We start from the raw sequence: 288,358 nt of genomic DNA, 5'->3' as shown, positions 1-288,358 counted from the left end.
TAAACTTAAATCAATCTCGCCATAATGTGTGAATTTCTAATCTATTTATCTACATTACTTAAAGGTACTTATACACTTCGAAAATGACGAAATTTTGTATTTTTAAGGTGAAATGGGCAGCACAACAAACATCATTGCATCGAGTGCAGAGATCGGAAGTGAAGCGCTTCTACCATAATGATATTCATAAAAAACATTTAACTGCCAGAGATAAAAGTCCCATTTTGAAGTTTTTAAAGACACTCAGAAGAAAGCCTCTAATCTTCAATGATCCTCTTTTTGAAGAACAGTGGTACTTGGTAAAAAAATACTTTTTCTATTGCGTTTTATTTTGTAAAAAAAATGTACTACTTTCAAATTATTCATATCTTAGTTTGAGATAATGGCACATGTTGAAAAATATATTTATGTCAGTATATCTTTATTGTTATTTTTTTCCATTGAAGCAGTTTGAGAGACATTAGGTTATTTCGACGCAGGAAACATGAAAAATGAGCAATGTCCTCGCCGGGACTCGAACCACGGACTTCTCGAAACGAGCCGAGCGTGCTGACCATAGCACCACGAAGGCATGCTAAGAAGGCGGGAGAAATACATTATACATTGTTATTTTGTGCGAAATAGAATGAAAAACAGTAAATAACCATTCAAAGTTTTCAAAAATAAATTTTTTTCTTGACTTTACTGAATAGTAAACGATCGATTTTGCTAGCATTTAAACTCTTAAATCTCGATCTAAAATTTTATTATTTAAATGTATTCTTTTTATATATGGGTCTTAATATAATGATATGAGTAAGCAGTAAACCTTTCTTAACACGAGCTCTCTTAACAAACATTCAATTAGCATGCACAAAATTTCGGTTGCGGCAGCGATATTTATAATCTTACAGGAAGTTTTTTCGGTTAGCACGAATTACGAACTGTTTTCTGGTCTGTTGCGTCATTAGATTTTATCATTTAAAACGAACTCTCAAAATTTTGCTAATTTTTCTCTGTTTTTCTCTGCTAGAGCTGCGTTTAAAAATGTTCTATCCCGTTTAATTCAAAAACATCACAGAATAAACTGTATTCTTCAAAACACAGCCAGCATGAGTAGCAATGCCCAACAATCACTATCATCCCGTCAATAATGAGCTTCAATCAACAAATACAATTCTCTGGTCAGATGTGCTTTTTATTTTTAAAAAGTTCGCTAGTACGACTAAAGTTAAAGCTTGAATTATTTTGAATTAATCAGGTTGCAGAGACATTAGGAATTTTTTGGAAGCAGGAGAGATGAAAAATGAGCAACGCCCTTGCCGGGAATCGACCCGCGGACCTCTCGAATACGCGCCGAGCGTGCTGACCACTACACTACGGAAGATGCTAAGAAGGCGGGAGAAATATATAATCCCCCTTTTAAAGGGACCCAATCGCCAAATTCTTGTGGTGAAGCATCATCATTCACCACTCTTTTAGTTCGAGCGCCACTGTAGAGGCATTAAGTTATTTAAGCAAGAGACATGAAAAATGAGCAATGCCCTCGCCGGGACTCGAACCACGGACCTCTCGAATACGCGCCCAGCATGCTGGCCACTACACCACGAGGGTATGCTAAGAAAGAGGGAGAAATACCTTGTATACTCCCCCTTTTAAAAAGGGCGACTGGCGTTTAGGCGATCCAATCGCTAAGTCCTGGTGGTGAAGAATCATCATTCACCACATTTTAGTTCGGGCGCCACTGTAGAGGCATTAGGTTATTTCGAAGCAGGAGACATGAAAAATGAGCAATGCCCTCGCCGGGCCTCGAACCATGGACCTCTCGAATACGGGTCGAATGTGCCGACCACTACACCACGAAAACATGCTAAGAAGGCGGGAGAAGAGCCTTATAAGGCAAAACTACTTACTAATCTTCTTCTTCGAATGGTCACTAGGGCGAGTTACTATCTTCTCTTCTTTCTAAAACTCGGACACAGCATACTATATGAATAATTCTAGTTAAAACTTAAATGAACTGCATTTACAATAAAATATTCACATAGACATACTGGACTGCAGTTTAATTACATATGAATTTTCAGAGAGCGCCATTATGTCTTTATTCTCCGAAAGTTCTGGTGGCACTGTTCGATGAACCTATAGATGGCATTCTGATAGCTTTCAGGGAGCGAGAACTAACGTTAAATTACAATCAGTAAAACAGAACGATTCATGACCAACAGGAAGAAGACAGATATAGATATGAAAACAAAGCTTAATGTCTCAGAGAAGGTAGACGGTGTACAATTACCGAAAAGTATGGAATTGTCAAATTTACCTTAATCACAAATCGTGAAAAAATTCTTAATAGCACCAGCTTACGAGAACGACTTCACAGTGCCAAGTACAGCAAAGTCGAAACTTTACTTCTAGAACGGTTAAATCATATGCGTGCTTCCTATGTACCTTTAGTGAACCTGTAATTCAGTCAAAAGCAAACATGGTTGCAAACAAATTAGACATTCTTTGGCTTCGTCGGTTTAGTAATTGAATAATGGCTCAGAATAAGCACTTTTTTATGACATTGGGCAGTTGTACAGACCATAATATATATGATTTGATTTTAACCAAGGTTCACTTTTTCCCCAAATGCAACAAGCCGTCTTCAAGCTTTTGGATCAAGGCCTTATTGAAGTCATGAAGAGGTCTTGTCGCAAGCGATTTATAAAAGCTGCAATTGAAGCTGCTGAAAAGGTCGCAAAATCGCCAACTTGGAGTGTGCTTGATACAATAAAAGCTATCGCCGAACCCTGGATATCTATGTCATCACAACACATATAGAATTGTTTCAATAGACCTTGGTAACATAAGACGCTAATCGTGTTAACGAGTTAGATGGTGACAACGCTATCACTTCACCTGACAAATGGAATAGTCTCGAACCCCGGTGTCAGTTTCGAGCAGCTCGTTAGTGCAAACGACGTTATGTGCTGCAGTGGTATCTGTTGTACAAGCAGGTACGTCTGAGGTGCAACAAATGTCATCAGAAGAAAGTGAAACGGACAATATTGTTCTGCTCATCCGCCAGAAAAGCTTACATGCTTTGGACACTGTGAACTTTTGCTGCATCATCCACGTTTACTGCTAGTTTTTCTGAAGCTGTGAGTACAGCTGATCGTGAAGTTACCAGGCATTTTCGGTCTCGTCTGCGACAGTGAACGGGAATTTTTCACCAAAAATTATCTGCGAGATCTTTCTTCAAGCTGCAATTAATCTAGTATTGTAGTGGTTCCTGCGACGATATCTGCTGTAGTAAGTGCTGCAGTACTTACGTAACTATAAATGGTTAATGTGTACAAAAAAGGATTCCAAAAATAAAATTTGGGTCACCACTTAACATGGATTTTTTAACACGATTTCTTGATTTTTCTTTCGTTTGAGATTCGTGTTAAAGAGGGTTTACTGTATTATAAATAAGAGCAAACATACCATCTACTTGTTGCTGTCAGCAAATGAACAGACAGCTGTCATTGGAAACTTATTTCCATGAAGAAAACCATTTGCTCTCATATCATTTTTTATCTTTACTAATATGAAATTTGGCCAATTTTCATTGCATTTACATTATAAACAGCAACACACAAAGTAATTTACTGGCTACCTATGGCGACTATTAAGTGAAATCCAAACTAGGAGAAAACATATTTATGATGCAAAAAATACATGTCAGAACGTTCTTTCAAATAACTTTGATTAAAAAAAACCTCGATGATATTAGCAACGAATTCTTAATTTAATTTTCAGACTTCTCTTCCTTATCATCGATTTTAAAAAATAAATTTAAAATACAAATTTTAGAAAAAAAGTATGTAAACATATGGAGGATTCATACGGTTTTTTTACAAAGTAATTTAAAGAATATAGAATTTGTAGAGACATTAGGTTATTTCGAAACAGGAGCCACGGAAAAGGAGCCTTGCCCTCGACGGGACTCGAACCTTGGACCTCTCGAATATGCGCCGAGTGTGTTGGCTATTAAACCACGAAGGCATGCTAAGAGGGTGGAATAAATACCTCATATACTCCCCCTTTTAAAGGGCGACTGGGGATTAGGGAAGCCAATCGCCAAATCCTGGTGGGGGAGAATCATCGTCCAACATCTTTTTTAATTCGGGCGCCACTGTGGAGTAACTTTGAATTTTTTAATATCATGAAACTGAAGAAATGAGCAATGCCCTCGCCGGGACTCGAACCTCGGACCTCTCGAATACGCTCAGAGTGTGCTGGCCATTATTTAAGGCATGCTAAGAAGGCGAGAGAAATACCTTATAAATTTTTCAAATATCTACAGATATGTACAGGTTGAAACGCTTATTTGATAACTAATTAGATGATATTTCCAATCATATAAGGCATTTCGCAATATCTTTCAATTAGTTATTGACAGGTGACGTCCGGACACCCGGGTGGGTTACATAGACTAATCGAATTAGTTATCTGTTGGTGTTTCTTAATATTTTTTTGAAAACATGTTTTGCATTACTTTTAGAAATAACGACAGAATCTTATTATTTAAAGCAAATGATTTCCATTAATAAGCTTAAAGTATAAGAAAGTTAAGTGAAAATGTTTGAAACTGCCTACAAAATTAGAAAGGATGGATTAACTCAAGCATTCGTAACTTTCGGGATTAAGAACGGAACGCAAACCGCGTACGAAAATGACAAAGTAAGCTGTTTTGGATTCAACAGAAATATCGCATATGTTTTGATTATTTGTTGAAAATTTAAATCTCTCACATGCATCTCAATTAGTCTTTAAGAAGTTCAAATTCTCCAAATTCATGAGCATAAAACTATTCACAAACCTTTTATAATCTCATCCCAATACCACATATAGAAATAACAGACTTATAGAAAAAGACTACTAAATCTGTGGCTGTGCTAACAAACAGAAAGAGAGCACACGCAATAGCGCCATCACGGCAGTAAGCATTACGTCCCATGCTATTCTGCTCCATACGATAAGGTTCAGTTTTTTTTTTTTTTTTTTTTTTTGAGATCCAAGCACGTTATTTCTTACTTTTCAAGGCAAATCACAATTTTTATTGTGTGTGTGTGTGAGTAGGAAATAACGTATTGATTCTAATGACTGAATATGACATTCTTTTGTATGTTTCTGAAGGGTATATACAACATTTGACTGTTTTTCAGCCCCTTGTATGCCCAACGTTTCTTAATGAAGAAATTTACATGGATCTTCTCTTCCTATAATACTATAATGTATTCTTCCGTTCTTCCCCACTCTTTCATAACCCTACAAAAATCTGAAAGGAAGGTATTATTGCAGTTATTGGAAAGAAACGTGTTTCCGTAGAAGTAACTAATCATTTGGACTATTTGTAGAAACAGATTTAAGAACTACGTGATTCACTTCATTTAAATTTTTAGGCTGTTCATTTTAAAATATAGCATATGTTTAGTATTTAAAAAAATTATTGGGAGGCTCTGTCATTTGCATGAATCTATTAAACCGCTTCTGGTTGTTTGCTATTTGTTGCTTATACTCACTTGTCTGACATAGTCAGCCAGTGCCTCCTAGATATAAAGCCGTCGGACTGGTCTGTGACGTCACGAGCACTAGGCCGTAGAATATGAAACGGCGGAACTTCCGATAGCGATTTCTCCGTGCATACGAGTATGAATTTGCGTTAAATAATGAACTCTCAGAATAATCCAGAAACTATATTTCCGCAATAAAAAATTTATTTTACTATCGGAATATCTTTGAACATTACAATGCAAGAGCAATAAAACTCATTAAAGATACATTAAAATTTCATATGTAATGTAATAAGATTTGATACTTAGTCCAGCAAAACTTGATCTTGAATATCGAATTTGGCTTTATAAAATGATTAGTAGAAGCTGAATTTTCAAATCATTCAATTAAAAATTATTTCTGAGAACCAAAACTCCTCAATATCTTAAAAATTTCTGATATGTTGTTTTTATCTCATCTATAGACATAATACCATGTTTTCATAAAATCATATTCCTTGAAAATCAGAATTTAAAATTTCAGCAAGAAAAATTTACATTTATTAGTCTTAAATATACTCTCAAATGTGTGGAAATTATAACATATATATATATATATATATATATATATATGATATAATTAAATACTATGACTATGTTAAGAAATGATTGGTGGACAGACTTCTTGATTTTCAAGTAGAGGACCATAAGGCAATTTTCCATACATTAAATAAGATTGCGGGAATTTTGCAACATAATGAGGTGTATTATTATATTCTTCAGTAACTTGAGGTAACAATTTTGTCCATGCAATATTAGCCTGATAAGAATTTAATTTACAGTTTAATTATATTTGTTTGAGTAACTCGTTCAACTTTACCATTAGTTTGAGGCCCGTTAGTAGTTAATAATTGTTTTACATTATGATTTCTTAAAAAGTGCTTAAATTTGGAAGAAGCAGCCTTTCTATCACTTAAAATTTTCTTTGGTACTTGAATTTGAAAAATTTGTCTTAAACTATTTATGTAACTATCTGTAGTTACACTTTTAGAAGCAAAAAATTCATATTTAATGAGTAGAATGATCAATAATTAAGTGAATATACATTTTAATATAATTATAATAGTTTAAACCACCAACAGTATCAATAGATAATAATTCAAAAGGTTCGCATTAAACCAAATCTCTTTTGTTTACTTTTCTTATTAAACTGACATACTTCGCAATGTTTACAAAAACTTTTAGCATCTTGGACAGACAATTCCTGACCAATAATATTGATAAGATTAATATGAGCCTTTTAAAGTAATTTAGTACAAAGAGAGATTGCTATTATGAATTTGTATAATCCTTGCTTTCTAATAGTTAACACATCATTAATTTATTTATACTTAGGATTATATACATTATCTAAATTTTGATGCGTGGGCTTGGGCTGACTCAGTGCCTCCCACGAAATTCCTCGTACGTAGCAATGAGCGTTAGATTACGCCTGCCGTTGGCAACAGTCTTGAGCACCATTCAGGTGACAGTGCGATTTAGCTCAGTCCACCCCCCCTCCAAATTTGATGGAGAGTTCCTCGGAGGAACGCATATAAGTATTCTGTACCGCACCACGCACAGAGGGGAAAATCCCTCCTTGTGATTGGATATGGCTTCCGATGGCATCATTTCCTCTTCGCTTAAGAACATCTTGATTTTGCTTGGGCTAGAGGATATACCTTCATACCCTTTGTTTTACATTTTGGTAACAGCACCGAAAAGATTATTACGTGCGTTGTATTTTTGTTGCTATGAGATTTTACTTCTTACACAGCACTGTAGTGTGGTGAATGTGATATAAAAAATTTAGTGATTTTTTTTTCCTAGAGAGGAAAAGTATCATTTCTTCTTGTGCTAAATCCGTAAATGTGTATTAATATGAAAAGCAGAGATTTTTCAATAAATATATTCTTAATTAAAAACCTTTCATATTATAGGTGTTGTGATTATTAATTAATTATTTCATGTTCATTATATATTTATTGTCTGCTATAATAGGTAGCATTTTTAATTTCTTTCTAATGATTTAACTATTATATAGTTAATTTGTATTTTCTCTTACGTCTTATCATCATTATCACAGAACACCAACCGTCCAGATGGTATAGTAGCTAGGAAAGCCGATTGCGGTACAAAAGGGCTCGGGTTCGGATCGGATTGGAAATTCTAAAGATATGATTATTTTATAATTCTATTGCTGTTGAATTGAATTTTATGGTTTAAGTGCGAAGAACATGATATTTAATAAATAAAGGTAACAAAGAAAACGTTTAAAAAACGCCCCTTTGGGCGTAATGTAAACTCTGAAAGCTTTCAGATTAATTTTTTTTATTTCGAATATGCTATATGGAATGCTTATTTTAAAAGCTATATAATTATAATTTTATACAATATTTGATTTATTTGTTAAAAATTTTTTGTTTCTTATTTCTCTGATGCTATAATACAATACTGCATCCATTTCGTAAGAAGCTAATAAATTAATTTAAATGAGTATACGATCGGAAAAGTAATTATAAACTGTAAATAACGTTACTGATTTTTGTTTATTGAGATACTGCTTAAATATTACAAGCGTTCCTTTCCTAAAAATAGTAGGCTGGAACTTATGTTAACTTCCTCTCTACCCATGCAAGTAACTTTTACCTTATTCTACATGGGTTTACATTATAGTTTGTTTTATGAAAATGCAAATATTTTATTTTCTAATAAGACAAGATAGCAGAAAAATTAAATCATCTGTCTTGCATTAGAGTCAGTACGTATTTGAGCTACAGGTAGCCAGACTGGCTGCAGTTTAGTTAGTCCGGAAATTAGAAATTCTACTACATATTAGAAAAATTTTGAAATAACAACAGAAGATTCTGTACCTAAAATTTGGATTATGCTACTCATTATATAAGCATTCTGCATAATTATCATAAGTTTTTGCTAAATTTTATTTTTCAGAATCAGATACCGAGTAACGTCAATAATTATTTAATTATTATACTTTATATATGTTAAGACCTTCCTTGGTTTCTTCTCTATTTTTTTTTAATAAGATTATTTTAGAATATCAGAATATTTCATTTCAGTTTTCCTGCAGTATAGGTCAACTTCCGCCTCAGAAGATAAAACGCGACAACGCTTGATCCACTTTCGCCACGACTAATTCATGAAAAGTGAAATTTCCTTTTCTTTCAGCACAACAGGGGCCAGACCGGGGCGCCGCCGGAAAATGATATCAATGTGCTTCCGGTGTGGAAGTCGGGCATAACCGGCCGTGGTGTTCGGATCTCTGTGTTGGATGATGGAATTCACAGGCAAAGTGCCGAGGTGGCTGACAACTACGTGAGTGCTTTTTAGGAGTGATGGATGTTCACCATTTCCCTCCTATTTTTGTTATCCTTGCTTGCTCCTTGTTTATTACTCTTCTCCGACACTGTGTATGTTGTCCTTGACATATCCATATTGCTTCATATCCATATTGTGTATCTAAACGGGAATTCGTTGCGAGAATTCTGATAAAGGAGTGCTTTAGCAGCAAATGCAAAAAAGAGAGATTAAGCATTAAAATACGAGAATCCAGAACTGTATGAAAAGTGATTCAAAAATTCATTTAACGCTGATTTTTATTGTTTGACTTCTAAACTAATACTTGTTCGGCGTGTTATTCTATCTTAAACATAAGGAAATTAAAGCAATATTTTTTTTTTTTTTTTTTTTTTTTTTTTGTGATTTGAGATTAAAACCAAACACTAATTCCACTCATCACTACTGATTGGTATTAACATTTTTTTACTTGAAAGTTAAAGCAGATTTTTTTTTATTTTCTTTGTTTTTATTTCTCATGTTCTACTGATAAACGCAATTGATTTTCATAGGGTAATATTTGCATGCCTTTACTCGGTTTGCGAATGTGGTTGCTGCATTGCGACCAATTCTAAATTGGGAACAAAAGTGTTCAACAACATTTTTTTCCCTTCGCGTTAAAATATCATCTACTCAATCAAAGTTTCAAATGAAAACAAAACGACATATTAGCAAATAGCATGTTTATGGCCTACTTGCACCTATATAATGAAAAGAAACTCTGAAGCAAAAGTATGTCATTCAAAGATTTAAAAAAATATATTCTGTATCAGGAGCACTGGAAATATCTTTTATTAAAGAAAATGCTTCAAATGTTAATCAAAATAACACTAGAAATATCTATATAACAATGGAAACAGTTTTTATTAAAAATAATGTCGCAAATGTTTATCAAAATAGCTATCAACTGGATGTATTGTAAATTATACGTATTTAAATTATATCATTTAGATATATTAATCACACAAAATTAAATCACAGGTAACCATCAAGAATGCTGATGACAAGTCAGCTACAGGTTGATAGCTACTTATACGTAATCCACATATAGGTCAGCAGTGTGAGGTGGTGCACATGAATTAGAATTTTTTAAAATAAAATTAAACACAAGGATACTTCTGTTTAGTAAATTTGTCGGCCGTTGGTGTTCTACAGGTCCATTATCACTTGCGATCAACTAGCAAGTCATTAATATACGGAACGGCAATAAGTTTACAGAAGTTTCAAAATTAAAATTAAATCAAAGAACACCAATCCCCGTAAAGGCTGTCACCTGACCCGCAGATTGCCGGTCGCCGGTCATTGTGTCTTTTCAATATCTTTGAACACTGGTAGTTCGGTCCGAGATTCGAATCCCACGAACGGGCTGGCTGCATGGGCGTTTTCGTGGTTTTCCCCATGTCTAACGTGTATACGAGCCAGTTTCCCTTAGAAAGTCCTCCACGAAGGCATCCCTCCCTTATCTTAGGCATCATCTTAGGCAGATAGCCCTCCAGGCTTTGCCATAATCACACACACTAAACACTAAAACAATATCTTTGAAATAATTTATTTCGACGGAGGAAGTAGCAGCAAGCAACAATCGAGTTAAGAGCACAGAAGCGAGAGAGAGAATGCGACATTTCTAAGATGAGAGGGTCGAAACGAATTGATTTTGTTTCACATGTAATCCTAATTTAGTACGGAAAATTTCAGATCCCAAAGTGAAATCATTATTGGCTAAAGTCTTCATGTAAATGCCTGCGTCACTAGCGTCATACAAGAATCAGACGGCATGGATTAATTTTGAATTGATGCAATTCAGAGAGATTTATTCTAAGCAATTACTATTTTCAAGGCAGAAAGGGGAAATATTTAAGTTAAAATAGAGAGTTAAGGGACTATTACAAATGAAAGGAGTTAACAGTCTAACGAGAAATACACACATCAAAGCCGTCCAACCTGTCGGGGTGCCTTCTGCGGTACCCAGTTTGAATCCCGGAGAAGGCATGCATGTTTGTAAATGTCTAGTGCCTATGCGGCATTCTAAATATGCGACGCGTCCAAAGTCCTCTCGAGAGATTAGTGGTAAGGGAAGAGGGGAGGGTGGGATACTTTCAGATCTGTTACCTGCTGTCCTAATAATTACACCGAGAGATTCGTCAAATCCTGTGGTCGGTGGTCATTTTGGTAGTGTTTCCGGGGGGGGGGCGTACTCTTCCTCAAAATTGGGGGTGGAACTGAGCGAAGTCGTACAGTCACCTGTATGGTTCTCACGGGTTTGCCGACGACAGGTCCAATCTTGCGCTCCTTGGCCCGATGAATTTCGTGGGTTTGTTATGATGTTACTGTCAAACAAATGAGAAAAGTAACAACACTACAACAACACACATCAAAACTGGGAAAAAAAAATCTGAAATGTTTCAGATTTTAAATTACGTCCAAAGGGGCGTTTTTTAACATTTTGTGTGTTACCTTTCTTTATTAAATAGCATGTTCTTCGCACTTAAACCATAAGATCCAGTGCAACAGCAATATCGCAAAATAGTTTTAAAAGGAGCATATCTTTAGAATTTCCGATACAGAGACTCACGCGCTGGAGATAAAAATGTTTTTTCTGCACAACGTTGCCATTGCTCGCTTTGAAATCCTTGAGTTTGTTAATCAAAAATTCGTCAAAGTTTTAAAAAATAGGAAACCGATCATAAAACAAATTTCAAATTTTAAATTTGGTCTTCCACATGCTCATATTCGTTGGAGGATTACGTTATTCAAAATTCGATGACTCTATGTACCGTTATTTTATGACAATGTGAGAAATATACATACATTTACGCAGATTTTCATTATTTAATTTCTTCAAATATAATGCAGGACTCTAACATTTTATGGCAACAGTTTGAAAAGTGAACCGACATTTATCCGTCCGACGCAAAATGCCAAAACGAAACTAATAGTCCTTCGGGATTCAAATCTCTTTGGACTAAAAAAAAAGAATAAACATTATAATAGAAACTAAACCAAACGTCGTTACTACCGAAACTTGGCCCCTTTTTCACATTTATGTTGTTGCTATGATATCATTATTTTTGAAAAGCTAAATTAAAGGTTATGGTCTTATTTAGACACTTAATCCTTTCCGGCACGCAACCTTTTAAAATCAGAGTTTTTATTTAAAAAAAAAAAAAAAAAAAAGTAGGCAGTCTAATTAGGCCTAGAAGAGTACACAAGTAAAATTTTGTGAAGATAGCACTCATCGTTTTAATTCTGGGGGTGTGCCCAATGTGGTACTTTGATTGAATAGAGCTTCGAAAAGAGTGCTAAAACGAGCATTGTTGTTAATGAACAGAACGATGAGTTGCAGAAACAAAGAATACAGACTCTCAGTTGTCCTAGATTATCGGTGAGCCCGGTCTGGGCACACCTAGGGTCCACCGTTTTATTTATTTTAGGGAAGATTTCAAGGTAAAAATTTAAAACTGATATAGAATAAGGAAATTAGCATACAGCCAAAAAAATAACATAGAAATTTCTTTTCAAACAATTCCTTTTATACCCTAAAAAAAATCTGGAAGATTTCTTTGAAAAATGAGGGTCCTAAAAATGGCTAAAATATATGGACTGGTTTGTGCTGAGCTGCCATCTACTTTAAATAAAGAAGGTTCAGAGTAACCTATAGTAACCTATAAATTCTTTTTCATTCAATTTTTCTGTGCGTACAGAAGGAAATTTTTAGGTGTGTCCAGACCGGACACACTGTGCCGCAAAGGGTTAAATGAAAAAGCGTCTACACAAATTCCTGATCTTAATTTTTCCTTGCTTTTATGCTGCACTGTTTCATTTTATTTTCTATAACGTTTCTATAAGTTTATATATTTTCTATAACGGTGGAAATGCTGCGTTTACGCTTTCCTGGTTTCTTTTTACTTGCAATTTCTAGATTTTCCATAACATTGGAAATGTTGCATTTACGCTGCATTGGTTTCTTTTTATTCGCAGTTTCTTAATTATCAAATTGTCGACATTCGGCATGAATATCATTTGGGTTAACCTCGATAATTATGTAGTTTTTTGAAGTTTTAGATTTTTAAAGGGACGTAAAAATGCAAGCAATAAGTTTAAACAGCTATTTTTAATTCTTAAACAATATAAATGCTCCTTCACTCTACCTCAGCGATATCATTTCATCTATTATAAATAGGCTTTTATTGTTCACTTTCGGCAAAGTTGATTAGCATCTGAGCGTACGCAAACCGACGATCGGTACAACGCCATCTATTGGTGACGTTGTCAAATGCTCTTTATGAGTATTCTTTGGTTGAACCTCGATAATAATGCAGTTTTTTGAAGTTTTACGTTTTTTCCTTTGTATATGCCTAATGATCTACCTTGATGCAAGATTTCAAGTATCTAAGTCTATTAAGTATTAAGTATTTCAAGTATAAGTGGTCTAGGCTTTTAATAATTAATTCAGTCAGTGAATGATGAAAATAGCCCTTTTCATACCTTAATAATTCCGCAATTATAAGAGATAGGTTAATGAAATTTCGCATTTTAGGTGTTCAAGGGAGCTCTATTATACATACAAAATTGCAGGTTTGTAGGTCCAATAGTTTTTGAGTAATGGGGAGGGAGAGGTCGAAATTAGCTCGAAATGGTTCGTGCAAGATATACATCTCGCTGTTTTCTTTTCCAGCTGTTCTGAACTTGGCTGACACACTGCCGTGTATCTAAATGACTTTAGTTAATCTGCATGCAATAGCTGTAGAATTGTCAACAATCCAAAAGTTACTTAAGTGCTACTGAGCCTAATGAAACCGCAATTTGTTTATATTTGAAATTCCTTAGTACAATAGTAAATTAACTTAGTTTCTGCACCAGCTTCAGTGTCTTTTTGCCGAGTGAGACCAAACGTTAAGTTTCAATTTTGGTGCACAGAAAAATCTGCTTTCTTATCCTTTAGCCGAATTGCTTATTTTTGCGTAGGAACTCTAATTTTAAAAATAAAAAAATTTTTTTTTAAAAATTTTTTGACTGTATTTGATATTTTATGTTTTTCTGTATAGAATTTTAATAAAGATATTTTGAGCTTTTACGTATTTTTGCCTTGCTGCAATGTGGCAACTGAATTAAGTGAATGAGAAGTACATCTCTAATGAAATTCAAGGAAATAAGTTTAAATGAAATGCAGCAAAAAATGGGCATAATTTAATAGGCCGTATAAGGAAGCCATCTGGTGTTCACATCAGAATTTTAATCAAAAGATTGTATCTGTCGTCTGAAACAAAGCACTGTAATAAATGCTGGCATTACAAATAAAAAAATTGATTTTTAACCAAATAAAAATGCAAATAATCAAGGTATAATTTTTGACTCAAGTAATAACACAGTTATAAAGTGGATGAACTGCAGTTGAAAATATTATTTTATCCGTTTTCTAATATCATGGTCACAGTTTTCAAAAAATATCATTTAAAATCGTTTCTGCCTAACTTAAACGTTTATAGTTCCGTATTTCTTAACATTTTGAAGGAATTGTTTTACGGTTTTGGACTTGTTCTAGAAGGAATAGAAAGAAAAAAGTTTAAAAATAAAAAAAATATAAATAGATATCTCCTAATTTATATTTAAATTGAGATAATGCAATTGTGTGTTTCCCGTAACTGTAATTCTACTCGTTTGCTTTCCAGAAACCTTGAGAAAATAAAAATTACCAGAATGTTCTTATGCACTATTAAAAAGCTTTACAAAAGCCGGAGAAAAACATCTGAGTTCAGTTGTTTTTGTGAGCTTTTGTTGTTTACTTACCTGCAGTAAATTCTGAGATCAGATTAGCTTTCTCTGTGTTTTGAATTGTGTTCTACTTAACGTTCTAGTAGTTTAAAATATAACTACTGTATAATATTGTGATATTGTACGAATACCTGTGAAAAAAAATTTCAGCATTTTGTTTTATTTCTTGTGATGAGAATAAATTTTATTAACTTTTCATCAGACTTGTGCATTCAGTCCACCACAAACCCGTACGCACGCAGCAATACAGAGCTCTAATATTTGGTGGCATGTATCTCGCGAAATACAACAGAAAGAATTTCCTTTTCTCTCTCTCTCTCTTTATTAGCTAATGGCAAAGAGGTTTGTATATTTTGAATTATGACATCAACAAAGCACAATTTTGATTGGTTATTGCTTTCTGATGATAGTTTCATTCTTTTAGAAATGTGATTTTAGCAACAGTTTTTCATTCATTGCTTTGGATACTGGATTGCTGACTGTTTTCTCTTGAAAATATGAGATTTATTGCTTATTTCATTATAATTTTTTTATATTATGTTTTAATTATATATAATTTTAATTACATAAAAAAGTTTTACATGATTTTTTTAGGAAACAAAGTTCTTGACTTCCTTTCTACCATTTGAATTCTTTGAGGCTTCCTTTATACCATAAGATTTTGCAACGGGAAGTTGGTTAATTTATTTATTAGGATAATTAATATTTATATTAAGGGATATTGTTTATTTCATTGTAATTTTGTTATATGTAATACATTTTTTTGATAAAGTTGTTTTGCAAAATAAGATTCTGTGCAGTTTTTAAATTTAATGTTTGGTGTTCCTTTAAGCATTTTTCCCGTACATTTAAAATCCAGACGAAGGCTGACCGCGTAGATGCTAGCAATAAATAAAATATGAAAGCCTTAAACACGACTTCTTATGAATGTCATGATTCACTGGAGATCGTAAAAATTAAGTAATTATTTCCAGATTTATTTCATCCTTCGCGTTCAGAGCTAATAGTTCCTTCGCAAACGTCACTTGCACACAGAAAGAAGGAAAAACCCAAGACAGAAAGATGAAAGAGGATATCTATAAAACTCCTAGTCTGTCAATCCTTGAAGGCGAAATAGGTCAAGTATTACGAGTTAAAACAGCATAAATAAAATCTGCTACGGTTGCTTGTATTAAATCTTAACGTTAACCGAGAAAGTATACAGGGTTACTTTTCTTATTTTCTATTAAGCTACTTTAAAAAACACTTTCTGAGTGTTGTGAACCCTTCGCATTATTAATAAAGCGCCAAGCACAAATTTATTTATTTTGCTTTTAAGGCATTTTCACTCTACTTTCGCCATGCCTTCGTGGTGTAATTGGTAGCACAGCATACTCGACATGTAGTTTAGAGGTCCAAAGTTCAAGTCCTGGCGAAGGCATTGCGCATTTCGTCCGTTTCCTGACCACGAAAAAACTGTAAGAATTCAACAGTGGCGCCCGAACTAAAAGGTGATGGACCATCAGGATTTGGCGACTGGGTCTCGCAATCCCAAATAGCCCTTTGAAAGGGGGGAGTATATAAAATACTTTCTCCCTTCTTTCCCAGTGCCTTCGTGGTGTAATTGGAAGCATACTCGTTACGTATTCGAACTATATTATTATTAGTCCAAAGGAGCAATTAGCCCTGAAGGACTATTAATTTCGTTTTGGCATTTTGCGTTGATTCACTATAAGTGTTGTTTCAGTTTTCACATTTTTGATACCAAATATTATCGCCCTGTATTATATTTAAAGAAATTAAATAATGAAGAATCTGCATAAATGTACGTATGTTTCTCTCATTGTGATATAACAACGGTACCTATAGCTATCCAATTTTGAGTAACGTAATCCTCCTGCGAATATGGGCATCTGGAAGCCCAAAGTTGAAATTTGGAATTTGTTTTATTATCGTTTTCATATTTTGTAAAACTTTAACGAATTTTTGATTAAGAAACTCAAGGATTTCAAAGCAATCAATGGCAACGTTGTACAGAAAAAACATTTTTATCTACACAGCACGAGACTGTGCATCGAAAATTCGAAAGATATGCTCATTTTAAAATTATTTTGCGATATTGCTCTTGAACTGAATTTTATGGTTTAAGTGCGAAGAACATGATATTTAATAAATAAAGGTGACACATAAAATGTTAAATAAACTCCCCTTTGGACGTAATTTAAAATCTGAAACCTTTCAGGGTTTTTATTTATTTTTTTATTTTTAATGGCGAAGCACTTTAGGGTTATTTGCGTAAGAAGAGATGTCATTTTGGTAAGCTTTTTAAGGGAAAATGGCCCATATTCACGTCACACATGATGAAAGCTCCATGGTCTTATCTATTAGGTGTCTGATATGCTATGCCTAACTTTAATACACAACAGATGCATTAGGAATTTCGAAGAATGGCAGGCAAATGATTTAACATGTTGCTTCAATAGTAATAATAGTTCTAAAATGCCGCCAGAACTTTATTTTTGTGTTTATTTGCTAAAGAATCAATTCACCTTTTGAATTCTGTAATTAGATAGTAAATTAACGTCAGTGTAATTTTTAACTGCAGTAGTATGCGACTTAAATGATCTAAAAATTGACTAGCACAGGATTTGTCATCGGTGTTTATTTTGGTCCTGATAGAACATTTTCCTTAGTAATGTTAATAATTTAATTTGAAAAAATGCATTTTTTTTTTTTTTTTTTTTTTTTTGAGCTCCCTCTAACTTAACATCGAACTGGCTTATGTATCGTATATCAAAGCAGAACGTTTTTCATAATATTTTTACTAATTTATTTCAAAAGACTACTACGCTGTTGTTTGAGCTTCTTCAAATAAGAAATGCATCTGAATGCAGTTCATACGAAGAAATAAGAAATGATTTTTTCTAAAGATACAACCAGTACTGCATTCGAAAAGAACGCAACCTTCGAACGCCGGCTGTTTCAGAATTTATATTCTTCGAACAAGGAAAAAGGACGACATGAATTTATTCTAATATCGTTCCAGTGACTGCATCAGCTAGCTTTCAATATGAATGAAATTCAGGAATAACCTTTTTCTGTTTTTGATAACTTCGCTCTGAGGTTGAAGGTTATCAACTGGATGTATTGTCTGAAATCGCATTTGCATGCTGCTTCGTATCTGCTGCATATTTCATTATAGAATAAGTTACGAGAAGTTATGTGCTGTTTCATAACTATGATGTAGAAGTGAAATTTAATTATGCAAATGTTTTCAGTGCGTATTATGTAGAATATTTCCTTAATTATTATCAAGAAAAATTTTTATTGAAACTCTGTAGAATAGTGAATTAATTCGGTTTCTGCATCTTTAATGTCTTTTTGCCGAGTGGGACCAAAAGTAAACTTTCAGTTTTATGCTCCGAAAAGTCTGCTCCTCCTTTTATTCTTACCTCCATGGTAAGGCCAACCCCGCAATACGACAGAAGCAGTGCTCCCAAGCTTTGGTCTTCAGATGGGGCGTCTTTTTGTTTACATAGGGAGCATTCTTGACAGCGCGGTGATAGTATTTTCACACACGATAGTTCCACACAACTCGAACTTCCTCATAAAAGAAACATTCTTTGTTGAATGGATAATAGTAATTTGTATAGTTTAGTGGAATTTAACGCAAAAATCACATCTTGGTTATTTTTCGATAACTCAGAGTAGCGATTTTGATTATGCATTTGTTTTATAAAATTGTAAACTACTGGAATACAAAATATATATTTTAGCAAAATTATTATGTGTAAATAATGAAAAATATATTACTGTATCTTTAAAATTGTATAGGTCTTTCAATACCCTTGATAGAATGTTCCTACTTTTATTTTATATTCCAAATATCAAGACTTTTTAAATAAAGGACATTTTTGCCATCCACATAATACTGTAACGTGTACTTTTTAAAATTTTTTAGGGGAGAGGATTAATAGTTGCTTTTTTAAATTAATCATTTCATTTTTAAGAAAATGAAAAATATTAAATATATATGGGTATTTATGCATAACTTTGTAAAAGGCATGTGTAAGTATTTATTAAATTATTTATAAATGTATTTGGAAATGAAGGTTTTATTCATTCATAAAACTTCTATGAATTTTAGTGTGAAGAAATCTGTTATTAAATATGTCTAAATTTATAATGATTATAAATATTATCTAAATATATAATAATATTATAAAGTACTTCCTCACCTCCTTCCAGCATGCCTTCGTGGTGTAACGGTAGTACCCTCAGCGCGTATTCGAGAGACCTAGGTTCGAATCCCGGCGAGGAAATTGTTCATTTTTCATGGCATCTCCTGCTTCAAAATAACCTAATAATTCTAGAAACTTAACATTCAATTGTAAACATAAATTAAAGTTCTGTTGGCAAATTTGTTTATAAAACTATTTAAGCCCGAAAGTTTCGTACTGGAAAGCAATCTGTTAAAAGGTGTTGTAAAGTGAAGTATATGAGATGCGTAGGAAGTAGTAAAGAAGAATTTTTAGAATATATATTGTTGAAATTAAGGGTAAAAAAACTGTGATAAATATTAAAAGAATTATTTCTTCACATTTTATAATAATCCAGTTATGAGTTTTAAATAATATTAAAAACAAAAGCATTTTCCCCCTTTCATAAATATTCATAGAAAGTTAAGTACATGTAAATCAGCAGCAATATTTAATGTGTTTCACTATTAAAATAAAAGGTGCTCTAATCTGAAATGAACCGAACAGATCACTAATTAGGCTCTAATTTTTACTTCCTTGTACGAAGTAAAAAGGAAGTATTGTAATCGCGAAAAGTTTCAGGCAGCATATTTCAACGAAAATATCCATTTTGACCGCTACCGAATGCAATTTAACGATGTTTTTGCGTGATATCTGTACGTAAGAACAGAATAAAAGACTCGTTTCCTCCAAAAAAATGATAAAACTGCTTTAAAATTAATTTTGAAGAGAATTTTTCGTGGCGTCTGTACGAACGTATGTACGTAGTGCGTACGAACGTACGTACGTGCGTGCGTACGTACGTATCTCGCATAACTCAAAAACGAATAGCCTCAGAACGTTGAAATTTTGTATATAGGACTGCTATAACATGTAGATGTCCACCTCGTATTTTGGTTGCAATCGACCGCGCCAAACGTATATAAATACTATATTTATACACATATCCACTTTGTTACTCGGCACAGTGACCTCAGTTTCTTTACTCTTATATGTTTGTAAATTGTACATTTTTTGCTTTAAAAATGATTGAATTATGTTGTTCTTATCTCCCGGTTAAGGGTTTTATGCCTTTCGTAATTCTGGAAGCGATATTTGTACAATTATCAACAATTTAAAAGCTGTTTAAGTGCGGTTAAGTTTTAAATAACATGACGGACATATTTGTTTACATTTGAAACAGCAGAATTGTAGATTTTTGCCAATCTAGAGAGACTAAGCTTCGCAACAACAAAAATAACGCCTTCATTTATTATTGCGAATTAAATCATGCTTAATCCTTTCTGGAATTTTTTAGAGGAAATAAGTGTTTAAGATTTACTTAATTTTTAATAATTAGTAATTTTAATACAGATATTTTGAGCTTTTATGTATTTTTGTCTTGTCGCGAAGTGAAAACTGAATTAATTGAATGAGAAATACTCAATCGTCTGTGAAAAACTGTTTCTTTTTTGTTTTGTTTGCTTAATTTCTTTTTTATATCGTTCTAGCTTTATTATAGTATTTGAAAAGAACATGTGGCAACGATTAGATAATTCTTTAAATGATATACATTTTGTGCATTCTGAGTTATAATATGAATGAAATACACTCATGTCCATAAATTAAGGATAATTCGGAGTCACGCGGAAATCGAACTCTAAAATAAATATATCACCTGTAAAATCACTACACACATCTTCAAGAATCATATGCAAATTTCAGGAAGTAACCAGATGACACCTATAGTACGTCCCAATGACGAGAGTGTAAGAGAGTGATATATAAGGATTACAGGCAAAGAAGTAAAATTGTTTTCAGGCGCTTTATAAGCATTTCAGTGCAATAACCGAATAGTTATGACACAAAGGACGCATTTGGATGATTTTTTACGTGGTAGAATTATCGGCCGTCTGGAATGTGGGCATACCCAACTGGAAGTATCAGGCGAACTTGGAATTGCACAGAGTGTCATGTCCAAGCTTTGGCAACGATTCCAAGATGATGGTAATGTGAGTAGACGTTACAGTAAAGGTAGCCCCAGAGATACAACGCCGAATGAGGACCGGTATTTGGCAGTTACTGCCAAAAGAAACAGGCGGATCACAGCCTCAGACCTGTCTCGTCAGCTCTCTTCAGCCACTAGTACAACAATTTCAAGGCAGACCGTGTACAGACTCTTAGAACACATTGGTCTATATTCTCGTAGACCTGTCAGATGCGTTCAACTTACTGCAACTCACTGTCGTCTGCGGTTAGCCTGGAGTAGAGAGCATGCATTGTGGACACCGCAACAGTGGGCTTGTGTGATGTTTTCCGACGAGTCCAGGTTTAGCTTGCAGTCTGATTCTCACCGGACTTTCATATGGAGAGCTCCAGGTACCCGTTACCACCAAGAAATCATCATTGAACGACACCGTTACGGTGGTGCAGGATTTCCCGTTTGGGGTGGAATTATTCTGGGTTCCAGAACTGACCTGCATGTTCAAATTGGAACCATGACAAGACAAATCTATCGGGACGTCATTCTGGAACAACATGTACGTTTGTTTCGGGGCGCCATGGGCACACAATTTGTGTTTATGGATGACAACGCCCGTCCTCACCGTGCAAACATCGTAAGCGAATGCCTTCAATCCTAGGATATCACCCGTATGGACTGGCCAGCATTCTCACCGGACTTGAATCCAGTAGAGCACGTGTGGGACATACTTGGCCGACGAGATGCAGCCCGTCAACCTCCTCCTACATGTCTACCGGAACTTCATAGAGCATTGCTTTTTGAGTGGTGTAATATCCCCCAAGATCAGATCGATAAAGTGATACTCAGCATGCCTAGGCGTTGTGCGGACTGTATTGCATCTTCTGGGAGACATACAATGTATTAACAATCATACCAACTATGTAATATTGGTTTTTGTAATTTTTTTTTTTTTTTTTTTTTTTTTTTTTTTTGTAATTTGCTCCAGGGACAAAAAATCGCTAATTTTTGAAATAATATCAAACATATAGCATCTTTTTTTGCTCTTTACCTTCTGTTTAGTAAATAAGCTTTACAAATAAGTCAAATTTGTTTTGCTTCTAACTCTTCCTTTGCCTGATTTTGCATTATCCTTAATTTATGGACATGAGTGTATAATACTGTTAAGTGAACCTAGTGTCAGAGTGTCGCTATGTTAAACAAACAGAGTGAATGGCAAATCGCAAAGGAATCGTGATCCACCGCCATAATGTGAGGTCTCAGACATCTTTAGCAACACGTACGAAATTACTAGAGCTGGTTTAGGAAGTGATGTCACATTCCCCGTATAGCAGCGACTTTTCATCATCGGATTATCATTTATTTCGAAGTTTGCAAAAATTCTTAAATCTTAAAAATTTTACTAATAATGATGACGTCAAATCGCACTTGGTTCAGTTTTTTGTCGATAAAAGGCGGAAGTTCCATGAGCGCGGAAAAGAAAGATGACAAAAGGACACCGAAGGAAATGGAAGATATTTGATTGATTAAAGGTTCATTTTTCATATAAAAAAATTCGGTGTTATTTCACATTTAAGAAACCGAAATTACTTTCTTGCCAACCTGATTATATATACATATATGTTCATACTTTTATTTCCTGGTTGAAATTCAGTGTATTTAATGGGTATGTGTTTAAACGCTATCTATTCCCTACTCGTATGAGCAATTTTGACTTGATCCGTCAGTTACCGTTTGTGTGAATGAGAACAAATACATCTACAATATTTCAATTTTATATACTAATTAGTTGAAATAACGAATCCTTTATAGACAGTATTAAATAATTTTTAAAGCCTAACTTTTGTTACCCTTTTTGCTCTTTAATAAATTAAAGTATTGAACTTTAATATTGATTAATATTTTAATCACTACATAAATTTATCGATAATTCATTAGATGAACACAATAAATTTAGGGTTTTCTCCTCTTTCGAAATGTTTCATTGAATACCTAAATATATTAAGGGCATTTTCGCTTTATCATATATCTTCTGATGAGACATTTATGTGTAGAATTACTTCGCTTTGCCTTTTTGTATTAATTAAGTTCAGTGTTTCATTAAAATTTTTTGTTTATTTCATTTACTAGTAGATTCAAATTAAAGTCTGATTTGTATGCTTACTTGTATTTTAAAGGATTCCGTTTCGAGTGAAGAATTTTCGTACATAAATCTTGAGTATACTCCAGTCCCAGAAAACAGGTAAAAAACTCCTATGATCTTAAGAATATTTAAAAAAAAAACGTAACAGATTTTGTTGTCTCTAATATAAATTTGCATGCTTTTATATTTTCTTTCTCAAAATTTATCATTCCTGCTCTTATTATTTATCCCTAAATAAATTATATAAAATAATATTGACATTAAAAACCTTTTTAAAGAACTCTTTCCTAAATTGTTGGAGAGTTACTTAAGGTACCGTATACGCATCAACCACTCATCTAGATAGATGATGCCACTGTGCGACATGCTTAATTTATTTTATACATAGCCTTTTTCTTACCCACTTCTCAGAGCGGGCTAAACATCAGATGCATAATTTATCTTCAGATTTAATCAATCCCCTGTTACCTTACGAGCTCAGCAATTTTTAAAGTAAGAAGCGAACTTCTTAATTGTTTGTGTGCTCAGGACGGATTTATGTAAATTAAATAAATTACAAATTTATCTAATTTACATAAATAGGATTTCATTTAATCTTTAACAGATTCAATCAAAAATTTATGAATATTTGCAACATTATTGTAATAAATGAAGAATGTTTCTAATGCCAACATTACATTCCTCTCAGAGGAAGCTTTAATATTTTTATGAATATTGTACTATTTTTATCCAGTAAAATAAAGCCTAATTCAGTTGAATTTGACCATAAAAGGAATTACATTATTTCTATAAGGAAGTATGATATAAAACAAATTATGACTCTGATACTTTTAATTGTAATGGAAACGATTTCATTCTGAATCAGTTTATACATGTTACCATGAAAAACCGAAACTGGAAAATGTCGACATTCTCCGGTGAATGTCGACATATCTCAAATACGTCGGTGAAAGACCGAATATTTGGTTATATTCTTCTTATACAATCGTACCATGGCCGATGTATGCCGATAATCACAGATATTCTCTGGTACAGGTCGAAAGGCGAAGCCGAGAAGACAGAGAGGCGTTATAAAAGCAAGGGACTCTTCTGCAATTTAAAGTGTTTATAGCAGTTTAAGTTGTTCAATAAATAATATTGTATAACGTCAATCACATAATTAAGTAAGTTATTATTGGTGTTATTTTCTTTCCTCATTTAAAATCTACTGTTCATTTTAAGCCCAACAGATTATTTATAAGCATGTGTTGTTACTTAAGCTTTCTCCTGTTTTGATATACAAAGTCTGTCTAGAAAGTAATGAGACCAATTCCATAAAATTCATTTATTTCAAGATAATTTTGCAGATATTATTGAATATTTTACAAAACAGCCTCCTCCTGCATTAATATACCATTGCCAATGATTGTGCCACCCACTGGTGCGCGCCTGAAAGTCTTCAGCTGGAATGCAGATCATAATAGGCGTCCCTTTTTTTTTTGCAAGTTCTCCAGACTGTCAAAGGTATAACCTTCTGAGCTGGATTTTAACTGGGGGAATACAGAAATGTTCGAAAGTGACTGAGATCGTGGCTGTACGGTGGCAGGAGCAGCATTACGACACGTTGTGTTTTGCTAGGAACTGAGTCACTAAGAAGGATGTGTGGAGCGGTGCGCTATCGTGGTGCAGAATTCAATTGTCTGTGTGCTCCGAGCGGACACGCGAGGTTCGATTCCTCATTTTTTGAAGCACTTCCTTGTAAAAATCTGCATTAACTGTCATTTCGGGTAGCATGATTTTTTTCGTGCACTATTCCCTTGGTGTCAAAGAAGGCAATGAGCATGGATTTCAGTTTTGATTCGTTCACTCCAGCCTTTCTTTGTCGAGGAGATTGGGGCGCGTGCCACTCTGCACTCTGTCTCTTTGTTTCAGGATCATACTGGAAGACCCATGTTTCGTCACCGGTAATCACTCACTTCAAAAACTTAGGGTCACTTGTTACACATTCCAGTAATTCATGCGAAATCGACTCAGAGTTTTCTTTCTGTCCGTTGGTCAAAAACCTTGGAACCAGCTTGTTACAATTTTTCTGCATTTGAAGCTTTTCCCTGATGATTTCATGCACAATCGATTGTGACAGTCTCAGCATCTCCGCAATCATTCGGACAAACGTCCGACGATTATTCAAAAGTGCTTTAATTTTAGCCACATTGCCTGAAGCTTTAGAACTTAATGAATTTCCCAGAGCGTTGTTCAGCATCGACTTCCTCTCTTCCGTCTTTGAAGGTTTGGTGCCACCAAACCACTTGTGCCTTGTCAAAGAATCCTTTCCTAAGTTTTTGTGTTAATATGGCAAACTTCTTAGTAGTCGATTTGTTTAGTTTTACACAAAACTATATCTCTGTTGAACCCTCCATTGCGTTCCGAAAACCGAATCTCACTTTCAAACGCGTGTCTCCTTTATGAGAGATCAGGGCGCTGAAAGAGATCAAAGACAACTGACTTTCTCCAAGACTGTGAAACAAGACAGCAACCACCACCTGTACTGCTCAGAAACTCCGCTCCTTTGGCCTTCTGCTTGGGGTGAAAAATTCAGTCTCATTACTTTCTGGACAGGAGTTATATACCATTATATGTTTTAATAATAAAATATCATTTAAAAAAAAAGGAACAAAAATATTTTTATTCACCATCAGTGCATGGTCAACATCGACATTTACCGGTGTAAGTGAGAAATAAGAATATTTAGCAAATATATCGGATGTACACCAAGAGATTACGTGAACGCTGACATTTACCGGGGAATGTCGATATTCTTCAGATTTCGGTTTTTAACGGTAATATACACGTATGCTTTTAAAGATCAAAACAGTATCAGGAACTGATTTCGCGTTTAATGTTGTGACATTTATGATTCAATTTCACTAACAGTTAACTTTATGTTAATATATTCCCTTATGCTTTGTTTTGTCACGTACTCGCCGTGACTAACGGTTTATGCAAATTGTACGATAAGCGGCGTAAGTTAAAACTAAAATGAAATCTTTAACATGTATTCTGAGTAGAAATTTCGCCGCTGTGCTATTGATTGCATGAAAACAATGCACATCACACAGAAAGTTTGAAAGCCGGATGTTAGCCACGCTCTTTAGATGAAGAAGTAAGTTCGTTATGTATTCCGTTCGACTCGACAGTTCTCCACGTAAGGTTGTGTTGCAATTGTATCTAATCAATATACTGTAGGTTAGTACCATGTTACTGTCGATGAGAAGTCGAAATATTTATTAGGCCAAAGGGGCGTTAGCCCAGAAGAGCTATTACTGAAACGGCAGTTTGCATCGAATCACTTTCCAAATTGCTGCCACCAAATGTTATCGCCTTTTGTTGTATATAAAGAAATTAAATAATGAAGAACCTTCAAGAATGTATGTATGTTCATCGCACTGTGAAAAAAAACGAGAGCCATTAAATCTTGAATAACGTAGTCCTCCACCCGAATATGGGCACCTGAACGCCCGGATTTTGAATTTGTTTTATTGACTCTTTCATATTTTGTAAAACTTTAAATAATTGTTCATTAAAAACTCAATGATTTTAAAGCGAGCAGTGGCAACACTGTACAGAACGAAACATTTTTATTTCTAGGGGGCAAGGCTGCCTATCAGAAATTCTAAAATTATTCTGTTTTTTAATATTTTTAGCCTTCAGGAAAGTTAGTCGAAATGCTATGGAAACGTGTATATGTGTATACATGAAAAAATTCCCCTTTGGGCGTAATATAAAATCTGAAATCTTTCAGATTTTTTGTTACTATTTTTAGCTGTACTACCACAAATCGTAAAGAATAAAATTTGTTATTAGCTTTACCTTTTGAGTGGTATCTTGTGTCCATATTAGGCATTAAGAAAAGGCCCAACGATTAGAGTTAACTCGTCGAGGTTAATCATTAGGCACGTAGCAAGAAGGTTTAGTTAAGCTGGCATCTTCACATGTTATTATGCTAAAAAATGTTTGCGTTTCGGGCAAATTTAAAGGAAGCATGTGGAAAACACTTTTAAGAAAGTCGTAATTTCGTGATATTGAGGTAATATACCACAGTGTATTCAGAGGTATTAAAACTGCAAAGAACTCAATTAGTAAAAAATTTCATAACATCCTTCTCGAAAACAATTCTTCAACCTCTCATTTAAGCTGTTGCATCTCTAAAAGGAATTAAGCTGAAGAGTTTGATTACAGTCATTAAACAGGATTGTGCGCAAGAAATTAATATGCATGAAGCATGTGCGTAAATTTCCCAATCATCTGCTCAGAAGAATTGCTATCCTTCTGTAACTTCGTATTTGGTTTTTAGAGCTTTCCCATGATAAAAGCACCTTCGGTAGGAAGAATAAAAGAATTAAAAACTACACAGCATTGGTACGTTTATTAATCTAACAACAGTTATTAATGTTGTCAAGCATAAAAGAGCAATGTTGCTGAACTGTGTAATGGGATAGAGTGGTTGCCATAGAAACGCCACCTTACCTATTTGCTTCACAGAATTCTTTCGTAACTTAAATCTCGCGGTCGAGTTCCTCCTCTCTTTGATGTCGAAAAGTGAAGAAGATATTACATGCTTCTCCTGTTTAGAATAAATCCGATCATTCTTCTCACCTAACTGCTTTAACGTTTCTATGACAACGAAAGTAGATTTTTTTCACGTCACTAATATAGCAATGACTATGCGGCTGTTGAAAGAATACCTTTTCTAATCTAGTAACTTCAAATTTTACAACACTTGTAAAAACACCTGAAACAAAAAGGTCATTAAAGCTCTTAAAAGATTATCTAATGATATTAGAATCAAGAAATGCAAAAGCATTAAATTTAATTTTAATTTCATGCTTTGGCGCACAGTGTTATATCTCAATTCCTTTTTACTTCCTTGTGCCAAATAAAGTACATATTGTATCGCGAAACATTTTAGTTATCAGATTTCAACGGAAATATCCATTTTGACGATTCAAGATTTTTTGTTTTGTTTTGTGTGTGTGTGTGTGTGTGGTTCGAGTATCGATACTCGAACCACACACACACACAAAACATTTTTTATGACTCCTGCTTCAAAAAATCTTAAGGGGACGGTGGACTTTAAAATATCTAAAAATCAACAAAAATATTGAATTTGTTTTTTTACTCTCGTAATATTCTATATATAAAACTACATCGTATGCAAAAAAAACCGACTTCAAATATTCTAATTTTTAAAGAAGTTACAAGCATTTCAAATGTGTGAACAACGTAAACTTTGCCCTTTAAATTTTGGAGAAAATGTAAAAAATTTTATTTCAACAGTTATTTATTAATGTAATAATTTATATATTTGCTCAAAAGAAGTGTTTGTTTCTCAAAAAAACTAGAAATGTCAGTATTGACAACTATTAATGAATTTAATTTTGCTTGTGTAAATGCTATTCGCGTGAACAGGAGGAAAGAAACTCGTTTTCCCTACTCGTTGCAAAAAAGCGTGATCAACGTCGCTTGAATCAAAGCAAAAGGAGGATTTTACCTGCTTGGAAAAAACAGAAATATTAGAAAATATTGTAAGGCATTAAAAGATAATGTAAATGTAACAAATGAAGTGTAAATATATGATGCGAGTGAATTTAAAAAGTTTCATTGGATATAATGCATAAATTGTTCCTACCTCTAACTTCGAATCACATACCAATTTGCGATATGTTTATTTTTCTCATATCTAATATTATGAGATTAAAAATAGTTAAATGATACAAAAATTTTATCTAGTGTCTATATAGTCATATTTAAAGTTAATTTGCGGTTTCCATGCATTAAAGGGGAGTTTGAACAACAATTTTAAATTCGGTTTTCTCAAAACAAAATTTTTCGCTGTTCGTATTTCTTGAAAATGCTCCATGCGTCTCATTTTTAGTTAAAAATGAATGATATTTGGAACAAACTATGTTGTTATATGTTACAGTAGATCTAAGTATGCATTTTTGCATATGATGTTATTAAAAAGTTTAAATTTGTGATAATGTTTAACAAAAGGTGACGTTTTTCCGAAAACTGTGTGTAAGTTCACAAAAATACTTTTTAAAATTTTCTGATTCGTCATCTTCAATAACAGATACACAAAAGATTTTGTCAAGTCTTTATAACTAACTTAAAGGAAAAATTAAGAAAAACATATAGAAAATTAGCGCGCAAGGAGCATTTTAAATCTTTAATTAAAATAATTAATTATTTGCTTTAAAAATTTTTAATTTAAAATAAATTGAAATTTTTATCATATATTTTATAAGCTAATATTATAATACGTATATGTATAAAATTTCTTGTAGAAAACACCAAAACTTAAAATTTAATTTTTAAAGTCCACCGTCCCCTTAATGTCTCTACGGTGACGCTCAAATTAAAAAAAAGTGGTGGATGAAGATTTTCCATAACCAAAATTTGGCGATTAAGTCCCATAATTTCCAGTCGCCCTTTAAAATGATGTGTATGTAAGGTGTTTCTCTCGCCTTCTTAGCATACCTTCGTAGTGTAGTGGTCAGCATGCTCGGCTCGTATTCGAGAGGTTCGAGTCCCAGCGAGGGCATTGCTCATTTTTCACGTCTCTCAATATCAAAAATCCTAATGTCTCCACATGATTTCTAAAATATTCTTTCATCATGAATTAAATTTGAATGATTTAGTGGTTCTGTGAATTTGTGACTTTTCCCTTCCTTTTGCACATGTTATATAATGGGTGGGATGGACCTATAAGCGGTAAATAAAAAAAATATTTTATATTTTTTTTCCTGGAAAAATATTCGGTCTTCTTTTTCTCTAAAAATGAATCAACTGCTTGCAATTAAAAAAATGAAAAGAACAAAATATTTTTGCATAATTATCTGCACACTGATAGTTACAATTCTAATTCGGCGCCTCGAAAATGGACGGTGAGAGGTAGGTTTTGCTTGCTCACAGTGTCGAGTCATTAGGTTATTTTGAAGTGAAAAATATGCAACGCCTTCGCCGGGGCTCCAACCTGGATCTCTCAAACACGCGTCTACTGTGCACCACGAAGGCATGCTGGAAGTAGGGAGAAAATACCTTATAACCGACGTAACATCAGTATGAAACCTTTTCATAGAGAAGTTTATATGAACGCATTGAATGAACACATGAAATAAAGAATATAATGCGAAATTCACAATAATGCTCCCATGTGATTGAAACTCAGCATAAAAGAGAAAACAGCAAGATGTGGCGAAATTAAAAATTGTAATGCATTTAAAATATTTTTGCACGTGTTTGTTTATTTTAATACGTATAAACCCAGTTTTCAATAAGGGGGACTACAAACTTCATTTTCTCAAATATTGACCATAAAACGTAAAATAACTAGATATGGAGAAACTGAAAAATTATATTAGTTTTTTTCAAATCATTTTGTTTGTGCATATGTATCCCAGCTTTTGATTATTTTTAACGCTAAGAAGTGTATAACTGTACATATATACATGGTGTTCAATTAAAATACCTATACTTTCTTCTTCCTTAAATAATGATCCTGGACAAGTAGCTCAAATTACAAAATCTCTCAAATTAGATGGGAAAATTTATGAAAACTGTATCAGTGCCTGTGAGTGGGAAGGTTTCGTAAATGCAAAATCTAATATGTTATCTGACCCTTTATTGCAAAATTTTTAATTTATAAAATATTTCTTATTCTTTAATAAAATAAATACAGAATGTTAACACTTCCGAGAGCAAAAGTTGTAGACGAGTGCGTGAACTAATGAGCGAATCGTAGATTTTATAAATGATTGCTATTTTTCTTCACATGTAATCACATGTATTGAGAGACTGAGCTTTTTATTTTCAGTTGCTCCTTATATTTGGTGGGCCCACCAGCGACCGAGCGGTAAAGTCGCTGAACACTGGTAGTTCGGTCCGAATCTTGCGAACTGGCTGGCTGCATGAGAGTTTTCGTGGTTTCCCCCATGTATAACGTGTATACGAGCCAGTTTCCCTTAGAAAGTCCTCCACGAAGGCATCCCTCCCCTTAGGCAGATAGCCCTCGAGGCTTTGCCATAATCACACACACACACACACTTTCTTATATTTGGTAGCGAGTTTGGATCGGAAATAGACATTAAAAGAGTAGCTGAATCAACCAATTTGCTGTCGAATTTTACCGGAAAATTTTATTTTTGAGCCTGAATATGTGGAACATTCTGTCTTTGTCTTAACAAAGTAAAATACATACTTTACAAACTGGAATTTTTGTTTAAAGCAAATTATTTAATTTTTTTATTTTGAAAAGCCGTTAGTTCAGAAAGGCTATTAGTCTCGAAACGGCATTTTGATTCTAATCCCTAAAAGCGTTGAATCACTTTTCAAACTGTTGCCACCAAATTATTATCGCTCTGTATTATATTTAAAAAAATTAAAGAAAGAAGAATCTGCATGAATCCATGTATGTTTTTCGCATTGTGAAAAGACAACGGTACCTAGAATTATTAACTGTGCCATCAAATTTTGAACCTGGAAGCTCGAATTTTAAATTTGTTTTATTGTCTTTTGCACATTTTGTAAAACTTTTAACGAGTTTTGGTTAAAATACTCAATAGTTTCAAAGCGAGCAGTGGCAACACAGTAGCAGTGGAATAAAACATTTTTATCTCCAGAGCGCGAGACTGTCTATCAGAAACGCTAAAGATAGGTTGTTTTTAAATATTTTTAGACCAAAGGGTCGTTTACCTAGATACTTTCGAAACGTGTATGTGTGTGTAAATAAAAAAAAACCTCACATTTGGGCGTAATTATTATTATTTTTTTTCCCCCATCTAGTGAAGCATTTTCATAAAATTCGCAGTCTTATCTTGAGGAACTTCATAATCGAAAGTACATGTATGTCTCAATCAGTGTGTCCAAGGAAATAAAGACGGTTGCTATATTTTTCGAATTCCATGCGCGTAAAGTCATTTCTAAAACTGCAGAGAACTTCATTTCTTAAACTGCATCTGATATTATAAGAGCATAAATACTTCCGGTTACAATAAAATTTATATTCTTACAAACTTTTATTTGCATACAAAGGATTTTTTTGATAAAAATATAAACCGGCAATAAATAAAATACAGATTGGAAAAATGGCAGGTTATAAATTCACAGAGACTGCTGTCTTAACTTATTTAATTATCAGCTTTCCCGTTCTCTTCACTAAACGTCTCCAGAATGCCCTTGCAATCTTCGTCGAACGTTGTTTAAATAGAGGCCATCGACCTCGTTTTTATACGGTTTTCGTTCACACATAGTTCTTTGTTTATATTTCATTTCAGCCTAAAACATAATATGAATCATTTTATTTTTTAACTTCCCTCTCCAGAGATCCTTGAGAACCTGTGTAGTACAGAATGAATGGAAACCAAAATGTCAAGCGAAGAGAAAATCATTACATGAAAATGCGTCAAAACATTTTTTCCGCATTGAATAAATTCAAAAGGCATCACTCTTTGCGAAATGCTCAGACAAGGTGAGGGAATGAAAGAGCTTTTCTTTCTCATCTCACCCCTTATCTTTATATTTTTCAGCTTCTGCATGGTTCTTTAAAATCAGTTATTTTAATGTAAACTGCCATATGGAAAAACAATTACGTGGATATATTATTGAACAAAGACAATATCATTTCGCATCCAAACAAGGAAAATTCAGTTTCACTTAACTTGAGGAAATTTATAAATTACAGGTATCTCTATTCAATGTTAGCATTTTATTTGATATTTGAATCAGAGACGTAATGCTAACAATCTGATAATTCCATATCGTAAAACCTTTCAAATTGTTTTATTTTAAAGCGCAAATGGAATTTGGCAGCTGAGGATGATGGTTCGGGAAAACCATCGATCTAGACCTGTGAAAATTTGCAAATTAGTACTTGTTTGGTGTGTTATTTTATCTTAACTGTTTCATCTTCAAAAATTTCTACACTGGTTTTTGAGTAGAAAGTCTGCTTTGTTACAAACAGCAATATTGGAAAACATATTATTTGGAATTATACCATAAGAAAAATAACACAAGAGCTAAATTAAACCATTTACTCAAATTTAAAAATTTGTAAGAGAATAAGGTCGTGAAATGTTATTTGTAAGCAATCAAGAAAGTAGCTTTACCGGTTAAGATTTAATCTGTCTTACTAAACCTCTTACCGAATTCTGTTTCCTTTTATGTCTTAGTAAATATGACTGATCAAAATTACCTGTTCCACCGTTATGCATTTAACAGGGATTAGTAGAGCTGTAAACGGGGCATTAAATACTAAAACGGGACAATCTAGGCCCACAAACAGCAGAACAGCCTACATACTATTTTAAAGTAATTAAAAAAAAAGGTGAACTACTACAGATTTAAACTTCTCTAAAGATTGATGAGATCTATTAGCCACTCCGACAAATAACACTTAATTACAAACTTTTTAATATAAAATAAAACACATGTTACTTACATGTACAAAACGCGTGTTACTTACATGTACAAAATTATAAATTAACAATATAAATATAAACATTTTAGTTTTAAGTAAAATAGACAGAATATCCTGAACACATTCAATATACAATTCCATTTCGTTTACAAAATCATATTTTACGAAATCTGACGATCTTAATTTAGATACTACATTTTTACATAAATTAACAATAATCTAGATCCTTTCATAATAAGATGGAAAATGTCCATGATGAGTCAAGGCTTGATTAAGATACTTGTTGCCTATAGACCCTCTCTCACTTACTGTTGGAATTAAATTGTACGTGAACCTTCCTTTGGAATCCTTAGTAAATATTAAAGACATTTTATTATAGTCCCTGAGAAATTTTCACAAATAAAAATTCTTTTGAAAGGAATTTATTATTAATTTTTAATGCAATACATTTCATGAGACGTTGTTGCAAGAAATTGCGTAAATGTATAAGGAGTGAATAAATCAATAATTGCAAGAATTATCACCTCTGACAACAAACTCTGATCACACTGATGGAGGTATTCACATGCCATCAACGGTTATTGCTAAAAAAAAACTGAAAAGGATATTCAGAAATGAATAAATAACAGGTATTGTGATTTGAGATGCAGCAATAACATTACATTAATATAAGCCTGTTACTAAGTAAAAAAAAAAAAAAAACATTAATCATCATTCAGCATCTAAAAATGAAGCATGGAAAAGCATATGTATAAAGCATAATATGTAATTAATGGTACTTTATAAAAAATTATGGACTGTAAATTTAAATGTTGCGTAAATTAACATCTCATTAAGGAAATTGATGAAGGACAGTAATGACGATGAAGAATATGCCAAAACGCAGTTGCTGATTTCAGTAGGTATTAACATCTAGGTATGTATTAACATCACTAACATCACTAGGTATTAACATCTAGGTCCAGACATACTTTGTTAAAAATAAAATGATCATGTGATCAAATGGCGTGATTAACGTTCGTCTGAATTCTTTTCCCAGCTGGCCTCGCGGCAAATGTTTATGAAAAAATAGATTTTAGAATTTTGGGTGTAACATATTTCTTGCTTACTAGCTAGTTTAATTTCTTGTTCTCGGATTAATTACGCTTTATAGCTAATCTCGGATTAATTACTGTTCTCGGATTAATTACGCTTGGATTTTTCAGTCAATATGCTTTTTTTGTGTGTGATGTGAATAAAAATAAGAAAAAACTAGACAACATGGTCTTCATTTAAGAATCTCATTTAATTTTCTACTCGTAGTAATGATATTGTGAATTTTTTCGCACTTAGCATGTCTTGCAATTGAAAAATATAATATATTCTTTGATTTCCCAAGGTAAGAATGCAAGAGTAATGAGTAACATTACCTTTTATATTACGAATATCTCAATAATGAATCAGTCAGTCATAAGTGGAGTACTTTTTGTCCTTATATACGCAATATACAAACGTGTTTTAGATGTATTATGTCTAATGAGAGTAGGAATAATCTTTAGTAGAGCAAGGAGCAGCAACGAGGAGTAATATTGACGGTAAATAGATTCATAACTACCGAATCTGAATACAGCTAAATTCTATATAAAATGCTCGGTCCATCACACAGATCTTTCGATGATGTGTGTTTAACAATTTCACATTTCCCCGAGATAGACTCCTCGATTTGAAAATTGTCGTCAGGCGTGGGTCACTCACACACGTTTTAGGGTTAAATGTCGTCCTGATCGTTATCTCCGAGAAACATTCGTTGTTCGTTGCTTCATGTTTTTCAACCCCCCTGAATTCAGCGAAAATGGAAAGAGGTTATTAATGGGTTAATTGATTACATTCTCTCCATAGTGAATTGTATTAGGGCCACTCAAATGGAAGTTGCCTTAAGAGATTATCACACATGGCTACAGTTCCTGCTAGACGGGACTTTTCTGAGAAACAAGATTCTTATAGCAATGGTTTAAACGGAAGGATTCCTAGAGAGCAGAGCCTCGCCTGAAGAGAAGTCCCAAATAGCTACGGAAACAATGTTGCGGCTACACGGGATTTTTTCAAACCTCACCGAAAATGTCTCGGGTCCCGGGTAGAGACAACCAATCAGACGAAAGTTCTGCTTCTGAATCCTCACGTGATCCCAATGTGAGCGATAATCGATTAGTGTTTGGCGTTCAAGTCTTTGTAGTAAGTGAAAATGATAACCTAGCTACGCTGGTTTCCTGGAATTGTGCTGGTTCTGAGAATTGTCACTTTCGACGTCAAGTCCCGCGTAGCCGAAACATAATGTGATTGGAACTTTACCAATACAAGAAATAGGAATTCAGCTGGTATTGCAATAGAAATACTGCTCATTTGAAAGCGTGTTTTTAGGAGATCGTTTCTAAATTTTCACATAAGAGAGGAAGAAATTTTCCTTCTAGGTAAAGAGGTGAGTAGAAGGCGGTTTTCTAAATAGATCTTAGCACCTGGTGAAAGGGGGCAGAAACATTTCTAAGGCCAGTTTCAGACGCAAAAGGTTTATCTTTGGAGTTAAAAAAGGAAACAAATATTTGAGTTTTGTAGGGAAGTGAAGTGGTTAATACTTATTTCCCTGTTTTCAAATCTGATATCACTTACATGTATAATTCAGTTCATAAATTGGTTTAGCCAGAAATTTGATGATTAAAAATAAAATACACAATTATTTTGTGTTAAAAATTTATTTCTGTTCCCTTTTTTATTGGCAGTATTAGTTAATTATTGGAAATGATGAGAAAATAAAGGTTTTTATAGCATCACATCAAAAACATACGTATTCGATAAGTCATTATTATGTAATTATGCTTTTCTGTATTATTTAATTGTATAAAATAATAATTAGGATTTCCTAATATTTTTTCTATGTTTCATTTTAGCCATGGTACATACTGCGCTGCCATAGCTGCAGGCGTTGCCAACAACAAGGTATGTGGTGTTGGAGTAGCATACGAGGCAAAAGTAGGAGGTAAGAAATTTAGTATCTGTTTAGCAACAGGTCTAACTATGAATTTCAACATTCTTCAGAAAATTCCAATAAAGCAGAATAATAACATATACCTGGTATTAAAAATAGAGGATTCGCGCCGTTTTTATTGAAAGTGTTTTGCAACACATAAATTAGAAATATTTACGTATTGAAGATTTCGCTATACACATCCTCTTGCGGTTCGCAGGCTCATATAGTCAATACACTTGATTGTTTAGTAAATCTTTGAGTCATGAATAGCAAATGGGAAATATCTTACATTTCCGGTTTACAAGATTTAAAAAAAAATTCATGATTAGATTAGGATATATCTTTCGTGCCATAAATTTAATGAAACATTTGCTCGTATACTGCAAAGATATATACAATAATAATACAGGAGTGCCGAAAAATCAGTTGATCTGAAATTTATAACGTGATTTACCAATAACTAGAATAAAAGAATGAAATTCCTATTCGCCGTAAAAAATGCACTCTTTCTAGGTTGGTAGCATTACTCTTACTTAACAGGATTAGTGTATTATATATAATTATATATATTTATTTTTATTATTTATGTACAGTACAAAAGAAGTTGATTAATTTGCTTTGAACTGCCTTATTATCTCTTTCTTGTGTTATCGTTCTTCGGAGAAGATTCATGTCCCGAAAAATATCGTCATTCGCAATACCTTATATACTCCCCCTTTTAAAGGGCGACTGGGGACTGAGGGACCCGGTCGCTAAATCCTGGTGGTGTAGAACCATCATCCAACATAGTTTTTAATTCGGGCACCACTGTAGAGACATTAGAGTTCTTTTAGCAAGAGAGATGAGAAAAATGAACAATGCCCTCGTCGAGACTCGAAACACGGACCTCTCGAATATGCGCCGAGTGTGCTGACCACTACACCACGAAGGCATGCTAAAACGTCGGGAGAAAAACCTCATATGATATAGAATTTCAAATTCTTCTCTATTCATTTTCAAATTTTCTAAGACGTCTACTTCTTCTTCTTCCTCAGTGATTTGCCCCTCTTGCGAAATGTCCAATACAGCCTTACAGAAGCAACTGGTAATGCATCGTTCCTTTAATGTATCGCTTCGAGTACTTTTACGTTAGCATTTGGGTTTGTTCGTATTTTTTCTCTTCTATCGAGATGCATCAAAATCAAGCGCTGACGAAAGTTTGATTTAAAATTTCTGGTGATCCTTTATTACATAGGCTGGATGGATATCACTTGTAAAATTCGGTGAAAACAGTTCAACCCTGGATCACTCCCCAAGACAAAAAAAGCCCGCCGTCACGTGTTAGCAGAATTTGTGACTCTTTACTAACTTTCGGTTTTCTTCGGAATGTTAACGAAATTTTTGCAAGAAAGGATTAGCTGAGTTGAAGAGGTGGAAGTCAAAAGAAATTTTATAAATCAAAAACATATTGTTTGCTATAACCGGGGTTTGCTTGCTAAAAGCGAGTTATACTCCCATAGACTTAGCGTTGTACTAACCAAGTATTTTCGATTTCCTGGTTAAATCCGGTTTCCCGTTAAATCAGGGTTTGTTATAAGCGAGTTTAACTGAAATTGATAAACATTTATTTCATTAATCTAATTAATAAAAGACGTAGCTAAGCCTTATGTACGTCGGCTGAGTCGTACATAAGGTTTAAATACGCCTGCTTTAGAATTTACAAATGCATTTGATAAATTCTAACAGGAGACGTATTTGCTGTTAGAATTTACAAATGCATTGGTAAACTCAGAATAAACAAAAATATATTATTTGTTTTCAAACATTCTTTTGCGTCTTGTCAAATATTAATCGTACAAAGTAGAATAGCAGTACTTATCAAATTTAGATAAGCTTTGGAAAATATGAAGTAAAATATATTTTTCAAAAACGTCAGTTCTGATAACAAATGAATTCAGCGATAACGAAATAATGAACAAACAAGCAAATATGGTTTCACCTTTAATTTGTCTTATTATAAATTCAGTTCAACAAAAGTAATTTTCTTATCACAACTGTTAAGTAAATCTTTTATCTCTGATGAGGAAGGACGAGAATGGAGTACTTTGCATCTCTCTTTCGGCTGTCGGGATTATGACCCAGACCCGTGTAAATGAAAGTTTACTTAGTAGCCTTTATAAGTGTCCTGTATGTAGGAAGCATATGCGTCTAGTCGAGCGTAAAAACCGTTTAGATGGATTTGAATGGGTTTGTAGGAAGAAAGGTTCAGATGTGGCGATGCCGATATACGGATTCGAGTTCAGATAATTTTAAGAAGTTTTTGGACGCTGTTAAGGAATTTTGTGTGCCACAGACTAAAGACGAAGGAACTTCTAAATAGGGTAAGTGAATATTTGCTTTTGTAATGCTTAAATGTATAACATATTTTTTCTTTTTTATGTTATTTTATTGTTTGGTTTAAAATGTAGTTTAGTGAGATTATGTATTTTTTGTTTGCCTGTAATGTAGAATTGGGTGCTTCTTTGACTTTTTAAGTGAAAATATATCGAAGTGTACATGGGCAAAGTGAAGGGAGTGTGCAATGTATGTTTGTGCAATTCTTCGATTTTTTTAAGTGAAAATAGGTCGATGTGTACATGGATACCGAGTTTGTGCAGTTCTTTGTCTTTTTATTTTGGCTTTGTGTAGCGGCTTTACGTCAAAAATCGCCGTTATGCAAGCCAAAAATTAAGTCAAAGAATTGCACAAACTCAGTATCCATGTACCGCCAAAAAATCGCCAAGTTTCGCCAAAGGCTACCCTAAAATATACTTTTGCAGAAAGGTGTATAAGACCCTTTTATTTTAACACAAAGAATGACCCAACTTGAGTTTACACAAGCCAACACTTCCGGCTTAACTTAAATAGGTAGTATTGAACTAAATCAAATGTAATATATTAGCCTAACGGCTCACAGGATAAAGTAACGCCAGGATAGGCTCTCGTTTGTAGGAAACCGACGAGACCAGTCTAATGGCTAGAAGCACTCAACGCCACAGAATCAAATACTAATAAACCACAGTACAACGTAGCCTCAAGTAGGCAGAATACGCTCTAAAATTTATTTGCAAAACCTTCCCTTAAATCGCAATTATTTCTCCCTCAATCTGAATAAACAACCGCTATCTCATTTACATTCTGGCATGAAAACTGTGGGTGAAAAGAGAGTGACAGAAAAGTGATTAATTTAAAATTAACTGTGTGTAATCGGTCATCGTAAAGGTCATCTTTGTGTCGCCACACTGCAAAGCATAAGATATTTCTGTTTCAAATTCGATCACACGGCGGTATAAAAGAAGTGCGTTGTCACTCGTAGTATATTCATCTTTTGAATTTAATGAACAAACTCAGCGATTTAAAAGAAATGTGTTGCTCCTGTCCGAATTAAAATATTTGCACCTCTTATGCGACAATGGCATTCAGAAAAAGGCGTAAGATATTTAATTTCAAATTTATTCTATTATTAATTAATGAACTATGTGATTTAAAAGCAATAAACGCAGATTCATTTCAATTATTATTTGAACCCGTAAAATTACACTAAGCTGGTCATTTATAAAACCATTTATTTTTTTTCACAAAAATCTACAACTTTATTCGATCATAATGAAATTGTCTACGGTTGACCTTCGAAACAAAAGGAATGTTACTGTCTGCTAGCATTTCCAAAGGCAGCGTACGGATTCCATACCGAGAGCGTTTGTATTAAAACCTTGCACCCAAGTCGTCCATCTTAAATTCACGTCGCCGTTGTTGCTTTCCTGCTATCAGAACTTATAAAAATTGTTTAATGACATCATTTGTGTTACTCTTTAGATCAGTCTGGAACTTTACAGAACAGTTTAAGTACTCTTTCTATGAGTTTTTCACGCATGTTAAAAACGGTCAAGAAATTACTCAGAGTGGTTGCTCATTTTCCGTTAGCTCAATTCCAAAAACGTCATACCTGGTAACAAAGTGGTAACATATGTAAACTGGTAACATAACTGGTGCCGTTTTAGTCCTACGCTGTTCTACAGTTTTATTGGGGCTTGGTAACATTTTGCCCATTCAACTTAAACTAAAATAAAAAGAAAACCACTGCCTGATTTCGAAAAAATAAACCCGACTGCCCTAAATAAGGCCTCTTCACTGTGCGTTGTAGGGTTTATATTTATTTTAACTAACATTTATTTTAAGTTTAAACTATCTTTCCTGTCAAGCCTTACTTTCCCCTGGAACTGCCAATGCCAGAATATGTAAATTTGAGTAGAACGCGCAAGGATTCAAATTATCTGCGGAAGTATTATGATTTAAATAGAAAGGAAACAAGTTCGGTGTGTGATATTCTTACTTCACGAGCGCGGAGGTAGTTAGCGAGAAATTGAAGAACCCAGCGTTTCGGCCTATGTGCTTGGCGGGAAGTAGTGTTAATCGTTCAAGTGAGCTTCAAGTCTGCTGAATTAGCAGCGGTGTTGTAAAACGCGGTGAGTTAGTTATTTTAGAGAGCCTCGTAGTTAGAGTCTTGTCTTTAGTTTCTTTTCAGGTTATTATTTTTATTTGACCGCCGAGTTGGCGCCGTCTGTAAGCGTCAAGAGCACGCAATTGTAATTTATTACGTTGAATAAAAAGGGACTTAAACCCTTTACAAGACTCTGTGTTTTATCCTGTTTTCACAGTCACTTCTTGGTTGCGTGCAAGTTGGAGGCACGCAACGTTATATTGGCGCCCGAACACTTATCGAACTGAAATGGCCGAAAATTGGATGGAAGCCGCTGGACAACACCAAGAAATGACAACTCAGTTGGAAGGATTTGGATACCTGGTCCAGACTTTGAGAGCGTCAATCAAGCCAAACGTCCATTTCGACGGAAAAAATTCGGTGGCGGTATTTCTAGAAGGTCTAGAAAACCACTTTCAGCTATACCCTGTTCCCGAAAGACAAAAAGTTGCCATCGCCACATCAGCACTAAGAGGACAGGCCGCGCTATGGTGGAAAAACATAGGCAAATTTTTACTAGGGGAATTTGGAAGCCAGACATATACATTTGAAAATTTCAAAAAATCGTTAGTAAAGGCCTTCCCCATAGTGAAAGATCGCGCACGGCTGGAAGCCGAACTACAGGGTGATTATAATTAAAGTTTAAGTTTCAAAACGCTATAAAAAAAGAACCACTCATGAAAATGACGTCAAATTTGAAAGGAATGTTATTGAAGAAGGCGGAAAGCGTATGGCAGAAGAAAAAATTTAGTTTCAAAAGTTAGCAACAGATGGCGCTGCAAGCGGAAGAAGACAAATTAAAATGTTAGTTAAATTTCAGTCTTATAAAGCTGCCAGGTACCAGGCTGTTCCTCATTTCGCGTCTCAGACGTTCGCCATAAGTGTTTCATTGCAGGACCGCGCTCTGCTGGTAAAACTGTATTACAAGAATGACGATTGTGCAAGAGTAGCTCTGCAAAAATTCAGGATACTGAAGGGTATAAAGAAGGCGTTGGTCCAATGAGTGTCGTATGTCTAAAGAAAATGATGCAAAAATTCGAAACGACAGGTTCGTTTGAAGTGCAATCTGGTAGAGGGAGAAAACGAGTGCATTCGACGGTAGTTGAAGAAGTGGCCACAGCATTACAGGAGGGGTCGGCCGGTGGTGTGCAACCGTGCAGTGCACGAGGAATTGCCCGAACATTGGACAGGCCTACCAGCACGGTGCTGAAAATTGTACGAAACATCCTGCAATGCTATCCGTACAAAATTGGCCATGTGCAAGAGTTGCTTCCGTCTGACTTGACAGCTAGGGAGATGTTTGCGTTAGAATTCCTGGCTCGCATGGAAGTGGATAATGAATGGCCGTGGAAGATTTTGTGGACAGATGAAGCCCATTTCCATCTGACAGGATACGTGAATACCCAGAATTGTCGAATATGGGCAACAGAAAATCCACTGGCAACGCACCCCGTACCACTTCATCCTAAAAAGGTCACGGTATGGTGTGGCTTTACGGCATCATTCATCCTACAACCATATTTTTTCGAGCAGACGGGTGCTTCCGGTCCTGTTACCGCAACCGTCACTGGTCAGAGGTATGCGTCTCATTTGCGCAACCACGTGATTCCAGCTCTGCAACAGCGTGGATGTGTGGATGAAATCATTTTTAAGCAAGATGAGCTCCTCCGCACATTGCACATCCCGTGAAGCAGCTGCAGAGGCGCCATTTTGGAAATGCTCGAATTATCAGCCGTCATTTCCCTACAGACTGGCCATCCCGATCGCCTGATCTTACTCCGTGTGATTTCTGGCTGTGGGAATATCTGAAGGATGTTGTGTTCCATGCTCCAATTGCAAATTTAGCGGAATTAAAGGCACGCATTTCGCAACGCATTCTGAACATCACCCCGGAGACACTGCGATTCGTTGTGGAACATGCTGTTTGTCGCTTTCAACTAGTTGCACACAACGGTGGACACCATAATGAACATGTTTGCGCCAGTTCCAAACATCTTTGATGAATGGTTCTTATGCGGTATGTCGCCGCAAAACTCTTGAAACCGATTTGTCCCTTTCGATGTGATATGTACAGTCATGCAAATAAAATTATTCAACAATTCTAATTTGTCAATGCGTTTTAATGTGTAACTTCCACCTTAGCCGTTGTTTTACGAATCATTTCTCGTCGTGATTCTGCCGCTTACAGCGCCATATGTTGCTAACTTTTGAAACTAAATTTTTTCTTCTGCCATACGCTTTCCGCTTTCTTCAATAACATTCCTTTCAAATTTCACATCATTTTCATCAGTGGTTATTTTTTTATAGCGTTTTGAAACTTAAACTTTAATTATAATCACCCTGTATATAGTTTCTATCAACGGGATACAGCAGAATTGACGGACTTTATTCTACGAAAAATTAAGCTAACGGATATGCTGTATGGGAAGAAACCCGATGCGGAGATAATCGAAATAATATTACCAAGATTGTTACCCGCTGTTCAATACTACTTTGAAATTAGAAACCCAAGCACATTGCAGGAACTCTTCGAATTGGCGGTGAAGTTTCAAAATCGCAGAATAGCGGAAAAAGCGAGAGGGGAAACATATTCTCAAAGTACCCGAAGGAAATCTTCAAAGGAGGAAACCAGAAATGGAAATCGCTCTTATGGGGGAAAGAACTATCAAGCTAACGCATCGAAACTCGAAGGTCAAGGCCCAAAAAGAAAATTTGAAAATAAACATCCGCGTACCCAGAAGACACAGATTGAAAGGAAAGCTTTAAACGACTAGAGGGGCCTGTGAAAGGGAGGGTCCAGACCCCGGAAGTTTTAAAAAAACCCTCAAATAGACATTTAAATACGGTCATCGTAAAAAACTCACACCAATTATACAAGTCCTGGTTGGCGATGTACCAGTAGAAGCCCTCATCGATACAGGAGCAGAAGGAAATTTTATGAGTGAAAATTTCTTCAAAAAGAATTTTTATAGGGTACGATTATTTAAAACCAAAAATACGGAAATTATAGCGGCGCAAGGAAAAACATGTCACTGCATCGGGAAATTATCATTAAACTTACAGGTAAAAGAGGAAAGTCTCAAAGTATTAATTTTTGTGGTGAAAGATCTGCAACATTCTCTTATTTTAGGTATGGACTTTTTAAGGGCCGCGAGGGCCAAATTAAATTTTCAAGATAGTTCCGTGGTGATGGAGATGGACCAGAGGGTGGTGGAACCTGTGGAGACACCGCAGTTGGACCTTAGCCATCTGAATGACCATGAAAGTAAAGCAATACAGCAAGTGGTGAGTAATTTTTCTCATTTGTTTTCAGAAAAACCAGGAAACTGCCAAATAGTAACGCATAAGATTCAATTAAATGCCGAAAAAAACCTTGTAGGACTAAACCTTACCGCTATGACAAACCAAAAGACGTAATCATCGAAGAACATATTCAGGAGATGTTAAAGAATAAAATAATAACGCCCATAAATAGTGAGTACGCGAGTCCAGTCGTACTATGTAGGAAAAAGAACGAGTTTCCTCCTTCGGATAAAAGGGCTTGGAGGTTTGCTATTGATTACAGAAAACTAAATAGTATTACCAAATTTCCAGTTTACCCTTTGCCGGTTATAGACGAGATCATTAGACAGATCAAATCGACAAGATATATGTCTACTTTGGACTTAACGTCTGGCTACTATCAAATAGCTATGAGACCCGAAGATATACAAAAAACCGCGTTTATAACAAAATCGGGCACTTATGCATTTTTACGCATGCCCTTTGGGTTGTGTGGGGCCCCATCAACATTCCAGAGAACTATGGACATTGTTCTAAAGCCTGTCCTAGGAAAATCAACTTTAATTTATCTAGATGATATAATTATAACGAGTAGTACGTTGGAACAACATATTAATGATTTAGAACAAGTTTTTAAATTATTAAAAGAGGCCGGTCTTACAATTAACGCCTCAAAATGCAAGTTCGCAACTAAGGAACTTAAATATCTCGGTTATAAAATTTCGCAAAAGGGTATAGAAACGCAAGATTCAAAAATAAAAGCTATTAAGAATTCCCACCGCCCAACACCGCCAAGAAACTTTCTTCCTTCCTTGGGTTATGTTCTTACTATCGATCTTTCATAAAAGATTTCGCTAATATTGTTGAACCACTCTTAGTAATCAAAAGAAAAAAGGGTAAGTTTACGTGGACAGCGGAAGCTAACACAGCTTTTGAAAGATTAAAAGAAGCGCTTATTAATGCCCCTGTTTTAAAATTCCCGGAGGGGGACGAAAACCTGGAAAATTGCAGCAGATGCGTCAGACTATGCGGTGGGCGCGGTTCTTATGCAAAACAACCATCCGCTGGCATTTTTTAGTAAAACGTTGAATCAGACACAAAGGAATTATATAGCTACAGAAAGAGAAACATTAGCCGTATTAATGGCTGTACACAAATTTCGAGTTTATTTCGGCAAATCGCCAGTAACAGTCTTTTCGGATCATGCGGCTGTTGGTAGACTTTACTCGGGGAAAAACCTAACGCCCAGGTTAATAAGATGGGCTTTAAAACTCCAAGAATATAATATCACAATAAAATATAAACCGGGTAAGGAAAACAATGTAGCTGACGCACTTTCTCCTATAAAACTGGACGATGAAGGAAATGAACTTAAATGCGCTGTGTTGACTTAAAAAATTTTAGATTCTAGAGATACGGTTATTACTGAACTGAAAGCTGATCCTGAATTTGGAAATATCTATGCTTATTTGAAAGACACCGAAAGCTTTGAGCATACAGATATCGATGCGATAAGAAATAGAGCAAAAAACTATGAAATAATAGATAATTTATTATTTTATACGAAAACAACAAACGAAAATCTTGAGTACAAACCAGTCATCCCATCCTCGCTTCGATTAAGCATTTTGAAGGAGTTGCACGAAGCAAAAACAGCGGGCCACCTAGGGGTCAGAAAGACTTTAAAAAGGGTACGCGAGGCGGTATATTTCCCGCAATTATACAAAATAGTAACGGCGTATGTCAGGTCCTGCAATCAATGTCAGTTAATAAATGATATTAATTACAGCCCGGCCGGGTACTTAAATAGCATTCGCGCTACATTTCCGAATGAAATTTTAGGCATAGATCTTCTTGGTCCCTTTCCCCAGAGCGAGTTAAATAAAAATCGTTTTCTTTTAGTAATAGTAGATCATTTTTCAAAATGGACAGAAATTGTTCCACTTAAACGCGCGTCAGCCAAAACAGTCGCAGATTCATTCTTACACAGATACATTTTAAAATACGGTGCACCGATAAAAGTCATTAGCGATAACGGAAAACAATTCATTAGTCAAGTATTTGAAAACATATGCAATGGACTTGGCATACGCCATATCAAAATGGTTCCGTATAGACCACAGGCTAACATAGCAGAAAGAGTTAATAAAAATATAGTAAAAATAATTCGCAGTTACGTGAGCACACATCACAAGCGCTGGGATGGCTACATAAATGAATTAGCTTATGCTTTAAGAACGGCACATCATGATACTACGGGAAAAACTCCAGCAGAATTATTCTTAGGCCGAAAATTAATTACGCCTTTAGATAAATTATTCTTTGTGCAACAAAGAGAGCAGGAGTTTAAACAAAAAGATGTGCAAAAGTTGATTGATCAGGCGCTTAAAACCTCGGATACGGCACGAAATAGGCAGAAACTATATTACGATAGAAAACGCCGTGAAGCAGATTTTAAAGTTGGGGATAAAGTATTGAAGCGGAAATTTTCTTTATCAAGTGCCCCAGACAATTTTATGGCAAAGCTAGCTCCAAAGTTTGAAGGCCCCTATGTAATTCAGGAAATCAAAGGAGTAGTCTTATATCTTAAGAACGAGAGAGAGGAAATCTATAAAGCAAGTCCCGACCAGGTGAAAAAATACTATAATCCAAATGATTTTGAAATCCTTAAAAGTTTCTTGCAGGACTCAAGTCTAAACGAAGTAGAAGGTCCAGAGACAATAACAACTATTCCACCACCCAAGAAACAGAGAACTGAAGAGAGACCTAGCACTTCTACAACCCGGACGACGGTATCAAAAAGAAAAAATAATTTTCAAACTCCAGCGTTTAAGAAAAACAAAAATACAGATGCACCGGGTAAAGAAACCGTGGTAAAGAGAAAAACACCACCTACAAAGGATGGGAGGAGAAATTTTACATCAAGGAGAACGCGCACACGGCCACAGAGTCAGATGCCAGCAAGGCCGCCGTTCCGGAAACTGAAACGCCAACAGGAGGCACAAAAATACGACGAACAGAAGAAATTCAAGAAGGACTCCAGACCGGAGGACGTCAAGACCAGCCGTCCCAGGGAGAAACGGAAATGCCAACAACCAGACGATTACTCCGCCAAGAGGCCAGCATGTAGAGGACGCAAAAGAAAAAGTCAGGTGGACGACACTCGGAGGGCAGTAAGGAGAAGATTAACATCCATGAAACCTCTAACTTGGGACAAATTCTGCCAAAAACGAATGACGGAGTTTCAAGCATCGAAAACTCAAAGATAAGTTAAAACCTTCTATAAATTTTTTTTCTCTTTTGTTCCGAAATGTTATGCATAAGTACGAAGTTCTATGTTTTGACGAAAGTCAATATGTCTCGGTTGAGACTTAGTTTGTTTTACTTTATTTAGCTAAGGCAAAAGTATTTTCTTTAAGTGTAAAAGCTAAAAACAAGCATTTTCTGTTGGTCGAAAGACTAATTCTGTTATGTTAAAGCCAAAATTTGGCCGAAGATAAAAATAACTTCGTATTCTTGTACTAATAAGAATTTTAGTTTCAGTGCCGCCAGCTTGGCGAAGAATGAGTAAAGTAAAAATTTATTTTCTCTTATTCATTTTATGGTAAATTGTAAAAAGCATATGTATTAAAATTTTGTAAATGTACGTAAATACTTGAATGTTATGTAAAAGTAGAATTTAGTCTAGAAGCATAAAATTGTAGATGCTAAAAGTGAATGCTTAAAAGCAATGAAGTCAAAATTTAAGTAGTAAATTGTAGATAAAGTCATGCTTTAGAGCGAAAGCCTGCATGTTTAAAGAGGAATGAGGGGGAAGTTAGAATGAATGTGTTTTGTAGGGTTCTCCACCTACATTTGAATTTTTAAGAATATTAAAGTAGCTCATTGAGTTGTAGAATGTCGAGTAAGGTGTGTCTATTTGGTCGTTGAATTCTAACAAATCATGGTGGTTAGGGGAAGTGTTGTAAGACTAAAACACGAATATTCCCGTTTGACACCACACAAGGTGGAGAGCCAGGGTAAAGTTAAATTAATGCTTGAAAAATTGAATGAATGTGAAGTAAGCAATAACTAAGAAAAACGAATCGTTTAAAAACAAAAATTTATTGTGTCAAGAAAGTGTAAATTATAATGTATGTAGAAAGATACTGATACTTATTCCTTCCAGATGCTGGAAGGAAAGACCAAGATTGATTGATGAAGTCCAGGAAAAGTTGCTGTAAGAAGAAAGTTATAACGAGCAACAGAATTTTAGTATATAATTTGTTACATAAGATTTTTTTGTGTAAACGAGGTTCTCGCCAGTTAGTTCAGAATTAGAGAAACTTACAACAGGTCGTTTGTAGGACCTGCTTCCAAGTTTTCCAAATTCTGGCAGCGGCAAATGTAGGGTTTATATTTATTTTAACTAACATTTATTTTAAGTTTAAACTATCTTTCCTGTCAAGCCTTACTTTCCCCTGGAACTGCCAATGCCAGAATATGTAAATTTGAGTAGAACGCGCAAGGATTCAAATTATCTGCGGAAGTATTATGATTTAAATAGAAAGGAAACAAGTTCGGTGTGTGATATTCTTACTTCACGAGCGCGGAGGTAGTTAGCGAGAAATTGAAGAACCCAGCGTTTCGGCCTATGTGCTTGGCGGGAAGTAGTGTTAATCGTTCAAGTGAGCTTCAAGTCTGCTGAATTAGCAGCGGTGTTGTAAAACGCGGTGAGTTAGTTATTTTAGAGAGCCTCGTAGTTAGAGTCTTGTCTTTAGTTTCTTTTCAGGTTATTATTTTTATTTGACCGCCGAGTTGGCGCCGTCTGTAAGCGTCAAGAGCACGCAATTGTAATTTATTACGTTGAATAAAAAGGGACTTAAACCCTTTACAAGACTCTGTGTTTTATCCTGTTTTCACAGTCACCTCTTGGTTGCGTGCAAGTTGGAGGCACGCAACGTTATAGCGTAAAGCCCAGACAACTTCGGGTACATTAGTGTGCCCGGTTAACTCAGGCGATGCTATTGTTAAATGTTAGTATCAACTGCCTGTATATTTAACCTCTGAACACGGCTAAAAAAATACCGTTTATAAAAACTGGTTAAAATAAATTATTTCATGAATTAAGTTATAATTAAGTTAAAGTTTCATATTTTCTGTTTTTTCCACTTATCTCTGCAGGTGTAAGAGTTTTAAATGGACCTATTACAGATGTGCAAGAGGCTATGGCGCTTGTGCATGCATTAGACCACGTAGACATTTATACTGCTTCGTGGGGACCTGTCGATGATGGTAAAAATATGGGTGCTCCAGAAATTTTAACCAAAATGGCGTTTTTGAAAGGTATTAGTAAGGTAAGGAAAATTTTTTTGGTGATTTTATGACGAGATTACTTGTTGAAAACATTATTCCTTTTGTTCCCGCTATGCTCATTTCTGAATACAATATAACGGTATTATAAAACTCCAGTGATGCAGCTGAAAATAGGTATTGTCACGAAATGTCCAGGCGCGGTAAGATGGCTTCCAAACGTTTTAGGGTTGCCACATTTGGCGATAAAATTGGCGATATGCCATGGACGGAAAGAATGAATTCTTACCTTCTGGAACGAATTCTTACCGGTTTAGTCCAAAATATTCTCGAACACACACAAGCCAAAAACTATATAAACTCTGCTGGTAAGCAGAGAATGAATGCGAGATAGTTAGTCCCGTGTTAGTCAGTCCGTGCGGAGTAAATTGCATTCCATAGCGATCAAAATAGATATTTTTGTTGAAATATGGTACCCGGAATTTTTCGTGATTACAGTACTCACTTTACTTCATACAAGGAACTAAAAATGCGGTTTTTGCTGTTTCAGTGGGTTTGAATTACAAATAACACCTCTCGTGGCTGCCCTTAATGCCACATTCTTAATTTTTTTTTAGATAATTTAATGCCCCATGGCTGGTATTTATCTGTTACAAGTCTTGAAATAATCGTCTCACTTATTCCTTTGCTGTAATTTAAAGAAATTCTAAAAAAATGTGAAAATCATTTTAGCCGTTACTAAAATATTTGTTTTCAATTTATACTGAGAAAAGTAATTTTAAGATTTTTAATTATGTACTTCATTTACTAAATTTTGTTTAGAACTTTTTAATAAATATACTTTTCTTTTGAAAACTATGCTCTTAAATCTGTTTTCCATCAAACGAAAATTTTGAATTTTGCTTTGATTAATAATCTTTAATATTAATAAAACTTTTTTTCTGTTTTCTTCTAAAACAAAGTAAAACAAAAAAATGTAAATTTCGTCCTATCTCAACTAATTTTCCTTACTTGTCATAGCGTAAAAAATCACACATGTGAATAGAATCTACGAACTAGCTTCTATATATAAATTTTATTTTAAAGGAATATAAAATATAAACAAAACAGAATGAAATATTCATTCGAAACATAAATCTTTGAAATAACAAACAAAATTTCATCTTGAAACCTAACTCATCAAATTCTTATTTTTCTTTCCCCTTTTCTTGGATAGCAGGACCGTATAGCATAACAAAACAAAACTAAAAGAGCAAACCAGCAGAAGAATTCCATTTTGAAAACACGACATGCCACCGGAAAACATTTTTAGTCGAAATATATGTTCGGTAGAAACTGAATCAACAAAATATCTGTGAACAAGTGGGTTATGTCAACATCGAAACGACATTTCTCAGCTGCTATAGGCATTATTCGCATTGCAGCAATGGCCTACATCGGTAGCCATTAAATCTGCCAGATGTCGACGTATAATCTGATTTGCAAGTATTTAAAAATGCGTCAGGAACTGCAGTTTTGAAAAAAAAAAAAAAAAGATGTTGTTTTTTTATGTTCAGAATGTTTATTACAGGTGAAAAGAAGAATTCAAGAATGGTATTAGAAAAGGTATTAATTTTAATACTGTAATATCTCTTCTGGAATCTACACTCGTGTACATAATGGATTAGGTATCACTGGCTCTATTGTCATTTAGAATTATGTGACAAAATGCGTTCGAATACCGCTTCAATTTAAAGCGGGTTTAATTTGTGTCAGAGTCTTCAATTCGAAATTTTTCAAGCCTGAATCTCTTGCATGGTTTGTAAGATAATTTGTGTTTGTTAAATAATAACTAGTGCAACTAACAGTATATAATTTAAATATCGTCTGAGCATTCTAATGTAAAAACATCAGAATCCTCAGATGACATTAAAATTCGTTGGTACTTAGACAATTAATTAATAGAAAAAGATATTCTAACAAAAAAGACCAGTGGGTTATAAGTAAAATATTGCAGTATTGTAATCGATCTTTTCAAATTTTCATTCAATTAAAACCTTCAGATAGCCAAGGTCATTTAGTCATAATTCTAGTAATATTCTAACAAGTCATAATCAGTTATTATATTATAACTGTTTTCGTAAAATAAATTCCTTATTTAAAATAAATTATGCAGTCTCTGTGCATAGGAAGCATGCATACTAGCGCTTGAAAAATGGTAAACTTTCGCTCACTGAATCTTTGAAATTTGAAATTTTAGTCAAAGTATGTAGTTTTCCTTCTCGGGACTTTTCGCAATTTTGTGTTTAAATTTCGCCATCCAATGGATCATTGAACAAGCGTTGTTTCAGATTATTTCATTTATACTGATGCCCTTTCATCCTTGAAGACTCTAAAATGTACAGTCAAAAGTCGTTAATTCAGACACCCATAATCCGGAATGATCTTTAATCTGGACCTCAAAGCTACAAACTTTCTACGCATGCGCGTAAGACCTTTACGGCTGCGCATATGCGTGTGCGCATGCGCATAATACGTTTACGCATGCGCGTTTAACGTATAACGGACGGTGTAAGCTAAAATTATCTAATTATCTATTTCAGTTAATGTTGCAGATTGCGTTATTCCTTAATCTTCGAATTGGATCCGGCTTATTATTTTTTGCAGACTGTTAGAGCAATTTTATAAAAGTAAGCTTGAACTTTCGATTATGTCAAATAGAATTTCCGATATATATTTACTAATATGTAAAGGGATCTACAAAGCGAAAGTATGTTTCGATGTCCATCAAACAAAAAGTGGAATTGCTGCAAAAAATGAATAAAGGCATATCCTTTGTTTCTCTAACCATTCCAAAATCTGTTTATCAATTTCACGCTGCTCTGCGGGGGGGGGGAACGCCGAGGCGCGCAATGAATTGGAAGTTGATCTGTCAGCACTATCCTTATCTTCAGGGCAGATGCTTTTATTTTATTTGGCTTATAATTCCTTACTAAATGTAGTATTTCATTTCGATGTACTCCGTCTTTGATATGATTTAAATCATACTCCTCGTCATTATAATTCGCTTCCGATAGTGAAGAAAGTGGCACAAAGGTTATTGAAAACAAAAAAATTTCGATTGACAAATTAGTCGGTATTCTCGACACAGCAATTATAGGACTTGAACAGCGGAACTTTGTAACTGAACGAGAAATTATGTCTGTTTATAGAATTAAAGAGAAAGTATTATCACATAAAAAACGAAGAAACTTAAACAACTTTCATTGAAAGAAATGTTTAATAAAGTAAACAAATAAATATTAAGCTTTTTTTTTTTTTTTTTTTTTTTTTTGTAAATTTTGATACCCTTTAGATCATAATTGTTCTTAATTTTCTAAATTACGGTTTCATATTTTTAATTTTATAATTTTTGCATGCCATCTTACCAGATTTAAACTGATGATCTATAATCCGGAAAAATCGATAATCCGGAATCGCCGAAGTGCCGACGAGTCCGGATTAACGACTTTTGACTGTATTTCATTTTCTAATAACATTCCAAAGACATTAGGTTATTTTGGAAGCTGGAGACCTGAAAAATGATCAATGCCCTAGTCGGGACTCGAACCACGGACCTCTCGAATACGCGTCGAGCGTGCTGATTGTTTCACCACGAAGAATGCTAAAAGGGCAGGAGAAATACCTTATATAGTCCCCCTTTTAAAAAGCGACTGGGGATTAGGAGACCCAATCGCCAAATCCTGGTGGCGGAGAATCATCATCCACCACCTTTTTTAGTTCGGGCACCTCTGTAGAGACATACACCACGAAGGCATGCTAAGAAGGCGGGAGAAATACCTTATAACATAATCGTCGAGACTCAAAGACGGCTTAAAAACCTGAAGAAGCAAACGTAAAAGCCTTTCGGCTGCTTTTACATTTATTCGTGGACATAGGGGTGTTGTTGGTAATGAATGGGCCGAATTTCTTGCAGAAACTGCCACCATCTATAACACATTTTTCAGCAAAATGAAAACGATTTAAAAATTACCCCTGCATTAGTGATTCATTTATTTTCGGCACATAACGTTATCCGTTTATTATTAATGGTAACCTATATAAATGCCGATGACGATATAAATTTTCGGAGAACTGAATGATTTCTTTTAAGCTTTTGGAGTTCAGTTTTTAAACTATGACATTAATAATCACACAACGGCATTTCTTAAAAACGTTCTGCACGTGATGAATAATCAAATTGGAACTGAAAATGTTATTCGTAATCTAATAAATTTTTATTTCAAGCTCAAAATGTAATTAGAGCTGAAATAACAATAGGCTTCTGGAAAATATTCTTGTAAATAATATTCATTCCATAGCAGTAATTATCATTAATAAAATTTCCGAAATTTTTTTCACAAAACTTTATACTTTATATGACTGTTAATTACTATCAATTACTTTAAGCAATAACTAGCTAGACTCTTTTTTTTTTTTTTTTTCTGATCATATCAGTGACTTTTAGATTGTATCGATTATTGGAAGCGCTTATTTGTACTGGACTTACAATTTCGCTTTTCAGGGCAGACAAGGCAAAGGTGCTATCTATGTGTGGGCTGCAGGGAATGGAGGTCGCTACCAAGACAACTGCAACCTCGATGGCTACGCTTCCAGCCCATTTACTGTGACCATCGGTGCCCTCGCAGCAGATGGACGAAGTACCTATTATTCGGAGCCTTGTGCTGCCGTCATAGCCTCTACTTATGTAGGAGGCTCTCATATTTTTCCTAATGCGAAGCAGATACAAGAAGAAAGACGAAAAATCAAAGTGGTAGGTAACAACTGCAAGTTCGGAAGTATTATGCGTTTTTATCACTTATGACATTGTATGAAAGCTCACTTAAAGTGAAAAACTGACCACACAGTCGAAATTTCAGACTTTGAAAACTAAAATGACAAGAATATTAGCATTTAACAAAGGAATGCTGTATAGCAGCGTTTCTCAATCTGTGTCTGCGGACCACAATTGGCCTTTCTATATTTCTTAAAAAAGACAAAAAATAAAATTTAGTTTAACTCCTCATACCACGCTTTAGGGAAATTCTGAAAAGCTTGGAAATTACGCATGGCAATCGTCTATCACTTTTTCTCTATATATCCTAGCTGTCCCCCCCCTTTTTTCGCAGTGTACCTATAAACTTCTCACTCTAGTCTTAGCAGCAAAAGAGCGATTTAAAGTACTATGGTTGTGGTGCTTCTCGCCATCGTTTCGCTGCACTTGTGGAGCCGCTGAGCTCATTCCCAATAAAAACGGAATATAGTAAACTGTATAACTGTGCTTAATTACAATTCGGTTTGCTTCTACTTATCTGGTGTGATAAACGCTTTTCATCAACAAAAACAAAATTACTGAAATGGTTTTGATGTATATACCTTTCTGAGACTTAAGCTTACCAGCATGCATCGGAATAGGAATCGGAATGCTCATCGGTCTTATTAATGTGAATACCAATATTTATTTAACTTTTAGTTGATTTATTTAATTTACGTATATACAAAATTTATTTAATTTTGATTCGAACTCTAATATTCTTAATTATTAAAAACGAATACGAATTTTCTCCTATTAACTAAATTATTTAATATCGATATAATATTAAACGAATTTCAATTAATTAATTGTATTTTTAATGTCCTGTTAGTAACATTATGAGGTATTTTCTTCCTCCTTCCTTCGGAGATTTCGTTTCCCATAACCAGAGAAAGCACATTATTTTTTCACTGCGTGACGCCATTTTGTCAGTAAATAAACAAGTTCCCTGTTGTCATTCTCAAAACTTAAAACAAGTGATAGTCTTTGAACTAAAGATTATATCAATATTAATTATTTCTGGTTACTTCGTAAAATTACGTTTCAATTTAATTTTGTTATGTGGTGTTTAAATTATGGAACACCCTGTGTATTTATTTCATCTCGAAACGTAAAATGAAATGCTAATAAAAGCGACCTCATTTGAATAAGAACAGAAAAGCACTATTGTTACATTTAATATACAGTAATCGCCTTTTTAATTAAGGGTAAAAAAACATTCTATGCTCTTTGTATTATGGAACACTTTATATCTTCAACTATAGCATTGCTTAACGTTGTTCATCGTCGACAGTTTCCATTCCGCTTAAAAGGATCTGCAAATATGGTTTTTCTTTCTAATAGAATTTGTCTCCGAATACAAAGATTTCTGCTAAACAATTTACTAAAGTATGAACGAACTTCATATTCCTTCCGACCCGTCAGCATCTGTGTACTGCTAGGCGGGAAACGTGTACGATGTAAATAGGGCGTGGTAAGGAATATTCAAATCAAGTCATTGCTTCGATGAGTCCATCAAATATCTTACGCTACTATTATTCTCCACTCACAGCAAAATTTACATGGCATTCCTTACGCATTGCTTGCGAATTCTTGTTCTCTGAAGTTCGAAAACCAAGTTTTCATGACGTATTTTTATCCCAGATTCTAGAACCTTTCGGCTTATATATTTTTGGCATTTTCCAGTCTGTTACGTGAGTCATTTAACACTAGAAAATGATTCATTTAAGAACTTTTTACAAGTCAGTTTTACTTTCGTACTTTACTATAATAAATAAATCATAAACCAAATATGTGATAGCAAGGGAGAAATTCTTCTTTTATTAAGATAATCAATATAGGTATTTTATAATTTTCGAAGCTTTTTTTTTTTTTTTTTTACTTTAATTCTGAATATAGAATTTTCAAGTTCGGGTAGTCGACTTTTAACTCTACAGAATAATTCAGAAGTTGTCCTCACCCAGAATTAAAAAAATTGTGGAACGTCTAAAATGGACAGTAATGGGAAAATGTTTCAATAAATGACACCCTATACTGTTGTAAGTAGTAGTATACCACTGTGAAGTTTATGCTGTAAGTTTAAATCATTGTTTTGTGGTGCAAGATTGAGATGAGTTTTTTCCTAGCAGAATGAATTTTTATGACTGAGGAAGCCATTCTTACGGAAGAGATTTGAAGCGCTCGAAAGGACTTTCAACGATATTCGTGAACCTGTCACAAATAACAATTTTCCGTTTGGTAACCTGATTTTGAGAAGCTGGAAGAGTTCTTCATAAGAAATGAAGGGCAACCCATGTCTTCATCCAAAAAAAATCAGAAAGATGACATCGTAACGAAATGTATACGTTACGAAGTAATTCACAATCATAAAATTTCGTTCTGTTCCGGAAAATAACATCTCCATCTTAATCATCATCATCCATCGTTGTAAAGCTGACAACATAAACTGCAATTGAAATTTCAAGTGATATATTACTTATAACAGTACAGGGTAATATTTACTGAACACGTTTTCCATTAATTACCACTTTGAATTCCCACAATTTTTGAAAATTTGATGAGCGCGATTTTACGATTTGTATAGAAATCTCTAATTTTGAAATTCGATACAGTTTTAATATTTTATTGCAAAATTACTTTATACATAGGTTCTATAGACATTTTAAAAACATTTTTTTCAAAAAATGTAGACAAACATTACATTCAATTCTTTCAAAAATTTACTCTAATTTAATTATTTATGTGTAAAATTGCTAGATTGTTTATCAAAATTCCGAAAGAGTAGTAGTAATTTTATATTCATCTGTGGTATAAAACTGATTATATTAAGTACAACGAAGCATCAAAAACAACGCTTTCGTAAATGATAAAAATTTTCATTATCACGTCAAAGAACTATAGTTAGCTACGTTTGTTTCGACGAGAATAAATCATTAGAAACTGCAAAATCTTTGAACGTAAGTAACAAATATTAAATTCAACAATATAAAAGAGCATCCCTCTTGCTTTTCACAAACATAATCGAGATTATATTTCGAGAATTTGAATATAATATAATAAAATTTCAACAAATCTTCCATAAAATTAACATTAACAGAAAATGTTTACCACCAAATTAACACTTAAATAACAGGAATCCTGATTCGCTAAATTGCAATTAGACATTTAATATAAAGTTCAGAGTTTTGTAGACTCTATTTAGTCTCCAAAAGAAAAAGAAAGTAAAGATAAGAGTTCGGGTTGGAATGTGAGCGCAGAAACAGGATAGGTTCGAGAGTCTCCCATCCCTCTTCCCATACCATCAACCTCTCGAGAGGACTTTCGGCACACCGCATATTTAGGGTGCCTCCATGCCGCACAGATATTATGCATTTACAATTATCCATGCCTCCACTTGGATTCGAAACCAGACCCTTTGGTACGGCAGTCAGAGTCGCTAACCACTCTCCCGGTTGGGCGAGAGACTTTTTGTTGTAAATTAAAATAGATGAACAGAAGGCAAACTTATGTTTACAAATCCACCAGCATTTACGGAGAGAAGTCAAAATAGAAATTCAAATGCAAAGTAATTTAAATACCTTATAGCCAAAGTCTACACAGAGCAATGTAACTGCGAAGTTTGAATTTGGCTTAGATTTCACCGGCGCGACTTTAACTATCGGCAAGTATAATGTGGAAAGCCGAAGTCTAGAACATTTATCTTCGAATAAGAACCCAGTAGCGTGTCCTTCAAGAGGCAGAACACACTCTGTCTTAACAATCTCAAACCGCGAGCTAATTTGCATTCTGGTGGGGGGGGACCGAAAGAAAGACGTGGCAGTAAAGATTCAAAACATAAAGTAACTGGTTAAATAAATTAAATAAATCTCACAACTTATGCTACAGATACTTACTTACTTCTCTTACAGATTCTTCGAAAACTTTAGATAAAATTGAGTAGTTTTTTTATTGTAAATGGTGTAGACTTTTCTTCCGAGACTAGATTCTAAGTTATTGAACACGGCAAAGCATATGAGGATTATCTGACTATCTTCGTGGAAGACTTTTCTAAGGACTTTCTTCTTCGCATTCACGTTACACATTGGGAAACCTTGAAAACCAACCATGCAACGAGGTCGTTTGCCAGGGATCGAATCGAAGCCAAACTTCCAGTATTCAGCGTTTTTAATCACTCGGTCACTGACGGGGCTTTCATAGCAGACAACTGGCATGTTTTAAAATTAAGCAATAATATTTTTTTATATTCTCTGAAATATTCTTAGGTTATTTTTATTGGGAGTTTTGATTCATAATGTCATAGTTTGTGATGGATTTACAAAATTTATACTGTTATATTTAATTAGAATTATTTGGATTGAATCTGTTGAGCAGGATCAGATTCAAAAGGCTGAAGCTATTTTAAAATATTTTTACTAAAAATGCCAGACGTGAAAAATTTTACCTTGACGACTTGATGTAATGGGGTATGTCCTCACAAAAGGTTTTAGTTTTCAAACTTTATTTATAAACTAAACCCAGTGGCGACCTAACCTTAGTGAGCCACGGTCAGCAGTGTCCCGAAATCTGCTTTCTTAACCGTGGGCCCGGGCTGCGTAGGCATATGCCCTAACAAGTCGTCAGCTTATCGCAGGACCCCCAGTGTTTAGTCCCGAAGCGAGCTTGGTACTCATTTTATCGACCCAAGGGATGGAAATCAAGGGATGAAAGGCTGAGTCGACCTCGCCCAGCCCGGGGATCGAACACCGGACCCGTGGTGCTGCTGCACGATGCGCTAGCCAGTGCGCCACCGGGCTTCAAACTTTATTTATTTAAGCTAGAAATATGTTCTCTGAGTACAAATATATAGGTAAAAAAACTGGCAACGTGGGATGACGGATGAAAGATCGTATGCATAGTAAAGTTTGCAATAGTTGCTAATGGCTGTTAAATATCCTAGTAGCGTATTGCTAAGTAAACGACCGCAGAAATTTAGAAAAGCGACTTGAGGAAACTGAGAAGATCCTAATGTCAAAAATAATTAGAACATTTAACAGAATATAATATTATGCGTGAATAATTTACTAAAAGAATACAAAATACAATAATTTAGTCAAAGCTTTATGTCGCAATAAATTAGGATATTCTAATAATATTTCTTCTGAGTGTTTAAAATAGCTTTAGAGAGATATTGTAAGGTGCTCATAGAAGAATAAAAAGATAATCTTTCACTTAATCCTCTTTGGAATAAACTAAATCTCCGACTGCCAATCTATATTACTTTCGTCTAAACTTTAGTAGCAGTTTTCTTATCTTATTATTGAAAGCATTACTTGCAGTTTATTTACGATTAAAAAAAACTGTTCACTGATTTTTATTATTATTTACTGTTTATTCATAAATTTTGTCTGCAGGTTTATTTTCTGTTATTCTTCTCTTCAATAATACAATGTAAAATTATTTTGTATTCGAATTTTTACTTAGATGTCACTGCTTGTTAATTATGCCCAAAATAAGTAACCCGAAATTATTCAAAGCTTTAAATTTTACATCAAAGAACAACCTCAAAATAATGAACCTTTTTTTTGTTACTCTCTTTGTGTTCTTATCTTCTTCTATTGTTCCCGTACTGTTTCAAGATGTCGACCAATTAAATATTCCAACACTTGGCTCGCCATTTGATTTTTTGTTTCCTCTTTTAGGTTGTTCCGGAAGGAAGAGGGAAATGCAGAGAAACATTTCAGGGTACTTCCGCAGCTGCTCCTATGGCGGCAGGAGTGATAGCTCTCGTGCTACAAGCTAAGTAAATTATATTTAGAATTATTTTTTGTTATACTTTTGGTTATTTCACGTGTGGAAAATGACATCATTCATTATTTTGTATATGTGGCATTCTTGATTATTAGATAATGAAATCACCAACAAATTATTGCATTGTACAATTACACTGCCGCCAATATATTATATTATAGATGTGCGACATTTTATAAAAAATAATTCCGACATTGTGGTTTGACAGAGTTTGGAGAAAGTGGAGAATTTTGATATCGTTCTTTTGAAACAAAATATCCCAATCATTTTTCTTTAATTACTTAAAGACAAAAATTTTCCTATCGTCACTTTTAGCGAAATTCCGGGAACACAACAACGACGATGTGGTTCAAAATTAAAACTGTGTAAAAATATTAATATTTAGATTTTTTATATTGTTACGAATTTGGTATTTAAAAAGCTAATGTTAGTTCAATTATAAATTAAATGGTTTTATTTCTCGCGCAGTGCAGCGCGTGACGAATATTAAAAGAAAGCTAAGCCGGAAAATTGAAAATACAAGAGCGCGTGCATTAAATAAATAAATATGTCTTTTTGATTTCGAGAAAGTACTGGAAAATTCTCGCACGCGATTTTAAAATCTTATAAAAGGAGGAAAACATCTCAGTTCGTAATTGTTGCTTAGTTTGTTGTTGTTTAGAAAACTGCTCTTGTTGATTGTAGCGAACTCGCGGATTAGCTTTCTTTAGCTGTTTTGAATTACGTTCTATTGGACATTTTAAGTAGTTAAAAGATAACAACTGTGAATTTGTAATACTGCACGATTATTTGAGGACATTTAATCATATTTGTTGTGATAATAATAAATTTTTGTTCATTTCTCATCGGAATTGTGCATTCATTTCGTAACGAACCTGTACGCACTCAACAATTTTTTTGGTGTCAGAAGTGGGATTTGAATGCCAATAACAAGAGGGATGGAAGAACAATTGAGACAGCTCATTACTGCTTTTGCTGCGTTCCAAGAAAAGATGGAAGCTGGGCAAACATCTTTTAAAGAAGAAATTAAAGAGAAAATAGATGCTGTTCAAAAATCCGTTAAGGAAGAGATGAAATCCCTGAAAGATGAGATGAATTCTGGTCAGAAAAAGTTGGAAGATGGTCAAGTAACTTTTAAAGAAGACATAAAAGCTGTACAAGAAAAGATTGAAGCAGGTCAAGACGAAATGAAAAGAGAAATAACCTACGTAATAGAAAGTAAATTTGAGGCTATGGAAGACATATGAGCTGTCGAAAATAAAGTCGGACAAATTGAAGAAAAGGTTTCTTCTGTCAAAGATGAAATAGAAGATAGAGTGTCGGCTGTGGAGCAACGAGTCGAAGGAAGAGTTTCGGCCTTCCAACAACAAATTGAAGAAAGAGTTTCTGCCGTCCAAGGACATATTCAACACCAAATCGAAAAACAAATTGATGATAGAGTTTCTGCGGTCACCAAAGAAGTTGATGATTTAAAGAAATTCGTAGCGACGGCAGGGAGCAATCCGGAAGGTTTTAAATTTCTACCCATGCCTGCTCGTCCCTCTCTGAAGCTATGATGGGAAGACCTCCTGGCAGGTGTATAAGACACAATTTTCTATAGTTGCGGATGCGAATGGATGGGATTCCCAAACTAAGGCCTGTCATCTCGCCGCTTCTCTGAGAGCAGACGCAGCGGATATCCTGCAGACGCTTCCCGAAAACCAAAGACTTGACTTCGAAGCTCTATCCGGCGCATTGGAGCTGCGCTTTGGCTAGAAATGTTTAAAAGACTACAGCAGGCTTCAATTAAAATCTCGTCAACAGAAGCCCACCGAATCACTCCAGGAACTCGCCATGGATGTTGAAAGGCTGTCCCACCTCGTCTTTACGGAGTGCCCGAGAGAAACGAGGGAAATTCTGTCGCTTCAATATTTCATCGATGGCATCCGGGACCTTGAAATACAGAAAGCACTGCGAATGGCGGATGTTAAAGATTTGAAAAGCGCTTTAGTGTACGCCATGAAATTCGAGGCAGCCCAGCAAGCCACTCGTCGAGATCGCCACCCAGTCAGAGCTGCTCAAGTCCAGGAGCCAGGGGATCACGTCACCGCTCGATTAGACGATTTAACTAGACAACTGAACGCCTTGAGATGGAATATTGGTGAGAAGAAACCGACCGTTAAGTGCTGGAACTGCGGTGCTGAAGGACACATTCGACGAAACTGCAGAATACCCCAGAGTACGGATGTTAAGACCGCTTTTAACAAACAGCAGGGAAACTAATTAGTGGCCATCTCGCGGGGCGGAGGTTGCCAGATAATGAAAAGCCCCAGTTTAAAGCGCTTCAGATTTCTGCAGTGAGAGGCGGCAGTAATGCACTTTTCATAATAAGACATATTAATAGAGTTCCCTGCAATATGACGATAGATACAGGAGCCAACGTTACCATCATCCGAGAAGATTTGGCTCAACAACTGGGAAGCAAACTTATCTGGACGCCGCCCTGCGTTACCCTACAGACTGTGTCCGGTGAAAAGATCGACATCGATGGAAAAGTAAATGTTAACATCACGTTTGGAAGTGCCGCTTACCATCACACGGCATATGTAGCAGAGATCACTGATTCTTGCATACTCGGATTGGACTTTCTAAGGAAATACAATTTTTCCTTGGACTTTAAAAATAACGAATTGCATTCTACATCTGAGGACATAGCGTTGTTTGGAGTTAATGATGAAAAAGTTAAATCTGTCCATAAAATCATAGCACAAGACAATATCACAATACCGGCAAGAACAGAAATTTTACTTCCTGGATCCATAGCCGAAAACAGAAATTTCCGCTACGGCATCATAGAATATCCCAATAACTGTAATAGCCCAAAAGGAGTACTAGTAGCCTCAACACTCGTCGACCTATCCAGAACGGTTATCCCGGTGAGAGTCGCCAATGTAACTTGAAAGAAAGAGTAACATCCAAGAATCCATGTCTTCAGAAAGCATTACATCAGAGTTACTTCAGAATGCGCAATTAAACGATGAAGACAAGAATGCAACCGATCGCGTCATTAAAGATCTTCAAGTTGTTTTCTCCCGCTTGTCTTCTGACGTGTGTCGAACCAGTTTGACACAACATAGAATCGATACCGGCGATCATCCCCCGATCAAGCAAAATCCAAGACGTCTACCGTTTGCTAACACTGTTGGTGCGAACACTGTTAAAAGATATGGAAGAAGGCGGTGTCATCGAGCCTTCAGTAAGTCCATGGGCATCTCCCATCGTCCTAGTCAGAAAGAAAGACTGCTCAAGAAGATTTTGCGTCGACTATCGCCGGTTGAATGAGGTTACGAAGAAAGACAGTTACCCTCTTCCTAAAATTGACGACATTCTAGACACTCTTTCTGGAAGCAAGTGGTTCTTAACACTTGATTTAAAGAGTGCGTATTGGCAGGTAGAAATACAGCCTGAAGACCGAGAAAAGACGGCATTTACTACGGGACAAGAGCTTTGGCAATTCAAGGTGATGCCATTTGGACTGTGTAATGCGCCGGCAACACTCGAACGTATTATGGAGACTGTTTTGAAAGGCCTTTCCTACGAAGCCTGCCTGATATACCTGGACGACATCATCATCGTCGGAAAGAGTTTTGAAGAACATTTAGAAAATCTTAGGAAGGTGCTTCAGAAACTGAAAGAAGCCAATCTGAAGCTGAGTCCCGCTAAATGCAAATTGTTCCTAAAGGAAGTGACTTACCTGGGACATGTCATCTCTGCAGAAGGTGTGCGCACGGATCCTGAAAAGGTATCAGCGGTTAAATCCTGGAAACGTCCCGAAAATGTCCATCAGCTGAGAAGCTTCCTAGGGCTTTGCACCTCACGCCTGACACCAAAAATTGTTGCGTGCGTACAGGTTCGTTACAAAATGAATGCACAATTCCGATGAAAAATGAACAAAAATTTATTATTATCACAACAAATATGATTAAATGTCCTCAAATAATCGTGCAGTATTACAATATCTCACAGTAGTTATCTTTTAACTACTTAAAATGTCCAATAGAACGTAATTCAAAACAGCTAAAGAAAGCTAATCCGCGAATTCGCTACAATCAACAAGAGCAGTTTTCTAAACAACAACAAACTAAGCAACAACTACGAACTGAGATGTTTTCCTCCTTTTATAAGATTTTAAAATCGCGTGCGAGAATTTTCCAGTACTTTCTAGAAATCAAAAAGACATATTTATTTATTTAATGCACGCGCTCTTGTATTTTCAACTTTCCGGCTTAGCTTTCTTTTAATATTCGTCACGCGCTGCACTGCGCGAGAAATAAAACCATTTAATTTATAATTGAACTAACATTAGCTTTTTAAATACCAAATTCGTAACAATATATAACAAAACAAATATAAATTCCTTGCTTACTATCCTTGCATCCACTAATAACGGGAAGATAACAACGTATACACATGTCATTTTGCCAAGGTATTGAGCCAACAGCATTAAAATAATTGCAAAATATATTTTGTATATACACGGAATTTGAAAGCAAATGTCTCTTTCGCCAATGAGCGATAACTTATTCCTGTTTGGCTTTCAAGACTGTTTACGAAGTGAAGATGCTAATCCGGTTTCGCGGAACCGCAGTTCAGAGAATTGTTTCTTTCGACGTTGTGTTCCGGCAACAAATAGCGTATGTGATAGGCGTTTAAGATGAGTGTCGTGAGCCCAACGTTCTAATATAAACGCCCTAAGTATGGGCCTATAGGATGCTTTTTGAAAATCTTATGTAGACAGTGATCTTCCACTTGTTTTGAAAGTCACGAGTGTGCAAAATTTCATCGAGATCGGAGTAAAACTGTAGATTTGTATGAATTACGCACAAATAAACGGACACTGTTCTTTATATACATATATGATTTTAATGAATTCAGCTAACGTCATTTCATAAGCCCAGTTAGTAATTAGTAATAACTGAAATGAATCTGAGTTTATTGCTTTTAAGTCGCTTTGTTTGTTAATTAATAACATATTTGACAGAAAAATTAAAAACCGCAGCACATATGATAAAAATATTTTAATTCGGGCAGTAATTAATATATCTTTTGAATCACTGAATTTGTTTATGAAATTTAAAAGACAAATATACTGCTAATGGTAACACACTTCTTTTATACCGCCGAGTTATGTGATTAAATTTTAAACATATATATCTTACGCTTTTCAGAAATGCTTTATACTATACATTTTATCGACATTGTTGTTATATAAGTATATTTTTTATTTATCTATGCAAGGAATGTGACAGTTATATGCACATTTCTGAAAGAGAAACTTTAAACATAAATAGTTGAAAACCATTATTCTAAATGATTAGATATGCAGCTACTTTCTTTTACAAACTCATTTGATTTTGGACCATTTTTAGAAAATTCTTCATCTTATTTTAGGAAATTCTGTTGTTGGAAATACTCACTTGGAATCTGCATTTAAGGAAAGAAAGCACGTAGTCACCCTTTAAGAGACTCTATATTCTCGAAGTATTACAGAAAATGTTCCTTGATGTAAATTTCCATCATTACTAAAAGCTTTCCCAGCTTTCAATCTTGTGAACCTAATGTCCCTTAAAAACATTTTGCGGAAGAAAACATTTCGCAACGTGTTTTTAATGGGCACCAGGTGCGTCCAGATTCTATTTACGGGAAGCGATTGATCGATGAATGTACTCACGTATAACTGAATGCTTGTATAAAAGAGTAAGAAAAGACAGCCCATTTTTAATTATTTCTAATTTTTCGAAGTATATTATTTCATATCTAGTACTTTTTAAGAGATTTCAGAAAGGTAACATTTGAAATATTCAAACAATGATCATAGAATGAATATAAAGTAAACAACGGACGTACATTATTTTATGTCAATTAAAAGAGACGCAATCAGTTAAGAAATAGTCTTTATATTTTTAAAAATCTGAACACAGGAAGAACGAGGAATTTTATCTTTAAATTTCATCTTAGACGAATCTATAAGAATTTGCTTAAAAGGATTGGGTTGAATAATAAGCGTATTTTGATTATTTGTTGAAGATAGTTTTCTAAAATTTATGTCTGGTAAATTAACACCGATTCAGGCACCGTTTGTGATTTTATATTCTAGTTTACCTTTGAAAATATCTGCTAGCTATTACATGCTAATGCAGACTACAAAGCAAGACCAACCTTCATCATAATATGCTACAGTCGGAAATAAGTAAAGAGTATCTTAACTTATTTCCGATTGAAAACAATAATTTGCTTTTACTTTATTTTCGCGTAATTTTGGGTTCGGTTGAATGAAAAATGCAGTTTAGGTTAAATTTAAACATTTTAGTTTCGTTTAGATTTCATTTGGAATTAATATATTCAATAATATTAGTTTCTTCTAAAGCAGATAAAAAGTTATACAAATGCTTTACTTCGAGGTGCATATATCTTGAGACAACTGACCTCGAAGACTTTAATTAACAGAGATTTTTGAACTTTCAAAGTAAAGAATTAATAGCAATGCTGGATTTCGTAATATTATCTATCATACGTTAAAATCTGTAATTAAATAACAATGTTAAAACATTTTGTGTGAAAGTAACATTCAGTAATAGCAAAATTATTGTATGTCATTTTCCTTTGAGAGCTGTAGTCGCTTTAAAATGATTTAATTTAGAAATAAAATCTTACTTTCAAAAAAATAAAAGAAAATGAACTAAAGAGCTCAACATATGTCTTAAAATATAAAACGCAAAAGTACTACTTTTTTTTTCTTTTAGAAAAGAAAAAGACGCATGCATTATAAAATTTCGAACACTAGTTTTCATAAAAAATAAGCTAAGCGGCAGAAAGGCTGTCCACTTATGGTAAGGGATGGTTTCGTGAAGGAACTTTTGAGGGAAACTGGATGTTATCCATATTGCACATGGAGAAAACCACGAAAACTCCCATGCAGCCAGCCAATTCGCCTGAAATTTAACTCAGGTCAATGATACAACAGCAACGAAAGCAGGAGACTCGAGGTTAGAAACCCGTTCGGTATTCACTATAGTCCAGTACTCAGCAATTATTCAGTAGTAAAAAGGACGACAACAAACAATCATAATTCATTTCACTCCAGATTTTAAAAGAATAAAATTATGAAGAAAAAAAAATTAATTTGTTTTGGTTTATTATACCAAAGCACACTAAGGCTATCTGCCTAAGGCGAGGGATCCCTGCGTAGGGGACTTTATAAGGGAAACTGGCTCGTATACATGCTACACATGGGGAAAACCATGAAAAGGGACACGCAGCTAACCTTTCGCTTGGATTCAACCGCAGGTCGGAACTTCCAGCGTTCAGCGATTTTACCGCTCGGCCTCTGATGGGCCCGAAAAAAATTGATTTAATGTAATACTTTATTTAATTCTTAAAGCGATATATTTTATACTGATACAATTAAGATCATATTGATATTTCATAAATAATACTTTTTGACGTTTTATATATTTAAGGTATAAAGTTCTTAATAATGTTTAATTACATGAGTTCAGGTTTTGATATGATATAAACACAATTAAATTTTGTGGTTAATTTATAATCCCTTGAATAAACTATTAATAATTTAAACTTATTGAATTATTAATTATTACTCATTCGTTATTCTCTCATATTTTTCCCCTTTGATTTTTATTTGTTCATTTCAGAGAAAGATAATTAATTTTTCTTCGGATAAATATATCACGTTTTTATCTTCTTCTTGTTGTTTTGATATACATACAATTAAATTTTGTCTTTAATGTATAATCCCCTGAATAAACTATTAATGACTGAAATTTATTGAATTATTGATTATTATTCATTCATTATTCTCTGATATTTTTTCCGTTGATTTTTATTTGTACAGAAATGTTCATTCCAAAGAAAGATAATTTTGCTTTGGATAAGTATATCACGTTTTTATCTTGCTGTTGTTAATTATTACTCATTCGTTATTCTCTCATATTTTTTCCGTTGATTTTTATTTGTACAGAAATGGTCATTCCATGGAAAGATAACTAATTTTTCTTGGAATAAGTATATCACGTCTTTACCTTGTTGTTGTTGTTTTGATATACATACAATTAATTTTGTCTTTAATTTATAATCCTCTGAATAAACTATTAATGACTGAAATTTATTGAATTATTAATTATTATTCATTCGTTATTCTCTCATATTTTTTCCTTTTTTAATTTATTTTTATTTGCAAATAAATGTTCATTCCAGAGAAAGATAAATTATTTTTCATTGGATAAGTATATCACGTTTTATCTTGTTGTTGTTGTTTTGCCTAATCTCGCTTGTCTGATCCTTTTTATCTTAAAATCAGTAACTAAACAGCTGAAGCTCCAATAAAACATGTTTTTATTTTTTTGCACTTTTAGTCCAAACCTCAGCTGGCGTGACATTCAGCACATCATTGTGGAAACAGCCCGCCTTCCCGCACTAAGAGAAGACGGATGGATGATAAATGCAGCAAAAAAACATATCCATTTGAAAGTCGGGTTTGGGATTCTGGATGCGGAAAAAATGGTCAAAGCAGCGAATGAATGGCAGCCTGTTAAACCGCTTCACATTTGGGCATCTCCACCGTACACATCCCCGAAGTAAGACCTTTTTTGTTGAGTGCCTGCTGTTCAAACAATAAACAGTAACTCGGGAATGAAATGAATAAAAATTTGCTGCAGAATGTACAAATAATCCACTCGCACAAATATCGAATATCGCCCAGTTAAACATCCGTTTTAAGATCGTGCATTTTTATTCCTGTAGATATTCGTTGATATTTAAACAAAGTTTTTGTGTATTATTTCATTCACATATATACTTTTAAGTTATTTCAGTAATATATCAGTTCAGCTTCACACTTAAATTATGTCTTAAATTGGATGGTTTTCATGGAGAAATGTTACGGCATGCCAATGCATATACAAAATACATTTTGCTGCAATATGCTATTAAAAATAATCATCTTGGACAGAGTTTCTTACACTTGAAAGGTTTCTTAAATGTTTATTAGCCCCAAAGGGAAGCTATACGTTTCGAAAACGCAGTTTACATTGAATCACTTAAATGCGATGTATCACTTTTCAGATTGTTGCCACCAAATATTATCGCCATGCATTATATTTAAAGACACTTAATATTGAAGAATTTTCATGAATGTATGTATACTTCTCGGAATGTGAAAAGAAAGGGTATCTTGAACCATCAAATTTTGGATAATGTAGTCCTCCACCCCAATATGGGCATCAGGAAGCTCGAATTTAGAATATTTTTATTGTCTGTTTTATATTTCGTAAAACTTTAGCGACTTTTTGATTAAAAAACTCAACAACTTTAAAGTGAGTAGTGGCAACACTGTAGGGAATAAAACATTTTTATTTCCAGCGCGCGAGACGGTGTATGGGAAATTCTAATAATATCCTGTTTTTAAATATTTTTAGCTCAAAGTGGCGTTAGCCCAAATGCTTTCGAAACGTATATGTGACTGTAAATGAAAAAAAAAAAAAATGCCCGTTTGGGAAAATTTTTTTTTATTGTTTTGATACCGCTCAAACCATATCTGAAACACCTTTGGTTCCCAAAATGTCGTCTTATGAGCATTGCTCATAAGACGACAAAATTAGCCATTGAGAAACAATGCAAACCTTGCACACACAATAAAGAGGACAATTCTATATCTTCCGTCCTGCTGGACCGATTGTCGAAATTTAACTTGCATTTTCCATCATGTCTCGAAAGTGCGACTTGATATATATTAGATTTGTGTATAGCATCATTCTCTAACATAGGTATTTTGATACAATCGCACTTTGTTATGAAATAAAGTACCAATTTTTTCCAACTTTCGATTCTACGAGTCAAATTATGCCAAAGTGCCAAGTTTTGTAAAATTCGCACGACTACTTTTTAAAATATTATCTCTCAAAATTTTAGCTCCTCAATGTTAATTGAACTTGGTATATATTTATTAATATCTCTTTTTTCATTAAACTTTATGATTCTTTCTTCCTTTCACATTTCGAACAAAACAAAATTCGACCATTTTTTTATGATTTATTTTTAAATAATTTTTATAAATTTTTTGGAAAAAAAGTTTGAATTATAACCTATAAAATTTTTACCATCATTTCAAAGTAGATCTATTTCTGAGCATACCTGCAAAAAAAATTAGTTTTTAATTCAAAATTTCCTAAGATATACGTAAATTTACATTTTGGCATATTCGTTATAAGCGATAATAACGCCAAATGTCGTATACTCACTTTGTTGAAATTATTTGAAAGTATGAATAATGACCTTTTTTCTCCTAGTGTGCAATGAAAAAAACGAAAGGAAAATAGGTTGCTATAAATTAAGAAGTTCGCCAAATGAATTATTCTTGGCGCAAACTGAAAAAGTAAGCCAGGATAAATTTTTAAATTTATCGAATAAAATTCTCGAAAATTACAAAATTTAATGTCTAGGCATCATTTCAGTCGTAGAATCGAAACATGGAAAGAAACTGGTATGTTATTTCCGAAAAAGTCCAATTTTGTGTCCAAATACTTATGTTAGAACAATGATATATATAAATCTAGTGTGTATCCTAAGTCGCTCTTTCAAGAGATGGAAAACGCAAGTTAAATTTCGAAAACCGCTCCAATAGAACGAGAGATATAGAACTGCAGGGTGTACATCTCAGTGCAAGTAGAAGCGTATTCAGTATCACGCAAGTCTTACAAGAGAAATCGTACACTTTTGATTTCTGGAAATAATACCAAAATATTTAGATGCATTAAGTTTAAACTATTAAATGTGTTTTCTATTGGATTATATACTAGTTACATGCAGTGTTTCTTGCAATAAAGATTTTTCATGAAAACGAAACGTAAATAGCTTACACTTTATATCTTCTTTTTGAGGGGATGAATCATGTCATAAAAATAATCGAAAACTTATAATTCTGTAAAATAAAAATATATAAAAAAAATCTTGTTATTTTTAATGCTTTATTGATTTATTATTAGCTTTCAAAATTTTTTTAATTTTTTAGAATGAATTGGATTTCTATTTATATTTATAGCCTAATTTTACACCACACGTCTTGCATTACTAATTTCAATTGCTGATTTGAAGTAATGTTTTATGTCTTTCCAAGTATGTTTGCGAAAGTTTAGATCTGGACACTCAAGAGAAATTTTGTTATATTGTAGAGTCATTATTTTTTTTTCTTTTTTTAATCAGGAGAAGTGAAAAATGAGCGACGCCTTCGCCAGGAATCGAACCAAGGACCTCTGGAATACGCGCCCAACGTGCAGACCACTACACTACGAAGGCATGCTAAGATGGCTGGAGAAATACTTTATGTACTCCTCCTTTTAAAGGGCGGCTGGGGTTTTTAGGGGACCCAATCGCCAAATCCTGGTGTGGAGAGTCATCATCCACCACCCTTTTAGTTCGGGCGCCACTGTAGAGTCATTAGGTGTTTTTTTTTTAAACAGGAGAAGTGAAAAATGATAAACGCCTTCGCCGGGAATCGAACCACGGACCTCTGGAATACGCGCCCAGCGTGCGAACTACCACACCACGAAGGCATGCCAAGAAGGCGGGAGAAATTCCTTATAATATCATGAAGAAGGAAAATAATTAAGAAGTGAAATAGAATAAAAAAATGAATTTGCTTCATTAGTGATTAGCTAACAACTTTGCTGTGAATTACTGACATTTAAGAGAACGGTGTTTGTTTAAATATTCAATACCTCTTAATGTTTAACTACGGTTATTTATTTGCCTATTTTTATAATCCTTTTTCTAACCTGTAGGAGATCTTTAAAGTTTCTTTGAAATAACTTTGTTGTATTGTAGTCAAATATTAATTGCGAATACTGCGCATGTGTTTTAGTTCATGTAACTCTTCAGTTTATTTTATTTCTTAATATTTAAATTAACTTTATCTTCAATTCCTGCAGGTTCATCCTCCCAAAGGAAGAACAGTCCATTTCTTTGGTGGTCCATAAATCTGCTTTTCAGACTCTACAGCGAATAGATCGCCTTGAGAGTGTTGTGGCTACCGTCAATATTTGTCATCCGAGGTGTGGAGATTTGGAAATATACCTTATTTCCCCATCTGGTACAATATCTCAGGTACTTACCAGAAGAACATACGACAACGAAACGACTCAGTTGCCTTATTGGGATTTTCTGTCACTTCACTTTTGGGGAGAAGATCCTGAAGGACGATGGACTTTGAATATTTCAAATGTTGGTAGTGATGAAATGGGGACGCTGGATTTTTTCTCGCTCACATTATACGGAACATCCTCCTGAAGTCCATCTGTTGTTATAGTCTATGAGGAAAACACTATAGAAACGCAAGTCCAGTGCTGCGACTATCATCACTGAGATGCATATTGGTTTTACTTGTCCAGTGTTCTGACCTCTGTATTTGCGGTCCATTTAATTTGTCCAGTTTAAGATTACTTACACACCGTGCCTGTAGATTTAGACTTTTTGAAAATTAATCCTCTTTTGGAAAGAGAAAGGCCAGCTATAGATTCTTAAGTTTGAAACAAATGAGTATAGTTCCAAAGATATTGTAATGTACCTCCCTTTTACTGTACTAAACTAAGTGTTGAGGAACTTCGTGAACTACTAAGCGAATAATTGCCCAAGTCCAGGAGCAGAAACGTAAACTCAAGAAGGGTTAATTACCCTTTATTTGCTCAAAATAAAGATTTACAGTTGCCCCCTTTGTCAGGGCGTACAACAAAGCCTCCACTTAGTCGTAAACTCAAAATGTGAGAAATAAGAACTAACTAATGTCTAACTAAAGCGATTTAGCCGAAACTGACATAATTCTAAACTAGTTGGCCTGTACTATTAACTTAGCTAGCGAAGCTATCAAAAGGCACGTAATACGGTCGAGCGTAGTAACAGTTAGGGAAACGTAGCCAAAGGCAAACACGCGCTACTTAGAGAGAGTCCTAACTATCTCTGTCGATGTCAGTGCAACTGTGACTTAAATACTTTCTACATCTCATTTGCATTTAACGCGATTCTAAAAACTCATTCTGGTAAGGAATTGTAAGCTGAAGCTAGAAGAGATGGGAAAGTGATATAAAATTAAAATAACTGTTATAAAATTTAAAAATACCTTACAGTTTAATGATGAAAATTTGTGAAGGGTAGCTAGTTATGAAGTTACGTACAAACTACTATCTTGCAAATATTACAAATGGGGTTAAAGCTTTCACAAAAAATAATATCCACCGAAGGAACATCCATTGAAGTAAACAATAGCTAACTAGTAACTTATTAGTTCCACAACAATCAAAATAATGTGTCTTAAAATATTTGCAGCTTGCAATAAAAAACATCTTTTATGTAAACTGGCAACAATAAGAACCTCTATACAAATAATTATTTCAGTTGTTTATTAAAAAAAGATAACGAACTAATTTTGCTGTCAACAAACTCACGAGAAGTTAATTCTTATCGAACGTTTCAGTAATTTCCTTGAAGAATCTGACTCATGCCTAAGTTTAGCTCTTTAGAGAGTAGGTAGACAATGTAACTAGGTTGTCTAACAAAATATCAGTCACTTGTTAGTACAACCCACCTTTATTATACCTTCATAATTCCGTTTTCTTCCATATTACCTTATTATGTTTACTCTTGGAGTGAGTAAAACGATTCGAAACAAACAAACAGCTAAAGAAAACGGCAATTAAAAATTTAATTGGTTAGTTAAACTCAGTAGAAAAAATCAAACAAAATTCTTTCATGTTAAAAAGAAATAATAACGGCTTAGTATTATAATTCTTTTAACTGGAGGCTATTATTAAGACACAATAACACGCCGAACAAATACTAATTCAGAAGTCAATTGCGGTTTTACAGCTGAGGATGGTGGTTCGGTAAAACCATCGAAACTAGTCCTGTGAAAATTTCGAAAATATAACGCTGATTGTTGTTGTTTGACTTCTGAATTGGAGGCTATTATTTTTATTCATTTATCTCTCCGCTTTCATCGCCAATACTTTTTAAACACCTCTTTCTCTTCCTGAAATATCTAACATCAATTTTGATTTTTGCATTTAAAAAGAGACTTTCACTAAAAAAAAAACTGAATTTAAAAAATACATTTCAGGCAGAAAGTTTGAAAGGAAATAAAACAAACTTATTTAGGATTTGACCTAGAAAACCTTTATACGTCACGTGACACTATTAAGCAGAGGGAAGACGAATTAATTTAATTTATAGTGGTAGTTAGAAATATTTTGAGAAGGCGAATTAATGACTCATAGATCATTATAGTATGGATTACATCCTATAATTCCTGTAAAATGATCGAGCCTTATCTTAATAATGGCATTCTTATTACGAACTAAAAACCAATAAATTATAAAACTGCTTTTTTTGAATTAGAAATATAAATCCATAATTGAACTGCATCACTCTTAAAGAAATATACCTTTGTATACGAAATAATGCAGTATTTACTACAATAAACTTTCATCTTGTATTCGGGCTCACTTAAATGAGATGTTAGAATTTGGGTGACTGTAATTTCAAAGGAATAGCCCTCTTTTTTAATATATAATTTCAAGGAAAGTACCTATATTTTATGAAGGCTGTGAATCCAGAAGAAAACCGACCTCTAAAACAAACCGGAGGCTTCGTGCGAAAATCACCTGCTTCTGCATCTGTATTTTCCAAAAAGGTCATGGTTCAGGGCGAATCGCAGCTTCCGTTGTAACACTTAGTTGTATATTATTTATACTAAGAAAAATGAAATATTTAAAAAAATGATATTTTTTTGTTTATTTCATTAAAAGTGTGATTTTATAAAATAATAATGCAATACATCCCTTCTAAAATAAATTGTCCTTGATTTAATGCGTTTATAATTTTTTCACAAACATGGTGTTTACATTTATTCCATTAATGACTCAAAACCTAACACTGGCATCAATAGTAGCATACTCAGCATTTAATTCAGTTATTGCAATACAATTTTTTTAGTCCAAAGGGCAATTCGCCCTGAAGGACTATTATTTTTGTTTTGTCATTTTGCGTCGGTTCACTATAAATGTCCGATTCACTTTTCAAATTGTTGCCACCAAATATTATCGCCCTGTATTATATTCATTGTTAAAGTGTTATATCCATTGTTATTGTGCCCTTCATTGTTGAAGGAATTAAGCAATGAAGAATCTGCATAAATGTATGCATGTTTCTCGCACTGTGATACAACAACGGTGCCTAGAGCCATCCGATTTTCAATAACGTACATTTCCACCCGAATATGGGCATCTGGAAGCGCTAATTTGGAATTTGTTTTTAGTCCAAAGGGGCTTTGTTCTGAGGGACTATTGTTTTCGTTATGCAATTTTGCGTTAAAACATTATAAATGCCTGTATCACTTTTCAGACTGTTGCCACCAAATATTATCTCGCTGTATTATATTTGAAGAAATTAAATACTGAAGAATCTGCATAAATGTGTATATTTCTCGCATTGTGATAAAACAACGGTACATAGAGCCAACCAATTTTGAATGACGCAATCCTACTGAGAATATGGGCATCTGAAAGCCATTTCATATTTTGTAAAACTTTAACGAATTTTTGATTAACAAACTCGAGGATTTCAAAGCGAGCAATGGCAACGTTGTACAGAAAAAAATATTATTATCTCCAGCGCGTGAGACTGCGTATCAGAAATTCTAAAGATAGGCTCATTTTAAAATTATTTTGCGACATTGCTATTGAACTAATTTTTTGTTTGTTTGTTTTGTTTTAAGTGCAAAGAACATGCTATTTAATAAATAAAGGTAACACACAAAATGTTAAAAAAACGACCCTTTGGACGTAATTTAAAATCTGAAACCTTTCAGATTTTTTTTCGGGTTATTTTAATAAATTTCGAACTGTCATAACGCTTTTTAAATGATTTTTTTTTCTTTAAGAAGCTGCTGTGTTTAAAAATTTTAAACTTGTATAAAAATTAAAATAGTATTTCAAAATCTCCTTCATCGGATCTTATTCTTTCCTCCAGCAACTATATTCAAGCCGAAAGTGTTAAAACAAGATATTTAAGCTTAAATATTTTTTTTAACTTACGGCTTCATCTTAATTATATGGATGAACGATTTTGTATGGGAACAGGAAATGGGCGATTTTGGAAGAAATTAAAAATCATTTTTCCCATATGCTATAGTTGTATAACAGTCAAGTCCCGCTTTCTACTCTGTGCAAAGTACAAATAATTTTCAACGATTCTTTTTTCCCTTGTCTTCTCCTACTCATAATTTATATACGGATTCTATATCGAACTCGAAAAATAGTTGATTAAATTTTAAATGAAAGTTAACATTTAAATTTTTGAAGTTGTTTTCTTTTCCTTTATGTATATAGATATATATGTGAGAAAATATAAACTGCTATGATTTTGGAAACTTATGTACTTCTCTTCCATTAAAAGAAATATTTAATAGACTTCTTGAACTTCCAAAACTTGTCCTACAATTCTCACTATTCTAAACGGAAAAAAAAATTGAAAAATGGAATTTTCCACTATTTGGCAATAAAATATTTAAACAAGTATATCATGTATACCAATGAGAGCTCATATATCTACGAGTATTTCTAATCTCTCTCTTTTTTTTTCTTTTTGGTTCAAGAATTTAAATTTTAAAAAACAATTAAACAAGAAAATTTAATTTATTATGAACGAACTTTCAGATACAATGATGATCCCATCACTTTTAATAACTTTAACAAAATAGAAAATTCCCAGATTTGTTCCGAAAGCCTCATTCCTAATAAAATCAATTCTTCACAAAACGTCATCGAATTTCTAAATCTCCAAATAGTTAACTACACACAGATAAAACTCTATGACAAAACCAGGAACTTTAAATTTGCATCTAATAAATTAATTAATTGGACTTCAAACATTTCCAGAAAATTAATTAGTAACACAGTCATTAGTCAAATACATCGAATCAAAAATATGTATGAATGATACACAGATATTCAAAACTAGATATTAATACTTATTCAAGTTCTTAAAAATAATTTGGTACCAGGTAAATTTATTAATTACTGTCTTAAGAACGCAGGCGTTGAACACTCAATTTAAATCTGTACATACATCCATACTTTTAATATAAAATAAAAGAATGTATTAATTTTATTTTACTTTTAATATAGAGTTTAAATCTAATGTATTAATTTGTATATATTTCTATTAATACCTTCTTCTGTATATATTAATTAGTATAGCTTTCAATGGTTTTTTATTTATTTATTTGTTGTTTTTACAATATTATGAGAGGGTCAGGGAACGTTTTTTCTAAAGTGAGTCTCTCGTTTAATTTAGTTCTTAACGAGTACCTTAAATTAAGAAGAATATATTACTCATTTTTATTTTATATTTTGTTTATGTAAAATGTTATGACTTAAACAGACTTCTTTCTAATAATAGAAGTTTGTTCATAACTTATATTCTAACTCTGTAAAATAATTAATTTGATTCGTACTTGGAAAAAAGAAGAAACACTCTCATTTAATTTGGTTATTGTTATTTGATGGTGGATTGTTTTGTTCCCCTTGACAAGTCAATTAATCTACGATCAATAACAATAGCTACCTCTTCAGTACTTTACATTTTACTTTTTATTTTTACTATTTAAAAATTTTATGCTTCAAAATACTATTTCTATATAGATTTTAAATAATTTTTACTGCAATAAAAACCTAAATAACTTTAATAATATTGTGGGATACGTAGGAAAGAAGACACCATTTATTTTTAAGTCATGGCCCAGATAGCCGTAGATATTGCTGGCATACAGATAGGATACGTAACAGCGTAACAGACGAATGGAATTTAGGACCAAAAGCAGCTTCGGATTCACCACATAATTTTATTTCCCGATGAATAATTTCTTAGGACATATATTCTTGGTTTACACATGCCTATGGGTGTGACAGGCATCCCCCAATTCTATATACACCACATTTCGAGGCAATGGATTAAACGGAGAAGTAAGCAACGCACTTTAGCACAGAGAGAGGAAGTTAGTGTGCATTTATAGTATTGAATTCCTTGTTTAAATTATGGACTGCGATTCGACAAGATCTTACTGCATTGCAGATGACAGAAAGCAGTTTATATTTCAGGAAGGGCATGTAGCTAAATTAAACTAAAAAACTGAAAGGACTATTATTAAATCAAAGTTATTAATTTTCTTTCACATTTCAAATCTTTTATATATATGTATGCTATCATATTTCATTCAATATGTAATGTTCTAATCAGCTTACAGTTCATTCTATGGTGGTTTTAATATAGTAATATTTTCTGATTTTAATGAATAAATGTTTTTGCTTCGGCAACTAAGTTTCTGCACAAAATTGTAATAATACTTAAATAATCTTAAGATGAACATATTATTTACCTCCTAAATACCCATGCATGTAATAATTTTGAGTGCTAAAGTGTACCCTTCATTCTGTTTATCGAATGAAGACAGAATAATCGTTTGCGTTCACCTAATGGACGAAAATAACTTTTATCTCCCTTACCATGAGCTTATCGTACTTCCGGGAAGTGATTTTCCATCACGGGAAAACAGTGATCACATTAGTGGTAGATGATTGTATTTAAAACGTTAAGTGGAATCAGGTATGAGAAGCTGTTGATCTCATATATAGTTCCGCAGTATGCAAAATTTAGAGAAAAAAAATACGACATTATATTTATTTATTTATTCAGGATTAGCTTTGCCATCCTGAATAAATTTTATATATATATATATTGGCTTGGATAAGAGTGGATGACGTGGTTTACAACTTCGTGCAAGGCTTTGTAAGGAAACTGGTATATTTACGCTCTAAATAGGAATTGCTTCATTATTTTTAGGTTAGCACTACATAGGTAGGAACCGGAGTTTCTCTTGATTCATATTTAAAAGAACGATAAAAGTATGCAAGACAGTCCAATTTTAGATACAAGTAATACGTGAATAACTATTTACACACTAAATATACGCCAAACGTTTTTTAAGCGAGTAGATTAAAAAGTGTTTATATCATATAACAGATTTTTCATGACTAGTTTTCCATTTTATAGAGAGAATCCTTCAGATAAGATCCCTAGCAGAATAAAGAACAACTTCCATTGCAAACAGCACATGAAAATATAAAATTTGCAAATTTAGTACCGTTTAATATGACTAATTTTTATTTATTTATCTTTTTAGTGATAATACATGAGTGTCACTGAAATTAAAGGGCTGCTAAGTGATTTTTTTCCTGCAGGAATAGCACTTCCACGAAGCCTCTAACATTCTACTTTTTAGTTATTAATTTCTATTTTTTAAGGATTTTTCTCAGTACGCATAAAATGTTTCTTTTCAAAACTTACATACATACATAAGTTTACTACAACTTACATAAGTTTGAGAATGATATTCTGATGTTTACATTTAAGAAAAAATGGAAATGCTTCAAGAATTTCATACGCTTAAGGCGTAACTTATAAAATCGGTTCCTGTTTGTTGACATTTTCTGAAAGAGGAACAAGCACCAAAAACCAGTGAACACAAAAAATTAGAGAAAGCGCAAAACGGTTAAAATAATATAAAGAAAAACGTTGAAATATAAAAACATACGAAAGCAAAACAATACAAAAAACAACACTATTGGTGCAGCCAAAAAAAAAATATTAACAAAAAAATGACAGAATCCAGCAACCTTGTGGAATAGCAAAAGAAAAAACAAAATGGCGCGAAAGTGCAAGCGATCCAAACTGGAAGAAATTTCCCGAAAATGCCAGTTGGTAGCAAAAATCAAAAGAGAAAAGAAACATGCCAAAGTAAAATGTAAAATTATGCAGAGCAAAAACCCTACGTTTGGCGTAGATTTTTTTCGAGAATCTATCAATTTCGAGGACAATAGATACAGGTTCCTCTTCACCAGGAGCAAAGAAATCTGCAGAGAAGAAAAGCCACAGTTGTAATTATATCCAAAAGAATTAAAGCGAACGATGAGTTTCTTCCATTGGTGAATTGGACTTTCTTGAAGCTTTTCACATTCAAAAGGATTTATCTCGTTTAGTTAATGACTTTAATTCCAATTCAGCCCCTTCTAACGCTTTTAAAATTCTATTAATTTAACTTTTCGATTTTTGTTACAATTTTTGCCGACAGATGGCGGTACCTTCTCGTTCGCTTATATAACTGTGGCTGCAGATTTCTTTGCTCCTGATGAAGAGGGACCTGCACCTGTTTGCCCTCGAAATCTATAGAGTCTCGACTAAATCTACGCGGAACACAAGGTTGTTATTTTGCCTAATTTTATGTTACTCTCTGCTGTTAAGTATGTTGGTGGGGGCATTAGGGTTTGGATATGTTTCTCTGCTTCTGGAAGGGAAACTACAGTTTTTTTATAAATGACTTTGTATATGGATGAATATACATATATAAATATTCTTAATGGAAACCTAAAAACATGTGCTAGAAATCTCGGATTGCAAAATACATTCAAGTTCTATCAGGATAACGATCCTAAATATACAACCTTAAATGTTCGCTTGTGATTATTGTGCAACTGTCCTGAAGTGATCAAAGTGCTCTATTAGTCTCCGTACTTAAATCTTATCAAGCATATACGGAGTGAGCTGGAAAACGAATAGAGAAACATGACATTTCTTCGAAAGTTCTACTGAAAACAATTCCTATGGGGGGACAGTAACAGAACATTTTTACACGAAAAATATTAGTTGAATTCATGCCAAAGTGCATGAAGCCGAATGCAGACTTGCGGAACGCGAGCTGGCGCATACGCGTTATCGTAATTGTCTTCATTTATTTTGCCCAGTGAGAAAAATTTCCATTATTCGCGATAACTCATAAACCAATGCAATAAAGGTACTAGATTACACGCATCGTATCCATAAATGTTCTCTTTATTTTTGCAGCCGTTGGTCGTAGACAACGGCTTACAGTTACAGTCACAAAAATGTTTCAAATGACGCAAATTTTAAAGAAATCAATTTTGAAAAAATTAAGAACACTAACTTTTTATGCGTTTCCGAACACTATACTACATTTAGGAAAATCCTGAAAATCCTGTGCTCGTTATAAAAAAATAAAACCCAGAAAGTCTGATTTCCGTACGACAACAACTAAAGACAGATATTAAATACCAGTATCATATTAACTTCCAGCATCGTATTTAGAGGGCATATACAAATCGAAGAACGAAAATGTGCATGTATACATAACTGAAAATTTAAAAAAAAAAAATTTAGAAGATATTAATTTAGATTAGTTTAGAAAAAGTCTTCCGAAGTAAAAAGCATTTCTTTGCATATTATTTTCAAAACTATTGATCTCTCTCTCCTTATATTGGGTTGGCAACTAAGTAATTGCGGATTTTTTTTTTAGAAAATCAAAGAAAATTTTTTCATGGAACTAAATAACTTTATTCTGTAATGTATTGCCCATTTTGATCAATGACCTTTTGCCATCTTTCAGGCAGCATCATAATCCCACGTTTATAAAACGTTTGGTTTTTATTAGCAAAAAACTGAATCAGGTACGATTTGACATCATCATCATTATTGAAATTTTTACCATTCAAGGAGTTTTGTAAAGATCGAAACAAAACGTAATCAGATGGTGCGAGGTCAGGACTATATGGTGGATGTGGCAAAACATCCCAACCAAGCTCCAATAATTTTTGCCGAGTGACCAAAGATGTGTGTGGCCTTGCATTGTCATGATGGAATACAACACCTTTTCGATTTGTCAATTCGGGCCGCTTTTCTTCAACTGCATTGTTTAATTTCGTTAGTTGTTCAATGTAGACATCAAAATTGATCGTTCGGTTGGGTGGTAAGAGTTCAAAGTAGACAATTCCTTTGTAATTCCACCAAACTGATAACAAAACCTTCTTTTGATGAATATCAGCTTTTGATGTTGTTTGAGTTGGTTCACCTGGCCTGCTCCACGATCTTTTCCGCTTGATGTTGTTGTAAACAACTCATTTTTCATCGCCAGTTATCAGTCGTTTTAAAAATGGATCATTTTCATTACGTTTCTTTAGCAAATCGCAGCTGTTAATGCGTTGCGTTAAATGCGTTTCTTTCAGTTCGTGAGGAACCCATGTATCGAGTTTTTGAACATAACCAAGTTGTTTTAAGTGATTTTCAATGCGTGTATGTGATACACGAAGCTTGTCTGCAATCTCTCGTGTTGTACTGTGACGATCCGAATCGATTATTGCTTTGATTAGGTCGTCATCAACTTCAACTGGACGACCAGAACGATTGAAAAATCACCAGAACGAAATTTGGCAAACCAATTTTCACACTGCCGTTCATTTAAGGCTTCGTCACCATAAACGGCACATAACTTTTTATGAGCTTGCGATGCGTTTTTTCCTTTGCGGAAATAAAAAAGCAAAATATGATGAAAATGTTCCTTTTGATTTTCCATTTTTCAACGAACGCCAAACGAAAACTACGCAACCGATCAAAAATTTTTTTTACTGATTGACAGCTGAATTGCCAACTATCAAATAACAAAATGTGTTTTACATTTGTACTACGTCTGCAACTCTAAAAATTCAACTGAAGCCATCTATGAGTGAAATCCGCAATTACTTTGTTGCCAACCCAATATATAGGTACGTGTTTTAAATGTGTTTTCACGGAATCTTATAGAATTCTTGTTCTAGAAATTTCAGTATTGGCACGTAGACAACTCTTAATATTATTTACATCAATTAAAAAGAAAAAATATTTGTAGTTTAATGAATTTTGTGTACGATTACCAGATTATGATTCTAAAGTAACGCAACTTCATGTGACTTTTAATAACATACATTTAGACTGTAGGTTACGGTATGTTCATTAACTAGCTATTAAGCCAAAGGAGCGTTAGCGCAGAAGGGAAAACGGCATTTCGCATCAGTTTACTATAAAAGGCGTTTCACTATTTAAATTGTTGCCACCAAATACTATCGTCCTGTATTATATTTAAAGAAATTAAATAATGAAGAATCCGGATTAATATATGCATGTTTTTTGCATTGGGAAAAACAACGGTACCTAGAGACATCAAATTCTGAATAACCTAGTCCTCCACCCGATTTTGGACACCTGTAAGCTCGAATTTGAAATTTCGAATTTGTTTTATTTTTTATTTCATATTTTGTAAAACCTTAACGAACTTTTGATTAAAAAACTCAACAATTTCAAAGCGAGCAATGGCAACACTGTACGGGGAAAAAAATTTAATCTCCAGTGCACGAGACTATCGGAAATTCTAAAGATATGCTATTTTTAAGTATTTTTAGCCCAAAGAACATGAGCACAAATGCTATCGAAACGTGTATATGTATGCAAATGTAAAAAACGCTCTTTTGAGTGTAATATAAAATCTGAAAACTTCCAGAATTTTTTATTATAATTTCAGTTTTTACTGTACCTTCTCCTTTCCGTATTCCTCTCCAGAATGTAAATTAATTGTTAGTATTTAAGCTGATGTTTTTGGTTTTGAGACATGAGAGTGTTTTTGGCATCGCTTGAGTTAATATCTGCCATTTCTAGCAAGTCTAATGTTTAGCGTTGCGGTCCTCTAGCTGATGACAGTTATTTGACTTGCCGGTAAAGTTATTGAGCCAGTTTCCATTACAGTATTTAACTGTATAGTCCTCAACTACTCTTCAACATTTCATTTAAATTTAACTAACATTCAGAAGAATTATACGATTTTATGGTTACGCTTTCTTTCTTCGTTACTAAGCGGTAAAGATGCGATATGAGCTTCGTAGTACATTTAACTCTCGTACCGAAACCAACACTGTAAAACACATTATGGTTGTATAACGATTTTAAGCGTTTAATTATTATGGTAATGTCTAAATTATTTATCAATTACTGTCTGTTTTATCGTCAGAAATTGTTAATTGATAAAATTCCCTATATTTTAAATCTATATATATAAGCGGCTTAAGTGTTTGTCGCCGATAGTTTATTGGTTGCTTGCGTAACTGTAAATTGTTTTATTCCCCGTGCAGTGCAGCGCGTGACGAATATTATGAGAAAGCTAAGCCGAAAAAATTAAAAATATAAGAGCACGTGCATTTAACATTTAATAAATAAATTTAACATATACATATAATAGAATTCGGAAATATGCAACCGGCAACGATGAAAAAACAAATAAAAGGAAATAAATAAATATCTTTATTATATGTGCCCACCAGCGGCCGAGCGGTAAAGTCGCTGAACACTGGTAGTTCGGTCCGAGGTTCGAATCCCGCGAACGGGCTGGCTGCATGGGTGTTTTCGTGGTTTTCCCCATGTGTAACGTGTATACGAGCCAGTTTCCCTTAGGAAGTCCTCCACGAAGGCATCCCTCCCATTAGGCAGATAGCCCTAGTGTGCTTTGCCATAATTAAATACACCACCACACCTTTATTATATGCGGCATAAGTGTCTGTTTCTCGCCGATAGTTTATGAGTTGCTTGCGTAACCGTACTAGTCAATGGAGTGAAGTTGCCACGGCACAGGTTTGCCGTTTCAATTCAGACGTAGACAATTTCCTGTAAAACTTGCCTTTGCTATGAGCATCCGGAGCCAGCGGCCGGGCGGTAAAGTCGCTGAACACTGGTAGTTCGGTCCGAGGTTCGAATCCCGCGAACGGGCTGGCTGCATGGGCGTTTTCGTGGTTTTCCCCATGTGTAACGTGTATACGAGCCAGTTTCCCTTAGAAAGTCCTCCACGAAGGCATCCCTCCTCTTAGGCAGATAGCCCTCGAGGCTTTGCCATAATCACACACACACACGCTATGACCATCCATTAGTCTCAGGGCCAAACGCTTAAGCGTGTTGGCATTTTTTGACTTGAGCCTGCATTTGGACACGGTCGACTTTACGTGGCCTGTTCAAAAGTTCGTGAAAGAACGGACGTAAAATTAAAAATAATGGATGGTCCTCTGCAAAGCGAGCTTAAAAATGATGTAAAGATCTACACAAGAAATGTTGTGTACAAAGAGATCTTTGACATATGAATTAATGTTTCATTATTTAAATCATCTTTATTGATTGAGCTAGCCGTGGCTCTTAAGAAATGTACCGCCAGTGGTTTCCTTCATTGCACTCTACTTTAAGCAATTAAGCAAGTAGAAGGGGGAAACCCCGTGGGGCAGTAAGCAAAGGAGCGTCCTCGCCGCCTGCTCTGGGTAATTCAGTTTGAATTAGCAGACACCTTTGCACAAAGCGGTCATTTCGTATGACCGCCGGGCTTTCGGCTAATTGTATAGGAGGGGAAGAAAGAGAAAAGACATGGAGGTAGGAAAGGGAGGAGGGAACAACCCGCGCTAAAAGTGAAGCACTGCTTTTAAGCTTGGGTCACCAGATGGGTGTTCTTTGTTTACATTCAGAAGCTCGCTTGACAAGATTCTGATAGTATTTCGACACACGACAGTTCCATAGAAATCGAAAAAGGGACACTTTCGCATGAAAAAAACATTCATAGTGTGATGGACAATAGCAATTTGTATAGTTTAGTGACATTTACGCAAAAATCACATCTTGGTTATTTTTCGATAACTAACAACAGCGATTTTGATTATGAATTTGTTTTATAAAATTCTAAGCTGTTGCACTACAAAAATATAGATTTTAAGAAAAATGTTTTGCTTAAAGAATGAAAAATACCTTACTGTACATTTAAAATTGTATACGTCTTTCGATACCCTTGATAGAGTATTCGCTACTTTTATTTTATTTTCCAAACGTCAAAATGTTTTAAATGAAACAAATTTTTTTCACATCCATATATTATTGTAACATGTATCTTTTAAAATTTTTTAGAGGAGAGGCTTTACTGCTACTCATTTTAAACCCATCGTTTTAATTTTATATATCTGAAAAATAATCACTTTAGGCTTACACGTTTTACTTATTTGGGTTAATTAAAAATAAAATTACCATCAAATGCTGCAATTCTCGTCAAAATTAATAAATATACATACAGATATGCCAACAAGTTAGCTTTCCCTTGATTTGGAACCACACATTTGTGTAAAATTATGTACAGTTTTACACAAATGTGTGGAACAGAAGAGGGATACATTTGCGAATTTGGCGGAAGTACCATGTGCAGTCAAGATGATGTGACCATGTGAACGTGCTACATCATCAAGACAGCTTATTAAGAATTTGAAAATAGGGTAATCGACGCAAGTGAAAACATTTATATATCCTGCCAAAGGAGGTCCGATCATGAATGGTCCGATCAGAACGTAATAAAGAGTTTTGGAATATGTATTGTTGAAATGAAGGGTAAAAAAAAATCTAATAAGCATAATTAAAAAATTATTCTCCTTACATTTTATAATAACTCAGTTACAAGTTTTAAATAATACTTTAAAAAAAAAAAAAAAAAAAAAAAAAAAAACTTATTTTATTCCCTTTCAGAAATGTTCAGAGAAAGTCAAGTACTATTTAAAGTATTTCGCTAATTCCTAATAATTCTCTAATTTAAAATGAACCGAATAGAGCATTAATTATAAATTGACTTACATTTTTCGATTTAAAAGATGCCTCAGAAGCCAAAAAATCATGTCATATTTAAGAAAGTATTTTAGGAAGAAGCTCTATAAATAGAAAAGAAATAATACATAATTTTAATAGTAATAATACAATAAACTTTGATCTCTTAATTTTTGTACCTGAACCGAATAAAATCGAATTACCTTAATTCTTTTTTTCTAATGTAACTAACGAAAACTTGTGAAAATATTTCATTCAAATTAAACCATTCTGAGATAACTGTTCTGTGAAAAGTATAGCATTTAATTCCGTTCAGAATGAAATGTTGTTTAAAAATATGTTGTTTTCACATACTTAGGACTCTGAAGTGTTGTAGAAAAAGAAAATATTTACATTTATATGTATATTTACGACGTAATTACAAAATATTTACATCCAAACGCGTCAAATCCCACTGAACTCAATCGTAAATGACCCAATGTTTTGGTCACCACGTAGGGATCGCCGGTGCTTCAAAGCAGGGTACGGGAGAAACTTGTTTAGGGCGACTCCATCTTACTTCCTACCTACATGAGAAAAGAAAAGGGGAAAAATTTAACTGGTAAATTAATTTTGGCATAGAAATTACTACTGATTTTTAAGCAAACGTTACACTGTACTTTTGTTCTTTGACGCAGAGATCGTGTTTGATGGAATGTCTCCTTTAGGAACTTAAGCAGTTTAATATTTCACGATTCATATAAATCGCTGTTTCCCGCTTTGTTAAGCCTAAATTTTTCCATTCACGTTGTACAATTTTGAAGTACAATTTTTGAAGCATTGCGCTATCGAACACAGTTACTTCTCATGTCTAGATTTTCATACCTATATATGCTATGCTAGAATCTTCGGTGAACATTGCTTTTAAATAATATTTTCTTGTACAATATCCCGCAAATATTAAATATCAAATTAATGACACAACAGTCTTTGCTAACGACAAAAACCTCCATGAAGCTGTACACAAACAAATATAGCCGTGTTTGTGAAACCGGCAATACAATATCAGTAGAATGAAATGAAATTTACAAGGAATGTAAAGCAGAGTCCGACATGCAAATAATTAGAAATATTGGAAAAATACACCTGCTTAGGCTCAGCAGCATCTTATGAAAGGTCATAAATATGTGCGTCATATAAACAGAGGACTGTTGAATCCTTGCCAGTTAGCTAGCTGTCATGGCTGTAATGAGTCACTATTCCTCGTCGATGTCAAAGGGTAACTTGTAAGCCAGTTATAACGTTCTCAAGGAGGAACAATTGTTGACACCTTTAGGAAAGGAAAATTTTCGTGCAGCGACAGTGTTGCTTATGCAGGATATAATGACAATGATGATAAGAGTGTGGAAACAACAGTGGACTGAAGAGAATCGGAAGAATCGAAATTCTGGAAGTAGACCACTAAATGTGATGACACCTTGAGATGACAGACATCTCATCCCCATGGCAGTGACTAACAGTGCAACTTCTTAAGCATTACCACAGAATTAAAGCTTTATCAGAGATATGATATTGCATTTGCTTCCCAAAGAACTCCGTACAAATATTCCTTTACAGAAATATATTTGACTATGGCCCGTTGACGTTTCAAGAAACAATGGCATGATGCATAAATGTACCAAAGGTTTCAGAATAACAACAGGGCATGTTTCCTGACGAGTTTCACTTTAATCTGGATTATAAACGTAATTGCATATGCATATGCGGCTTAAGTGTTTGTCGCCGATAGTTTATTGGTTACTTGCGTAACTGTACTAGCCAATGGTTTCTCATACATTTGGTTTTCAAATCCAAGTTCAAAATTTTCTCTTATTGTCACCAGAACTAGATATGAAACACAATGTTGCCAATAAATGCATTTTCCTTTAAAATGATTAAATCTGTTTTTGTATTTTAAACTGAATTTTCATCTGAACGCAAATTGAGTGTGTCAGGGGGATGCGAACATTTGTCTGCATTGGCAATCATCTGTTTTTGAAATGGTTTACAACTGTAATTATATCTTTATTCCAAGGAATCTGTTCACGAGGATATTTGTTATTTAGTATTCTTGCCAGAGTGGGATCAAGTATTTATACTTTGTAGTTTAGTCAAAAATTCATTTTGTGCAGTAAATAAACTAATTCAGATTAATTCAGTTTGAATTAGCAGACACCTTATTAGTTATTACAGAATTAGCACAAATCATTTTAATTACAATCTATAATATCTAGAACAGCGGTCATTTCGTATGACCGCCGGACTTTCTATTAATTGCATATGCATTAGACGGTAGAGTAGCGCATGCGCTTTTCTATAATGCATTTTAGAGATCATACTGGCAGAATGACGAGCGTAATGATGTCGGAGTACCATTGGTTGTCATAAATTGGTGGTTCCCCATACGTGCTCCCCGAGTAAGACTTCTAAGTGTCATTTCCAAGGCGCTCCTCGGCCACTCAAGGAAAATAAATAAAAATTGAATTAAATTAATGAACAAGAAACAAAAAGCCAAATCAAAATAAAAAATTTAGAAATTACATTCTGATCAAGGAAATATGTTAATATGAAATTCGCGTCGCGCCAAACATCGGCGACTTGCCATTCCTTCGAACTGCACATTCGAGGAACTTCTTTCCTGTTCATTCTCGATCCTTCAAACATTCCTGGAATCCGGTCGAAGACCTCGAAAATTAGTCCCATATAATACAGTTTGGTGCCATTTCAAGTGAATATTCCTACCGATAATATTGTGATATCTTAGCGATTTTTCCACGATATTCATAGCAACCAGAACCATCTACGACAATGGTTCCCAAACTTTTTGTTTGTTAAGCATTTTTTAAAATCGAACTCATCTAGCCAGCCCCTTAATCTACAAGTGCTACATTTTACAAGTTAATAATGCATAAGAATACTATTGCAAGAACATTAAAAAGGTATAAATAGTAAGGGAATGTAAAATAAGAAGAAATCTGCTCGATTAATTCGATTCTAAAAAAAGACTTCTGGAGTCAAAACGTTTGGGAATGTCATAGGTGATCCCAGCTACTATGAATTGCGGGTAATTTCAACGATAACCTCTGCATTAGGGATGAAAAAGAGGCTGAGATTATATTCTTTCTTCAGCACTGAAGTAGGAGCTAAACAGCTTGGCAGGTCAGTATTACATAACAAGAAACAAAAGCTTCTTTGATTCGATGCCATGGTATTTCCGTTAGTGGCAACATCTTAAAATATTAATTGTGTGCTCATAGTGTAGTCGCATCAGCTTGAAATTCAATTCATTTACAGAGAGTGTTTGTACATTTTAGAACGATTCGATAAAGAATTTAAAAAAAAAAATTTAAAAAAAAAAAAGTTGTTTTGGAATCTGGCAACCACTTATTATTTGAAATGAGAAATATTCGTCTGCTACTTTTAAATTTATTCTTCCTTCAGAATGTCGAATGTAAATAAGTTGTGAATGTGTTTTTGCGCTTTCCGAAGAGAAATATTTCCATTCCATTAATTAAAAAACTTTGTGAAATTCATGGTATTAAACTTTCTATGTACAAAATAAGTAACATTATTAATTGAAAAGGGAAAACTACAAACGAAGACTCGAAGAAGGTACGTACTGTTTCTAATGTTTCTAAATATAAATCATTAGTAATATGAAAAAAGAGGAAGCAGAAATCAATTGCAAAGTCTTTAAATGCGTCTGTAGCAATAATAAATAAAATAATAAAATAAAATTTACAACTTAAAAAAGCTGAGAAACATGATGTTCATCAGCTTCTGCCGAAGCATGTGGCTCAATGCAAGAAAATTTGTAGAATCCTGTACGAAAGCTATTTAGCAGGAAATAAATGGAAACGCAATGCGACTTTTTATTAAGAGTGTATTTACCTAAATGACTGCAACAAAAAGAGATCTATTTACCAACGAAAATGAACAGAAAGAAAAAAAAAAAAAATGTATACGCCTGGTTTCATCAATGCAAAGAAAGTTTCAGTAAACAATTTATGATTGTCGCCGGATTCTCTTGCAACGGGAAATTTAAAATAAGAACAGTGGTTAAAAAAAAAAAAAAAAAAAAAAATCTGAAAGGTTTCAGATTTTAAATTATGTCCAAAGAGGCTTTTTTTTTTTTTTTTTTTTTACGTTTTGTGTGTTACGTTTATTTATTAAATATCATGTTCTTGGCACTTAAACCATAAAATTCAGCTCAACAGCAATATCTCAAAATAATTTTAAAATAAGCATAGCATATTTTTACGATTTCCAATATAGTCTCGCGCGCTAGAGATAATTTTTTTTTTCCGTATACTGTTGCCATTGCTCGTTTTGAAATCGTTGAGTTTCTTAACCAAAAATTCTTTAATGACTGCCAAAGTATAAAATAGATAATAAAACAAATTTCAAATTCAAATTAGGGCTTTCATATGCCCCTATTCTATGGAAGATTACGTTATTCAAATTTTGATGGCTCCAGGTACCATCGTTTTATCACAATGCGAGAAACATAGATACATTTATCCATATTCTTCATTATTTAATTTCTTTAAATATAATACAGGGCGATAATATTTGGTAGCAATAATTTGAAAAGTGATTCGCCGTTTATAGTTTTTAACGCAAAATGCCAAGACGAAATTAGTAGTCCTTCAGGGCAAATTGGCCTTTTGGACTACAAATACTAAACATACAATCAAGAGAAAGTTTTACGTCTGGTATTTTCAGAAGAAATTTCATTTCTTTATCCCGATGATTTTCAAAGAGTGAAACTTCATCAAGACAAAGCAACAATTCATACTTCTAAAAGTACCACTGCATTCCTTAAAAAAATGAAGACTGATACAGGTATAGCACGTGTTCTTATTCATCGCATTCCTGCAAAGTTCCCTGAAGTTTTACATACGAACTATTGTGCCTTTGGTCTCTTGAAAAGAACTCTTTCTATGCGCAAGCCCACGCCGATTGAGAGACTCTGGAAAGTAGAGAAAGAGGAATGGAAATCAACACTGCTGGAAATTTTACGAAAAGTCCTTCTATCATGGAAATCGTCTTGCCTACTTACAGCCTAGCAAAACGACTATCAGATCGAACATTTAAAAAAAACTTTTTGCATTGGAAGCGGGCCAGAAATCGTTCTAAAAATGTAGAAACACCCTAAGTATTTTTATTATCATCAATAACAGGAGGTATAAGTATCTTTCTATTATGATGATTTTTTTTCATGATGCTGTAATTTTCATATTTATGTCCTTATATTAACAATTAAACTGAATTATTATTAAAATCTAAAGCTGCTTACAAAACAAAACAGAGAAAAAAAAAGTAAGTGTGAGTCATCTCGGCAAAAATTAAACATTTGTGAAACGTTCTGGATACCAAAGTTTCATACTTACCACAATTTAATATAAGTTTGTAGAGACAATAGGTTAATTGGAAGCAGGAGAGATGAGAAATGAGCAACACCCTCGCTGAGAATCGAACCACGAACCTCTGGAATACGCCCCCAACGTGCAGACACTACGGAGGCATGCTAAGATGGTGGGAGAAATATTTTATATACTCCCCCTTTTAAAGGGCTACTGAAGTTTTAGGGGACCCAATCGCCCCATCCTGGGTGTAGAGAATCATCATTCACCACCCTTTCAGTTGGAGCGCCACTTGTAGAGACATTAGTTTATTTTTTGAAAGCAGGAGAGATGAAAAATAAACAACACCCTCGCCGGGAATCGAACCACGGACCTCTGGAATACGTGCCCAGGGTGCAGACCACTACACTACGAAGGCATGCTAAGATGGTGGGAGAAATACCTTATTAAGTTTTTCACATTAGATGTCTTTTCATAGTGTTAAATTCACAACTCTCCTTAATTGTTTGAAACAGAGTTTCATCCACAGACAATAAATTACTCAGCAAACAAATTCTGTTACATTTTGTCCTTTGTTAAACTTATCATGTAAGGGCACTTTTTCCTAAACCAACATAAATAAACTATAGATTTACAGGATTTGTTCCGATCTGATAAAAGATTTCAATGATAATGAAATTATTTTCTGTTCGTTTTTATCAAATAATGTTCAACAAATGGTTTTTGAAATTCAGTGAAAATCAAGTTTTTCTTACCCTCACATTGCTTACAAAGAAAACTAAACAATTACTAGCAAGCCGCAATTAATATTAGAGAATAGTCTATATTAATACCCGTAGTCAGAACTGTGAAAGTTCAACTAAACCTAATTATGAACATAAAAACTGCTAGCCTAGAAAAGACAAGTAATATAAAGTTGGAGTCGTAGCAAAACAGATTTAAAGGTTAGTACAAAAAAAAAAGTCCACATTTATAATTTTAAGTATAACAACTACGGCGATAGGTTTCTGAATAACTTCGTTACTCCAGCTTTCAGCAGTTTTGTACAGCATATTTTTTGACAGAATTAAATACATTTCAGAAAAACAGAATTATTAAATTAGCAAAACGCTTTAATTTTCAGTTGTTCCGAAGGAGACGAGTATTATAGTCGCAGTGTGACCAACCAATACTGAGATTATCTTGAATTCGTTTTAAAATTTGATTTGAACTGCCGTTTTCATCGCGTATTTTCCTCTTTTCTTTCAGTAATTTTATTGCCCGAAAATCGAGACGAGAAAATTATGCAAATAATTTAATTTGCGGTTACAATTAGAACATAACGAATGAATAGTAGTAATGGATAAATTACAGTTAACTATCGTAATATTATTTCTTTAAAAGAAAAAAACATTTCAATAAGAATACATAGTTATATTCTGAGCATTCTTATTGTTGTCTCTGCTACTCCTTATTCCTCAAACCATCCATCGATAATCAGAAAAGATGAAAGTGCAGCTGACTAAGCGAAATAGCAGGCTGAATACTAGTTAGTGTTTGCTTCGCTGTGATTTGTCAGTTCTTGTATTGGGCTGGTTTTAAGTTCAACAGTTAGAAGGGAAAGGCTCGGCGTGACTTTCACAGATAATTTGCGAAGGTTTCACTTTGTTAGTAAGAAGGAAACAATCACTAGATGGACAAATACATTTTAAAATTTAGGAAAACTTGTTCTCTGAACGCATTGAGGAAGGAGAAAATTCCGAGAATATTTTCAGAATCTGGCGCTAAAAAGCTAGGAAATGAAATACAGGGAGAAATATGATTTGAGTTAAACAGATCAAACTAAATGGAACTAAATGATTGAGGAAAGCTTTGTGCAACACCTTTTTAAAATTTTACGAATCTGTACTGCATGCATGCATTTGATTTTATATATCTGCTGTAAATTAAATTGTTAAAGATACTTTTTTTTAAATTTCAAGTCAGAAATTACATTTGTAATAATACTAATAAGATACAATAACAAGTATTTTACTACGACGTGCATAGTTTGCGTACGTTCTGATGTGAGGAAATCGAATAGCAATTTCGAATGCTGGAAAGATTTTGTTATCAGAAACAATTTATTATGAAAACAAAGATTTCAAGGTCAGAGGAATTATTTTTCGCATCTTCACTCAGGAAATATCAACTTTATCTGCTGACCTTCTAAACGACACTATTCTCAAATAAACAAAACCTGTGGTGCCATCTGGTAGTAAATGAATAAGATACAATTTGAATGATTGTTCTGTAGATATTTCATTTTACAATAAAACCTTCTAGTCAAAAAAATCGCTTCATTGAAAAAAAAAAAAAAAAAAGGATGGTATTAAATATCAAGGCTTAGTAGAAAAATAAAAATATTACAGTACAATAAAAAAAAGAAATAAACGAAACATCATAACGTAATGACGTTCGTGAGAATATGGATTGACAATAAAATAAATAATAATTCTTAAAATAATAATGGATTTTTTAAAAGCAGTAAGTATCAAAATAAATAAATAAATAGCTTAAATAAAAAAAAATCAATTTTCAACTCAATTTTTTTTTAACAACGCAAAATAAGCAACAAATTTTTCAAAATCTACTTCATTCATGTTCAAAAAGGAAAAGTCGTGTTTAAAACATTTTCTCGGCCCAAATGAAAACATTTTCATTATTTTTTGTTATTATCAGTTTTTTGTAGCTTCTTTCCTCGTTAGCAACAGTTCTTGATAACGCTAAAAATATTCGTAAAAAGTAAAAATTATCGTTCTTTCCATCTCGCGCTCACAAATCATTATGCAAATATCCATTTATAATTATTAAAGCCTGAAAAACGCATGTCTGCGATATTATCGTCATGCCATGATTTGTAGGTACTTTATTTTTTACCATGATATTTCCGACGACGATGTTTTTAAACTGCGAAGTTTTTGAACCACTTTATTTTCTACAACGATATTTTGCACCACAATGTTTTAAAACTGCGATGTTTTCTCTTTGCTTTATTTTTTCCCAGGAGTTTTGTGCCACGAAGTTTTCGTCTTACGTTGTTTTCTCCACGACGTTTTCGACGGACACCCAAATTATTAGGCTAATTTTAAAAAACATTTTTTCTACTTTTTAACAACGCAAAATAAGCAGTAAATTATTCAAAAATCTACTTGATTCATGTCCTACAGAAGGAATACCCATGTTTAAAACGTTTTCTCTACCTAAATGAAGACATTTCATATTTTTTTTTTATTATTATAAGTTAGTTGTAGCTTCTTTCCCCATTAGCAACAGTTCTTGACAACGCTAAAATTATACTTAATGCAACTTATATTTAAATATGGTTGAAGTAAATTAAAACCGTGACTTTTAATTAAACTTATACTAGTTTGGAAGTCCAGAATTATTGGGATAGCGATGTGTTTAAATTAGGTATTTCTGATGAATGTTCGCAGTATTTGTATAGTTTCGATATTAAAATGGCAAGTTAGAGACTCCTTATGTTAATTTATTTAAATACAAAAGCATCAATTTCTTAAAAGTCAGGAACTAAAGATCGAAAAATATCTCACTTATTTTTCATACCTCCATTTTACATGCGAGTTCAAAACAACTATCACTTCTTTCATTTCTACTATGAAATAATATTTATCTATAAAAATAGTTCTTTTACCTATTGATCTCATTTATTAACCATCAATTTCTCTTCAAATTCTGTTGGTATACGCATGTTTGAAGCTGAATTTTTCCATTTCTCAAGAATATTTTTATAAATAGTTTATTTCATTTGCTGTGAAGAATGAAATAGTTTCTCTCTTTACACTGCCACAGAAAAAAACACCACCATGAAAGAGTAAGTGGAATGTGATGAAAATTCGCAGACATACAGACAATGCATACAAAAATAATGCAATACAATGTTCGAATGCACAGGGTCATCAGTAGAAAGTAGGACAACCTCTTGCAGCGATACAAGAAGCAGCCCTTCGAGGTACAGATGAAATCAAAGTGCGATAGATGTCCTGATAGATAGATGACCATATGATTTCATCCATCCTCCACAGTTCATCTTCCGACTGAAGTTGAATCAGATCAAGCAAACGACGCCCAATCACTTCCATGTACGCTTAATCAGTGCGAGATCTCAAGACATCTGTGGCCAAGAAAGCAACTGGGTACCTAACAAGGGTTGTCTGCTGATGACTGCAGTGAGGTGTTACCTTGCAGAAAAGCAATATTTTGCTACCGCTGAAAGCAGGAAAGCAAATGGCTACAGTATATTACGTATCGTCGTGTTATCATTGTGCCTCTGATAACAGGCCGCGATCGCATCCATAATGAAACGTTGTCGAGCAATATGGCTTTCAAAGTCGCAGAGAGACTTCACCTATTTCCACATCGCCTCCAGATTCTTATTTGGCAACTGTCATTAGGAAACATAAGCCAGTCTCATCGCTAGCTTGTGTCATTCAGTCGTCCAAGTAGCTTTTCCGACACCATTACAATCTGCAATCAGTGACGTTGGTGGCTTTGCTTTAGTGGAAGTCTTCGTAAAGTGTGCATGACAGCAAGCTGCTTTCGACTATTCATCTGAAAACTGCTTTTGCTGATACTGAAACATTCAAAGTACCCTGAACATTCTGCACAGTATTGATAGCCGTGTGTAGTTTGGTTTAGTTTGGAATCCCTGCGAACAGGCCGGCTGCAGAGGCGTTTTCGTGATTTTCCCCATATGTAATGTGGATACGAGCCACTTTCCTTTAGAAAGTCCTCCATGAAACCACTCCACCTCTTAAGCAGATAGCCCTCGTGTGCTCTTGTCTAATAACCTAAGATTGACAGCCGTGATTTATACGGCTGCCACATCCTGCCTTCGGATGTGTTTTCCTTCATGCATGAGGACGTTCATTTAAATGTTCTTGTACTTTCGACATAATTCATTTCCTCTTCTTCAATCCACCGCCTCCAAATTCTTTCCACAGTGACCAAAAGCACAACAGACCACAGGTGAAACGTCAGGGCACTACACAGGAATACCTTGAAAAACTATATGTGCAATACCTATGCCAGTTTTCATTTTTTCAAGGAATACAGTGATACTTTTTTAAGTATGACTTGTAGTTTTGTCTTGAAGTTTCACTCTATAAAAGTCAGGCAAATAAAGAAATGAAATTTTTTCTTAACTATCAGACGTAAAACTTTAGTTGATTTTAAAATAATAAGCCCGGTATTTTAAGGGGGGAAAGTTTTATACCCTTAAAACATGGAGAGTTTTCGGGTTTTGCTATTTCACTGTTATTCATGTTGTGTTCCAGCAAAACATCCAACCTTTCCTTACACTTCACCCCCCCCCCAATGTATTTTTCTTCCAAACAGAAAGAGCTTTGTCGGGCAAGATTCTGTAAAACACTTCGCATTCATACACATTAAAAATTGCATTTAAACAATATTGTTCGTACACTTGTTTTATCACGTGTTTTTCCTATCCAGAACAACCCTCTGTATCAACACAAATGCTTCTCTCTTTTATTATTAGTCCAAAGGGATTTGAATTCCGAAGGACTATTAGTTTCGTTTTGGCATTTTGCGTCGGACGGATAAATGTCGGTTCACTTTTCAAACTGTTGCCATAAAATGTTAGAGTCCTGCATTATATTTGAAGAAATTAAATAATGAAAATCTGCGTAAATGTATGTATATTTCTCACATTGTCATAAAATAACGGTACATAGAGTCATCGAATTTTTAATAACGTAATCCTCCAACGAATATGAACATGTGGAAGACCAAATTTGAAATTTGAAATTTGTTTTATGATCGATTTCCTATTTTTTAAAACTTTGACGAATTTTTGATTAACAAACTCAAGGATTTCAAAGCGAGTAATGGCAACGTTGTGCAGAAAAAACATTTTTATCTCCAGCGCGAGTCTCTGTATCGGAAATTCTAAAGATATGCTCGTTTTAAAACTATTTTGCGATATTGCTGTTGCACTGAATCTTATGGTTTAAGTGCGAGGAACATGATATTTAATAAAGAAAGGTAACACACAAAATGTTAAAAAACGCCCCTTTGGACGTAATTTAAAATCTGAAACATTTCAGATTATTATTATTATTATTATTATTACAAGTCATGCCTTATTTTCAGCCTTTCAGAACGTTCATTACTAGCTGCAAAGTTTTCTTCTTCATGTTCAGCAGCAATTTGCGAGCTTTTTTATTTAAAATTAAATTCAAAATCAGCATTTTGTATCCTGGCGTATTTTATCCAAGTGAGAGCTTTCTCGATTTCTTTATAGAGTGACACTTCTTACCTTTTCTATCATCACAGTCTACAGCGTCTTTTGATGATATGTCATTTAACGAGGTTTGAGGAAGTCCACGATCGGCTCTACTCTTATGGCTGCTCGTTATAGGGCAATCTTTTCGATTACTGTATGGTACAGGGTTCGTATACATTTCCTTACATGAAAATTAAGGACTTTTAAGGACCATCAAAGAAAAAATTAAGGATCTATCAGCAAACAAAAAAATTAATAGAATAAAGCAATTATCCATACAACCGACTTCATGCTTGTAATTTCACTTTTAAAAAACTAACAGAAGTGTGTATTTATGCACTATTATCAAATTCAATTTAATCCTTACCATAAAACAATTTTGAAAATTAAACTAACTCCCTACAAGTTATGAAGTAGATAACATTAAATTAGGGACATAATTTCTTGAAAAACATGTATAAGTGTATTTTACACTAATAACAGTCACTATTTTAGAGATTTACATGATTATTATTTAACTTATTTGATATTTATTTAAACACAGTCAACCACTATTATAATCACAATGTAAGAATATTTTGCAGATTAAAATAACTGATTTGTTAACATACAACTTATTTCCTTGGTTTTTTTTTTTTTTTTTTGAAAGATACTAGAATAATAAACTGTACAATAAAAGATACAAAACATTTGTACTTTTTTTAAACCTGAAATCTTTTCAGCTATTTTAACATCTAATTTATTTATGTCTATTTCCTTTTCTTTAACTATTCTTCTAAGTTCATTTGCTTTGATAAACAAATCAATGCTCCTGCTGGTCTCAGCTTCATCTGCTAAAGCATCTACTTCTTCATTAACGTCTTTAATGTCCCTTTGAAGAAATTTGTTCTTCTGCTTCATATAATCAATTTCTTCCTCAATAATATTTCTTTTCCTCTTTGAATTTTCAGATTTAGTTAAAGATTTTTGTTCTTCTAAATACTGAACTTCTAAATAACGAACTCCACTTCTTGCAGAAGCTGCTGCTGATCTCATTTCTTTATTAATTTCGATATTAAGAACACCTCCAGAAAATTTTATGTAATCAAATACTATGCGTTGAAAAATGTATGATGAGTCACTTAAATTTTCAATTGCTTTATTTACAGAGAAGCCCCTTTCCACAGAGGCCTGTTCATGTGACAAGATAAGATTACTTGTCACAGTGAATACTTGAATAGTGAAAATATACATTTTTTACTATATATATATATATAAATTATTTCCTAAGCAATATTGATTAATTGATTATATTATCTCCTAAGTTTAATTAAAGTAGAATTATTTTAAAAGAGTGAATCCATGCTGGTAAGTTATATTTTGAAAGATGTATATATATATATACAGTATATATATATATATACAGTACAGATGTATATATATATATATATACAGTATATAAGATAAATTTAGTTAAATAAATTAAAGAAAGAAATTAAGGTGTTAAATCTTTCATACGAGCCTTAAATTAAAAGGCAAATGATTATGCTACCTTAGCACAGGAGAACTGCGGCTATTAAAAAATTCATTGAGCAGATTTTACTTATAATTATATTCTATAAGAAATGTTTTAAGTCCGAGATCTGGAGATGCAATATCTAGAATGATCTAAAATCCGGACCTCAAAGCCACCACCAACCAATTTTTTAGGGCTTTTTTGAAGGGAAGGGGTATGCTTTACGTACGCGCATTAGATTTTTTTCCTCATCATAAAAAAACATGTCGGAAATCCCGATTCTTAATCTCAGTTTGGCGCTAAATAAAATATCTCATTATTGAAGAAATAATTATTTTAGCATAAATTTGTGTGATTAGTAACTTGACTCCATAGCTGCGTATCTGCTTGGCATAATCTCAAACCGAAACATTTGTTAATTTTACACCAACTAATATTTTATATCCTTGATGCCGAAATCGCGAATCATTATTTATTGTATTTTGCTTTCATCACCGCATGTTTATCAACGGATGACAACTTGAATGATGAATCATGCAGCGACGCCAAATAACAGAGTATTATCCGATTACGGATTTAAGTTTAATGCGCTAAAATGTTGACAAGGGGAGATTTAGCAGAAATTTCTTTCCTTATGCTAAAAATAGATTTTGTTAATGATACTCATAGGACAAACGATTATATTTAGTGCTATTTGAATTAAGAATAACTGATTTGTTATTCACATAAAGCCAGAACCAGCGCCAGAGCTCGCATGGCCGCACCAGGCGGCAGAATTTAGGGAAGTTAAACAGAAGTTTTTCATTGCGATGACAATGCCCAATCATCAATCAATTAACGGAGGACGAAATCTGTAGTATGGTTCTAAATCCAGAAAATACAGCTACCGATAGTGAAGAAAGTAACAGAGAGGTTACCGAACGAGAAAAAATTTTGATTGACAAGTTATTCGGAATTCTCGACACAGCAATTACAGGACTTGAACAATGGAACTTAATAACTGAACAAGAAATTTTATGTCTATAGTATTAGTCTAAAGTATTAGCAGAGAAAACAAATCAAACAACTCACATTGAAAGAAATGTTTAATAAAGTAAACATATAAATATTAAGCTCTTTTCTTTTTAAATTTTGATACCCTTTAAATCATAAATGCTTCATTATTTCATAAATCACGATTTCATATTTTCAATTTTCTAATTTCTACGTGCCATCTTAGTAGATTTAAAATGATCTACTCAGGCAGCATGGATTCGTAAATTGCACGAGAAAAATACGTGCAATTTACGAATGGCCTTTCGTATAAAAAACGTTCAAGTTGAACGTAAAAATATCATAAAAAGTGTCCAGTGGCAATTACTAAATATTAACGTATATTTTTACGTTATACTATACGTAACTTTTACGTAAAATTTAGGTATATTTACGCGAGAGACTACTGTTCATTCGCAACTTTTACGTATAATATACGTAAACTTCAGGGATTTACGTATATTTTTAGTAAAAATTTACGTATATTTATCGCATATACGTAAATCTCAATTTTTTTTGCTTCACGTATGCGTATATATTTAGTAAAAATTTACGTAAATTTCCCCGATTTTTTACTGTATATAAACGTATATATTAGGTAAAAATTAAGCTAGATATTCCCCGTATTTTATGGTACAAAAACGTATATATTTGATAGAAATTAACGTATATATTTCCCGTAATTTACGGTACAAAAACGTATATATTTGATAGTAATTGACCTAAATCTTCCCTATGTTTTCTTTGCATATGCGAATGACTGGTAAAAATTTAATCCGATGTATTATTCTCCACTTTACTGTGTATAAATGCACATTTTTTGGTAAAAAATTTGCATAAATCTCCAATTACCTTTTCACTGTATTTTTCATAAAATGTACTTATTTTAATCTCATATTTTTTATATAAATCTATGCAAAAACTTTCTGTATGCTATGATTAAAAGGTAAAATAATTTTTATATCAAATTCTTACATACCTGCCTTTTAGTTATGTACAGCACTATGGAATATATATAACTGGAAAATTTAAATGCACTAGTAAATGCAAAAAAAAAAAAAAATTAATTTCTATTAAAAAATTACATAACACTTAAAGGCTGAAAATGACTTTTAATATTTCATTTCAAAGTGACTACAAAATATGCAATAAATTTCGTAAACATCAATTCTGTGTTTTAAATCAATTAATGCTATCATTCATTTGCATTTTTGTTTACTAAATTCATTTCATAAATTTAAATTTAGTAAAAAACTGTAGCAAACAGTTGTTTACTAAATTCATTATTACTAAATAACACTTTAAATAAATTATTTGCTTTTCCGAAGGACATTTTCTTATGCCATGTAAATGAACGATAGCATTAACTGATTTAAAACATAGAACTCAGGTTTACAAAATTTATTGCATATTTTGTAGTCACTTTGAAATGAAATATTAAAAGTGATTTTCAGTGTTATGTAATTTTTGAATAGAAATTAATTTTTTTTTTGCATTTAAATTTTCCAGTTATATATATTCCATATTGCTGTACATACCTAAAAGGTGGATATGTAAAAATTTGATATTAAATTAATTTTATCTTTTAATCATAATATGCAGAACATTTTTGCATAGATTTATATAAAAAAATAAGAGATTAAAATAAGCACATTTTACGAAAAATGCAGTAAATAGGTAATTGGAGATTTATGCAAATTTTTTACGAAAAATGTGCACTTATACACAGTAAAGAGGAGAAGACATCGGACTAAATTTTTACCAAAGTCATTCGTATATGCAAAGAAAACATAGGGAAGATTTAGGTCAATTATTATCAAATATATAAATTTTTGTACCGTAAAATACAGGGAATATCTACGTTAATTTCTATCTAAAGTACAATATAGTTAATTAACAAATTCAGTAAACGAATGTAGCACAAAAGAAAACATCATACATTTAGATTATTTGAATGAGTGTGCTAAATTTTAAAATTGTTAAATATAGACCAGGAAATTGTAGAAAACTTACCTTTTCCAATAGTTTACCAAGTTGACTTTGTTATTTTCCTTGAAGATGAATGTTTAATGTCACAAATATTTCATTCATATCTTCAGATAATACACAAATATATACATATTTATTTATTAAAATTCAGTTTATCCCAAACATGTTAAAGAAAATATTAATTTGCATGCAAGTTAATTGAGTAACTTCTGTTTTAATTACACACATAATTATGATATGTAAAAATTTTACATTTATCAGTCAATCTTGCAATGTATTGTAATCTATTATTGTTGTCTTTCTCAGTTTAAAATCTTATAAATATATTAGATCAGTACTAAAAGTTCACCTCTACAAAAGAAATGCTTTATTGAGGTATTTTTAAAAAGTTCCCTTTTATAATGTAACTGTTAATTTCATAAATAAGTTCATAAAATTATGCAAATTCAATATTACCTAAATATGTTCTTTATTTTATCTTATATACCAGATAAAATTTTAAAAAGCTAATTTGTTTAGGAATATTGAAGTTTTTAAAAATTGAAATGATAAAACGAAACTTAATTTTCATGTGAATTTTCAACGCTGACTCTCCCATTCTAGAAATTTCAATTTGTTTCACACAAAGACCACATTTAAGGATTGCCATCCATCAATATCCAGTCTTTGTAGTCAGCTTGATGAAGCCACAGTTTATTGAAAATGCACTTTCCAGGCATCTCGTTCCTATTTGCGTCGGAAGGGTTGTGGCCTTCCAGGTTGGGATTGCTCTAATTTTGGCAAATATTTTCAGAATCCCCCCCCCCTTTTTTTTTCTCGAGCACCTTCATCATCACTTTCGCCTCTTAAACAGAAATGATAAGAAATGTCAAATGAGCAAAATTAAGGACCGTTTATTCATTTTGGCCAAAATTAAGGACTTTTAAGAACCAAAAATCATTTTTGAAAAAATTAAGGACTTTTAAAGACCGTACGAACCCTGTGGTAGATGAGTTTGGGGATTGGTTTGCTCATCGCTGCTATAGGGAAAATATTAATCGATGATAATCGCTGCACCTACCAAATGATGTGAAAGGAACTTAACTTTGTATCCACCGCCATACATAAAATTACTCATGAAGAATTGCGTATGAAAAAACTAGTTTACTGTTGAGTTCCCCATAATTTAACTGAGCACCAAAAAGAAGAGTATGTCAGAATCAGTACAGGAACCCTTAAAGACGGTGGCCACCACATAATTGCTAAAATTGTAACTGATGATTAATAAGTTCCATGAAAAAAAATAATGTATCCGTTTTCTTCAGAAGTACGGGACTGGTCAAGGCCATCGGTCACTGCTAACTGATATGCCATTGTCTTCCAGAAATTCGTCAAGACGTGAATATTAGAAGTCTCATCCTCCACCATGACAACACATCTTCTCATTCAGCAAGATTGACAGCTGAGTTTCTTGAACAAAAATATATCACAGTGAGAACTCGATCTAGCTGTGTGTGACTTTTGGCTATTTTTTAATCTAAAAAAGAACTTACATGGACGTCGTTTTCATTCCAAAGATCTGATGTGGCTATAAACACATTTTTTCATCGCATTCAAGAAATGAATCGTTTGAGGCATTTAATTTTTTGAAAATTCGCCTACAGAAGTGCATTGATGCTGGAGGAGACTGCTTTGAACAGTCCGAAAATTTCGTAAGTGTAACTTTACAAACTTATGTGTATCTCAAAAATTTCAGTGACCCCCATATCATCAGTGAACTTGCCAAAGGTCTCCAAACTATGGTTTTGTATATTTTAGTGTCTTATTTTTACAACTAAGAATAACAAAACAAATTTTAAAAAATAATAATATCAGTAACATTATGTTGGACAATCAGCTACTTCTTTGAAAGAAATGATCTCAATGCACCAAAATGAATTTTTTTTTTACTGATTAAATATGAAATATTTTAAAAAAGACTTAAACAGACTATTTTTGATATTAAATGTTGCACAGAGTACTTATAATTTTTTGAGTGGTACGATAAGGTTAGTGTTCTTAGATTGTATAATGCAAACAATAGTCACAGAATTGTTCGGGACAATTCTTAGCATGTGACTGTAACAGTCTGGTATGTTAAGAATATCCCAGGGTTCAGCAGCAAGGAAAGAAACATAACTGATTTTCATAAATAAAAATTTTTTAAAAAAATTTTTGAAATGCATAAATTTATTTAAGGTAAAATTTCAATACTTAATTACAGTTTCACCAAATATAATATTTATAAAAAAAATATTATTTTTCAGTTTAAAATATTTTGATGGTATTACAATAAAATATATTACATTAAAGAAAGACCAACTGCATATGCACTTTCTTTGGCATTTAATGATTTTATCAGAAAGAAATATTACAAATACATATTCAACAATAAAAAAATAATACCAGTACTTATGAAAATCTTTATGTTAATAAATAGGAACTAATGTGAAATAAATAATGTAATGAAACACTTTCTTATGATTATTCAAAATGGTGACAGAAAAAACATCTTGAAGCAGATCTGTAAATACAAGTAATACAACAAAAACATTAAAAGATTGATATTATTAAGTCAAAATATACCTTTAAAATAGCAGTTTTCTACATAGTATTACACTTAACACCATTAGATACTATTTATGGGAAGCATTCAATAAATTTTAAAACTTCAGTACTTGTACAAAATATATGCCTAAAATTACTTATCTGGTTTCCTTCATAGTTCCCCTTGGGAGGAATATACTTCGCTCATACAACAGATTCCAGTAGAAATTATAAATATTAGAAACAACTTTCAAACTAATGAACAAAAAAGCATGCTTCAAACTGCATCACTATAACATGAACCATGCAAATGTTGCTTCAGTTTTTAAAACAACGTTTTGGTGAATATTGTAAATGAAGAAGATAAAATTCGTATAGCCGTATAACAGTTTGTAAAATTTGAGCCTTATGTATAGGGAGTGCTACTGAACCAAAACATTTTTTTGTTGAGTTTGCTACATCATTTTACAATTACAGCTGAAGTAGAAATCATGGTATTGTGTGCTATACAATCCAAAGGCAGTGTAAAAAAAAGCTTTCAATTTCTGGTTCTAAGCTAATCAGATCAAGGAGATTCACTGTTTCACATCATGATCATATTCTGTTTCTCGATCACAGTGTGGAAGCCACATTTCATCTCTAGTTCACAAATTGTAAATAAAAGTTTTGATACTTTCTGATTCTCCCCATCCCCACAAAAAGTCACTAGTGAGGATTACAATTTGATTTTGTAAATTGAAGAAAAAATGTTTATTTGGCTTATTTACACTTTATCAGTACTGTAGTACTCATACAATCATTTTCTAAGATATAAAAACTTTTATAAGAGGAGCATATTGATTACCAACATTTATATAGCCACTTCAGCAAAACCACATTTAAACATAAAACATGCAAATCCACATGCACTCAAACAAGTTGATGGTACACATATGTTTGTTCATAAATAATAATAAAAACAATAATTTTATAAGACATAAAAGATTTTATAAGAAGGAACAAAAATGTATACAGTTGACATTTACACTTTTACAGCCACTACATAGGCTTCAGCAAAATGACATTTAAATATAAAGCATGTAAATCCCCATGTATTCAAAATAAGTAGATGGCACACAAGTTTGAGTTGGCTGTTGGCAGAGGTATGCTAAAAAAATACATTAAAAAATTTAACAAATGTTGAAACCAGAGCTGTGAATAATCAGAAAATATCAAAAATTATATTGGAATTTTTCATGGACGAAATTCTTGAGAACACTTAACCTAATATTTCTTCTTGTCTGATATTCTAGGCATCCATCTTTTACATTTCTAATTACCATGCAGTGTGTTTTATACAGATCCAGTATAGCTGCCCATTTCCATAGCAATCTGAGAAACTATCATTCATCTTTTCCTCAGGCTTAGCCCATAGTTCTTCAGTGAGCATATCCACATTGCTGTCTGGACTAGAATCAGCTTTGAGCAACAATCTCTCCTACCTAAACATAGTAGCCCATCTTTTGATATAGATATTGAAAAATGCTGCATCAATGTAAACAGCAACCATGTCTTCATGAACACATCATATGTATTCATGAATGCAGCATACCTTCATGGTATGTTTTCATTTATACACCTGCAATGTATTCATGAACATTTATTGGCATTTAACTTCTTTTGAAAAAATCACTAAATGATGTTCAATATATTAAATATTAACAAATATAACTCACAGAATAAAATAGCCTTTTAAAATCAGATAATACTTACTAAGCGTATGCTTTCTATTTTATACTATCTATTTATATTTTCTATTTTATACTATGACAGAATCATTTCAGTATGTTTCATGATCCCATATATATTACAGTATACTCAGGTTTAGAACTCATTGAATACCCCTAGTTGAATATAATCATTGAATACTCCTAGTAGAGTTGAATATAATCTATAAAAGATAAAATAATACTATACTGCCCTCTCCTCAAAAAGTCCACCTTCCATATTTTCTCAACATTTTTTATAAATTCACTACTAAAATAAGGGCTACACAAATACTGAAAGATTTTTTTTTTTTTTTTTTCTATTTTCAATTGACTTTCTTAGCTATTACATTTCACAGAAAGTCATAAACTACTCTTCTGGGATTGGATTCAGAAATGTGTACGTGTTCATGTATGCATGTACATGAATGTTTGGTACATATGTATGTGTGGTGTATAGCACATACATACATACATACATACACATGTGCCTATATAAATACATTTTTGAGTCCGCTTCCAACAGCAGAAGAATAAGTCATAATCCACAATACTTAAAATATGATTAATATTAGAGAATAAAAAATCATAAAAGTCTCTTAAATTTTAAATTTACTGTTTTACTACATTCTATATAATAACACAAAACATCCATTTAAAACATAAACATGAATCTGAATTCTAAATTACAATTCACTTAAAATCCACAATTTAATTCTGAACTTCAGATATAACAGCCTTATAACTATAGCTCATTATTACACTAATTACAATCAATGCAATAACTTTACAGCATTATACAGTAAATATCCATTTTGTAAAATACTAAAATTAATATTTATTATACTTAACTTTTATCTTTAAAAACTGAATCTGAAATTTTAAAGTTAAATTATTAATATCAAAAGCAGACAAATATTAGTCTAGCATAAAATTTCAAATCATCTACTATCCTAAAAAGGAATCCTTTTCACAATATAAAAATCTGATGAATTTAAATTTTGCTTTTCTTTCCTTAATGTAAAATTTTAACAAGCAGTTAAATACAAAATCAGGTACTTTGGTTACCACAACCATTTTTGTAGAAGTTGACAAAAATGTGCACAACAATTCTTCAGGTTATACTATATAAGTTTGAATAAGAAATGCCATAATTTTCATGCATGCTGTGTTTGGTTGTATTAGAAGCTGTAAAGGCAAACTGCAGTATTTTTAGTCTTCAAATTAATTTTGAAACATGTGCCTGCACACGAAGAAAGTCCTGTGAAATTTTTGCATAAATATAATATTTTGCCACAGAGATGGGAATGTTCAGAATCATATTTGATGATGCTGTATTTTGGAAAACAACCTTTTTGGAAATCCAACATGTAAAATTCAACGGACACATTGGAATTTAAAGCGTAAATTGGTTCTTTAGTAAAATAGTAGTCTGCCATTTACTACAGCAGTCAAATTTATATACTGCTGGAGTAAAGAATTAACAAGTGTTAAATTTTGCTTTGAAGAATTAGAATGGCCAGTAAGACTGAGAGACTAAAAGAATTACATGCAGGAGATGCTATTTGTAAGTAGTTTCATAAATAGTTTCCCAAGATAAATATGAAACTAAAATTAAAATATGTATCTAATAACATGTATGATATGAAATAAATAACTTTCTCTGATATGAAATAAATAACTTTCTCTGATTTGAAATTACCATTCTTTTTCTTTTAAAAAAATTGCCAAATTATGCCAAGGTAGTTAGTTACAGTAACATCAGAGTACCCAAAATGAATCTGAAGATCGACAGTACAGAATACTCTAGTTATAAAGAGAACTATTAAAACCACAATTACTGACAAACTAGAACTAAATATTTTTAAAAGTGAAATCCTCATCTTTCATATACAGCATTTTTATATTTTATACACTGCAATAATTTTCAGATATGTCATGAATCACTGAAATTATTTGTAATAATTTATACACATGTTACAGTAAATACCTCACAGCTAAATAAATGTTATTGTTCTTGAATACCTTATTGTATTTATTCAAGTCCAAGCAATAAATTAATAGAGTCTGGATAGCAAAATTCACAGGTCATATGACTGCAACCAACAGATATCAAAATATCTTTATTTATTGCAGCACAAACAATGCTTTTTATACCTTCTTGAGGTCTTGTCACTAGGTTGTTAGTAGAAACAAATAGCTCTCGTCTTAACCAAGATTTAAGAGGACTTAGATCTTCATCAGCATTTGTATTTCTAAGTGGCATATGAAGATCAATGCTATTGTTTTTAGAACTTTCAGATACATATTCACCTGATTTAGACTTAACATTAGATTGATTGTCATCATTCGAAATGAGTGTTGCCTTTTTGCAGGATGCAAATCGTGAGCTTCGACGAACAGATGATTGCACGCTTTTGCATTTTGAATCGAGTTGTACACTTCTACAATTTTTCCCTACACTTGTATTATTCATGGAATTAGAAGTTTTATTTATTGAGATCTGTTGAACTCGAGACACGTCAGAAGAATTAGGTAATTGAGAAAGCCACTCATTTATCCTTGATGATGGTTTAACTGATAAAGAAGAAGCATTTTTTATACTGCCATTCACACTCCTAGTAGAACCAGTTTGGGCATTAAAAGTATTTAACTGTTCTGACATCTGCTGATCATCCACTGAATATACAGATAAAGCAGATGATACTGTTTTCTGTGAAGCACTTTTACATCCATCTAATCTTTTGCTTTTTAAAGATAATTTTTGAGATACTTTTGATGTCTTTTTCCTTTTTGAAAATCCACAATCTGATATTTCTTCACAATAAGATGATGATGAACTGGATAAAATGGAAATAGCTTTAACAGGTTGTTGTGGATCTTTTTTGTTTAATTCAGCACTTTCATGCAAATCTGATTTAATATTTTGCTTTAAATCAGAAGAATGCAAAGAAGTAACTGAAGAATTTTCTTCTTTTGACGGTGATGCATCATTTTCATCAAAATTTATCTTACCTATCAATGTTTTTTCATTAGAGGATACAGAATCACAGCTAGAATTCAAAACACTATTGCCATATATTAAACATTTATCTGCTTGAGAAACAGTTTTGGCCAGTTGACTTTTGCCAATATTACTGCCTTGATGATTTAAATTTTGGGAACCATTAAGCACAGAAAATTTAGCGGTATCTGTAAGATTATCTGTGTCTAATGATAACTGCCCGTCATTGCATGAAGTAATGTTTTGAGGGCAAAGTGCAATAGTTTCTGACATATCTACACTATTTAAACAAGTATGGCTTGTAAAATTCATATCAGAATTTGTTTTCACTGCAGCACTTTCTACGCTAGATACAGACATTACATCATCACTAATATTGCTAGAAACTGAACTATCTTTGAATGCTGCAATACTCTTAAGGCAGTCTACAAAATTTGTCTGGTTTGGAGTCTGTATAACTTCTAAATCAGAAGAATCATATGTAATTTCAATGTTATTACAATCGGAGGTTGTTGATCCTGCACTGTCTTCAGAAACATTTTGATGTAAAACTTCTGACATATTTCCTGATTGACATGATTTACTTTTAGAATGTGCTAAGGCACTTTTAAATCCATTTGAAATAGAATAAATGCTACTATTAGAGGAATTACACAATGAGTACTCAGGAGTCCTTTCACTTACTGAAATAAAAGACTTACAACTATTTTCTTTCTGCATGAAATGAGCTTCCCTCAACCTCAGTCGTAAATCACACTGGGACAGCAAAATATTATGATGTGCAGTAACAGATAATCTTTCTTTCCCCACAACACATTGGTCATATGCTAGCTCAGCAGCAAATGCTTCAGATAAGTATGAAAATTTTATAACTCCTTCAGGATATGCATATCCATCTGCATCTTCACACACTAAAACAGATAAGATAGTACCAAATGCTGAAAATTTCTCCCTCAGAAACTTCACTAAACCGGCAGGTGTCCTGCACTTATTCAGATCTGTTACATATAATAACTGATATTGTGGCTTCTTGTCACCGTACTGAAGGATTTGTTTTTCAAATAAACGAAGATCAGAGAGAAGTTCTTGAATGACTACAGCACACACACTCCTATTCATGATCCGAGCCTGTGATAAACGAGAAGCAATTGATTTAGCTTCTTCTGAACTGACACAGATTACAATAGCTCGTCGACAATTTATGCGATGAGAATCAACCATCATTCGTTTATGTGTAACTTTCCGATTGTTTGCAAGTCCAAGTTCTTTCCACAGCTTGCTTTCAGGTGTCACATTGTCAAGCAACTCTATCAGCACATACTTTGAAAAATCATAATTTGCAGATGATTCTGTGATTTCAGATGCTTTAACAGCTTTATACAACTGGAATCCATTATAATCGGATACATCAGCATGATCTTCAGATTCACAAATCCTACAAAAGACAAAGAGGGATAAAACTTAATTTTTTTAATCAATAAAATTAAGTATTTCACTTAGTATGCCTTCATTATGGAGCGAGTTTCAGGGTGCTTATTCGGTTATCCCTCATCACATTTCCTTGGCGAACAATTTTTCCCCCCCACCAAGGAACAACACATAAAAAAGAAGCACGAAAATTAAAAATAAACAACAAAGCAGCTCAAAAAATTCAAATTTACTTCAAAAGAATTACATGCTGTAAAAAGATTTAAAAAAAAGAAAAAAAAACTCGCAAAACTTAAATTTTGCTGTTCCTTAGGTTTATAAAAATAGAAGTAAAAATTATTACCTAAACACAACATTTTCACCAGCATCTGGCATATAACAAGTGAATGTTTTTTAAAATAGTTGACAGGTCAGTGAAAACTTTAATGGAAGTAATTCAGATAGCATGGTCAAGAGGTGACTATTTACAAATACAGTTGAACTGGCTTATAACAAGCATGAAGGAACTATGCTCTTTGCTCGTTATAAGCACTTGTAAAAAACCAGTTCATGGAAAAAAAAATCATAAAAAGTTATACATACTTACCATATGATATAGAATTATTTTTCATGTCTGTACAGTACAAAAGAAGTTGGTTAATTTACATTGAACTGCCTTATAATCTCTTTCTTATGGTATTGTTCTATGGAGAAGACTCAAAGCCGGAAAAACATCATCATTTGCAACCCTGGCTGCCAAAAAGTTTGAAGATTTTCTGCGTACTCAAAAGACGTAAGTATGCTGGGGTCAGTTCAGTTTGAAATTCTTCACATTTGGCATTAGCATCATTGCTTTCATTATTTTTTCATCTGTTTTAGCTTGAATTTCTGGTACAATATCCTCAGGAGTAGGTATCTCGGAAGTAATAATACTGGTGTCAACAAATATATTATATTCAAATTCTTCTTTACTAATTTTCAAATTTTCCAAATCGTCTATTTCTTCTTCCTTAGCGATTTGCCCCTCTTGAGAAATGTCTAATCCAGCCTTATGGAAGCAATTAGTGCAGTCAAAAGTCGTTAATCCAGACCTCAAAGCTACAAACTTTCTGCGCATGCGTCAACGCATAATGCATTCAAGCAAGTGCGCGTGTGTGCATGCGCATAATACGTTTACGCTTGCATGTTTAATGTATAACGGATAGTATAAGCTAAGCTAAAATTATCTAATTATCTATTTCAGTTAATGTTGCAGATTGTGTTGTTCCTTAATCTTCGAACTGGATCCGGCTTATTATTTTTTGCAGACTGTTAGAGCAATTTTATAAAAGTATGCTTAAACTTTCGATTATGTCAAATAGAATTTCCGATATATATTTACTAATATGTAAAGGATCTACAAAGCGAAAGTATGTTTCGATGTCCATCAAACAAAAAGTGGAATTGCTGCAAAAAATGGATAAAGGCATATCCTTTGTTTCTCTAACCATTCCGAAATCTGTTTATCAATTTCACGCTGCTCTGCGGGAAGGGGGGGATGTCGCGGCGCGCAATGAACTGGAAGTTGATCTGTCAGCACTAGCCTTATCTTCAGGGCAGATGTTTTTATTTTATTCAGCTTATAATTCCTTACTAAATGTAGTATTTCATCTCGATGTATTCCGTCTTTGATATGATTTAAATCAAATTCCTCGTCATTATAAATATTCTGAGTACACATCAAATAGTTTTCTGGTTGCAATTTTCTAATTTTGACTATGCGTAATGTATGCTTTACGCATGCGCGCGTTGAAAGAAATGTTTAATAAAGTAAACAAATATATATTAAGCTTTTTTTCTTTTTCTTTTTCTTTTTTTTTTTTTTTTGTAAATTTTGATACCTTTACCATCATAATTGCTCTTTGTTTCATAAATTACGGTTTCATATTCTTAATTTTATAATTTTTGCATGCCATCTTACCAGATTTAAACTGATGATCTATAATCCGGAAAAATCGATAATCCGGAATCGCCGAAGTGCCGACGAGTCCGGATTAAAGACTTTTGACTGTAATGCATGTTGATGTAACGATTTTTCATGCATCATTCATTAAACATATCACTTTGAGTAGTTCCTATTCGTACTTGAGATTGTTTCTATTTTTTCCTCTTCTATCGAGAAGTTTATACCAGAATAACTGCTTATAAAAGTTTGATTTAATGCTTCTGATGACCCTTTGGTCCATAGGCTGGATAAACACTTGTAGAATTCATTGATAAAAATTCAATCCTAATGTTTGTAAGTCCAGTGATTTCAGGATGCACTTTGCCATTATTAATTAAAAGAAGAATTTTATGTTTTTATTTCTTCAGGTGCCTCTTGTATTTTGGAACTAATTCCCGAAGTTATTCAGACTTTCTTGCTGTGGCCATAATCAACAGGAAGCTTTTCTACATGCTTAAACACCTATAGTTTTTAGACTTGCCAATAACCAACAGTTTCTTCTTGTCAGTGCCAGACAAGGAACACACTAAAGCTGTCGATCGATTTTTGGAGAGCTAGCCTCCAATGCATCTTTCACCCCTGAACTTAAAAGTGTACAGTTAGTTACATTGTACAAAATGCCCATTTCATTGGCATCATAAATGTTAGCTTTTGTGTACCCTTCTCTAATCTCTCTTCTCTCACAACTTTTCACTCATCCATATTGCGATATCCACCATGTTTGCAGATTTTGCTTCACCACAAATTTTTCCAAAGGTTCTCCCATGTCTATTCTTGAATCGAGCAAGCCATCAATTCAAACATACAAATCCAGAATGGCCATATTGTTCAGCAAATTTTTCTGCTTGAACTTTTACAAGTGGACCACTGACAGGAAAATCTGCGACACATTGACCCTTCATCCACTTTAAAACAGCTTTGTCTAAATCCTTTTTAGCAGTTTTCTTCACATATTTACAGGCATTCTTATTTTGATCGAAAGCAACGATTTATTTTTTTAAATTTTATTTTACTTTATTTTTTCCTTTAACAGTTATGAAGCAGAAGAAGATAAATCATATTTTTTGCAGACTTTGGAGTTTTATACCATCCTCTAAAATCCTTACTTTTTTTGTCAAGTGATAAAATTTTACGTTTCGACATTGCAAGATAAAATTTCACAATCATACTCTATGAATGCAGATAAAGAATGACACCCCCACACAAGTCCACTATCCTGCAACCCCTATGCAGAGTAAACTTCCATCCAAACAGCAACCTCCAATATCTTCGTCTGTATCAAGATCATTGTGGGATACCCTCGCACATGCACACCACAAGATGAAAAAGGTTGCTATAATATCTTCGCAGGATTTATGACTCATCACTAACTTTCATTTGACTTTGGAATATTAAGGGAATTTTTCCAAGATAGTATTAGCTAAGCTGGAGAGGTGGAAGTCAATATAAATTTTATGAATCACAAAAATATTAATCGCTATAACTGGGGTCTTCTCATTAAAAGTGAGTTATGCTCCCATGAAATTAACATTATACCAACCAAGTATTTCCAATTTCTTCGTTAAATCTGGAATCTCACAAATAAGCATCTGGATAATCCAAATTCAAGCACCTCTCAAGGAATTTACAAATTGCATTACAATACACTATACTGTAAGGCAGGTTTTCTTAAACTCTTTTCAGTTACAACTCCTTTTTAACACTGAGATTTTTTTCACACCCCATAATATTTACAAAAATTTTGTCAGACCCCGTAACTATTGCGCAAATCCGACATAAGCATGAGTGAAACTGTCAATTTTTTCACTTTTACTGTAATATACTACTGCAGTTTTAGATTAACTTTAATTTCTAATATTAAGGCATAAAACAATGTGAAAATTTTAAATAAGTAACAGACGAAATGACAGCATCATGTGCAAAGCAAGGAAAATGAACGTTTATATTATAAAAAGAATGTGTTGAAATGTTTTCATTTTTTTCTTTGTCTGCATTTTCTTATCTTTATCTATTTTCAGATACATTGTGTAAAAATATTAGGTAATTGCAAAATTATTACAATAAGTTAAGGAAATATCAAAATTGATAAAAATTTTGACGACATCCTGCTGTAGGTCCCACGACCCTAGAAACCCTGATGTAAGGAAATAACAATTAGGCCAATAGGAACTTCATTTAAAAGTAAAAATTGGCATTCCATAATGTTGTACTTTTTAAATAATCAAATTTTAAGGATTAAAATGTGTCCAATTCTCTGTTGTTTTTCTAATTGAAAACAAATCACTGCGTACATGGGGGAGGACAACAGCAGCATGCACATTGCCAAATTTGTGCATTTCTCAGATTTTTTTTTTTTTTTTTTTAAGTGAAAACAGATCACTGTGTAAATGTAGAGAATAACAAACAAGAAAAAAACTGGCATAATCATCAGCTACTGGCAGCTAGAGAAATGACAGTAATATTTAAAACTTTTTTTTTAACTACTAGTAACTGAATACCAAACAGCATGGTAACCTTTTATGTTGACATTATGCTTGCTAACAATGGTTGAATGTAGTTGATTATCATAGAATGGAATTTTGGATGAAAGAGCAAATAGGTCAGTTGCTATTCTTGTGGAGTTAAAAAAAAAAAAAAAAAAAAAAAAAAAAATGCAGAAGGAATAACATTTATTTATCTTTGTGAAAGCCATTATTCTGCAATTACTGCTATTATTAAATCAAATATTTTCTCTCTCATGCACATTGCCATTAAATAAATTCTCTTAAATATGAATTTAAGAGTTGGCAAACTGTTCCACTTTGTCTTTTGTTTCACCATTTGGCTGCAATCCAGAATTCCTCAATTTTTAATGTATGTGTGCCAGTTGTTAGAATTCTTCAATTTTTAATATATGTGTGCCAGTTGTTAGAATTCCTCAATTTTTAATGTATGTGTGCCAGTTGTTAGAATTCCTCAATTTTTAATGTATGTGTGCCAGTTGTTAGATCTACAAAGTCGCATTTATCATTCAATCCAAAATGTTGAAAACAGATCTTTCTTTACTCATTGCTCTGATGAGCATGCCAGTATCCAAATATATTAACAGTTCTTTTATCATCTGCATTCAAGTTGTGGCACCTCTGTTTGCTATTTCTAGAAGATTACATTTGTTCATTCCACTGCAAAATATTGTTTCAGCTAAATACTGGTTATACTGGCCTTTTGTTTGATGAATAAACTTTTATCAACGGAGGCAATTTTTTTTTTTTTTTTTCAGGTACACTTACTTAATTTTTTGACTATTTGATCAAAACTAAGCAATAAATTTCTACGATATAGTTGTTCAAATCAACAGCTATGTTTTTGACCACATTTAACTGTCTATTTACCATCTGACAAAAGCTAGATCTGTGGCACAACAGTGTATGAAGCATAAAGCGGTAAAAAAAAAGGAATACTAGAAACACAAAATCAATTATCACCTTAAAGACCTTTTCCCTACACACAGCTTTTCACATTGCATTTCTAAATGTTTTGCTTCCCAATTAATAATTTTATTAGTTGGTCATTTTTGCATTTTTGTTCAGTATGCAAAATTAATAATGGTAAGTTAATGTTTAACATTTTAGAGAGAAAAATAATGAAGGATATGAAATAATAAACAATATCACAAAGAAACTGTTGTTAGAGTTGACTTAAGGGTACCCCTTGTATTATTGTGAAGTTGTTTTATTTATCGTCAAGTTGTTTCATTTATGATAACCTGAGTAGTTGAATGTTATGGAAAACCTATTATGACATAATCTGTTGCATTATTCCAGGAAATTTTGAATCATGGAATGTTTTATAAGGGTTTTTGTGGTGTGTGTTGGTTAGGAAGTACATTATTTGTTTTATTGTTTAGACAGTAGAATGGCTGAATGTAGTAAGATTAATTTGAAGTTTCTGTAAGATTTGGAATGAAAGGGGAAAAGAGCATTAACTGACTAGTGTGTAAATGAAGCTTTACTTAATAGCCATTTTCCAGATAGTCATGAACTATGGAGGATATTTTTTACTCTTATTTTTGTGAATTTATATTTATATGTAAATTATATGGATTATATGGCCAATATACGGATTCGAGTTCATATAATTTTAGGAAGCTTTTGGCTACTGTTAAGGAATTTTGTGTCTCACATACTTAAGACGACGAAATTTCTAAATAAGGTAAGTGGATATTTACTTTGTGTAGTGCTTAAATGCATAAGAAATTCTTTTCCTTTTTTATGTTATTTTATTGTTTGGTTTAAAATGCAGTTTATCATGCATTTTTTGTTTGCCTCTACTGTAGAACTGAGTGCTCTTTTCACTTTTTAAGTGAAAATATATCAATGTGTACATGGACAAAGTGAAGGGAGTGCGCAATGCCAAATTTGCACAATTCTGGGATTTTTTTTTTAGGTGAAAATAGATCAATGTGTTCATGGATACCGAGTTTGTGCAATTCTTTGTCTTGTTATTTTGGCTTTGCGTAGCGGCCATTTTTTGCGCAAAAATCGATGCTACGCAAGCCAAAATGAGATCACATGGAGTTACGTGATATGAAACGGCGAATCAGTTTGTTGTACCATGAAAGCATAGTAAATTCTTAAATTATTGTCTTTATTTATTGCCTTTTTACAACATTTTAAACGATGTTAAAATGTTTATGCCTTCAAAATAAAAATTTCTTAGACTTACATTTTTTTATGTATATACTGTGTGTTGTTACCAATAAAGTCTGCTTGGAGAGATTTGCGCCGGCGAAACGGAAAAGTACCAAATCTTTATATGTATCCTTCAAACGTGAATCTTTTATATAACACCAATATTACTCTCCTGAAGCTGATCTTGATTCTATTATGATTTTAACTTAACTCCCCTTAATAGTCAAAGTCTTATATGAAAATCCTGGAGAAAACACTAAAACTGAGTATTTTTAGAACACTACCCCATATCAGTTTATTCTGGCATACAAAAATTTTTCGCTTAAATAAATTCTATTAAACAGGTCAAATTTTACCTGAAAAATATAAAATAACACCACTATTTATTTGCGCTATTTTTATGTAATACGATCATTTATTAAAAAATTAAGAAACATGTCAACAAACAATTAGGGAAAGAAAAAATATACAATCCAAAATATTCCCCCGGTGTTTTGGAATAAAAATTTACCATGAATAAAAAAAACTTACTTGTAGTAGTATGCCATACTGCTTTTACATATTTTTAATTTTTCTATGTCTTACATTTACAAAAAAGCATTATTCAATTACATAAATTCGTTAGCACAATATCATGCTCCATACTAAATACACAAAATTTACTGTTGCATCTGATGCACAGTCTTTTAGCCCGTTGTTTAAAGAGTTTGGTTTGGTTTATTGAGATTATGGCAAAACACACTAGGATTATCTAAGAGTTATCAGCCTAAGGGGAGGGATGCCTTCATGGAGGCCATTCTAAGGGACCCTGGCTCGTATACAAGTTACACATGGCGAAAAACACGAAAACGCCGATGCAGCCAGCCCGTTCGCTGGATTCGAACCTCGGGCCAAACTACCAGTGTTTAGCGACTTTACCGCTCGGCCGCTGGTGGACCGTTTTTTAAAGAAAAGCCACTAGGAATTACAAATTTGTTGGAAAGCTTGACCTATGTCACTATTACGAGAAGTGGGTACAGTCACCAGAGTGCCTAAAACCTACCTGTGAACATAACGAAACGAAGTTACTAACGTGTGTGTGATTATGGCAAAGACTCTAGGGCTATCTGCCTAAGGGGAGGGATGCCTTCGTGGAGGACTTTCTAAGGAAAACTGGCTCGTATACACGTTACACATGGGGAAAACCAATAAAACGCCCGTGCAGCCAGCCCGTTCGCGGGATTCGAAACTCGGACCGAACTACCAGTGTTCAGCGACTTTACCGCTCGGCCGCTGGTGGGCCGAAGTTACTAACGTATTTTTAAATAATGAGAAAAACACAATCCTAATTGCTTAATGGACCAAGCTGCATAAATACACTCCTCCGAAAGTGGACAAAACCAAGCTGTCCAATTACGAAGTTCACTGAAAAAACTGTTCTAAGGTTCCCTTGGGACTACTTTGAATTCCAGAAAGTATCGCCCTGACGTCAGAAACCCAGAATAATACAGCAGTATGGCGGTAAGCAAAGCTCTTAAACAGATGATTACATCAGAAATATACAGCATAAGATATGCAGACTACGAGCATAATAAGAGTGTGCTATTAGGTCATCATAACAGTATGAAAGGTTTCAAAAACTTAGAGAGGAAATGCAGGGGGAAAAAAAGGTTTACCAGAAGGCATACCAATAAAAAATCATAAAAGTGAACTAATTGCTTCCATCTGGGGTACCTCCACTAAATATGTCTTCAGTCTTCAAGTATGTTAGGCTGCATTCAGATGGCGGCGTAAATATCACAGAAACATAGTCATAAGGAATAAAATGCGAGAGTACCTGCGACACAGGATATAAGCCGCTGTAAACACATTCACGCAAATTAGAGAAGCTAAATTTGCGTGAATGTGTTTACAGCGCAAGTGTGGAAGTGTCTACAGCCAAAGAAATAACTTTCCCGCTCTGCTTTCCCATTCAGGCTTCGCGCGTTTGCTCTGATTGGTCGACGCTTATCCCAAGTCGGCATAAAGTTGAAAACTTGAAGCTTTATGACAAGAGGCCTAAGCCAGATTTTGTGACGTAGCACAGATTGGTTGCCTAGCAACGCAGCTCGGCTTATGCCCTTTATACCGTGGTCTGAACGCAGGTTTAAATACCACAAACATTTTATTTATAAATTTGGGGCTTGATTAATATTATCAGATTTGCCAGAAATTGTTTGCAATACAACCAGAATAGATAATTAATTAAATATTTTATGAACTTCATAGATCATGTTCATGTATCAATCAGTAAAGATACCAGAAGTGCTGTCAGAATGTTTTGTGATTTCTTCATTCAGTATTTTGACCTCTCAGACTATTTAAGGTTTCGGGATCTATTTAGTGGAATAAAATTAATATTAGGCATCTGGTTTGGATTAGGATTAACCTGGCAGTGCGTGCCTTGTCTCGCCTAATACTTCGCGTGGCTTAACAATATCTGAATAGGAAAGATTTTCTGAAGTTGAAACTATGATGCTATCATTTACAGAAACCAAACTAGCACAAGGCTTAGCAAAGTTACTAGAAGAAACATTATTGTAACTTTCAAAAGCGTTAGAGTCATCAACCCAACTTTCACTAATTTTTTATTGGTAATGAGCCCTAAAAATTTCCTGCTTACCTTTATTAACATCTCCATGAGCTTTTTCAGCAAGCAAACTGAGCTAAGCAAGCTGAGATATCGATCCATGTCTTCATCCTGATTTTTCTTTAAGAATTTAGCCAGAGCGGACAAGCTGCTCTTCGAAACTGATCGAATACATGAAAAAATTCCCACCATTTCGGAAGTCCATGGGGATAAACTCTCGGTCTGTAATAAATCTGTATCATATCCTTTCACTATCTGAAATGATTTCACGGTCATTGTTTGTCATTATACACACACAATCGAAATAATTTTAAACTATCAGCAATGGCAGGTATTTTTCATTTTAAGCGAAGTTGAACTAAAAACAGTCAGATATTACTGGCCTTGGATAAATGCTGTTAATTTTTATGGGCTCAGTTCTGAATTGAGTGAAATGCAGGGACTAATTTACGCAAAGCGAGACGGAACACATTCTTCAGACGTGTACATTCATTACATTCATGGGGCATCGAGGTCTTAAAATCTAAAATTAGAAATGTCGGAACCCAATGGCAAACTGTTACGAAAAATAAAAAATGAAATAAAATTAAAAAATTTAAATTAAATAAAAGTAAACAGATAATAAAAGTTAAGATATTATGTTTAACTCGATGACAAATTGTTAAATAATGAGATACATTCCGAAGACCTCGTCGATCACGTGACTTATGTATACCTTTTATAAACAAACAGTGTATGTGACCTCAGAGATCACGTGACTTATATACAGCTAATGCCAACAAGCAAGGTCATTTTTCTACTTCTTCTCTTGCGAAATGTATCTCATTAAATAATATACCGGATCTCATCACTTTTGGGGGCTCAGACTGGAATCATATTTTCACTCAAAAACCAGACCGTACAATTATTATTGAAATACAAGCATTTATTAATAAATCTTTCTTAGAGACTTTAAAGGAAGAACATGGAACTTGTGCACATAAGGGAAAAAAAGCAAAATGTAAGGATAACAATTATGAAATGAAAAAAAGCAAATGTAAGGATAACAGTTACTTACCTTAATGATTCTTACCAAGCTCTGGTAAGTTGCTGAATTTAAGCCTTAACATATAGTATAATGTGGCATTTCAAGAGATTTTAGAAAGTAAATTATACTTATTTCAATTCACGAATGAAAAAAAGATGTAGAGAGATTAAAGCCTGAGGATGAAGTGAACGATATAAAGAAACAAGAATATGGAAGAAAATTAAATTTTAATGAATAAACATAAGGAACAACCACCACAGGGAACATACGGAATAGTCCTATTCTTATGATTGTCACTATTTCACATCTGTTCGAGAACGCCTTGACGCAGTTCGACTTCGATACTGCACTTCCATATTGTTTGTTCGTATTTTGTTTCCAGCGTAAAAGAAATATTTTTACTACTGAAGTGCATCCATGTTACCATGAGATTACATTTCTTACTGAATTCAATATCACGTGTCAACTGATATGCTATTAAGTTTAGTATATACGATGCAGGACTTTGGGAAGATGATGATTAGGATGCTTGGATATACGCTAATTGCATAAATTTATATTAATGGTGAGTTTAGTAGAAGCTCATATCAAGAAAGTATTTCATTTAAAAGCAGTCTTGAGGAATTCAAATTTTTCATATCAAAGGTGGATTCATTCATTCTTTTTGATATTTCACGTGAGATAAATACACATACTAGTCAGGTGTAATACTAAAAGCATGAGGCAATTTCTGTTTCTGCAAATAGTAAATTTGTAGCAAATTCATTTGAAGCAAAATAAAATCCTATTTTAAACTTAAACTGTTACAAATTTGGATCGGAGAAATAATGGCCCACATTATGAATTATTTAATTTCACACATTTTTAAACATATGATCTGTTTTGCATCTTTTTTTTAAAAATAGCCAGTATTTACCAAAGGAAAAAAAATATTTTTATACGCATATTAAATTCAGGAAAATGTATTGCTATAATGAAACTTCACTTTTTTTTTTTTTTTTTTTTGGAGGCTGTTTTGACATGTGGCTGAATGCTTTTTTCTTCGAACGTTTCAGTTTCTATCCAAGACTTTGTTTCCCAAGGAAAGCATACGCATCCAGAAGTTAATATTGATTTCGAAGTGTTACTTACTGCTAAAATAAAACAGAAATACCGGAGCTCATCTTTTTGGAAGGCTTTGATAGAATTTAAACACTAGGTGTCCCCAAATCTAAAATATCTGAAATTTTATATTTTTTTGCAATCCTCGGTTTAATAAATTTAGAAGAGAAAAAAAAATAAAAATCTTATTCTATTTATTCATCCCTTCAATTTCTTCTTCAATTTCTTATTCTCTCTCTCTTCTTAGCCAATTTTTTTAATTTACTATTTAGGTATATATTTTAGATTACTTTAAAGAAAACATAGTCGGTTCTAAAGTGTTGGAATCATGCTATTAAGTTAGATTGATGTAACTCATATTTTAAATACGAAATCAGAATGAGTTAGCCATTTGGTGAATGTAAAGCAGCCATGAATGCCGGTACCCTAAGAAAGTCTTTTACTGTAAGGAGCAATTAAACTCGTTTAGGGAAAATATGGTCAAAGCACATAAAAATTTGTAATGACTTACATTACAATCTTTAATGCATGTTTTATGATTGATATACAGGGTGTTTATAAAGTCCCGGACCCATTTTGAATCTTCCATGAAGGTATTCAGCTCCTTCAATAAACAATATACTCATGCCCAATTTTCGATTACAGGAAGCGGAGGAAATTAGCTGCATTCATATACTTGCGTTTATTATGATGTGAGCAGATTTACTTAGACTTTCCTTGTGAAGGCCTTCTTTCCATGATATGTAACACTTAAGGTTATTGCTCTAATAATTATTTTAATACCTAACCATCTTTTATATCGATAAAACGATTTCATACTGTACTGCCTTATAACGAAAATGCCACACTACAAAGGAATGCTCTAAAATACCACAGGCGGCACTCATAGACAGCCAAAATTTTCCAGAACAAATGGTTTAATTTTTTTTTTTCAGATAAAATCCCAGTGGTGTAAAACACTGGGTAATCAGTAATAATGATATAGAATTGTAAATCTCGAGCGCAACAAAATTAAAATTGTATAAGTAGAACGCGAGATACGGACAAACACATCAATACGATCCGGACAGGACTTGTCGAATATTTTGGTTGCCAAATTGGACACATCTGGCAGTTTCTCACCAATTTGTAAACTTCCTGGAAGATTTTTTAAAGCACATTCTCAGAGTCCTGCGATCGATTATTCCCGAAACTCAGAATCCTATACTAAGCCGCATAAATACGTCCCTCTAAGAACTGGGAAGTTAGCCCTAGCTGAACTGCTATTCAGTGTTTAGTCCGTCAGTGATTTGAGGAACTGGCGATATTTATCGCGCGCTATGGAGGTTTGGTTTGGTTTATTTCATTATGGCAAAGCATTAAGAACTAACATTAAGCCTAACTCGAACAGAACCTATCAGCTACTTTAAACACCGTTCACACTTAATACTCAACGACTCTAGCGGAGCTAACCAGTGCATGGAACACCAATCTATGTAGCCTAGCTCGTTCACACTTACTGTAAAGGCCCGTTCCCACTGGGCTTTATCTGAGCTAACGAACACAACTAACATAGTCCACCCATCCCCAAAACCAGTTTTCCGCCATAGAGCAGCAAGTTGAAAAATCTGAGCTGCAGGCACAGTGGAGCTAGTCGACACAGGAAACTGACTCCGTTAGCTCAGATAAACCCCAGTGTAAGCGTTAACTAGCGACAGCCAATAAGCGAGCAGAAAATCTCGCGCACTTTCATTTGCTTACATTTCATAGCTGATGATATTTCGCCTTGGATAATTGGGCGGTACTGCTCTGAAATATTCTCCTTCGTAATTGGTCAGTTCCATGTGCCAACTAGCTCCGTTCTGCGTGAAGTTCAGATTTTTCAACTGGGTCCTTTGTGACAGAACACAGGTTTTTTTTTTAACTGATCGGCTGTGTCGGTTGTTTTGGATGTGTTCGTTAGCTCATTACGTCTCGGTGTGAAAGGCTCTTTACCGCTCAGCCGCAGTGGACCCCTGCTAAAGTAGACTTGCTAAACACGTTCGCTGAGATCGATGCGCTGGCACGTCAGAATGGCGCCATTTCTTATGAAAATTAATATTACACTAAACATGAAAATAAAATGTTTTTCTGGTTTCACTAGTAAAATATAAGGAACATTTTTAATTCATTAAAACACTATTTTGTAACCCGGCTTCTAAGGATGGAAATATCAAATTTACTGGCAGCACCTGCCTTAATATCTGAGCTTTCTTTTGAGACATATGCAGTTATTTATTGCGTTATGTGTGGTTAATTTTTATAATTAATTGTTAATTTCCTCCCTCTCTTCTGGAGTGATCATCTGAAGAGTTATCAACGAGTTTACAGTAATATTTACAAGATATTCATACAAACGCACACGCACGTAAGCACAGCATAAATAAATAAATGTGTTGTGACTTGTCTTACAGTAACATCATAACAAGGCCACGAAATACTTCGTGGCAAAGAGAGCAAGATACTCCTGTCGTTGGCAAGAGCTTTGAGTATCATAGAGGTGACAGTACGATTTAGTTCAGCTCCGCCCCCAATTTTGATGAAGAGCACGTCGAGGGAACGAGTTCAAGGGTCTCCCACCTCTCGTCCTTCCACCAAACCACACGAGAAGACTTTCGGCTAGCGGCATATTTAGAGTGCCGCCATACCGCACCGACACTATACATTTACAAACATCCATGCCTTCTCTGGGATTCGAACCCAAGCTTTTCGGCACAGCAGTCAACGACGCTAACCACTATCTCGGTTGGAGGACAAATAAATATGCTGTAAGGAATATGAAAATTTTTGTAAAAGACAACACTAATACTGTTTCCTTCCAGATAAGTTGTAAAGACAAAGACGGATAACTGAAACTCAAGTTGAAGCAGATGATCTTACCAAATGTGATTGCAAATTTGTAAAAATTATTTTTCTAGTTTTAGTCTAGCTTTAGATTTGCTGTAAAGTTGGCCCTAAAAACAAAAGTTCAAAGTGAAACGTTGTTTAATATACAGAGTTAGAATTGTTACATTTAACTTTAGAAAGATTTTCGACTTTAAAAGTCCTAAGCAAGGTCGTTGTGAGACCTTATTTTGCGATTATTTAAAGTCTGGTCGGGAACACTGTAAGGATTATGTTAATTTATCTAACAGTTATTTTGAGTCAAAGTTACCATCCTATCTTTTCTTAATTTCAAGCTTACAACTTCCGGCCAGAATGTATTTTTAGAATCGCGTTTAAATGCAAAGTAGAGAAGTATTTAACTGTGAAGTTCTACTGACTTCGTTAGAGAGAACCAGTGACTCTAACTAGAGCGCGTCCGCCTATTTAGACTACTCTCTCTTAAGCTACTATTATGCTTGGCCGTACTTTAGACCCTTGATAGCTTCGCCGTTATGTAGCGTTAAGGGGCCAACTCTGTTAGAATTTTGATAGCTTCGGCTATATCTTTTTAGTTAACATTAGTTAAGTTTAATTTCTTAGTTCCTGAGTTAAAGCCCTAGTGGAGACTTTATTGTAAAACTCAAAGAAGTAGTTCTGTGAATTTAATTTGGAATAATAAAGGGTATATAACCCTTCCAAAGTTTTATTTCTTGTCTCACGAACTCAAGCGATTATTCGCTTACCAGTTCTTCAGATTCTTCAACTTAACTTTTAAGCTGTAACTTAAAAGTACACAGATCTTACAAAGTAAATAAAAATATAAAATAAAATGAAATAAAACAAATAAATCTAGCAACTGTAAAAAAATCTGAAAGCTTTGAGATTTTATATTACGCCCAAAAGGGCGTTCCACACGAGATATCAATGCACATGAGATGGCTCTCGGGTCGCTATATATTTAGAATGCCCCCATGCCGCAGTCACTATTCAGTTACAAACATGGAATTCCAATCTTCTCTGAAATTCGAAACTTCTCTGGAATTCGAACCCAGGCCGTTCGGTACGGCAGTCAGAGCTACTAATCACTAACCCGTTTGAGTGGCACTAAATGATTTAAAAGCAATAAACGCAGTTATTTTTCTATATTAAACGCAGTTATATTTCTATATTTCTACAAATTAATCCGGACCCCTAAAATTACACTAGCCGAATCCATTAAAATCGTAAGATATTTTTTCTTTTTTGTAATAGCTATTTTAATTGGTTGGCAGCTCAAGTGGCTAGTTATAATAAAAATCCAATCCTCCGAACTGTGGTAATAAATGGTACAGAACTACTACTTATCAGCCAGTGATTTATAAAACTACTTGAAAATTTAGCAGCTTCTAGTCTGTTATACAAAAATATTCGTAAAAATGACATTAGACAGAAATAATTTAACTTTGACATTCAAAAGAATATTCAGTAAACAGCTGTTTGTAGAAAATGTTACACAAAAACTGTCGCTGCTAATTAGAAAAATAAATGCGCACTCGCTCGTAGCTTCGAATCAATAAACTAGCTTTGTCAACATAGACAGATGTTCTGCTTACATGTAATTATTACTACAACACTTAAAGTAACTTATTAAACTAATGTTTAACTCAGAACTAAAATTACAGTTTGTCTAACGAATGAATGATCGAAAACAAACAGTTAAAAGTCATTAATCAACAAACAGTATTTTTATTACTTATCGGATTATGGTAGGTTCTATAGATATTTCTAAACTAGTACTTAAAATATAAAGGACTTCCCTTTGACATGAATGTGATGCCTACAGTTTGCGTGCCAAGTGGAAAGACAGAAAATCGATTTGTTTTCGATCCGTTCATTTGTAAGCTATATATACAGCAATTTATTTATCATTTGAAGAATTTGAAGTGTGCGCAAACGAAGAAAACAGCAGATAGTTATTTATTTTCTTCGAAAAGTATTGACAACGATTGTTAATTAAACCTATCAATGTTTATACATATAAACAGTTATAGAAACTGCTGAGGTAGTTCTATTCTTTTCTTTCCACAGAAAATGAATTACCTGATATTGAAGGAGCTCACCTTCTTCAGACATAAGTGCTTTGTGCTGTCATACACGGCAAGAAATAATTCGGATCTATCATAATAGTTATTTTTTCTCTCAAATTAGAAAGAACGCTTGTGATTAATCTGTAGGATCTGTGAAGAAAAGTACAAAATAAATCATTCTATACCATCTTTCGTCACTAACTATTCGTAAGTTTTTGAAGATAGGTTTCCGTTTCGGGTTTTTCTTTTGAAAGTAATTGGTATCAGTCAAAACTGCGTATTCTCAAGTTAATGTTGGTGCATGTTGTTTCCCACTGCTTTCAGAAGGATTTTACCACGGAATAAAAAAGTTATATGTACTAAGCATTATTCTTCAGAAAACATACTAAAATATTATAGTTTTCTGTACTTTCCATTTGGCCAAACTAATTTAGAACTAACGCTTCACGTAAAGAAATAGTGATCTTACTATCAAAGGACGAACTAATCAAAATGCAGATATTATATCGTTAACTGAAATTACACCAACTATCTTCATAAGTAGACTTCTGCATAAAATGCGACCGAAAGACTGCGTTGTGTTAAAGTGCCTATAAAGCAAATTATAAAACATAAACATAAAAGATTTATCTACTGTATTTTACCTTGAATTACTTTATGAGTGATTTAGTTCCGAAAAGAGATAAACAGTTCAGTGGTTATTCATTGTTCAGTGAATGACCACAGATCACAGGAAGTATTCTGCAAAATACAATATTAAAATAATTGAAATAGCTGAAATCAAATATTTGATAATGTGATGATGTAAATGCATTTTTATTTAGTTCTTTTAGTTATATTTTGATCTAAATTAATCTTCTTTTAAAAAATCTATTTTACATTTTTTCACACGTCGAATTATAAAAAAATGATTTTCAATATTGCAAAGGAAAAGAACTCCATTTCAGATACTTCAGAAATCGGATTAGAACCGATCAAGGTAGGTGCCTCGTACGGATTACCAAAGACTATTCGAAACACGGCTACAGGACGCAAAAGAAATGAAATTTGGATAGAAATAAAACCAGTTGTTCTTCTTTTCAAACTGATTGGCATCCGCATGAATGCAGTCGATTCGAATCGAATTACATTCTGTTGCGCATCTACTACATTCGTATTTTTATTATGCTTTGCTTACATCGCATCTGAAGTATTATACTGCGGGGCAACTCATTTTGTGAGATCATCTGTAGTCATTTGCATGGTGCCAATACTTGCCATGATTATAATTTTATGGATTGTTTTGTTAAAAAGAAGGAAATCGTTTGCTGTTCTCATTGATAATTTAGGCGATACTTATGATTTAATGCGCACAGTTAGAAGTTATAAACTGAAGAAGTATACGAAGTTGTTTACTTATTACGTAGTTTTCTTACCACTTATAGCATCTGTATGCAGTGTTCTTTCTATCGAAATTGGTGATTCATACTATTATCTGAACTGTTACCTCTTCGGCCACCATTTTGCTGTTTCGGAAGATGATAATAAAGATCTCCTTCTGCTTTTATTCCTAACTATTGAAAATTACGTGCAATGCTTTCTCTCTAATCTCGTCACTCTTATGATATTCTTCTTATGTGAGCATCTCAGCAGAACGATGAAATGTTTTTCCAGTAGATGTAAAAATAAATATTTGAAGAACCCGTGCGCTGTTCATAATGAAACTCAAAAATCTGAAATTCTGGATCTTTACAAAAAAATCAAAACAGATTTCAATTTGCTGCAAGAACTTGCATCATTGCCGATCTTTTTAATTATTTCCCAGAAATTTTTAACTTTATTTTTCACTTTAACCGTTATACTGTCTTCAAAGAGACAAAGAATAATGATTCAGCTAATTGAAGCATGCTTTTTCACATGTAATGCACTAATGGTTCTTATTTTCCTGATTATTCCAGGATCGAGAATTCAAGAAGCTCATAAGGATATTCGGGAACTTCTATTAGAAATGTGTGAATATCTGAATAATCCAAGACTACCTTTACAGTTACGATGCGATGTACTTTCCGTTTTGAAATCTTTTGTAGAAAGAGAAGACACGGTTTTGACTGCAGCAGGAATGTTTCCTGTAACTAAGAGTCTTTTTTTGAAAATTGGAGCGGCACTCGTGACCTATGGGGTGCTGATTGTACAGTTCGAGGCTAGCAGCTCGTGATAGTTACAAGACATATTGTGGTTCCGAAAGGGGAATTTGTCTCAATTAGTTGAATTTCGTTAACAGTTTTCATCATAAAAAAAAAAAAAAAAAAAATTGCCTAAAAAGTGCAAAAGGAAATGTAGCTAAAGCATATACTGTCTACATAGATAGGTTAGTTCAGTCTTGTAGTAAAAAATGAAATAAAATATATAAGTAAAAAAAAAGTTACACAGTTGGCATAAGTTAGAAAATTGTTTAAGGTAAAATTTATAAATATACAGTAAAAAAGGTAAGTTTATACTTCAACTGATTATATATAAATTTCAAATGATTTAATAATTTAATGTGAGTCATAATCATTAGCCTAAGAAATAATACTATTATTTAATTTGAGTTTTATTAAATGCAATTTTGAAACACTATTTCAAATCTTTCGCACCTAATAATATTTTAATATATAATTAAGCATAATAAGAATGCCTCCTCGTTGATCTGGTATGCCTTTTTGTAAAGTCATATTTTTAAGTCTTCCTTCCAGTAATAAAAAATCTGAAAGTTAAAGAAAAATTAATTTCAATAAATTTTTATTTGTCTAATGCAATGGTCTTTAAACTCGGTGTCACGACAGATATTTTTTGGGGGTTTGCAGAGTTGTTGAAAAACTGCTTAACATGGGTCTAAACATATTATAAAATATATATTCTTGATAATTGGGTCGCAATACGGCCTGAGCTTTAAGACGGTGGTGCGATCCTAAAATGCTGGGGAACCACCAATCTATTGTGTAAATATGAGGCATGCTTATGCGCATGTAACTAATCTAGCATTTGAATAGTAATAACGTAAATTCATTTATTACAAAAAAAAAAAAAAAAAATGCAGTAATGTATTTTAGACTTTGCTAAAACTTATGTTATTCATTACATACTTCCTCTAATTTTAACCACCCAGAAAAGTGTTTGATTAGATCACATGCATGTAAATAATCTGCAGCGTTACTGATATCATTGATAAGTCAGTAAGATGTTATTGCAAATAATTTTATTAATTTTAGCTTTGAAAACATTTTTTTCCACCAGAAATTTAGGGTACAGGTAACGTTAAATAATTACGTGATGCGTGATAATATCTGCAAACTTATGAGTTTAATTGTCTCGATGTAAATATTTTGTAGCATCATTAGGAACCATACACGATGCATCTACAATATTTTGAAATTGAATTCATAAGTCGAGACATGAAGAAAACAAATTTTGGTTTGGTTTTATTAGATTATGGCAAAGCCTCGAGGGCTAAGGGGAGGAGTGCCTTCGTGGAGGACTTTCTAAGTGAAACTAGCTCGTGCACATGTCACATATGGGAAAAACAACGAAAACGTCCATGCAGCCAGCCTGTTCGCGTGATTCGAACTTCGGGCAGAACTACCAGTGTTCAGAGACTTTAACGCTCCGCCGCTGGTGCGCAAGAAAACAAATTCAGCCGTCTTCACGCATTCTTTTTTAGAGTATATATTTCTTGACATGTTCATAGAGCATCTGAATTGCTTTGTAAAAGTCCCCCTCGAACCCCCCGGGGTGCTCTTCTTCAAAACTAGGGACGGAACTGGTCAAAATTGTATTGTCACCAGTATGGCGCTCAAGGGCCTTGCCAATGAGAGGCGCCGTCTTACCTCCTTGCCAAGATGAATTTCGTGGACTTGGTCTAATAGCAGACAAGTGAGATTAATCGCAACAACAAAAACAAATATAGTAGAACTCCAATTATCCGAATCAATTGGGATCGGACACCATTCGGATAATTGGATTTTTGGAGAGGAAATGGTCTACATACACTTTGATTAATTGCTGTATATACTGTATGTTGAAAATGAGAAAAAAAAGAAACTATTTTTAAAGAAAAAGAGGTTTAAATTGATTAAAATGAAAAGGCAACACTTTTACGTACATGTTATATAGCGTACTGTACAGTACTTACAAGTACTGAAAGTCATTGCTTGCTAAAAAAATCTCAGTCAAAGTAAGCTGTTTGACTGTCTTCATCCGTTTTCTGGAAGCCAAGTTGCGCATTAGCTTGAGAATGAGAAGTTGCATGTGGTCACACACGAGCTGACGGTCCTTCCATTTCAACGCAGTTTCAAAGGCCGGCAAACGCTTCATTAGCTGATAGTCCCATATCTGCTTCAACTTAAGGCCATCTTCTCTTACACTTTCAATAAGTTCATTATCATTTATAATTTGAAACCCAGGGTCTGAAGAATCATACACCATCCATTCTGCTGTATCCTCAGCACTAACTTCTGAACATCCAGGAATTTTCAAAAGGATGTTTCTAAATTCCTTAAGTGACACGTCATCCTCATCATCTCACGTTTCTTCCCTTTACTTTTCTTGATCTTCTTTTCCTTTTCCTTCTCTTCTTCAGTTGATTCTGAAAAATTCTGAAAGCGATTCGGATAATCAGCGATTCAGATAGTCGGAGTTCGGGTAATTGGAGTTGTACTGTACTTGGCGACAGTTGCTCTGTATGAAGAAAAATTTCATAGTTATGTCTGTTTGGTAAATGAATCCATAATTACCAGTATCTGCTACATAAATTCAAGCAAACATTTCCATTGAAAAGTCTTTTTACAAATGGGTCATATTTTCACAGAAGCGAGTTTAGGAAACATAAACACTTGTTTGCTTGATTATCACTTGCAGCTTCACTGACATTAACTGAAATGATTAAATCTTAAAATTTGTAGATGCAGTGTATATTATTTTAATTTTTAAAAATAATCATTAGTATCCCAATTCTCAAAAATTTTTTGCCTCGTTTATCTTAAAGTATCTATATCTCGCAGTTCTGAAATAATTGTGACTCCATTCTTTTAACTTACTATAAGTCGTTATTGTGCTCTCCAACTATAAAATTTTTCTCTAGGTTTTATAACTGTAGTATCAAAACTCGTTAGGGAAAACGAATGCATTTTAAAATTTCCTTAAGCATAATATGTAAATGCCTTTATTGTTTAGCATCCTTAATAGAAACTTTATTTGGTTCTTCGTAATTGTTGTTCTCTTTCAAAGTTTTAGCAAAAATCGTTATTAAGGCATGGACCTGGAATCAATATTAAGAAATCTGCTATCTTCTTACTAAATGTAATAATTTGAACGAACTTTCGAACGATCATGAGATTCTTCAAATTCTCTTCAATGACGTCGAGACTTTTTGTTACCGTCTGTATGTTAAACTGAAGATTCTGCATCACTTTAGTTACAACATTTATGTTATTCAAGATGTCATATTAAATACTGACAGCGAAAAATACAGAGGCTGTTCGCACATTTTTTAGACGATTTTGTTAAGCGGTAATAAAAAATCGTTTCCTGCAAAAGAAGTAATTGCAATTGTACTATGTTTTTAAAAGTCAAAATTATCGTCTGTGGCTTGAAAGTTTTGTTTTTATTCAAAATGGCGACTTTGCCAAAGCAGTGGTTCGAAGGCTACATTTACGCTCTTTCCGAAGAGAAATATGCATACTCCGTTATCAAAAAACGATGTGAGAGTCATGGTTTTGTGATATCCTAAGCTTCGATAGGTAATATCATCAACAAGAAAGAAAAAAAACGTCAAATTGGAGCCTCAAGTGGGACAAAAATTCCAAAATTCCAAACAAGTATACAAGGAAAAAACGGACATCTTCGACTATTGCAAAAGTACGTTGTTTAATGTTAAAAGAAAATCCCCCTAGTCAAAGGACAGTTGCAAAATCATTAAAATGCTCGGTGTCTACTGTAAAAAAAATGATAAACGTTGATTTAAATTTTAAGAAAGCGAAAAAACGCAATGTGCATCGTCTTCTTCCAAAGCATATCGCTCGACGCAGGACACGCTGCAGAATTCTGTATGAGAAAACACTTATCCAAAGAAAAATGGAAAATAATTGTCACAATAGATGAAGCATGGGTGTATTTAAATGAATGTAACAAAAAAAGAGCCATTTATTATCATAACAGGGGAGAAAAAAAATTAAGTACATTGTTCAAAAAATCGAAGGAAAGTTTTTCTAAGGGATTCATGATTGTTGCTGTTTTTCTTATAATGGCAAGTTAAAAATAAAGAGAGTGCAAAAAAAAAAAAAAAAGTTAAGATTAACTCCAAATACTATCAGGAACATATTTTTTCGCCAATTTTTCTGAATGAAATACCATCGCTTTACCCACAGTGCCATCCATCTGTGAGACTCCATCAGGACAAAGCTAGCAGTCGCACATCAAAATCCACTGTAAATTTCCTAAAAGAAATGGAAGAAAGGACTGGTATCAAGGCCATACCCTTCACTAATATCCCTACTAAATCTCCCGATGTGTCACCTATGGATTTTTGTGCTTTCGGACTTTTAAAAACTGCATTATCCAAACGTTGTCCCAAAACCCTAACAGGACTCTGGAAAGCTGTTCGGGAGGAATGGGATAGAATATCTCTTCTGCCACTTCAAAAGGCATTATTATCCTGGAAATTGCGGTGTCGAAAGATAGTTCAGAATAAGGGATGTCAAACAGAACATTTAAAACACAAGAATTTTATGTAATTTAGTTTTGTGAATACAATATCCATCGTCTAAAAAATGTGTGAACAGCCTCTGTATAAATGCGTAATATTTTTAAATTAAGAAATAAGCCTGAATTTTAGAATCGATATCGTCATTTCGTCTTTAGTAATTTATGAAATGGCGTCATAAATTTGCCTGATGTTTCTTTTATGCTTTAAATATGCATTCTCATCTAACAGTAGAGTGGAGTTTTAAACTTAATATGACCCAACACAGAAAAAGCACAGATAAATAACTATACCATTTCTGTATTTCCCAAAAATTTGATAACATCAAGTGATGTTTCGCATCCTTAATTAACATACTAAATGATTGGAACGTGGTATTAAAACAAAACTGTTTAATTTGCCTCAATGATTTTTGATAAAATCCGTTATATTTGCTTCGCACATAGGCATCGCTGAGTAAGACTGCCTATAAAAATCTAAAACACGATATTAAAAAATTCGCGACCCACAGTTTAAGAAACTCTAAACTATACTATCATAAAATATGGAGGAAAATGTAATGTCTGATTATCCACAGATCTTAAGTTCACTGCTTCTATACGTGCACCATTGACGAGGACACCATACGATCTGCAATTTCGGGATAGAATTTAAAAAAAAAAAAAAATAAATAAATAAATAAATAAAGGAGTTTTATTTTAAAAATTTTCTTTTATTTAAAACGTATAAAATTACTTATGATATACTTCATAAAAAAAGAGGTTAAATAATTACCTTTAACAGAATTTATCAATAATTTTATATCACGAATAATAAAAGCTTAGGGCTCCCTTGATAAGGTTATAAAGATAATTTAACGTTTCTCAAAACATTTTGATTTTAAATATGTTTATTAGACGACATATGTTGTGAGTGAGCAGGACAAGGAAAAAAGTTATATCTGACATGTTTGAAAAGCTTTAAACATTTCTAGCAATATGTAGAAGCGCACTGTTTCGTTGGAACACACGTCCAGGAATGTTTTTTATTGCATCGTTTGGTTAGTAAAGAAAACACGGTACTATTCCGTTTTGAGAACCGTAAAAAAATTCCAGCGAAAATGTATGCGCAAAAGCGCCAAATCTAGCAAACGCGCCCATTTAACAGCGCGCCAAATCTAGCATACGCGCTGATTTCAAATTGCGCAAGTTTAGATAGTTCTATATTTCTTAAGACGCCATTAAAATACTAGTTTAATTTTAGCCACTCAGTTATATTTAGCCTTTTTTATAAAAATTATAATAATGATCTGAAATAGTTATTTACTCTTATGCTTCCATTCAGTTATGTTTATCCTTTTTTATATAATAGTAATAAAAACGTATTATACGAAATTAACCTTTTATCTAAATTGAAACAATAATCTTAAATAGTTATTTACTATTCTACTTCCTTTCTTGCGTTAGGGTTGCCGCAATTATTTTTGGCAGCACTGGCATCAACAAGAGTTTGGCGATTTTTTGCGGTTCTGAAAACGTAATAGTACCGAAAACTCTAAAATTAATTTTTATGAAATAGAATTTCAATACCCTCTACAATACCGAAATTCTTTTCATGAAATTAATCTTATTTTAAGAAATTTGCAGTTGGAAATATATGTACAAGATCAATATTCAAGGAAATTAGTTCTGTATCTCCTTTTGATGAACATCCTGATGATGTTTAAACACTAGAGCTATTCTTCTGCTCACAGCTATCTACAGCTGACAGATATATAATTCATATCTAATGGCAATTCAATAAGTCATATTTATTTTCTTATCAATTCATGTCTTTAATTAATGAGAAATTTCCTTTCAAGCTGAAAAATATTAGTATTTTGTAAATACTTTTGCTGAAGGTAATGAGAATGCATTTAGATCTATAGATTCTTATTGTGTGTGCATTTGTGTATGGTACTATTTTTTTCTATAGTATAGGTATATACTATAGAATAAAATAGTGTAGGTGTATTTCTGTAGTACAGGTGTATAAAAAGAATAGGAAAAAATAGTATAGGTGTACTATTTTTTTCTTTGAATGATAGTGAAGCGAACTGGATTAAAAATGGATATTCGCCATGTTAACTATAGTCCAGTACGCTGAGAATTTGTTAAGGTCTGTAAATCTTTTAATATTTCTTTGATATATAAATACCGAAGACAGTGACAATGTTACTTTATCTGTGTTCCTTTCGGAATGCAGGCCAAACCTTGAGCCCTCTACTCAAAAAATGGGACAGTTCTATATCTCCCGTTCTACTGGACCGATTGTCGAAATTTAATTTGCGTTTTCCATGTCTGTAAAGCGCGACTTAAGATATACATTAGACTTATATATAGCATTGTTATAACACAGGTATTTTGACACAAAATGACTTTTTCTAAAACAACATACCATTTTTCCCCGTATTTCGATTCTACGACGCAAATTATGCAAAAGTTTTTGTAAAAATCGCAGCAGCAAATTTTAAAATGTTGAGCTCTCAAAATTTTAGCTTCTCTACTTTAATTGAATTTGGTATATATTTATTAATACCTTTTCTTTATTAAACTTATTTGATTCTTCCTTTCACATTTCGAAATTTAGGTTCATTCTAAATAAAATTCGCCCATTTTTTACGATTTATTTAAAAATAATTTTCATAAATTTTTCGAAAAACATTTTGACCTGTAAAAACCTGTAAAATTTTTACCATCAGCTTAAAGTAGATGAATTTCTAACCATACCTGCAAAAAATCAGAGTTTTTTACTCAAAATTTCCTAAGACATACACGTGAAGTTACATATTGGAGTGTTTTGAAATTTGGCATATTCGTTATAAGCGATAGTAACGCCTAATGTGGTTTACGCACTTTGTTAAAATTACTTGAAAGTATGAACGATGACCTTGTTTTCCACTCATGTCCAATGCAAAATAGGAAAGGAAAATAGGTTGCTATAAATAAGAAGTTCGCCAAGTGAATTATTCTTGGCGCAAACTAAAAAAATGCCCCAAGATAAATTTTTAAATTTCTCTATAAATTACAAAATTTAATATCTAGGCATAATTTGAGTCGTAGAATCGAAATATGGAAAAACATTGGTATGTTATTTTAAAAAAAAAGTCCGATTTTGTGTCAAAATACCTATGTTAGGACAATGCTATATATAAATCTAATATATATCCTCAGTCGCACTCCCGAGACATGGAAAACGCAAGTTAAATTTCGACAATCGGTCCAGTAGAACGGAAGATATAGAACTGTTCTTTTTTTTGTGCGAGGTGTACTAATTTTTTACTGATTACAGTACTGTTTTTTACTGTACTGATTAGCTTAACTCATTTTCTTCCCGTAACTTTATGTCTTGAGTCGAAAGTTTTTTTAACAACTTGTAAATTTTTTTATAAATTACTTATTCAAGAACATTATTTTGGCCACTGGTTTTAGCTTTTCGGCTAAATTTTCAAAAATACTTTTGGTTTAATGGTTTCAGTACATTTAAGAATATTATAAACAGTCCTAAGAGCACACCAGTGGATAAACGACTGAAACCCGACTGAACGTTAATTATAATTAGATCCAACTTCAAATCCCAGCGAAAAGGCTACCTTCATGGATTTATTTCGTGGTTTTGTCCATGTGCCAAGTAAATACGAGCCACTTTCTCTAAGAAAGTGCTCCACAGACGATCTCTCCTTTCAGGCAGATAGCTTTAGTACGTTTTGCCGTATTCAAATTAACCAACTATTCAAGCAGTCCTAACACTTACTTCACATACCATTTCTTTGAGCCACATAATTGTATTGATTTACAATAAGCTAATTTTTATTTTTTGGAATGATATCCGTTGCAAAAAATGAAACAAAAAGCACTTTTATAGAAAAAATAAATAAATATTTAATTGAAAAAAAAAATGCCAAACTAGCTCGACATAACAAAAATATAATTACAAACTTTAAACTGCATACAGAACAATTGCGACTGTGAAATGGCATAACTTGGAGGGAAAATTCTGATTGAATAATGTTGCCACTTAATTGAAATACTTTAAAGAATAATTTGCCCACTTGTATAAAGGAAAATAATGAATGTTTATATATATATATATGTGTGTGTGTGTGTGTGATGTACCAGCTTTAGTCGTAACTTAAATTATCAGACGATAAGTTTAAAAAAACAGGATCCATTTATTATTATTCAGGAGAAATAGCAGTTACAAAATCAGATATCCAGAGTAAATAAAAAGAATTACTAATAACTTTTTGTATGAAGTTTACTGCATCGTCATTTAAGAAAAAGCCCCGATATTCTTTTGCGAGTCCTTTTATAGTCTCTGGAAAGGCGGAGCTTCCAAGAAATGACGTCAGCCAATCCAGTTCGCTTTAAATATTCCCAGAACATTCTATAACTGTACGAGTAGAAAAGGCGGGAAAAACAACTTGACTACGGGGCTGTGGATTTAATTCCACGTACTTTCAAATAAGAGACCGTCGCCATTAAAAAATGAAAAGAACATACAGTTAGAATTTTAAGTGTATTCTTGACTATGGAATTTTATTATTACATACATATATACATATATATAGAAAATATTATGGTGAGCACTTTGACCACCTGCCCCCCCCCCAAAAAAAAAAGGTGTAATATAAGGCGTGTTCCCCATTTCGACGCCGAGGAAATAATAAGCATTCCGTTTAGTTTCAGTTCTCATACAATCTAGGGGTAAATTTCATTAGATATTTCAAGGAAACGTCAGCTGAGGATAATGGAGAAACACATCTTTAGATCCTGTCTGATTAATACGCAGTGGAAAGCGAGCCACATTTAATAGCTTCGTATTGATTTAAAGTGGCCATGTCCTAAAAATTACCGCACATATATTTATTAGGATTAAATATTGTAGTTTTTTTTAAATTTAATATTGTTTGTTTAGATTCAAATGATTTACATTGCACTAGATTATTTTCGATTATACTCTCCGTTCTCAACTAGCGATTTTTAGTAACTGTGTGGACGAGACAGCTGATCATTGGTAATTCATCCCGGGTTCAAAGCTATGTGAACGGACTCGCTACATGGGATCTTCATTGTTTTCTATATGTGTAACGTAAATATGAAACAGCTTCTCTTCGAAAACTGACCCACCAGCGGCTGCCTGGGAGTTTTTGTGGGTTGTCCCGTATATACGTTAATTTGAGAGTGCTTAGTTAAACGAGTGCTGCATAAAAACATTCTTTCCTTTATTCAAATAGGCCTAGAATGCTTTTCCATAATCTAAATAATCCTAGTTCATTACTTGGAAAATCCTCCATGAAGGTATCCATCCTTTAAAAGCAAATAGCTTTCGCTTAGTTGCCTAAACTTGTCAACCAACGAACCCATTTAGACTTCGAAGATCGATCTGGTCACCTCTTGCATAGACCCGAATAAAAATCTCGTCGTATAGATTACTATTGGCATCATCAAACGATAAATGCTATGAAAGGAAATGGAAAGAATAAAAGTTAGAAGTGCAAGTCAAAATCAAATCAGAAAAGGGACAGATTAAAAAAAAAATTAAATTATAAAAACGGCAGAAATTCGCTAACTTTCGTTAATAACTTTTGTTCCTAAAATTGAGACTAAGTAAACTGATGAGAATTAATTTTTGGTAAAGAATCAAGTGTTAGAATTAATTAAACTTTTGTCAAGCATCTTGAGTATTTAGTACATTTTATGCAGCTAGCAAATTTTTAGAGCATTATGAAATATTTTAACAGTGTACTAAAATCATTTACTAGGTAAAACACTTTGTATCTGCGAAACTAAATTAGATTCAAACTTTTATATCGGAGTTTTAGCTTTATGTAAAATTATGTTCCAAAAATAGGCAAGTAAAACATTTTTTAGCGTCATGTGGAAGTCGTGTTATTACAATTTACTTCTCATTTTTCTGACGAGCAAAAAACATTTATTATTCAAATGATAAATATGAATCATGACAGTTTCAGTTATTTCCAGCAGCATGCATCTAAAAATTTACTAGCAGCCCTTAAAGTTTGTTGAATATATTCAAAAAAAAAAAAAAAAAAAAAAAAAAAAAACAATAAAGAAGGAACTTGTGTTAAAGAGTCGAGCCTGCCAGATTGTACCTATTTGACTCTCCCCCCTTATTGATATTTCGCGGTAGTATTCGATTTCTCAGTCAGGAGAATCAAAACAATGTCTAACGTATGGCTTTTTTTGGGAAGAAAAAAACTATAATTTTACTACTACTCGGTACTAATAGGCGTTCCTTCCAGTTCAAGGTTAAAATTGCCTTTCGCTTTCTAACACAAATTACTAAATCAATAAGAAATTTGTCCAATGCGTAAATATCATTCTATGTATTCGACAAGGAGCAAAATTCTTCATAGCCATATTTCTTTCTTTTAGCCTAAGCGGGTCTTAGCCCAGAAGAACTATTAGTTTCGAAACGGCATTTTGTGTCAAATCCCTAAAAGCGTTGAATCATTTTTTCAACTGCCATCGTTGTCATCATATATTATCGCCCATTATTATATTTAAAGAAGTTAAGCAATGAAGAATCTGCATGAATGTATTTATGTTCTCCCACTGTGAAAAAACAAGGATACTTAGAGCCATTAAATTTTGAATAACGTAGTCTCCATCCGAATATGGACACCTGGAAGTCCGAATTTTGAATATCGAATTTATTTTATTATCTGTTTCGTATTTTGTAAAACTTTAAAGAATTTTTGATTAAAAAATTCAACGATTTCAAAGCGAGCAGTGGCAACACCGTAAAACACTTTATCTCCACTCGAGACTGTTTATCGGAAATTCTAATAACCTGCCGTTTTTAACTATTTGTGGTTCAAAATTGAGTTAGCCTAAATGCTCTCAAAACGGCTGTTGGAACGTGTATGCGTGTATATATATATATATATAAACACCTTTGAGCATAATATAAAATCTGCAAGTTTTCAATTTTTTTCCAGCTAGGCAAAGCGTTATGAAAATGTGAAACTGCTCTAAAACGGCACAACTATTGAAACATTCAATTGAATCTTTATTATGCATCCTGAAACAGATTTCGCGATGAATTTCTTTCTTATCATAATTCCTTCCTTCTTAGCGAAAGATCCTAATTACCTATGCCATGCTAATTTTTCAAAGTAGTACAAATATAATATAATGTTATTTTCCCTCTCCATTTTATTTATTCAGCTGGATATTCAGATCTCTTTATGCTTATATCACATGCCATCTTTGGAAAAAAAAAAAAAAAAAAGACTACCAGTGAAACTTTTATTTGTATACAGTTTGACTACTGTTCCGCTAATCGTGTAGGAAAACGTTCCCTTCGCCAAATTGAGGAATATGCTACAAAGCAAAGAACTTACATGATTCCTTCTTTGATAAAACATTTCGTGATAATTTGAATTCGGATTTTTGAAGATTTTGTTACTAAAAAAATAATTCATTAATTATCTAATTGCGTAGATCACCGATTTGATTTACATCGATACTGTGGGAGAAAAAAATGGCATCACAGAACTTTGAACTTTTAACAAACGTCACCTTCGACACCGATGAGGCGATTATTTCGCACATACGCAAAAAGGTAAAAGGTGTTTAGGCTGGATCTTCTTCGACAGCTATCTGGCGCTTGCGCAAAAAAACGCATTGTTATGGGCATATGGGTTAGTAACACACTGAATGCACACAGGTCCGGTGATAAGTTGATAAAATTTATTTTATCAAAGGAAAATCTTAACAGCTCTAGAAATTTCCACAAAAATAGTCACACAACTTTTCCCAGTGTGACACAATACAATCAGTAGTTACACTTCAAGTTACTAAAATCGTTAAACACAAACAATGGAATGCGCAATTTAAAGAGCGAAGCTAACTCGGAGATATCTCAATACTCCGAACTCACAACTACAACAATTAACAACTCAAAACTACCGGGTGATCAAAAAGTCAGTATAAATTTGAAAACTTAATAAATCACGGAATAATGTAGATAGAGAGATAAAAATTGACACACATACTTAGAATGACATGGGGTTTTATTAGAAAAGCAATAATTAGCACAACAAATTAAGACAAAGCAAAGATGATGTTCATTACAGGAAATGCTCAATATGTTCACCATCATTCCTCAACAATAGCTGTAGTCGAGGAATAATGTTGTGAACAGCACTGTAAAGCATGTCCGGAGTTATGGTGAGACATTGGCGTCGGATTTTGTCTTTCAGCATCCCTAGAGATGTCGGTCGATCACGATACACTTGCGAATTCAGGTAACCCCAAAGCCAATAATCGCACGGACTAAGGTCTGGGAACCTGGGAGGCCAAGCATGACGACAGTGGCGGCTGAGCCAACACCTCCTTATAGAAGGAAGCCGGGACACTGGATTGTGACGTCGCGCGTAGTCGTCTATGTCGAAACCCCGAGAGAGCAACGAAACAAAACAGGCTGCGCGCTAGTGCCGTACTTAACGTTGATTTCACTATTTGATATAGATACTTGGGTGGGATTTTATTCAGAGATTCAATTATATATAATGAATAATTTAATTACTTCAAAATTTAACACAATAAAATTTGACATAAATTTAAGAATTTTTGTTTCTTATTTCTTGACTTTAATGAATTATACTTCCTTGTAGGTTTCACAGCAGCATTTAAAAAGTTAAAAATCAGCCATACTAACTCAAAAAAGGAATTTCTGACTTTTCCCTCATAATTTAATATTGCTTTATATTTTTCTAATATTTATGAAAAAACCCAAATTATCTGCATACAAACTATTACTTATCATTTCATTTTTCTTCCAATCAGTAATTTGTCTTTAAAGAAAATGGTATAAAAATGCACTAAATTTTGTCTATAATATGCTATGTGTCTTGCAAGTTTCAAATAAATTAGTATAGCAGAGGTTTGCTTAGCAAATAATTCAATGTGCAATTTAAAATTATTGCTTAAATCTGTAGAACCAATAATATTAGTTGTATATGTACTTAACTGTATTGTGTTAGTTATATAGCTGAACTTGAAAATAAAGATTCACAAGTGAAAAATAAAAAAATTTTATTTACAATTTTATGCAAGCAGTCAGCATAACAACACAACACCTAAGTTATAACATACAAATAAGTTAAAACCAGCTGATCTCTTTTTATCAATAAATTATTCAAACTTTCTTGTAAAAATTGAAGCAGAAATCTCATTAAGCATATTGCCATACTAAGAAATCTCATCAATTCTTATTTATTAACAGGTGTGAAAATTTCAAAACTGCTTCTATATTAATTGGGTCTCATCAGAAACAATAAGATGAGACTATGTGACCTTAATATTTAAATTTTGATACTGCAAGTTCAAGTTTCTATTCGTTAAATTTCAACCCATTTTGTCTGGCAATTACAAACACCGTTATTAACTTTTTACAACAGCCAATTAATAGTTTCAAAATGTATTACGATACTGCCATAATATGGATAAATATCGGGCAAACACTTGAGAAGACCGTCCATTACCATTTAAAACACTTCAGGTGCACAAATGATATTAAATTTTATACGATGGCTATTATTATTTATGAAGCATATAAAGATACATTCAACAGCAAATGGATGTCAGCATCACCAGTATATGTAAAAACATTTATTGATGTTGTGTAAAGGAAGTGATTATCAGTTAATGTTTCAAATATAGAAAATAATAAAAATCTTTTACCTATGCACCAGTATCCAATTTGAAAGTATCTGGTCACTACATGCAACACAATTTTGTTGTAATTTTTCCAAGCTAAAATCGTGATCTTCTAAGTTACTCGCTATCAGGCTTGTTTAATTTAAGCAAAGAATATATCAAAATGATTTGTCCAGAAAGCCACCAGTCTTAATTATGGGACACCGGTAATTTCAAAATGCACATGAAAATCACAGGTTTGTGAAATGAGTGCTCCTAATGAGAGACACCCTTTATTCAGCCAATTCCCAGAATAATAGTAGGAGTTATTACAAACCTGTTATTTTGTCGCCATGCTGAAACACATAACTGTTATCTTGATAAAGTAATTTATCATATGGTAACATGAAAATTATACTCAAATGATATAAGTAATGGCCACTTAAAGACACAACATAGACCCTTTTTTACACAACAACAAATTAAAGACAAGGAAATGAATTTTTCAATATTTTTATGTGTAAAACAGTCAGTACATGCCCATATAAAAAATATATATTATAATGACCCATTCTCAGCATAAAAGCAGCAGTTACCATAAACTTGTCATCTTGTAAGCATGCTGAAACACAACTTTTATCATGAGAAAGCATTTTACAGTATGTTAACACCAAATGATAACCACTTACTAAACATTAAGTGGTAGCCATTTAAATACAACCCAGATACCATTTTATGCAGCAAACACTCAACAGCACGAAAATGAATTTTTCAATATTATCATCTTTCAAGTGCTCTGAATATAAAACAGTCAGTGCATGTCCATATGAACAAAATTATAATGACCCATTCCCAGTATAATAGCAGCAGCTATTATAAACATACAATTTTCTAATCATGCTGGAAACATAACTGTTACCTCGATAAAACATTTTACCATATGTTAACACAAAAATTATATCAAAATGATAAGAGTAGTGGCCACTTAAAACATAACCCACACACATTTTTATGCGATGACAAATTAAAGGCAAGGAAATTCCTTCTTCAATATTTCAAGTCATAGAGTGGATATATATATAAATATATTTATATACGTTTGGTGTGGCCGATTGCAACCAAAATACGAGGTGCACATATACATGTTATAGCAGTCCTATATACAAAATTTCAAAGTTCTGAGGCTACTCGTTTTTGAGATATGTGAGATATGTACGTACGCACGAACTTACGTACATACGTTCGTACAGAAGCCACGAAAAATTCTCTTCAGAATTAATTTTAATTTCAGTTTTTTTAAGCAGTTTTATAATTTTTTTGAAGGAAAAGAGTATTTTATTCTGTCCTTACATACAGATATGGTGCAAAAACATCGTTAAATTGCATTCGATAGCGGTCAAAATGGACATTTTCGGTGAAATATGCTGCCTGAAACTTTTTGCGATTACAATACTTCCTTTTTACTTCGTACAAGGAAGTAAAAAGGACATGCCTTCTTCAATATTTCAAGTCATCTAAATATAAAACAGTCAGTATATGTTCATATCAACAAAATTATAATGACCCATTACCAGTATAACAGTGGCAGTTATTATATACATATCATTCGGTAAGCATGCTGAAACATCACTTTTATCAGGAGAAAGCATTTTACCATATGTCAACACCAAACTTATACCCAAATGATAAAAGTAGTGGCCGCACTAAAACACAAACCGAGATACTTTTTTACGCGATGACAAATTAAAAAAAGGACATGCCTTCTTCAATATTTCAAGTCATCTAAATATAAAACAGTCAGTATATGTTCATATCAACAAAATTATAATGACCCATTACCAGTATAACAGTGGCAGTTATTATATACATATCATTCGGTAAGCATGCTGAAACATAACTTTTATCAGGAGAAAGCATTTTACCATATGTCAACACCAAACTTATACCCAAATGATAAAAGTAGTGGCTGCGCTAAAACACAAACCGAGACACCTTTTTACGCAATGACAATTTAAAGGCAAGGAAATGCCTTCTTCAATATTTCAAGTCATCTGAATGTTAAACAGTCAGTATCTGTCCATATCAACAAAAGTATAATGACCCATTACCAGTATAACAGTGGCAGTTATTATATACATATCATTTTGTACCCATGCTGAAACATATCACTTTTATCAGGAGAAAGCATTTTACCATATGTCAACACCAAACTTATACCCAAATGATAAAAGTAGTGGCCGCACTAAAACACAAACCGAGATACTTTTTTACGCGATGACAAATTAAAAAAAGGACATGCCTTCTTCAATATTTCAAGTCATCTAAATATAAAACAGTCAGTATATGTTCATATCAACAAAATTATAATGACCCATTACCAGTATAACAGTGGCAGTTATTATATACATATCATTCGGTAAGCATGCTGAAACATCACTTTTATCAGGAGAAAGCATTTTACCATATGTCAACACCAAACTTATACCCAAATGATAAAAGTAGTGGCCGCACTAAAACACAAACCGAGATACTTTTTTACGCGATGACAAATTAAAAAAAGGACATGCCTTCTTCAATATTTCAAGTCATCTAAATATAAAACAGTCAGTATATGTTCATATCAACAAAATTATAATGACCCATTACCAGTATAACAGTGGCAGTTATTATATACATATCATTCGGTAAGCATGCTGAAACATAACTTTTATCAGGAGAAAGCATTTTACCATATGTCAACACCAAACTTATACCCAAATGATAAAAGTAGTGGCTGCGCTAAAACACAAACCGAGACACCTTTTTACGCAATGACAATTTAAAGGCAAGGAAATGCCTTCTTCAATATTTCAAGTCATCTGAATGTTAAACAGTCAGTATCTGTCCATATCAACAAAAGTATAATGACCCATTACCAGTATAACAGTGGCAGTTATTATATACATATCATTTTGTACCCATGCTGAAACATATCACTTTTATCAGGAGAAAGCATTTTACCATATGTCAACACCAAACTTATACCCAAATGATAAAAGTAGTGGCCGCACTAAAACACAAACCGAGATACTTTTTTACGCGATGACAAATTAAAAAAAGGACATGCCTTCTTCAATATTTCAAGTCATCTAAATATAAAACAGTCAGTATATGTTCATATCAACAAAATTATAATGACCCATTACCAGTATAACAGTGGCAGTTATTATATACATATCATTCGGTAAGCATGCTGAAACATAACTTTTATCAGGAGAAAGCATTTTACCATATGTCAACACCAAACTTATACCCAAATGATAAAAGTAGTGGCTGCGCTAAAACACAAACCGAGACACCTTTTTACGCAATGACAATTTAAAGGCAAGGAAATGCCTTCTTCAATATTTCAAGTCATCTGAATGTTAAACAGTCAGTATCTGTCCATATCAACAAAAGTATAATGACCCATTACCAGTATAACAGTGGCAGTTATTATATACATATCATTTTGTACCCATGCTGAAACATATCACTTTTATCAGGAGAAAGCATTTTACCATATGTCAACACCAAACTTATACCCAAATGATAAAAGTAGTGGCCGCACTAAAACACAAACCGAGATACTTTTTTACGCGATGACAAATTAAAAAAAGGACATGCCTTCTTCAATATTTCAAGTCATCTAAATATAAAACAGTCAGTATATGTTCATATCAACAAAATTATAATGACCCATTACCAGTATAACAGTGGCAGTTATTATATACATATCATTCAGTAAGCATGCTGAAACATAACTTTTATCAGGAGAAAGCATTTTACCATATGTCAACACCAAACTTATACCCAAATGATAAAAGTAGTGGCTGCGCTAAAACACAAACCGAGACACCTTTTTACGCAATGACAATTTAAAGGCAAGGAAATGCCTTCTTCAATATTTCAAGTCATCTGAATGTTAAACAGTCAGTATCTGTCCATATCAACAAAAGTATAATGACCCATTACCAGTATAACAGTGGCAGTTATTATATACATATCATTTTGTACCCATGCTGAAACATATCACTTTTATCAGGAGAAAGCATTTTACCATATGTCAACACCAAACTTATACCCAAATGATAAAAGTAGTGGCCGCACTAAAACACAAACCGAGATACTTTTTTACGCGATGACAAATTAAAAAAAGGACATGCCTTCTTCAATATTTCAAGTCATCTAAATATAAAACAGTCAGTATATGTTCATATCAACAAAATTATAATGACCCATTACCAGTATAACAGTGGCAGTTATTATATACATATCATTCGGTAAGCATGCTGAAACATAACTTTTATCAGGAGAAAGCATTTTACCATATGTCAACACCAAACTTATACCCAAATGATAAAAGTAGTGGCTGCGCTAAAACACAGACCGAGACACCTTTTTACGCAATGACAATTTAAAGGCAAGGAAATGCCTTCTTCAATATTTCAAGTCATCTGAATGTTAAACAGTCAGTATCTGTCCATATCAACAAAAGTATAATGACCCATTACCAGTATAACAGTGGCAGTTATTATATACATATCATTTTGTACCCATGCTGAAACATATCACTTTTATCAGGAGAAAGCATTTTACCATATGTCAACACCAAACTTATACCCAAATGATAAAAGTAGTGGCCGCACTAAAACACAAACCGAGATACTTTTTTACGCGATGACAAATTAAAAAAAGGACATGCCTTCTTCAATATTTCAAGTCATCTAAATATAAAACAGTCAGTATATGTTCATATCAACAAAATTATAATGACCCATTACCAGTATAACAGTGGCAGTTATTATATACATATCATTCGGTAAGCATGCTGAAACATAACTTTTATCAGGAGAAAGCATTTTACCATATGTCAACACCAAACTTATACCCAAATGATAAAAGTAGTGGCTGCGCTAAAACACAGACCGAGACACCTTTTTACGCGATGAGAAATTAAAAAAATCACATGCCTTCTTCAATATTTCAAGTCATCTGAATGTAAAACAGTCAATATCTGTCCATATCAACAAAAGTATAATGACCCATTACCAGTATAACAGTGGCAGTTATTATATACATAACATTTTGTAAGCATTTTGAAACATATAACTGTTACTTTGATAAAGTATTTTATCATGTTAACACCAAAATTATACCCAAATGATAAAAGTAGTGGCCACATAAAAACATAACGCAGACACTTTTTTACACAACAAATTAAGGGCAAGGAAATGAATTTTTCAATATTTCAAGTCAATTATAATGATAAAGAATCTTACCATATGTTAACACTAATTTGATATCCACATTAATAATAAGGACCACTTAAAATACAACCAGACACTTATTTACATAGATGCATAGAAATGAATTTTTCGTTACTATTACTTTTCAAGTGATCTCAAGGTTAAACAGACAGCATACATGAGTAGAAAAAAAATAATAAGGAATTCACAATAATGTGTAACAGTAACTGTTAGATGCGAAAATATTTTTTCAACAGAAATAAATCTTAACTAACATCACTAGGCTTTGCTCAATTAATTTTTTGTGTCTTGTTACATGCATTAAAGTTACTAAACTTACTAGTCTATGAAATACAGCATCATTTGAATTAAAACCTACATTTTTTAAATGTTTAATTGCTAAACACCCATTATATTTTTATTTATGCTTTAAAGTTTTCAATTTGCGCTCTTTTGCAATGCTTTTCTGGTTTAGTGTATCATTCTTTAATTTGCAATAATTATTTAAAAATGTGTTCGTTGATGACCAAAGAATCTGCTTTAACACTTTCTGTGACTCATGAGCTTTAGGGCAATCATCTAGATTTAAAAAAATGTCATTTTCTATCAGTATGTCTAGAGTTAAGTTACATGCTATATCCCTCTGATTTGCAGAAAATAAAAATTCATTCTCAAATTCTTCAGATACAAGTTTTTGAATAACAACATAATTATATATTACTGAATTTAGTACATCAGGATGAGGATATAGAAGTCCTCTATCAAATCTTTTTATCCAAGACTGTCCTTCATTTTCTACAATTAATTCTTTATCAATAGTTAGATTGCCTTTACAAATATCACAGCTTAATAGTTTCACAACTTTATAACTACAGTAACCAGATATATACATTAAAATTGATATGTCATTTTGAACATTTTGTATATCTTCATTTGTAATAGTTATTCTTCCTGAGAAAGTGCATCCAATATTTTCTTGCTCCAGAGATTCAATACACAGGTTTTTACAATTTAGATAAATAGGAATTCCTCCATACTTTGATGATTTAATAACAATTGGCAGAAGACTTTGTAATCTTAATTTTGCTTCAGTTTCATATACTTGCCTTATAGAAATATTATGTTGTGAACCAGCCAGCTGTCTATATTTTCCGAATCTATTCTCTAGGAGATCTGTCTGAACTTTTCCTGGTAAAAAGTAAGTAAATTTTAGCTCCTCAATGCAATACCTTGCCATTTCGAGCAACGAATAGCTAGTATGTGTTAATGCAAAATGTGTTTCCTTAGTTAGTCCACCACTAGAACAGCCTAAAAGTTTCCACTGATCTAACCACTCAAGTAACTTATTTAAATAAATATATCTAACATCATCATTTTGCACAGTTAACGGCTTTTGATACTCATTCATCTTATGGTATCCTTTAAAGATACTTTTGACATTGACTATTGACCACCATGTAGATATAATTTTAATAAATTCAGCTGTTGTTTCGTAATTTAAAATACTATTTTCTTTACCAATAACCATTATTGCCTCTGCAAGACGACTGTCAAATATTTGTAATGCTAGCTTGACATTTTGTCTTTCCAAATTGGTTGGATACAGAGCTTTCAGAGTCAAACCATAACTATATTTTACAATTCTGCCTGCCTCTAATGAATGGAGACTTTTTATGCATGCAAATGCCGCTGTTTCGACCTTGGAAAAATTTTCAAAATTTGGATAAAATAAACATTGCCCAGAAGTTTTTTAATTTATCCAGTTGTTCCTGACACACTTCAAGATGTGCACTGAGTCAATAACAAAAAATAGTGGCCGAGATAAGTCTGCAGGGTTTTTATACACAATACTAATTTTTGGAGGCATACAAAATAATGACATGGCTTTTTTATTTATTGAATTATTGTCAGAGACAACTGCCACAATTCTATAACCTATATTTTCTAAACCAATTATAATTTTCTTAAGATATTGATACAGATCCTCAGCATTTAATGATTTAACTGGTAATATATGTGCCACATCCTTGAAAGGTGATAATAAGCTACGTATCATAAAAACATAAGCACTTGTAGCAGCTTTTTCACAGTTGTAGGCCATGCCACACAAATTTCCTCCTTTAAAATCGAAACATGAATTTAAATGCACTTCATCCATCATAATAAATACAGTTTTATCATTTTCTTCTAAATCCTTGCATCTTTGTTTAACATATCCTAAAAAGTCATCATTAAATTGCTCAGTAATAGGATTAAGAGAAAACATTGAACAAATTCTACGAATAGTACGTGGATGGGGAATAGAAATGTAACCTGAATGTCGTAAAAACTTGTATGCATGCGGTGAGATCGAGTTTAACAAACTGCAAAAAATAAGTAAATCTGGAGTATATCGATACTTCTCTTTCTTTACATTTAGTTTATTTACTTGCTCTGAAAGGAAGTTCAGTTCAGTTTCTTTTTCAGGTAAAACTCTTTTCAATTCTGAAAGCATATCATCCACAATTTGTATAGAATTCTTAATATATTCTTCATTTTGTAAGTTATGAGACAGACTTTCAACTTCCTTTAGTACTTCTAGAAACATATTTACATTACTAATTTTTAGAGGGAAAACAAATTTACCAATAGATTTTATAGCGATGTTTTTAATATAAACACATACTGTTAAATCCTCATTTATTACTACCGATTTCTGAATTTCTGGAGCTGGGTCACTTAAAATATCAAGTAACATAGTTGAATTTTCAGTATGTACAGTTGTCCAAAATGTTTCTAAAATCTGATGTTCTAGGCAATTATTGAATTCAATTAAACTTTCAAATGATCGTTCATTATCATACCGTTCTTTCATTTTCAAACTTTCTTCTATCGCTTTCTCCAGGTATTTCTCTTCTAAACGAGCTTTCTTCTTTTCTGGTGACATTCTCGATACAGAATTTGATGACATGTAGGATGGGCCATCAGGGAACTGAGAAGGTATGCATCCTTTTTTCAAACGTGGCCTAGAAATTGGGGCTTTAATTAACTTCGCTGATTTCTCATCATACATTTCGATTTCTCGTATTATTTCATCTGATCGAAAATGTAATTCACATACCTACAAAAGAAAATATTCAAAAATCAACTTGTTGTGAGTACAAAAGTTAGATGCATGTTAATATTTAGTAACAGAAGTCAATAAGCCCTATGATTTAAATAAATAATTTGATACATAAATACGAATTAAAAAACCAGTAATATCATTTCAATTACGTGTATAATTTAAGTAATTTGTAAAATCTGGAATGCTTATCATAATGATTACAGCTTTATTTACATTTAAAGAAAATTATATATTTGAGATAATTGTTTACAACAAACACTGGTTACCAAATACAAATAATTACCTTGAATACATCATACCAAACTTTCATATATCATTACAAAAATTTTAAAATGAAACCTATTATGATTACTTAGTAGTTCCTTGTCATATAAATTATGATAAATTTGGAATAACTACAGAATCTGCCTGCACAGTATACTAGAAAGCATTTACAAATTATTGGCATTTATGTAACTACTAAATTTAGAATTATTCCTGTTATATGGAACTTTATTTCATTCATAAAACTTTGAAGGAAAATATTTTTTTGAAATGATTAAAACAGGCAAGATTAAAATCTTTCAAACATAAAACTTCTTACCCACAGATCAAAATCTAATATCAATAAAAGTAATAAAAAAATGTAAAGATACAAAACATAAAAAATGCAGTAAAATTGAACTTACTCTGGTATGTTTAGTAGGTTGAAAGCCATCTTTTCTTCGTAGACTCCTTATCCATTTCATCCGGAGTTCAGTCTCATTTGGAAACTTGAATACAGCCACTTTTGGTCCGTTTTTATAATTACCACGACATGTGGCTACAGCACATTTATGAGGCATCGTATGAAATTATAAAAGCACGAGACAATATAAAAACTCTGTCGCTAACGCAAATAACCGCTCCACGTTCATCGCTCTTGGCTCAACTACGGGGCTTTGATTTTGTTTGAAGGAGCGAGGTGAGTCAGAGACGACTACCTGTGACGTCAGAGCTTCCCCTCGCTTCAGTGTCCCGGCTTCCTTCTATAAGGAGGTGTTGGCTGAGCACACGATCATCACCAAACGACGCGCGCAAGAGATCTTTCACGCGTCTAGCAATATGGGGTGGAGCGCCATCCTGCATAAAAAGTACGTTCCAGCAGGTGTTTATGAGCCAGGCTGGGGACGATGCGATTCCGTAACATATCGGCGTACCTCTCACCCGTCACGGTAGCAGTTACAAAAACAGAATCACGCATTTCCTCGAAGAAAAAAGGCCCGATAACAGTAAATTTTTTGAACATTTTTTTTTTTTTTTGGTTCTAATAAAACCCCATGTCATTCTAAGTATGTGTGTCAATTTGCGTATGAATTTTTTAAAAAAAGTAACTTGGGTATATGATATTTAAATTTCATATTTACATTTTAGTTTATTTTTTCCATGGTGGTATTTTTCGAAGAAAGTGACACCACCTTTAAAAAAGCACAACCAATTATTGCATGTCTTGCACATGTACCGGGATCCGTATCAGATTTACTATCTGAAAGCAATTCTTGTAGCACTTTCAGTGCTTCAGAAACGGTCAGCCCTCTCCGATCCGTTTCGAAAATAATTAAAAATCCGAAAAAATAAACTTAATATTATACCTACAATTATAAATTATAAACTATAAAATAAAATTAAATAAATGTCTACAACTCAAAACTATTAAACGTAGCGCTAGCGAAACTTTGAACGAAAGCGAAAGAGAAAAAGAGAACTGCTCCAATGAAAAACCAAACAGATAACTGATAAAATTAGCCTTGACTTTCAGAAAATTACCCCAACATTTTATTAGTGATAACCAAACGTCCCCTCCCCCCCCCAAAAAAGGAAGAGAAAAACAGGAAATGAAACACAGATGTGGATCCACCTTTCTGTTGTCAATGAACTGATCGATGAGATGCGGAGAGGCAAAAGAATACAGTGTCTCAGTTCTCCTAGAGTCTTGGTGAGCCCGCTTTGGAAACACCTGAGGTTCGCCGTTCAATTTTAGACAAGATTTCAAGGTAAAAATTTAAAACTAATATAGAATAAGGAAATTAGCATAAAAAAAAAAAAACATAGAAATTTCTTTTCAAACAATTCCTTTTATAACTTAAAAAAATCTGGAAGATTTCTTTGAAAAATGAAGGTCTTAAAACACTAAACATGGCTAAAATATATGGATTGGTTTGTGTTGAGCTGCCATCTACTATAAATAAAGAAGGTTCAGAGTAATTTATAGTAACCTCCTTTTTCATTCAATTTTTCTGCGTGTACAGAAGGAAGTTTCAGACCGGGCACACCGTGCCGCAAAGGGTTAAGGCTGGATGGACAGCCCCTGTATAGTAAATTTGGAGTCAAAGCTTTTGTCCTTCAATTGCATATCCTTTGGTTTAGCCATCTCTCCATTTTCCCGAATGTTAGTCACAGGAAAATTTATGAAACCACCAACGTTGCTACATTTTCAAAATGGGTCTCTCACCCTCAGGCACCTGGGCGATTCAGTGATGTGTTTTTTCCCATCATGCATTGGTCGAGGGTCTTTGCGTAAGGTGTTACGATTTCTAAACTCACAAAGAGAGAGAGGCGGTCGCATTTGATTGAATGAAGATAAAACAATTTTACAAGTACCGCACGTTTAGGTAAAGAAAGAGACCGAATTACAGACGCTGTTGTTCACGTAATCGAACATTTGCATTTTCAGATTTTACCTACGTTTCGTGCAAATTTTCAGTGCCACATTTCGGCAACTTTCGGAACTAAATTTTTTCTTCATAGAATCTTTTCCTCCCAAGTCGTCATTAATCTACCTACCAAATATGATGGTATTCTAGCTGATAGATCGAGCTAAATTGTGTCAGCTTAAACGAAGGGTCAGTTTGGCCCTGTTTTATTATAATTTGTCATTTTGACTTAATTATCAATGATTTTTTTTCTTCCATTTTCTACATCTGTTAATTTTCTGAAAAATCGCACTTTTTTTCTCAGGTAAAGAAATACGTAGGCAAAGCATTTCATGATGTTCAACACCAATTGCAGAAGTTCTGGGCTTCGTTTGAAAAATAGAATTACTAATAAACGTATTTCATTCATAATGTCTTTGAATCACAAAAGCAATACTGATTTAACACCAGTATATTATGCGACTATGAAATCATTTCGGTCTTGCTTCACGGCAATGCAGAATATTTTTCCCACGCACTTCTGGAAGCTGATATTCTAAAGCCTTTCAGCAACTCAGCAATATAATTTTTGATATGATCAACAATTTCGAAAAGCTTACTTAATTTATTAACAGAGCTTTACATTTTAATGTCATATTTTATTTATAGATAAAAAAATATTGTTACGAATTTTTTTGCTCCGAATGGAAAATAAAACAGAAAATTGGAAATCAGTTAAAGAATCTAAAGAAGCACACGCGAACAGATTATCATGGAAACAAATTAAAGAATATTAGTATGCATGCTCTTTACATTAGCATATGATTTGGAAAGACTGAAACTAGTAGACAGGTTCGAAATGGCTGAAAACTAATTTTCCAGTAGTCTTATTGTCTAATCGGCTCTCTTTTGTATTAACAAAATGGAAGGGGCATGACTCTCTTGTGAGTGTCAGACAGAAGTCAGTCTATTCAGCAATTTGAAAGAAATCTTGAAATTTATAGAAAAAAAAGACAAAATGTGTACCAGTACAATAAACCATGTATACCAGTGCAATCAAAAAATTTTGACTTTTGAAATTTGAATTTCTGCACTTTGTGATAAATACAAAATCACTCTATATTTTAACTATTTTTTCCTATGAAACATTTATTTTTCTTTCTCATAATCGAAAATTTCTCACAACAGGAATTAAATAGGTTTCAAGACCTATCTGTGATAAGCTTTGACATGTTTTAATATTTATTTCATATTCCTAATAATTGCCAACTACTAACTAATTATGTAAGAAAGATGATCGCTGTACTACCACTGAAGTATGTCACACAACATAATACTATCACAATTAGTTTCTAGATATTAAGTAATTTAAGTAACTCCAACACTTTGCCTTTAATATAAATGTATTTTTATTTCTGTACTTATCTTTCAGTATATGCAAATTTAAAAATACACAGAATAAACAATACCAAGTTATTTTTCCCATTAAATGTAGTAAAAGGTAATTCAGTGATTATATTTTTGCCTTAAATTAACTGCAGAATATTTAAAAGTGAAAATTTTCCTCTTTGCATATTCCTAATTAACTTGGATTTATAATAAAATTTTAAATTTCAGTACTTCCAGAAATATAATGCCCTTGTATAACTATGCAAAATGTTTGAACACATACATTTTTATTTCATTTAATAAATAAATAATGACTTTTAAATAAATTTATTTTCATCAATAGTATTCATGGAGTAATGTTTACATAACTGGAGTTTTGTGGAATGAAACTGAATCTGTAAAATTGATTTCAGCAGCTGTTGCAGATCTCACCAGAATAAGATTATGAATTTAGTAGTGTTAAAAAGCAATGCTAACGTATGGTTTCATGATCAGATGAGTTAAAGTAGTCAGGAACTCACTTAGATTTCATGCAAATCTATGTTTGAGTATATAGTAGTTTAGAAGGGTAATTCAGTAATTCAGACAGGACAAATATAAAGTAGTACTTTATTTAAAATCCAAGTGAAAATCTCTATAAAATTCCAAATGTTGGGCTTGTCATTTTGCTTTATTTCCTTATGAGCAAATTATAAACTGAGCTTCCATTACGTATGTATTAAATTAACATGAAATAGAGCTAAAGACAATTAAAGAAGCATATGTTACATATGTGCAGGGATGCATAACAAAACAAAACATATTATTTACTTCCTAAACTGTAATGACTTGTTCCTAAACTGTAAAGTAATTTGCTGAGCATGTAAAGGTGATATTATATTTTCTTGGATATAAAAAGTTCAGCTCTTATCAAACACTCAATTAGAATTCAAAATCCTATGTACCCTAGTTTAATTTCAGCATAATGTATCACTAGTGCAAAATAACTAAAACATCAAAAATGACTATTTTTAACATAAGGCACCTTTCAGTAGAAAACAATTAGAAGCGGCTTGCTACATAAGCTTGAATGAGACAGAAAAGTGAAGAACAAGTGTGACAGCATTCCCAAGTTACTAAAACCCTTACTAATCTTACTAGTATTTTGCCTCTTGAAAAGGTATTCTTATCTTTTTGAATTTATTATTTATGGTCTATTGCAGTAATAATGTTAATATGAATCCTCAAGAATTTGATGTGCTGCATAACATTCTAAAATTCAATAAGTGACTTTACATTCCCAAATATACATTAACTCAATTGTTCAGATTACTAGTTACAGATTATTGCACAATAACATGAATAAAGTATATAATATGTATATAATATTCATTAATAACTATATATTGAATAATTTCCAAAAATATGACTTATGATTGTAGTTAAAATTTAAATTATTAATCATAATGCAAACAATATTTTTTAAACATAAAAATTGATTGATCTGAAAGAAACATTTATAGTGATAAATAATAAAATGCAACTAACTTACAATGAAACTTTATGAGGAAAAAACAACATGATGTAAAAGGAAATTTTTCAAATTGTAGATCTTAGTTTCCTTCGAACAAAAAATAAAACCTACAATCTACTTTTATTTTTCATAGTTCATGAATTGAAATTATTTTTTATTATTATAATCTCTTTAGACTAAAGATATTAAAATTTTGACTGTACTTCAGCAGTTAAAGCTGGTTTTACAAAATTATTCTAAATAATGTGTTCCATGTGAAAAGAACGAAAATTCTTCATAAAAAGTTCACAATGAAATTAGAAATCCCTCTTAGATTTAAGCACAATAATTGAAAACTGAATGACTGAGTACATGCATTAATTTTTTTTTTTTTTTTTTTTTTTTTTTTTTTTTAAATCAAGCCTGCCTAAAAAATCACCTTCAGCATATTTAGGCCAGAATTTCTTAGCATTCAACAAAAATAAACTCTAAAATTGGTTATTTTTTTTCTGAGGTTAGAGTAGCCAAATGCCCAAAATGAAATAATTTTCCTGCTACACAGTGCTCAAAAGTAGGCTTAATCATGAAAGAGAAATAAATTATTAATCTGAGAAGCAATTAATATAGAAAAAATATCATTTAATAAACTATTCTTTTCATTATTTAAGCTTTAAAATAAGCTAATGACTACTGCTGTGTATGAAATATAAATGGTTATTAATAATTATATCTTCAGCTCTCCAAGAGGAAAAATCATTTCCCACAACTAAACAAATACACAGACACATACACCCAGGGGTCAGGCAGATTAATTTTTTATCAAAGTAGCAGAAGTTGCTTACGGATTTGTAAATAACTTTAACTAAAATAAACAACTGTAGTACTCTTATATAATCAGTTCAGGTCAAGTTCTTAAAGCATTCCCCAATTTATATGCTGAGGAAGACTTTTGGACAGTATTCAGATGAAAATGGAACACAAATTAAAATCAATGCATTTTTAAAATAGGCAATATATAATATTATTCCAAAAAGGGAAATTATACACAGAAACAGATTAATTCCATTTTTATTACCATATGATGTTATGGGATATGTTTACACCTGTCATCGGTGTTCATGATCAAGTGTGATATTATCTGCTGATTCTGGATTTGATTTGATAAAAAATTAATTTGGTTTCTATCTACCTCTGAATGAATTTTCGTATGACTTCAAATGCTATCTACATATAAATTTAAAAATTAAATTGAAGATCATTTCAGCCTTCTTTTTTATAAAGAATGCATTACTTTTACTGATATAGTGCCAAAATGCCTTTTGTAAAATAGGTTAGTTAAATTCCTTTTGTAAAATAGGTTAGTTAAATTCCTTTTCTAAAATAGGTTAGTTAAATTCCATAAAACAATCTCCAGCTTACTTGTCTTTATGAGAACCTATTTATATCAAAGAGGTTCTTCAAACATATTATACACATAAAGTACACGTATTTTCAACATTTTTTATACAAATACTCAGTTTTTAAATCTTCTAAACATGCTAAAATTTTTTAAATAAAATATGCATATTATAGAATGAAAACAGAAACATGAAACTGTGAAACATATAAAAATATGAAACATATTATAGAATATATTTTGTATGTACTCATATATCTATCTTATGGAATTCACTTTTCTAAATAGGTTACAGGATTTGGGAATCTTCACAATTACTTTTTGCTCTGTAATTTAATTTAATTTCAAATGAAACTTTATATGTACTTGCTGTCCCTTTAACTTAATTTTACAAAACTCAGTAAAACAGCCTTTAAAAAATCATCATAAAATCAGTTCTTTATAATGTGGGAAGCATTACAAAAAATCTCTCTTACAAGAAAATTAATTTGTTGAGCATGTAAAGGTGATTCACGAGATTTTTTTTTTTTCAGTATATAAAGAACATGTTAAATTGCCTTCCTTCCACTTCCTTATTACTTGAAAGCATATTTTCAGTTCTGTACAGTATCAAAAACAAGATGATGAAAATGCAGATACAGTATTATTAATGTGTCTAAACAAAGGCGATATGTAATTTCCCACTTCTACAACAAAACACATACAGAGCATCTTGTAACACGGTTTCTACGTGTAGGATCCCAAACAGTAGGAGTGCTGGATCCATGAATAGATGCTGCTTCTGATATTGTATCATCATCAGGCAAAGGCACACTAGGATTGTCTAAAATTCCCTGAAAATTATTTAAAGAAATGGCATGATTTATTAATCCAGTTTCAGAAAATTTAAGCTAAAAAATGCATTATATCAGTTTCCTAGATGAAAACATTATCAATAAGAAAAAGGGGAAAATGTTTCAAATGATGAAGTTAGAAATGACATTAGCAGAGTTTTTCAAAAACTTTCAAGCTACTATATTTTATTACAAAATCCTACCATGATAGTTATTATCCATGAAACTTAGCGAGTATTGTCATAGTGCAAAACATATGATTTCCAATTTATTTTCCAAGTGCTAACACTACCTCTCAGAGTGTTAGCATTCAGCAAACCATAAAATTTATATTTCAAATTTTATCAATCCATAACAAAGCAGTTTAAAAGAAATAAGTGCACTCTTTTACAATTTGATCTTGTCCTGCAAATGCACAAGACATAAGATCTTTTTCATGGATTTTATATTTTCATGTATACCAATTTCATGTTGATGCTGTATAAGATCTTTTTCTTCCTTCAAATTATAACTGTCCTATTTAACCAGTTCAATGGTTTAAAAGCCATAAATACAGTTATTAATAATTTAAATCTTTATTTTTATAATGATATATACAATTGATATAATTTTAAATACATTTGCAACATTGCTATGAACAATAAAAGATGATTCTAATGTTAGACAATATATCGCACCTCAATGCTAAATTATCTTTTTTTAATGCAGACATCAGATATACCTTGTAATAAACTGTTACAGTAACCATTAAAATTATCAGACTACATGAATAAATTCAAAATTATTAATCAGTACATCATGAATTAAACCTAAAGCACAAAGAATGCAGCAAATATAATAAACATCCAGTTTCAAAACAATTACTTTAATACCAGTTTAATCCTTAAGCATTATGATATTTTGAGCGGAATAGCTGTAATTTTTATTCTTCGGTTTTTGGCTATATTTTTAACTCCTACTAAAAGTGTATCTTTGTTGTCCAATTTCCCTAAATGACACAATGATAAATTTGTTGTCCAAAATCCCTAATGACTTAATTAAAAAAAATGACAAAAGGTATTTTTTTAATTAAGCAAATTTTTTTAATTAACTGAAAAAAAATACCTTTTGTCATTTTTTTTAATTAAGCAAGGGAGGAAAAAACTCAGTTTGGCACAGATTTTGGGGAAAAAAAAAACTCTACTAATTTTGGGGGCAACCAGACAAAAGTCCCTTTTCTTCAGGAAAAAAAAATTACATAGCTTTTTTGCCTAGTTTGCAAAATTGCAAACTTTTTTTACTGCTTTGTGTAAGCTAAGATAAAAATTTATATTACTTCAAAATTAGCAAATTAGAAACCATTCAAATAAAATCCATAATTTGAAACCATATAAAATTTATTTCATGTTGCATGTATACCCTATACAATTATGCTGAGTAATTTTATTAATTTTAAATGAATTTTAATAAAAGAATAGAAAATCTCTTTGCTTATAAATTTTCTTTTGAAAGGCTTTGTTTTTAATTTAAGAAATAAATATGTCTTACTCTTTCTTCAGTATGCTGTGAAGCATCATTATATCCTTCAGTACTTCTGATGACAGTTACTGCTGGTGGAGGCATAAACCTTTCAGTAGAAATAGTAGTCAGTTGATGTGAAGGGAATGATGGTGATATAAAATGGGAGAGTCGTTCAATTATGTCAGAAAATCTAGACTCCCAGTCTGCTTGCCTACCACTGCCACCATGACCTCCTATGCCTTTTCAAATACAAAATTATTATCGCCAGAACTCAGTTTTTTGTGACTTATTAAAGTTTATTATATCAAATATTTATACATAAATAAAAATACAAATCACAATTTATTAACAATGACATGTACTGGAATTTTCATAAAATTAAAACTTATGTTCATGAGTGCAAAAACAGTTTTCTTCAGTTTAAAGCAGATTGTACAGTAAAATGTGCACCAAATTATAATATTGTGCACTAAATTATACACTTTTAAGTGTATATATATATTAAGCATGTTTTGTTTAAAAGGAAAATGCTTCTTGTACCTCTTCAATACCTAAAATAATGAATTATTACACACACACATATATATACATACATATATAAAAATCTCAATTGCATAGCATCCTGATTTAAGTGATTATGCTAACATGAATATTCATTACAGCAAAAAGGAACACTTTTTTTTGGTAAGGAAGATCTTCATAGATTAAATCATTAAAAAATTGGAATTCAAAATTAAAGCAACTTGAAATCAAATACAAAATATTAATTTTAATAAAGCTGTGATTAAGTATCAAAGATCATATTAAAATACTGAAATAAAAATGCACTAAATTAGGTTAAATATCACAAGAAATCTTCTTAGATGGAATACAAATGCAAAACAACAATCAAATATAAAAATACAGATAGATATAAAAATACAAATAGATGTCTTAATTACAGATAGAACTTTCACAATATGTGTGGAAAATTTATAACATTCCAAAGGTAAACTATATTTAATATGTAATCAGCCTAACATGTTGTTATGCTTGTGGATAGTAAAACATGGCAAAATAAGTAAGAAAAATATAGTTGACTTTCATACAAAACAGAATGATTTTTTCAATAAAATTTCAAGCAATGTATGATTACATTAAACAAAGTTAGGAAGCAATCAAAAGACAGCTGGCATTTTAAAATTAGTAAGTAATAGTATATGCTGTTTTATTTTTTAGGCAATAAAATCTTAATTTTTGTCAAAAATATCAATAAATAAAAAGAGAAAATATTTTAGTAATTGAAAACATGTATGCCACTTAATACTCCTTCATTTTTACCAAAGTATTTCCGTTATTACAGGACATTTTCACTTTTTAGGTTTCCTTCTCTGTGATCTAGAATGTTAACAGGGGCTCTAAGCCCACAATGAGTCACAGTTTTGATTTGGGATATGGTATTCATACCAAAGTTTTTATGAATTATATATAATATTTAAATAGTTAATATGTATATAATTTATATATTATATATTTGCCTCAGATAACACAAAACGTCAATTATTTGTGTGCTACTCTAATTGAGTTACATAACAAAATGTGATTTTTGTCTTTAAGAAAACTGCCGTTTACAGTTTTAACATAATTACTGCATTTCCCCTTGTATAAGCCACTTTATGCATAAGACATGTCTTAGTTCTGGGACCTGTTCATGTCTTTCTTTCTGATATATAGATTAAATACCACTTTACAGAACTCCAATTCATTAGAAAAAAAGAAATATATTATTACGAAAGAAAAAATAAAACTAAATAATTCTTACCACAGAGATTAATATACACAAGTGAACTAAGAATAAGAGCTAATGGTCCAGGTGGTGGCCAGGGTGTAGGCTCCAGCATTATAGGCACTATTGGTTTACGAAGAAGGTCAGCTAAGCTCATTTCTCTTGTGCACAATTTTGAAAGGACATAGCGAGGAGTAAGGCAACATAAGACAACCTAAATTATAAATTAAGAAGTTTTAGTACACGTATTCATCAAATTCAGTTGTGATAAGTATTGCTCTTTTTCAACTAATTTATTCCTTACATTTCACAGCAACAAATTTCAGATAGATTCATAAAAGGATAAGAAAAATTAAATAACAACTTTATAAAAATTTTTTACTAGCACAAAAATTGAAATGGACAAGGTAGCTGCAATAGCAGCTGAAGAAATTTTTAAATTTGAAAAAAAGGAAGTTACTTTTTATTGATCAAATATTTAAGTACGAGAAAACATTTTAAAAAAAATTATTGCTAATACTGGAAAAGCAATTAAAAAAACTCTGATATGGACACCACATGACTTCCTTGTATACATATTAAATTACACATACCTTTTTCTGCACTTCATTTCCTCAAATTATTCTGACTTGATAACTGATCCCTCAAGGTAAGTTGAAAATGACATCAAAAACTGCAAATTTTGAAATTAAATATCCTGATGAATTTTTGTTGTATGGGAGTCAAACTTTTTGTATTTTTATTTTTTCATAACGAGTAAATTTTTTTTCCAAATGTAAGTTCAGGAGACCACATTAAAAATTAAGTTTCAGTATTTGTCCAATTTTTTTTTAATTTGTAATAGCCAAACCATAAATATTTTCATCATTTAAAATACTTTTGTAATTGGAAGTATATGTTTACAACCAACAATTGCAAAAATAAAGACCGTGTAAGGACTTTTAAGCTGGGTAAGGGGTGTATATATATATATATATAATACTACCTTATGGAACCTAATTAAAATAATTGATGAACAATCTCAATGTTTCCAAATAGTTAAAGATCTGATAATTGACTTTTGCAATTTTAAACTAAAGAATAGTAACTTTTTTCACAAAAAACTTTTTTGTACTATACAGTTCAAGCACCCTTCTTACGATCAGTTAAAAATTCCAAGCATTTTTAAAAAATATCAACACTTGCTTCCTGACCAACAACTTCAAATTAAGCCCTGTTTTAAATTTGAAAAGATCTTAGAGGTCAACTTGTTATCAACAACGTTATTCAAGAAGATAGCATATGTAATTGCCAACTTCCTATTTACAATAAATATGTAGATCCTTTCCACCAACATGTCATTACTGGAGATCTCAATATCATTGAAGACCTAGAATTGCGAGCCCTTATGCAACTTGTCACCAAATTTCGTCCTACTTTCAGTATTAATAAGCATTTTTGCCTCAAACAATTCAATAATGATCTTGATAAATTTATCATTTTAGCTAGTAATAGATCCAATTTACCTATTACTACTTTTTTTGAATGGAAAGCTGCACTAATTAAAGAATTTCAACTTTTGCTTTTCAAGTCACCTTATTTCAATTCTTTGCACAGTAAAAAGCAACTAGAAAATCTTATTCAAAAACTGCAAGATAACTTTATCATCACGAAGATTGACAAAGCTAGCAACAATTTTAGTGTTATTTGAAAAAACTTTTATTTCAACCTTCTGCATAATGAATTGAATAACACTTGCACCTACCAAAAGATTACTACCAGCACTAAGATTCTTCTCAATAAATTTAATGCACTACATAAAAGACTTAAAATACATCCCCAGAAATATAATAACAATTTGCAAATCTCTATGCACTACCAAAATTTCATAAGTCTCGATCAAATTCAGGTTCATTGCCAATAGTACCAAAAGTTATCTTAAAGAAATAGATTATCTTTTTGCACAAAAACTTCGCCTAATACGTGACTTCATTAATAACTATGATTTTAAGGATCTGCATTGCAACTGGATGATTTCAAGTAACGAACAAGCTCTAAAAACTATAAATACACTTAAAATAGAACATATCCAATGCTACGACTTTGAAAACCTCTATACTACTTTACCACTTAAAGAACTTTATATAAGTTTACTTGCTCTTCCTGATTTATTTCCGCAAATTTCTACAATAATAAATACCGAAAAATGGCAACTTTTTCTCTCAAGCGTGCTTTTCAATAATTTTATTCAATTTAACAATAGCATCTTTAAACAAATACAGGGAATTCCAATGGGAGGTAATTTTTCAAGTTCTGTTTGTGAATTATTCCTTTTTACAAAAGAATTGACCTTTATCCGTTCACTCAGTAAAGAAGAACATAAATTTTACCAACACATCTATCCATATATTGATGATGTCATTGCCTTTAACAACTACAACAAAATAGAAGTTGCTAAAATCTACCCTACATGCTTAAAACTAAATAATACAAATATGGTGCAACATAATGTAGTCTACCTTGATTTACATATTATTGATTACAATTTATTAAAAGTTTATGACAAAAGAAGAGAATTCAATTTTTCAACACTAAAATTAACCAACTGGAATTCATATATTTCCAAAAGAGTCATCCTAAACACAATCTATTCACAGCTACTTAGAATAAAAAGAATCTGCAATACAGCAAAACACCTTCAAGAAGAAATACTATACTTCGTGACAATCTTGAAAAATAACCTAATTCCTCAAAAAATAATTAAAAATACCTTAATAAAAGCTGGCATTAGCCTTACCAATTTTTAGATCTTTTGAGTTAGATAGTGATATTTTATACTTAAAGCCCAATGGGACGGTATAAAGTGGATGGCTGATTCTGTGAATCTAATGTATAAATGTACAGATAATTCTTGTCACTAAATTTTCTTTCCTCCAAAAGATTTTGGCACAATACTTTTAATACTATTCTTTAAATAGTTTTAAATTACTTTGATGGCCAATTCTAATCCTGTTATTAACAAACGGACCTTTTCATTTCGTGAAGCTTGATCGACCTCTAGCTTGAAGAATTACGACTTTTATTAACAAATGACTGTTTTTTCCATTTTTCTCTTACTTTTGTGGCCATGTTAAGTAATTTTAGTTGAATTATCCATTTTCACTTTTTGCAGCAGTTCTTCTTCTTAAAACAACTTGACTTACGCCATTTTAAACTTTTTCCACGTCTTTCGACCCCCTTTAGCTTTTGGGCAGGTTCCCGCCAACGGTCAGTCTTTTGACGTTGGCTGTTGCCCAGTGACTTTGTTTCCCCCTTCTTACGTCACACGACGAGTTGGAGGGCATTGAAAAGCACGGAAGGGAATTACAACCCCTTTTTGTTTTTGCTCCATGATAGAGAAGACAGAATAGCCACAGGTTTTTTTTTTTTTTTTTTTTTTTTTTTTTTTTTTTTTTTTATGTTTCTTTTACAAAATTTTTTCTTGGTCTTAGCAAGACCCACGCTGTTAGTTTTCCTTTAAATTTAATTTCAGATTCATTTATAAAGTTTTAATTCTTTAAGCTTGCAGGTCCAGCCCGTACATTATTTTATATTTTGACTAATAGCAGACCGCTATTTATTTTTATTTTTATTTTTATTATTGCTGTACATCGGAGTTGCATTTACATTTTTTACACCTTAACGTGTCAATATGTGCGGATGCGTCGGGAAATTGGAACAGAGAATTGAGACTAAAAAAATTTTTTTAGGACAGTTTATCTAACTAATTAAAAAATTTCGTAATGCATAGTTTCAATTGTCTGTTTCGGTGAAACACGTAATGGAGTTAGCTTGGTTCGACGTTCAATCAGAAATTTTCCTTGAAAAGCCAGGTTGGACCTCGAATTGAGATAATTTACCATTTTCCGCTTTTTAATTTTTATGTTTTAACTTTTTTATATGTTTTAACTTGTTCCATCGATTGGTTTTTTACTATATTTTATTTTTTGCCTTTAACTTGTTTCCAACGATTAGTATTTTCCTGTGTTTTATAATTTACATTTTATTATGCATGTAGCCTAATGTTTCACCTCATTCAATGTCATTGTTTTTTTTAAAAAAACTGCATTGAACTTTTTCTTGGAGCCACAGCTCCTGGTAACTTTTTGGCGAGCTAACTACTATTTCTCTTCTTATTTCCTTAATTTGGCAGCATATTGTGCAAAAGATTTTGACCAAAATTTGTCTTTTTAGTATTGTACTTACAACCTAGCTTATAATATTATATATATATATATATTAACCAACTGGAATTCCAATATTTCTAAAAGAGTCGTCCGGAATACAATTAACGCACAACTGCTTAGAATAAAAAGAATCTGCAATACAACAAAACACCTCCAAGAAGAAGTACTATACTTTGGTAACAATCTTGAAGAACAACCTAATTTCTACAAAAGTAATTGAAAATGCGTTAAAAAAAGCTGGCATTAACTTTATCTTTTAGATTTTTTGAGTTAGATAATGAAATTTTATGCTTAAAGCCCAATGGGACGGTGTAAAGTGGATGGCTGATTCAGAAGATCTAATGTATAAATGTAAAATAAGTTCCTCTTACAGCTTTATTTTTTACTCTTAAAATTTGACACAGTACTTTTAATACTATTCTTAAATAGATTTTAAGCATTTTCTGGCCATTTCTTTCCTGTTATTTACTTATGGGCCATTTCGTTTCTGGAAAGTTGATCGCCCTCTAGCTTGAAGAATTTCGACTTTAATTAACAATTTACTATTTTTCCTTATTTCTTCTTACTTTTGTGGCCATATTTTAACATATTGTTGAATTAGCCAATTTTCCTTTCACCCGCGCCCAAATTTCCTCAAACTCATAGAGCAAAACACCATCTTGAACAGTTTTTGCATTCTTCAACACATTGCCACCCCCTTACACTGAGTCAGGTTTATGCCAACGGTCAGTCACTTTTCATTGGCTCTTTCCTCATGACGTTTCTTCCCCTTTTTACATCATACAGCCTAGTTGGTTAGCAGCTTACTTGCTCGAGGCTTTCACCCCCTTTTTGAGTTTGCATCATTACTGCAATGAAGACATCAACAGTCCAGATCTGGTTTTGAAAAATATTTCTTTCCCTTGTATTGATTTTTGGTCTTAGCAAGACCCTTACAAAAAATTTATTTGTTTTATTATAATTTTAAATTTAATTATTGGTACTTTCACAAAGTTTAATAAACTCTATAAGCTAGTAGGTCCTCTCATAAAATCTTGTATATTTTGACTAATAGCAAATCGCTATTTATTTTATTTTGTACATTGGCATTACCAGTCCATTATCTATAGTTATTATTACACCTTAATGTGTTTCTTCAAGCGGACGTGTTGGGAAATTGGAACAGAGAATTGAGACTAAAGTTTATGGTGAAGTTTTTTAAATTAATTTATAAAAAGTGTTCCATATACAGTTTTAATTGCCTGTTTCGGCAAAACGTGATACGGAGTTAGCTGGATTCGAAAATCATTAAAAATAATTTCACCTGAAGAGCCTTAATGAGATTCGAATTGGGCTAATCTACGATTTACCGTTTCTTTAAGTCATTTGTCGCACTTTAATTCTAATGTTTAAAATATGCCTTACTCTGATCAGCATATTGCTTACAATTAGTATTGAATTTTATTTGTAAATATTCAAGTGTTTATATTGTTTATTTAATCTTTACTACACATTTCATTGCACTTTATTTTACTATGTTAATATTTTCATGGAACCACAGTATCTAAGCAACTTTTTAGCGTACGAACTAGGAATTTTCTTTTAACTTTTTTCTAAATTTTGCAGCTCAATGCGCAAAGTTTTTGACCACATAGGTCTTTTATCGTTTGTTCTCTTTTCTTTAATTATATATATACACACACCCCTTACCTGGGATACATATATATACATATACGTATATACACTTTTCGTATTGCTGATCACAATAAAAAAACAGCTGCCAATTAGATGTTATAGCAGTCCTATATACAAAATTTCATAGCTCTATGGCTGTGTTTTAAGTGTATGAAACACATAAATATACAGGTGTCACGAAAAAACACATTTTGAACACATTTTACAATAAAGAGTCCTTTATTCTGTTTATATTTATAGACATCATGTGAAAAGATAGTCTAAGTGGATCTGGGAGTAGTCAAAATGGATTTTTCTGTTGAAATCTAAAATTTTCCCCATTTACAATATTTTCTTTACTTCGTACAAGAAGTAAAAGGAAAAAGAGATTCCAGCCTGTAGGTAACAAAATCAATTCAGCTATCATGTTTATTTACTGAAAGTGTGGGGGCATACTCACTTTGGCTTTATTAATGCCTTCAAATATTTTTCCATACAATTTATCTCCACCAAATATATGTCCTACATCCATCCAACAAGGATAACCAGCAAGCTCAATTCTTCTTCTCAAATGCAGAACACTTTCTTGTGAATCCCACTGATAACTTATAAATACTGGTGGTGATGGAAGATCAGATCCTAAGTTGAAAAAGAAAATCCAGAATTAAGATCTGTGCAACAGCTTTTCTCCTACATAAATTTCATTACTGTAAAATGCTAACAAGCTAAGATAACAGCTGGTTAATTATTTTTTATTTATTTGAAAGAAAAATAGTAACATTTCAAAAATACAACAGATTTTCATCCTTTTACCTATGTTTAAAAGCTAATATGAAACAAAGAAGAGCATCTTGATATTAGAGTGCAAAGAAGAGAAAAAAACTAGCTACTTGAGAATTTCAGATTACAATTTAATACTTCAAAGATCTAATTAAAAATAAAATTAAAAAAAGTGTGAAAATAATTTTAAAATTATACAAATATTTCAGGTCTCTCCTTAAATAAAAGTAATAGCACATAAACTGTTGCCAATTCATAAAACTAAATTTTCATGGCTGAATAAAATTAAAATTCAGTTCAAAAATAATAACAGTTTTAAAAGCTCTAGTGCTTGTTCTACATTTCTTTTTTAATATACAATGTTATATATATATATATATATATATATTAAAAAAAAAAAACCACTACTCAAAAAAAAAAAAAAAAAAAAAAAATTACTATCATGTAAACAAAAGTTAAAAGAGAAATATATGCAGAGATCTAGAATCTATATTATACAATACAATTTTATCATAAATATTCAGATTTTATCTGGAATGCAGACCACAACATACAAAAGAAAAGAGTTAAAAATTTTGCAGCTGACCTATTACCAGAGTTTTGAAAGCTGGATTTGTTTACGACTTTTATGGCTTAAAATAACACTTGCTGCAATGTTATGTTAAAAAATCCAGATAAAGTGTCACTTTAGATTATTAATTTTGTTGCAATGATAAGTAAAACGTTTTTATTATGCAATATTAACTGACATATATGTTTATTTATGATGAAAGTGTTTTTTTGCTAATTAGAAAGAAGTACCATCTCAAGGTACTAATGCGCTATTTAATGAATAAAAATTATTAGTATACTTAACTGCTGATTAAAAAAATATTAAAAAAGCATAACTCGAATTATGGGTAGGAAAATATTTTATGCTAAGTTTTAAAATGTTTAATGTACTTTTGAATGTATATTTACTTACTAAGCAGGATTTTTAGCAAATATATCTATAGTACTAGTGTTTCCTTAACATAAACATTTAATGTTATTAAATAATTATTCAAGGTGAAGCAGTATTCAGGACTAAATGATATCAATTAAAAAAAAAAAAAAAAAAAAAAAAAAGCCTTTTTTTTAATTTTAAATGTGCTGAAAATGAGTTCTAGAATTATTAATACCTAATATTTTTTTTTTTTCCTTTTGATAAGTTTGAACAGTTTCCTTTCATCAAAAGTTGAAAACCTGTTCAAGCTTACTCTTTTGCCCTATATTATGTGAATTATTTATTTTCAGATTTCAATTTTAATTTACAGATATGTGTGATTATTTCATTATTGCAGAATACTTGCAAACAAAATCGAATTACATGCAGTAGAAGAAAGACACCTTCTTAAGTGTGTCCATAACATAATGCAGACTACCAGTACTCAAAAGGTGACATCACCTTTATGAAGTTCAGCTATTAGTTTGAAAAAAGTAACCAATATCATAATGAAGAGGCATCATGCAGTCTGCTATTTTGATTAACAAGGCAAATAAAAACACTACCTGCACAGGGCCGCCGGCATCTCTTAAATATAAAAACCTGATCTTTATAAAAGTGCTGCCAACTTTATTTCAGGGACCTCTGAAAAAGTCTCGGTAAACACTTGTGGTCTGTAAAAAGGTTCCAGCATTCATGCATGAACATTAAAGAAGCAGTCTTTTTATTTCTCTGACTTGAACACAGATTGCCAACTCATTTATGTAAAATTATAACTATCTTATAAGTTAGAAAGAAATTTTTCTAGTAATTGATATTAATAAATTTAAAAGGGATGAAATTTATTTGACTAAGATTCTAATCTTCAGAAATTTAATTTATTTAATATGTTTCTTTTTGGCAGAGACAGCAGCAGCAGGTTTTCGCTGGTATTTACACTATTTTAATTCAAACTTACCGAATATATATAAAAATGTGTTGCAATCCTAAAATAAAATTTTAGTTGAATCTTTTTTTTTTTTTTTTTGGTTTAGAACTTTGTGAAGTCAAATTACTCTACTTATACATTATTTAACAGCAGATATCATTTACTTGCAAAAAAATTACTTATACATTATTTAACAGCAGATATCATTTACTTGCAAAAAAATTATTGCTTTTTTTATTTCTCACTACAACTTGATGGCATTTTGGTTCTTTGTATTTTCAGAAAAAAATTACTAGAAACTGCCTTCATCATGAATGGTAGATGCTCATTGGTCAGTCAGACTCTTTTATCGAATTTTTTACGTTTACACTGCAAAAAACACTGTTCACATAAAAATATACTCCCAAACACAACAGTTATTCTTATTGAAAAAAATTTTAAACTTTGATTTATCTTTTAACAAGTACAAATATAAGTTAATCAAATTTGTATCTTCAAATCATTGTAAAAGATTTGTATGACACTAATAAATTGATTAGCTCCATTTGTAGATTTCCTGGCAAATTATTCACATTCATTTTAATGGTAACAAAAATAATGCAAAACTGGACTACAAATCATAAATAGATCTTTAGGTCTTTCTTCAGATTCTTATAGTAATCATGCTAGTTTTCTTACACACTTTTCAGATATTTCTTTTGAAATAATATAGTAGGAGGTAAGATGTAGAAAATGTGTGAAATATTTAGATTCAAGTCAAGTTTCATATAACTGCAATTTAAAGATTTACCAGAATTCATGTCAATGATTAGTTTCGTTTTTCTCTGCAGCTCTTTATTGAGAATATTTAAAAGTCTGATTAAGTTAACAAGAGATGCTAAATTTGTTATCCATGTATCATTGTATAGCTCATCGATGGTTTTTAATTTATTTTATTTTATTTTTGTGTCCTGAAAATTTTGACTCCATTTAGTAAATCAAATAACTATTTTAATACAACTCCTCAACAAAACTACCTCTTCAGTATATTAAATAAATTCTCTACACTCCTTTTCCCTTTCTTTATATTTGATGATTCCAAGCTCATCCACTGATCAAATTTAATGTTTTAATTACTGATTTTAATAACCTTATCCATATGAAAATTTTTGGCACCATGTTTACAACAAATATATAACTAAAATGTATTCAATAACAATTGCTTCAGGAGCTGCCAGTTTCAGACTTCTGTTCTACATGAAGCCCAGTACCAGTCAATACATAGTCATAAACTGTTTTAAGTGAATTATTTTAAAGATGGCTTACTTCTTCAATGTGAACATTTTTTAGCAGATACTCACAAACTTTTATCTTAAGCATTGAACATTTTTGCCTATGAATTTTCTGGATTACAATACATAATTTAATATATAAAGGAAGAAAATAGTACCGTTTTCACCCCCAGACTCTTTAAGTTGCACCTACAGCGAAACTGGATATATCCTTTAGAATTGTATATTAATTATATAGTGACTACCCCTTTGAAATTTAATGCAAATGAAGTTTTTGTTTTTCAAGTTATTTATTTAGAATAAGGGGCAAAATACTTTTAGCCATGAGCTATTAAGGTTTTTTTAGTGTCTCATGCTGGCTGAGGCAAGATGATCTTTTTGTGATGCCCGTATTGTTTGCAGGATTTGATGGGAAGACGCCCTCCCTGGATAGGAATTTTAAAAAGTTACAATTAAAAAATTACAAATATGCCTAAAATAGGATCTATTTGTATTGGTCATCAAATAATTGAGATGTATATTGTTTCATTTTCAAATAAAAATTTAGAAGTTAAATGTTCTTTCTTTAAACTCCCTTTTCTAATCACTCCTTTTAGCTCATCAACATTAATATGTCATTGTTTAATTTCAGAATTTAAGGTGCTAGAAATAATATATTCTTCAGTAGGCTCATATACTTTCTAGCATATTTAGTATTCTCATCTTAGTTTAATTGCTAGTATATTCATGGGTACGTAATTTTTAGATGTGGACATTTAGAAAGTTTTCATGCAAAATCGAGCAAGAAAGAGATGAAGCACAGGATTTTATAATGAGCCAGATTAAGCAATTAGAAGGGCCACATTTGACCCATGGAACTTGCTTTTGTCTACCACTACTTTAGATGTTCAGACACAAACACTATAAACAACAAAAATCAAAAGAAATGAAATTTTTTGAAGGGCAGATGATATGAGTGCAGATGATTACCATATTTTTTATATATAACTTACCCATTTCTAAAAAAATACAATCTGCAACATCTCGTCTCCCCATCTGTTCCAAGCAAGAAATCAACATATCTATGCAATATCTGGTTCTGCCATTACTATCAAACCAGTTATTCAAAAGACTCACAGATGGTACATTTTCATCTTCAAAGCGTTTGATTTCTCGTTCACTGTAACCTGTAAAGTAATTCATATTATGATATAACAGCATATTTTAATAGTAAGGAAAAATAATTTAAACATGTACACACAATAAAATCAATATAACTATTCTCTTTTGATAAATAAACAAATTCAAATGTTTATTTATTATTTAATTGCATGGAAGATTTCAATTAAATTAAGGAAAATTATGAAGACAGAAATGAAATACTGTTATATCCAGATTTAAGGTTTGATCCAACTAGCAATAGCCAGTTTTGCTCTTGAGAAATGTCATAATCACCTCCCCCTCCCAAGAGATTTCAAATCTTTTTATTAATATGTTTAATGTTGATGTAGTAAAACAAAAATTCTACATACTATTATTCATCTACAAATACTAAATAAAATTATTTCATACTTAATATATATATATATATATTCAAAAATGTAACAATTAATACTCATAGTCAAATTTTGTTAAGCCAAAAATGAAGATAGGGGGAAAATGGATTAATTAAAAATTCAACTTATTGAGATTAGTTGACATCAGTTTTGAAGCCTATATTTAAAATTTAATTTCTATTTAATGAAAATTTTGAATCATCAAAGTTGTATTGCATATTCCTGGCTTTTAAAAAAAGGAGAGTGGGGTTTATTAGTTTTATATTAAATTTTCTCCTCATTTAAAAAAAAAACTAAAATCAACACGTTATAAAAATAGATCAACTGTACTACTATCTTTTTTAATAATTAACAACAAATTTTGTAACCTAAATTGGTAATGTTACCAAAAGTTTTCTTCTGTTAACTAACTAACATTGCTTTTTCGTTATTTCAGTTTTCATTGTGGAAGACACTTTTATCTCATAGAATTGTTAAAAAATTTTTAAAAATACAGCAAAGTGAAAAGTAGTAGCACTATGAGTACTACTTTATGTACTAGTAGTAGTAGTAGCAGTACAAAGGTAAGATATTTTATAAGCGAATAAATAAATAAAACTTTCCTATCAAGTTACGAACATATGATTTAATTTTACCTAATCTTTTAGCTAAAGCAATCCAGTCTTGCCCAGTGTTTGCAGATGTAAGCTTTTTTCCAACTATGGTCAGCCAGCTTGGTTCTTCTTGAGAAATGTCGTGATCACCCCAAAAGAAATTTCCAAGAAAGGGAGCAGACATGGAATCCAGTGAAAGGCGCATGCTGTCAGAGCACTTTGGTGAATCTTGAATGAGAACAGTGTGCATATATGCAGCTATTGCACAAGTATTAGAAAAACTCTCTCTCTCTCTCTATATATATATATAAATGGAAATCAGAAAGTAAAAAAAACAATGATGAATAAATGAACACTATTAGAATTGCATTTTTACTGTGTACAAAGAAGAAAATTGTTAAGTACGGCAGCAAGTTCCAACACTAAATAACAAATTATAAACACACAAAATGTACAGAAACAATTACAACAAACTAGATAGAAAGGAAAGATAAAATAGCAAATATCAGTGGTCAGCAATGCTATGTTTGTTCGCCCCATGGCAGACTTTAGATGTGCCCTCAATCCTATAGTCACAAACAGGAATGCTCAGGGTGACCACCCAATAAAAATATTTTGTATCAATTTATCACAGAAAAATATACTAGGAAAAAGTACTTATTACTATTAGTATGCATGACTAGAAATCATGATAATTAGAGTTATAACTAGGTCATCATCTGTGCTTTAAATCAATATAGTTGAATTTCTACACCCTGCAAGTAGCAGTGGCTAAAATCTAGTTGTACTACAAGAGGTGTCTTTTTAATAAACCTTTTAGTAGAGTTTTACTTTTTGACTATTGTTTTTGGAAATTGGATTTCTTGTAAGTACAAAGATAAGAATTCTTTTTAAATATAAGATGACTAAACAGGTTGTAATTTGATTGATACTTATAGGTTCAACTTACATGGCTAGAGATTATGAACAATAATTTATGAACAGCCAAATAAATGCATATTTGCATTCTTATTAGAAATGGGATAAAGTTTTTATTTTTGTCAAAGTGATGAGTTGGCCTGGAAATGTTGAAAAAGCTGTACTATTTTGTAGAAAATGGCATGTATGCTCAGTCTATACTGAAGTAAAAAATTTTTAGAAATTTTTCAATATTTTCAGCCTAATGATACTGAAAGCCTAGTATAAGAAATAACAAACTTGAAAAATGATCTTAATTTGAAAGAACATTATAATGATAACAAGTCTTGGAATGCAGCTGATAAAAATTTTTATCCTCTTTTATAAAATGTGCATTAAAAATATATACATGTTTTGTTTATCTGCTTATAATTGTAAATATGATGTATATGAAATCATAATATCAAGACAAACTTACAAATGCATACTAAGATGACTGTTTAAAAGCAGAGAGCATAAGTTAGCAGAATTATAGGGTCACATTTAATTTATGGATATAATAACAATCACTTGTAATTTTTTAAGTTTGATTCTGAATTATTTTATGCATGTGTTTTTAATTCCCCTTCTATTTAAGGAGTAGTTACAACATGATTATATATAATCCTCTTGAATTTGTGTAACAGGCAATGTGGGCACTCATTTCAATATCTACAGCTTATAAACTATATGTTTATTAGATAAAGGCAAACACTAAAAGAAAGATTATGTTACAATAATAAATTAAAAACTCATGAATTTGTTTTATCTCTCAATAGATCTGTATAGCGACCTTTTACTATTATCAGTTAATAAAACTTTTAATTTTCCTGATATTGAATAAATAACTTTGTTTTCACTTTTACCATTGCCATTCCCATCATCTGTGTTTGTGTCACCTGCATTATATAAGAATCATATTATAATCATTAAATTTGGCAAGATGCATTTCAGAAAGATTTATCATATATTTTGTTATTTTTAGGATAGAAAGGATAAAAACCAAATTAAAAAAGATATTTAATTAAATATTCAAATTTTATCTTATTATTCTTGATCAGTTCAGCATCAAGAAGCAATCTGCCATAAATAAATTAATAAATATAATTAATCAGAGTGTTACAGTATATTTAAAAATTGGTAAAATTTATTAGTTTTCACAAAAGTATATAAATATAACTTATAGAAAATATGCCAAGAATAAATTTACTGTGGATGTAGCAAATCAGACATGCATGGTAGAAAAATTCTTTGTAAAGTAAATTTTTCCACTAACTAAAATTCATAACAATATAAGTTAAGAAAACTAAGTTTCAGATTGATATATGAACATAACTTCAAGATAATAGTCCTATTTTTCTCATTTTGAAAGTTTGAAATTTTAGTAATACATAATATTCTCATACAACAAATTTTGCACTTGTATAATTTTTTATTACTCAAAATTAAAAAATATTAAATTAATAATTAATGTAATTATCAAGAGAAATTTGAAAATTAGGAGCAAATTTTCCTGATTCCTGAATTTAGCAATGATTATGAGAAGGATTTTGTTTTTGATTTTTAATCCCTGCATTTGATCTTACTTAAGATTTTAGTCCTTTGTATTCTAGTTACCACTTGATGCATTTATTTCAGAATGCAATGAGTTAAAACTTTTATTGGAAAAATTCTATATTATAAATAGTTTAAGAGGCATTACTTCCAGAAAGTAATATAAGACAGCATTAACTGTGCTAATTTTTTTAAATTCAGTTTTCTCTTAAGATACTTCTAATACTTAAAAAATGTTTTTCCATTGCTGACAATTGACAGTGCTGTATATCTATTATAGAAATACATGGATTAAATTGTCAACCAACCAATATGTTTTCCAGCCAAAAGCTTATCGTCAGAAATAATAAATATATAACTGCTAAAATTGTATTAAATATTATATTGGAAAAAAAGTGTGACCAATCATAACTTTTATTTTGTAAGCAATCATCACAAAAATACAGAAAATTTCTAGTGTAGGACATTTAAGTATAAAACTTTCTTTAAAATATCTTTGAAACATATGGTGAAATTACTACTTTGATTTTTAAAATTGTACCTTCAATGGATGCAAAAAAGAACTTTCTTATAAAGTCTGTCTTTATTAGACGATAGTCACACTCAACTACCTATAAAATAAACACGCAATTAAAAATAGTAAATTATCTCACTTTTAAACATACAAATATTATGCACATATATAATATAATGCATACATAACATAATAACAAAAAAAAATAATAAAAAATTTTGAGTATTTTAAAAATCATTTTTATCAACAAAATGTTTAAGATAAAGCAACAAACATTCTTGCATGAAAATATCATGTTTACGTCATCAATCATGAAAACATGTTTTAGGAAGCTGACATTACAAAGTGTGTTTACACATTTTTAAAATGACTTTAAGACCATTTAATTAATGCTTAAAATGTAAAGATTATTTTTTTTAATGTTCAATCTGATATACTTTTTTTAATTATAAGGCTGTAACGTGATTCTCATGTTAGTCAATGTTAGTCTCATGTCAATTTTCAGTTGCTGTATAGTATGAGGTTGATGAGTGTGGACTTCAAATAGCCCCATAACAGAAAACTGCATCTGATAAACCAGGTGATCAGGGAGCCATTCAACATCTCCAAAATAAGAGATGATATTGAGGAAATACAAGCCAGGTGCCAGAGTTGGTGCACTTGCATGGGGCAACAGAAATTAGGGGCAGCAAAATATTTAAAATTTAGGAAGAAACCAGGTGACAAACATTTAGAAATTGTACAGTTTTCACTAAAAGATGAAAAGTCTAGCATTGGCTTTGTATAAACTTTCCTTTGATGTCAGTCAGTGACTTCTAATGTAACATGCATGTGTTCTCTGCTGCCCAATGTTCGAAATTATTTTTGCTGATGAATTCATTTAGAAGAAAATGAGCTTTGTCAGAATCCAGAAATCCTTGCCTTTTATTTATTATTTGCAAAAATTTCTTCCCAAATTCACTGCTTGACATTCTTCCGACTAACCTTGCCGGATTACTAAAGGCTGTAACTGGGTGATGCATGTTTCACTGCACCAACTAAGATGTGACGCCAAATTTTAATTGTCTGATTGTTTACATCCCTCTCTATAGATACCTTAATGTTAATTTTAGGGGAAAAATAAACAAAAGCAGCAGCAAATGAAACATTATTCCAAGCATTCCTTTAAAACAAAAATGGAAATGGAAGGAGAATCTGCAATTCCAGCACTTTAGATTATATTTCTAACACTTCAACGAAGAATTTAACATCAAAGTTTAGAATGTATATAATAAGCATTTTTTTTTTAAAATGTACTTGCAAACCTTTCAAGTAAATGCTAAAACAGGATAAAAAAACCAACTACAACAAAGGCCTGAAGACACATTGCTGCTATTTAAGTAGTGTGAATGAAGACTTATTAATGACTTCGCCTTTGTGATATGGGTTTCTCTGTGGATATTAAAAAGCTTCAGTGGGTTGAAAATAAGGCGTTTCACACATGTGAAATTCTATTCTGCATAGGGATCTAAAAATTTGCACCATTACAGAATATTTATGAAATTGCAGTGACAATTTCTTTGTAAAGGCAATGAATAGCATAGTAGTAAAATATTCATATTCTAAATTACATTACCTTTACTCAGTCATCACTTTACATAGAGATCACTTTACATGGTCTTTACATGCTAGGAGATCAGAATTTCATTACTTAATTTTGTACATAGTATTTATTATTATTTATTTTACATGCTTTCATTTCACATTTTCTTTTATTCTTTATTTGATGACTATTGTACATTTTGTATGAAACATTGCCTTAGTTTTTTAGTTTTATTGTAGGTATTACCAGATGATGAATATACAAGGCAAGATGAATTTTTGCTATATATAATATGTTTCATTGCTGATGTCAGTCACATGATGAGGCGGTGTAGTGTGGTGTATTTAATTATGGCAAAGCACACTAAGGCTATCTGCCTAAAGGAAGGGATGCCTTCGTGGAGGACTTTCTAAGGGAAACTGGCTCGTATACACGTTACACATGGAGAAAACCACGAAAACGCCCATGCAGCCAGCCCGTTCGCGGGATTCGAACCTCGGACCAAACTACACATGATGAGGCATCTGCTTTTCTTTGCTACCTGACAATAATGAGTTATTCACTGTTTAATCTTGAACGTCAGTTTTAGGGGCTCATTTTCATGAGCCAATTCTCTTTCCTTAAAATTTCTTCCTGGAGGAATTTTACCGGCAAGATCATTAATAAATGAGTTTACTGACCTTATTCCAAGTGATAAACAGTCTCTTTTCACAGACTTTGATAAAGGCAGTTGCAATGCTTAAGTCTTAGAGTGAATGCTCTCTTACAAACCTACTTCATAATATTCATGTATAAAACAGCATTTTCTGTAAAATATTGTTAAGAAGTCCTGGTAACATAATGTTTTAAATAATCAAATTCTGTATTTGTAAATTACATTTACAAAATATTAAAGGAAAATTAAATGTCTGATGCACCATCATTTGACGAGTGCTAATTTACCATGGGTTGGTTTATCATACACTGAAAGCAATAAATATCTCAAAAAGCTTTCCTTTGAGGTATTTGAAAAACAGTATTTAATTATGAGCTTATTTTAAACAGAGACAGCGTTAAATTTGATTTATTTTATCTAATACTGTATTCCAATTATTATGTTTTTGAAAAATTCTACATTTTAAGTTTGAAATTCTTATCATTATAACATTCTCCAACTCAGTTCAAGAACAACATGCCAGTTACTAAGCATTATTAAGAGGAAATTAAAAAAAAAAATTATTCAGAAGGGAGGAAAAAACTCTAATTAATATATAGTTAATTAAAATTGAAAATTTCCTTCTCATTTAAAAAATAATAAATTAAGATAAAATTTAATTCTCTTTCAAAACATTACAATCCTGCAAAATGTTTTTTCTTCACTGACCTTTTTAGCTAAGCATTCATTTAATGGTTGAAGGTGCAAGCACTCTGGATCTGAACATTTTGAAGCATTGTGCAGTTCACATGGTTTTTCACAAGGACAAGGCACATTAAGTGAATATGACATTCTTTTGTACCAAACATCTCTTAAGTATTCTGTTTCTCTTTCTAAAAGGTGACGTACCTTTAGGAGTAAGGAGAAAATAAGCACAATGTGATATGAAAATTAAATTACAAAAAAATGCAAAACATACAATTGAATTACGATAATGAAAAAGATAGCTTTGAAATATTTCCTCTCTACCTTAGAACAAACATGTGGAGATGGAAAGGACACAGTTACCACACCTTCAGATTCTGAAAATGTTCTCTGAGTAACTATCACCTAAACAAGGGGTAAAAACATTAAGATCAACAACACATACAATACAGTAACATTAGGATAAAGAAATCAAAGAATTTGATTTAATTTGATGTACCAGGAAAACAGTTTAGGAAAAGAACTATGCTTAACATATTACTATAAAATTTTATAGTATATAAATTTACTATAATAAAATATATATTATAGTATATATTTTATTATAGTAAATATTACTATAATAAAATATATATTATAGTATATATTTTATTATAGTAAATATTACTATAATAAAAGGTATAATGTCTAAAGATATACAAATATTACCATGAAACTAATTTTTCAATAAATATTACCACCAGAAAAGAATTTTTTTTAAAAAATAGACAAACTAAATTTTAAAATACAGAGAAGATTTTGCATTTATTGAATCTCTTATTTTACAGAGAACTGTTTTAAGCCCACTGGGTCATTGATGCAAAGAAAAAGTAACTGATGCCTTTTTAAAAGAACATTTTATTAAAATAAATTAAAATTTAACAGAAATAAAATTTGTCAGAAAATTATGCAGATCAATTTTTACACTTTCATCCTGAAATTTAAGTTCAATAATATTTCCATTATAGTCAGATTTTAGATATAAAAAATGCATCTGATGGCTACATACAGAGAAATAAGGAAAGCACAGACTTTAAAAAAAATGAATTCAAAGCATTTGATCCTAACAGGATAATTGAAAAATATTTACATTAAAAGAAGCCTACTATGAATTTTGTTTTTAATTTTATAATTATTTAATACATTACATAGAAATATTTTAGTTGCTTTAATTTTGCATTTTTTTTTTTTTTAAAATTAAGCTGGAATAAAGGGGTAATTTTAGGGAAAGCATTAATGTAATTAGCATGTCTGATTGCACATAGCACAGCTGAGGGCTACTTTAATAATTATTACCATTAAGTATTTGTTACTGAAATCTGTAAATATGTATGTGATGTACCAGCTTTTGTCCGGAATAAATAGATTGGTGAAGAATCATAGATGTAGTCGTAGCTTAAATTATCAGACGATAAATTTAAAAAACAGGATCCATTTATTATTGGTCAGGAGAAATAGCAGTTACAAAATCAGATATCCGGAGTAAATAAAAAAGAATTACTAATAACTTTTTGTATGAAAGCTTTTGCTTAGCTAAAAAGGTCAGTGCATTGTTACATTAAAGAAAAGACCCCGATATTCTTTTGCGAGTCCTTTTATAGCCTCTGGAAAGGCGGAGAAATGATGTCAGCCATTCCAGTTCACTTTGAATATCTCCAGAACATTCTATAACTGTACGCGTAGAAAAGGCGGGAAAAACAACTTGACTACGGTGCTGTGGATTTAATTCCACGTACTTTCAAATAAGAGACCGTCGCCATTAAAAAATGAAAAGAACATACAGTTAGAATTTTAAGTGTATTCTTAACTATGGAATTTTATTATTACATGTACATAAACTGCAAGGACCTTTGACAGAAAAACAATGTGTTAGACTAAGATTTATTTAACAACTAGGCATGAAAACTATATTTTCAAACAGTTGATTACCTTAATGATAGAAACAGTAATAACATGTAAAACTGTAGGAAAGGAAAGTTTTCTTAAACTGGAAAATATACTTATTTTTTACAATTCTTGTGATGCCATAAAATAAGTTGGATAATATACTGAAAAGGCTCACCAGAAAGTTAAGCAAATAAAATCAATGAATGCTGAAAATTGTCAGGAGTTTGAAGTCCCACAGGACGAGATGGTTTTGTTCTGTGATATATGATGCATGTATGATTTTGTGTTTTCTCCATGCATAACATAAAAAATAGTTTTCCTTAGAAAATTCAGATCTCTTACTTAAAACAGAGACCTTTCATATGTTTAGTAAACTTGAAAAATACCTGCTTTAAGTAGAAGGTTACTTACCAAGCTTTCAAATGCATAAGTTCTAAATTCTTAATAATCCAGTAAAGTTATTAACAGTAGTTACAATTTCGTAACAAATGTTTATGTGCATATTCAGATTTTACATTCTGAAGGTATCAACTTACAATTTAGTTCAAGATGTTTGAGGAAATGAATTGTGTGTTATTTTGTGATGCCATACAATAAGCTGAAAATTAAGCAACTATTCGAAATTTGTTAAAGTTGATCAGCAGAATTTGTAAAACTCATATACTCATGCATACAAATTAAAATATTATGCATTAACATTGTCTATAACATTTAAATAAAACTTTAACATATAATTAAAAAAATGTATACAAGAGGATACACATAACACAGCTAAATTTAAAAATGTTAAATTAATAATATTTTATATACTAGCAAACTGTTACATTGGTAAAAGAATAACATATTTTAAAATATTTGCCTAGAAAATTTTAAAATATTTGCCTAGAAAAAGTACACATGGATACATGAATCAATATATAAATATTATACAGATTCATATATTCATCTACATTTATTATATATATATAATTACAATATATGAATCAGTGCACAGTATACCATGCACTGGTTCATATATACGTTTAATCAACTGATTAAATTTAATGATTAATTAAAAACTTTTCTTAAATATTATATTGAGTAAAACCTATTTGCTTAAATAAGCTGAATAAAAAAAAAACAATACATATTATTCATTCTCTAAAATCCTTTGTATTAAATAAATGTAGTATAAATTTAAAAATTTTATATCTTTATAATGTATTTAGAGACTAAAAATACCATCCATAATATGGATGGTATTGCTAGTCTCTAAATACATTATGAAATAATTAATTCTGTTGTATAAAAACAATTTAAAATATTTATATGTTTGAAATGAATTACTTACAGGTAGACAACAAGTCATTGATTAACAAACAATAAATTAGGTGATTAGCAAAGTATAAAAGGGCTACATTACAAGCTAGAGTTTTGCATAAATACCTGTATCCTATGACCACATGTCTTTTGGACTTTAATACAATGATTATAGTCAACTGGAACTTCACTTGGATTACAAGTTTGATTCAAGCACTTCTTTAAATTATGATGTTTCGACCAACGAAGTAAACGAACCATAAATTTTGTGAAAAAGCCAACTGGAAAAGAAAAAAAAAAAAAAAAAAAAAGAAAGTAATCAGCAGATATTTCTTAAAATAAAACAAATAAATAATCTATATTTTTTTAAATTCAGTTAATTTAAGCAAGATTTTTAAGATATATCCTATCCTAGTTAATCTCTACTAACAAATAAATATTTTTCATAATTTATAGTATCAAAACATAAAAGAAACTTTTGATGTTGACTATCAAGTTTGATTTCAAACTTTAATTATAATTTAGAGCTAAATTCTAAGGAATTCTAAATTTTTTATTAAAATCCATAGCATCAGCCTATAACATTAATAAATTTCATTTAATTCCAAATATCGCTTTACTATAAGAATTAAATTATCAAATAATTTTTTATTTAATATAATTCAGTAACTTATAAAAGTAACAAAATTCTGCTGAAAAAATGAATGCTTTCTTTTGAATAAAGAAAAACATAAGACTTTCATGTTTCATGTAAAAAAAACATAAGACTATAATTATCTACAACTTTCCTACCATTTACCAGGTAGGTACGAGATTCGTGTAAATTTCATATCAAGCAACTAAAAGGCTCAAATTAACCAGATTTTTAGTTTTTCATCCAGTTTTTTTTCCCAACGACACAATCTTCCAAATGTCAAAATAAATTATAATCTGTAAAATATGGTGGAGGAATAAATGAATGACATTCAAGTTTCTGAATTTCTTGCAAGCTACTACATAAACATGTCCCATTATTACATAGTCAATATTACATAATTCTCTTTTTTGCATTTTTAGCAACCCAGTAGAATATTTTGCTGTAATGCTGTGTAATCACTATGTCATGCTGTTTGGGATAACAGTTCCAGTATGATATCCTAGATACATCCCGACCCTGTGGAATATCATGGCTAATACGGCTTTAGAATTAGATTTTGAAGACACAGCAAGTCTTCAAGCTTATGCTGACGACTTCATCTTAGTAATTAACGGGGGTAACAGACTTGTTATAGAACGGAAAGCAGAGAAAGATCTCTCCATCATTTCTGCGTGGAGCTCAAAGTATAAACTAGATTTTAGCATAAATAAAACTAAGATGATAATTTTTCCAAAGGGCAACAAGATAATTAACAGTCCCCCCAGGATAAAACGGCACGGCCAAACATTAAAGAACCAGGGCACTCTCAGATACGTCGGCTTCCTATTGGATAGCAAACTAACGTGGATTCCCCACCTATCAGATATAAGGAACAAGACTTGCAAAATAATAAATACTTTAAACCAAATAATAGAGTCCAAATGGAACTTAAAAGGTAGACTAATGAAAGACCTGTACCTAAGGGGAGGTGAAAGAATGATTCTCTACAGCTGCCCAGTATGGATGCAGGGCACAGTAAGACAAAGACAAAAACTACAACAAATCCAGAGGATCACCCTGTTAAAAATTACAAAAGCTTTTACTACCACCTCCACTGCCGCCCTCCAGATCCTAGCTGGCACACTCCCATTAGATCTCAAAGTGGAATTCGAGCGAGTCACATACAGACTTCTGCACTTCAAAGAATCAGCGACATTAGAGGGTTCCATTCTCCTCGAAGAAGTACTTTTAGAACCATGCTTCAGTACAACCTCCCTACATCCAGCCTCCTCAGAGACTTCCGATGGGACAAACATCTCCCGTCCGATCAAGGTTTAGAGATCTTTACCGACGAGTCTAAAGACGACACAAGAGTAGACGCTGCTTTCGCAGTTTTCCACAATAGTCAAGAAATTTTTCAAGATCACTTTCATCAGGCTGTCAAGAGTTTACTTGAACCATTACACGGTTCAGGCCCTTTCCAATCATGGAAGGTTCCCCCAATATTTAGAGAGGTTTATACATTTACACGTCAAGTGCAGTTGTGGATCACCCGCCAGCACAGCAGATGCTGTTCATTACATCACTTCATGCCCACTCACCAAGTGGCTTAGATCTCCAGCCAACACCACCCTACTCATAGTAAAGGTCTCAGAGGTTACCTAACGGATTTCTACGGTCTCCAGGAAGTAAGACAGATTGTCAGCTTCATCAATGACAACAAGACCATCATACAAGTCATACCAGGTTAAAACCTGATGATATGTAAAAAGCAGCATGCCTTATATAAATATGAAAATAACTCACTTTTTCATATATATATATTCAAATTACTAATCAAAATTGTTTTCACTAATATAACTATTCAATGTAAGTTGGAAAAACCAACATCAAATCATAATTATAAATGTAATTTGCTTTGTAATTAATTAATAACGAATGATCTGTAGTGCCCAATGAGAGGCGAGGCAGGCTAAGAATAATAATTATTAATATTATTATCCTAGATACAATGTAATCTTAAGCTCACAATATTCTGTCTTTCCTGGGGGAATTTTTTGTTGACTGGAGCTAAGAAATTGTCAGTTGTGTGAATGGTCAACATACAAAACACATGTTTCATCACATTACGGAACCATATTTTAGTGCATTTCATAATCAGAAGTTAGTTATATATTAATAGCATCTGGCTGCTTACTAAATAGAGGCTATTTTATGTAATATCCATGGCTTATAATTCCTTCTGTGATTTTTTAATGAATATGAATATTGGATTTAAAATACTCAAGCACTTTTGAAATTTCTTGGGTTATACAGTAGCTTCCAAAAGTGTTCGTACACTTACGATTGTCATTGAAATAAGTCTCTATCCATTAATTAAAAGTAATGCTTCTGAATGAGATTTTAATAACAAGATCTATAATTTATTGGTAACAAAATTACATGAAACATTTTTTAAATATAGTGAAACTTTATTTTTAAGAAATTAATAACCAAAAAAATGACAAACATTTTATCTCACAAAAGTCTTTAAATATTTGGGGAAAACTGAAATATTTTGGGATAAAATCAAAATTAGAATTATCGTTTGTCGCTTTTTAAATTTTTGCATTGTGGTGGCATTTAAAAAATCATTTGCTTTAATTTTTTATTGTTTACTTCATAATATTCCATTTATTATTGAAAAATGGGTCTCAGTCGTAAAGAAATTACAAACAGCATTTGAAAATTGATAATTTTTCACCATAGTAGTGGTAAATCAATTCAAAATATTGCTAAATTAGTTAATTTATCCCATTCTGCAGTGCAATGTGTGATAAAACGCTTTAAAGAAAAAAAAATCAGATTGAAAACAAGGAAAGAAAAGGTTGACTGAGAAAGTTAACTAAATGTGATGAGACATTTATTATTGGAAAATTTGTGAAAAACCCACATTTGAGTGCTGTGAAAGTTTCTGAAGAATTTAATGCAAACTTTTCTACTTCAATTTAACCTGAAAGTGTTCGACGAGTTCTCAGAGAAGCTGGATTACATGGGCGTTCTTCCCGTAAAAAATTTTTTGTTAGTGAGAAAAACAGAAAGCTTAGGCTTTCATTCGCAAAATCAATGATAAGTACACCCGAAATGTATTGGAATAATGTCCTATTTGCTGACGAAAGCAAACTTAACATTTTTGGTTCCGATGGTTGAATAACTCTATGGAGTAAAAAAAATGAGGAACATCATTCTAAGAACTTAGTTGGAACAGTTAAACATGGTGGTGGAAGTATTCTTGTGTGAGGGGTGCATGGCAGCATCAGGACTAGGTATTTTGGTATTTATTGATGGCATAATGAATCATTCTCTTTATTTAAATATTTTAAGAGACAATTTAAAATTATCAGCTCAAAATTTGGGTATTGGAAACAACTTTATTTTTAATCATGATAACGATCCTAAGCATACAGCTCTCAACGTTTGCCTGTGGTGTCTCTATAATTGTCCACAGGTTTTTAAAACACCACCTCAGTCGCCAGATTTAAACCCCATAAAACACATTTGGAAAGAATTGGAAGTTAAAGTTCGAAAACACGACATCAAAACGAAAAATGAACTCAAAACAGTCATGATGGAAGAATGGATGAACATTAATACAGAAATTAAAAAAAAAAAAAAAAAAAAAAAAAGTAAAATCTAATCCCAGATGTTTAAAAGCTGCTGTGGATGCTAAAGGATATCCTACTAAATATTAATTTAATAAAAAATAAAAATATTTACTAATATGTCAAGATTTTTTTGAAGTGTACGAAGACTTTTGTGAGATAAAATATTTGTCATTTTTTTATTATTAATTTCTTAAAAATAAAGTTTTGCTACACTTAGAAAATATTTCACGTAATTTTCTTACAAATAAATTATAGATCTTGTTATTAAAATCTCATTTAGAGAGTTTACTTTTAATTAATGGATAGAGCCCTATTTCAATGAAAATCATAAGTGTACAAACACTTTTGGGAGCCACTGTATGTTGCAAATCTTACCCAATCACACTTGGCAAATGATTAGCAACTGTAGCAGATCCAAGATGAAATTCGTCTAAAAGATTGAAATCTCCTGCTAGGAAGTACCTTATTAAAAGACAGTATTTTCTCATGTACTCATAAGCATAAATTTTCCTGAGTTAGCTGTGACAATTGCTTTTACTTATGAAATATACATTAGTCTTTCTTGTTAATGTAGCATATGCATTCTATATTTAATTTTTTGTAGACAGATCAATATTTGTATAGAAAAAAAAAGAGATTCTCTGGTAGCCATATGGCTGAACATAGATGCATAAAGATGACGCTGATACAACTGAATTCGAGGACTCGAACTTTTACTTTACTCGAACTTTACTTTTTTCACACATCACATCCTTTCATTGTAGACAATATAGTTCTAGATCATCATTAGCAACAATAATTTTTATATACATGGTTTAACACCAATATTACACCATCTTAGATAAAGAATTCAGCATAGCAGCGCAGAGGTTTATCATGGCAAAAGAAGTTAAAAAGAAGAAATGACGTACTTGCTTGTGAAGCAGTATTTATACTAGGCAGATGCTAAGCTAAGCTGTTATAGATACAAAAGAGCAGAAATTTTTAGAACACCCTGGAAACTAATACTTAATTATTATTATATACCCCACCCCTGAAAAAACTCCCTCCAGATAAAGGTAGAACTCTCAGTAACATAAATAAAATGAATTTTAAATTCAAAACTAAAAACATATCATGATAAAAGAAATGAGTTTGATGTTCAACAGCTAATTTGTAATTTTTTACTTATAACATAATTTAAATCTGATCATAAATTTCAACAAACATTAATGCAAAATAAGCAAAGAAAAAATTACAAAAATTAATATTAAAATGTTTGTAATCATATAAAATGTACTGAAGTAAAACTGTTATATAAAAATGGATACAATATTTTCTTCTATTTTGATTAGAAATAATGATTGATTAATTGTAATTTGGATCCTGTTCATATTTTTCACTTTGTCATTATTTTGTCTACTTTTCTGAATTAATGCTTCATAGTAGTTGTATTCATAATAAACTTCATTCTGAAAATAATTAGAATAATTCTATATGCTTATAAAGCTTTCTTTGGCTAGACAGAAAGATAATACAGACTTTGAATAACTTTTAAGTTATTTTGCCTTATAAGAGTTCCGTACTACAATTCTGCAAATTTAATTTAAATCTAAAATAGATCATTGAAGAAGTAGACATTTGGAAGCACATAAAAGTACTCTAATTCTTCCCAGAACAAAGTTCATTCTGAATACGATTAATGTAAAACAGTTAACATATTTATTAAGATAGCTAAAAAATGAATCATTATTAAATTGATTATCTGACAATGGATGATGTAATACAAAAGAGAGGAATATTGTAATAACATCTGTGTAATAAATAATTTAAAATAAATTCATTCCTTATTCATAACTGCGCATTTTTTATACATTACATTATTATTACTAATATAATTGAGTTGCATCTTATTTCGTTTTAAATATATGAAAGTTTACTGCAAAGAATTCTGATATAATTATTGTAATATTTTAAAACTAATAAAACCCCGACAAACACATATACATGAAGATCAAAATATTAACAGCCATTATGCAAATGAAACATATATTAAAGTGACATAAGTGAAACATATATTATGCTAACATACCTGGAAGTAAACCAGCAAAATCCAAGATAAGAATTAGGCAATCAAAATCAAACTTTTCAGATTCAGGAGCATTTGATTCTATTAGCCATGGGATGATGTACATATGAGAATTTTGTGATTGTTCAGTATCTTCAGCCTACAAAAAATTCATATATTAAATTATTAATTAGCAACATAATAATTCCTTTTTTCCCCTCTACTAGAAATAAAGTAATAAAACTTTTTAGCAGTCTATTTTAGGCTAAAATTAAATTTACAAAATTATGGTACAGAGCTCTTATATGGCAAAAGAACATCAACTTTAAAAGTTATTCTGTTGTAAAGTCTACATAATTTTTGCTAAGCCAGGAAAAGTACCCATTTGGAAGTTTTTAACCCTACTGTAACTTTTTTTTTTTTTCCAAAATAAAGTTTCTTCTGGATACAGTTAATGTAAAACAAAACATAAATTAACACAAATAGTCAAACACCAAATCATATCAAAGTTAAAAAAACAAACCTAATTGAAATTACAATCTTCAGTATGCTTGATCATGATTAAAAAATCACTCATACACACACACACAAACAAACAAACAGGGGAAAAAGATTTAAGGAAAGTGAGTCATTTCACAACAGATTAATACCATATGAAGACTTTTATATTTATTTGATAAAGAAAAGCCTGTATTCAAGATGTAGCTATGCTTTTATTATATTGGAGCACTTGCATATAAGGCTTGCAACAAATATTTCCATGAACAGCCAACACTTTATATTTGGCCAGGCCACAAAATCTGTGAAATGAAAATGACAAAGGTTTCCTCTGAGGTATTTAAAAATTAAAGTTCTAAAAGCAGGAGAGAGTTTCATTCAGCAGCAACAGCATTCAAATATTCAAACTTCCTAACGAGAGAGCACAGTGAAATATCTCATCAGGAGAATAAAAATTGTAAGAAATGTAAGACATTATGATTTATTCAGCAAAGTGAGATTTAGCTTGTTGGAGAAATAAGCAGGAAAAAATTCTTTAATGAATTATAGTAAAAATAATAAATGTATTGCATTTTCTTAAACATCAAATAAAGGTGCTTAGAAGGGAAGATCCAGTTCGAGAAGAGAACTGAATGCGATGCTATCTGTCATACTATTAAAAAAGTGAAATTTTCATTAACAAAGCAACTTAAATAAATAAATAAACAATTTGGTATAAATGAAACAAATAAATATCACATATATTTATGACTGGGAAGGCCACAATTATCTCGGAAAAGGAAGTATATCTACTTTAGAGAAAACTGGTAAGTTAAGCAATTTCTTCTACTACAGTGCATGATAAAATGATTTTTTGAAGTTTGGTTTCAAGGCAATTTTTTGTTCCTTCATTTCCAGCATTAATGAACAGCAATCCCAATGTTCTGACCTATTTAGTTTTTCTCAAATTGATCTATGAGGTAAATAACCCATCTCACTTTCAAGCTTCTCTGTTCTTATGAATATGGCAATGGTGAAAAACATTCCTGAACTTTAAATTAAAAAAAAAATTTCTTACCGTGTTAGTGGAGAATAATGCAGAAAAATGTTATAATTAAGAAATTTAACTAAGGAAGCAATGGGCAGGGAAAAATATCAACTTTATGAAATTTGAACAAAAACATAATCTAGTATAATTAGCAATAGGCTAATCCATTTTAAAAAATCATTAATTAGTGATTTTTTTAAATGGGTTGAAAGACTATGTAAATACTTAAAATCAGTTTTAACACCAGTAAAATTAGAAGCCAAAATTAAATTTCCCCAAAATCACTGTAATTTCATGTTAGATAATTAATAAGAGACTGATTTCTGACATATCATTAACATTAGATTTCAAATGAATGAGAAGTTCTAATATTTTTTTTTAAATTCCTTCTTTTACAATGATGTATAAACTTTTTTAGCTGGTAAACTAACTGCCAAGAAGCCTGCCATTTTTATTAAAGTATGTTTGCTTCAGTTAATAATTTTAATTTCAATCCTTATTTCAAAGAGTATTTACATGTCTTATCTCAAAAATGAATTTCTACTGCACTATATGCTTTCTCACTGCACTATATGCTTCTTTTATGTACTCTGAAAGTTTAAAATTAAAAGATATAAGTTAAAAAACTTTTCGAGCCTTTTCTTGACATCTCATGGCATAGATCAATGAATTTATAAAATTATTCAGCAGGAATGGTTGCCACAAATCCTGCAGCATATCTACAGTTGCAATACACTGATTAGAGCTGCATCCACTATTAGTCAATCAGTTTCCAGTTCCAAAGCCCTGTATTATTGTTCCAAAGTTTTGATGTAAGAGATTGTGTGGCCAAATTATGATGTAAAAATCTAGAAAGAACTCTTGTGACCATCCACTGACAAATATAAATATGTGGCATATATTACATAGATCTCTAGAAATATCCTTTCTACATCATAAAACTCAATGAAGAAAACAAACTGATTTGAGAGAATATAAGCATAGCTCAGACCATGCACATTAGACTTAAAAAAAAAATTTAGAGGTCCTTCTGACCATGTGAACATGCCCAAAATCATCACAGAAAACATTTTTCAAGAAGCTCATGTCACATTCTAGCATGCTCTTACTGTTTAACAGCTAGAATTTAAACTCAGTGGACTATACTTTTAGATGTCACTGTTTTATCATCCAAATCTAATGTCTTTGTGTTGAGTCCACTTAGTCAACTGATGATTATGTGCTAAGAAAAAGGCATAGATTAGTCTATCAATGCTAAATCCCATAGAGTTCAGGTAGTAATAAAAATTATTTTGATACATTTTGAGAAAAACTTGCATTGAAACTGCAGCAGTTTCCTGCACTACAGCCTGTCTATGATTCATAAATAATTTTGCCACCCAATCTTGGATAGTTTATTCATCCCTTTCTATGAATGGACATTCCAACAAGACTACTCACGATACTTTTTTTGATAAAATAGACTAGAAAAACTGAATTAATTAGCTATCTGAAATTTTCAGTATAATAATAAGACCATATCCAAACTCAGTTGCTCAGACATAGCTCTTGATAAGCAACTATGTTGAATAAGCAATTATACAGACATGAACATTTAACTTTTTAGATACTACAATGCTGTCCTGCATTTACCATCAAAGCATTATTGTTTTTCAATGTGTCCCAATCCTCTGTCTAATGTTATTCCCATGACTTCTCGTCTTTTAGTGTGTAAGGTGATATAAACAGAACACATGTACAGAACATATTCTAATGAAGAGTGATAAACAACAAATTATTTCTTTAAAAACAGTGAGCTTCTTTACTTGAAATTGATATCAAACAAAGGTTTTAGTACAGTTTTCGCCGTGCTAATTGAGAGAAATAAATAAGATTATTTTAGAATTAAGAAAAATATTTATTAGAACTTTCTCAAAATTTCATTGAAATAGTTAAAATATTGAATTATATATAAAGTTTAAAACTAATAGAAAATTTAAATTCTATTTCATCAAAGAATAAGATTTTTATTTACAAAATTTAATTACTTATGACTAAAATTATTTCATAAATATGCAGACTGACTTGACTGGTGTTTGCTTTCCTCCCCCCCCAAAAAAAAGACCTTTTATAGAACAATCTGGAGAATTTTTTTCATAAATTAATGCTAAAATCATACTACCAGCTTATAGTTTACTATAATGCTGTAAGATTACAAATGAGATGCTGACAGGATCTAAGTGAATATTGAAAATTTCAACTGCATCAACAACTTCATTTTTATTAAAATAACTTGTGTAATTTTAACATGTATAAATGAATTAATAATCATGGCTTTTTGTACAAGAGGCTCAAATTCAACCCATAATTACAGCTGATTTACTTGGTCATTCCCAGACAGATAATAATAATATATATATATATATATACCAAATAAATATTTAGTAAAATGACAAAAATCCAGATTAACTTACGTCCTCTGCTATAACTTCACAAATAACATCAGTACTGTCTAAGATATCCAAAAGGATAGTAGTATGATGAAATGCATTTGGCCATACTTTTTCAAAATTTTTAGCTGGAAATGTACCATCAGTTTCATTACACTCATTTTCTTCAAAACTTTCCTATATAGAAATTGAAATACAGAAGTTATTTTGACATTTTGAAATAAAAGAACTTTATTATATAAAGTAAATTCTTGAGGAAAATAACAATCTTATTTTATTGAGATAATAAATAAATTCTCGGAGGGGGGGGAGCAAGCTCATTTTATTTCAGAAAATCAGCTATCGCTTTTAGAAAAGAATCAGATTTCTAAATTGTACATTTGTATTGCAGCAATCTGCACATTAGCATAAAATTGAAAAAAAAAAAAAAAAAAAAAAAAAAAAAAAAAAGTGTGCATGTTTGTGTAATAAATGTTAGATCACTATATATGGTGCTTAATGTAATGTTTCACAAGAAAAAATGAAAATAAAAATTTAAAAAAAATACAGAAGGACTGGCTTCTTTTCAGCAATGTGTTTATTCATATATTTATTAGCCAACTCACAGCAGAATTTCAAAGCGATACTAAAATGCAAATAACATATGCTACAATTGACTTATGCAATTAACCATGAGTATAGAAAAATCAGGGATATACATATAAATCATATACGAAATACATATATCCCAGAAAATATGATTTGACTGATCTGTTAACCCAAACCACAATGAAAAATCATTGTCAGAGTATTGTATGTGGGGGAGGGGGGTACAGACAGGTATAATGCCTTCTGCAAACTGTTTCTTGTATCATATATCTATTAATATAACTGCATACTTTTTTAATGGGTGTATTCAGAAATGCAGCATAAATTTAATCCTTCTTCTGAGACTGCAATATAAATATATGTTTCTTTTGTATAATATAATAATAAAAAAAGCCTCAGGCTTGAGGTCAGACAGAATATATGCTAGGGGTCAGTAACCTTGTTGCTGTGGTGTGCCGCACCAGGCATCCAATATGATTCAGGATGCCGCACAGCAGGGAATATTTGAAATATTTTGATTCTTGCGGCAATGCAAGCAGAGTTAGGGAATAGAGGTCAAAGAATACATATTTAGAGTTTATTATACATTAATTATGCATCATTTAAAGATATAGCCATAAAAATAAACAACATAAAATATAACTATTCCTTCAACGTAAATAAAAAATTAAAATTGTACATAAAAGAAGTACGTATCTTTTAAATTAAATTTCTATTAAAATAAAATATAAATATTCCTTCAATGTAGTTAAATTTAAAAAAATTAATTTTACTGCAAACCCTGTCTCTGTACAGCTGAATTTGACCTATGATTCCGAATATTCAGCTGTTAAAGAACTTGTTCGTGGAGTCAAAACATTTTTTATATGAGAAAAGATCTATTCACATAGTGGGAACGCAAAGTGGAAAGCAGAGTACATGCAATTTTCATCAAACATTTAAATCTCTCTGGTATTGATATCCAGCAATTAAAACAGCTGTTGATTTATTGTTACTGTTATCTTCTAGATTTTTTTGTAATTCCATAGATATTGCTTTCCATAATTCTGAAGGTGTTAGTTCAATGAGATCCATTTCAAAATTATCAAATTCCATTAACTTGAAAATTGACAAATTGGATAGGATTATTAATAAGGCTATTAAATTTGGTTTGATTAGGGTGGAAAATATAGGTATACAAGTTACAAAGTCTTTGCATCTTTTGGAAAATTCCTCCTTAACTGTTTCAACCTTAGCTTGAAATTCATCTGTGTCTAAGGTCAATGCATTTGGAAATGCTAAGATACCAAAAATTTCTACTGGAAATGGATAACTGTTGATTCCAATGAACATAATATAGTATGTGATGGTTGCTCTAGTATTTCTGTAATGGCTCCTTAGAATTCCCCCAAAAGACTTTCCAGGCAGCTAAGAGATGAAATTTTAGAAAAAAAGTCCCTGGTAAAAAAAAATCCGGCTAGAATGTATAGAGTATGCTCTTCAAAAGGAAAACATAGTGGAACAAGACATATTTGCAAAATCCGTTGTGTAGCATTATATGTAGGTGATTGCTAAACTAGTTATCATGCTGAAAAGAAACATTGAAAATGAAATATTAAATAAAATTAAACCATTATAAAAGTGTTCATTAACATTGCTTTACTTTCACATACAATTCCAAAGTAATAGCTGGTGATATAAAATAAATTCTGAGAAAAACTGTGTGTCAACAATATGTTCAAGAATTTCTATTTTCTTAGTTTATCAATATATTTCTAATACATAATTCAGAATAATTACAAAGTGCATAATTAATAACGTAGATAAATTTTAGGCACTTAAAAGGGATACTGCATCATGAAGGAGAAATTATACAAAAACAAATACACTGGTAAAATAAATTAAGAGAAGTTTCATATTTGATCTACAATTTCCATTCTAATGGACAGATTTTAATAAAATTTAGTGTGAGCATAGGTTGATATAATACAAACAAAATAAACATTCAACAGTTATAATAGACACACTTGTTCGTGTGTAACACTAATGGGAGTCTGAAGGTCTGAAACAGCGGTTGCAGAAGACACAAAAGAAATTTATTAATGGGGGCATGGTCCCCTCTTACTGCTATACAGGCCTTGCAGCATGATGTCATACTGGAAATAAGGCAGTTTATCAGTGCCTGTGGCAACTGGTCCCACTCATTCAGCAACATTGTTTTCAGTTCCTGGATGGTTCTCGGAGGGGGGTTGTGAGTTGCAATTGCCCTCCGCAGAGTGTCTCAGACATGCTGTATAGGATTGAGGTCTGGAGACCTAGCTGGTCAATTCGTCCGGCGAATATCCTCACTCTCGAGAAATTTGTCGACCAGAAGAGCTCTATGTGGCCTCACGTTATCATCCTGTAAGATGAACTCGGGCCCCACTGCACTCCGGGAAAGGCGAATATAGGGCTCCAAGACCTCATCCCTATTCCTCACACCAGTCACAGACATGGGAGACATGGTAAAATAAATTCAATAAGCAATCTGGAAACACAAGCCAAAAAGAATGAAAATGAATCCAGAAAAACAACTTCCCACATCTTCTTTGCAAACTACTCTGTAAGTTCCTATTCCTGACATCGACAAGGGGCGAGCTGATTTGCTCAATATATATCAGCTTATCAGCACCTTTTTTTCATACTTTGTCTAAATAGCATTTGCCATTCTATAGAATATTAGGTATTGTATACAATGTCTAGGAAAAGTATGTAACAATTCTTATATTGCATACTTTGCCTAAAAATGCCCAGCGTTATATACAATGCCTAGACATTCTATAGAATGTTGACATTTCATACCTTGCTGATAACATATATACCATTATAAAGGAGTATTAAGCATAAAGGTAAAAATGGAAAGTCTCATGTTCAGCAATATAATAATAAGAAGAATGATAAGAATAGCACTATAATCTTTATTTTAATAATGCTATAGCATATATATTAATTTAAATTGAATTATGGTATCCTACATTATAAAACTATACTAAAAATCAGATTTTCCAAATTTCCCCAACAGTCATTTTTTAGAAGCAATTGTATTCAACTTACTTTTAGAAGCTGATGAGTATCAATATTCATTAACTGATAAATATAGTTTATAAACCACTGAGGTTTTAAAATGACTATTCCACATCCATCTTCATCACTTCCTTGAAGCCACTCAGATCTTAAATGCCATATTTTCCCTTGATGATGAAAAAAATGAATCATGGAATAAAATTCTTCATCGGAATCAATATTTTCTAAACGAGCCACTTCAGAAAGCTACAATCAGAAATTTAAAAAACATATCAACACAAAATTTACAAAAATATTCATTTTTATTTATCTCCCCCCCCCCAAAAAAAAAGAATTTAAGCAATCTGTCAGATACTAACCAGAATTCAAAAGAAAAAATAATATAAAATGTAAAAAAAAAAAAAAAAAAAAAAAAAAAAAAATGTTTTACCTGCTGAATAATTTGTAATTTATTTGGAATTTGTCTTAAAATTATACTCACTTTTCAGCTTTATTTGCTTGATAACTTATAATTTATTTGAAATCTATTTTAACATAAAATTATTATCTCTTTTGAGATTTCCCTTACATTAATGTTTTTTTAAACCTTCCCTATGTTAAACATTTTTTATACCACAACTAATAAGATGAAATTTAAATCGTGTCAGAATTTCAGATAATTTAAAATAAAAAAATATGTTTCTCAAATTTTACTGAATTATCTGAAGGTAAAGAAACAAGAAAAATAACTGTAAAAGAATTCACTGACCTTATTAATATCAGCAAAATAAACTTCCCTTTCAATTAATCTATCAATTGCTTGATCAAACAACATCCATTTCAGAGGAATTTCAGTTCCAACATGAGGTAACTGTAAAGCAAGTTCTTGAATCTTTTTCCTTAGATCAGTTATCATAGAATCAACAGCTAGATCTTCCGGATTTCCCACAAAATAAAATGTGGGATGCACAAGATGGCAATACACTTTATCTTGAATACTTTCTTTAATTTTATTAAACTGATGCTCTACCTATTACAGAAGGAGGAAAAGAAATATGTGAAATTGAAAGGATTTTAGACAAAAGTACAAAATGTGACAACATACATACATAAACAGAATATCTTGGATTCTTATAGTTTTCTTCAAAAGCAGAAATAATTTTCTGTGTTCAATCGTGTTATACTATTTTTGAAGATATATTTTATTATCGGGAGCGCATATGTGTAAACGCTTTACTGGCTTTACATACATGCACAGCAGATGCGTGCATCAAACACGCATGCATAAATTTGTGGCTTTGAGGTCCGGATCATAGATCATTCCGGATAATGGATGTCTGGATTACGAACTTTGTACTGTATTACATACATTTGTATCACACACACATGCAAATTCTTGGCATAAATAACAATGAATATTATTCATTATGTTATATATTTAGGAGTGACAAGGCATCCCTCTGATTAAGTGTAATGATAAGCACTATTTTTGTCTAAATGAATATGTCTATTGCATAAAACAAGAGAAAATCATCAAGTTTTACAAGAGCCCCCATGCATTTCCAAGGAATATCACTGTGATGTGAAGTTACATGCACTTTCATCAATGGTCTGTATTTTTTTAAGATGTAACACTCAATGAGACTTAGCACTGTTTCATCAATGGAAAATGGAAAACACTTCAGTGTTTGCAAATGTTGTAATATCATGGATGCAACAATTTGAATATATGTACTAAACACTAGGGTGTAAATAAAAATGGGTACTAATCCCTACTATTGCTACTGTGTCCCAGAGACTTCGATTTCCTCAGTCATTAGATCACCTTCTACAACTTTTGCGAAGGTCTAAATAACCAAAGTACCAAATTCTATCAGTTATGAAAGACAGCATAAAAGTCATGTTACAAGTACTCCAGTTAGCATATTTGGATGTGCTGCAGAAAACCAAAGGAATCTGTTGAGACAATAATGATAAGAATCACAGGGAGTAATATTAACCCTTTAAATAATTTGTAATGCCCCAATGCTATCTATGAACAAATTTTGTAATTCTCTTGCTGTCTCTCCCTCCCCTCTCAGTAAACAGTGAACACCTTTGAAAAGATGTTGTCTAAAAATCTTTTCATTCCAAACTGTAGAACTTGCTACAAACTTCTGTAAATAATTCTGTAATTTTAATTTCAGCAGCCTGCAAATAAAAGCAAAATAAAAAAATAACAAAAACCATAAAAATTATTTATGTACTCAAAAATGTCGTAAATTAATTCTAAGTTGTTTGTTATACAATGCAGCATGTTGAGCCTCTTTTCCCACATATCCTCAATTACAAGTATATCTATTAAAGAAAAATGAAAATTTAACAAGAATAATTTAAGAGTATTAAAAACTTATTTTATGTCCCTAAATTTAATTTCCCATAAGTATTTTTTTTAATAATTTACCAGCGCAAGTGCTTACAAATTTCTTTTAAGTAAGAAGAACATGATATATACTTATGTTGTAATTTTACAGAACAACTGCTTTCATTTTATTTCTCTTATTTCACAGGCATATTTTCACAATTTATTGATGTAGATGAAAAGATATTTCATAAAAAAGAAAATAAAGGAAAATGTGAAAAGGTAACATCTTACTAAAGTATCAAAAGTTGTAGACTCTTCTTGGATGCCAACAATTAAAACTGGTGGGAAAAGTGTACAAATAATGTCAGTCATTGTTCCTTCTTGTATCTGATTTTTGTCTTCATCTTTCGTATGAGCTATTGAAACATAAATCATTTCCAACCATTTATGAAGCAAAGATAAGTATGAAAAACTGCAGCTGGGCGATAGTTCTAGCTGAAGGAATACATTAAAAAAGTAATTATTATTTTATGATGTGTCTGATTAATGAATTGTATTCCAATATAATTTAATTTTAAATCAAGTTAAAGAACACATGAAATTAAAACTGTTTCAGCAGGATGTATAAAAATCCTTACATTTTATAATTTAACAATCTATCACTAACTTTTTCCTCAAATAAAAAAAAAAGAGGGGAGCAGAAACTTTCTTTTTATGCTGTATTTTGTTATTTATAACACATTTGCTTTAAAATTAAATTGATTTTTAATTTCTACAACAATATTTTCCACAAGTTTGCTAGTTTTGAACATATAAAACTTTAATTGTAATCTGTGACTTTAAAAAAAAAAAAAAAAAAAAAAAAAAAAGATTTAAATTATATAGGATGATTCAGAACTATTGTTCAAAAGTCTGCATATAGGTCAGGAACACTATAGCAAGCAAGAATCATATAGTAACAACAACCCAGATAGCCCAGACATGGAAGAGGGCATGGGATGTCATGAAGAAAACTGGACATAAAGCTGGAGGATGAAGCAACGAAAAGCATATTGAGTGTATGAGCATCAGTAAGGATAGATCGCTACACGAATAGAGAAATGGCAGATATGCACCTCATTTATGCAGTGGCTAATTGCAGTGGAACAGCCATTAGGGAACTATGTTGTTCACAGTTTCCCAACAGAAATATGCCTGCTCATACCATGTTCAGACATCTGCATAAACGATTGATCAAAACTGGATGTTTCAAAGCATGAATGAACAATACTAGAGCTGACAGGACAACACAAACTCATAGCTTGGAGGAAGCTGTGCTGTCAGAAATTGAAAATGACCCACAGATGAGTACTCAGAGTATTGTAGCACATTTATGTGCATCTCAATCCAGCATCTGGTACATCTTACGTGAGACAAATAGCATCCGTATTGGCTGCACTGTGTGCAGGCTCTGTCTGCCAGCGATTACCAACAGTGTAATAAATTATCATGATTTGTGACCTGTTTCGCATCTTTAAGTCTCTGCTTTGTGGGCATGTAACGCGACTGGATTGTGTTTGCGACCATATGTTTCTATATGAGTCTTGTTGGTTATCATGTTTCTGACCTACATGTAGATTTTTTGATAATAGTTCTGAATTACACTGTAGTTTCCCAATTATAACCCATTGGTAAGTGCTGAGGAGATCTGGGTGTTTGAAAGGTTATGAAGGAGCACTGAAAAGCAAGTGAGCAATAAAACAAATGTTGACAAATTTGATTACATAAATACTTTTTGGGAAAAAAAAGGGCTGAATGTTCACTTGGTTATATATATATATATATATATTACCAGCACACATCTTTACAAGAATCATCAAATTATCAGTTGACCCTTCTCACAAGTTAGTCCAAGTTGCATATAACTTTATTTTTCTCTTCTAAGGGACTGGGAATTACAATCAGTCTACTATTTTAGAAATATGACCACAAACCCATATTTGCTGTGATATCCAGTGCACCCAAAAAATGTGTTTTTTCAATATATATACTACTGTGTGTATTATTGCAAGAATCTGCACATGTTTTGCAGGTCCATTACCTTAAGTGTTTTGAAAAATCTCTAATTGTCACTATTCTATTTGCATATTGACTGGTTAGCATTAGCAGCACAAATGAAACAAAAGATATCTAAAACTTTTTATGTGCTCTCAGGGCCTACAGATTTCATTCAAAAGCCATTTAATATGTCATCGCTGTAATAGGAGGGCAACACTGAACAAATTTGACGAGGGCAAAAAATAACTAAATAAATAAAACCCCAAAAAAGGAGCAGTCAGCCAAAAGAAGTTGGGAACAATTATTTAAATCATAACTTATAATTAGTTATCTTAATAATTTGATTAAAAATTATGGCATTCTGCATTTAAGTAAAATTTATTTTTCTTCATTCAACAAATATATATATAATTTTCATTACACGTCATAAAATATTTTGAATTTGTGATTATAGATTAAGACAAAATATTTATTGTAATAAAAATTTTGAATTTTCTTTATAACTTTTTGTTCTCATGATTTTTATTCATGTGATAATTTTATCTTATTTTTTCAGTAAACCCACTGCAAAAATTGCGTTTTCAAAATGGTATTTAACTTTTCAGTAGCTTTGAATGAATGGAAATTTGACTTACATAATCTGAAGAACATATATTTCTAGAATAAGCCTCACATCTCAGCTTCAAAACTGCAAATTAGTACCAAATAAAACCAGAGTAAAATAAATATTGCATTTAATCAAACATAAGACATCCTTGATTATATTTTAGGTCAGATTTACTTTCCTTACATTTTAAGATAGAATTTAAGAATTAAATATGAAGGTAAATAGCTATTTGTCTAGTAATGATTCTGAGAAAAAGAATCTTAGTTTATTATTCTTTCTCTAGAATTTCCTTAAAATAAAAACATTGTTAAGCTGCTACTCAAACACAAAGAAAAGTAAGTAAAGGTTAGTTATATAGTTATTTATTTGTTTTCAGGCATGTTAGTAAAATGGATACAGGCTTAAATTGAAATGACTCAGCTAGACTGATTATTATAATTAGTGGTAGTTATGTACATTACTTTCAAGCTATGGCTCAATCCACAAATATTCTATTAAAAATCTTTTCCTATCAAAAATGTGTCAAATTATTAAAAGGTATGTTGTTTTTAAACGAATAGTTTGTTACACTAATGAGAAAGTATTATAATTTAAAATATTAGTTTAACATCTCATGCTTCATGAATCAGCATTAGCTATATCAGAAATCTATTAGTTATATATTTATATCAGTTATGTATTGATATATACAGTAATTATGTTGGTAGTTTATTTTGTAACAGTATAATTATTCTATGCAGTATGATAATCAAATTACTTCCTCTCATTCTGCAGTTTCACTTCCAAAATATCTGTTTACCTTTTTAATTTTAGAGCAAAAATATAGAAGGGAGAGAAGGTCTTTTTTCTATTAGGTATGGTAATTTACCTAATTAATAAAATAATGAATGTTTATATTGCGATCTAATTTAACGATAAGCAGTAATTTTGTATGCAAAAACATTAATGTACATGTTTCACTATAGATGCCATTATGAAGCAATTTTTATTTGCATATAATACATATAAAGGTTACTCAATTTATTTACATAATTAGTACAAGAAAATGTTTTACATAATGCCGTTAGAATTTTTAATGAAATACTTCTGATTTTTTAACATTTATAATACATCAGGATTTCTGATATAGCTAATACTGATTCATGAAGAATAAGATGCTAAACTAGTATTTTAAATTACAATGTCTTTCTCATCAGTGTAATACACTATTCATTTAAAAACAATGTACCTTTTAATATTTTGATACATTTTTGATAGAAAAATTTTTAATAGAATATTTGCTGATTGAGCCATAGCTTGAAAGTTCTTTTTTTTTGGGGGGGGTGCATTGTTGTTTCATACTCTTCTTTCAGGTTTAGATCTTTAATATTATTTTACTAAAACCATCTTCTTATCACTTTTGAGAATAAATTCATCATCATATACATGTCCCAATACAGACATACAACAATTTACATATTGCTATCAGTTTTTACTTTGTACATCAGATACCTATTGATGAAAATGAACTGGAATTACACAATTCATATTTTTCAAATTAAAATCTTTATAATTCTTGCTTTTTACATACAGTGAATTTAATTTTTCATTCTGCTTACATTGTGATAACATTTCATATTGAATACAATAAAATGTTCTCAAGGACTGAAAATCAATTTAAATATTTAATAGTGTATTATAATAAGTAACAGATGCACTTACTCCAAAATCTTCTGCATTTTGAATTGGTGTATCCAAATCTTGAGCCAAATCAAATACAAATAAGTATATTGTTTGTGGTGAGAGAAAAAGCTGTAAAATAAAATGTCATAGAATTAAATTTCTGAAGTAGATAATTTATTTTTAGTGATTTGAATTTTATTTGTATTTATATCAAATAAATGTAATTACAAATAAAATATAAATCTCCAAAAATATAATGTCCACTTCAAGAGCATTATTTATAACCTTACATAATTAACTTTGTTAATAAGACAAGAATTTGGACTATTAAATGCAGATAAATATTGTTTAAATAAAAATAATTTTAAAAAGTAACATTTGAATTATTTTTAAAGCAACCTCAAATTGCAGTTCATAATTATTGCATATTTTGTATACCTGATGTAAAAGAAGATTTTTCCAATGACCACTATAATTCCAGATATTGAAAACTAAAACAACATTATCTGTAATCAGTTTCTCAGTATCCTTTTTCTCCAAAAATAGCTTACATTCAGATTCCTTGAGCATAGCTTCAACTAATTCTACAACACGACTTGGAAGGTCATTAGGAAGATCATCATTATTATTATTGGAAGTGTTTGTAAATTCTTTAGAACTCTAAAAAGAAACATGGGCAATATTTTAACCACTTTTACCAGACTATATCTCTTTCAATATATTCAAAAATTAATCAAAAATCACATATTACTTTAAATAACACAATAACAGTTTGATAAATTTTGAAGAAGCATATCATATTTTTTTCAAAATACACATTTAAAATTTCAAAATAATTTTATAATTAATTAAGGCATTAGAAAATTAAACTATGAAATATGCATAGTAAATTCAAATTTTAAATCCTGATTTTATACTCAGTTTTCACATTTCTCTTTTATTTTTAGACAAACATAAAACATTATTAATTTAAATGTAATAAGAAAATATTACATTTTTAATGCAGGATAACTAAAAGACTCAATTTCTAAAAATTTTGCAACTAAGTAAATTATTTCTGTTTCAAGCATGTAATCTTCATCTGTGACCCTTTCATATTAGCAGATACTTTTCAAAGTCAAATTTCAATGTTTGTAATAGATTGTTTAATAAACATTACACACTTCTTAAAATAATATTGATTCAAAAGTAAAAAATCCTGCTTCTTAAAAGCTATTGCATTAAAATGAAAACAGAAGAGGTGTGCAAATGAAATAGTTTCATTCTTGATGTATCTTACAGTTTGGTTGGCTTTGGTAGCATAAACTGGTATCAAACTCCTAACAAATATACAGCAAATTATTGCTATATTTGGATAGAACTACAATCTTAAGAATTTTTAATTAAATCAGAACTGGAACATAATATTAAAAACTGTGACTTATGTCACTTATCTCACATTAACATCAGCACAAGCCCACGAAATTTTTTGTGGCAAGGAATGCAAGACTGTGCTGTTGTTGGCAAGACCCTTGAGAACCATACAGATGACAGTGTGACTTTACTCAGGTCCGCCCCAATTTTGATGGAGAGCACCCCAGAGGGAGAACGGGTCTGAGGGTCTTGCACCCCTCTTCCCCTACCAACCTCTCAAGAGGACTTTTGGCTCACCACATATTTAGAGTGCCCCTATGCCACACATACACTATAAATTTACAAACATCTATGTCTTCTGCAAAGCTGCCTCAAAACCTCTCACAGGTGCAACAATTTAAATGCCAGCAACTGTAATACAAAGCTGAATAATACAGTCTTAGCCGAGCTAGCAAAACTTAGTTATGTGACCTTGAGACACAGAAACACAAGCTGTCTTACAGTCTAACAACCTCAAATTAAGTCTCAATCTAATTTGCATTCTGGTGAGGAAACAGAAAGAAGAAGTGACAGTTAAGCTCTAAATAATAAAATAACTAGTTATGCAAAATAATAATAACTTTACAATTTTTTGAAAGATAATTCAGTCATTTAAATATCTTCTTTAATGTAACTCTAAGTAAATACCATCTCTATTCCAAAAATACTACTTATATTTCCTCAATGAAAACAAATTCCCTAAATATGAGTACTATATTGATAGTATTTTTTAAACATAAAGGTTAGAAATGTGTAATAATTTTTTTGAAATATTTTTCTAAAGTGAGGCAGTACGTATAAGATGATTACAGTTTCAAAAGAGTATTTTAAATGGAAAAAATATAGCCTTATAACTGAACCAATAAAAAATAGCGTTTTCCCCATTTCCCCACTTCTGAAACCATATCCCACATATGAAGAGCCTCATTTTAAAATTAAAATTACAGGAAAATATTTTAAACTTTCAGAAATTTACTTTATTTCAAACATAGTTATTGTTTTCTCATTGTTGAAAGCTACTGATTGTTTCTTGTAAATAAACATAATACCTTTCAATTATCTACTTCACCTATACTCAAAAGATTCATTTTGCAGTTGGTCTCAATGCATATGGCACATATAAAAGAATTATGAACCCTGGATTCATTTCATATACAAGTAAATATTCTAGACATCGTATTTAAGGAGCTTTTTATAGTTCATGCACTAAATAGAATAATTTCTCTGATTTAACTGACTTCAACTTTCCATTATTTCAACTTAACTTATTCACAAACATGTATTAAGTAATATTTGTAATCTAGCAGAAGTTGACAATAGTATCTCCAATGTTTTTAAATACTCAAAATTATATATTTGGAAAGGAATAATATTCAAAACTATTATTCCTTTCCAAAAACATAAAATGAAAGTTTAAATGTTCAGAAATGTAAATTATGAAAACGCTGAACATCTGAGAAAGGAGCAGAACCACGAATAAAAAAAGTAAATCAGATTGAGGAAGCTCAAATTTCTACAGGAAAATCTATAACTGAAAAAGTACTAACTGATTTCTTAAACATGAAGATTATATTTTAAATTGTAAATACATGAATTTTAATAAAAACTAACATTCCATAAGAGAACATATAACATATATAATGCAGATTAAGACAGCAGCATTTTAAACATATTCTGATATTTTCTGAAAGTTCAATAAAGATTAAACTCGTTTATTAAATGCCTGCTTTTAATACTTAATCAAGAAATAACATGTAAAGAAATAATCTTGGGCAGAGATTTAAAATTGGAATTTTGGAATTAGTTCAGGTTCCTGGCTTGTATATAACAAACAAAGTATCAGAAAAATACATGTACATCATACATGCAAGTCTTTAAGCATTACACTGTTGCTCTAAACATGACATCTAAACTGCTGGAAGATTTAAAAATATAAAATCTAGTTGTAAGGTAACACCAGAAATAATAGCTCTAGATACTATTGATTAAAACTGATAAAAATAAATCAAAGTTCAGCAAAGCATTGTTTTAATTTTTGTAAGAATTATATGTTTTCATGCCCAAAGCCTCTTGAAAGAAAATCTTTCCATATCAATTGCTAAAATTTTCTATCTACTTCACCACAGAAAACATGCTCTGTGGAATTAAAAATTTTACTGAAATGTGTTTTATTTATTTATTTTTTTTCAGTGCCCACTGTGAAAACTTTAGTTTCATATGATTTATCTGTTACAATAGCAGGAGATTATGTATACATAAAAATAAGCAAGATTAAATAATTAATCTCTAACAGTCTCCAAATAAATATACTTTACTTTTAAAAAAATACTTACAACATACCTTAAAAAATATATTTTCTTTAAAAAAGGACTTATGACTAAAGGATTTAAAAAAAAAAAAAAAAAAAAAAAAAAGAGATTTAAGATTTTAAGATCACCAAAAAGGATTTTACCAATTTTTTTTTTTTTTTTTTTAGGGAAAGGATTTTAAGATTCTGCATCTTTTAAAAAAGTATACCTGTTTCCATAGAAGTAGTTTGAGGTAAATATGTCAGATTACCAAATAGATAATTTAATTTAACACATTTTATTGCACCCTTACCCTTCTCCAACTTTTATCACTAACGAAGATGAGAATGCAGTACAGAACCGACACTGCATAGAACTTACAGGCTTTCTGCTTGCACATGATCAACAAAGCAACTCAAAAACTAGTTTCAGTTCTATGCCAGGGTCAGTCTTATGCAATGTTGATCCTATGAATGTACTCCAGACAGTAATAATTTAATTAAATTCTTCCTTTCTTGATTATGTGCTGTGCTCAATTATAATCTTTGGCTACATTGTATAATGCCCATTGCATGCCAGTGCCATTACTATGTTACGTCATGATGGTGTCAACCCTATGGTAGTGTTAAGTATGTGCCCATGACAATTTTGTAAAGATGACAAATGTGTATTAATCCTCTTACTCATTATTATAAAAATTTATATTTCATCATATCAAATACATGCCAGAAGATAGTGCCAGTCTTATGCCATTGTTATTTCTGTGCCAGCGTCAGTTTTTTTACAAAAGCAGAAAATACAAATGAAAATATATGAAAAGAAAATGTTTTAAAATGAAAAAAAAAATGTAATGATTATACAAAATTACAGAAAATACCTTAAATAACGAGTGGATATAATTATGCAGCACAGTGTATGCCAGAAATGGCATATATTATATCCTTCTTCATTCTCATCAATTCATTAGCTGAAAGGTTATTAATACAACAAAAAAAATTCAAAATTAAATTTTCTTTCCACTTAAGAGGATTATTATTAAATCTAAATTATGTCATATAATCAAAAAATATCTTGCATCTATCATCTTTTAATGGAGAATGGAATAACAAGACTTCAGCCTACTGTACTGATATTAAACAATATAATACATAATAATAAATTTATTGAAAATGGACAGCACTTTCAAATAAATGTTTAAATTTTAGGCTATGAACAACGTGTTAAGCTGAAACCCTAATTCTCAGAGAGAGAAAGACTATTGTTAAGGGCGATTATGAGAAGCAAAACTTGCATTTTTCTTTGAATAAATAAACAAGTAAATAGAAAGAACAAGGGATTCACAAAATAATAAAGGACTTGTAGAAGCCTCCCTCCCTCCCATAGTTCACCACTAGTTGTTCAATCAAATTGATAGGATATCAAGCATGATCAACAAATGCTCAGTAACAAAAACATAATTCTGAATTTTTTGCAGCAATGGCTATAAGTATTAGGTGATTCAGAGTTTGAAAGAAGAATGTGTGAAGGAAAATGACAATTATGTGAGAGACAAGTCTGATGAGAGTCATGACAACAACATGAGAGATAAGTCAGCTTTACCATCAGACTTGTCAAATAAATTCAGACAGACAGATCTTCCTCTTAATAGATAAATATTCTTTAAGAAAATTCAGTACTTTTCAATTTCGCTGGTGCAAATCTCGCCAAGCAGACTTTTTTGGTGACAACATACAGTATACAAATGAAAAATGTTAAAAAATGTTAGTTCTAAGAAATTTTTATTTTGAAGGAATAAACATTTTAATATCATTTAAAATTTTGTAAAAAGAAAATAAATAAAGCCGATAAATTTGTAAAAAGACATTAATTTAAGAATTTACTGGATGCTTTCATGGTACAACATCTTGATTCGCCGTTTCATATCTTGTGATCCCAAGTAATCTCATCTCACGTAAACTATGCTACAAAATTCTAATTCTCTCAGTAATTATCTACATTAATTTCAAGTTAAATCTTAATTTGGAATACAAATTTAAATGCAAGAATTATTTCAATTCATATGAATAGCTTACTCACAAATTATGTAAAACAGCAGTGCTTTACTTCGCTGATGCATTCTCATTAGAACTGGTGAATTTAACCCTTTTTGCATTTTCAACTTTGCATTTTCTATATTTTTGCCTTCGGATGAGCAATGTGATTGCATCCTAATTGACTAATTACCGCAAATGGCCTTAGGGTCTAAAATTGAACTATCTGGGTAAAAATTCTATGTAATTGTATGCCAGTATTGAAAGAAACAATCAATATGATAAGAAAAGGCTGCGACTTTTTTTGAAATGAGGCATAATAGGTTACCAGCAAGGATATTCCATTTGGCTTCCGTTGTACCATTTTTGGCGATTTTATCGCTTGCACCGGCAAAATGGAAAAGTATCGAAAATTCTAGAAATTGATTCTTATACTTATGCTTGATAATGTTTCCTCAAACTTTTCAGGTAAAAACTTTCAATTTGTTAAGAAGATTACTACTAATTTAATGAATGAATTAAAAACAGTATCACATATATTCACCCATTCACAACCCAGATGCAAATATATCAAATATTTGAGAGTAGTGCACAAAGAAAGTTGTTATCAAAACTGATTTTAACATGCCAATATATTTCACAGGTATTGTGCAATTAAAATTAGTAATAAATAAGGAATTCCTTAAATAATAAAAAAAATATTATTTTAAATTTAAGTGACGGGCTATCCAATTTGCACCCAAAATGTATAAATAATTAAACAGGCAATCCAAATTATATTGAAAATTTTAAATTTCAAATACCGATAATTGAAGTTATATAAAATTATTACAATCTATTTAAATAGGCTACATCTATAAACTATACAAATACAAAGCATTTTTAAATAATTATGTAAAACAACAACAAGCATTTTATAAAGAACACAAATACGCACTTATTCAATTAAAATATAAAAGCTGAAAAGAATGCATTAGAGAATATTCTGTTGAAATTAAGCAAACTATAGTAATTACAGAGGAATCATCTTGTTTATTCTGCCCTTTAGAAGCTCCAATTTTGGTTAAACTTGACTGCAGTCTAAATGTATTTTTAGTTGTAGGTGTTTTCCGTCTATCATCTTTAATCCTCTTTTTCTGGAGACACATCTCTCGTACAATATTTATAGCAATTGCTTTGAAGTACTCTTCATCAGCTACAATGACTGTAAAAATAATAATTAAAGCATATTAAAATAAATTTTTACTAGTTTTTATTTTATTTATAAATTTTAATTATAAGGCTATAAAAAAAATCAAAATAGCAAGATACAAGAAACAAACTATTTGTTACTTGTATTAAGTAATTTTTATTTTATTAATTATTAATAAAATTATTTGAAAATTCCTTAATAAATATTAAGTATTTTATTAAATAATTTATTATTAAGTAAATTGTTACTTGCATTAAATAGCAAGTTAAACATCTTAAGTATTTGCTCAATTGCTAATTTAAACAACTTAGGTAGATGCAGTAACTTAAACAAAATAATTGTATTAAGTACATATAGTAAGAATTTAGAAATTTATGCCAATAATTAATATAAAAACAGTAGTAATATGTACAGCAAAACAAAATTCAATTAGTAAAACCGATTGCTTAATTTTTTACTTATTAAATCAATAACAACATTCTTGCACAATATACACTTATTAATACGTCCATTTTTCATTGTGTTTTTTTTTTTTATTATTATTATTATTATTTAGCATGTTCTAGTTGAATGTTTAATAAATAATTTCAAAGAATATATTAATAGATATTGTAATAATCCTTTATTCATGCAATAGCACTTTTCCCGTGATTAAAATATCAAGAAAAGATGCAGATTACATTCCAAAACTTCCAAGTTTAACAATTTAAAATATTTACCTTCCTTCTCAATATTTGCTCTAAATTTAAGCTTCAACTTAATTCAAAATAAAATATTTAGTTACACAAATGCAAAACAAAATCTTCATGTATTTAAAACAAAATATTTAATCATTTTTTTATTTGTTCCGATTGATAAAAATCTGTCATTGTTAAATACAGTATAAGAAATATGTTTATAAATACCTTGAGTTGGCTCTTCGTCTTGCTTAATTTCATCATCACAGACACTTATGTTTTCAGTTGGTTGATTATTATTGGCATCTTCTAAGCAAGAGCAAATTTTCTTTTTTACAAGTGTCCATGGCTCTCCATCAGAGATTTCAGATGTCTGACAAAGACAGTTTGTTTCTATTCCCTCGCATTCACTTTCGGATGTATCACTATGGGAGAGAAATTGAAAATTAAATTTAAAAAATGTAGTATTCATGTTCGTATTTACAATAGATCAGTTGAAAATCTAAAACAAAATAAGGTATTTTCTAATTATCTGCATTCTGGATTTGTTGAACCTCTGCTTTTTCACACACTTTTTACACATCTCATATACTTGTTTGAGTGCATGTTGATTTACATGCTTTATATTTAGCTGTCATTTTGCTGAATGTATGCAATGGCTACATAAATGTAAAGGCTGGCCATGTAGGAATTTGTTCATTCATATAAAATATTTTATCTCTTATAATATTATTGTTTTTATTATTATTTATGAAGGCAACAATACCTGTGAAGCACTAACATAATGTTTTTCATGAATTCATTAAGTCATCAATACTCACTGGCAATTTTTTGTGGGGGTGTGGATAATCAGAAAGTACCAAAAATAACAACAGAAAATGAAAAATGGAAGGTGAAAATACAGAATGTAAAAGGTTTCTATCCATATGTGCTATTTTTGTCCATTGTTTTAACAGTCATCAAACGTATAAATTTTAAAGTTGTCCCATTTAAAAAAACTCATTAAGGTTTATCTTCGGTACTTATATATTAATGCAACACCTTGGCACAAAGTGCAAGTTGGTGGTTTTTGTGCCTTTAAAAAAAAAAAAAAAAAAAAAAAAAAAAAAAATACCCAACCTATTGATATTTATTATAAGTCAATAAATATTCACAACATATGAAAAGAAAATGAATTATTAAATAAGGATCACATGATACATTAAAAAATAAGACACTTTTATTCCTCTTCCAATCTTTCTGTATTTTTTTTTCCGTTAATCTTCTCCCCAAGTATGCAGCAATCTGTTTTTGCCTAAAATAACATTGGAGGATTGTGAAGACTCAGCTTCGTGCAATCCTCAATAACAGTGACTATCTAGGAATGCATTTCCTTGTTTCCTTTAGAAAAGTTTTAGCAAGATTCTGTATTCCCACAGAAATTTTACATCAGTTTTACAGCTATTGCTGGCAAATTCCACAAGCTCATATTTTAAAACTAAGCTTAAGGCAAAACAAATATGACATTTTGTCTATAAAAACCGTTTGAACTTAAAATACAGTGAAAATGAATGCATACGAAAATGGCGGCATTGCTTGACTGAAGTGAGTGTTACAAGCATGGTTCCCAGAAGAAAAGTTATGTGCATGGTTGCCAGAGTTTGGTACATTTTGAAAATTTAGCAACTTCTACTAAAGTGGTTGTGTTAATACCTAAGTACATTTTCCCTTTCTTTTCAGTGACCCGCCACTTGGGGTCTAACGTAAAAGTATAAAAATAAAACTAAACTCTAATTTAACTTTAGAATAATAAACGTGGAAGATTGGCCTTATACTAACAGGAAGCGTATGTAGCATAGAGACTGTGAACACTACAATACGTTTAATTTATCAAGAGGATTAAAACCTCTGGCCTGGAAGGCAAACAGCAACTGCGTAACTTCTAAGATAAGCGGCCTGCTTTGACTCAACTGCTTCCTCTCTCTTTCGCTTGGCAAAAGGCCACAACTTAAATACTTGGCATTCGGAAGACAACTTTGCACAAAAACCTTCACGCTTATAATTCTGGCCGGAAGTAGAAAATAAGAAGTGATAGTAAAGATTTAAAATAAAATAAACGTTAGTAAAACTTAAGATCCTTACATACTTCCCGCCAGAGTTAATTAGTTTGAAACTGAGGTCTAAAACGACCTTGTTGAAAACTTTTAGCTCTAGAATCTAACGCGAGGCCAATCTTTTACAAACATAACTTTGCTAGAAACTAGAAATTTAAAAGAAAGAAATTTGTTACAATAGCAGCTAACAAGATATACAACAATCTTTTTTCATCTGTACTGCATCTAAACAGGAGCTTTTATTCAATTCTGGTTCCTTCCAGAGATCTGGAAGGAAAACTAGTTTAATGAAATGTTACACAATGAAATGGCAAGTAACATATACAATTATACTTCTCTTAACATTCTTATTTCATTCATGACTATTTTAATTATCTCTCCCCGTGCTCTCTGACATGTGTTGTAAAAGAACACCAAACACGAATGTGTTTCTGTCTACGTGTGCCACACTTCCTCCTACAATCAAAACACTAACGTGTTAAAATTCAACTTAACGAGACCTCTTAACACACCCTAATTTCAACTCTAAACCCTGAGGTACTACTCTAAAAGTGGCTAACTCTAAAGTGTAGCGTCAGAGAGCCTAACTACATCATTCAACCTTTAACACATATTCGCCATGATTTAGTCTTTACAGTCACACGAATAACAAATTTTTAACATTACTTTCACTTTTACCATATCACGGTATTTCTTAACATTTAAAATAACAGTTCACATTGTATATAAGAACATATCAACATGCTGTTAATTTTACACATTTGAAAACATACCTTAGTAGTACCTTGTTAACTTCTATTCTTTTCAAAGCAAGTGCCAATTCTTTCTACATTGAAATAATACATTTCAAAAAGTCTTTCAGACTAAAACTTCTCTCTTGCTAGAATGTTTTAAATAAAATTTATAAAATAACTTTTTACAATATTTAAGTTTTTACACAACGCTATTATACATCAACTTTAGTTTTACGCGCGAGTAATTGAAAAACCTAATACCAAAATCGGTAACAACTGATTTCTCGCCCTTTTGGCGATAAAGGTAGACCTCGCATGAGGTAAAACTTCTTGAAATCTGCCACTTGCAGTAAGAATGAAAGATTAACTTAAGTTTGCAAAGTAACATAAAATTTTACTTATCTTTGTAATATTCGGACATCCTTTTCTGGGCCCAGTCTTTAAAGGTACTGCAGATAGTAGTTTGATTTATCCTCCTTTTTGTACGGGCTCGCCCTTCAGTGCTTTCCTCTGGAAGCTTCCTTTTTTCACCAGTTCGGCCACCCTTGAATACCTTCCTTTTCTCCTCTGCTTGTGGTCTTGGCCGTTTGATGGCAGCTGGTCTTGGCGGAACCGGGAAACTTCTGTCGTGTTCCTGCTTGGACCTCGTTGTTGGCCGCTCAAATTTTCCTTGTAACTTTTCCTCCGCCGCTGATGGCCCTTCCGCAGTTCGGCGACTTTTGCTGCGGAGAGTTCTGTCGGATGAATAGATCTTCCGTTTTAAAGCCGGGTTATAGTTGCCGTCATTTCTCCTGGTTCTCTTCACATATGTCGCCCTTCTCCCTTCTTCATTCTGGGGGTGTTCGTGAACTCTCTTTTCTGGACGGTGCAACGGCTTCTTTTTCTTGTTACCTTCAATTTTTCCGTGAGGCAATTTTCTTTTCACTTGCTTCTGTCTCTCATTGGCTTGCCCTTGTACTTGTCGTTTTTCCAACTCTGGAGCTTGTACCTGCGGTGTCTGCCGTGCCGGATCCTGCAAAAGATCTGAAAAGATTTGCATTTTATTACGATCGAAGTAGGGCTTGATTTGATCAATGTTTGCGGAACAGGTTTCACCATTTCTGGCTTTTAACACTACTACAGCGTGAGTTATTTTTTCTATAACATATGGTCCTTCAAATCGTGGAAAAAATTTGGCAGTTTTATCTTCTGGTGCTGAAGAAAGTGAATGCTTAATTTTTAAAACTTTATCCCCTACTTTATAAGTTACTCCCCATCGTTTCAAATCATAATAGAGCTTCTGTTTTCTTTGTGCTACTTCCGTATTCTTTTTTGCTTCTTTTATTAGTTTTTCTATATCACCCATTTTAAATTCTAGGGCTCTTTGTTGCACATAAAATAATTTATCTAACGGTGTTATAATCTTTCTGCCTAGAAATAACTCAGCAGGTGTTTTGCCCGTTGTATCATGTTTTGCGGTCCTAAGGGCGAAAGCAAATTCATTGACATAGTTATCCCAGCTTTTATGAAAATTTTTAACATAACTACGGATAATTTTCACTATATTTCTGTTTACAACGTTCCGCTATATTTGATTGCGGCCGATACGGGACCATTTTTAAATGACGTATGCCGAGTTTTTGGCACATGTCTTCAAATATATTACTTACAAATTGAGGACCATTATCCGATATAACTTTTAGGGGCGCCCCGTATTTTAAAATATATTTATTTAAAATAGAATCAGTAACTAATTTCGCGGAGGCTCGTTTTAAGGGAACAATTTCGGTCCATTTACTAAAATGATCAACCATAACAAGGAGATAGCGACTTTTATTTAACTGACTTTTTGGGAAAGGGCCCAATAAATCGATGCCAATTATTTCATTTGGAAATTCGGATTTAATACTATTTAGAAACCTGGCCGGGCGGAAATTAATATAATTAACTGCTTGACATGTTGGGCAGGACTGGACATACGCCCTTGTTAACTTTTGCAGTTCCGGAAAGTAGACTGCCTCGCGTACGCGTTGGATAGTTTTTCGAATACCAGCATGAGAAGCTAAAGGGCTGTCATGGAGCTCCTGCAGGATACTTAATCTAAGACTAGCTGGGATAACAGGTCGAAATTCGTTGTTGGAATTCGTAGTTTTTGTATAAAATAATAGACCATCTATTAGTTCGTAATGGGCCGCCCTATTTCTTATCGCCACAATATCTTGGTGGCTAAAATTTTCAGGATCCTTCAAATACTCATAAATGCTTCCAAACTCAGGATCCTTACCCAGTTCGGTTATTACAGTTTCTCGGGAATTTATTGTACATGCTGTAAGCCTTGCCATCTTTACGGTAATGCCTTGTTCGTATATTTTAATCCTTGATAGGGCATCTGCTACAATATTTTCCTTTCCAGGGGTATGCTTGATTACCAGATTATATTCTTGCAGCTTGAGTGCCCATCTTATTAACCTTGGGGATAAATTTTTCCCTGAGTGCAATCTAGTTACCGCCGCATGATCAGAGTATACTGTTATCGGCGCCTTTCCAAAATAGACTCGGAACTTTTGCACTGCTAACAGAACTGCAAGTGCCTCTCTCTCGGTTGCGGAATTGTTTCTTTGTGTTTGATTTAAAGTTCGGCTAAAAAATGCCACTGGCTGCTGATTTTGCGAAAGTACCGCTCCTACCGCATAATCCGAAGCATCCGCTGAACTTTCTAAATTCTCATCCTTTTCAGGAAATTTCAACACAGGGGCTTGCATTAATGCTTGTTTTAATTTTTCGAAAGCACTATTGGCTTCGGCCGTCCACGAGAATCTTGCCTTTTTCCTTTTTAATTTTAACAATGGCTCAGCGATAGCCGCAAAATCTTTTATAAAGGAGCTATAATATGAACAAAGTCCTAGAAAAGAAGAGAGCTTCTTTGCCGTGTTTGGAGTCGGATACTTTTGTACAGCGATTATTTTTGATTCATCTGTCTCGATCCCTTTTTGCGATATTTTGTAACCTAAATATTTTAATTCAGGGGCTGCAAATTTGCACTTTTCGACATTAACTTTTAGACCGGCCTCATTTAATAAAGAAAACACCTGTCTTAAATCCTGTACATGTTGGTCGAGATTATCACTAGTAATACAGATATCGTCTAAATAGATAAATGTGGACTTTCCAAGAACAGGTCTTAACACAATGTCCATGCATCGCTGAAATGTTGCCAGGGCCCCTGAAAGGCAAAACGGCATACGCAAAAATGCATAAGTGCCAGACTTGGTTATAAAAGCAGTCTTAGGCACGTCCTCAGGCCTCACCCCTATTTGAAAATAACCAGTCGTTAAGTCTAAAGTCGTCATAAATTTGGTTGATTTTATGTTCCTTAAAATTTCTTCTATGATCGGTAACGGATATACCGGATATTTCGTTATGGAATTTCTATAATATAAGTCGTCATAAATTTGGTTGATTTTATGTTCCTTAAAATTTCTTCTATGATCGGCAACGGATATACCGGATATTTCGTTATGGAATTTAATTTACGGTAATCAATAGCGAATCTCCACATTTTTCGATGCTCCAAAGGATAGTCATTATTTTTCTTACATAAAACCACCGGGCTAGCATAACTACTTGAGATGGGCGTTATGATCTTTTTACGTAGCATATCGGTAATATGCCATTCTTTAATTTTTTCCTTATTGTTATCATACCGGTATGGTTTTTGGCGAACTGGCATTGCATCTCCGGTGTCAATACTATGGTTAGTAACCTGAGTAAATCCTGGAATATCACTAAATAACGAAGCAAATTCACTTACCACTTGTCGGATTCTATCTTGCTCGTCATTAGGCAGGTGGTCAAGTTTTAACATCGGCGGTTCAGCGTTTTCAGTACGAACAGGTTTCATTGTCAGCTTAAGGGACACTTCATTAAAATCCAGTGTAGCTTGGGCTTCTGAAAGAAAATCTACTCCTAAAATTAAATGTGCTTGCAGATTCTTTACTATAAAAAACATCACCTTTATTTGTTCGTCCTTGATACGGATATACAAAGGTACTTTACCTACGCACTTACATTTTTCTCCTTGCGCCGCTAACACTGTCGTATTATCCGCATTATATATGCGGTATTTGCGAAAATACTTCCTAAAAAACTCTTCTGCCACACAGGAACACTGCGCGCCGGTATCCAGGAGTGCGGTGGCTGGGATATTATTCACGAAGACTTCAATCTTCGGAAGAGTCAAATTTTTCACCATTACTGTATTTAACTTGTAGGAAGAGGGGTTTTCGTGGCCTTCGGATTTCCGCACCCTCTCGTCAGCAGAAATCCGTTTTAGTTTAAATTATTTTTCCTTTCCGTGCTTTCCTTCTTTTTCCCCTGGCCTTGAGACTTTTTTCCTGGGTTGCTATTGAACTGTCGACGTTCGCCGGCTGTTTTTGAATGCTCGGGTTTCCTTGCCCACTGATTCGCTTTTTCTCTGTAGCCGTATGCTTGAGTTTGCTGTAGTCTTGGCGTACCAAATTGGTTTCGCTGTTGATATTGGCGTCTTCTTTCGACGTCCGCCGTTCTTCTACTTTCAAACTGGATTGCTAGCTCAAATAACTTTTCCAGTGTAGTCGAATTTCTTAATTCAATAAAATCTTGCACTTGAGGCAGTAACCTCGGCAAAATTACTTGAATTATTTCAGGATCCGGACGGTTTCCATACAAGAGCTTGAAAACGTGAATTTTTCTTAAAATAAAGCTCGAGAGGTTTTCGATTCTTTGTTGATATATACTGAAAAGTTCCGTTTCTAATTTCGCACGATCCCTTACAACAGGGAAGGCTTTTAGTAGGGCAGTCTTGAAATTTTTGTAAGTATAGGTGGGACTTCCTGCTCGACCCAAGAGACTTTTGCCTATACATTTGAACCAGTTAAGCGCTTGGCTCCTCAAAGCGCTGGTAGCTAAGGTAACTTTTTGAAACTCGTGCACGGGGTAGAGCATGAAGTGGTCATCCAATTTTTCCAAAAAACTGGTTACCGGTGAGTTTCCCTTAAATGTTGCTTCTGGTTTCATCGAAGCGCGCATGGTCTGGACGATGTACCCAAATCCTTCCAGGGCGGCAGCTGGCATTTCTGGATTCTGAGCCGTTTCTGCAGGCAGCGCAGGTTCTTCTTGAAACTCGGCCATGGTTATTCTTCGGCACCACTATCAGGGTCAATGTTCCTTCTAACCTTCTTCGGGAACATACAAGGACCTGACTAGGAACAGAGAGCTTACTAAAGCTATGTTCACTAATTGTAGTAAGTAGACAGGATACAGACGAAGGGTATACAAAACCCTTTATTTTTCTCTATATACAATAACTTCCGTACTTCGGAATACACTGACCCGCCACTTGGGGTCTAACGTAAAAGTATAAAAATAAAACTAAACTCTAATTTAACTTTAGAATAATAAACGTGGAAGATTGGCCTTATACTAACAGGAAGCGTATGTAGCACAGAGACTGTGAACACTACAATACGTTTAATTTATCAAGAGGATTAAAACCTCTGGCCTGGAAGGCAAACAGCAACTGCGTAACTTCTAAGATAAGCGGCCTGCTTTGACTCAACTGCTTCCTCTCTCTTTCGCTTGGCAAAAGGCCACAACTTAAATACTTGGCGTTCGCCAGACAACTTTGCATAAAAACCTTCACGCTTATAATTCTGGCCGGAAGTAGAAAATAAGAAGTGATAGTAAAGATTTAAAATAAAATAAACGTTAGTAAAACTTAAGATCCTTACACCACCAAAAAGTAACCAAATGAGTACTTTTGTGGAAGGCTCCAAAAGTAAAGTGTTTCTTTTGGGGAAAATAAATTTTATCAACCTATCATGTGTTCTATGCAAATTCAATCCATTATGAACCCTATGCACACAACAGTACTTACTAAAAGATGAATAATCAGATGATTTTTTTGGGTACCTGCTAATGTAATAGAAAAGAGAAATGGATAAAAAGGATAATCAAATATAAAAATTGTAAATATATTAAAATTAAAAAAAAATTATACAAGTTCAGAAGCTTAAAAAATATATAATATGGTGCTATATTCATGTCTAACTCACAAGGGAAACGATTCAGATATACTTTTATACCATAGTTTTTAATGAAAAGTAATTTAATACAGAAATAAAAACAATTTTGGGTACTTTCATTATCTGCAGCCCCAGTTTCTACAATCTCACAGGACTATCTTGCTTTGGATATATTTTCAAATATACAAACAACAATAGCCAACTATATGTAAAGTGTTCATTTTTATTGTTATTTGTGAATATAACAGAACTTATGACGGTAAAGATAGTCAAACAAATGTTTTATGCCAATTCACAAAGTTGTCGAATGTATTAGCTTCTTTTTGTGTGGCTGCAGACGACCAGAGAATATCCAATTTTGATTTTATCACTTTTTTATAAGCATACATTAAAAATTTAAGAAATATTTTTACACTTGAAAACTTAAATATTCCAACAACTTGTGCTTTTTCATTAAAAATATATAGGCAATTTTATGATTAACAAAAATTTGTTATGAAATATTTTGCATGCTTTGGCCTTTTTTTCATAACAAAAATTTGTTATGAAATATTTGCTCTAAATTTAAGCTTCAACTTAAGTTTAAGTAAAACAATCAATTAAATTTTTAATTTATTACAATTTACTGAATTTTGAAATTTCAAGCATCTTAATAGCAAATTTACAACATAATTCTGATATAAATGAAGCATTGATGGTAACACAGAAAAACTAGTCTTAAATTATATCTTTCAAAAAGTGTTTAAATTTTCCTAAATCATTAAAAATATAAATTATTCAGAGTGTTGCTTATGATGCTTAAAATTTACAAAAAGAATACACAGATTAGATGAATAAAAATACTGTAACTACAAAACCATAAGCACTTAATGAATAATCATTCCATAAAAAAATGAGACCTTATAAACAAAATCTAAAAATACAGAAATATAGATATTTCAAATATATGATCTTGTTACATAGCTTAAACTTTAAATGGCTATAAATAACATAGTATACCATGATTTAACAAGCAATTTCTTCAGAACTGTTTTCTTTCCATCAGGAGGGCCAACCAAAGCAATTCTTGTATGATAGTAGGAAGTACTACCACTGCTAAGAGCATGCTGATAAGCCAGCACAGCTTCTGGCCCTCTTGCAATCACTTCTGAAGGGGCAGTTCCAGCTTAAATTTGAAGAGCATTAAAATTAGGAAAAAAAGTATGAAAGATTTAACAAACATTGAATCTTAAAATTTACTCCATAAGAATCAATAACTGCTCTTTAATAATAGAAATAAATGAAATTAATACTAGACCCCCAATGCAGTAGTACTCTTTCTATCAAAATTATCATCAATATAATTTTGTCTACATAGGGTGCTATTTTGATATACTATAACAGAAGCAAAAAGTAGTAAAGCCTACACCTTATTAAAATCACATCCTTTGCAAATGCATATGAGTTTACATTAAATGATTGGGTTTAAAAGATTTTTATTTATGCGCAATAATTGTTATGCTCATTAGATCTACCAATACCTAACAATATTGACTAATCTAATAATTAATGACTTGAAAAAATAATTAAAATTAATGTTACAATGAAACTATGCAATTTTGAAATTTATTCCAATGTGTAATAAAAATGTTTAATAAAATGTACAATAAAAATATTACAATAAATATGTTTGGTACTTTTCCGTTTTCCCGGCGCAGGCGTTAAAGTCACCAATAATGGTACAATTGATGCCAAATGTAATATCCTCGCTGGTAACTTTTTACGCCTTCATTTTCAAAACAATTCGCAGCCATTTCTTATCAGCTTGACTGTTTTTTTTTTCAATACTGGCAAACAATTACATAGATTTTTTACCAAATAGTTCAATTTTATGCCCTAAGGCCATTCGTGGTAATAAAGTCAATTAGGATGCAATCATACGGCTCACCCGAAGGCGAAAATACAGAAAAGGCAAGATTAAAGATTAAATTCATCCATTCTAATGACAATGCACTAGCAAAGTAAAGCACTGCAGTTTTACATAATTTCTGAGTAAGAAACAAATTGAAATAATTCTTGCATTTAAACTTGTATTCCAATTTAAGATTTAATTTGAAATTAATGTAGATAATTACTGAGAGAATTAGATTTTTCAGTGTAGTTTACGTGAGATGAGATCACTTGGAGTCACATGATATGAAAAACCGAATTAGGATGTTGAACCATGAAAGCATAGTAAATTCTTAAATTAATATCTTTTTACAAATTTATTGTGTTTATTTATTGGCTTTTTACAAAATCTTAAACAATATTAAAATGTTTATGCCTTCAAAATAAAAAATGCTTAGAACTAACATTTGTTAACATTTTTTTATGTGTACACTGTATGTTGTCGTCAATAAAGTCTGCTTGGCGAGTTTTGCGCCGACGAAACGGAAAAGTACCAAAAGTTTTTTTTAATAAGTTTCAGATTGTTTATTAACAGTTTTTCAATTGTATTTACAGTCAAAAGTCTTTAATCCGGACTCATCGGGACTTTGGCGATTCCGGATTATCGATTTTTCTGGATTATAGATCATCAGTTTAAATCTGGTAAGATGGCATGCAGAAATTATAAAATTAAAAATATGAAACCGTAATTTATAAAATAATGAGCAATTATGATCTAAAGGATATCAAAATTTACAAAAAAAAGAAGCTTAATATTTATTTGTTTACTTTATTAAACATTTCTTTCAACGCACGCATGCGTAAAGCATACATTGCGCATAGCCGAAATTAGAAAATTGCGACCAGAAAACTATTTGATTTGTATTCATGATATTTATAATGACGAGGAATTTGATTTAAATCATATCAAAGACAGAGTACATCGAGATGAAATACTACATTTAGTAAGGAATTATAAGTCGAATAAAATAAAAACGTCTGCCCTGAAGATAACGATAGCACTGACAGATCAACTTCCAGTTCATTGCGCGCCGAGGCGTTCCCCCCCCCCAGAGCAGCATGAAATTGATAAACAGATTTCGGAACGGTTAGATAAGCAAAGGATATGCCTTTATCCATTTTTTTGTAGCAATTCCACTTTTTGTTTGATGGACATCGAAACATACTTTCGTTTCCTAGATCCTTTGGGAGCTCCAGCATCAAAAATTCTATTTGACATAATCGAAAGTTCAAGCTTACTTTTATAAAATTGCTCTTACAGTCTGCAAAAAATAATAAGCAGGATCCAATTCGAAGATTAAGGAACAACGTAATCATCAACATTAACTGAAATAGATAATTAGATAATTTTAGCTTATACCGTCCGTTATACATTAAACGCGCACGCGAAAATGTATTCTGCGCTTGCGCAGACGCATATGTGCAGTCGTAAGGTCCTTGCACGCACGCGTAAACGCCTATGCACATGCATCAACTCGGCGCGTGCACAGATAGATTTTAGCTTTGAGGTCCGGATTATAGATCATTCCGGATTATGGGTGTCCGAATTAACGACTTTTGACTGTATTAGTAAAGTTAGTCTTCTGTAGATTTTCTATTATTCTTTTCAAGAGTTTTTTTAATGAATCTGCTGCAGTTTTCTGAGTTCAGTTGAGATTGACATGGCTTAAGAATCTACACCAATTTCATAGTCAGTTTCAGCTTCTGAAACTCTTTTATCACTTTTTATAATATAAAAATCAGTTTTCTATGTGTTGCATCAAAATTATTATCAGTTGCAATATATCACAAAAATGAATCTCGATCATTTTCCTCTCCAATGTCCATAACATTTATCAACGACTAAAGCTTGCCATTTCTCTGATGATTTTTCCAAATAAAAACCACATTTAAAGCAAATTTCTAAAGCAATTTTTAATTGTGTTTTTATGAAGTGTCTCCTATGCATTCAGTTCTAATATGGATAGCATCAAACAAAGATATTTACTTAGTTATGTCCTTCAAAGTGTTTGTATTTCTACAACATGCAAGATGTCCTATCACATTTTGAAAGACAAACTTCACATAATATATGAAAACCTTATAAATAACCTGGTCTAAAGGTTGAATGATGAAGAACTTTGAATGAAAAATTTATTTCCTACAGTTGCATTAATTTAATTAATCCTCCCCAATGGCAGATTGTGAACAGTTATAGTTTTGTAACAGAATCCATTAATCTATACTAAGGCCAGATGTTGTGGTCCCTTTATTATGGAGGCACTTAATAGGTGGGCTACCATTGCCTCCTATGAAGGAACGGACAGTTACAAGCATGCCTTCTCCGGGATTCGAACCTAGGCCCTTCAGTATAACAGTCAGGCTTTCTTAACCACTATATCGTTTTGGCGGCTATTTAATTAATTAATACAACTTAATTTAATTAATTAATACAACTTATGCATTAATTTAATGCTTCACAGAACATCAAAAAGGTATGTATTGCAGTTATCTAACAGTAAAATGTTTTTGGTACTTTTCCGTTTCACCGGCACAAATCTCACCAAGCGGACTTTGTTGGCGACAGCATGCAGTATACACATAAAAAATGTTAACAAATGTTAGTGCTAAGATTTTTTTATTTTGAAGGCATAAACATTTTCATATGGTTTAAAATTTTGTAAAAAACCAATAAATAAAGACAATTTCTGAAAAGACTATTTAAGAATTTACTATGCTTTAATGGTTCAACAGCCCGATTCGTTGGTTCATATCACATGACTCCAAGTGATCTCATCTCACGTAAACTACGCTACAAAAATCAATCTTATTCTCTCAGTAATTATCTACATTAATTTCAAGTTAAATCTTAATTTGGAATACAAATTTAAATGCAAGAATTATTTCAATTCATACGAATAGCTTACTCAGAAACTATGTAAAACTGCAGTGCTTTACTTTGCTGATGCATTCTCATTAGAACTGATGAATTTAACCCTCGACGTTGTCTTTTCTATATTTTTGACTTCGGATGAGCAATGTGATTGCATCCTAATTGACTAATTACTGCGAATGGCCTTAGGGCAAAATTGAACTATCTGGGTAAAAATTCTATGTAATTGTATGCCAGTATTGAAAGAAACAATCAATCTGATAAGAAATAGCTGCGACTTATTTTGAAAATGAAGCGTAAAAGGTTACCAGCAAAGATATTCCGTTTGGCATCAGTTCTACCATTATTGGCGACTTTATCATTTGCCCCGGCAAAACAGAAAAGTACCTTTTTCCCCCCCTATTTTAACGTGTTGTCTAATTTAAAAAGAAAATCTGCACAGATATTAATTGCCATCCATGAGTTCTTTTTTTTATGTTAAATAACAGCTAAATTCTTGATTCCTTGAGGGGTTTAGCTTTTATGAATGTCATCTTAATTTTCGTAGCTGCATTACACATTAATAACACAGTAAACCCTTTTTTGAGCTCCTTAAAACCCAGTTGCTGATTCAAATTTAAACAGTAATGGGTGCTAATGGTAATGCTTGTAAAACAAATTAGTTTCTTGAAACTAGTAATTATAAATTTCATATAGCTTATAATCCATTAGCAACTCAAGTAAAATGTCTTATCCAGGAATCAACCAGGTGTTAATCTGTAGCCTGTTTTTCATGATGCAATTTTTTACTAAACTATATTACTTCTCTCTCTGCCTTCTGAGCTATCCAACAGTGGAAACCAAATCTTGTCCCAGTATTTTAACAAATTTTATAGAGTCAAAAATGCTCTAGCAATATGGCCACTGCTTTAGTATTGAAGATTGAAGCCATTCTAAAAGAGCAGCCTGAGTGTCTTTTGACTTCCCATCCCTTTGATACTTTCTTTAGCCCTTTTTGTTAGTTCCTCAATTTTAGGTTTAAGTAAACTGCATAAAACTGTTTGGGTAAATCCATATTCAAATGCAAAGTTTCTTTGGCTGCATTTACCAACCACTTCATAGTATTTTAACAGCATATGGTTCTCACTCAGGGCTTAACTTTTAGATATTTTCAATGAACTAGTATTATTTCAATACATTAAAATTATGCAGATTAAAAAAAATCATCTAGAGATTTTCCAGATTCAATATTCATGTTTCGTGTCAAAAAAAGGAATTTTATTTATTTATTTTATTTTATTTATTTATTTATTTTGTTTGTGATTTTGAACATTGTGGTTACAAGCATGACCAATGCTTTCTCTTCTGCTCATTTCAATTTACATGAAACATTTTGGACATTTAAAGTGCAACAATGTAAAATAATGTTAGAAAGCATTTTAACAAGTTTTCTAAGAACTACAAGTGTATAATATTTGCTAAATGGAGAAATATAAGTTACTTTGGTGAGAATTAGTAGAATGTTTTAGAAATGAATAAATATTAGTCATTATGACTTTTATAAGTGGCAAAAGTGAGTTTGATAAACAAAAAATTTCTCTATTAACAAGTACACATATATTTTCTTTTGTTTCCTGCAAATTTAAAACCAAAAAATGATGGATATTATTAACCAATGAGTTTAATGAGCAGTTGGTATTGTAATTAATTTATAAAATAAAAACACATTAAAGAAGCCTATTTCAGTCACTAAAAATTTAAAACCATAAATAAATTTTCAATTACACATTAACTGAAAAGCCAGGAAAACAATAAATTTGAAATCATGTTTTTTTTTAAATTATATATATATATACAGTCAAAAGTTGATAATCCGGACCTCAAAGCTACAAACTTTCTGCGCATGCGTCAATGCAAATTTGCGTTGATGCATGCACGTAATACCTTTACGTATGCGCATATGCATGTACGCATGTGCATAATAAGTTTATGGATGCGCGTTTAATGTATAACGGACGGTATAAGCTAAGCTAAAATTATCTATTTCAGTTAATGTTGCAGATTGCGTTGTTCCTTAATCTTCGAATTGGAACCGGCTTATTATTTTTTGAAGACTGTTAGAGCAATTTTATAACAGTAAGTTGGAACTTTCGATTATGTCAAATAGAATTTCCGATGCTGAATCTACAAAGGGAAAGCATGTTTCGATGTCCATCAAACAAAAAGTGAAATTGCTGCAAAAAATGGATAAAGGCTCCTTTGTTTCTCTAACCATTCTGAAACCTGTTTATCAATTTCACGCTGCTTTGCGCAGAGGGGAAGGGGTGCACGTCGAGGCGCGCAATGACCTGGAAGTTGATCTGTCAGCACTATCCTAATCTTCAGAGCAGATGTTTTTATTTTATTTGGCTTATAATGTAGTATTTCATCTCGATGTACTCCGCCTTTGATATGATTTAAATCAAATTCCTCGTCTTTAAAAATATCACGAATACAAACCAAATAGTTTTCTGGTTGCAATTTTCTAATTTCGACTATGCGTAATGTATGCTTTACGCATGCGCACGTTTGAAAGAAATGTTTAATAAAGTAAAAAATGAAATATTAAGCTTTTTTTTGTAAATTTTGATACCTTTACCATCATAATTGCTCTTTATTTCATAAATTAAGGTTTCATATTTTTAATTTTATAATCTCTGCATGCCATCTTACCAGATTTAAACTGATGATCTATAGTCTGGAATCGGTGAAGTCCGGATGAGTCCGTATTAAAGACTTTTGACTGTATATAAATGCTTTATGTGTATATGTGTATAGTATATGTGTGTGTAATATATGTATATGTGTAAATATATGTGTGTGTGTAAGATACAAAATATGTAAATCTGTTTTACAACTGTAATTTAGCAACAGCCTCAGTACTCTTCTGTTATCGGGATTCGATTGAGAAATGCATGTATGTGTGCAGATGTGGTACGTGTGTATGTGCATACATGTGTGCATTTATGATCCAGAATCGACGAAGTCCCGACGAGTTCAGATTAAAGACTTTTGACTGTATATAAATGCTTTATGTGTGTAAATATATGTGTACGTGTAAGATGCAAAATATGTAAATCAGTTTTACAACTGTAATTTAGCAACAGCCTCGGTACTCTTCTGTTATTGGGACTCGATTCAGAAATGTATGTATGTGTGCAGATGTGGTCAGGGGCATAGCTAGAGTTTCCAGCGCCCGGGGTCAACTGAAGAATTTGCGCCCCTTTCTGCGTGCCAAGAATGGAAAACATTTCCTTAAAAGATTTTGTAGCATTAATTTGGCGCCCCCTGGATGCTGCGCCCTAGGACAGATGTCCCCCTTGCCCCACCCTAGCTACGCCACTGGATGTGGTATGTGCATACATATGTGCATTTATAAATATGTATATGTACATTGACAAATTTTTTTGAACAAAACTTTGAAACAAAATGGTATCTAACTTTTTGCTAATAATAATAATAACGGTGCTTTTATACCTCAGTTTACAATAGTTTCATTCAAATTCTATGTAACACAAAATAAAATTAAAACTTTCATTTTCTATAAAGTATGCTGAAGAATTAAAATGTGCATGTGGTTAGAATGAGATTAAAAATAAAATAAAATGCTCTAGGTCAACATGCTAAACTTAGGTTATCTATGTTAAAATGTTTACTTATATTAAAACATGGTTTTAGCATGTCAGTCTAGAAAACATTTAATTTTGTTTCTAATTTCTGTAGAGTATACTTGAGGATTATGAACAACTCGCTGGAGTTCTCAACGGGTGGTATGTATACCACTGGTGGTACATAAGGCAAAAATAGGTGGTACACAAAGAAGCAAAGTATTTTTAACAATTAAATTTAAAAATTAAAACCCTAAAATTCTGATTGAGTTTTTTCTCTAACACTCGTAAATTTATGTGATCTGAGCTTTGTTCAAGAGTGGTGGTGGTAGTAGTACTTTGTATTGGTCATACTAAAGGTTGTCAATTTTTGTTAAGATGGTACGCATTAGTCAAAAGTTTAAGAATCGCAGAGTTAGACTATAGAAAGATGCAGATTATCATTTTATAAAATACATGCCAGATTAAGAAATATAACACTTCAGTATATAAAAATTAATTTTAACTTACAATTTGAAACAAACTTTGCAGAAACAGTGATTCCATATAAGTCCAGTAAAATCCATAATTGCTCCTTTACTGGAAGTCCTAGTAAAATAGCACCTTTATGCTCACTGTTTACAAACAAATGTAGATGTCCCCTGGAGTTCACATAAAATGTCAACCTTTGAAAAAAAAAAAAAAAAAAAAAAAAAAAAGAGAGAGATAACAGCATTTAATTAATGATATATTATTACAGTGCAAAATAAACAAAATTATAAATATTTAATTTTGGAACCACACAATTTAAAATAATGTGTGTTCATCATCAAAAATTTGTGTATATTATAAAATCATTATTTAATTTATGAGAAATAAAATCCTATTTCAGAAAATGAATTGACTGGCATACAGAATTTTATGTTTGACAATAATAATTAAGATTTTCTACAATTTTTCTCTTTCATCCTCCCTAAGAATTTTTATAATTTTTTCTCAAATTCCTTGATTTCCTTTAATACTATCTCACCTATCGTTACACTAAATCATTGTATACCAAATATTTGAATACTGAAAGGTTAATTTTATAACATAATAAATGATATCTGCTGCTCACATTTGTTTGTTAAAATTTTGTTTACAATGTAGTTTTGTTTATTATATGTTTGTGGACAGTAGAATGGCTGAAAATGGGTCAAATTAGAAAATGCATTATTTTTATACAACATTTCTACGAGCATATCTGCATTTTCTTTTCCCATGAAAGAGAAAACAAGAAATTAGGCGGCTATATGCTTTTTAAGCAATTTTATAATAATGAAACACAGTTACATAAACTATTTTTCAGCGAAGCGGTTACAGAATATGTAAACTTATTTAAGTTATATAATTTTATTGAATTGACGACTGAAAACAAGACTCAATAAAGAAGTGAAAATATGGAAAAAAGAAAAGCTGTCTTCTTCAGCTGCAGTTTACTTTTATCTAAGTGCTACTTTCTTCTTTCTGTGATGTAGAAGCTTCAACTATTAACGATGAATAAGCATCAGCATTGAATTAATGTATCATATTCTGATCATTTTCCCTTTCATTTTGCTGTCACTCATTTTCAGCCCTGTGATATTTAATTTAATATTTTTGTTTATTGAAATAACCGCCCTTGATAAATTTATACAACAGAAGTGACTGTTGCCATTTGATACTCTAATGCTGCTATTTTAAAACGAAGCAGACGAATCGCTTTTAAACAGCTTAGACTAAAATCATTTAATTTAAGTTAGGTATTAAAGTTAAGTTACGCATTTAATTAAGTTAAATATATACACTCATTGGTTTCATATGCGAAAAGCAGCGAGACAGAGCCAAGCAAAATGCGCTACGTGGATCTAGGATCGTGATGGCATTTACTAGCCTGTAGCTTTTCAGCTTTTACCAGTTAGCAGGGAAATTTGCCCTATGGCTTTGGTTTTTGTTGACACAAGAGACTAGCGCTTCTCTAAACAGCGTAAATGTCAAAATACACTGAAGTACTGAATTGAAAGTAAAAATTTTGAAGTACAAAGCCGTCGAGCTGCGATGGTGAATGTGATTCGTCGGAGACAGTCACGAGAGTGGGTACTCTCCCAACTCTCCCAAGTACTGACCCCGAGAGAAGCTGCTTGTTTGAAACGAAGTTTTGGTAACAAATTCCGAAAAATTTCAAAATGACATAATTTCAACAGTAACTTCTTGTACAGTTCTAGTTCATTCATTACTTTCTGCAAATTTCATCAATGTAAGAGCGGCGCTAAAACTTGCAGCAAACTTCTCGGTAGTAGATTTAGCGGCTGATTTTCGGAAATTTTCGGATTTTGAAGCCAATTATCGCTTCATGAAATTCTTCTTGGGGGGGGGGGTTCTTCATTTTCTCACTGTAGACAGTCTTCGGAAAAATAATTTCTTTGATATGATTAGTACCAGATAGTTGTGGGAAATCATCTGGAGTGAAAACTGGAACGTTAGGTTTTTGCGGGATTTTCTTGCTTTCAGAAACGTTTCTTATACGCAGAACATCCACGATAAGAACAAACATGTTGTTCGGAACAGAACAGGCAGGTCAGCTTCTTCTCAGGTTTCAGTGGACAAAGTTGACTTAGGTGGTGTTTGTCACACTTGTAGCAGCGCTCAGGATTTGTACAAAGGTGCTGGGAATGTCCAAATTCCTGACAAATTACATTGGATTATATGCTTCTTAAGTGAAAACTTTTATATTTTTACATTCGCACTGAACATGTTCAATTGATGAATTGCATACCCAGCTTGCGTTTTCCTTAGTTCTAATAAAAATATTGGTAATTTTTCAAAATTATTTTTGAGGCTTCTAGTGAATTGTTTCACTTTTATTATAGGGTAGTTTCTTCTCTCCAAGTCTTTCTAGATAGCTTCCTCTGTCATCATCTCAGGTAGATCTTTAGGTACAACTTTAATAGGTTTTTTCCCTTATAAGTTGGAAAGAATGAAATGGGATATTCCTTTCTTGTAGTATTTTAGTAGCTTTGCGGTAATCTTTAATATTTTTACATTCAAGTATAAAGACTGTGCCTTCGTATTCGCTTCAAATTCCTCAGAACAAACATTCATTAAAAGCTCGCGTACTTTAATCCAGTCAATGGCTCGTTGCTTGAAAACGATCGGCGGGGGCGTTTCTTCCTAGGTAGCTGCTCCTTCCGCTTAATTTTCATCATTTTTCAAAGGCTGATAACGATTATCGTTTTGGATTTCTATCCGCTCAGCTGGGATTGAGGCTTTTACTGCATTTTTTTTTTTTTTTTTTTTTTTTTTTTTTTTGCTTTATCCATTTATCAGAATTCGGAATTTCATCACAGGATTGCTCATTACTTGGATAACAGTTAGGATATTTACTTCTCATTTCAGCTGTACGCTCTTCTACCGATTTACCGGTGATGGTCTTCAAAAGAGAATCGATTCCTTTTTTCCTAATAATTTCCACGAGTTCAAGTATCTTAGGATCTTCTCCTTCATCTGAGGTTTTTGGTCTTTTTGTGCTGCTCTTCTCAATATCAGACATCGCTTTAAATGTTTCCTTTTTCCCCTTCTTCGGCATGCTATTTTCTTTCAGGAAATCTTCTCTTCTTAAGTTCGGTTAAGACGTCGTCGATCGAGATCACTGCTCAGAATCGTACTCGTTTAGCTCATCGTCATATTCGGAGGGAGTCCTAAAAAATGACATTTTTGGCATACTCGAAGGTAGCACTGCAGCAGTATGGTCAGTCAAAATGGAATCGGAAAATCAGCGCGTACAGATCTGCGATACTGCGATATACGGTGTTTATTCTGGGGCTCTATCGCCTGAGCGATCCTTTTCAGATAAATGAGTTCCTTGCAGAGTCTTACATTGAAAAATTTCCCTGACTTATCTCCGTGGAAGGATGTAGATAATTCTAAAAAAAATCGAACAGATGTATATGTGTCACGTTCAGCTGTCACCGCTCGAATGTGCGCTACGTGACCTTCGCCGATGTTATTTATTTAAGGTTATTCGCTTCCTGCGATCTGGTTGTCTTAGAATACATTTGCAAAAAGTAGTATCTTTATTGTAAAATTCAAAATTCCGGAGTCTATGTAAGGCCTTCGACAAAGCTGCTTAAAAATAATGCAATAGAATAACTAATAATTAAAGCAATAAACTAATTAATAATGAAAATACTAAAATAAATAGTAATTATGTAAAATCAGTCGTTTTGTCGAAGCAGGAAACATAAAAAATGTGCAATGTCCTTGCGAAAATTCGCATTCCGGATCTCTCGTTCGCCAGACGGTCGTGTTTCTAATTACATCTCACGGAAAAGTAAAGAAGTCTGAGAATCCTCCGGAAAGAAAGACAAACGACATTTAAATTGTATTTAACTTCCTTCCTTTATTTTTTCAGATTTGGTAGTCTGAATTATCTAGACGGGAGCTACTGGAAAAAAAGTCTTCACCTCCAAACAAGAAAAATTTCCAAATAGTAAATCAAAATCTTAAAGTAATTGGTTGCAAGATAGTGCAAGACAGTTAAATTAAATTTGAATTCCTTATTCATCTTTCGATGTTAGCCGTTTTAGAAGTGAATAAAAAAATATTTCTTTAATACAAGTTCTTATTTGAAATGGGCTCGAATGGTTTCAATTTTTATTGGAAATTGACAATTCTGATCTTGCTTGTGATAGCTATAATTTTTCTAAACCCCTATAACAAATTTTTGATTGATGTAATAATACGTCTGATAAAATACTGATTTGGTATAAGTCTTTTCCGGTGACATCTGGTTTTAATTTTTTTTTTTACATCTTGATATCACAAATGGATTATAAAAAAGCTGAAAATTTTTGTGGTAAATATCTTATATTCAAATTCTGAAACCCCGGTGTTAACCAGTTTTCATAGTTTCGCTAGCTGGTGAAACTAATTCATGTATTTTCAGAGGCTACTGTATGTAAAAGTATTATTTGGTAAAAGAAGTAAAACTGAGAGGAAGGCAACTTCCAAATTATTCTATACACAAGTATCTCTTAATGTTTTTTTAGTCCAAAGCGGCGTTGTCCCTGAAGGACTATTGGTTTCGTTTTGCGATTTTGCGTCGAATCACTCTGAACGTCAGTTACATCTTTCAAACTGTTGCCACCAAATACTATCACCCTATATTATATTTGAAGAAAGTAAATAATGAAGAATCTGCATAAATGTATTCCTCCCCTCCTGGTCATCTCACTCACTTGTTCGTCCTGGACATAAGTAAGACAGAGATTTCTCGAAGCTGAGCTAAAGAGACCTCTTCTTACATCTAACGATTTCCACAGTGTCGAATACGTCTTTCCAGAATTTTCTGTCTGTCATATTAGATGAAATATGGTTGGACTTCAAAGCCTTTTTTAGTCCAAAGGGGCTTTGTCCCTGAATGACTATTGTTTTCGTTTTGCGATTTTGTGTTGAATCCCTATAAATGTCTGTTTCACTTTCAAAACTGTAGCCACCAAATATTATCGCCCTGTATTATATTTCAAGAAATTAAATAATGAAGAATCTGCATAAAAGTATGCATGTTTCTCGCACTGTGATAAAATAAGGGTACCTAGAGCCATCCAATTTTGAATGACGTAATCCTACTGCGAATATCTAAAAGCCCAAATTTGAAATTTGTTTTATTATCGATTTCATATTTTGATAAAACTTTAATGAATTTTTGATTAACAAACTCAAAGATTTAAAAGCGAGCAATGGCAACACTCTACGGGGGGTTGTAGGTGTGTGTGTATTTAATTATGGCAAAGAAAACGAACTACCACTGTTCAGCGACTTTACCCCTCGGCCGCTGGTGGGCCTTACGGGTGGGGAACCTTTTTATGATCAGCGCGCGAAACTGTGTATCGGAAATTCTAAAGATATGCTCATTTTAAAATTATTTTGCGACATTGCTGTTGAACTGAATTTTATGGTTTAAGCGCAAAGAACATGATATTTAATAAATAATACCATTCTGATTCCCCCATATTCAGTTACATCGTTTCGAAAAGTTTGCATACAGTCTTTTTCGATGGAAGTAAATAGCACTCTACATGTATGAGAAGATTATCTTAGTATTTCACTATATTAAGCTCCTTTTAACTTAAAAGGCATTTCAGAGTAGAAACAGCGGTTTTTTTCGCCGATCTCTTGTAAATCGCGAATAATTGAAACCACCGATAGCAAATATGTGGGTACGTCGGAACACTCGGAGTGACTACTTCTGATACTCCCAGGAAAATAATTTAATTCTTTTTAAACAAACACCCATAAATGTATTGCACTTCCTGTAGAATAAGGTTTTGATATTTGGATGGGGCTTTTATTTTCTTAGTGTCAAAGAGTTTGTTTCCTAAAGGAAAACAGGTAGGCATTCTGAATTTCGAATCGATTTTTTAGTTCGCTTATAACAAAATACTGGAGGTATATTAAAATAAAAACTTTCAAGATCAAAAGTTGTTTATTTATATATTTTTTTGCTGAAAGTTGGGTTTATTAAAACAATGTGTCAGAACTCTTCTTATTTAGGGCTCCAGTTAATATTGCAGTCTATTTCAAAAACTGAGAAGTGACGGACCGAGCTCCGACGCAATTTAAGTTTCGGGAAAGAGACGCAATGTGGTTATTTTATATCTTTGAAGACGTAAATTACCTGCAGTATGGTGTAGTACAGTATTTTTATATCCTTGGAGATGTAAAATATCTTCAAAAACGTGTGATGCAATTATTTTATATCAGATTCTATTTCTCATCAGAACAAGCAAATAACGAGAAATAAGCAACATCGGCAAAGATTTGCTTAGCACATTTTGTGGGTGTAAACCACGGAAAGTTGTTATACAAAGACTGTTAGCTGCTGCCAACGCCCACCTAATTCTGAAGATTTCAAGGTTTTGGCACGATAGCATTTTCTTGGAAATTGAAACAAATGTACATCTTGCTGCATTTTTTATATTTATCATAATGCCTAGTTCGCAAAGTAATACGGGTAAAAATTCCGTTCTAATAAAGTAGATAAGGAAGGCTCTAAATTTCGGTTTTAAAATAAAGATTATCGAAGCTTATTAAAATGAAAAAAAGTCGAGGTTATCGCTCGCCATGAAAAAACTCATATTCAACCATTTCAACGACAGTAAAAGATAGGAGCAAAACAAAGGACGTATCTAACAAAAATGCAGTGAAATGAGATAAACTCTACTAAAACTAGAGGACTTATTCATGAATTGCAAAAACAATTAAATATGTGAATAGATGGTCACACTAACAAGCAGCATCCTTCTGAGTTTATTAACCATATCTGCATAACATGCAACATATTTGACAATTTAAAAAATTGACCGCGAGATGAATACTGGAAGCAAACATGTAAAGCGAGTAAATTTCCGTTTCGTCGATTTAAAAATCGATATAATTTACATAATGTCAATGGGTTCTAAGTGAGAGTTTTACATAGAGCTCATTGTAAAATACGTATAACAGAAGAAGCTGTTGAAAATTAAATAAAAAACCATTCCTTTCAAAATTCTTTTGTCGCTCCATAATACTCTAACTTATCTTAATCATATCGGAGATTTAAACGAAGATCTGAATGCGATCTATCTTTTACTCGGTATAACAGCTGGCGCCAGCTATGCAACTTATAACAGAAAATCAAGAAAGATATTCCTGGAGTATACGGTCTTATACGAACATGCATCTGGCGGAAGTTACGGCGTTCAGCAACTTAATAACAGTTTTTATACAACACACTTAACATGTATGAATTCTGAGATAAGCAGAGTAACAGATGCCTGTGGGTGGAATTATCCGTCATGCTTGATAAGGAAGAAAGGAAGGTAAGGTAGGATAGATAGGTGAGGGTCAGGCAATTTTGAAAGGCATTGCTGAAATTCCTTTTCACAAATCATGTAAGAAATTAAAATTAAAGTTCTTGAAGTGTTCAAAAGACCGTGACACTGTAAAGTATAACATGATATAGTAAAAGAAGATCCTTTTTATCTGAGCCAGCTAATGCAATAAAATTTTGCAGAGCGTGACTAAAAAAAATGCTTCAAAATGCAGCATATGTATGAGAGAATTTCTTTATTCCTCAAGCGGAAACTTCAAGCGGAAGTCGTCGCATAATCGATCGAATCACATATACAAGAATGAGCTTACTATACTTACATTCTATATACAGTTCTATTCTATGAAGCAAAATTATATTAGAAAATAGCGTGTATATTCAATCCTTCTTTAAATTTATTTACAAAGACCGTATTCCAACTTTGAATTCTCAGTTTTTTCCTAAATATACAAGTATATATAGAACAACTCCAATTATACAAACTCCGACTATCCGAATCTCCGATTATCCGAATCGCTTTCAGAATTTAAGAAAAAAATTAAGACAGAAACATAGTGTTGGACAATCAACGATTTCAAACATTAAAAGGAGCAAACCTACACTTTTAAAATTAGTATAACTGCTTGAAAACTAAGATGGTAGTTCTTCAAGAAAATCAATGAAGGCAGCAAAAAAAAAAAAAAAAAAAAAAAAATATTAGATGATGTTATTTTTAAGTGGTTTTTGCAGTAACGTTCTATGGAAAACCCAATTTCGGGCCCGATTCTTTGTGAAAAAGCTAAAATGTCAGCTCAGAAGTTTGGGTAGTCATCCTTTAAAACATGTAACGGCTGACTAAGAAATTTGAAGTGCAGGCACGGTGTTCGTCAAACAGCTAACTTTGACCGAGATGTTCGGCAAGCAATGTCTTTCAGCACTTGTAAGTACTGTACAGTATGCTATCTAACATGTACGTAAAACTGTTGCCGCTTCATTTTAAATTCTCTTTTTCATTAAAAATAGTTTTTTTCCCCCTCACATTTTCAACATACAGTTATAAGGTATTTCTCCCATTTCCGTAGCGTGCCTTCGTGGTGTAACGGTAGCACGCTGGGTCGGTATTCCAGAGGTCCGTGGTTCGATTCCCGGCGAAGGCGATTGTTAATTTATCACCTCTCTGGCTTCGAAAAATCCTAATGTCTCTACAAGTGGCGCCTGAACTAAAAGGGTTGTCGATGATGATTCTCCACACCCAGGATTTGGTGACTAGGTCCCCTAAAACCCTAATCGCCCTTTAAAAAGGGGAGTATATAAGATATTTCTCCCACTTCCCTAGCGTGCCTTCGTGGTGCAACGGTAGCACGCTGGGTTGGTATTCCAGAGGTCCGTGGTTCGATTCCCGGAGGCGATTGCTAACTTATCACCTCTCTGGCTTCCAAAAAGTCCTAATGTCTCTACTCAATAATTAACAAAAGTGTACGTAGACCCTTTCTTCGGAAAAAATCCAAGTATCCGAATTTTTGATTATCCGAATGGGTTCCAGTTGATTTGAATAATTGGAGTTCTGCTGTATATGAATCCACTGATCATGAAATACATAATAGCAAAAGAATTAGTTGCTAATATTTTATAGAAACCACACAGATACACAAACGCACATACAATGAAAAGTTAAACATGGAGGATATTTGATTAGCCAATGGTAAGCGACGGAAGGGAGGGAGCTGATATCCGGTCGACCGTTGGGTTGGCGAAAAAGTCAAAGTTCACGGATTTACACGTGGAAAATCATTTTAAAATTAATAACTTCTAATTAACTTACCGACTTGAAACTATTATCGACATTTCGACTTTTGAGATATATTTAATGTTTTGTTTCGTATTTTTTTAAAGATCTATTCATTCGTGTTGTATATTTCCGTTATTTTTGCTTAAAAAATTGCATTTTCATTTTATATTCTTTACATTTTACTGTGTGAGGTAAATAATTTTGTTTTATCGTTTTAAGACGCTCGAATGTTCTTTATTTTGAAATTTTACGCGGAGTGTATTTTTAATATTCACGCGGAGTTTAAACTTATTTAAGGACATCAACGCGAGCGAAGCCGCGGGTAAAGCTAGTATTAATGTAAAATAGATTACGCCTTCATTTTTTACTGCCCGTCATCTTTACTGTACATTCCACCCACATTCAGCGTATTTATGGTTACGTAAGTCGTCTAATCGGGATAGCGCTATAATGAAGAGCTCGAGTTCCAACCCCGGAGAAGGCATGCATGTTTGTAAATGTATCGTGTCTGCACAACATACGCACTCTAAATATACGGTGATCCGAAAGTCCATTTGTGTGGTTTTGGGTTAGGAAAGAGGAGTGGGAGACCTTCGGGTCCATCTCCAGGTAAGCACTCTCTCAAAATTGGGGGCTGACTTGAGCTAAAGTCGGGTTGTTACCTATATAGTGCTCAAGGCTCTTGACAACGACAGCCTCAATTTTAGTCATTCACACGATGATTTGATAACCTGTTGCCAGAAATTATTATTCCAAAACGTTTGCTTAATTTGAAATTTTTTTTATCAAAATTGTTCTAAAAATATGTAAACACCTTGCATATGTGTGTGTAATAATTTTATAGATAACCTGAGAATTAGAAGATAACTGCATAGGTACATAAGATGACAGAACGGAAAAGAAAATATTTCATACGGGCTTCGTCTGGCTTTTAAATGTACCGTAAAAATGTCTAAAGGGAACACCAAACATTAAATTTAAAACCTGCACAGAATTTTACTCCGCAGAACAACTTTATAAAAAAAATTCAATAAAAATGTATCATGTATTAAAAAAAAATTACAACGAAATAAACAATATCCCTTAATAGAAATACTAATTATCATAATAAATAAGTTCACCAACTTCCTGTTGCAAAATCTTAAGAATTCAAATGGTATAAAGGAAGTTAAGAACTTTGTTTCTTAAAAAAATCATGCAAAACTTTTTATATAATTAAAATTATATATAATTAAAACATAATCTAAAATAATTACAATGAAATAAGCAATAAATCTCATATTTTCAAGAGAAAACAGTCAGCAGTCTAGTATCGAAAGCAATAAATGAAAAACTGTTGCCAAAACCACATTTCTAAAAGAATGAAACTATCATCAGAAAGCAATAACTAATCAAAATTGTGCTTTGTGGATGACATAATTAAAAACATACAAATCTTTTTGCCATTAGCTAATAAAGAGAGAGAGAGAGAGAGAAAGGGAAATTCTTTCTGTTGTGCCTCGTGAAACACATGCTCGTCAGAATAAGAAGATTGCGATGTGCGTGTCCAAAAATCAAAAGCAAATAAGCAGCATGAAATAAGCAATATTCCTTAATACAAATATTAATTATCCTAATAAATAAACTAAACAACTTCCGTTTGCAAAAAAGACTTAAAGATCATGCTTAACTTTTCAGTATTTTAAAAACGGTGAAATAGCCAATAAATATTTTATCTCATATTTTCAACAGTCAGCAGTCCAGTATACAAAGCATTGAATGAAAAGCTGTTGCCAAAACTACATTTCTAAAAGAATGAAACTATTCAAAATGATGCGATTTCATCAAAAAAGATAAAATTTAAAAAAAAATCTGGTTCGAATTTTGAAAAAATCGCTTCGAGGTGCACTGGCTGTTGTGTAGATGCACCTATGTATGAGATTTCATAGTCGTGGGTCTATTAGCTTACGCGCAGCACGAATGAAAGACACACACACAGACAGACTTTTTCTTTTATTATATGTAGAGATAAATCAAACCTTAATAAGCATAAACAAGTTCACACATCATCATTATGGCTGCGTTTTGCACCCCACAATTTTATATAGTTATTCATGTATTTAAACGATGGACAGAGCAGAACGATGACAAGCGCATGTTTTTGGCCACATCCCCGCTTAAGATTTTAATTACACCTATTACTAGACAGCCGTTGATTATCATTAAGATCCCCTGATTACCACACATCCACTCCTTCACTTCTTTCCCAAACTGGGATTCCTGAACTCCATTATTAGATTCCGTTTCGTGCTTAAATTACTAGTCTTTTTAATATAAATATTCCAATGAGAATTATTTCTTGAATTAATTACAATTTGGGCTCAAAAATTTTTTAATGTAAACAAAACCTTAATTAACTTACATTAAATCTTAAAAAAATTGGATTTCTAATTTAATTAATAGCCTTTTCAATATTTGGCCTATTTAATTATTCCAATTAGATACATTTTTTTAACTAATTACAAAATTTTAACTTAAAAAAAATTAATGTGAATTAAATAGCTTCTTCCCAAATTGCCTTACTTTAAATCCAATTTATTCTTTTGATTCTAAATTAAATTGCTAGTCTTTTAAATAGTCGACCCTATATTTGATCTAATTAGCATCAAATTTCCAAATATTTGCCAAATCTGGACTTCAAAAAATGTTAATGTATGCAAGACCATAATTCCTTTTCTAAACATCATTCTTTAAAACTAATTAGTTTTTCAGCTTTTTGATTAATCAACGTTTCTTATAATTAGTTGAACCAGTCTCTTATCTCAATTAATACCTGTTTCTATAATTAACTTTGTTTTTGGACTTCGATTTTCAGCACCTCTCTAGCACAATAAAAGCAGAACCTCCCTCGTCTGTAAATCAATATCACTACCGAGCTAGCCTCCAAGATGAAAAAACAACCTTACAAGCCAGACGACCCCCTTCATTTATCATTCTTCCTCAGACTTCCTCGGATTTAAGTGCTGGTATCAAATAACGAATGAAAGACACACACACACAGAGACTCTTTCTTTTATTATATATAAAGCAAACCTTATGGATTATTTTTTTATGTTTGCTGTACCTAAGTGTAATCTATTTAACGGTTTATTCTCACCTTTTTGTTCGAATAATTATCCAGATGTGCTAGCTATTCTCTTGAACTGTAGAATTCAGTATTCTGACTAAAGAACACAGCTTAACATCAACCAAACGCCATCGGAAATCCCCAGTATTATCAACTCAATGCCTTTAGTGAATCAAAATAGGTTACAACAGACAGTAAGCACAATGCTTATTCGCAAGTATTTAACCAAAAATAACTAAGTGCAGTGTAGCTCATTCAGTACTAATCACAGCGAATCAAAGCATCAAAAGCTGGTCACTGAAACAAAGAACTCTGTCCACCTAAAAAATGCTACAGAGAGCAGACAACACAATCTAATTTAATAAAGTATCCAGTACCACTGCCAACAACTGACTGCTCTGAGTATTCAGATACCTCAACTACTGCATAACTTTCAGAATGGCATCAGCATGCCAAAAAAATTATCAGGAGTTAATAACCAAAGACAACCTATCCCAGTCTATAGGTATTTCTTCCACTTACCTAGCGTGCCTTCGTGGTGTAACGGTAGCACGCTGGGCCGGTATTCCAGAGGTTCGTGGCTCGATTCCCGGCGAAGGCGTTGTTAATTTTTCATCTCTCCGGCCTCCAAAAAATATCCTAATGACTCTACAAGTGGCGCCCGAACTAAAAGGGTTGTGGATGATGATTCTCCGCACCCAGGATTTGGCTACTAGGTTCCCTAAAACAATAGTCGCTCTTTAAAAATAGGAGTATATAAGGTATTTCTCCCACTTCCCTAGCGTGCCTTCGTGGTGTAACGGTAGCACGCTGGGCCGGTATTCCAGAGATCCGTGGTTCGATTCCCGGCGAAGGCGGTTGTATATTTTTCATCTTTTCTGCTTCCAATTAACCTAATGACTCTACAAGTCGAATACAACAGTTTAAAAGGTATTTCCCCAACCTTCTTAGCATGCCCTCGTAATGTAGTGGCCAGCACGCTCGGCGCGTATTCGAGAGCTGGTGAAGGCATTGCTCATTTTTCATCTCTCCGGCTTCGAAATAACCTACTGTCTCTACAAGTTAATCTCGTAAAACATAATTCCGTCCAGCCGCATGAGGGTTTTTCAATACAAGACGAAATTACTGTCTTCGGAGATCCTGTTTTGAACTTTCAAGGCTTTCAACCAGATGACATTTAAAACCTATGCTCAAAATTTATCAGGCTAACTAACATCAGAGCTAACGCCAGAAGATGAAACCACTATATCATCCCCGAGGCACTAAGAGGCAACCTCAGAGAAGTAATATATCCGATACTAATGCTTGCGCTCCAGCACTTATCGCAGAGAACTCAGTTTCTCATCAGTACCCTGCCAATCAGGAAATTCCAAGAAGCACCACATCCCAACAACAAGAAGATGCTAGACCTCCCAATACATCAAGCCATCGTTCCAATTATTCCGAAGAAGCACACCAAAAAAAAAAAAAGAAGCGAGGCGATTTGCTGCCACAAGAATAACAAATGTCACTAACAAACCTGATTTTCGATACAAAAGTTCTGAAAAAAAAAAAAAAAAAAAAAAAAAAAAAAAAAAAAAAAAAAGACGCACCAGTTCTTCTCATTTCCCTAAAGAAAATTCCTGAAAGACTGCTGTCAAAAAATCTGGAAAAGGTCATTCGCATTTATAAAATTACAGCAAAAATCAAAAGAGGTCACCCATAAAAAAAGGAGCAATAACTGTGACCTGTGAGTCAACAGAAGATATTAACGAGCTTTCAAGAACTAAATTGCAAGCATCTGAATCAGTAATCAGCTATATAGATATCAAACGTCGGCACTGAGGTCCCCGAAGATCATTATAGACAAAACCCGGGAACATCATCACCAAAGAAATCACATCTATCCTAGAACTGAACCTAGATGTCTTAATCCCCAAATTCCGTTCCAATAATAGGATCCATAACTGCATTAGGTGGGTGTTTCAATGCACAAAGAAAGTATTTTACAAATGTTTTCAGAATAAATTGTTCCTCATGAGAGAGTTCCCATACTATCAAAGAATTCATTGGAATCTTCAGATGCTTCATCAGCCAAGACCTTTCACATTAGGAAAAGCACCGCCTTCATAATAACTACTGTGTGTAATAATTCTGAAGCATCTCAAGCTATCAAAAACCAATCAATTATATGAAAATTTCCTAAACAGCAAGAACGCATAAAAATTACCCAAATAAACCTCCAAAAAGCACAAACAGCGTATTATAAATTAGAAATTTTCTTTTACAAAAGATATCTTCTTGATCCAAGAGCAATACTTTGTAAAAGTGAGAACAGGAGAACTGTCAACCAGTTGGGACATATTCCAGAACAAAGAAGGAGATCAAAGAAGAACATCAATAATCTGCCAACAATTATCTCCATGCTTGAATCTAGGCCGAAGATAATTCATATTGTGACCTTCTGAAAAAATTTGCTACATAAACTCTCCAAGCGGATGAAGATCAACAAATCGCTGAAGAATACACATTTTATATTGTGCACCGTCGAAGTTTTATGTTTCTGCTACCACTGAAACCAGTGCAAAACAAAGTTACTCTTTATCAGTGGTTTTGATATCTATCCTGTGTAGTTTCGCAAGGTTAATGGCGAGTATTAACTCTGTGAAACTTCCAAAAGGCAGTTTTTATACAAACGACTTAATTTAAGGATATGTTAAGTTCTGCCGTAATTTGAGTAGTCGATGTTTTGTATTTTTACACCGCAGTCATTTAATATTTTAACATTCTTTTCAGGTAACTTTTTTTTTACCTCGGCAGTTATTTCGATTTGAAGTTATTTGCCTATGTAGGTACAAGGACAGAATACCATGGATGAACCTGAATAGCATGGAAATCAATACATAAAAAAAAAAATATGCACTCTTGGCAACAAGATATTTCAGACAGCTAAGCAATAATCGTTAATCTTCTTTTGAAATTAGATATACCTATCATTTATGTAGTGTGATTATCAATATTTGAAGTCAGGGTTTCTAATATTGCTGAAATTCAGTTTTGCAACACTGATTTTGTTATAGTATTTGAACTTTTCAAGGGTACGCACCTAAAAGCTTCCCTCTTCCTCTTGGGTTGGGAAATTTAAATGGTATCAAAATGAACATAAGGGCTATCTGCTTAAGGGGAGGAGTGTATTCGTGGAAGACTTTCTAAAGTTCATTCAATCATATTCATGAGAAAAACCACAAGCCAGCCTCTTCTCAGCGGTTTTAAGATTGAGTCAAACTATTAGCGTTCAGCGGTCTTAACCACTTGGACAGTGGCAGGCTTCGGACTACATTCTAAGTGTTGTTGTTGTGACTTATCTCACTTGTCTGATAGGAACATCAGAATAAGCTCACGAAATTCATCGGGCCAAGGACTGCAAGATTGAGCCTGTTATTGCAAGACCCTTGAGCACCATACAGGTGACGGTACAACCGCCCCCAATTTTGATGGAGAGCACCTGGGGAACGGGTCCAAGAATCTCCCATCCCCTCATCCTCTACACCAACCTCTATAGAGGACTTTCAACTCGCCGCATATTTAGAGTGACTCCATGCTTCATATAACTTAAACATTTACTAACATCCATGGCATTTCCAGGATTCGAATCCGGGACCTTCATTACGGCAGTCAGCGTCGCTAACCGTTATAACCACTGTCCACTATAACTATGAGCGACACATTCTAAGTGCATTGTCAACAACTGGCTATAAGTATATATAAAACATACTTGGTTGGACTGGCATTGTGACCAGTCTTCTGACCATCACGATGCGCATTTTAATAAGCCGATTAAATTTTTATATTTTCGCACGAAGAAAGAGAATAAAATTGCTTAACAGGCTGATAATGCATTTTAATCTTTCACTTGATTATTAAGTCATAACAAGATAAGTGTTTGTCTCGCCGAATTATACGGTTAATAATTTTAATTTACGTGATGATAAATTGACAATAATGTTTTTATTCTTGAACATGTTTATCTCTTTAAGTATGCAAAGCACAACTGATTATTTTACAATGGGTTGTTAATTAAACGCATTTTATTTTCGATAGGTTTTAATGAATAATAGCAATATTTTTGTTATTACCTAGCAGGAGGTAATTGCCAAATATTGTTCCAAAGTCCTCAGCTTCAGCTTCATATTTTTATGCATCGCATATGTTAAAAAATGAAAGATTTGCAACTACTTCTAAATGTTAGAAAACTATAACATTAGTAAGTCAATACCTGGTTCCATGGGTAGCCCATACTTCTGGCAAAGGTCTCGCCCAATAGCCATTGTTAGAAGTCAAGTCTGGGCAGGCATAACGAGGTAGCATTTTGTTTGCAAAAACGTTTGGATCTTGAGATGTAACGCCGAGACGAAGGGCTCCTGTCCAGTCTTCATTAGCACCCAGAAGAAGGGAGATGCGAGAGTTTATTGCTATAGGCTTATGACTGAAGGTGATGCCATCACAAAATGAGCTGGTACGCGAAGCTCGACTTCCACCATCATCGAGGGTCACGTTGCAGCCATGGATGTTGTGAAATTTCATTGTAGCTCATGGCTGGTAGTTTCGAAATTCCTTTCAATTCTTGTTTCTAAAATAGAAAAAAATAACATTTGTAATTTTTATTAGCTTTGAATTTATGTGTTATACAATGCAATTCATACTAATTCTCCTTTCGCATAGTAAAAATTAAAATTATGCATTACATAATATATCTTTGATTCGCTACCGCATGTACAAACTTCTGGGAAAGGTAGGTTAGCTGAAAGACTAATAGGGGCCAGCTAGCAGTGCAGCGTCGGAAACGCCATCGTCACGTGCAAGTGTACAGAAAACACGGGAAATGAAAGAACAACACATAAGAACATTATTTAATTTGTCAAATTGTAACAATGCAATATTATGAGAGGTCACAGAATATATTCGAAGTTTCAATTACCATCTACAACACAAGTCCTACATCGGCGCCGCTCAGATTCAATGATGCTTTGAAATATTCCGAGCATCTCTCGGCGGCTAAAGCTTTAGTGGCGGCTTTATTGCAGATCTCCAAGACGGAGTTCTGTTAAACTTTAGTTGGAATAATAAAGGGTTATTTCACCCTTCTCACTTGTTGTTTTCTACCTCACGAATTCAAGCGATTATTCGCTTACTAGTTCTTAAGATTCTTCACTTTTAACTGTAACTTAGAAATACACAGTGGATAATCGTACAATGTGTAGAGTCGTTAGGTTAATTAGAAGCAGAAAAGATGAAAAATATGCAACCGCCTTCGCCGGGAATTGAACCACGGACCTCTGGATTACCGGCTCAGCGTGCTACGGTTACACCACGAAGGCACGCTAGGGAAGTGGGAGAAATACCTTATAAATGTCACTCCAGAAAAATAAAAGCCAAGGAGAATAAGTCCGGCAGTCGTACAGGCTAATAAACAAAACCACTACACCTGATCAATTATCGGCCAAATGTCACACTTAAGTGTTCCCGAATATCTCGGCTGAAATGGGCTGTGGACTGACAGGAGTGGTGAAAACTACCCGGATTACAGCTATGCAAAGCTATACTTTAAACCCACTACTTGAAATCAAGAAGCAAGCAGTTGGTACATTCGTTAAAATGAAAGCATAGCATAGAGAGCATTGGATGAACGAATGCAAACCAATTACTATGAAGACCTAAATGCCTGCCCTAGAGGCTTGTGAGAAATTACTACAAGAAATAGATGAAAACAAACCAATCAATTGTAACAAGCTCATGGTTAATCCCCTTGATCAAATACCAGCTAGATATATATGACTTGGAAAAGAAAAATATTCCTGATGCAATATTAAATCAAACATATTATATATGTTATATGAACAACATCCTGAACCTGAATGGACTAGAGTATACATTGATGGCTCTGAAATACAAGACAACACTAGGGCTGGTGTATACAGTAAACCTTTTCCTCAATGTACTCCTGTGGGACACTTCATGTTGAATTTTCATGCAGAGATCATTGCAATCTCATTGGCTCTGGAAAACATGAAGATAGAGATCGATTGTTCTCCAAAGCAGTTATTCTAGTCGATACTAAAGCAGCCATCCAGGTTGTAATTATAAATCATGACACAGATACCCAGATTATCTCATAAATAGGACAAACCTTGAACTTTCTTTATAGACACAACAAAAGAACCTTTTTTCAATGGATCCCTTCACATGTAGGTATCGACGATAATGTAACGTCAGACTCTCCAGCCAAGAGAGGAACACTTGAGTTATAAGAGAGCAAACCACATCATCCAGAGTCACTTAAAAAGCCTTTCTTGAGAAACTAATGGATATTCTTAACTCTGACCAGGCAGCAAAAGCAACAGGCAAATCCTGGGCTAACATTCAGGACACATGGAAAACTTATTGTCAAAAACCACGTAGAGAGGCAGTGGAAAACTTCAGAGTGCAAACAGACCACGATTGCATGGCACATCCTCTTAATAAAATTGGCATCTTTCTATCTAGTATATGTCAAATTTGTAATTCGGGCATCATAAATCCAGAGCTTCTTCTTATATGTCCAGAATTAGAGTCTCAGAAACAAGGTGAGATAAGTAAACTATACTGGAATACCATACCACAACTTTCATGAACTTCTTGTAAAGACTACATCTCTTATGCTCCTTTTCTTGTTTAAATTTTTAACTTTTTTCTTTTGTTCCCATGTTCATTTATTCTGATTCTTACTTTATAAATATTTGTTCTTTTTTAGTACAAAGGGACTTTGTCCCCGAAGGACTTTTGTTTTCCTTTTGCGATTTTGTGTTGAATCACTATAAATGTCCGTTTCGCTTTTCAAACTGTTTCCACCAAATGTTAGCGTCCCGCATTATATTTGAAGAAATTAAATAATAAAAAATAATATCTCGCATTGTGATAAAACAACGGTACATAGAGCCATCGAATTTTGAATGACGTAATCCTCCTACGAATATGGGCAAGTGGAAGACCAAATTTAAAATTTAGAATATGTTTTATTATAGATTTCATATTTTTTATAACTTTAACAAATTTTTGAGTAACAAACTCAACGATTTAAGAGCAAGCAATGATAACACTCTACGCGGAAAAAAGACCTTTTTATTTTCAACGCCGCAGAACCGTGTATCGGAAATTCTAATGATAGGCTCATTTAAGAATTATTTTGCGACACTGCTATTGAACTGAATTTTATGGTTTAAGTGCAAAGAACATGATATTTAATAAATAAAGGTAACACACAAAACGTTCAAAAAACGCCCCTTTGGGCGTAATTTAAAATCTGAAACCTTTCAGAATTTTTTTTGTCTGTTTCTATTATTTATTATTGTTCATGTGTGATACTTGAGGTGTTTTATATGTCTGGATTGATCTGTTATTTTTTTCTGAAAGAAGCTGGTGAAACATGACGAGCTGTTGGTAGAACTACCATATTTCAAGCAGAATTGATGGGAAAAAATCCTAATGACCACGCATATTAGGAAATAAGCAGATCATTCGAAGTATTTAAGAATTCTTGAATATTTCATAGTACATGAGCTCTGAGTTTATCTTTTTGAAGAGGTAGGAGTATTTTTGGTAAGGCAAATGCCTCGGCCTTAAGAGCATCAATAACTTACCATTTATTGAACTGTAAACAAAATACTAATGTACTGAAAGGTATACAAAATCGGGAGTACTTTAAACATATCAAAATCTTGGATGGTATTCACTATCGTATTTCTAAACGTGTTGCTTTCAAGATAGATAATAGAAAAGCAAAATTCTCTTAGAAAACAATCCAGTGCTGTTCATCAATCCACTATCCACAACTCTCGAAAATACCTCAGCATTGATATTCCTGGTCTAAAGCAAAGGCAAGCTCAATAGTGGCCTGTACAAAACAGCCCTAATGACATTTTCAGACATTTTGCATTGGCTATTTATTGATTTGTCAACATTGTAAACATTAGTGCTCTGTCAGACAGCATCATGCATTGCAGATGACGGATTTCTAATAAATTAGATTATAAATCATGATCCTATATATTCAGAAGTTATGGGCATCTTTCCGCCAGTGTTACTTTTGTATTTTTGCACTTTTCATTTTGACTAGTATAGGATTATCAATTTTATGCTGTTTTAAATTTGAATTCTAATATGCCAAATACTTATTTTCCTTTTTAATGACGTATTGATTCCTTTCACAGATGACAGTTAGTCTGCAGACGCAAAGAACCTCGGTTTATAAATTATAATTGTGGCGTATTATGGAGAAATATTCTCAGAAAAGTCACAGAATATAACCTCATAACTTTTGCATGAGAGAGGCGTAACAAAGGTCCATGTTTCTTAAAGCGTTCAGGAAACTTCACCATTGATTTATCGATCACTCAGCACAAGGCTTTACTGTAGTCAGAAGTTCTTACCTCATATGAAGTTTATTGATGTAATAGTAAAACATATTCTAACAATGGGAAAAATAACTTGAATAACTTCCGGCTTTAGATTACAAAAATCGATGTTTCCAGCATGGCAACAGAATTGTACAATGAATCTTAAGAGTTCACACGTGGCTTAAGTCACCTTTATCTACTGACAACGCAAATACTTCAAAATAATTTTGCAAAAAAAAGCAGCAACATAAAATGATTTTCTTTAGAAACAGTAGAATCGATTGTGAAAGAAATACGTTTTGTAGTTGAGAATTACTCTGTTTTGAATTAGATAACTGTATAATTAAGACACAATAACACGCCGAATAAATACTAATTCAGAAGTCAAACAACAAAAATCAGCGTTATATTTACAAAATTTTCACAGGACTAGTTTCGATGGTTTTACCGAACCACCATCCTCAGCTGCAAAACCGCAAATGAACAAGATAGGAAATAATGATTAGATAAGATAAGAAAGCCTGGACAAGAATAAGCAAGTGGCGCCATCTGTTGGTGAAACCAGAACTAAAACATAATTTCTTTAAAGGCCGAAGGCAAATTTGGATTGGAATTAGGATCGTTAACTAGAACAGAAAGATTTTTATGAATGTGAAATGCCTCTAGAAAATCCAGTTCTCCAATGGAAGATGTTTTTTGAATAATTTTGGCAGCAGAAAAACTGAAAGTGTGGTTTTCGGACCAACAATGTTGAGCAACAGAAGACTTCTGTGTTTCCTTTTTTCTAACATATGCCTCATGTTCTTTGACGCGAAATTTCAAGGCTCTCTTAGTTTGGCCAATGTAAATTAAACCACACTGGCAAGGAATCCTATAAATACCCCAGGAATTCATATCCGGAATGGGGTCCTTCAGTATAGAAGTCCGAATTTTATTGATGGGAGAATAAACAACCCGAAAGTTAAATTTCTGCAAAATATGTGCAACTTTATAGCTAATTGATGGAAAGAAGGGAATGACAACAGAATTTTTATAATCTCCTAAAACAAGAGTGTGCCTTTTAGTGTGATGAGATGAGAATTTTTTAACTGCTTGATTAATAATGTTCGGTGGAAAGCCCCTGTCAATAGCTATTGCTTTTAAATAATTTAGTTCCTCATCAAGGGCTAGTTTGGAGGAGCAAACTTGAAGAGCACGGAAAACATAGGAATAAAATGAAGCTAACTTTTGTTTAGTCGGATGACATGATTTAAAGTGTGGTGGAAGGCAAACCGATGAAGGTTTATGGTAAACCGTAGTACTGAAGTTGGATGTGTTACGTGTGACCAGAATGTCGAGAAACGGAAAATTTTGTAAATATAACGCTGATTTTTGTTGTTTGACTTCTGAATTAGATAACTGTATGTAAAGAAAAGAATAATTAGTTTTGTTTGATTAAATCTAGTTATCGAACTTGGGTTGTAAGGATCTTAAGTTTTACTAACGTTTATTTTATTTTAAATCTTTACTATCACTTCTTATTTTCTACTTCCGGCCAGAATTATAAGCGTTAAAGTATTTATGCAAAGTTTGTCTGGCGAACGCCAAGTATTTAAGTTGTGGCTTTTTGCCAAGCGAGAGAGAGGAAGCAGTTAGTCGAAGCAGGCCGCTTACCTTAGAAGTTTTACTCAGTTGCTGTTGCCTTCCAGGCCAGAGGTTTTAATCCTCTTGATAATTTTTAAACGTATTGTAGTCTTCACAGTTCTCTGTACTACATACGGCTTCCTGTTAATATAAGGCCAATCTTCCACGTTTATTATTTTAAAGTTAAATTAGAGTTTAGTTTTATTTTTATACTTTTACGTTTTGACCCCAAGTAGCGGGTCTGTGTATTTCCGAAGTACGGAAGTTATTGTAAATAGAGAAAATAAAGGGTTTTGTATACCCTTCTTGTGTATCCTGTCTACTTCCCACAGTTTTGAACATAGCTTTAGTAAGCTCTCTGTTCCGAGTCAGGTCCTTGCATGTTCCCGAAGAAGGTAAGACGGAACATTGAACCTGATAGTGGCGCCCAACGAAGAAGAATAACCATGGCCGAGTTTCAAGAAGAACCTGTGCTGCCTGCAGAAGCGGCTCAGAATCCAGAAATGCCAGCTGCCGCCCTGGAAGGATTTGGTTACATCGTCCAGACCATGCGCGCTTCGATGAAACCAGAAGCAACATTTAATGGAAATTCACCGGTAACCAGTTTTTTGGAAAAGTTGGATGACCACTTCATGCTCTACCCCGTGCACGAATTTCAAAAAGTTACCTTAGCTACCAGCGCTTTGAGGGGCCAAGCGCTTAACTGGTTCAAATGTATAGGCAAAAGTCTCTTGGGTCAAGCAGGAAGTTTCACCTATACTTACGAGAATTTCAAGACTGCCCTAGTAAAAGCCTTCCCTGTTGTAAGGGATCGTGCGAAATTAGAAACGGAACTTTTTAGTATATATCAACAAAGAATCGAAAACCTCTCAAGCTTTATTTTAAGAAAAATTCACGTCTTCAAGCTCTTGTATGGAAACCGTCCGGATCCTGAGATAATTCAAGTGATTTTGCCGAGATTACTGCCCCAAGTGCAAGACTTTATTGAATTAAGAAATCCGACTACACTGGAAAAGTTATTTGAGCTAGCAATCCAGTTTGAAAGTAGAAGAACGGCGGACGTCGAAAGAAGACGCCAATATCAACAGCGAAACCAATTTGGTGCGCCAAGACTACAGCAAACTCAAGCACACGGCTACGGAAGCAAAGCGAATCAGTGGGCAAGGAAACCCGAGCATTCAAAAACAGCCGGCGAACGTCGACAGTTCAATAGCAATCCAGAAAAAAAGTCTCAAGGCCAGTGGAAAAAGAAGGAAAGCACGGAAATGAAAAATAATTTAAACTAAAACGGATTTCTGCTGACGAGAGCGTGCGGAAATCCGAAGGCCACGAAAACCCCTCTTCCTTCAAGTTAAATACAGTAATGGTGAAAAATTTGACTCTTCCGAAGATTGAAGTGTTGGTGAATAATATCCCAGCCACCGCACTCCTGGATACAGGCGCGCAGTGTTCCTGTGTGGCAGAATATTTTTTTAGGAAGTATTTTCGGAAATACCGCATATATAATTCGGATAATACGACAGTGTTAGCGGCGCAAGGAGAAAAATGTAAGTGTATAGGTAAAGTACCGCTATATGTCCGTATCAAGGACGAACAAGTAAAGGTGATGTTTTTTATAGTAAAGAATCTGCAAGCACATATAATCTTAGGAATAGATTTTCTTTCAGATGCACAAGCAACGCTGGATTTTAATGAAGCGTCCCTTAAGCTGACAATGAAACCAGTTCAGGCAGAAAAGGCTGAACCGCCGATGTTAAATCTTGACCACCTGCCTAATGACGAGCAAGGAAGAATCCGACAAGTGGTAAGTGAATTTGCTTCGTTATTTAGTGATATTCCAGGATTTACTCAGGTTACTAACCATAGTATTGACACCGGAGATTCAATGCCAGTTCGCCAAAAAGCATACCGGTATGATAAGAATAAGGAAAAAATTATAGAATGGCATATCACCGATATGCTACGTAAAAAGATCATAACGCCCATCTCAAGTAGTTATGCTAGCCCGGTGGTTTTATGTAAGAAAAATAATGACTATCCTTTGACACATCCAAAAAGATGGAGATTCGCAATTGATCACGGTAAATTAAACTCCATAACTAAATATCCGGTATATCTGTTACCTATTATTGAGGAGATTCTAAGGAACATAACATCCACCAAATATATGACGAGTTTAGACTTAACGACTGGTTATTTTCAAATAGCGGTTAGGCCTGAGGACGTGCCTAAGACTGCTTTTATAACTAAGGCTGGCACCATTTTTGCGTATGCCGTTTGGCCTTTCAGGGGCCTCGGCAACATTTCAGCGATGTATGGACATTGTGTTAAGACCTGTTCTTGGAAAGTCCACATTTATCTATTTAGACGATATCATTATTACTAGTGATAATCTCGACCAACATGTACAGGATTTAAGACAGGTGTTTTCTTTATTAAATGAGGCCGGTCTAAAAGTTAATGTCGAAAAGTGCAAATTTGCAGCCCCTGAATTAAAATATTTAGGTTACAAAATATCTCAGAAAGGAATAGAGACAGACGAATCAAAAATAATTGCTGTACAAAAGTATCCGACTCCAAACACGGCGAAGAAGCTCTCTTCTTTTCTAGTACATTGTTCATATTGTTACGAATTTAGTATTTAAAAAGCTAATGTTAGTTCAATTATAAATTAAATGGTTTTATTTCTCGCGCAGTGCAGCGCGTGACGAATATTAAAAGAAAGCTAAGCCGGAAAATTGAAAATACAAGAGCGCGTGCATTAAATAAATAAATATCTCTTTTTTATTTCGAGAAAGTACTGGAAAATTCTAGCGCGTGATTTTAAAATCTTATAAAAGGAGGAAAACATCTCAGTTTGTAGCAGTTGCTTAGTTTGTTGTTGCTTAGAAAACTGCTCTTGTTGATTGTAGCGAATTCGCGGATTAGCGTTCTTTAGCTGTTTTGAATTACGTTCTATTGGATATTTGAGTAGTTAAAAGATAACTACTGTGAGCTATTGTAATTCTGCATGATAATTTGAGAACATTTAAGCATTTTTGTTGTGATAATAATAAATTTTTGTTCACTTTTTCATCGGACTTGTGCATTCATTTCATAACTAACCCGTACGCACGCAACAATTTTTGGTGTCAGAAGTGGGATTTGAATGCCAATAACAAGAGCGATGGAAGAACAATTCAGGCAAATGATGACTGCATTTGTTGCTTTCCAAGAAAAGATGGAAGGAGCCGTCAACTCCGTTAAGGAAGATATAAAAGCTGTACAAGAAAAGATGGAAGCTGGCCAAACATCTTTTAAAGAAGAAATTAAAGAGGAAATGAAATTGGGCCAGGAATCCGTTAAGGAAGAAATGAAATTGGGCCAAGAATCCGTTAAGGACGAAATGAAAGCCGTTCAAGCTGGTCAAGAAGAAATGAAAAGAGAAATTACTTGCATAATAGAAAATAAATTTGAAGCTATGGAAGGCAGAATTGACGCAGTTGAAAATAAAGTTGAACATATTGAAGAAAAAGTTTCTTCCGTAAAAGATCCTATTGAAGAAAGAGTTTCTTCGGTGAAAGAATAAATAGTAGAAAGAGTTTCTTCTGAAAAGAACATATAGAAGGGAGAGTTTCTGCTGTGGAGGAACGAATTGAAGGAAGAGTTTGTGCCGTCCAACACCAAATCGAACAACAAAGTGATGAGAGAGTTTCTGCAGTTGCCAAAGAAATGGATACTTTAAAGAAATTCGTATCGTCGGCAGGGAGCAGGAGTGATGATTTTAAATTCTTACCAATGCCTGCTCGTCCACCTCTGAAGCTATCCACATATGATGGGAAGACCTCCTGGCAGGTGTATAAGACACAATTTTCTATCGTGGCGGATGCGAATGGATGGGATTCCCAAGCTAAGGCCTGTCATCTCGCCGCTTCTCTAAGAGCCGACGCAGCGGATATCCTTCAGACTCTTCCCGAAAACAAAAGGTTAGATTTCGAAGCTCTGTCCGGCGCCTTGGAGTTGCGCTTTGGGGAGAAGTGTTTAAAAGACTACAGCAGGCTCCAATTAAAATCTCGTCAACAGAAGCCTACCGAAACACTTCAGGAGCTCGCCGCGGATGTTGAAAGGCTGTCCCATCTCGCCTTTTCGGAATGCCCGACAGAAACAAGGGAAATCCTGTCCTTGCAATACTTTATCGACGGCATCCGAGATACTGAAATACAGAAAGCTCTACGAATGGCGGATGTAAAAGATTTAAAAAGTGCTCTAGTGTACGCCATGAAATTCGAGGCAGCCCAGCAAGCCACTCGTCGAGACCGCCACCCAGTCAGAGCTGCTCAAGTCCAGGAGCCAGGGGATCAAGTCACCGCTCGACTTGACGATTTAACTAGACAACTGAACGCCTTGAGATGGAATATTGGTGAGAAGAAACCGACCGTTAAGTGCTGGAACTGCGGTGCTGAAGGACACATACGACGAAACTGCAAAACACCCCAGGGTACTGATGTTAAGACCGCTTCTAACAAGCAGCAGGGAAACTAATTAGTGGCCATCTCGCGGGGCGGAGGTTGCCAGATAATGAAAAGCCCCCGTTTAAAGCGCTTCAGATTTCTGCAGTGAGAGGCGGCAGTAATGGACTTTTCATAATAGGACATATTAATGGAGTTCCGTGCAATATGACTATAGATACAGGAGCCAACGTCACCATCATCCGAAAAGATTTGGCTCAACAACTAGGAAACAAACTTATCTGGACGCCGCCCTGCGTTACCCTCCAGACTGTGTCCGGTGAGAAGATCGACATCGTCGGAAAAGTAAATGTTAACATCACGTTTGGAAGTGCCGCTTACCATCACACGGCATATGTAGCAGAGATCACTGATTCTTGCATACTCGGATTGGACTTTCTAAGGAAATACAATTTTTCCTTGGATTTTAAAAATAACGAATTGCATTCTACATCTGAGGACATAGCGTTATTTCTCGTTAATGATGAAGAAGTTAAATCTGTCCATAAAATCATAGCACAAGACTATATCGCAATACCGGCAAGAACAGAAATTTTACTTCCTGGATCCATAGCCGAAAACAGAAATTTCCGCTACGGCATCATAGAATATCCCAATAACTGTAATATCCCAAAAGGAGTACTAGTAGCCTCAACACTTGTCGACCTATCCAGAACGGTTATCCCGGTGAGAGTCGCCAATGTAACTGAAAAGTCGAGAGTTATTAAGAAAGGTGAAGTGGTTGCAACATGTACTCCAGTAACCAGCGTTGAAAGAAAGAGTAACATCCCAGAATCCGTGTCCTCAGAGAGCATTACATCGGAGTTATTGCAGAATGCACAATTAAACGATAAAGAGAAAAATGCTGCCGATCGCGTCATTAAAGATCTTCAAGTTGTTTTCTCCCGCTCGTCTTCTGACGTGGGTCGAACTAGTTTGACACAACATAGAATAGATACTGGCGATCAACCCCGATCAAGCAACATCCAAGACGTCTACCGTTTGCTAAACAGGAAGAAGTGCGAACACTGTTGAAAGATATGGAAGAAGGCGATGTCATCGAGCCTTCAGCGAGTCCATGGGCATCTCCCATCGTTCTCGTCAGAAAGAAAGACGGCTCAACAAGACTTTGCGTTGACTATCGCCGGTTGAATGAGGTTACGAAGAAAGACAGTTACCCTCTTCCTAGAATTGATGACATTCTAGACACTCTTTCTGGAAGCAAGTGGTTCTCAACACTTGATTTAAAGAATGGGTATTGGCAGGTAGAAATCCATCCTGATGACCGAGAAAAGACGGCATTTACTACGGGACAAGGACTTTGGCAGTTCAAAGTGATGCCGTTTGGACTGTGTAATGCGCCGGCAACATTCGAACGTCTTATGGAGACTGTTTTGAAAGGCCTTTCCTACGAAGCCTGTCTGATATACCTGGACGATATCATCATCGTCGGAAAGAGTTTTGAAGAGCATCTAGAAAATCTTAGAAAGGTGCTTCAGAAACTGAAAGAGGCCAATCTGAAGCTGACTCCCGCTAAATGCAAATTGTTTCGAAAGGAAGTGACTTACCTGGGACATGTCATCTCTGCAGAAGGTGTGCGCACGGTATCAGCGGTTAAATCCTGGACGCGTCCCGAAAATGTCCATCAGCTGAGAAGCTTCCTAGGGCTTTGCACCTACTATAAGAGATTCGTGAAGAACTTTTCTTCCATCGCAAGACCACTTCACAAGCTGACAGAGAGCAAGCAAAGCTTCTTGTGGACAAAGGAATGCGAGGATGCATTTAACAACTTAAAGGAAGCTTTAACATCTGCTCCAATCCTGACGTATCCTCAGACCATTTATTCTCGACACCGATGCGAGCAATGAAAGTGTCGGTGCTGTTTTGTCCCAAGAAATAGACGGCCAAGAACGTGTAGTAGCTTACTAGAGCAAGTGCCTGTCTAATCCGGAGAGGAATTACTGTGTCACAAGGAAAGAGTTACTCGCCATAGTCAAAGCTGTAGAACATTTCCATCATTATCTATACGGGAGAAAATTCCTCCTCCGCACGGACCATGCCTCATTGGCCTGGCTTTTAAATTTCAAAAATCCTGAGGGTCAAATAGCCAGGTGGATACAGAGACTCCAAGAATATGACATCACTATCCGTCATCGTAAAGGATCATCACACGAAAACGCCGACGCCCTGTCTAGAAGACCTTGCCAAGAAAGCTGCCGATATTGTTCCAGGGTGGAAGCGAAATACGAGCTGCTGACTCCGGTCGCAAGACAAATTACATTATCAACATCGGCTGATCGAGACCCGTGGAGTGATGATGAAGTCAGGAAAGACCAGCTAGAAGACCGCGACATTAAACCCATACTTGATTTAATAGAGTCATCAAACACAAAACCTACATGGCAGGACATTTCTATCTGTAGTCCTACAAAAAAACAATACTGGGCACTCTGGGATTCACTTCACATTCGAAACGGCGTCTTATACCGGAAATTCGAGTCGGATGATGGGAAGACGTTCCGATGGCAACTGATACTTCCAAGATCCCGGATTCCTGATGTCCTCAAAGAACTACATAACAGCCCTACAGGAGGTCACTTTGGAATTATGAAGACCTTACAGAGAGTTCGTGAGCGCTTTTACTGGAATAATGCAAAGAATGACGTGCAAAAGTGGTGCCGATCTTGCGATGCCTGTGCAGGTCGGAAAGGACCGAGGAAACGCAGCCGAGGCCGACTGCAACGTTACAACGTAGGTGCGCCTTTTGAACGTATCGCCTTTGACATCCTGGGACCTCTGCCACAAACTGCTGATGGCAACAAATACATACTCGTTGTCATTGATTACTTCACCAAGTGGCCTGAAGCTTATCCTATTCCTGATCAAGAGGCAGTCACAGTAGCTGAGGTAATGATACAGCGCTGGATTTCCAGGTTCGGAGTGCCTCTTCAGTTACATTCCGATCAGGGAAGGAATTTTGCCTCGGCAGTAATCAAAGAACTATGCAAACTACTTGGCATTGACAAAACTCAAACGACGCCATTGCATCCCCGGTCGGACGGCATGGTAGAGAGGTTCAATCGAACCATCCTTAATAACCTCTCATTAGTGGTTTCCAGAAACCAACAGGACTGGGACAAGAAATTACCACTCTTTTTACTGGCTTACCGCAGTGCTGTCCACGAGACTACCGGCTATTCTCCATCACAGATGCTCTTCGGTCGTGACCTACGTCTGCCTTGTGATCTATTGTTTGGCCGCCCTCCGGATGCTCCTTCATCGTCTGAGGAATATATTCAAGATCTCCAGGCCCGGTTTGAAGTGATGCACAATTTTGCACGAGAGCGAGTCAACTTGGCGACGGAGAAGATGAAGACCCGATACGACACAAGAGCTACTGAACATCAATTCCACGAAGGAGACAAGGTGTGGTTGTGGAATCCGACTCGACGGAAAGGACTTTGTCCGAAATTACAGTCACCTTGGGATGGGCCGTACACAGTCCTGAACAGGCTGAATGACGTCGTGGTTCGGATTCGTAAGTCTTAGAACTCTAAACCTAAAGTCGTTCATTACGACAGGTTAGCTCATTACTATGGCCATAGTACATAATGTAAATAATTGTAAATAGTATCAGACCATGGTCCTTTTTTGTTTTTAAATGTGTATTTGATTTGTTTTGTATTTAGTATTTGATAGTATTTGATTTGTTTAAGTTAGTTATTGCATTTATTGTTCATGTTGTTTGATATTGTAATGTAATGTTTATGCCTCAGTTGCATTTATGCCACAGTCGTAAGTTTAGCTTCCTGTCCAGGGATTGTACTGCCCGGGACGTGCAGTCCTTGGGATTACGAATTTAGTATTTAAAAAGCTAATGTTAGTTCAATTATAAATTAAATGGTTTTATTTCTCGCGCAGTGCAGCGCGTGACGAATATTAAAAGAAAGCTAAGCCGGAAAATTGAAAATACAAGAGCGCGTGCATTAAATAAATAAATATCTCTTTTTTATTTCGAGAAAGTACTGGAAAATTCTAGCGCGTGATTTTAAAATCTTATAAAAGGAGGAAAACATCTCAGTTTGTAGCAGTTGCTTAGTTTGTTGTTGCTTAGAAAACTGCTCTTGTTGATTGTAGCGAATTCGCGGATTAGCGTTCTTTAGCTGTTTTGAATTAAGTTCTATTGTATATTTTTGTAGTTAAAAGATAACTACTGTGAGATATTGTAATTCTGCATGATAATTTGAGAAAATTTAAGCATTTTTGTTGTGATAATAATAAATTTTTGTTCATTTTTCATCGGACTTGTGCATTCATTTCATAACGAACCCGTACGCACGCAACAATATTATAGGTCCTTTATAAAAGATTTTGCGGCTATCGCTGAGCCATTGTTAAAATTAAAAAGGAAAAAGGCAAGATTCTCGTGGATGGCCGAAGCCAAAAGTGCTTTCGAAAAATTAAAACAAGCATTAACGCAAGCCCCTTTGTTGAAATTTCCTGAAAAGGATGAGAATTTAGAAATTTCAGCGGATGCTTCGGATTATGCGGTAGGAGCGGTACTTTCGCAAAATCAGCAGCCCGTGGCATTTTTTAGCCGAACTTTAAATCAAACACAAAGAAACTATTCCGCGACCGAGAGAGAGGCACTTGCAGTTCTGTTAGCAGTGCAAAAGTTCCGAGTCTATTTTGGAAAGGCGCCAATAACGGTGTACTCTGATCATGCGGCGGTAACTAGATTGTACTCAGGGAAAAACTTATCCCCAAGGTTAATAAGATGGACACTCAAGCTACAAGAATATAATCTGGTAATCAAACATACCCCCGGAAAGGAAAATATCGTAGCAGATGCCCTATCGAGAATTAAAATAGATGAACAAGGTAATACTGTAAAGGTGGCAATGCTCACAGCATGTACAATAAATTCCCGAGAAACTGTAATAACCGAACTGGGTAAGGATCCTGAGTTTGGAAGCATTTATGAGTATTTAAAGGATCCTGAAACTTTTAGCCACCAAGATATTGTGGCGATAAGAAATAGGGCGGCCCATTACGAACTAATAGATGGTCTATTATTCTATACAAAAACTACGAATTCCAACAACGAATTTCGACCTGTTATCCCAGCTAGTCTTAGATTAAATATCCTGCAGGAGCTCCATGACAGCCCTTTAGCTTCTCATGCTGGTATTCGAAAAACTATCCAACGCGTACGCGAGGCAGTCTACTTTCCGGAACTGCAAAAGTTAACAAGGGCGTATGTCCAGTCCTGCCCAACATGTCAAGCAGTTAATTATATTAATTTCCGCCCGGCCGGGTTTCTAAATAGTATTAAATCCGAATTTCCAAATGAAATAATCGGCATCGATTTATTGGGCCCTTTCCCAAAAAGTCAGTTAAACAAAAGTCGCTATCTCCTTGTTATTGTTGATCATTTTAGTAAATTGACCGAAATTGTTCCCTTAAAACGAGCCTCCGCGAAATTAGTTACCGATTCTATTTTAAATAAATATATTTTAAAATACGGGGCGCCCCTAAAAGTTATATCGGATAATGGTCCTCAATTTGTAAGTAATATATTTGAAGACATGTGCCAAAAACTGGGCATACGTCATTTAAAAATGGTCCCGTATCGGCCGCAATCAAATATAGCGGAACGTTGTAAACAGAAATATAGTGAAAATTATCCGTAGTTATGTTAAAAATTTTCATAAAAGCTGGGATAACTATGTCAATGAATTTGCTTTCGCCCTTAGGACCGCAAAACATGATACAACGGGCAAAACTCCTGCTGAGTTATTTCTAGGCAGAAAGATTATAACGCCGTAAGATAAATTATTTTATGTGCAACAAAGAGCCCCAGAATTTAAAATGGGTGATATAGAAAAACTAATAAAAGAAGCAAAAAAGAATACGGAAGTAGCACAAAGAAAACAGAAGCTCTATTATGATTTGAAACGACGGGGAGTAACTTATAAAGTAGGGGATGAAGTTTTAAAAATTAAGCATTCACTTTCTTCAGCACCAGAAGATAAAATTGCCAAATTTTTTCCACGATTTGAAGGACCATATGTTATAGAAAAAATAACTCACGCTGTAGTAGTGTTAAAAGCCAGAAATGGTGAAACCTGCTCCGCAAACATTGATCAAATCAAATCCTACTATGATCGTAATAAAATGCAAATATTTTCAGATCTTTTGCAGGATCCGGCACGGCAGACACCGCAGGCACAAGCTCCAGAGGTGGAAAAACGACAAGTACAAGGGCAAGCCATTAAGAGGCAGGAGCAAGTGAAAAGAAAGTTTCCCCGCGGAAAAATTGAAGGTGGCAAGAAAAAGAAGCCGTTCCACCGTCCAGAAAAGAGAGCTAACGAACACCCCCAGAATGAAGAAGGGAGAAGGACGACGTATGCAAAGAGAGCCAGGAGAAATGACGGCAACTATAACCCGGCTCTAAAACGGAAGATCTACTCATACGACAGGACTCTTCGCAGCAAATGTCGCCGAACTGCGGAAGGCCCACCAACGACGGAGGTAAAGTTACAAGGAAAATTTGAACGGCCAGCAACGAGTCCAAGCAGGAACACGGAAGAAGTTTCCCGGTTCCGCCAAGACCAGCTGCCATCAAACGACCAAGACCACAGGCAGAAGCGAAAAAGAAGGTATTCAAGGGTGACCGAATTGGAGAAAAAAGAAAGCATCTAGAGGAAGGCACTGAAGGGCGAGCCCGTACAAGAAGGAGGATAAATCAAACAACTATCTGCACTACCTTTAAGGACTGGGCCCAGAAAAGAATGTCCGAATATCACAAAGATAAGTAAAATTTTATGTTACTTTGCAAACTTAAGTTAATCATTCATTCTTACTGCAAGTGGCAGATATCAAGAAGTTTTACCTCATGCGAGGTCTACCTTTATCGCCAAAAGGGCGAGAAATGAGTTGTTACCGATTTTGGTATTATGTTTTTCAATTACTCGCGCGTAAAACTAAAGTGGATGTATAATAGCGTTGTGTAAAGACTTAAATATTGTAAAAAGTTATTGTATAAATATTATTTAAAACATTCTTGCAAAAAAGAAGTTTTAGTCTGAAAGACTTTTTTAAATGTATTATTTCAATGTAGAAAGAATTGGCACTTGCTTTGAAAAGAATAGAAGTTAACAAGGTACTACTAAGGTATGTTTTCAAATGTGTAAAATTAACAGCATGTTGATATGTTCTTATATACAATGTGAACTGTTATTTTAAATGTTAAGAAATACCGTGATATGGTAAAAGTGAAAGTAATGTTAAAAATTTGTTATTCGTGTGACTGTAAAAACTAAATCATGGCGAATATGTGTTAAAGGTTGAATGATGTAGTAGAACGTATTGTAGTTAGGCTCTCTGACGCTACACTTTAGAGTTAGCCACTTTTAGAGTAGTACCTCAGGGTTTAGAGTTGAAATTAGGGTGTGTTAAGAGGTCTCGTTAAGTTGAATTTTAACACGTTAGTGTTTTGATTGTAGGAGGAAGTGTGGCACACGTAGACAGAAACACATTCGTGTTTGGTGTTCTTTTACAACACATGTCAGAGAGCACGGGGAGAGATAATTAAAATAGTCATGAATGAAATAAGAATGTTAAGAGAAGTATAATTGTATATGTTACTTGCCATTTCATTGTGTAACATTTCATTAAACTAGTTTTCCTTCCAGATCTCTGGAAGGAACCAGAATTGAATAAAAGCTCCTGTTTAGATGCAGTACAGATGAAAAAAGATTGTTGTATATCTTGTTAGCTGCTATTGTAACAAATTTCTTTCTTTTAAATTTCTAGTTTCTAGCGAAGTTATGTTTGTAAAAGATTGGCCTCGCGTTAGATTCTAGAGCTAAAAGTTTTCAACAAGGTCGTTTTAGACCTCAGTTTCAAACTAATTAACTCTGGCGGGAAGTATGTAAGGATCTTAAGTTTTACTAACGTTTATTTTATTTTAAATCTTTACTATCACTTCTTATTTTCTACTTCCGGCCAGAATTATAAGCGTTAAAGTATTTATGCAAAGTTTGTCTGGCGAACGCCAAGTATTTAAGTTGTGGCTTTTTGCCAAGCGAGAGAGAGGAAGCAGTTAGTCGAAGCAGGCCGCTTACCTTAGAAGTTTTACTCAGTTGCTGTTGCCTTCCAGGCCAGAGGTTTTAATCCTCTTGATAATTTTTAAACGTATTGTAGTGCTCACAGTTCTCTGTACTACATACGGCTTCCTGTTAATATAAGGCCAATCTTCCACGTTTATTATTTTAAAGTTAAATTAGAGTTTAGTTTTATTTTTATACTTTTACGTTTTGACCCCAAGTAGCGGGTCTGTGTATTTCCGAAGTACGGAAGTTATTGTAAATAGAGAAAATAAAGGGTTTTGTATACCCTTCTTGTGTATCCTGTCTACTTCCCACAGTTTTGAACATAGCTTTAGTAAGCTCTCTGTTCCGAGTCAGGTCCTTGCATGTTCCCGAAGAAGGTAAGACGGAACATTGAACCTGATAGGGTGAACGTGTCATATCAACAAATGCCTTGCTTCAACTGAAAATACAGTAACATCTCAAGAATCTGAAACTTACTACTCTGGTTGGTGGTTTAATTTGGTTTATTTAATTATAGAAAAGCACTGAAGGGTTATCTGCCTATGGGAAAGGATGTCTTCGTGGAAGACTTTCTAAGAGAAACTCGCTCGTGTACACATTACATATAGGAAAAGCCACAAAAATGACCATACAGCAAGGACGTTCGTCAGGATTCGAACCTCAGACTGAACTACCAAAGGTTCAGCGACTTTACCGTTTTGCCGCTGCTGTACTTACGACTCAAATACAACAAAAAATACGAAATGCAATAAAAAATAGATATGATCGTATACTAATCGTAATGAAAAATATGGTAATATGAAAATGGCTTAGAATGGCTTAAATATGTGTTTGATTTACTTTTTCAGGTATTGAGGTTAGAACGATAGATGAGGAAAGATTGATTATAGTCATGAATATTAATTAAGAATGGTGAAAGAAGTAGAAAGAAGGCAACATTGTTTTTCAGTATTTATTATCATTAATTAAGAAAGTAAAAAAAATTGAAAGAACTCTTAAATTTAGTGGGTCTTTTGTCATGTACTTATTAAAGAAAGGTCCATCAATTTATCATCTAAAATAAATTTGAAGTTACATGGATTTACACAACAAATTATTAGCATTAAATCGAAAGAAATCATAATTTCCTCTTCTAAATGCAAAGAATAATTTTAAAGGAGAGACATTTTTATGCAGAAGATTTTTGTTTCCTTATCAAAAGATCTTAACGCGCACGTGTATTAGGAATTTAAAGTCAGAATAGCTTGTAAGACATTTAAATGTCGATTTTTACCAACAGATCACGGTAACTGTGAACATTTATCGGTATGGGTTGTTAAAAGCTTCGAACCAATATCATTCTGAGTTTTATGCACAAATATTTCACACATCTTATTGCTTGTGTTTGCATTATTGTTTTTAATGATTTACGTAGTCAGTTACGTTTCGCTACCGCTACTGCTTGAGTTGATTTATCGACTTCGGCAAGCAATATTTGTTTCTCAAATTAATTTGGCATTCTGAAGTAAATTAGAACCGTACATTTATGCCCAACACATAAACTCAGATATAACAGGACTTTTAATTCAGTCTTGCCGACATATTCGGTAGAAGAAGTTGAGTATCTCTCAGAGGCTATGCGAACTTAGATGAAACCTGTCGTCAGTTTTGTCGATAAGAGCTCAATAGGGAGTTTCGCAGAAGGACTCAAGAGTCATTTTTAACCAGAGTTTTAATTTTGCTGCTTTAATTACTAACGAACCTTCTAACTGGCAGCGAAACCTGCTTTAATGACATGCTTAAACATGAAAACTTTAATTGATCAGAATAGGTCTTTCTTCGTCAGGCGTAGAGTTGGCGTTGGACATTTTGCCACTCGGTGCAAACGCTGCGAGTCCTCAATTCTGCTGCTCGGTGCACGCTAAATTAAAAAGTTTTGCCATCTCTAATGTTTGTTAAATATTTCTCTAAATTCTAGAAGTTTTCCCTCTCCTGATTTCCAGCCTCCCCCCCCCAGTGCGGCTGTAAGCGTTGGGAAGAATTGGATTGAAATTTATGTTGTTTGCTATAGAAGATATTTTTTATTAATGGACAGGCTCCAAGAAAGTCCACCCAGTTGAAGAAGCTTGAACAATTTTGCTTAATTCTTTGAAAATTATCCAGTCAGTTGAAGAAGTTTGGATAAATCCGTTTAGTTCCACGAAAATTATCCACAGGTTGGCTAATTCTCGAAGAACTAAACAGAAAACTGGGTTTCACTGCTCAACCATGATTAGTTTTCGACGATTTGCTTATTTCCTCTTTTCGAACGTAAGATTCATATTACCTGATACAAAATTTTAACACTGTTTTAATTTGGATGACCTATTTCAAACCACATTGTAAAGATATGCTATAAATTTCAAAAATAAAAAATCAGAAATGGAATCTTTAAGAATCGAAAAACGAACTTTACTCTCAGGTGAGGAAATGACTTGAAAGTTAATTATGTTGAGAATCGGACTGTTTGTAACTGATAGAAAGATTAACTAATTTGAGGACAAGGTTGCCGTTGCCATTTGTAATACTATTAGAAATTATAAAACATACATAATTTATAAATGACTGACATTTACAATAAGCGTACTTTGTATATATTTATTGTAAATGTCAATCATTTATAAACTATAAAAATATTAATTAGATATTATTAGATATTAATTAGATATATTCTAAAAAATAAAATAAAGATTTAAACTATTAAGAAATGAGTTTAATTCTTTTAAATTTGTCCATACACTAAGCAATTTGTAGTTTAGTTAAATTTGAGATATAAACTAAATATGTTATGGTTTCCCAAGAGGTGGTGCCGTGAGAATTAGTTACGCTCGAAGCATATAGAAGACAAATTAAATTACCTTATTTTTGCGCAGAGTGTACCAAATGTCAGGATGTTTACCGAGACGAGTGGATGAGATGTCTCTGATAGCGAAATGTAACTCAATCCCCCCCCCCAAAAAAAGTTTTTAAAGACTTTGCTAAAGACATTTCTATAGTAATTTGATTTTTTTCCAGTTTAATTTCCATTAAACAACTTACCAGTCAAATCGGAAAGAACTTTAGCCCTTAAAATATATTAAAAATTTTTAAATTATGAAATATTTTACTTTTCTTTTAGACAACCAATCACTTGTACTTTCAGAAGTAACCTTATTTGTTCACAATTATCATTATATCTTGCATTTTATGAACCAGAATCATAATGAGGAAGTTCCGAACTTGAACTAAAGTTGCTGACGGTAATAATACAGTGATCTTGTTTTAGAAAACGTTTTCAGGAGCATAAAATAAACTCTATATAAGCATCTCGATGTACTGCTGAATCATAAGTGAAATGGTAGCTTCAAAAGAATTCTTAAACTACCCAGAAAAATGCACTAAATTATTTGAAGATGAAGCATATCACAGAACACACAGTCTTTGCTATTCGTCTATAATAATAATTTACTGAACTTAAAAAAAAAAAAAAAAAAAAAAAAAAAAAAAAACTAATTTTTCAAGTTTCTGTATTCTAAGCTTACCTTTGTAGTATAGCAGCATACACACTTCTCGTATCCATAACAACACAGAAAACATTATACAAATCTCTGCACAACAACTCCCTTACTAATAAAGCATAAAGGTGTCTAGGGAATTGAAAGAAAATTTCCACGTAAGTTTGGAATTGGGTTAATAGGGGCGGGCAAAGGAAATTTAAATGCTGCACCCAATAGCCATTTTTGTTCCAACTTTCTAACATAAACGTAAAACAGTCAGGTCAAAAACATGAGTAGAATTTATAAACGCCAATCACGACATTATTTCTAGTATGTGCACGGTTATTTCGTGACATTTCACGAAGAAATTTACACGGAAGCAATAACATTTTCATTCTTTTATAGATCGAGGCTTTTCTTAGTAAAGCAAAGACATATCAGGATAGCTTGCTGAAAAGTAACTATACATTAGATACATTAGAAGTTCATTCGAGGTTTTACCCACCAACTAATGAATTATGCAATACAAACTTTTTGTTGTTGGACTCTAATGAGTAGCTTTTAATGTAAGTGAACAAAGCAAATTTCAAGCACTTAATGCAGGGCTGTAAAAAAAATAGATTTTACTTAATTGATTAACTATTATTGATTTATGTGTCATATATTAGCTGATTTTTTTATTATTATTTCTAATGGCAGATTAAGAAGACAACTGTAGATAGAACAAGCGTATATGAAAGAGAACAGCAAAACTAAAAAAGAATCCACAATATAATCTATATACTTATTTTGTGTCTCATCTCCTAGTATCTCTTCTAGAATAATCCACTCACGGCAACGACCCAGATGTGGTCCAGAAGCAACCATTTCCTCACGAAGGTTGCCCAATTTAAAGATTGGGGTTGGGATAACTTTCATTCGATATATATATTTTAAAAGAGAATAATAGCCAGACGAAAGAAAACAACAGATTTCTCTCTGGGCCACAAAAGAGTGTCAAAAACTTAGAATTCACGCTTTGTGACTATTCCTTTCAGTGACGTCTTTCCAAAAAGCTTCTCTGCAGTACTTTTTTATTACTCTTATGCCAGTGTAAAAAGGAATGTGGTTTGCAGTTATCTGGAGAATACTGGTCACTTTCTTTGTCAACATATCTGCCTTATCATTTCCATGAAGACCACAATGTGATGGTATCCATTGCATGGCAACTTCTTTACCTTCCTGAGCTAAGTTGCGTGGAGAAGAATTCTGTGAGCGACATATGGAGTTTGTAGATTACTTAGTCGTACTCCTACATAACCAGAATGCATCGCTAGGAGGTGGATCTACATTGCATCCCGCATCAGCTGATATATAAAACAAAAAAAATCATCTTCCCATATTCATTTATAAGTTCAACATGCTGTTTGAATGAAAGATGTTTCACATGCTAGAATAGTCGAAATGAATGAAAGAACTGTGCATTGTTATCTTCATTTCCCATATCTTCAAACACGATCATATACCAATTTCCTCCTAACGACTCGCCAAAGATAAAACGTATGGGTCTTACCCATAAAATTAAGAAAATATACATTCAACGTCGTACCTATCGACCAGACCAGCGAAATTTAAGCAACGAATTTTGCAACAATGAATTTCGCGGACTTTCTCTGACATCAGACAAACGAGATTAGTCACAACAACACAATCAATTTAAGTTTTATGTTATCTAATAATGCTTATCTTTCTGTGTTTAGAAATTATGAAAAGGAACTAGTTTAGGTCTCTAGTTTAGGAAAAGGAACTAGTTTAAGCTTTTACCAACAACAGGCGTAATCTTACGTCTTTGCCACAATGAATTTCGTGGACTTGCTCTGATATCAGACATACGAGATTAGTCACAACAACACAAGCAATTTAAGTTTCGTGTTATCTAATAATACTCATCTTTCTGTGATTATAAATTATGAAAAGGAAACTTAGGTCTTTGTTTTAAATTTATCGGGCTGATTTTAATTAAAAATTTTCCCTTTATTCTTTGCATTCATTTATTTCACACAAAATTTACCATAGAAAGATTGCGAGGAACCATAAGACGAAATATGTTTAAACAATGTCATATTAACTTAAAGAATTAGAAAGTGTATTTCTCATAGCGAAGCTTCTAGCTTAGGAGAATTAAGATACCGTGTTTACTCGCTTAATAGTCGCACTTTGTTTGCCAATTTTTCATCGTGAAAGTATAGGTGCGACTATTATGCGGAGAAATCTACAACACAATATTGTGCACTTCTGAGGATTTCTTCTGCTTAAAAACAGGGGTACGACTATTATGCGAGTAAATATGGTAATATTGTAAAATAAAAAATTTGGAATACGTTTTAAGCCTTCTTCATTTGCTTTTTATTTATCTGTAACCGAAAAAAAAAGTTAAGGAAGCGAAACTTTCGAGATCCACATATCTCAGAAGAAATTAGAAATCAGTTCTCTTAATAATTGTTTTATTATTATTATTATGATCATTTTTATGTAAAAGTGATTGAAATGAGAATTAATATTCAAATTAAGGAAACATGGGAGTTACACCTTTATATTTATGAATAAATGCGGAACAAAATGAATATGAAAAAATTTCCTTCGTTTATAAAGCATAAGATCTTACATGAAAATTTCACAACGCCTAGAATTTTATGTATCCAGGCTTTTTAACTGTGTCCGTGTAACAATCACGAAAATCAACAAATACATTTCCTCACAAAAACTTGCAAGTCAGAAATATTTAAATATTATTTAAGTAAATATCAAAAGTGAGAAGAAATTATACACACAAATACTGTATTAGAATAATTAATTAATATTTTTATTATGACATTTTAAGATTTAAGAAAATAAAAAATTTCACATGGAGGGAAGGTATAACACTTATTAAGAAAATATACATAATTATTAATAACACTTATTAAGAAGACATACTACCAATATTAAACTGAAGGCTTAGTGCCACAGGAAATCGTTTTAAATACATCGGAATTACAATATAGTGATTGGTAAGAACTTAGAAGGACTTCTTGCTCAAAATTTCTATTTAGAATTTATGGTTTTGCTTTTGTTTACACCGAAAAAAAGTACATAAATATCACAAAAATTTTTAGAACATTTTAAATTTATAAATCAAATACACAACAGAGCTTGCAAAAAAGCAACACGGATTTTTGATATTTTTTCACTTGCCAAAAGAGCTATTTAACCAATTTTTTGCTTTAAGAAATACAACAAAATCCGACTTACCTCGTATATTCACATTACTTCCATCCTTGTTAAATTAGGCTTAGCGACAACAAATTTCTGTTGTCCCGGGGAAAACGTCAGTGTAGGGTTTACCTTCTGTTGCTTTTCACACAATGACACTTTGCCTAAAAGTGCGGTTCCCATGGCAACGCATTTCTCTGTTGTTACATAGCGTCAATCAATCACTAGCGTTGCTAAGCAGAGCACATTACTTAAAAATCTGATAGGTTATGATCCCAATCCGGGACATAAATTAATAGTAACTATTTTACTTTTCAGTGGATGCAACGAACTGTGGTAGTTCTAATTAACCTCTCTAATAGTTCAGAAATACGAAGATAATATCGACTGCATGAAAGGATATTTAGTTTGAAAGTTAAATCACTTCAATAACGGTTAATGGTTTCTTAAATAATAGATAAATAAATAATAATAGTAAAGAAAAAAAAACATAAATAAATGTGAGAGCTTTTAGATTTTATATTACGCCTAAAGAGACTTTTTTAACGTTTTGTATATTACCTTTATTTATTAAATATAATGTTCTTCGCAATTAAACCATAAAATTATATTCAACAGCAATATCGCAAAATAATTTAAACCTCCCCTCCTCTAATACATTTACAGCCGCACCAGAAGCTGAGCGGTAGAATCGAAGAATGCTGGTAGTTCGTTCCGGAGCTCGAATCCCATCGAATGGGCTGGCTGCCATTCGATGAGCATTTTCGTGGTTTTTCTCATGCGTAACGTATATACAACCCTATTTCTGTCCGAACGTCCTCCACGAAGGCATCGCTTCCATTCGTCAGGTAGCTCTCGTGTGCTTTGCCGTAATCAAATAAACCAAACTAAATTTATACATTTATATGAGATTAAATTTATTGTCATTACAGTAGAAGTCCAAATAATTGAGATTTATAGTTATCAGAAAACTGAAAAGGAGCAGATAATTGATTTGGTTCATTTGTTTCCCTTTGCATGCAAAATTAAAAAATGTTCCAAGAACACATTGTATAAGTATAAAATTTCATAAATATGAAACTTTCTGCAAAAATGAAACAAAAATGTTATACTTAAATAGGTTAAGCTACTTCATTGCTTTTTTTTTTTTTTTTGTAGAATACCTAATTATTTCTCGAGAAAAAGTGGAATTCCTGAGAACTCGCTTAAAAAACTTCAAGTTCATGAATCGACATTCATAAACTCCTAAATTTAATTTTCGTTCAAAAATTCTCAAAAATCTCAAAAAGACTCTTTTAAAAAAATTGCAAGCATGTAAACCGTAAGAAAAAGTGAAATCAAATCTCGTTTAAGAATCTAGTTTTATCATCGTCTGCTAAAACCAAAAACTTCTCAAAACTCTCAAAAAATCTCTTCTAAAAATTTGCAACCATGTAAACCGTAAGAAAAAGTGAAATCAAATCTCGTTTAAGAATCTAGTTTTATCATCGTCTGCTAAAACCAAAAACTTCTCAAAACTCTCAAAAAATCTCTTCTAAAAATTTGCAACCATGTAAACCGTAAGAAAAAGTGAAATCAAATCTCGTTTAAGAATCTAGTTTTATAATCGTCTGTCAAAAACCAAAAATTTCTCAAAACTCTCAAAAAGTCTCTTCTAAAAATTTGCAACCATGTAAACCGTAAGAAAAAGTGAAATCAAATCTCGTTTAAGAATCTAGTTTTATAATCGTCTGCTAAAACCATTCTAACAACAATCAAAATTTTCATTCATGAACATTGCATGAAACACCTAGTAGCATGCTGATCTTCTTTTCTGATGAGCTTAATTTTCGTGTTGTCTGACAAATTTTGGGCTCACCAGCGGCAGAACGGTAAAGTCAGTTTCTCTTAGAAAATCCTCTACGAAGACACTCTTCTCTTTAAGCAGACAGCCCTTGCGTGTTTTGCCAAAATCTAATAAACCAAACCAAACCGACAAAATTTGGAGAAAACCAAAAGTAATAAATTTAAGCAGCACTGTAGGTCTTATTATCGAACGAAATCTTAAAACTGGTTACGATTAAATATCAATTCAGAATTTGAAGCTTTAGAAATATTTTAGGAATTTTTTACTTTATATGTCCCAAAAAATTGGAGTCAAAATCTGAAGCTTTTTTAAGATAATCATAATATTTTTAGTTCAAAGGGGCTTTGTCCCTGAGGGACTATTATTTTCATTTTGTGATTTTGCGTCGAATCACTCTGAATGTCCGTTTCACTTTTCAAACTGTAGCCACCAAATATTATTGCCCTGTATTATATTTAAAGAAATTAAATAATGAAGAATCTGCGTAAATGTATGTAAGTTTTTCGCATTGTGATAAAACAACGATACTTAGAGCCATCCAATTTTGAATGACGTAATCCTACTGCGAATATGGACATCTGGAAGTCCAAATTTGAAATTTGGAATTTGTTTTATTATCGATTTTATATTTTGTAAACTTTAACAAATTTTTGATTAACAAATTCAAGGATTTCAAAGCGATCAATGGCAACGCTGTACAGAAAGAACATTTTTATCTACAGCGCGTGAGACTGTGTATCGGAAATTCTAAAGATATGCTCAATTTTGAAATTACTTTGCGATATTGCTCTTGAACTAAATTTTATGGTTTAAGTGAGAAGAACACGATATTTCATAAATAAAGGTAAGACACAAAATGTTAAAAAGAAACCACCCCTTTGGATGTAATTTAAAATCTGAAACCGTTCAGATTTTCTTTTTTTTTTTTAATTAAATTTAATCAGACACTTCAAATATAAGCATTTTACGTTAACTTAATTGTACTGCAACTAGGTATCAAGCTAGCTAAATGTAATAACTCAGGTATTTTCTAGAACAATTTCAGACAAAATTTAATTCGAATACGTATCCTCAACCTACAGCTTTGAATTTTTAATGTTTAATCATCTATATATTTACCAGAAGCATTTAAATTTAGAATTAAGCAAGAAACTGCAATGCAAATGTCGAATGAATATCTTACATCGATCTTTTACTTTCATTAAAAGCTTTCATATTATTAAGTTTAATTTTGCTCTTCAGTATAAGAAATTAAAAAGAGAAAACTTTCTTTTGTTATGAAACATTGGGTTCTAACTGAAACTCAGATAGGTTTCCATAGCAAATATTGTTTTCGTTGTAGCACTATCACGAAAAAAAAAAGCCTTACCCCTTTTTGATAATATAAGTTATTTGTGCTTTCGTGCAGACGATTCAGTATCGAATATGATAGTCAAAACGCAGCGTTGAAACATGTGCCTTGGTAAATCTCCCCCTTTACCTGCTTTTTTCTTTTTCTTGTACCGTTTCATATTTCGTGTCACAAGTGTTCCAAGTGTAAGATTTTCTTTGTAGCTGTTTTGCTTTTGTATCCTAGAGAGATAGTTTGTTTAATAGTTTCAGATTTAATTGTATTTTATAAAAGATAGTCAAGGAAAAATATTATTTTAAACATCTAAACTTTTGCACGTTGCCAAAATTTATCAAAGGACACTGAACAGAATATTCGCAATGAAAACTATATTCAGAAACTGATTATTGATATAAAATACGAAAGTATGTAAACATTAATTGTTTCTTAACTTTTCATGAGGCTCATGCAGTAAAATTTTAAGGACATTTAGCCCAATTTTATTCCCATATTTTTGACTGCACAGGCTGTTCGCACATTTTTTTAGATAAATTCCATTACACTTAAAAAACCAGCAACAATCATAAATCCCCTTAGTAAACTTTCTTTAGATTCTTTGAACCATGTTCTGAGACTTTTTTCCTTCTCTTTGATGATAATGAATGGATCTCTTTTTTATTGCGGTCATTTAAATATATCCAAGATTCATCTACTATAACAACATTTTTTCATTTTTTCGGAATACTTGCTTCTCATATAGAATTCAGCAGCGCGTTGTGCTTTCGGCGATATGTCGTAGAGAAAGATACGTTCTTTCGCTTTTCTAAGATTCAAATCAGCATTAATTAATAACTTTGTTTACAGTTGACGGTAAGCATTTTAATGATTATTCAATTGCCTTTTGACTTCACAGATTTTTTTAACCATTAAATTTACCTTTGCAACATTCGAAACATTCCATTTTTTCCTCGGATATGAGTTTTGAACAATTTTTCTCCTTGAAGCCAAACTTTCACGTTTCGCCCCTTTCTTACTGTTAATATTATCTATCGTTGCTTTAGACATAGAAAAATCATGGCTTTCATAGCATTTTAATAACTAAATATGAATAATTTTCTTCGAAAAGACCGCAAACACAGCCTCCTGTCTACTGCATTTCTAAAAGCGCCATTTTACATGAAAACAAAATTGTCAAGTAGCAGACGATAATTTATACTCTGAGAAATATAGTTGCAGTTAATTTTGTTTCAAACAAACTGCTGTTATTTAAAACAGACGGAAATTTATTTAGGATTTTCCGAGCAATTGTCACACAGTGCGTTGATCAATGTTATGTCGAGATGTAAATTCATTGCTAGCATTTCGGAGGAGGACACATAGAAAATCAATGACGTTCTCGAAAGAATTCGAATTTCGGATCTCCTAAACGCCAGTCGAACCTACTTCCAATTACACCATGGAAACATGTAATAAAAAACCAGAGAATTCCTTGCATAACTCTAGAAGAGATTTCACGTAGAAAATGTAGTTGAAAAAATTCAGAAGTCGTTGACAGACAGCGTCATGAAGAAATATGAGAGACTTTATGAAAAGGAATTTGGCTTTGTGTGCAAATGGTTTTGTTGGGCTTAGACCATATATTTTAAGGAAATTGCCGCCACTGAGTGTGAATTAGTTTCTTTTGAGAAGAATCAGAAATGTACAAGAACTTATAAAATGAAGAAACCTTGACATTGATTAAAAAAATTGTGTATGAATACGAAGGCGTTTTTGCTGAAAGATTATCTCCAAGAGCAAATGAATTTAAAATTGTATCAGAAAATATGCTACGAAGGATTTTAATCTAAACCTGAAGAAATTATGCAAGTTTGCCGAAAGACTGATTATGCGACGAACTGTAATAGGGATTACATGTATTGTTTTATATTTACAAAGGGCCCAAGGGATTTCTGTTTAACGATTCTATCATCGAGGAAGAGAAAATGGGTTCTACCTACGATAGACATGTTTTTCTTAACAGAAAAATATGGGTTCTACTTACGATACGCATCAGAAAGATGGTGTACGGAAAAATATGAAGGAAAAGAAAAGAGAAAAGTGCCCGAATTAAATTATGCGGAACCCAACGGAAAACTAGTTTTTCATATACATTTCTTCATGAATAATTCTAAGTACGGCGGCGGATCCAGTGTTAAGTTCTTTCTGTATCATTGCAACAATTATCATCGATTAACATTTTTCGTACGCCAGACACATTATCCAGGATTACTGATAACAACGGCCTTTCCGTGTGTTCTTCATCCTGAAGAGAGTTGCGAGTTCTGTGAAATTCTGTAAACCATCTGAATATAATAGTAGGAGATGGACCTTCATTTCCAAATCGAAATGTAGACGTTGAATACATTCTTCTTGACTTAAACCCACTTTAAAATCATTAGTGTCATGAAGTTCTTATGTCAACTATTTTCCTCTTCTGCCTAAAATTTATTCTACACTAAATTACTTGCAACTGGTCGTAAAAAATCGTCTGCTGGGCTGAAATGTTTTCGAATCTAACCGTTAAGTTTTCTATTACGCATTTCAGCTAGAAAATTACGTATTTCAGACAATTTGTTATATTTAAAAAATAAGATTACACTTTACTGATATGGAATAAAAATTTACATCTCTTTGTGTTTTATTTTTATTTCTTTAAATGTTGTATAGATAATTAAAAAAAACTGAAAGGTTCCAGATTTTTAAATTACGTCCAAAGGGGCGTTTTTTTAACGTTTTGTTTGTTACCTTAATATTATAATTCTTTGCATTTAAACCATAAAATTCAGTTCAATAGCAATGTCGCAAAATAATTTTAAAATAAGCATACCTTTAGAATTTCCTATACACAGTTCCGCGCGCTGGAGATAAAAAGGTTTTTATTTTCCCTGTAGAGTGTTGCCATTGCTCGCTTTTAAATCATTGAATTTATTACTGAAAAATTCGTTAAAGTTTACAAAATATGAAATCGATCATAAAACAAATTCCAAATTTCAAATTGGGTCTTCCACATGACCATATTCGTAGGAAGATTACGTCATTCAAAATTCGATGGCTCCGTTGTTTTATCACAATGCGAGAAATATAGTACGTACATTTATGCAGACTTTTCATTATTTAATTTCTTCAAATATAATGCAGGACTCTAACATTTGGTGGCAACAGTTTGAAAAGTGAAACGGGCATTTATAATGATTCAATGCAAAATCGCAAAATGCAAACAATAGTCCTTCAGGGAAAAAGTTCCCTTAAAAAAAAAGCAATTGCTATCCTCTTGACATTTTTTGGACTTATTGCTCAAAACTGTAATTTAAAGAAGTATAGTTTATAAAGTTCCTACCTAGAATTTATAGTTGTGTGGAACATTGAGAATTGGTAAACGAATAATCGCTTTAGCTCAGAGAACAAAAACTCAAGAAGGATTAATTACCCTTCATTGCTCAAAATTAAGTTTACAGATGGCCCTTTCTCAGGAGTACAGAACAGCCTCCACTTAGTTTTTAACTCAAGAATACTAAGAATTAAAACTTAGCTAATGCTTAACTAAAAAGATATAGCCGAAGCTATCAAAATTCTGCAGGAGTTAGCCTCTTAAAAGCTAACTAAACGGCGAAGCTATCAAGAGCCTGAAATACGCCGAGCAAAATAATAGCTTAGGGAGAGTGTAGCCAAAAGGCGAACGCGCACTAGTCAGAATCTTTGGCTCTCTAAGGAAGTCAGTGGAACTTCGACTTACTGCTCTTCCTTCATTTGTATTGAACTGTGATCCTGAAAACACATTCTGGTAGGAAACTGTAAGCTGAAATTAGGAGCCACCGGAAAGTGCCTTTATCTAAAAATAACTGTTAACAACTTAAGATAAACCTTACAAGTTAATATCGGGAAGAAAATTTAAAGGTTCAGAAAATTTCTGAAGTAATTCTCAAAAATCACACTGTGTTTTTGATTTTAGTACATTTCTTAATCTCAACAACCTATAAATACTTCATTCATGCGAATGATATCACATAGTTCATTAAATACAGAAATAATGAGCTTTCATAAAAATACAAGATGAACTTTGCATTGACAGTCTAAAATAGTACAATATATAGCTTTTAGATATTTTATGCCTGGTGTTCCTTATAACACTCCAGTCCCATGCAACACTTGAGCGACTATGTGATTGAAACCAAGTCACTGTAGTATAAAATCAGTTACCACGTATCGGTCTGCATATTTGGTGATCCCTCCTTTAGGACATTTTCTTTGAATAGCTCTCTGCATTAAGTTATAAATAAGTCATTTCATTGTTGAAACTCCACTGAAATGAAGTTTTCATCATTTTTTGTTACGTTCTCAGATCGAGCTAATGACGAGACTAAGCATCTAATTCATCCAATTTAAATATTTTCTTGCCAATAAATGCAGTTACTATTCATTTTTTTGCTCAGTTCATAATATCACGGGCCTACTGAATACGACTGGTTCAACCACATTATTAAGGGTCGTCGTATATTTATATACGTCGTATATTAAACATATTTTTTTTTCCTTTTGAAAGATGCCAGATATTTCTTTCGAGTAACTTAAAACTAAAATTCATTGCACACGCTCTAATAATGATTTTATTTTGATTCTTTCTACAAGATACATTTTTGATCCCTAACAAATAAGGATTTGTTTGGATTCAGCTTTGTTTTTATTCCAAAGGGCTATTAGTTTCAAAATAGCATTTTGAGTTGTTTCACTAAAAATGTCCGTTTCACTTTTCATTCTTGCCACCAAATATTATCGCGTTGTGTTATATTTAAAGAAATTATATAATGAAGATCTTCATGAATGTATGTATGTTTCTCGCATTGTGAAAAAACGACGGTACATAGAGCCATCAAATTTTGAATAACGCAATCCTCCACCCGAACATGGACGCCTGGACGCCCGAATTTCGAATTTGTTTTATTATCTATTTTGTGTATTATAAAACTTTAATGAGTTTTTGATTAACAAACTCAACGATTTCAAAGCGAGCAATGACAACACTGCATGGAAAACAGCATTTTTATTTCCAGTGCGCGAGACTGTCTATAGGAAACTCTAAGGATATGCTGTTTTTAAATATTTTGTAATATTGTTGTTGAATTGAATTTTAGTGTTTTAAGTGCTAAAAGCACGATATGTAATAAATAAAGGTAACAACACACAAAACGATAAAGAAAAGCCTCTTTGGGTGCAATATAAAATCTCAAAGATTTTATTTTATTTTTTTAACATTCTTTTTATCATTCAGATATAAAAAAATCACAAATTGCGGACTTCGGCCTTCCTACTAAATCACAGATTTGTGTAGTTTATTAATTATTCAGAAACTTTAAAATGTCTTTAAAGCATAAACTTTTTCTCCAATAAGTATATATCTTTATCGAGTATAAATCTCTACTTCCACAAGAAATTTTTCCATCAGATATTTCAATTTAACAACAAAGAAAATATAGCATTTGGAAGTCAAAAAACGAACATTTTGCAATGTAGAATGCATTCTTATTTGGAGTGTAAATATACATATCGGAAAAAAATATTCTACCCGATAAATACAAAAACTATTTTTCCCTTTACTTCTTAATGATTAAGCAAATTTTTTAAAGCGAATTACATCTTTGGAATATCTTTAATTTTCATTAAAATATTTACCATTTACTTAAATTGCTTAAATATGAAAATATTTCAAGCATTTCATACACGTTTTCTCCTACGAAGTCTGATAAAAATGTCTACTGATTCTATGAATATTTTATACCAAACAATTCTAACGATGATGCAAATGCTAATCAAAATATTTCCAATTCTCCAATAGATATAAATCCGGAAAGTGAAACTGCAAAGAATTTCAGCACCCGAAGCGGACTGCCAGAGAGTCCTGTTGTAGTTATGGATCCCGCGTATAAGTGAAGAGCTTCATAAAAATCATTAAGCTAGAGTTAATATATAACTTTATTTTGATCTGCGCCAGTTTTCTTTTCTTCTTATTACTTTCATATTAAAATTAATTCTGTTTTAATAACATTCATTATTTTCAAAAACACACCTATTTAAAGAAATACTTATTAATTATAAGGATCAATACATTAATATAGATAAAAAAATTAGTTACTAAACCATAACTTGGCTCTAACAGTAATAATAATAGCAATAATGGTAATAATAAATACTAATAATAATAACAACAAGGATTTATGAAAATAAAAAATCTGATGTGTACACCACATGACTTCCTGGTACAGAATATTAAATTATATGCATTTTTTCTTGCATTTCATTTAAACTTATTGGATTGAATTAAATCTACTTCGCCAAAAGCGCATAAACCACAATAGAATAAATGCATTCTTTAAAATTCACTCTAGTATTTGTTTACCATAGCGACACTCTGGCGCTAGATTCACTTAAAAGTATTATATTTCGTTCATATTATAACTCATAATGCACAAAATTTATATCATTTAAAGAATAGAATTATCTAATCGTTGCCACATGTTATATTCAAATACTATAATAAAGCTAGAACGATGTATAAAAGAAATTAAGCAAACAAAACAAAAAAGAAACAGTTTTTCACAGACGATTGAGTATTTCTCATTCAATTAATTCAGTTCTCCCTTCGCGAGAAGGCAAAAATACATAAAAACTCAAAATATCTACATTAAAAATTACGAAGTAAATCTTAAACACTGATTTCCTCGAAAAAATTCCAGAAAGGATTACGCATGATTTAATTCGCAATAATAAATGAAGGCGTTATCTTTGTTGTTGCGAAGCTAAGTTTCTCTAGATTGGCAACAAATCCACTAGTCTGCTGTTTCAAATGTAAACAATCAATGGCCGCCATCAAAAAAAGACTTAGCGGCACTTAAACAACTTTAAAATTGTTGATAATTCTAAAAATATTGCATATAGATTTACTAAAGGCATAAAAACCTTACCCGGAAGATAAGAACAACATAATTCAACCATTTTTAAAGCAAAAAAAATGTACAATTTACAAGCATATACGAGTAAAGAAACTGAGATCACTGAGCCGGGTAACAGAGTGGATATATATATAAATATACTTATATACGTTTGGTGCGGCCGATTACAACCAAAATACGAGGTGCACATCTACATGTTATAGCAGTCCCTACATACAAAATTTCGACGTTCTGAGGCTACTCGTTTTTGAATTATGCGAGATACGTACGTACAGACGCCACGAAAAATTCTCTTCAGAATTAATTTTAATTAGAATTAACTTCAGAATTAATTTTAATTTCAGAATTAACTGTTTTATAATTTTTTTTGGAGGAAACGAGTTTTTTATTCTGTCCTTACGTACAGATATCACGCAAAAACATCGTTAAATTGCATTCGATAGCGGTCAAAATGGATATTTTCTTTGAAATATGCTGCCTGAAACTTTTCGCGATTACAATACTTCCTTTTTACTTCGTACAAGGAAGTAAAAAGAAATAAATGCTACGTTTATATTAGTATATATTAAATCTTTTCTCTTCTATCTTTAAAATTTAACCATTCAGCGTATATACGACCTAAATTTACACTGTTTCTACAACTTAGATTTAATTTTATTCGCATTAATACATCTAAGTGATCTTTTATCAACCAATTTCTTTCTTTATTTTTTACTGAATTTACATTTCTCATCTAAGTGGAAACAAATAAGTTTCCACTTATATGAGAAAAGTTCTTAAACAAGAGAAGAATCAATGATACCATGCAATTGGTAGGGCATGTCTTCATACGGTGCAGAAGTCAAGAGACAGGTGGCAAAACGAACTTCGTCTTTAATTCAAAATAAGCAAGAACTGGAAAACCTGTTGAAGAAATTCTAGTCATTAACTTCCTGCCCTTGATTTGCAGGAAAGCTGCAACAAACCCCCACCCCTAAAATGTAAAAATTAATGCAGACTTTAGTGTTCTGGAATTTTCAACGCTCATCATCCCATTCAAAAGAAATGACATATCAGTATTGGAAAAAAGTAGCTAAAAATTCCATCCTAACGCTCATCTACTGCATATAACATATAAGGTCAGTAATATCTAGGCAAGAAGAATTACCGAAATTTTCTCTTATCTTCCGCATTTAACTCTATGTAATTTCTTCCTTTTTTTTTTGAGACACACATTCGAAATTAAATATATCTTAAACTGATATTAAAGGTGACCAAAGTCGCTGAGAAAATTGTGAAATACAAAAAGTTTTTTCCGGAGTATCTTTGAAAAGTGGCAACAGCATTTTGACAAGCATATTTCTTCCAGACAGGATTGCTTTGTAAAGGGTCTCAAGAATATTTATTTCAGATTAGTACAATACATTTTTTTATAATTTATGTTAACGTTTTGGAACAACCACTATACAACAGATAAGTATAGTATTTTATTCAGTTTATAAAAATTCCATTGCCTAATATCGTGAATCTAGTTTTCTTTAAATTGTTTTATATATCACTTTATCGAAATATTTTCTTACACTCATTGAGAGAACCGTTCAAACTACCTTGATTGGACTAAACTTGTTCATTGAGAACTAAAACAAAATAACACTAACTAAACTAATTGAAACAAACTAAACTTGTTCATTGAAAGAACCGTTATCAATATATTTTCTATGTGATAAAAAATTAAATAAATCAAATAGTATCACCTATAATAGATTTGAATCTTCAGCATTTTAATGATAGCGTCACATTTAAATTCTGCATATTTTTAAGAATTTATATATAATATTCAAAATAAATGTGGAAATAGAAAGTAAAATGGAATGAGACACATACAATGAGAACCCATTGTTTCGAAGAGAATATTTAGCATGAGCATAGGTAGAGTCATTAGGTTTTCTTTTCTTTTTTTTTTCATTTTTTTTCTTTTTTTTTTTAAAGCAGGATACGTGAAAAATGGGCAATGCTCTCGATGGGACTCGAACCCTGGACCTCTCTAACACGCGTCGAGTATGCTTCCAACTGCACCACGAAGGAAAAAATTGTAGAGACATTAGGCTATTTCGAAGCAGGAGACATGAAAAATGAGCAATGCCCTCGATACACGCCAAGTGTGCTGACCTCTGCACCACAAAGACATGCTAAGAAAGAAAGAAAAATACCTTATATACTCCCCTTTTAAAGGGCGACTGTGGGTTAGGGGACTTAATCCTGGTGGTGAAGAATCATTGTTCACCACCTTTTTTAGTTCGGACGCCACTGTAGAGACATTAGCCCCCTCCCGGGGGGGTTGACTTAGAATTCCAGGGAAGTACTGGTTAGGATCTGTACCTAGGCAATCTCAATCACGGGGGCATAATAACAGACTTCACAGAAGGCCTGAGGGCTCTCAGGACAGAGTAAAGTTCGGCAGGGACCGTACTGGTACTGCCTTGTTTGCCCTTGCTCTGTGGGGTCGCAACATGTCCATCGATCAAGGGCGGGGCGGCACTTAATCCCGTTTGGCGCCTATTAGGTCGCATTATGTCGGGAGCCGTCTCGTTCCATCAGCGTTGTAGAGACATTAGGTTTATTTTGAAGCAGGAGAGATGAAAAATGAGCAACGTCCTCACCGGGAATCGAACCACGGACCTCTGGAATACACATCGAGCGTCCTGACCACTACACTAAAGCATGCTAAGAAGGCGGGAGAAAACCCTTATAACATATACTACATAAAAATGCTAACTTTCCGGTATTAAACATTAAATAAGTTCAACTTCAGTGAAATGCAACAACAGGGGGTAACGGATGATAATTCTTTTATTAAAATTAAAATATGCGTCGGATTTTCTCTTTTCTTCTTCACAGTATTCCAGATTAATTTTCGAAAATTAAGCAAAAGGGCTCCTTTCCCACTGCGTTTCTAGGCATCTGTTTTCTCGAGTAAGGATTTCGACGATTTCGTAATCATCCAACTCACAAAAGTGATACAAATGTAATTCATTCATTGGTGAAGGTGTGCTGATGACTTGCCAACTGCATTCATTCATGTTCCACAGTAAAGGTGGGGAGGTTTTGTAATATTTACGGTCATCTAGATGATTGTCGAACACTAACAACATATTTTGCAAGACAATAGCCTTCGGCATGAAATAAGGAAAAGGTAAACAGGGCAGATCTAACCATGTATCTTTGACTGGATCATACATTTCTACATTGAACAGTGCATTAATGTTGTTATGACCTCCTATGAGGTATATATAACCTTCGTAAACTACTGCAGCAAAGTCTTCACGTAATACTTTTGGAGGTGTAATAGTATTCCATTCGTCCGAGTGCGGATTGTAAACTTGTGCTCCCATAATTAAATCTTCGTCGTCACTGATATCACCAAATACATATATCTGCCCGTTCAGGGAAACAGCTACATATGAATTCATTGGGTGCATCGGATTTGCTTGAAACCATATATTCATATCAGGATCATAGTACTCTACTGAATTTGTTGGTACGTTATCTTCAGTCCAACCTCCCAAAGAATACACTCTGTCTTCTAGTTTGACCACAGAATATTCATATCTCGTGATATTCATGTTGTTAGGCATAGTCCAGCTTTTGTCGATTATATCAAAGATTATGCAGCTATTTTCCCAAGTATTGAACAGGTAAACATATTGCTTGCAAGGAATTATGATATCCGGGTAAAATGCTGCTTCACTAATCTTTCGCCAGATGTCTAGCTTGTCGTCATACGTAAGAAAAATTTGGATATTATCCTTAAAATCAAATGCGCAATGATATATGATCAGGTTCAAGTACAATGGGACGCGAGGACCGTTCAAGCAGAAATTTTGATTGTGCAGGAGTAAAGACTTCAATTCTGAGATATGCGTTTCTTCGTTCTTTGAGGTATGTTCAAAAGCTGGATTATGTTGAACTATAGGATGCAAAGCGATTTTATTTAGCAGTACTTCATCCATATCTTTTAAGCTCATTTGCTTCAAGAGTTCGGGGACGTGCAGCAGTCTCTCAGGAAGCTTCTTCTCTACCCATAAGATGATACTTAACCAAACAGTCCTTTCTCTTGAAACGTTCAAGCTCTTATCTCCAAGAAGTTTCTTCAAAGCTTCAAAGGGAAGTTTGCTAATATCTGATTTTGGATGACGAAGAATACATTCAAAATGAGTTTGTATAAACCGATAGCAATTATTTAAAATACTCAAACTCTCATTTTCCCAGGCAGTAACGAACAATGGCAAACAATTGGTGACTGTCATCTTATGAACAGCAAACATTCTACATTCCTTTAACAAAGGTTCAACCATTAAGTAATCTGAGGCAACTAACATTTCCCGAATATTTTCATCACACAAGTGAACGGATCCCGTATAAATGTAGGACAGAACGTTGTTAAGAGTATGTCCATCTATACCTGGTATAAGCATATATTTTCCAGGACCATTACCAAAGCCAAAAAGAGCTTGAAAATAGTTACTATGCAGCGCTAAAATAATCTTATGAATTCCAAACTCAGAACCGTCTTCTGTTAGCAGATAACCATCGCATAACACATGCAATCTATTAAAGTGATTATCAGAAGAACTATCGCAAATATATTTTTTGTAGTCCATTGCTTTCTCGAGAGATTCACTTTTCATGCAAGCTGAAAGATGCAAATGTTGTTTCAAGATTATTTGTTGGTTTTAATTTTATCTATCAAAAGACTCTTACATTGTTAGTCAGAATTTCATTCTTGCAAAATTGTTCTTTGTTTAATTTTTAGCAATAAATAAAATTTAACACCGAAGTTCTTTCTAGTTGCAACAGATAATATGTTAGTTATAACAATGTGAGATAGAATTTTTAAACATAAAAAAGAATATTTTTATATATTATGGTAAATTTCTGCAAACATTTAAATTCATTTGATTGCATTTTTGTTTTTACAGTATTTCAACCGTCAGCAGTCTTTTTTTAATCGCGAGATGACACTTTTTGACACTCCCATTGTTGTGGCCATAGTGGTGACACTTTGATCTACTTCCAGCCGTCCAACTTCTCGTCCACGATTATAATCACTGAAATCATGTCTTGCAGACATTTTGGACTTAATTATTGCAACACCACACTGAATTTCCCGGAGATGAGTTCAACAACGTACGGCGCTCTTTTGGTCGAGCTCCAACTGCTCGTCCACGATTGTAATCACTGAAATCATGTCTTGCAGACATTTTGGACTTAATCATTGCAACACCCCACTGAATTTCCCAGAGATGAGTTCAACAACGTACGGTGCTCTTTTGCTCGAGCTCCAACTGCTTGTCCACGATTGTAATCACTGAAATCATGTCTTGCAGACATTTTGGACTTAATTATTGCAACATCACACTGAATTTCCCAGAGGTGAGTTCAACAACGAACGGCGCTCTTTTGGTCGAGCTCCAACTGCTCGTCCACGATTGTAATCATTGAAATCATGTCTTGCAGACATTTTGGACTTAATTATTGCAACACCACACTGAATTTCCCAGAGGTGAGTTCAACAACGAACGGCGCTCTTTTGGTCTTTGGCGCTCTTTTGGTCGAGCTCTAACTGCTCGTCCACGATTGCAATCACTGAAATCATGTCTTGCAGACATTTTGGACTTAATTATTGCAATAGCACACTGAATTTCCCAGAGATGAGTTCAACAACGTACGGCGCTCTTTTGGTCAAACACTTAACAGCATGAATTTTCGAAAAATGAAGAGCTTCTGTGCACTGCCTTGGATACAGATAACGGACCCTGACGTCCTTGTTATTAGTCGGCTGTTGGGAACG

At 32.8% G+C, this 288,358-nt stretch overlaps 5 protein-coding genes across 5 annotated transcripts in view; 1 reads left to right on the top strand and 4 right to left on the bottom strand.

Annotated features, from left to right (window-relative positions):
- The window catches only part of LOC118181579 (proprotein convertase subtilisin/kexin type 6-like), a 107,746-nt gene extending 32,679 nt beyond the window's left edge, over window positions 1-75,067 (top strand). Inside the window, exons 4-12 of the mRNA XM_035350732.2 lie at window positions 108-299; window positions 8,733-8,879; window positions 23,048-23,112; window positions 36,388-36,476; window positions 49,411-49,583; window positions 54,083-54,331; window positions 60,049-60,149; window positions 68,569-68,790; window positions 72,139-75,067. Of these exons, the coding sequence (XP_035206623.1) occupies window positions 108-299; window positions 8,733-8,879; window positions 23,048-23,112; window positions 36,388-36,476; window positions 49,411-49,583; window positions 54,083-54,331; window positions 60,049-60,149; window positions 68,569-68,790; window positions 72,139-72,496 (1,596 nt within the window). The 3' untranslated portion in view covers window positions 72,497-75,067. The remainder of the gene's footprint in view (window positions 1-107; window positions 300-8,732; window positions 8,880-23,047; window positions 23,113-36,387; window positions 36,477-49,410; window positions 49,584-54,082; window positions 54,332-60,048; window positions 60,150-68,568; window positions 68,791-72,138) is intronic.
- Window positions 75,068-105,278: 30,211 nt separating this feature from the next.
- Window positions 105,279-118,964, bottom strand: LOC118181578 (uncharacterized). The gene is made up of 2 exons (XM_035350730.2): window positions 118,836-118,964; window positions 105,279-111,678 (listed from the first exon to the last, which is right to left on the bottom strand). The coding sequence occupies exons 1-2, from the start codon at window positions 118,850-118,852 to the stop codon at window positions 109,275-109,277; spliced, it is 2,421 nt and encodes an 806-aa protein (XP_035206621.2). The 5' UTR covers window positions 118,853-118,964; the 3' UTR covers window positions 105,279-109,274.
- Window positions 118,965-151,405: 32,441 nt separating this feature from the next.
- LOC146997479 (uncharacterized) lies at window positions 151,406-153,654 on the bottom strand. The gene is made up of 2 exons (XM_085814236.1): window positions 153,435-153,654; window positions 151,406-152,760 (listed from the first exon to the last, which is right to left on the bottom strand). The coding sequence occupies exons 1-2, from the start codon at window positions 153,588-153,590 to the stop codon at window positions 151,411-151,413; spliced, it is 1,506 nt and encodes a 501-aa protein (XP_085670362.1). The 5' UTR covers window positions 153,591-153,654; the 3' UTR covers window positions 151,406-151,410.
- Window positions 153,655-157,401: 3,747 nt separating this feature from the next.
- LOC118181577 (uncharacterized) lies at window positions 157,402-272,518 on the bottom strand. Its single transcript, XM_085814590.1, has 23 exons — window positions 272,409-272,518; window positions 247,262-247,615; window positions 230,776-230,930; window positions 222,838-223,003; window positions 213,199-213,395; window positions 212,118-212,305; window positions 205,830-206,051; window positions 205,431-205,520; window positions 201,377-201,580; window positions 199,511-199,771; window positions 198,793-199,008; window positions 195,157-195,309; window positions 191,203-191,338; window positions 184,998-185,152; window positions 181,971-182,051; window positions 181,671-181,850; window positions 178,753-178,822; window positions 175,764-175,949; window positions 174,586-174,759; window positions 170,111-170,289; window positions 163,829-164,006; window positions 162,055-162,266; window positions 157,402-160,527 (listed from the first exon to the last, which is right to left on the bottom strand). The coding sequence occupies exons 2-23, from the start codon at window positions 247,567-247,569 to the stop codon at window positions 160,381-160,383; spliced, it is 3,858 nt and encodes a 1,285-aa protein (XP_085670716.1). The 5' UTR covers window positions 247,570-247,615; window positions 272,409-272,518; the 3' UTR covers window positions 157,402-160,380.
- Window positions 272,519-285,428: 12,910 nt separating this feature from the next.
- LOC118196287 (ectoderm-neural cortex protein 1-like) lies at window positions 285,429-287,195 on the bottom strand. The gene has a single exon (XM_035367712.2). The coding sequence runs from the start codon at window positions 287,193-287,195 to the stop codon at window positions 285,429-285,431; it is 1,767 nt and encodes a 588-aa protein (XP_035223603.2).
- Between the last annotated feature and the right edge of the window lie 1,163 nt (window positions 287,196-288,358).

This window comes from Stegodyphus dumicola, chromosome 4 (genome assembly GCF_044657685.1).
Source record: "Stegodyphus dumicola isolate Sdum_Otavi_A_Nest chromosome 4, ASM4465768v1".
NCBI lineage: Eukaryota > Metazoa > Arthropoda > Arachnida > Araneae > Eresidae > Stegodyphus > Stegodyphus dumicola.
Note: the sequence above shows the minus strand (reverse complement) of the source record. Positions and strands in the feature narration are given on the sequence as shown.

Bases quoted from the DNA above. Each gene is read 5' to 3' on its own strand.
- LOC146997479 (XM_085814236.1), bottom strand. From the start codon at position 153,590: ATGCCTCATAAATGTGCTGTAGCCACATGTCGTGGTAATTATAAAAAC. The intron at 152,761-153,434 runs GTAAGTTCAATT...TTTCTTTTGTAG, and splicing joins AACCTACTAAACATACCAGA to GTATGTGAATTACATTTTCG.
- LOC118181577 (XM_085814590.1), bottom strand. From the start codon at position 247,569: ATGAAATTTCACAACATCCATGGCTGCAACGTGACCCTCGATGATGGT. The intron at 191,339-195,156 runs GTAAGTTAATCT...AATTTTTTGTAG, and splicing joins GTGAAGTTATAGCAGAGGAC to GCTGAAGATACTGAACAATC. The intron at 170,290-174,585 runs GTAAGTTATATA...TTTTCAACTTAG, and splicing joins TTGTATTTTTTTAGAAATGG to GATCTGATCTTCCATCACCA.
- LOC118196287 (XM_035367712.2), bottom strand. From the start codon at position 287,195: ATGAAAAGTGAATCTCTCGAGAAAGCAATGGACTACAAAAAATATATT.